The sequence below is a fragment of the Camponotus floridanus genome, unplaced genomic scaffold (genome assembly GCF_003227725.1).
Source record: "Camponotus floridanus strain SB8 unplaced genomic scaffold, Cflo_v7.5 scaffold38, whole genome shotgun sequence".
NCBI classification, from domain to species: domain Eukaryota; kingdom Metazoa; phylum Arthropoda; class Insecta; order Hymenoptera; family Formicidae; genus Camponotus; species Camponotus floridanus.
The window spans coordinates 1,368,331-1,656,688 of record NW_020229525.1 but is presented as its reverse complement, the minus strand read 5'-3'; the positions used below and the strand labels follow the sequence as shown (position 1 = coordinate 1,656,688).

Here is a 288,358-nt window from a genome sequence, read left to right as displayed (position 1 = left end):
ATACTTAATTAGTATTTAACTATTACAAGTATTATTTCAAAATTACAATACTTTTTTTAAAATCTAATGTTTGCATATTTATATTAAACAATGACACTGCTCATAAATATGTAAAAATTAAAGTATGTAAAAATTTCCTAGTTGTGATTATTCAATAGAAATAGCAATAATGCCACTGTATTTATTGCTATTTACAATATGAATATCGTTAAATTTCTCTCGTTTCACAACGAAAGAGCTTATCTCATAAGAACTGTTCATAATACTTTACGGAGCACGCAGCAAGTTGGCTTGCTCAGAAAGCAGCGTGCACGTGTATGCATACTTGCTCCGACTTGCAAAAAAGAAGCACATGTTCGGTATCAACTCACCAATTTCACCATCAACGGATACATCGGCACCAAAGTGTTTTCCCAAAAATATGCTACCATCTTCTAAAAGAAGATAACTATCGCTCACGCCATTGAGCCCAATGGATGAATAACCGGGCATTTTTAATTTTTGTCGCGTGTTTCCTACACACGTGCTGCCGACACATTGCGTGCGTCGCGAGCCGGGAGCATGCTTTTAACATATTAAAAGTTCAATGGCTGCTCCTACAAAGCGATATGCGCACCGTTAAAGAACCAAAATGCGACCAATTGGAGAGCAACGTTCCCGCTTTGCTGCGCACAAGTTACAGCGCAAATCATGTGAGATGAATCTCTGCACAATTATTGGTTGCTTCGCGTCAAGTAGCATAACATCACAGACGTTGTTACATTGGCGGGAAAATTAATTTTATTTATCAATACGAACATTTTCCTTTAATCAACATTTTATTTTGTACTAATTTAGTTTTAATTTTAATTTATAATTATAAAATATTTTCTTAAAAATTTATATACATAGCGAAATCAATTTCACGTAATGATATATCTTTATATTTGCTATCAAAGAGACATATCACATATGTAGGAATGATGCAGTAGTAAAAAAATAAAATGTATGTAAATATTACAAATATTACAAATAAAAAAAATTATTATTATTAATAATTATTAAATACATCAAATTTATTATCCACATTTTTTTGTTATGTATTTGTTTATTACTGTTTTCTTATTGTGCATATATTGTGTGTTGCATAAATATAAATTTTTTTAGCAAATTTATTTGTTTAAATTCTTCTGCATATTATACTTAATAAGTTTTATTATTACATATACATGTAACATTAACATAGCTCGAAATATAATTTGATACAGTTCATATATTATTAATATAAAATAAAAAATATATTAAGAATCTACTGCTTAAAGACAAAACTGCCGAGGTGTTTAAAAAGTCTTTCAGTCTAACAATGAATATAACTAATAGCACATTGTTTTCATTCATTCTTATCACATTTAATTATTCTCATCATTTAATTGATTGTATCTCATTAATTTTGGTCGCACGATTTTGGTCGCACAATTTTTCATGTCGCAGAATCCACTTTTAGATAGTCAAAACATGTATTATTACATATTTATTTCTAATTTTAATTTATTATAATATTATTATTATATTATCATTATTATATGCCTCCTCCTTTGTTAATAAATATTAAATGAATTTTTAATTTTATGCTTTATATTTATGCATTTGGCTCTCAAATTTATCTTCATGTATTTATATTGTAATAAAAAATCTGATTGTTATCTTGAGAGAGTTTAATATCCAAACAATCTTACAAATATACATATAATTGCATCATAAGTACTAATAATAAACTAAAAATATAATACTTAATTAGAATAGAGTAAAGTATAAGACAGCTATGTATACATATAGTAAAATAAATGTGTAGAACAAAAGAATAAATTAAAATCATGTCACAGTAACACAAAGAATTTTTGTTTTAAATTAAGAAAGAAGATATTTACATTTATAAAAGAACAGAGACGAAATTACACGTTTCAATGATTAATGAAAGATAAATTTTTATCTGATAAAATTATACATATATTAATAGTAACATGTATTCATATAAAACAGACACGATTAAATATATCAGCATATTAATAACATCATTTAATAACAATTTCTAAAATTTATATATATATATATATATATATATATATATATATATGTTACAATTTTGGACTGCGATAGACTTCCTTTTTCGTTCAATCTTTAATCAAGAATACATTTCGTTTGAGAAAGAATATTTATCAGATAAGTCTTATCTGATAAATAATTCGATTAAAGCTCTCAATTAATGGTAGATTTAATCCAGTCGATATGTGATGAAATTTTATCATATAATCGAGGTCTTTCGATGCCATCTTTTGAGCAAGCTATTCTCCAGTTACCAATACCAGTCAGCGTCCATCTTCGACTATCCCCTTGAAGACACAACATTGGACTGCCAGCAAGTTCTTCTTCCTATTAAAATTTAATGATATAAAATGCTACTTATACTATATATTTATCAAAATTTCGTCTGTTGTTTAAAATTTATTGATATTTAGAATCTAGAATGTAAAATAGTTTCTTTTTAAATAGTTGAAAAGGAGAATAGAAAGTATTTAAAAGTATATGTCTATGTAAATAATTTTTGGCTTACATTGCAATCATCCATAGAATATGCCTGTTCAGTGCAAACACTGTTCACCGACGGGATACTAATATTTTCACATTTTTCCATTGCACTATGTTTCAATTGTACTCTTTGCAGTAAATCACCTGTCAAAAAAAGAAACAGAATTTATTTGTTATTGTATATTTGTTTATACATATTTATTTCAAGAATTTTTTGTATCTTTTACATAATTAAAGAAATAATGGAAATATATACATGTATATATATATATATATATATATATATATATATATATAATTTAAAATAAATATATTTTTGCAAAATTATCTATAATTTAACAGGAAAAAATTTTAATTGAATTCTTTATTCAGATTGACGGAATGATATGCAATAGTACATATTTATTTTAAGTTATAAAAATACGTTAATAAATACGTTATAGAGATATATTGTGATAATATCAAATTTATTCTTTAAAGTTTATTGTTAATATTTCAAAAAGAATGTCAAGTATTTTAAATTCTCTAAATTTTAAACAATTATAGACAAGTAACGATTAGGTAACGTACGATTTCTCGCCCAACCCAGAGTGTTGCATTGCGATGTATTGTTCGGTGAGTCTTCGCTCGAGGGTAGACAAACCGGTCTCACAAAATCCGAGAAGGTCGTTACTGGTCTATCCAATTTTACCAAAACAGTCGTACCTTCCACCGGTGATTTAATCATACCAACAATTCTACGTTCTTGTTGCCAAGGTGATGTACTCGAAAGTCGTACAACACCAAGTTTGGCCAGCCATTCTGCTTTGGGTTGGCTATAAAAAAACCAATAAATTTGTTTAAAATTTAAAAAAATATATTATATGTGTATTTTTAACGATGTTAATATAAAGTAAGAAAATATTTTTAATACAAAATATTATCTTTTTTATAAATATATAAAACTCACCCTTGGAAGCAGTACGCAGTTGTGAGCAACCAATTATCTGCTACGAGAGTAGCATCGCAAACATGAACACCTTCTTTGAAAAGTGCAACATGCCACGGCCAATCGCCCGGTTCTGCTATCTTATTAAGACTTTGAGTATCGATGTTTGCACGTAAGGGTTGTATTCCGCATTCTACTTTTCCAATGAAAAGAAAAAGATAAAGAGTTGGTAAAAATTTACAATATAATAAATGGTTATACATATGTATACATATATAGTAATGTGCATAATTGTGTGCTCTCTATTTAAGATAATACACTTATTTTATGTAATAAATTAGAAAAATAGAGAAATCGTACCAAGATCGGAACAGCGAACGTACAAAACTTCCTTGCTAGGACAAGGAGCTCTGACGAAAGTGATTTCCGGTGCTGATGGATCTTCCATATACACATACGGGACATCTTCTTCATCATCAATTCTTATTTCAACAAGAGCCACGCCACTATATTGAAAACAATTACAGAATATAATGATTTCTAAATTATAAAATTCTTTTTCAAGTATACGTAAAATAAATGTAAAAAAATAAGTAAATTTTAAATTATGATTATATTGTACAAATCAAAATTATAACTCTAAAAGTAATACTAGTAAATAAAATTACAAAAGAGAAGCAAATGTATTTAACAATAATTACTATTTGTTTTCAAGTTACTAATCAATAGAACAAAAGATAGAAACAAAGAATGGAAACAAAAAATAGAAACAAAAAATATTTTGAAATAATTACAAAATAATAAATGTAAAGGAAAAAAGTTACGCTAAATGAATTTTTGCGCAATAAAAGTTACATAAAGTAAAAATGCGATAAAAGTAAAAATTTGAACTAAAAAATTGTCGAAAAAACGAAACTTTTTCTATTCCATTTTTTATATCTTGAAAATTATTAAATGATGAAAAAGATATTTATAGTATTAAAGTACAGAATACTTACGTATATGTGAGCAAAGTGCACAATGAACTCGCTGCCGTTTGAAGAACATTATCCATTTCCGTTTCTGGTAGGGTAGCATTTAAATTTGCTGTACAGAGTTTGCCAATAGTGCCTTTTTCATTAAATACAACGTAACCCTCTTTGTTGTATTTTGCGACATGAGGTGTACTCCAGGATTGTGATTTTAATACGTGAACGCTCGGCGCCAAAAGTACTGAGAAACAGATTTATTTATTTTCAATAATTTAATAATTTATTCAACATTATCTTTGTATTGAAAGTAAGTTTAATACATATTTTTTGTCTTATACTACTTACGGCAATCTTTTTCATCGCTACCATTCGGACAGTCCACTTTGCCATCGCATCGTTTTGTATGCGGTATACAGCTTCTTCCCACTCCGCAATGCATGTAACCATCTCGACAATAGGCACAATTCTTTTCATCCGATAAATCCGGGCAATCGATCACGCCATCGCAAATTCTCGGAGATAGAGCTTTGGATTGAAGTGTTTGCACACATCCTACACATTGATTCATTCGTATTAATTAATTCATAAAATACTGCTTTTAATACTGCTTTATCTTATAAGAGATAAAGAGAGATTTTGCTTATAATAATAACGATATTATCACGATGCTTCTGACAATTAATCATACCTGGTTTTGGTCTGCAACTGCCAGGACCTACATATTCTGGAAAGTTGGAACAATCCAAGGCGCGTTTTATCTTTTCAGAAAGACGATTGCCGCATCCATTCCAAAACTCTCTACAAAAACTTCTACAAGGCAATTGTAGCAGATCTTCTGGATGACTCAATTGACATGCAGGCTGCAGCACCTGACAGATAAAGTCGTAGGCCAATGGATAGCATTCCGCGTCCACTAGTTCTCTAATTTCACAATGTACGATTAGATTATAAAATGCATAATATTATCGTTATATCAATTTAACATCAATTTAATATCAATTTAAACATGTAATAAAAAGACGAATTTATTAGTAATTCTCTTGGCAAATATTACACAAATTCTTTTGTGCCTTATAAAAAGTGTATCTATAATTAATAGTGAAAAAAAATAAAACTCTTTTTTTATATATAAAATAATATAATTAAAAATTATTTTTTTCTCTCATCTATTAATAAATTTTCTTCTTTTAATTTTAATAGATTTTCTTATAAAGTTATTTTTCCAAAAACTTAATGAAATTTATGATTTCTATTACTTCTACATCATTTCTTAAAGGATTAAACTACATAAAATTAAGTAATTATAAATTCGCCTTCGCAATTTATGATTATATTTGAGTCATATAAGCTTATTTAGTCCAGAAGAATGTACCTAAAAGCAATAACATCCTCCTCAACATCTGCCAACGATCTATGACCCAATACATTTGGATACGAACTGATATTATAAGAAAGATGTTTACAATAAGGCAAGTCCAATTTGTTACACTTTCTTGGCGGAGGCGCTTCCGTTGTGGGCGGTAACGTCGAGACAGTTGATTGTGGACTAATTTGCGCATTCAGAGCTTTCAGACTTTCTTGTACATCGAGACTTTTTGTTTCTATTGTCAAATTTGCCAGATAACGTGAGGTTTCGGGATTTAATTCCCGAGATAATATATCTACGATATTTCCAGTAGTTATAGTCTGATATCGCGGATCGAACCTAATATCAAAATGCACCACCAAATCACGCCCTTCCATCCTATAAATGTAAAATATAAAAGTATAAAATATGTATGTACATATATGAAGAAAATAAATAATATTTTAAGATTTATTAGCAGTCAAAATAATTATTTTAATCTTCTTAATATTAAAAGAACATATGATAGCATGATTGTAAAATATCCAATATTTCTTTTATATAAGAAATTGTATTAATTTGTTCAAAAATTTAAGCATTTGTAATTTTTTTAAGAGTTTGTTGAAATAGAAATTAAATTTATAATTTTTCCGAACACAATGCGATTCTAGTAGTGCAACTCAATTTGTAAATGGTCGTTAATTTATAATAAATCAATGTAATTTACAAATTTAAGCGATATTATTGATAAATAATACATTATTAATAAATATAACTACAATAACATTTCGTTGCGTACTCAAAGCAATAAGTGTCGTGAAATCACGCGCACTAGAAAGTTAAGCGATATCGTCCGATTTCTCTCCTGTATACAGCCCTCAGCTATTTTCATCAGTTTCTATTATATCGGCTAGCTTTTTCCTTCTATATAAAAACCCATTTTTTGAAACGAATAGAAAGACCAATCAAATTTATGGTATATAAGGTTTCATAATCAGCAATTTTCTGGCCTTACGCGATATGTTCCATATTAAATATTATTGCATAATTTATTTTACGTATGTAACTTTTTACTAATATCTTTAAGTCTTATTAGTCAATGCGAAATAATTACAAGCGAATGTAAGAGTCAAATAGTCAAATAATTGGCTGCTCTATCAATTGTAATAACAAAATTGTGTTACCCATCAAGCGCTAAAACATCTGCTGTAAGAAATGATAATTTTAGCCAGCTGCGGCGAAAGATAAGATTAAAGCGATCACGATATTCTCGCGATCGTATCCGGAAAGTCTCAGTAGAAGGATCTGCCAATTCCGCGGTGAAAGAATCACCCTTGATAACTCGGAATGTTGCGAGAAATATTTGATCATCTGGTGGATCCGAAGTAAGGAACGTGTCTAAGATAGAAACAAAAAAATTTAATATTAATTATTGTTAATTACAATCTGTTAAAAAATAACTAATAATAGTAGACAAAATAATAATAATAATAATACAGAAACTACGTTGTAATAGATTCATTAAAAGTTTTGCCGTCTTAATCGATCAAAGTAAACAAGAAAAAATTTAGAATGTTATAATTGTGCGTAGTTTATCTTATTATAACTTGCAATATATTACAAATTAACTTTCTAATATATATGCAATCGACAAATGATATAGTTAAGTTCGTAAATCGTGTCAAAAATATTAAGAAGGATTTCTTTCGAACGCTAATTGCAGCATCAATGCGATCAATTTTCCGTGCATTTAAGCAAAATGAGACAAATCGGGAGCACGCAATTGCCCATAGAGAAATTTCCTTTCCATTTGACACGGAAAGGAAATTTTTTTCCTATAATAGCTTGATTAGTGGCAAAATAATTTGTTAATCTAATATTTATTTTTTTATTTTTTTTGTTAAGTTAAATATTTGTGAAAATAATAAGAAAGATAATCGCTTTCTTTAATCATTCTTATTTCAATTGCTTTCTTGCTTCTTCTTCTTCTTTTAGTAATATTAAATTAATGTGTTTTTTTTCCTTTTTACAGCTTTTATATTTTAGATTTTATATTTTAAATTACACTGTACATCACGCATTATTCATATATTTCAGTTGTGTTTTATTATTTTAGCTATTAATCATTTAAAATATATAGGGTATAAAAATGTTAAAAGATTTATTATAACGTATACATATATATATGTGTATGTGTGTGTGTGTGTGTGTGTGTGTGTGTGTGTGTGTGTGTGTGTGTGTGTGTGTGTGTGTGTGTGTGTGTGTTGTGTGTGTGTGTGTGTGTGTGTGTGTGTGTGTGTGTGTGTGTGTGTGTGTGTGTGTGTGTGTGTGTGTGTGTGTGTGTGTGTGTGTGTGTGTGTGTAAAAGTTTTTCTACTACATGTAAAAAATATAAAATATTGTCGTTATATCGTTCGTTATATTATTTGTCGAAAAAGCGAATGCTTTTTCATTAATTCAAATAAATGGATTTTTCATTTTTTTAATACATAAGAGGTCGAGAAACTATTTTTTTAAATAAAGTTATTAATACATATATATTATATATTGTCCAACATTATAATGTTAAATCCAGAATAGTTAGTATCGCGGGATCAAAATACTTCAAGGACACAGATCCCCACCTTTAAGGTCGAGCGCTGGATTAAGCATATATCTATCAACTAAACAACTCGGTCAGACCGTTATAACGTTTACCAAGTGGAAAGCCTCAATGGACCGGTATGCGCACAATATCTTTCATGACCTCTTATTCCTTTAGCTCGTAAGCATAAGTTAAACGGCGATAAAAATTACTTATCATTGGTGATATTATTACGCTCGTATTGCTCATTGTATAATATGTATATATATATATATATATATATATATATTACTCATTTATTAACTATCTAATTGAGATTAAGCACGATATATTTTTGCAATAATTTTTTGATAATGTATTTATAAGACAATTGCACTACAGTAAAATTTATAGTACGAGAGATGAATATAAAATATATATATAAATATACATATACGTTTAATCAAAATCATACAATTGGAGAATAGAGAATGGAAAGCAGGAAGAAGGTGATGCGGCCAAAGCCCATTGAGGTCTTTTGCTTGTACGTATAACGGTCTGACCGAGTAACCGAGTATTCGAAGAAAATGTTAGTATATATTTTTAATCAAAAATTTAAACAGCTTTTTTGTAATAATAAAAAATTAACTTTAAAAAATTGATATTGTTCTATTAAAAAGTTAAAAAAAAAATATTATCGCCAAAAAGAAAATTTTAGTCATATAAAAGCTATTATTGTTATAATCGCATTATTTTTCTAGTTACACACACACACACACACACACACACACACACATATACACGTATGTTTTTGTATAACTCGAAAATATATATACATATACACAAAAATATGAGTATAAATTTACAAAATTTGTTATGTAATGAGAAAGTTTGGGAATTTATATTTTATTTCTATTTTCTTTTTGTAATTAATTTGCATTTAATAATTTTAAAGATGTGACATATTACGCGAGATAACAATTAATAATAGTTAATTTTCTTTATCGCATTTTGCTTGTTGTAATATATCGCGTGCATGGTTATGCATCTAATCAAGGTGAAGTGCAACAAGAAAACGTCAATCATTTAAACAAGGTGAATCGATGCCAATCGCACTTTATAGTCTACGATTCATGCATGGTAAACATATCCGTCGTCTTAGCAAACGATCATGATGTGCCAGGATAATTTCATGCTCGCTAGGCTGCCGATTGCCGGTTAACTGTAGAATAATTTTATTTGCATCAGTGCCCTTTGCGCTTATACATACACATATAAGAATGGCAAGTGAAAGTGGGGCGAACGTTCATGTGATGAAAATGTCTCACAGTTCGATAAATGTTCAATATGTATATGTGTGTGAATATATGAAACTATATGATGAAAGTATATGATACTCTAGGTGAGTATATGATATTAAAATAATAAATAAAATAATATTCCATTACATTCCAGGATTAACGTGAAAGCAACGGCGATGGTATTGTGTGTATGTATATATATATATATATATATATATATATATATATATATAATGTATGTGTGTATATATTAAATCATATATGATGTATCATTACACTAATAAATGCGTACATGTATCCATTATGAAACGATTAAATTCTTTAGTGAAATACTTATTTTCTAAGAAAAATCATCATGTGAGTGCATCTTGAATCTTGAATGCATCGCGCAAACAACTTCTTTATAGCGTTTTAAGATTGCAAAAAGAACGAGATTTCATTTTATTTTATTCCTTGTATTTGCATTTCTTTATTTCTCATACTTGCATTTTTCTTCGAGAAAATATGAAGGCAAATCTCTCTCTCTCTCTCTCTCTCTCTCTCTCTCTCTCTCTCTCTCTCTCTCTCTCTCTCTCTCTCTCTCTTGTTAATTGAAAAATATTTTTGTAAATACAAAATCTAAATCTTAAGTTTTTTAAAGATTTTATATTAAAAAAGAATATATATATATATATATATCTTTTTGACAATAATATATATATATATATATATATATATATATATTATTGTGTTATTTTCTATATGTATCTTATATAGATCTTATATATCTTATATAGACTTTTAGATTTATTTGTTGCAATGTTTGCAACACGATGTACTTACAGCCAAGATATATAGAGACACCTGAGAAGAGGAGAAAGAATAAGAAAGCGGCAAGGACGCAGCATCCGCAGCGATACTGACTGCCGAGTTTTCTCGTGAAACGGATGTCGCTGTCGGATGATAGGATCGAGCTTGGTGTTCCTGCACGGCTAAACCTTCTGGTGCTCACTGTACTCACTGAAATCTACAAATGAAGATATATTCGTGTTTTCAATATCAATAATGTTAATGCATATGTGATATATATATATATATATATATAAGATAAGATAAAGATATATATATATATATATATATATATATAAGATAAGATAAAGATATATATATATATATATATAGTAAGAATCGTAGAAACAGAAATCTAAAATAATAAATTATAGTTTCGATGTGAAATCAATTTTTACAAACAGAAATTATTACTTTAATGATATTTATAGAATCAAATATAATTTGACCGCGACACTTTATTTCGTTTTATTTTTCAATTATTTAAATATAATTTAGATTCAAAACGCACAGCGAAACAATCAAATCATAAATCGAAGTAATTAACTTAATGAAGAACTTCGTGATACATAAATCCTTTAACAAATAAATATTTAATTAATCTATATAATCTAAAACATTCCTATACACTTTAATATTCCGTGTATATGTTAAAGTACGTAAAATATTTCGGCAATAAATAGACAATAATACATTCGGCCTCGGCGTATGACGCGCTGTGTTTACATGTCACGGTCTTGATATCATTCGCACGGCAACATTCAAGGAGTAAAGTGCAAAATACTTCGTATATTATCAAATTTTCTCTCTAACAATAAAACGCAATCACGACTAGTATTGAAACATAATTCACTATAATAATTATAATTAATACTTGCTAAACTTTTAATTGTAATTATTACGCGATCGGGAGTGCCGTGCAAAGTGTCTCACGATCGTTGCGCATAATTAATAAATAATTAATCTTGTTTTCGGGAGTGAATGTGAGTGCATCGAAGAAATAGCAAAGCAGAAGAAAAGTAAGTCTGAAAAAGCACTGGGCAACATACGGAGTAACAATATCCAGTAAGTAATTTAAAAATTATTAATTAATAATTAGGAATTTGATTTATAAATAAATAAATAAAATTTAAATCAAAATTGGCATAAGAACCACAACGCGATAGGGAACGCAGGGGAAGAAACAATAGTTCCTTCTTATTGATTGTTGTTAAAAATCTTTTTTGTTAAATATCTCAAAAACTTTAAAAGACCGCCAAATAAAACAAAAAGCAAATAAACAAAAAGAAAAATTAATCAACATCTACACCCCTACAACATATGTAAAGATTAAGGTCATCGGCGAAATGTCCGTTAATTAATTACTTAGAATTTTTTTCAAAACTATGTATTTCTATTAGCTTATAATATTCTCTGAAAAGATTCTCTAAAAAATAATTGAACATATAGATATATCATGTAATAAATGTGAAAAGACTAAAGTAAAATTATTATATAATAATAATATATCGATTATTAGGGAAATAATCAATTGTATATCAAATGTACCCAAAAAGTTATAAAAAAATATTAATTATAATAATTATTTTTTCTCACATTATTCATGTAACAATTGTCTTTAGTCTTTATATCAATTATACAATGTAACTCGAGTCATTTATATTATAAATATTACATTTGACACGTTTCTTATATATTTGTGACAATATTTTCTACAATAAAATAAAGTCTTAATGTATATATATATAATGGTATATATATATATATATATATATATATATATATATATATATACCATTAAGACTTTATATATATATATATATATATATATATATATATATATATAGAGGAAGAAAGAAAGAGAGAGAGTGTTACGAAAGCAAAGAGTATTGTGCGCGCTTAAACTATAAAATAATACCTAGTAAATAATATCTAATAAATAGTGGGCGGTATTTCTCCGCTGATGAAACATTCCGTTCCTTCCACTAATATATTTTTACCACTTTGAAAAAAATAGGAATTACTATGATTGTAACACAACTTGCAATAATAATCGCATTGCTTCCGCCTCAGAATTAAGACACTATAAGATCCGAATCAGTTATAATATAGCTGCAAATTTGAACAAATTATGTAGGATGAATCATTTTTAAGTAAAAATACAACTTAAAATGTCTTTGTTGCTTTCACTGGCATACAAAAATAGAAGTATTTAGAAAGAAAAATATTTATATAAATATTTTCCAGAAAGAATAAAAAAAGTTTTAGTAACTTTGTTAGTGCATGTGCGTGTGCGCATTAGGTAAAAATGAATAAAATGAAAATATTCATAGCCTTAACATCTTATGTGTTATTTTAATTGCAATTGTTTTATGCAACTAAACTTTACAAGTACGCGCGCACATGTGTGCATACGAGTGACATACATAATTATGATTGTGATGTGTAAAACAGGCATGCATTATTGCGTATGCATTATCGATAAATCCACATGACTTGGTCAACGAATGAATTTAAGAATATGTGTAACTGCTCGTGTAATCATTCCTTGTCGCATCTTTTTTACATGTAATGCGCGCAACACGATAATCGCATGGGCACCGCGATATACCTACGCCTTCTTTCATTCGTTCAAATGCTACGCCTGGCACACGCTCCGACAAGAAGGATTACAACCGAGAATATCTGGATAGTGTAGCTGTTGCAAAGGTCATATAGAACTAAAGGTCAAAACTCACTTAAATAGTGCAAAATATCCTATTCCCATACAGAAATATAACAAGTATGGATTGTATTCAATATATATTAAAATTAAGATCAAATAGAACATTCTGTATGTAAAAAATTCATCTTTAAATGACTGTCGGTTAAAGTGTTAGCGGCAACCTATAAATATTGAGTAATAGTGAATATTTAAACGACGTTCGTGAAAGTCAATCGATTTTCGCATGCGATTCGTACACATATGGGAATTGTGCTTAAGCATAATAATACGCATATTACATAGCTATCATTCTTTTTTCAATCATTTTCGGAGTGCAATGTAACGCTATAATAATTATTATCTAATTATGAGAATTAAAGCGATTCGAATACTTTTCCATAATTACAGAATATATGTAAATTTATTAAAATATAGCAGAAGAATTTGCGATTTAATAAAAACTTAATGCATTTTTATTAACTTCCTTAGATTTATAAATCTAATAATTTGAGAATTCGTACGTTATAACGAATAGAATAGAATATTGAAACGAAAAGAATATTGAATAAAAAGTATATAAATATTGAATAAAAAATATCTATACAGTTAAATTGTGACAATAAGCTATATATACAGCAAAAAAGAGATACTGAAAAAGTATTTAATAAATATATGTATATACTTCTTTATATAATTAAATTTAAAAAAAATTCAAATCAAAAGATTATCAATTGATATATGTTATCAAGATCACGATTTTATTATTTTAAGTAACGTTCAATATATTTAATCATTTCGCTCTTATTATTGATTAAAAAATTATTAATAACAATTCTCGGCTATTTAAATATTTATTCTTTATGAATTAAAAAATAAAAACGAAATTTATAATTATATAATTCTAAATAGGATTACGACTATGTACACGAAGTGAAATTTATCAAAATTAGAAACTCATTTGGAACTGTATGATTAGATCTCGCTTTGTATTCCAAATCTCGAATGATGAATAAACAAATATACGAAACAAATGTCATTTTGCAAATGACACTTTTTAATAAACAATATGAACTTTTAAAGAATATGCAGTGATTTTGACATGTATCAATCGCAAATCTTTTTTAGATCTGTGTGATTATGTAAAAATAAATATTTAAAATTAAATATTTGTGTATATATGTATAAAATACAAATTCTGTATCTTAAAATAACTTTTTTTCAAATTAGATTTAAAAAATTTCTATTTGTATGATTTAATATGTTTATATATATATATTTGTGTATTGCCTCTATACACATTTTATTATATGTACAGTTAATGTGTATGTATATATATATATATATATATATATATATATATATATATATATCTTATGTTTCACGACATAAAGTATATATTCGCAAAATATAATATCATCTATGTGTATAAAATATTTCCTCACGAAACCGCAAAACCACGTTGGGAGGAAACTTTCTTCTAGTCTATAGAGTTATATAAGGATAACTTAGAAAAATGTGCACTATGCTGTTATGAAACTGGCAATAGCAGAAGAATTGAATGCGAGAAGTTGCCTTTCGTTCGTGGATATCAGCTTTGCGAACAATGCTGAGATTTTGTACGTTTTATTTGCTTTACATCAATTTTGATATTAAAACACTATTGTAAATGACAAATACCAAATATTTAATTTTTTATTCTAATTTTGTTTACATAATTTATGGTGAAACAAATTAAATTATGTAATTAATATTATGTAATTGATTACATTTTACCAAATAATTATATTATAAAAATTATAGTATAAAATAATTATATATATATATATATATAATATCATTGTGTATATATTAAAAGAAAAATAAATCTTATGCTCGAGTGTAATCTAAGAATTATATTTAAAAGAAAAACAATTAGAAAAAAGACGATACACAAAAATATTTTCACATACTATTAGCAAACTTGTCTAAATATAAAAATAATCTATAAGTATGCAATGCTACTAATATACTGACACAAATTTCGTTTAATCATTATTTAAAAATTGCAATAGTGGTAGAAAGATTAATTTTAGCGAAAGATTACGAGAATTAGCGCTGTTTTAAATTAGCATTAATGTTTTCGAAATCATCTTTTGTTTTTTTATATATATTAGGCTGCGTTCCAAAATTCACTGCCAGTACTGAAAATCTATAATTTACGTGACGTACACGATAGATTTTCAGTACTGACAGTGAATTTTGAAACAGCCATAATATATTCATTGTACATGCACTTTATGAAGCTTGTTAAAACAATAAATCGAATCAGAACAGCTATAAAAAATGTTCCTCTCATAAAAAAAATCACTTGACTTTTTTAAAGTGAAAGTATTTGATAATTATTTACGCGACTATATTAAAACAAGAAAAATAAAAATAAATTAATTTTTCTATAAGAAAGAAATCTAAAGTTTGCTTATTAGCGTGAAAAGAAAATAATACATTAAAGATAATGATTGAAGACACATATATTTTAATATTTAAAAGAAATTTCCTTCATTTTCTATAAAGGGAATAACCCTTAAAAAAATATTTGTTTTTTTAATATACTTCTTATTTCTAATTTTAATTAAAAATGTGTATGTATATATTTTGATTTTAATTTTTCTAGCAATTTTGTATAATAGCAAATGTATAATATACATACCTACATATATATTATACATAATAATTAAGAATTTTCTCTGTAAGAACATAATAATATATACAATAATATTTCTAGAAAATATAACTTAAAATCAGATATTTATTTCTCTCATGCAGTTTACATAGAACAAAAATACAAAAGTCTCCGACTTGAGCTACTTATAAATTTGCGTGCGTTTTTCTAGTGACCCTATTTTTCCGATTGATCACAAGATTATTGTTTTTTATTTGTAAACAATATAAACAAGCAAATCAGTGTATTTCTAAAAGAAAGAAAGTCCATAAAGGAGAAAAATGTAAATACCAAGTAGATCGATGTGATTGACTGTAGTTGTGAGTTTCGTGTCAATCTTGATAATGGGCCGTTTCGCGCTTGAGATGAGCTGATTCGATCTAGACGCACTAGATTGGAAAGTAGAATTCAGTGTGGATAAATGTAGTGCTTCGGTAGCGATTATAGGAAGAGATTAAGACACGCTTGGACTGGACAGTGTTTCGAACTCTTCCGTTAATAGGTGCGGTCAACGACTTCGAAGGCCGAGAAAAATTAGATCTCGCTGATAGAAAAGCACTTTCCAGAAACTTTCATGAAAGTTTATGCGGACTCGTAGTTCCAGTACAATAAGCTTAGGTAATAAACTATAATAGATAATAATTAACCGATTTATTATAAATGAACGTTGTGTAAATGTTGTCAATGAAATTTTATTAAAGTACTTTTTCAATGAATAGAGATTATCCATTTTCGATAACGAAAAGAATTAAATGTATTACTTCTGTATGAAGACATATAAAAAAGATGTAGAAGGATCTATACATGTAAAAAAATTTATATTTAAGTATAAATTAATAAGAGCGAGGGAAAAGCGTTTATATTAGGAAAATAATTTAAATTGATTAGTTATATTAAGATATAATGAAGATATCTCGCAACAATATTTTAATTATGCCAATTTATAGTTTTCAGTTCTAATCAATTTTTTTATTAAAAGATAGTTCCTTGATTAAAAGATGAAGAAGGAACAATAAAAGTACAATAAATATATTATATGAAAATATTTAATAATACCATTCACATCGAAAAAATATAAAACACTTTGATAGTTATTTATATTTTCTCCATATCTTTATAGCATTCTATAGCGTTCTCATATATATATATATATATATATATATATATATATATATATATATATATAAAATAAGATACGAGAAAAGTACAGTAAAAAATATACATAAAAGTACAATAAAATAACTGTCAATTCAACTGTACTTAATTAATAACTAAATACATACATACATCAGTGCCTCTAATTAATGAATGCAAATGAAATTAATCATACAAATATATAATAATAACAACAATGCAAGACTGGCATAACTTTTTGTTGCATTAGGAAATATGTTAACCAATTATCAATTTGCTAAAAGAGGTAATGTCAGCGATCTGACAGGAAGAATCTATAAAGCGTCATTGAAGCTACTGTTCTTTCGTGACTTTCTTGACCGTTATAACCGTTATTCCAAACATCAAGACACCTTTCCAAAAGAGCAAGAATCTAGGAACGAGTTTCTGACCATTTTAAATTACAATCCGTTCACAGTCACACACACACACATACACGCGCGCGCGTTCATACACACAAATATACACATTTTTAAGTGGCATTAACTACTGAAACATAATCATACTAAACACACTATCACTCAACGAAAAGCAATGAAATTGTAAAAATGATAATACAGTTTATTTCTGATACATTAATTTTATTCAATATAATTTTTGGCATATTTATGCGTATTCTATGCAGCAAACTGTTATATTTCAATTATTTCACATAACTAAGAAGGAGGGAAGAAAAAACATTCAAAAATAGTATGTCTTCAACGTTAAATATAGTAGTTTTAACTATCCTTTGATGTTTAAATTTTACATTAAAAATTGAATTATATGTGGAATTATATACGTGTGTAATACATAATATTATAATACAATTTTAATATTTTTATTTAATAACAAATATTTTTAATATTCCAAAAAATTGCAAAGGAAAGAAAAGACAGAAGTAAAGAAAACAAAGAATGAAATAAAAAAATAAAAATGATGTATGTCTCTCATTTATATTGAATTTTTATTAAGTTAAATAAATTAATAAATAGATTATTTAATATAGTTAAATAAACAATCCCGATATAGGAAGATATGAGATCGATGCTTTTCGATAATCAAGTTACGCTAAATGCAATGACTGATTATACTAATCATTCCATGTCGTCTAAAGTTGACCGATGAGACGGTGACAAGCGTCACGTGCGATCTTGAAGAATACCAAGTGCGGTCGGGTGTTCTTGTAAAGTAACGGTATCGACGATAGAGCAGATGGCCAAACCCAGACGACCCAACCCAACGCACTTCATTCCGGCCAGCCTAGTTCTTCGTAAACTTGCTGCCGAGTGCGTATGTATTTATTCATGACTTAGGGAGAACATGCACACACGCGCACGCACATACATACACGCGCGCGCGCGCGTACACACACGCACGCACACAAGACCAAGTGGTCTCTGGAGATGAAAACCGAACGAAAATATGAGCCAAGACTTCTGCTATCGCGAGAATGAGAAAAAAGTAAACTAAATAGCATGACACAATTATTCGCATACAAATATGTTTATATTCATAATCAGTATCATTAACAAAATAACAAAATAAATTTCACAAATTAAAAATTATCGCTTCAACTAAATCTTCACGACATAATCCCGCTGATTTTTCGAAAGTCTTTATATATTCATATCATAGTGTAAAAAAATTAATATCGGAGAAATTAATCAAAGAACGAAGACGAACATCAATGTATGTTGATGTGCAATTTTTATCTAAATTATTATGCAATTAATTCACTCATGAAAAAATGCTGTTTCTTACAATTGAAAAATTATTGTGACGTGATCTTTAAAAATGGAATTAATTCCGTGCATTTTATTCGCAAGTAAAAAAATATAATATTAATGTACACCGTGAAAGTTAATTAAATTAATCAGACTTGCGTTTTCTCTCTCTCTCTCCCCCCCCTCTCCCCCTCTCTTTCTCTCTCTCTCTCTCTCTCTCTCTCTCTCTCTCCTCTTTCAGTCACTCACTAATTTGTCAAGCAATATATGAGATCAAGTGTCAGTCTGAAGCAACTTATGAAAGCTATTATTCCATGTTTCATCCTGCAAAATCCGCAATTATTTCTAGATAATAATTGAAGAGGCAGAGAAAGAGAGAGAGAGAGGGGGGGGAGGGAGAGGAAAAGAATATACCATTTTCCCTTTTAAGATAATTTTTTGCAGAATTTATAAAACGTTCACAATGAGACGAAAACACAATATTGTATTAAGTAACAAAACAATATTACACCGTTCTCTATTCGAGTATCAAAATTAATAAAATTGCCAAAATGGACTTTAAATTCAAACAAAGGAAATGCACGAGACATTTGTCAAGATTTTATGTAATGACTAATTTGAAAATGGATACAAATTTGGAATTGAACATATATATTTGCGTTTAGTTTGAATTATATCTATTTTTAAAATTGGAAGTTTTGAGACTTATTCTTTGAAAAATCTAGTAAATATCTCGAGCAAACACAATGTTTAGTCCATTACTTCATTAAATATCTTTGTTATAATGATGTATTCTTCCGTATAATTCATATTCCAATACTTTGCGTTTTCCACCCGGTTCATTGCTCGAGTCACAATGTTTTTGCATGAGGGCCGACTCCCTAATTAATGATGCGACAGGATAATGAAGAGAGCATATACTACGAAAGGGGAAAGTGTGCTACATATTCGAATCTCACCTTCGAGTCCCACGAACTCTTCCGCTTATGCTCCATCGCGACGGTCATTTTTCTATGATCGCTCACGAGCTTTGTCAGCACTTCTCCAGAACTTGATTAACTCGAAGAGTCATGAGGATCATTGTGGATTCTCTTTTCTCTGTGTCTTAACGGTATTGGATAGCTACACGGAAACAATTATCTTCTTCTCGTCTCTCTGTTTTTGTTTTTAGAAATTGTATTTAGAAGATTATATATTGACAAGATGTATTTCTTGTATGTTTCTCACTTGTCTATTACGACCAAAGATATTAGCATCTCGATCGCTGTAAAAAAAAATATTTAAAGCGAAAAGATTAAAAAAATTATTTTGTAAAAGTATTTTGTATCAAATTTATAAATTTACTTCTCATATTAAATATATATGTGTCAAAGCCGCGTGAAGAAAAGCAAGTAAATAACATAATATAATATTAAAACTTCCGTTATCTCTCGGCATGAAGAGTTTTAGATCAAAAAGCAAAATTATCTTAATTATTTTAACACAAAAAATTTCTCTTATACTCTTATTTCATATTAATCATGTTTTAGAAATACAAATAGTCTGCACATAATATTATATAAATAATATATTCTTGCATGTTACTATTATATGCAACTAGCTTAATGAATAGTTCAAAATAAAAATCATATTTCGAGATATACAAATTAAATAATAATCCATTAAATAATAAAAAAAGAAATTGAGAAGTCTGCGAAGAAATGCATCTAGAATATAAAAGAGTTTTATACACACACATACGAACGCGCGCGCACATATATATACGCACACAACTAATTTTCTATATAACACATATATAATTTGTATATATAAGAATATATATAAAATATAAAATAAGATTTATTTTATAAAATCTTTAACACACTTTTGGGAGAAATACGAATTTCTTTCATAATTTTATTCGTTATTTTTAACTATTCATTTTTATTCAAAAAATAACCAAGATTTTATATGTAATTTTAATATTTTTTATGTGATATGCATATTTTACGAATCAAATATATATGTGTATGTTTATCACCTTTATGAATAAAAAATTTTTAATGTATTATAAACAAAAGATAAAATTTATAGTTATCAATAATTTTTGTAACTTTTTACACATTAAATCATATATCTCAGTTTTAATTTTGCTTTATCATATAACATTTAAAATATAATAAATTTGTGTGTGTATGTGTATTTCGATATTCCTTATCAAGCGTGTTATGCAAATAGATTCCAACTTTTTCACTCAATACTACATTTCTCACAAAATGTCATCAAAATCACCTCACTGCAAATTATTCAGAATTTTTCGCCTTGATGCGTATTGGTAAAACAAAGTGCGAATTGTAAATCGCAACAACGGTGAAAACGTACTCGAAGAAAGGAAATGATTGAACGATCACGCGATGAACGAAACGTTTGCCACTTCAGTCAGGCGAGCACTTTGATCGTCGAAAGGCAGAGAATTTCTCCAGCGGTACTGCGGCCACGATTCAGAGAATTGTTCTGAACGTGGCGATACTGCTAGGAGAGCGGTGGCCTGTCTGCCTGCCTGCCTACCTACCTTCTTACTCGTGGATGCACTTTCACGTCATTACCGGTTCTCCACGACGTCCATGCGTACAGTTATGGACTAGTTCGGAGCAAGGACGCCTATCCCTCATCTCTCCCTGATTACCCCTCTCTATCCTGAGAATCTTCCTGTGCTTATTCATGTCTTTTTGTTTTCTCCCAGACTTCTTTTTTAACTGATGATTTTGCTTGCCTTTTTTTGATTTTTTATTATTTTTTCTTATTTTGTACTTTTTTAACTGTTTGCTGCATTTTTGTTTATCTCTTCCTTTTCCCATTTATAGCTCTAATTTTTTTTATCTTTATATTTCTTTCTTTCTAACTTTTTCTAAAACTTTGTTAGTTTTCTGTTTATTTTAACGTACTCGGGCTCACATATTTTTTCATTTCTATTTTTTATTTACAGCTACTTATTTCAATATTATCAATTAATGCTTATTTTCTTTCAATGCACAATTTTATTTCTTAACATTCTTATTTATATTTTTCCTTTATCTGTTGCTTTTTTTCATTAATCTATTTGTTTCTCGTTATCTTGTCTATAAAATATTCTGCAATCTTTTCTAATTACGCTACATATATTACAGATGACATTTATAATGTTTGTAGTGTTATGTCGGAAGTACGCAAATATTGGGTACACAAATATCTTGCTAAGATATTTAAAGAGACAACTATGTTGTGCGATGTCGTAATAAAATCAGCCAAAGAGTTTGCGGCAATTTACTCCCACGATCTTAAACTAGGTGCGACGTGTAATTGTTCTGGAACGGTATTATGGATGCACTTCCATGTCCATGAATTATCGTCAGAATGTTGCCACATACATGTGTAAAAATGGATATGTATTTAAAGTATTGTTTTTCAGATTTTCTAATGGGTTCTACAAACGATGAATTCCATCATTAATATTAAAAGTCTTATTATATACGAAACTGTATGTCGAATTCTTTTTCGAAATATTTTGATAAATAAATCTTGATAGATAAATCTTTTTATCTTTTCATACAACACATAAAATCAATTTATTAAATATAAATACTATAAGTAAAAATTCTTTATTTCTATACAAAACTTTACTTATGTATATTTTAATATGTTTTTTGAAATGATAAATAATTTTTAACATATGAATAAGATTCTAGACAAATAATATCTACCTTGCGTAGAAAAACAACTCTTATTTATAAAAGCATTTCTGATATAATACTTTAAACAACATTTTTTTGTTAGCGCAAATTGTTATATTTTAAAGGTAATGAGGCTAATTTTAATTTCAATACATTGAAATATGCATATGTTCTCTTTTAAATCATTCAATAAAATAAGATATGTTAAATTAGGCAAAACTTATATATATATTCCTAAAATATATACTGAAACAAATTATTTTTTTCACATCATTGTTACATTATTCAATATTATATATTAGGTAAACTTAATTCCTGCCGCTCGCTACTAGATGATGAGAGTGAGGCCGGTTCTAACGCTGGCGAGTTTCGACAGTGAAGTCGCATGTCTTTTGTAGTTTAGATATTGTTAAAAGTGATTCAGTCCTCACAGTTTAGATTTCTCGACGCCAAAAAGATTTTCCAATCGATTGAAAATGAACCGCGATAAGCTGTTTTTTCGACATTTACTTCTTTACTTCGACCTCAAGAAAACCGTAGCTGAAACGCATCGCTTATTAGCCGAAGTGTATGGTGATGAAACTCCATCGGAAAGAACATGTAGAGTTTGGTTTGAACGCTTTCAAAATGGTGATTTTGACGTGAGAGACAAAGAACGTCCTGGACAACCGAAAAAATTTGAAGATGTTCAGCTGCAAGAATTGCTCGATGAGAATCCAGCTCAAACGCTTTTAGAGTTGTCGAAAGCGTTAAACGTTACTCCAATGGCCGTCTCAAAACGCTTGCACGCCATGGGAAAAATTCATAAGGAAGGGATATGGTTACCACATGACTTGTCAGAAAATGCCATTTTGAATCGTTTGTCCATCGCGACTTCTTTGCTTCTCAGGCAAAGAAAAAAAGAGTTTTTTGTGGCGTATCATGACTGGCGATGAAAAATGGATTTATTTTGATAATCCCAAGCGGAGGAAATCATGTGTGGACCCTAGCCAACCATCCACTTCAACGCCGAAAAGGAATATTCATGGGCATAAGACCTTGCTCTGCATTTGGTGGGACCAGAAGGGTGTGCTGTATTACGAGCTCTTGCGTCCAAATGAAACCTTTACAGCTGATCACTACAAACAGCAATTATGCCGATTGAGTAACGAATTGATGCAAAAAAGACCATCCGTAGCCAACAATCGACGTAAAATCATTCTTTTGCATGATAAAGCTCAACCGCATATTACCAAAAACATGAAACAGACACTTCTAGAGCTTGAATGGGAAGTTCTCCCACATCCAGCGTACTCTCCAGACTTGGCACCGACTGATTATCATCTCTTCCGGTCGATGCAACACGCACTTACGGACACACATTTCTCCAGTTATGAAGAAGTTCAAAAATGGGTGAATGAATGAATCACCTCGAAAGACACCGCGTTCTATCGTCGTGAGATTGTCCTGTTGCCGGAGAGATGGGAAAAAGTAATAGAAAATGAAGGAAATTACTTTGATTAATTTTATTTATCTTCTCTTCGAAACAAATTAATTTTGGAGACGAAAAATCGGCAGGAATTAAGTTTACCACCTAATACATACACAACACACACACACACACACACACACACACATCTAAAAAGTATAAAGCAAATTAACGTAAATTAATTTTTGATATAAAAATATTGAAAAATCTCAGAGTGTGTATTATAATTTATTGGTTTCTTCAAATGGACATATGATACTTGTCTTATTAAATATAAATTCACAATATTAATATTAGTATCTTAAAAATAATATATGTAGAACATATAACACGTATAAAATCTCTTTGTTTTCTTTCTCTGATACTTAATATTTCGTCTTCATATCCACATACATATTTGTCGATTATTCTGATTCGATTACAACGGTGATCCGTCGTTTCTAATAAAATACAAATACAAGAATGTAAATATACTCGCAAATAGAAATACAATAAATCTTATTTAGATAGAAATGTATTCATAAAAATTACATTTTAACTCATGCAACTTTATTGTTCAAATAATGCATTATCTAAAAAATTACCAAATAATTGACGAAAATTGCAAATGAATTTATCTACTATCTGTATATTACATAATTACATCTGTATATAAGAATGTATTATCTATATAGCATATATAAAATTATTTTTATCTCTACTTACGTATATATTTTATGCAATCATCTTCACTGTATCCTAATGTTAGAATATATTCAAGAGTTGAAATTACTAATACTACATATATTGATTAATCAACTAATATTGTATGGATTCTTTTCATGTCGTGTTAAGAAACAACCGTTAATATAAAATATAAATCTTCGGAGCATATAATCTACACACAAGTGCATATCATGCGAGTCGATCAACGATTGATTATCTGACCATACTCTATGCACATCAACATAACAGAAAACAAGGAATAATAACAAATTGTGCGTATCTAACATCACATGTGATCACATGTAATATTTTATTTTGAGAACTAACACAACTAGCGCTTGCCAAACTTGATAAGTAAAAGTCTTTCCCTACAAAATTCTTCCCATTGCATGAATATTAATATTAAAACAAAAGATTCTTAATCTTCACGTTTAATGGATCAATAATATTCGTGTATTTTATTCGCAAAAATTAATACTTAATGATTTCCTTCATAAATTGTTTCAATTGTTTTTTAAGATGAATTAAATGAATTAATTATTATTTAAAATCCATACAATTTTTTCCTATTTATGAACGTTAAGGACAAGAAATTTTATACAACGCGATATTATTTTAATGTACTATTAATATCTAAATTGAAATCATTTAAAAAGTAATGATTCTTCTACTTTCCAAAATGCAAGTTGTAATTATTATCAAAAATGATTGTTATATATGTGTGAATTGATTCTTATTCTTATTCAATCATACAATAAGAAACGCATTTTGTTTAATCATTCAGTTTATTTGTACGGACAATTAAACGATACATGTGTTGTGTACGAACTACATGAGTTTTCCTTAATTCTAATACATCGATATAATGTTTATATACTCGGGTGAATGATCATATTAGGCGATTACATACAGGCGATACGGATATGGATTAGCGAATATTTCACTTTCCGTTCGACGATACGATCGTGAACTACGTGGATGTGGATCCGAAGGCGACTGCATCAGAATGGCATGGATTTAAAGATCGGTATCATACCAGGCCGCGACCTGATTATTATCTTGCGGCGGTGCAGGCAGCTCTTCCAAATGATCGAAGCTCAAATCACCCTCGTGCGCCACGTCCATAGTGTCCATCGCACCATACGTCGATCCACCACCAATCTCCAATCCTTGCATTGAGTCTATTGGTATCTGGTCATAACCTGTTATATAAAAAAAATATCTTGTTTTGTAAACATTCTATTATTTATTGTTCATGCAATAATTACATCCATAAAAATTACACTGCACACAAAGTGCAGACTTTATTAATCAGTGAAGCACAATAACTTGAAAAGTGCTTTACAATTTTTTAATGTTACAGGATAAAATGTAGTTTGCTATGCGTCCTAAAAATAACTTTACATCTTCCTTTCTCTCTAGAAATTATAATCATATAAATTATATATATATATATATATATATATATATATATATATAATTTATGATTATAATTTACATATAATTATATATCACACTTGATGATTACTAATTAATTTATACAACATATTCTTGTATCATAAATCTACCTTATGCCAAGCTGTAAGACAAAAATTATTTAATAATCAAAGTAATCACTTATTAATAATATTAAATTAATCAAACAGATACACGTGGAATATATATACACGCATATATATATATATATATATATATATATATATATATATATATATAGACACACACACACACACACATATAATACATATGTATTCTTTTTTAATATATTTAAAAAAAAACCTTAAACTCTCTTTAGTTTCAATTACATAACAATGAAACAAGTGATATAATAATTAATATTACAGTTTTATTATATTTCATTGCAATGATAAGACAAACGAAAAGTATCACTATTAATACTTTTTAAAAAACAAGAAAGAATGATATTATCCATTTTTTTTTCAAAAAAATTAATGATAAATATTTATATAATAGTTCCTTTTGGAAAACAAACACTAGTAATTAAAAAATATCTTATTTAATCACTAACTAATTACTTACAAATATTATTCTCCTACATGTGTGACTCCTCTACTATAAAGTGCATATTACAGTAAAAGAAAAATAATAAAAGGGTAAATATGTGTATATGCAAAAAAACAAAGATGCCTGAAACAATATTATTACAGCACTCTACGCATACATTGAATGACACATTTTTAATTATGAATGAGAAAAGATAATTTGCAATGTAACATTAAACATGCAGCCAAAATCGATTATCGAAGATGTCAAATAACCAGATAATAAAAACAAGAACGATAGATAAAGATCAAATATCAAACCTATGTTACTGTGAGATACTGTTGATAGCCTGTATTTTAATTTAAGAGTCCATTGGTTAAGCTGCTGTTAAAATAACATACAATTAAATGCATTAATTTATATTAGAAGAACACTAAAAAGAATAGTAAACCATTTAATAATTTCCTTTATATATTTTTAAAATATAAAACACAGAGAATTGACTTATAAGATAGCATTATTACATACAAAATTATTCCGCTTTATGTATCATACACCGCCCATATGCAATTTATTATTACAATTATATTTATATATATATCGTTGCACCTCTCTTATGTTTTGTCTATTGACATCTGAATATTCAGATGTCAATGGTTTCGGTTTGACAGTTCTTTTTAATGGTCTTTGATATCCGCTCATCTGTACCTCTTCGAAGGTGATAATTTCCGAGCACGTTACTAAATTGTTGATCAAAAAGAATAGATATCTTGTGAAGAGTCTCCATCTTATCAAGTTTCGCGACTGCTATCATATGGATGTATCTCTCCGATGTTTCGTATGTTTTCTATGATTATTGCACAATATTTCTCTATTCTGCATTCTGTAGTCTTATTTCTCTATTAAAGTTGTATTAAGTTCCTTTTATAAGACAAAACATTGTTATTTTCGGCGTATTTATGAATAAGCGATGAATTGCGAGATTGATCAAGATCGACTCGTAGGCGCAACAATATATAATAAATACATTTTATGAAAGCAAAATGAGACTTGTTTTTATATATACACATTTCAAATTCCGTTTTCTCTACATTCGATCGAGTAATAAATCGAATATTTGGAAACAGCACATTCGATATAAAAATGAGATGATAATATTTATAAATTACCTTGCGGTTGATAACCTCGACCACCATGGCTGCTGTGTACACTAGGAGGTCCTTGGCCATACATACCATCATAGCCTTGATCAGGGCCAAGCATGTCCTGAAGATTAGGTAGCTTAGATCAACACAAAGCACATTTTCTAAGAAAGGCGTGTCATGACACCTCGAAATACGGACAAATATGCGCTATATTATAGGCAAGTTTCGTATGGTAATAATAAGGACTAAAAGAGCTTATGTGAATAATATAACGATACAAAAAAAAACAAATTTTAAATAAAACATCTGCAGAAGGGACAAAATGCATTCCCATGCACTTAATAATCGTACAAACTATAAATTAAGATTTTAAAATGTCTAAATGCATCTGCGATTTATTGCTCTATTAGACACACGATCGTCTCGCCTCTTTTCTTTTAAATAAATATTGATATAAAGATACGCGGAAATAACGTTAAATCTTGGATATTAATTATGTATAAAGCTTAAGCATAAAATTTAAGATGTAGCTAATATTAATATATATTAAAGTACATGCTTCTTTTTGCTTGAAAGAAATATACATTTCAAAAGTGTTCATAAAATAGATTTATAACTTGTCAAGCAATATAAAATTGCATGAAATTAATCTTGACATATTACATATATCTATCATTTTTGCAAATATAATAATAATAAAAATTTAAAGCGGAAAAATTGAAAGAGTCTGAACTAAATATTATATAGTACATAAATAAATGCACTTGCGAGTACACTAATGATGCAAATTTGAATTCATAGATAATGAGATTGTAAACATGATTTATAAACAGCTGTGCTCAAAATTAATTTTGCAAAAAAGAAACCTTTTACAAGGGAAACTTTTATGTAAATACCTGAATCTTATAACGAAAGAGATAGAGGGTGTCTCTCTCTGAGCAATAAAAAGTTTATTATCATAACGTGGCACAATTTACTAAACACAATGTAACCACCTAACTGTATGTAATATATTTTCATGCTATGATGTATTTCTGTTTATATCACATTACAAACCTGACTCCTGGCAAGTACTTGAAAATAACTACTTATAAAAGATAAAAATCTGCTTCTATATATACATATACATATATATACATATATAAAATTAAAGCTTGCTATGTTACATAGTGTTTGCAAGTAAATCTATTTCGCCACGGCAGACATAATTTTATGCACATTACTGTATCTATTTTTTACGATACCTGGAGATCTGGGGCCATGCTGAAGTCAGTATTGTTCCATAAATTTGTGTCTTCGCGGAATAAGGAATTCGTCAGCTCCATGGAAAGTCGTTTTTTGTACTCTTGGGGCTTATCTTCGCTCATGCGAAACAATACTGCTGCTGCATAAGTGGCAACACCTTCATTTCTAGAGTGAAGTAGTTCCGTCAGAGGAGCAGTAGCACCCTCTTGTTCTATTATCTCGGCACCTTCTTTGTCGGCTGCTAGTTCGCAAAGTACACCGGCTGCCACGCGTTGAATGTTTTCAATCTCATTAAATAATAACTGTATGAAAAAAAGCTGTATTAAGATTTTTCAAAAAATAGAAAAGATGATAGATACAGAATCCTTCCAATTTCTTTCATTATTCTTCCTATTATCTTGGATTAGCTGGAAATCGCTTTTTTAGATGTACATTTACTATGTGACTATAATCATGTGTAGATTACAGAAGCGAGTGAAAGATATAAAGCATATCGCGGCATTTCCATTCTGTGCATGTGATATTAAAATAGATTGAGAATTAAGGAACAATCCAAGAATAGAGAAATTTGATTCTGCACTTAAAAAAAGAATCGTTATAAAAATAGTGATACATACTTGTACGAAAATTGGAATCACGTTTTGTGAGCGAATTATCGCTCTATTATGGGATTCCCTTGCTAGAATATGAAGTGCTCCCACTGAACCTTCTACTATTTCCTCCATACGTACTCCATCTGCATATGCACCTGATGTCTGTTGGCTACCAGTACTAGCAACTGATGAACGTTGCTGCAAATAAAAAACATTAAAAAAGTTATATATGTTAAATTATAATAATGTATAATTATGAATTAGAAAAATATCTAAAAAGAGTATCTTCATGTAATAGTACAAAAAATAAAAGAAAGAGAATATAAATTAAATGATTGAAAAACTATATAATTAATACTTATAAGCATACACAAATGTATTTTATTTCAGTAAAAACTGCATAATTTATATTATAAAAAATACTATGTATATAGAAAAAATATTTTATATATAATAAATTTTATGTAATTCATAACTTACTCTCTGTGTGTCATTAAATGCACGCATTAAAAGTCTTATGAGATGATGTATTGCACCGTGATCGCGTAATGGACTGTGATTTGCAGGACAAAGAGCCAAATTGCGGATTAGTCCAATAACCGCCTTCACCAATGGCCATCGCGACGGTGGGTGAAGTAATTTAACTATAACTTGAATACCGTAATTCAATCGAACCGAGTTTTGCGCCATTTCTGCTTCATTGTGACGCGATGTCAAATGACGTAAAGCACATACTGCCGGTTCAGTTATCTCTTCTCGATCGCCGGCATTGATAATTGTACGAACGAGAGCGTCCACACCACCATAATTACACACCGCAACCTGAAAAATTTAGAAATCTTTATTTATATACTAGATATTATAAAAGATACTCGAAAAAGTATTTTTTTTATTTCGACATACTTTATTACGTTGATTGTTACAAGTCAAGTTTGATAAAATGCCAGCCGCACAAGTAACGACGTTCACATCCGTTGATCCGAGTACAAGAACGAGACTCTGCAACAAGTTATCAAGTCCATCAACTTTTGTTCCAGCATCCGATAGATTACGTAATGTCCATAAACAATTCTGCACTAATCTTTGACTCGGATTTGCGAGATGCATAGCAAGTGCCTGCATGCCACCTGCTTCTACGATCGCGGGCTTGTTACTCGGACATACAGATAATACTACAAACAAAGTGAATCGTTGATTAATAAAAGAGAATAAAATTTAATTATAATTCAACAAAAATATTATAATATATTGGTAATTTACCTTTCAACACCCTCGAAGTAGTCCATAACAGTTTCTCATATTCATAAGAGCGCATGATACGCACAAGTTCTATCGGACCTTGCGAAGCAAGAATTATTAATTTGCTCTCTTGATTTCCATATGCTAGAATTTGCAAGCAATCGGTAACAATGGCCAAAAATTTGACATTGTTTCGTTGCAATAAAGCAACCATTTTTTGCAAACCGCCAGCAAGACGTACAGCCATCTTGGAGCCATCTTGATGAAGCAATAAGTTATGAAGAGTTGTTATCGCATAAAAGAGAACAGATTCTACTGGAGAACTCAGCAGTTTCACAAGCGCGGGAATTCCACCGCTCTTAAAAATTGCTAGTAAGCCCTGTCTATGATGTGATAAATTGTGCAAGGTACCGACTGCAGCCTTTGTCGATTCTAAATCGTCGCTATTAGAAATGGCGCGCACTAAGGCAGCTACCATTTGCGAACTATTCATGATAGCATGGCGGGAAGCTTCTTTTTTAGATAACTGATGTACCATCATAGCTGCTTGAGAAACAACCACCTGATCCTCATCATTTAAAAGCTTGATTAATTCGGGAATAGCGCGCGTAGCGAGATCAGCATCATCCTGATAGTTAATCAAATTGACAACAGCATGCTTCAGCATTTGGCTTGGTTCGGCCAATCTTTGTACAGCGGTAGGCTGTGCTGGATCAAATTGTGTAGAAGGTATCTCTACACCTTCCTCTAGTGTTTCAGGAAACATAGCAGCACGTACACGTTGCGACCGAGTATGACTCAATTGTTGGTTCATCTCTGAAAGATCAATCATAATCGTAATGTACAATCTTTCATTTTGTATAGTAATAATTTAATTTTAAAAAATAATGTAATCTCTCTTTCACCATCAACTTGATCCTGTGTAAAACCCTGTGCAAATCCTTGGTCCAAATCAAACATTAATTGATCCCCTTCCATTTCTTCATCTTCCTTGCCGGACAAAGATGGTGCTTGAGTAACGGCGCCAGAATGGATGCCTGAATCATTCATATAGGAATTTTGCTGCCACATCAATGTCTGTTCTTTTGCGGAACCCATAGGCAAATCGCCTGGGCCCTGATAATTTCCTTGGGACACTGAAATTCAGACAAGTGTAAATACATAAACAACAAATTGGGCACATCTAATACGACAGATTGAATCGCATAAATAATCGACTTACTTGGTCTAGACTGATTCGACGACATTGGATAACTCATGTCTCCGAGGAATAGTTATCTCTGCGTCTGTAATGAATAAAATAGAACTCTACAAATTTCTAAACACTATTTTATCATGTAAATCATTGATCACAAGATTTGGATAGATATTTGCATTGAATTATGCAATAAGAAATGCTCGTAAGAATGCAAAGAGACTAGCGCGAAAAACGCTTCCATCAATGAGACCGAGTCACATAGAATTGTCGATTTCGATATTAATGCGTCACTCGAGATCTTTAAGAGTTAAAAGCAAAAAATGCCTGAAAAGTCGCGTTAAATTCGCATACCTTTGTCAAATATCTACTTGCGCGTGTCGATAGCGTTCGTGAGAATCTGTAATAAGATGCGCGACACTACGCTGGGTCAGTGAATCCCGTTCCGGCGAGATGTTCCAGCGCGGAATGTGGGCGCGATCGAAGAATCTCTCTCTCTCTCTCTCTCTCTCTCTCTCTCTCTCTCTCTCTCTCTCTCTCTCTCTCCCTCTCTTTCTGTATCCTCCCTCCTACCCTCTCTCTATCATGCTCGCTCACCGACTCGTTCTCGCTCTCGCACTCTCGCGTCCACAGCTTCAAAAGACTCGTGGGTGCTGCCGACTATGATCGAATATGCGTCGTGCCGTTGCACTCGGGTGTAGCCGCAAAATATGGGAGCGCGATGGAATGCAGAGAAGATGATGCATGCACCTATACCAGGACTATGAAAATGCAATGTGTCATCACTTTCTGACAATCGACAAGATTGTGAGGAGAGCGCGGCGGCGAAGGGAAAGGCGATTGATGTGTGTGTATGTGTGTGTGTGTGTGTGTGTGTGTGAGAAAGAGAGAGACAGAGAAAGTGGCCGAAAAGGATACATCACGGCACGAAAAGAAAGAAGGCTGACAAATGCACAGAATATGAAGCAGAAAAATGTCAAATGTTTCGTCAAATGAAAAGAATGCACCTCGTAGAGTTTTACTCGATATCGATGCGCATGTTCGTATCTAGTGATCGACTCGGAATCAAGTTCGAACCGATAATTCTTTGGACATGCCACTCTGCGTCTCTAGCACGAATTATCTCTCTATGCGAAAATAGATACATTCAATACGTAAACAAGCGCAACGCGCTATATTTCCGAACGAGTTTCAATTTCGTGCAATGACTTACTGTACCCACGACACGATTCCGCGGCTCGTCCAAGATGCACAAATTCTCTCTTGAAAAAGTGGGCAGTGTTGTTCTCGGAGACGCTCTCCCTCGCGCAAGCGCAACACAGTGGCAAGGAAATTCAGGGATGTATGTATGCGGCGTATAGGCGCAAAAATCTTAATATTTTATAATATTGATATAATTTAATACAGACATCAATATATGTATATATATTTTACAAATCTAAGAAAAATTTAGCAATTATCTCATATGTATCTCGAGGGAAATATATATTTCCTTTGGTTATTTTCAAATTGTTTCTAGAAATAGAGGATCCAAAAGCGCCCTTTTTCTTCCGGGTTGCTACTTCAATGAGGTCACATTCAACGCGCATGCGTAAAGGAAAGCGTCTCTGAAAACATTGAAAGTGGGAGGCAGTGTCAACGCCATCTGCCCTCGGATATGAACAAACTAAAATCGGTCATGTGACAAGAAGTTGACGCCATTGAAGCTATGCATGCGCGCATGTATAAACTATGTACACATATATATATAAATACATGAGGGAAGGTACATATTTTTATATCTGTCATCCACATAATTAATTTAATAATAGTAACTGACTGAATGTGATGGGGGATGTGTCGTTTGTTTAATAAAGTGCGTAAAAATGTTGCGTGACAAAGTGTATAACAAAATATGTAACCAGAGTTTTGCAAATGAGATAGATAAGATTCTCTAAATTGTCCACATATACCTATTTTACTTTTACAATGTAGTTATATATTACAACGATAGCAACGTAGTTAATAGAAAGGTTAATATAGAATGAATATATAGATGGAATAGGAGAATTTTCTATCTACTTGTGCAAAAAATTGTTAATCATATTTCAAATTTAGAAATAACAAGTGACAAATAACTTTGTTGAAATGCATGAATTCTAATCAGCAGTTTCCGAGATTAAATTCCAAGCTTTCGAAGATCGTGTCATGTGGTTCTTTTCCCACACAAATAAGCAAGTAAAGAGAGAAAAAAAATATGCAGAAAAGATGACTAATAGGTAAAGAATCATTTATATCCTGCTATTGAAAATATATATTTAACTTAAAAAAAATAATGTAATTAATAATAAGTTACAGATAACTGAATTATGCTAAATCAGAATTTGTGCACCTTGGACTTGTTACCTCAGATTATTTGCAAATCTTTCAGTGCAAGCAACAATAACTCGGCATTTTGATTAGTACTCGATTTGCAGCAATAACTCAAGAGAGAAAGAGAGAGCGAGAGTTTTTTTCTTTCCTTTATTAAACTTTCGAGCTAAGGAATACAGTACCACTGAAATGACCCACCAATGCTCTAAGCTCCGACAAAGGTTTTCTTCTTTATTCCGTCTTATTTAGGAACACAATATTACGATTTCCAACGTATTTCGCAATTTTTCTATTTGCTTGTGATCTCTCTTGCCTTTTTTTAAAGTTTAGTCTTGTTAAATGTTAGGCGCACACACACACACACACATCTAATCTTTCATTAAACTTAAAAATTTGACACTGTCCACTTCTTGACAGATATATAAGAATCAAACGCGTAATCACAAAACCGGAACCTGCTGATTATCAGTCAGCCACGAAACCACGCCACCACACGCTTTACTCCGATAAGGGTTTTACTATATTTAAAGATGGCGGAAAATGACGCGCAATCGAGCGACGCAGACGCCATCTGTCATTCGCGTCGATCCAGAATTACAACAGACCGATAGAACGGAGTATTTCTTTTCTCATCTTGACCTGCTGGGATATTCAACCGCCACTTCTTTGTACTTTTTTGTACGTTCAACTTTGATTCCATCACAGAACAAAGAAAAGACCATTCTCGAAAGAAATTATATATAAATAATACTTTTTTGACATGTCTATCAAACAGATTAATATTTTCTAATTGGAGAGAGAGAGAGAGAGAGAGAGGGAGGGAAATAAATACTAAAGTATTTTTAATAAAAATTTATACATTTAATATACACTGAGAAGAAATTTATTTGATTTAAACAAATTGACATGCATAATATGCATTACTTTGAAATATCAATAAAAAGTTTATCAAAATAAGTTCTTTTTATTAGTATAAATTGCAAAAAAATTGAATTTTTCATTAATTCAAAAAATAAGGCGTATAAAATATATTTATATTGAGATGAATTAAATGCAATGAATTGTTTAACGATAAATCACTTTTGTGATAATAACATATAGATTATACATACATTTTCTTAAATTTTCTTCATATAGGATGTCCGGAAAATGGCCCGCACTTCAGGAAGTACGCAGATTCGAAACCCAAAAAGAAGGAAAAAAAGCTGTATAAACATAAAAAATAAGTCATTTCCGAGTTGTAGCCACTTTTATGTTAAAAAAATCGTAATTTATAATCCGCTTAGCATTCCTTCTTTTAATTTTTTTTAAATTTAAAAATTTAAACTTAAATTTAAATTTAAAAATTTAAATATTTAAATTTAAAATTTAAATTTAAAATTTAAATTTAAAATTAAAAATTTAAAAATTTTAATTTCAAATTTCAAATTTAAATTTAGAAATTTAAAAATTTAAATATTTAAAAATTTAAATATTTAAATTTTTAAATTTTTAAATTAAAATTTTGAAATTAAAATTTTAAATTTTAAATTTAAATTTTTAAATTTAAATTTGAAATTTAAATATTTAAATTTTTAAATTTAAATTTTAAATTTAAATATTTAAATTTATATTTGAAATTTTAAATTTAAATATTTAAATTTAAATATTTATATTTCAAATTTAAATTTTAAATTTAAAAATTTTAATTTTAATTTTAAAATTTATTTTCAAATTTATATGTGTATATATATATATTTAATATATATAATTATGTTGTATAAATATATATATTATAAATCTTTATATATATATGATTGATATAGTTTTCCTCACAGTACGTGATATTATTATATTTTTTTAGAAAAAATAATGAGATAAAATTAACGTGTAAAATAAACATGTGTATAATGAAAAAATTCTTTAAGGTGATAGATCTCATAGCAAACGATTATGAATCTTAAAATACTTACATTTAAAAAGTTAACTGATTAAGATATTTTTATAGAAACAAAATCATTCTTTTATTAATTTATAACAAAATTATTTTCTAATCTAAAATCTTTTTATGATGGTAAATATATAACGATCGTTAATGTTTCTGCTTTAATTAAATTACAATGAGAATTTTATAATTTTTAAATTTTTTTGAAAATTTTGCGTACGTATAAGTAATTATTTTTGCATAAACATACAATAACGTATTATAACATTCTCAGTACATTTTACAATTACATTTTACAATTACATCATCACAATGTCTTCAAATGTCAAAACGTAATATATTATAAAATATGCAAAATCGTATTAACTTTCTTTACTGATGTTAGTGTCGATTGTGTTATTACTTTATCGCATTACTTTGAAGAAATGTCATATAGGAAAACAAGAAAGCCAAAAACTATTTTATCAAAAAATACAAGCTACAAAAACATAGACACATTTTCTTCATCATGAAATCGTGTAAGTGGCGACTCAATGCGTACGTGTATGGTGTACGTATACGTATTTATTTAATCACATGACACGCCTATAGCTCGCAACTTAATAAACAAGCGGCGTGTCGGATAAGAGGAATCAGGTGCGGGAGTAAAACGTGAGATGCAAGAAGGTAACAAGCGAAAGAAGACACGCAGATTTGTCAGATACGCAACGACATCCTCTTCGCATGCAAAACAAATATTAACGTTTGCCATTCCATCGAGAAACAATCATCACGCGCGCAACTCGAAAGCAATCGCAGTTCGATCGACAGCAATTTTTTAATGGATTCGCGAGTATTTGTCCGGTCGTGCGCGCGACTCGAAAATTCCTGATCGAACTCGGCGAGTAAATCGTGCCGGGCGGATGGCCAGAATGCGCACAAAATAACAGACATTGGAGAGCAAAGTAAAATATACTGGCCGTTTGGCGGGACCACCATTCGTTATCGGCTGCGCCCACGCCGATTAATTTTCGGATGCGTGATGGCGGTAGCGTTCCTTCCGTTTCGAACGGTGATGATACATTTTATGTCTGTGCTGATATTGAGCGGATAACTGAAAAAAGTGGAAAATTTTCCTTTGAAATATACGGCAACCAGCCAGTGAAATACAGCCGCGAAACGTGCGATAAATCCGCGCGGATTCGTCGCCGTAATTAATGATAAATATCATCGATTAAATTTTTTTTATAAACAAATTCGCTTGAAATGTGTTGGATGAAATGCGGCATTTTTAATTATTACACAGACATCGATGATCGATGCATATCAGTGTTTTATATACGATTCTGTTTTTGTCGCTTTTGCGATAAAATATGTATCGTATTGTTTTCAAAACTTATAAAAAATACTGTAAAACTAACATTTTATTCTAACAATTCGTCAAATGTAAAAAGAAGATAGATTTAAATTTTATCTTTGATTGAATTGGAGCAACGATTCGAATGCTCAGGTTGGTTTGCTTCGTAAAATAGAATTATAATTATGAGAAGTAACGGTAATCCATAAGACGGTAAACATCAAATAATAAAACAAAATATTTATCAAGATATTTATCAAAATATTTATAAAGATGTTCCTTCGATCAATGATAAATTTAGCGAATTTATGCAGCGCTTATTGAGCGCTTTCGCACGCAAATCCTTTCCTTTTCTCATCCCAATGAAAAAATATTTGATCGAAAAGATTTTTCATAGCGAATACAAAATTACACAGTTATTAACGAATGAAGTATCATCAAGCCAGGGAAAGGCATTTTGTGACTTATAAACAACGTCTTATTTGAGAGAATAAAATTTGATGCGACGCCCTGATAAGTGTCGATAATATGCTAATGATTTGATGGTAATTGGGAATTTCAGTTTTAATTGTCGAAAAAAAAACCACGACATTCGAAATTGGAATAGATCGTTAATCATCGATGTACGATCCATGTATCCTAAATTTTACGAAAGTGAATCTTTTCGCAACTTGCATACATACATTATGTACATTATATTATCTTTAGTTTTTTTACATTTCTCTATTTTTTTTTATATTTGCTTAGTTACTAATTTTTTTCCTTTCATGTATTATATAGATACTTTTTATCTGTTTCGTTTTTCCTAAATATTTGTATTTATATTATAGATTAATTATTTTTGTATATCACAATATAACTCGTTAATAAATATGTGAAACAGCACATATTACATATAAAAATAAATACATCTAAGAACAATTTTATCCTTTATGTGGTAAAAAAATTTCATTGGATTTAATACGCGAATGAAAAAAGTATAAAACTTTTCTTCACGAAAATGTGCAAATACATTATTGAAATATTTATATATATATATATATATATATATATATATATTTATTTACTTATTCTGCTAGATAACATATCCAATAAAATTTGAAATATAAAAGAAATAATTATATAAAATATTAAATACAAAAAAAATTTCGCTTTGATCTTGTAAAATTTTGTGTAAGTACAATATTGTATTGATAGATAAATACTCTTTTTTATGATAATTCTCTCTCTCATACACATACGCGCATGCACGCACACACACACACACAGAAAGAGGAAGCATAGATTTGTAAACGTCTACTGCCATATCAATACGATTCGGAAATTGCATCCCCAATTTAATTTAATTATTACTCTCTACTATATACTATCTCTATCTCATACGCGTGTATACACACAAAAAAAGAGAAAGCATTTTTATACGAACGTATTTTCTCGTGGGCTTTATTTATTTATGAGTCTATGAGGAAGGAAAAGAGAACGATCTATTTCACGCTTCTTCGTATCGTGTGTACTCTTCTTTCATTCAGATTGATAAAATTATACCTTTGGCTTATTTTAAATTCAATATGATGATATGATTCGATATGATTCAATATGACACAAAGCAAAATCATTGTTTGTTACTGTGCATTTTTGCATTTTTCGAGAACATGTTGATAATAATTATCGAAAAGATATGATAACTAAAGTACTTATATATCATTTTGTATAATATATTGCAATTGTATAATTCACACGATAATGCAATCTCATTTTATTCCAATTTATTTCAAATTTTAGAAATTAATATTGGACGAACAAAACTTGCAAGTAACACATACATGCTTATAAATAAAGTTCTAATAAATTATTACATAATGCAATAACTTGGGCAATGAAATTTTGTAAAAGAGAATAAATTATTTCAAATTGATTAACAATCTGTCATATAATGATATATTTATGCATATAAAATATAAAGCGATTAAAGATAAAATTAAAAATATGGAGAATTAATTATCTATTTATTAAATTAGGAATAATGAGAGAGAGAGAGAGAGAATATCCAAATTAAATTAATGCAATCCAAATCATCAATCGTATTGATGTGGCAACAAGCGTTTAAGCTTGTAAAGATGTAAAATCAATCCTTCGAAGCTTTTTTTCCAAATGAGATATTCTCCACCATATTTTTCTTTAATGCTATAGTATTCTTCGCAACAAAGATGCGGTGTGACAAACTAACCAAGTTGGCATTACCGGGTAGATGTTTGCTCAACAGTATATCTCTCCACCTACGCATTGCTGCACGAGCGTTTACGTCTGCATAAATTTTCATTTAAGTTTCGCGATAATAATGATTTTTTCGATCATTTAAATACAAAGATGAAGATGTGCGTTTGTATAATTCGTTAATTGAAAATTGTTTTAATAACAACAGGCAAATGTTTTACAAAAAAGCATAACGGAATGTATACGTTTATTAATAAAAAATATGCTATTGCTTAAAATTTAATAACATTTAATAATATGTTTAATAAAATATATATTTTCTTTATCAAATGTTGAAAATGCAACTCAAATCACATTGATATTTATTAGCTTAATAAGAAAATAGACAATTAAGAATTAGCGCATATGAGCCTAGTTGAGAAAATTAAGCATATATTATATGTGACATATTACGCGCATTTCTTTATATGTATAAAGCAGATGATTTATACATTACATAAATTTTATACATATAATAAGATACACCGCGTTTTAATTATATGTATTTTCGAAATCTATACCAATATGTTTTGTCTAATTGTAAGATTCGTACAATGCTCATATTTATGTATTGTATATGAAAAAGAAAAGAAGATATAAAGCGCTTATTTATAGCTCTTAATCACATAATATAAGAATATAAATCTTTTCCTTTATACATATTCTTTCGAAAACGTAAATTAATTATAATCTCCATAGTATTTTAGAAATTTCAAAGATAAAAAAAATTATTTACGGAAGAATAAAAGGAAATTTTATTAGAGATTAATATTAAAGTATCTTTGACACATACATATATATATATATATATATATATATATATATATATATATAAACAAGAATTAAAAATAATATTCATAATTTTATAAAAAAATATAATTTACATTATAAGTTTATCTTTCATTTATATTGTACAAACAGAGATTATTTTCACAGAATCAAAATCTAAGTCATTGAAATTTTATTGGTTCTAAACGGTAGTTTTAATCGTTAATTAACGAGTTCCCTTCAAGGGATGAATACTCCAGTTTTTCATCGAATATCCGATTAATTATTTGTAAAATTATAACTTTTCGCGTAACCACGGACAAAGTGAGAGACGGCATTTTTGCAAATCCAGGATAGGTGAAAATGACCATTGGCATTCCCGTGGGGACGAGAACGAAGAGGTAGAGGAATAAGCTTCCAATGGGCACACAGTCGTATCGTCTGGCTCGCTTGATGGAGTAGTCTCGCGGCTAATGTCGAGCGAGGGTGAGTACAGGCCACGACGTGGACGACGAACGATGCCTGATTCATCACCTCGCTCGGTAGCGCTCACGCTACTCCCAAGACGCAGACAAATCAACGTACATTCGAAAATCGGAAGAAGAGACGCGCGCGGCAGAACCTGGCCGAGTACCTCCAACCATCAGGATCGATTGTAACTGGTGTTCCCGTGGGAAGGAATCTGACTGTCCGCTATATCCTTGAAGAGGATCACTGACCTCGTATAGATTTGTAACGTGATATAATATTTACTATCTTTTTCGATGAGTTAATAAGGTCATTTAATTCATTTAATTTTCCGTCAAAAATGTATTCATTTCATATACAATAGCGACAACACAACCTACGATTTATCTCTCTCTAATTTAAAGTTATAACTATTTTTATTAATTTATAATTCATAATTTTCACAACTTATCTCTACGCAGATTAAATTTAAAATATTTTTTTTTCGTGTATCTTTCTTATTTCTTTCTTTCTTTCTATTTTTAATTGCAAATAACATTATAATATTGTTTGAATATAAATTAAAACCAGATTGCTCTTATAAATATATAAATTTTATATACATATGTATATACATATATATGTATGTATATATATGCGTGTGTGTTAAGAATAAAAAAATTAAGAGAATTTTAAACTAATCGCTGTCAATTAAGAAGTTTGTGTATATATCTTTTATATACACTATACATATATTTGATATAAATAAAATGTATACAATATAACAAATTTTTGTATAATTTTTTAAGGTTTTATCAAGCTTATCAACACATTCGTCCTTAATCCCGCCGAGTCGATAGAGGTGCACTTTGTTATGGATATATAAACTATGTAAAATATGCAATAACACAATATCAGGAACAGACGCTTTTACATTAGAGGATTGAATTGAAGGGTCGGCGTATCACAGCACGGCGATCAAAGCACGGAGGTCGCTATGCAATTAAATGCGGATGATTACAACGGATCGTGTTCCTGCTTCAATGACAATCAGACTGGTTGTATCTACGCAGATCGTTAAGTACTCAATTATATCAGAGTTCATTATTCTAACAGTTCTTTCTCAGATTGCATTTTTTTCAGATACCGTCCGTGGGACACGCTTTCTGCAGAACCGTTATCATCGAACAGGAAACCCTTAGCAAAAGTCATCAATTGAAAGTTCTAAAATGAATTTATACAATCTCACTATATGTTTTTTTATCACATTAGATTATATCATGCAATTTCTTCAGCAGTCCATGAAATGTAACGTACTGTTTGAATGCCTATCGCGTGGTAAAAATTATTATCAAGAGGGAGAACGGCGCGACAACTCCCAACGTGTCGATTTTCGTGCATAGAAATCGGCGAATCACTTTATTGCGTGTGTAAACCGAGCACGACGAACGCACGCATCTTGGAGTGCATGTTGCGCTTTAGGTCTGAGATTGGCTGGTGCGTCGAGGGAAAAGATACTGCGGGACGCATGGCCATCACTGATGAGCCAACCCACACCGCGTGACAGCGACAAACAGGACAGCATCGGGACAGAACAGGACTGTCTCGTTCGGTATCAGGACTGTAAATCCGGGATTTTATTTGCCCGGTATCGAGGTTTATAGTGTCCTCAGTTTGCCGCGACCGTGTGCGTCGTATCCCTCGCATACATGTGTCTGAGTTATGTTGAACCGTCGTGCGGCGAGACGTTTGCATATCTCCGCTTCTCTATACGGGAGAAGGCGAGGGAAGCGCAGAAAAGCCACCCCCTCCCCTCGACTTCGTTCACTGCTGTTCTCTCTCGTCTGTCGTTGTCCATGGATCGTCGTCGATTTCTCGGCTCGGTCCGTCATCCTTCGCCTCTCTTGTCTGCAAAATGAGACCTTTCTGAAAAACGCGCGATATATTCTGTCTCCCCTCCCCCTCCTCCTCTTTCTTCCCTTCTGTCCTGTGGGTATTAACTGGCTGTCCAACGAATTGAATTTATCGGACGGTCCCGCTTTATCGAACGCCCCCACTTAACGTCTCGCTTAATTAGACACCGGCCGCATCGGGGTGCTTAATGACGTAGAGGAGTTCTGGGTGACGCCGGGGCGATCGTGACTTCCCCAACAAACGCTCGAGAAACTGGTGATCGTAGTTTTCATGTTCGAGAAATATTGTTCGTAACGGTTTGGTTTGCAAAATATGTAATAATCTGTTCATTGCTCTCTTTCTCTCCCTCTCAACTTTAATTTTAGTTTAAATAATTTCTTATCTACCAAGACTAAAACTAAATAGAGTTAAAAATGAACGATATTGAAAGAAAGTATAAGTAAGGAAGCTAATTGAAAGAAAGAAAGAAAATTCTAACAGATCAAATTTTTCCAAATAAATTTTAACTAAAGAGAAGAGTTATGTATTGCTAAGAAACTGCGTTGAGGCGTCAATGAATTTTATTTATTTAATGTAGACCTAGAAACAGAGTACTGTTAATTTTAGCATAACGTAAGAATTGATTAGAAAATTTATGTTAAGAAAGTTATATTAAATGTTCGCACGTTAAAACATTCAATCTATTTATGCATATTGATTCACTTCAGAACTAGTTTAACCACATAGATATTTCTGCTGTATAATCTCCGTGGGAATGCGATAAAGGATCGCACCAACTCGTAATCGTATGTTCTCAACAGTTTTACGATACGCTAAAAAATTGACAGAAAATAATATGAATTGCTTATAAAATACCGCAAATTGAAGTGAGAACTGGCTAACGGAAAAAAATTCACACAGTCTGTTTACGAGAATAAAAAAAAGAAAATTGTTACGCAATTGAAACGACACAACGGTTACAATAAGCCGATTTCTGTTCAGTTTCTCAGACACGCTTTTATTCAATTTTATCTTGGTGAGCATGATAAAATCAATCGTATACGATTGAAGCGAAAATGTCTAGAGGAGTTTTTAAAATTATTGAATTTTTAAAATTATTTATGTATATACTATCGAAAGAGATAAAATCGCTAATTAAACTCACTGCCACGTTTTCTTAACTCTGATGAATGATATCAAATCTTTGCTGTCATTATAAACGTCAATTTTTAAAATATTAAGCCATCGCTTTTTAAACTAATTCATGAAACGTCATTCGCTTATTCATTCGATATTTTATGGATATAGAGAACGTTTAAATTGTACACAAAATTGAACTTCTCCTAGTTATTTGTTAAATAGCTTTTATTTTTAATTCGCAATAAATTGTCATGAATTTTAAAATATCTCCGAAAATCTTTATAACACTATGTCTATAGCCTAACCCAACCACTTGTAGAATATAAATATTTCAAAATCAATCAAATATAATTCATGTACATCTTTCATAAGATCGCTGTGATCTTGTAAATATCGAATTGTTAATTGTTGATTGAAATAAATCCGCGCAATTTTTTAAAGTACCACGATTGTCTCTTTGCTAGTGCGGAGACAAGAATAAGCTTTTCAATTACGATGTTGGACAATAGTTTTACAGCCAACGATGAAATAATCTCGTGTGTATCCGCGCTACTGGGCGCGCAGTTTTAATAAGACAAGATAATAAAGCCTTTCGTCGTCTCGTTGAAATCATCGAAACGCACTACGCGACAATCGGGGAACGATAATTTTCGCGTTACGTGACGCTTTGGCCAACGATTCCGGAGGAATCCTCTCTATTAAGGGAAGTGCTCTCATCCGAAGAACGACAGCCTATACCGGTAATCAGAGACGACAGCAGCGATATTAAAATTATTGAACGCGCATATATGCGTTGCGCCGATTCTTGCGATTATTCTTATATGTGATATTTCGTTACAATCGTAAAGTTAAAAAATTACATTTCTTGAACTTTAAATCATATATTTGCATTTCTTATTTTTTATAAGCACGTTGCATATATACGTACATTAAGAATTCGATACACTATAATTCCGTAACCTCTGTCTGACTAACAATAATAGTAATTACAATATAGAAATTCGGGCATATATAAGGAAAAATATTTATAAACTTTTGTAGTGTTTCAAGAATAAATAATTAATAGGAGTAGAATAAATGATTATGTTTTCAATTGAAAAATGATTATGTTTTTAATTGAAAAAATATATTATACATATATTTAACGGTTATATGCATGTATATATGTATAATATGCACGACGGATAAAACACGATTAAAAAATGCATGTGTTTATGCTGAGCAAAATTTCTTATTATCTTATTAAAACTTGTTAGCATAAGGAGAGTTATAAAAGCATGATTATACGGAAATAAATACGCACTCGTCGATTATTGCATATTCCGCTAATTTCAACTGGTGACAATAAATTAACAACAATATCGCATATTCGCAACAATCGGCAATTGATTACATAACACACTGTTAATTATTGAAACATCAATAAATACCGGTCGCGCAGCGATTGTCAAAGATCAATAGTCCTGCTCTGCCGCTAATTTGGTTCTGTTCGCGATATTCGGTTTAAGATTCCGTTTGTTGCTATCTGTCCCGAGAAGATCTTTCGATGACCGTACAAAAATCAACGTAGATTCTCCGTCGAATGGATCTTAGAATCTTTATCACGCATCATCTCTAGCACGCGACAGCGAGCATCGCTACAGGGGTTGAACGATTGGCGTATCGGTGGCCGCGCGAGCACGACCGAAGAGAACGAGACTTATAGAAATAAATTCAATTGCAAGAATAATTATCGTCGCTTATCCGCGTATAAAGTAGGATATCCTACAGCAGGCCTCGTGACAGGCACCAATTACCTTCATAAATGAGAAGCATTCAATTCAATTTTCATAAATAAGAGCTATTCAAATGAGCGGGACGAGGTGAGACGATGGAAGGACTCCAGTGGAAGGAAGAAGAAGAAGACGAAGGCAAAGAAGAAGAAGAAGAGGAAGAAGAAGAAATAAAAGTGAAAAACGATGATGCGGTAGTGAGGGAGGGATATATCGAAGAAACGGCTGTGCGAAGAAAGGTTACTAGGGGATTGCGGGACAAGAGAGAATCGGCCTCGAAGAAGAGGAAGGTGGAGAATGAAAGAGGCAGGAATGGCAGGGAGTTTTGGTGGCGGGGAAGTGATCTAAGCGATGCGACAGCGGGGAGTAAGCTGGATATATTGCCGCCTGAGAGCGCGCTGTTTTCAACCAATTATTTCTACTTGTGGTTGCATGACGGGTACGGGCATGGTCGTAGCGGGATGGGTCGGGGGCGGCAGCGTACGAGAAAGAGGCGAGTTAATGCCATAAATACATCAGCGTTATGGATGCCAGCAATTATATGAGCCCCGGTGAGATGGAGCGCCTCGATGTGTATACATATGTATATACGTGTATGTGTGCGTGTACATGTATATGTATACAAATGTATTTATATAGAAATCTGTATATATATATATATATATATATATATATATATATATATGTCGGTATATAGAAATGTATGAATCGAGACGTGCGTGTGCTTTGGCGTGTGCATGTGTGTATGACATGATTCTTCGGCCTCGGATATCTCGGCTTCACCTTGTTTGGTCGCAACTTGTTCAGTTCTCACGTTAGGCCGAATTCGCGATCCCATTACTTCCTTTCAATTGCTCATACTCGATCTCATGTATAATTTGCAATTTTTCGTAATGGTAAATTTAATGACAAGTATATACACATATGGACAAACAGAAAGGGAGAGAAAGAGAGAGAGAAAGAATAATGTTATTTTTACATTCGCTAAATGATTTCATAAAAAGTAATTTACAAGTTTAATAAATGATTGCCGCGTTGGCGTATTTTCTTCAATTTATTATCTGAACGACGAATTTGTGTCTTCTTTTAGAATAAAATAAACGCTCTCGCGCGAAGATTCGCATTAAATTATACGAGATTATTATCAGTATAAAATATATAAAACTCAATATGCCTAAGATTATATTTATCTTTAACTTAAAATTTGAAGGAATAAATTCACACACTTTTTCCCAAGATAAAATAAATGTGTTAAACTTTTTATTGAATTATATGTAGGAATAATAACATAATAATAACTTAATATTACACAAATTTCAGAAAACTAATTTTGTTCAAATATTATTGTCAATTGCTCACTTAACTTTTTTCTCATATTTTTATCTAATATAGATAATTGAATTCTATTGAATTCTGATATTCTTTCGTATCTTATTCCTTTATATGTTTTTATAAATTTTTAAAATGCTTAATTTTCATGTGACATTGAAAAAAAGAAATATCAAAGTTTGCAAAACCTCGAAATTCTCTCTTGATATACATAATATCGGCTATTTCAGATTAATCCAGCATCGTCCATTGCGAAGTTAAAGCCTTCTGTAGGTGTCCGCAGCCGGGGGAATATTTTTGACAACATTGCGAGCGAGAATTGCACGAGACGTCAAACTTCCGATCGTTTTCAGCCCAGCGTGTGCGCAGATAAGGCGGTGAGTCGCGGTCACGGGCAAATATGAATCTGCGATTTTATTCGCGGCACAAATCAGGAGATTATTTTCTTCTGGTTTCGAATCAAGTTGATTTTGCTTGTATCCCGAGCGGGCTGCTCCGTGGTCTTGTGAAATTGAATCGTTGCGTTCGCAGCCTTAAATTATACGTCGCCAACACCCACGCGCGTTACCCGCCACCCTATTCGGTATGTATATTCACGCGCGAAAAGACCCTCGAGTGGAATGGAAGTGAGAGAGAGGAGTAGCGTTGCGTTTTCTGGATTAAAACGTTTGTTTCGGTGAGATTGCCTAGCTGCGATCTCTTTTATTACTATTCCCGTGACTTTGCGCTTGTCTCTCGCTGCTATTCATGTATCTCTTTGATATGCGCATTTTCATTTTCAGGCGCCTTTGGGGAGAAAGTGACTCGTCATATCTTTGAATTTTATTCGTCATATTTTGTATTACGTGTCGATACAAATAGTTAGATTGGTTTTTAACTATATCTTATTCTTTTTTATTGATGTTTCTCTTTCTCTCTCTCTTCCTGCAAGTCATATGTTTTTTTCTTCATTTTAAATGTGAAAAGTATAAAGGAATATACACACAATTAAAATATCACATGTACAAAATTTAATTTATTTTATTTCCAAAAGTTATTTTGGTATATCTCTAGTGACAAAAAATCACAATTAATAATTGTCATCCTAGAATTTACAGCGTATTAATCGCAATATTTTTATTATATATTTTTTCTTTCTCTTGCTCTCTTGCTGGATTTTTTAATTGTTTATTTTTCCTACATGCTTAAATTAAAATGATAATTCATCTTCTTAGAAGAACTATCTTATTCGCGCGATCTTTTTCACATTAAAAATATCATGTGTGAAAAAAAATTTTTTTAAATAATTACAGTGTTCTTGACAATATTATATAGCTTAGTCTGTGCCGCTCGGTTAATAATAATCTCTTTATGCATTTCACGTACATATGATTACAAAAATGATCGTCCAGCGCTGGTAACGAATCCTCTCGCGAAATGTTCCATCCGAATGTCGGGGATATAACTCAGCCATTATCTCGCGGGATCTTCCTCCATCGCGCTGCCACCGCGCCATCGTGGTTTGCCGCGCTTTTGCCGGAATGTCCCATCAGTCAATCCCCGCAGAAATATCAGTCGATGGGCATAAATTTACATCTCTCATTGGCGCGTAAAACTTTATGAGAGAGTTTTGTGTACGTGCAATTCTCATGCGAGAAGCTCATATTTTTGATCCGTCCATCGACGCTCGGAGGCGATTGGCTGTAGTCGCAGATTCCCCGCTGGTCTTCCTTTCTCTCTGATCTTTTTCCCTCCTTCTCTCGCAACAACATTGCCCCTCTCTGCTAATCGTTTCTTCGATCTCTTATTCTATCGCTTTCCGAGATCGATCTTTTGATTCTTAGCCACTCGATTAAAGCAAAGTCGGCTCTTTCGTTCTAATTTGCCCTTTTCTCACTTCCTTTTTCTCTTCCTCCTTCCAGCTTCCGCTCATCTTAATTTTTTTGTTTTTTTTCTGTTTCTCCGCGCACGAATTTTTGATTACAGTTATCAGTATTATCTCGAAAATATCATTGCACTTTTTATACATCCTGCCGATAAAACATTTCTCCTCGGTGAGAAATTTGTCTGCACTAGATTCATGATTTTGTGACTTTGTTGAGTACTCTCCAATTAATGCAAAAAACATTTTTTACTATTTTTCTTCATGATTGTACAAGTGCGATAACGTAATGGCAGAAGAAATAACGACTTTATGAGAGTTTCATAACTTTAACTAACTTTCTTTCGTGAATCTCTTACCTTGTCTCTGGTAGCAGTGGATAGATAAATAAATAGTTAGATGCATAACTCTATTGATGTATCTATTAAAATCAGTTGAAGCGATAGTTCTATTGCGATTATGGGTTTATTAACTTTGAACAAGTAATATGCATAAAAATTTTGAAAAATTCTTTGATTATAAACGAAAAATTTTCTAAACATATTAAATTTGAAAATAATAATGTTAATAAATCTTTTCTTATACATCGAAGATCACCTATGCTTATCATAAACAAAGTTTCAATCACGAAAAGTCTTAATAAATTGAAGCGTCATGTGTGCGTGCTTCTGAAACAAGATGAAAACTTGAGAACAAGATGATAATCATGCGAGCACACTCGGATCTTTGTAGATCTTATAACGGAAATCGTTTCGTAAAAAAGAAACGCAAGCACATTATCGACAAGATATATCGTAGGTGTTTGGTGGTATACCGTAAATCCCAAAGATACGTCCATTGAGAGGATCCAGCTATTAGGATCATCACCGGCTGCTAAATGACATCGGTGGAGAGCGCTTAGTCGGGCTAAGGACAACATAAAGTTGCGTGTACGAAAATGAATGTTTGTTGGAATTTATTATTGTCGAGCTTGGCTCGTAATTCAAAGGAGGCTGGCGTTATCTTCATCAGAAGCCGCACACCGACCTGCGCCGCGTGAGCCCTTGCGATGCTCAGCAACGCACATTCGTATTAGGAATACGTTCGTGCGAATCCCCACGTGTGCAGACATTAGTCTGCGTAAGTGTTCGCATATATCTGCGGCTGATGCGTGTCCGTCCACTATAGTCCAGTAATATTCTTCGGATTCTCCCTTACTATGCAGCCAAAACTTAGATTTCACCAGTCTGTTTTGTGGGCACGAGCAAACACGTGTTATCGTATTTACGATAAATTTATATGTATATATATTTTTTGAATATAAATAAAAACTGCCATTATATTTTTATCTCTTGCCAGGAATCTATATTGTCGGTGAGAGGGCGAATACATACTCTTTGAAGTCCGCAAAATAATATTTCTTTACTTGAGATTTTTACTTGAAATTACTTTCCAAAAAATAATATCTTTTTACTTGAGATTGTCTTATGTGTTCGAAATTACCTCCTTCGGCTCTACTCATTAAAATTTGATGACTGTACATGTTTAAAATATGAATTATTTATATAAATCAATTTGAACAATACGAGTTTTTACTCTCCCTCTCTCTCTCTCTCTTTCTCTTAAATAGCAACAGTTACAAACACGCAAAATGAAAATTGCAAAGTGAGCAGCGTTAAATTATTAAAGCGTTTTATATATCTGATTTTTGATATGTCGAGAGATGCTTTTCCACAGGTATTCGGAATCTGTCGATAAGCAGAACAGATGCAAGTGGATTTGGCAGCCGCTTCGCAGAAATGCTCAATATTTACGTCGCCATTCGATCGGCCGTCAAGAACAGGTAAGACCAGTTGAAAATAAGAGCAGCGGAAGGCAAACTGACGCGAAAGTTATCCACTGTACAAGAGAGATAGATACACAGCAAGTGAACAAGCCACAAGTTCGTAGACTTTCATTGAGATGGCGCCAAGAGTACTTCCGGATCTAAACAAATTTCTATTCCAAATCTAAGAAATACTTTATCCATATGTACACTTTTCATACTTTTTTAATATCATATTTAATTTGCCATCTTATTTGAATTTTCCAGAGAATTCTGGATTTTTCATAACTTCACTTATCTTGAAAAACATTTTACGGTGAAAAATTTGTAAATTGTAAGACAAGAAATTGAAAAACGAAAACAGCTTCTGTAAGAATTATCCGAAGCATTTAAAGTTTTAAATACTTTTTAAAGAAAAAAGCGCAGGCGTGCAAATAAACTACAAGTACAAAGACACGATGCTTTATTTAAAGAAATTAAAAGATCCCGTTATATCAATAAATTAACAAAATGCAAAAAATTAAATAAATTGTTTGTGTCTTGTGTTTAAATTTGCACATTGTGAATATAAAAAAAATTTTAAACAGTAATGTAGTAAAATTATTTGAGACTCAAAGAATTCATGAAACATTTTATACGTGAGAATAATTAATATATATAAAATTAATATATATAAAAATTAATATATATAAAAAGATATAACTTTTTTTAGGTTTTTGTAAAATGCAAGATATGAAAACTTTATTTTGTATCATATATTATATGACGTGCATTGTATGAAATTAATACAAAAATTTCTAATTTCTCTTTACTTATGACTTGAATCAAAATGTGTACAAAATATAGGTATATATATGGATTAAATATCTCAAATCTCTCGACATCAAGAAATTTTGATCTATAACGAGACGGATGTCTACCATATTTCTTGACGAATAAGCGCAATAATTCGCGACAAGTAAATGCGACAGGCAGAAAATCGGTTCTTCGAACAATGGAGAAGAGCTTCCATATGGAAACGACGCGATAGCAGAACAAACAAAATGCTAGAGTAGTATTCCGCAAGAGCATCGAAGAAGAAGAGGAAAGAAAACGATGGAAGAATAGGCAGATGAGAAGCAGGCGAGCTTGAGGAAGGCAAGAGCGAAGCACGACGGGACAGCACAGGTGCTTTGTCACACCGCGCGAGTAAATCCGGCCAGTCTGATGCGCCTCTACATAACACTTTGCGAGTCGCGCGGCCTCACAGCCTTCTACACGTATGCTTTTGTACCGATGACGTCATTGAAATATCGTTGGCTCCTTCTCGGTGAGCATATAGGTAAGAAAGTAAAAGAGGAAAAGAGAGACGTGGAAAAGAAAGAATCACCCGGGGCCCGTGCGTCGAGCCATACGAGTCTGCGCATGGGCCTACAAGTCAGAAGAGAGACAGGAGCAAGTAGAAGCGTTTTTGTTTCCTGGTGACATTTATTTGGGCGCTGGGGGACATCGGGGTCCACGCTTTGCATAAGTCAGGTGTAGCCGTGTGTGAGTGCAGGCATTGTGATAAATCCTGGGGCGAGGAGACTGCCCAGTGGCTACGTCCTCCTCCTCGTTTCGTTTCTCCTTCACCCTTCTTCGTCTCGCTTCGGTGTTCTTTCCTAATCTCACTCTCTCTATCTCTCCTGTCTCTTTCTTTCTCTCTTTGTCTCCTTTTCTTTCTCCTTCTTCTTCTTCTTCTTCTTCTTCTTATGTTCTCGTCTCATGTCCTTACCGCAGGACTCTCGAGCACAATATGGTGCACCCTGTTCTGCATATAATGTATCCAACCACTGTTTCATGTGCTATGTCCTTCCCTTGAATGGACTAGCTTTATCTGCCACATGCACGTTCGCCGCAATATTGATTATTTACAAAAAAATCATTACCGAGCTAACGAGTATCAAAGAGTTTTCCCCGGATTCTCAAAAAATATGCTCTCAGAGATTTGTTTGAATATCAATGCTGGTATATCGATTAGCGATTTAAGGATGTTTTGTATGTACAATCCCAGCAAAAAGTAGCTGAAAATCAATATTGACGAATATATCCACTTTTGATGTATTTTGAGTAAGAAATTGTGTGGAATATTAAAATTTGATCTTAGCTACAATGCAGAGATGTATTTTTTAATATTTATTGTGTTTTTATGAAATATTCCGAATTTTGTTAATCGAAATGATTAACTTTTGGCAGAGAATTTCGCCTTGTGACAGATACATGGCTAACTTCATTGAATTATATTTAATATCTTTTTACCCAGTTAGTACTTGTATAATATTGTTTGACCAAATATTTCCTCTGTATCTAAACTTTCGCAAATTTTAAACAAATTCTGAATATTATTTCCATGTGTTTTTGTCATTTGAATCGACATGGTTATACGTCCCAAAACACATGTTAATTCGGTGCAAATTAAAATCCTTATAACTTGTGAACGCTTTAGTGAATCGATTTAAAAATTGTACTGAAAAATTGTACTTGTATTTGAAAATTCTAAACATATGTAAGGACATTCTGTACAATTTTTATTAAATTCTCAATATTTTGAAAATAGGTACAAAACATCCTTAATAAGTTGATTTCACGATTCAATAACCGAATAAATCCGATCGTATAATTATACGATAAATAATAGAAGTATGAAATTTGCTGAAATGTTAAAGAGGTATTTTTATACACCTCTCGTTTTAATCACTTTTATTTTACAGGAGAAAGATTGCACTGAGAGACTGCACATAGATAATATATACATACCTTTTGCGATATTGGTCATTTAAAGTTTGATATATACTTTATATTCATAAATATGATTTTTTAAAGAGAAGCATAGCATTTTCTTTTAAAGGGCACAATATATTATAAATAAAATTTGGTTAATTTGGCAATGATGCATAATTGTAGAATTATCAGTAAAGTTATTTTAATGAAATGACGCTAATCATTTATATTAGTAATTATAGATAATAATCATATTTACAATAACATAAACACTCATATGTACAAATACAATAAAAAATGTATTTTCAATTAATTACATACTATTCTGCAAAATTACTAGTAGAATGTGTGTATATATCTTTTTTTATATTTTTGGAGAAACATTTACATCTATGTAACTTATTGTTGTTTGTCTACGCACTTCCTGCCAATAATAAGTTTGATTATGTTTGCAATAGGCATTAAATAATTTTTGTTTTGTAATAAATTTATCAAAGTTGATACATATGATAATATTTTTTCAATTAAGAGATTAAATCGGAACGTGTCTTATATATTTTATTTAATGAAATATGAATTATGAAAGAGACGAGAGAAAAAGGAAAAAAATGACTTAAGAGAAAAAGATATCCGACGATGACATTTTTGGTAGCCAATAATTTAAACGACAAAATCATTTAAATATTCAAATACGCACGCGCGACAGGTGTAAACGTCGATTAGCATAAAATAATGATGCTAACAAACATATAAACATATTTTGACTAAACGTTTAATGGATCATAATCGTGTCGATCTTTAAAAAAAGTAGATCTATAGAATACTCGATATAACGAATCGTGCGTTCAAAACACTTTTAAATATAAATTTATTTACGAAAACATAAATGCTATTTTTAAAAGTGATAATTTAATCTTTATTATCTATGCTTGTCGAGTCTTGGTGACTCCAACAATTGCATCTATCACGCGCAAACCGCATTCGGCACTCGGCATGTCGCTTATCCGAGTGCGATGACGTTTATGAACTCGTACGGCGCGGCGGCGGTTGCTCCGAGTGAGTTGATCGGTTTACAAAGCAGTCAGGTCGCGATTTTCTGGTAGTCACAAATCAATTCAACTGAATCGTTTCACTGGATCATTTGGGCGATTTAATGTCAGTGTTCTGCAGGAAAGGATGCAGCAGGAAAGACCATATCAACAAAATGTATCTATGAGTCTTACAATTAGTTATCGTGCCAAGACGCGGATATAAGAAAAAACCAAGGAAAGAAAGCAGGGAAAGCTTACATGTTACTTAGGAATCTATCGTTAGAAACAACATCGAATCTTTGTAGTCTCTCGACACGATGTAGTATACATAATACGACACCCTTAAATCATTATGGATCGAGATTTTCTCTCTGTTCTCTCTGTTCTTATCCCCTACTTCCCTTTTCAGAGAAGGAATAAAAAATGAATTTATTAGGGATTGCGAGCACATTCTACCATTTCGGGGATTCTTCTCATCTGTGATTCGGAAACGTATCGCTCTGAAATTGCGCTTTACATCTGTCTCCCCGTCCTCTCTCTTTCTCTTTCTCTCTGAGAGTGTTCTATTGATCCAAGAATTACGCGCAATCTTAGATCCCATCTAGAAGTCAATTGATGCAGGATGTCAAACTTACGAAAAAATTTATTATATAAATATATTTCCTATATAAATAAAGTATCTCTGACATAACGTTGATTGTTTCAACAGACTATATTATATTTACTAATCATCTTCATATCATCGAGACGAAAGAATATATATTGGCAGAATATATATTTTGCATGTTGCATACATGCCTGCACGTATATTCCGTAACCTTGCAGGTCCTCATATTACGGGAGATATTTACGATTGAAACAAATTAAACATTATCAAGCATTCCGAACCGGCGATAAAGAATACAGAAGGAACGCAAAGGTATTTGAGACTTTCAGAAGACGACACCATTGGAAAATTCTTCTCAGTGGCATTTCGTGCGTTAACTCACATCATATTTGCGGCGCATTATGCTTTTGATGATTATATTATCGCGCCAATAATGATAAATATGTTTTATTACATCTTTTAAAAATATACGAGTATTACTACTTACTTTATGTCGGCACACGCTATATTTACAAAAACACCTTGTATGAAATATACGCGTGTAGCTTATGAGCTACACGCGTATATTTCATACAAGGTGTTTTTGTAATATAAATTAATTTGTAATATAAAATAAAGCGATTTATTATAAAAGAACATAAGGATTCGAATGACATAATTATACAATAATGCAACAATATTGCAACATAAAACTTTGCTGTTAATTTATTATTATTATTTATTGTATTTGCGCATTTTTATTTGCCGTGTATTGCTGTCGTTTGCAATGGATCTCTTCGAATGGAACCGAAAGGAGTGCTTTATGATGCTGCAAAATATTTATTTAAATATTTTATTGTTCTCCGAGGATTAAAAAGTGCGATAAATTAAAATAAACTTTTTCTACGTCGCATTTGACCCGTAAAAAATTCGATATACTAATTAGAATATTATCTTTGGGAAGCAAAAAATATTGTACGTGATTTCTCAAGTGTCTATTATATCAGTGAAGATCGGTGAACAGTCCTCGAGCGAAATCAGCGACTGATTTTTCGCAATCTGCCTAAAGACACACAACATTTATTCTGACGACGTTCTCGGGCATTCGATAACTCACGATTAGCGTAACATGCTCTGAACAAGATATCGTCGTCGCGCATGGGAGCGCGAAGCAAAAAGTCTAGCTGTTTCGGCGTGAATACGCTCTTAAATCCTCTCGGAAGAACGACGTGGCGAGATGCGAGAGCAGCAAAACGAGAAGAAAACTGAAAAAGGTGTACGATGAGAAAGAAAAAGACGGACGTATACGCACGGACACGCGCATCGTGGTTTTTCAATCGGGTTTCGGTGCTTTCTTTAATTCGTCGAAGATAAGGCCTCATCCCTCTCATACACATGTAACACAAGTATATATACATACGCGCACGATTGCGCGACTCGCTTTTGTACACGCAGTTGCAATCTTTTTTTTCTTTCTGTTTTCTTGACATAAGAGGTTCGCGCTTGCTCGCTTACGCACCACAAATAGACAGCAGGCGTCGAATGTTTAATTCAAGAAATGTGAGAGAGGACCAATATGTTAGAATGAGAGAGAAGAGTCGTTTGTGCGTACGTGCGTGCGTGCGTGAATGCAAGAAAGAGACGAAAGGGAAGAAAGCAAGAGAGAGAGAGAGAAGGAGAGAGAGGGTATAGGGTAGCAATTGATGGGACAGGGTGGCGCGTTTGTTGAGCTAATTACTGTAAGGCGAGGCGCTTACTCGCGCGGCTACATACAAACGGCATTAAAGGTGGCGGTCATCAATCCCCGGTAGGCCCCTTCATCTGCTCTGTTTCACCTTGGAAGGGACACTTCTCTCTATGTCTCTCGTTTCCTCTTGAGCCGGCGAGATAAAACCGAGAATATATGAATACATATTCACGAGCCTCAATTCAATCCAATTGCTACAATAAATTCTAATAAATAATTATCTCAAAATTTGTAATTATAGAATTTTATTAAAAACTTTGATAACATATACCTGTAAAAAATTATAGTATTTTATGCAAGCGTAAAAATCGGCATAAATTTTGAATGTGCAAACATATTAAATATATATAAAATATGTCATAATAATAATACGTGCATAACGTAAATAAATAGGTTTATAATCATCGTAATCATTGTAATCATTACATATAACTATTTAATAAATTTTTTGTACTTTCTTAAAACTGATACAAAATTGTTTTTTTATACTATATATTATGTATATATTTGTCAAAATCTTAAACGTTTCTCATGTGTATTACGATTACGCGTACGCAAATACAATTAGTAATAATTTACTACATATGCTTTTTATTCTACAAAACCAAGCGTCGAATAATATTTTCTGGGATCTATCTTAAAAGGACTTGATTATCCGAGAATGATTATCCCGTTGGTATATTCCTTGAGAAATTTGAAACATCATCGAGTCCGATTCTACACGGCGAGTACGTGCTCGCGAGGACACATCATTATAAGATTTTTAAGATTCTTATAATTAAGCCTATTACTTATTTATTAAATACACATGCATTATTGTAACTTTTTAATATTTTTTTATAAATAAAATATGCAATAACGCCTAAATTTTTCCTATTTTTAAAATTAAAAGACAAAAGCTTAAAAAAAGATTTATTTTTGCGATCAAAAGAATGGAATAAACTATTTGAGCGAAAACTTGAATGAACATTATTGCGAATGCGGGGCTTTTTATCCTATCGATATAACTTTTCAAGTGTAATTGAGGAATAAAGTTCGTGAAATTTCGCGAACGCACCAAGACGCTAGTGAAGATCGTAAAGAGGATGAGCATGTCTTGGCGTAACCCGAGGCTACAAAGGGGCTGCAGAAACGCGATGAGGACACGTCGGGAAATGAAAACGAGGGGCGTCCTGGTGCCGGCGACGTTCCACCAACCCCACAGAGAGCCGGCGCGTTATATCTTCATTAACAGTATACCTAACCGTTCTGTCGCGACTTCTTAGCACTTCGTAGCTAGCGCTAATTCGCATTACTTCGTCTTTCTACATATTGGTTTATCGGTTCTCTAAATTACGGTTGCATTCAAAGGATTTCGCGCGATTCGTCGATCTTTTTTATATTAATCGCAACGATGAGACTACCTTTTACAAAGCGATATCTCTTTCTTACATTTATAATAACTTTTTCCTTATATTATATTAATAATTCTGCTTTTTTATTACATTAATTCTGCGAAAGATAACAGTTTTGAGAGCAATCTAGTGCATATTTCTCCATCTTTGAAAACCATTTGTGAATATATATTTTCTTTTACCACGATATATTAGCCATATCTTTAACAATATATTGTACATATATTCCTTTAAAATTTTTTAAAATATACCGGCGTTATACAATTAAAATACAAATCCTAATTTTTGACTATTCAAAAATTTTTGTCGTAATAATTTTGCTGTAATAATTTATTTGATAATCCATCAATCTGTAATCTATATTAAACACACAAGGATATGCTCGATTATTCTTTTTAATTTTTCATGTTGAGACTCGATAAAAATATAAGAAAACTCCACGAAGGTTGTAGAAAGAGATATCCCATACGATCAAGTCTAGTCACTCAGTCTTCGACTCTTATTAAACCGGACAGCCTTAACAACCTTTCTTGGTAGGAATCGGCAGCGCGCGAGAGAAGCCTCCTTAGCATTTAACCGCGACCCTTTATCCGCGAGACTCAGGGCCGTGTCGACACCGAGGGATAGGGTCCTCCTTCTCCTCCCCGATACAGAGGAAATTCCAGGTCCTCGAATCGCCGTAAGATCGGGATACATTCGTTATAGGTCCGCGCTCCTTCGGGCCTTGCTCCCGGGCGGTATCGGGGCGGAGGAGCCGGTCCAGAAGGAGGACGCGGTCGTAAATATTCGGGCGCCAAATAATGCCGGTTCCGAGCGAGAGCAAGCGACCACGACTGCCGCTCGACCCGTAATGAAGGACATCCTCGTTAATTAGTCAATAAATTATCCTTCACGCTCACGACGCCCGTGGTTGGCCTTTTCGTTCGCTCGCCTTCGCGTCCGTTCTCTCGTCCAAGAGCGCTCGAGAGGGCCGCATACTTTACGACACCTATCTGGCGCGACAGCACGATGCATTTCTCACAATCAGCAGTCCCGAAGACGGAAAACGCGTCTCGTACCACGATCTACGAGGTGGTCCACCGCGTCGTTCGAATCTTTATCGAGTCGCGCAGTGATTTCTCGAAAAACTTCCTATTGTCGTCTCACCGATGTAGCCTCTCTCGTAACAAGGTAACGATCAATCGCGACGAAAGTGATTTCTCGAGGTGAAAAATTCGCGCAATTTTGACAGAAACAGATTCAAGGTAACTATAACGCCACGAGAAAACTTCTAACTGAAATGTTTAACTGAAAATTAAATGCAGAGTATAAAGAGTGCGCGCGGTTAATTTTATTACCCTTTACAATACCGATATAACTAAAGTAACCACATTTCTATCCAAATTCATGTCGTGCATATAAAGAATATTGCTAAGAAATATCTACGAATGGGATGTAATTACCTTTGAATTCCTATGTGCCAACTGTTGTAAGTGCTCGTTTGCTTCTCCTTCCCTCTGCTTCTTCCCATAATAAAAACATGCACGTGCTGCATCACTCAGGTGGACAACGGCGATCTTCTTGCAATGTCTCGCGTCACACCGTGCATCGAGCATAAAGATTCGATTCTATATATATTCAAGTTATATACCGTGCCACGTGATCGTACATCACTTTACATCACTTTAACTACTTCCTGACTCGGTACAATTCTACTAGGTCGTGCAACCGCAAAAGACGATACTCGTTTTAAGAAATTGATGTAAAGAACTAATGCCAACATACTGTATATCGCAGCGACATCGATGACAATTTGGACAAAATAAAATATTCACATATCTAAAATTATGTCAATTTACTTTATTGTGATACAATGAAATCTTGTACAATAATTAAAAGAAAAAAATGCTTATAAAATAACAATGCCATTTTCTTTTCGTACAATAAAACATATTGTTGTCGCACAATAAAATACATTTTATCATTGATAGCAAAATTCCTGAATAAGAAAACTATTTATAATAGCAAGGAATATTAAAATCATTTAATATGTATCGGAATCCGGATCTTATGTTAGTGTCATTTTCCTCGTAGCAAAGAGAGCGCACCATGGCGTAGAATACAAATATATATATATATATATATATATATTTATTACAAATATATATATATATTATATATATATATAAATATTATATATATATATAGTATATAGTTGTATATATGTATATACATACTTGTATATACATATGTATTTACGCGATGGTGCCCTCTTTGCTATTATATTAGATCACTAGACACAGCGTAGACGATACTGCTTTTCACAGTGCTAACATGCACTTGAATTATATAGGAAAGACGACACCAAGATCCAGAATTTGTATTATATTTAATATATATTATCAAAAAAGATAAGATCGATTTAATGAAATTATGTAAATTAAATAATTGATTATATAATAAGTAATTTTTCTGACATTTTTTTTATTAGTTGGGTGTAGAAGTGTTGGCGTCGGAATTGGTGGAAAAAATTCCGAGGACGTAATTATTTGCATCATTTGGTGTCGAAAAGATCTTTGCATGAACTTCCAACAAGTGAGCACGAAGCTCTTTGGCAAAATTCGTGCCGAATGGCTTTCCCTTGCAAAAATCACATGCATAAATTGTCTTATTCGGATGTAAATTCGTTGATAGTATGTGCTTCCGGAGATTTTCCTGCAGACATAAATATTATCACAATGATATACATATAAACAGAAATTATCTTAATTAATAATATTATATTATTAGAATTTGTAATAGCGACTGCTGTGACAATTGGCGGCAAAATAAAAATCTTAGTAATCTAATCGATCAATAATCAAAAATATTCCATTCGATTAATTTTCGATTAATTTTCATATTCTTCCTCCTCATTGAGATCTCCACAACTATACCATATTGTCGTTCGGAAGTCGCTATTAAAATTTCATTTAAGCTAAAAACTTATATAAAGGAATCTTTTATAACGATTTGGTATAAAGAACAAAGTTGCCGCGCCACGTTTCGCGTCGAATTAAATTTCGAATTGAATCGACCTTCCGTTTGCATCCGTTCAACAGTGGATATCCAATGATGACTAAAGAATCTGTTCACCGCAGAACCGGACGCTCGCGTTTATTGGCTACGCCGTTGGCGCATTTAAAGGCGCTTTATTCTCTCAGTCTAAGTAGCCAGTCGTAGTCGTAAACATCTTCCTACCAGGCGAGCTTATACGAGCCGCTGATGGCAACGGCAACATCAAATTTAATTTCCCATAAGTAAATCTTTTCGCGAGCAACGCACCATGACGTGTGCAAATTAAGCCTCGTTCACACCGCTATGGGTGGTCCTGTGACACGAAGAGTGTGTGCGTTGTCATAAAAAATTAGCATATTTTATTAGGCCGATTTTGAATCGATTTGGATTTTCATGAAAAAAATTAAATCCTTTTTCACAATAAATTAATTTATTCAAACTGAAGAGACGCATGACCCGTTTTTACAATCAGATACAGATAGTGAGAAAATTTAATAATAATTTTTGAAAATACACAACATAAGAAGAAAACGTTGGAAGAAAACGTTAAAATGTCTGTTCTTTTTTAATATATATTACATGAATATAATATATCTAAATAAAATCATTCTGCAAAATTTCAGTTGGATATTTAAAGCTTAACTCCTACTATACTTCATATATATATATATATATATATATATATATATATATATATATTGAAAAATTTATCCTTTCATATTATATATTCAAAAGATAAAATAATAATAGGCGAATCATGAATAATAATTTATAAATCATAAACATAGTATGTAATAAAGGATGCAAAAAAGTAAAATTTCTACAAATTGGAAATGTATGAATAATGTTAGACACTAAATAATAAAAAATTTTAGTGCATATAATACATATAACATGAATCAACACAAATCTTCACATATCATTATTAATTCGCACAAATGATAAATTACTTTGCAACTTTTATCATTTATAATGCATTACTTATCTTACTAAGTATTTACTGTGTTTTATAATCTATTGGATTAAAGCGATTTCTTCCCATGATGTTTGGCGATATTAATACAAGGTGTACAAATGCTAGATTTAATTACATTAGTGTTTATCCGATGTTAATTTGAGAGATATTCTTGAAAATTTTTCAAGCACTGATCATAAAGACAGGAATTAGAGATGAAGAGCAGAAAAATATATTAATTTGTGAAGTGAGAGTGAAAATATCAATCGACAAAACAGAAATGTAACTAATATGAAATAAATCATATAACGTTAGAGAAAAAAGAAAGAAAAGCAAGTCGAAATGCCTTTCTCTTCACTTAAAAATAGTTTAAATTTTAATTAAGATTATTAATATCTAATAGAGAGGTAATATATATACGTTGTTGACATCTAACAGAGATGTATATTTGTTGGATATCTTAATAAAAAAATTATCTTTATTCGTTTCTACTTTTATATCGAGAGACATCCAAGATTCTTCTTCATTTTTGATATTAGACTGAAAATGAAAAATATCTATCTGCTTTCACAGAAACACGACTGAGAATCACTGGAATGAGTTTATGTCGCTATCAAAGAGAGACACGAAGACCTCGTATGCGAGTCGCATCCCAACTAAAGCTTCAAAGAACATTAGCATACCGACCGCTCGATATGACTAGTCTGTGCGTGTGTGGGCATCTAGTGAGCACAATTAACTCGTTATCTTATCGCGTCTCGGCGGCAGCAGCGGCGGCGGCGCGGTCCAAACGTTAAGGTGTACTTTGCTTAATTTATGGAGAGTCACTGGCAGGACAAAAATTGGACTACAGTGATACAAGAAGAAATCAACATCAAAGTAAAATTAAGTTTCGATCGACATCACGTACGCGGGAACGTATTGTACATGCGCGGATGAAGGATGCGTACGAGAAATTTTGCAAAACTCTATTATACACATTTCCTACAATAATAGTTGATTTTACGTTTTTTTTAATAAATAATGAAATAGAGAAATATTATTTCAGTTTCTTCGTTTCGTCAATCGAAATTAGATTGAAGAAATCAGATTTGAATGAAAGAAAATTGTGTCATTCTGCACCAAGAAAAATGTCCTCCTTTATATTTGAGAAAATTTATATTTATATATGACACAACGATATGACTTACCAAAGTATTACTCGCATAAGAACAATATCGACATTTGTACGGTTTGGAGCCTGTATGCAATCGCACGTGTCGCCGTAAGTGAGAACTGATTTTCGTCTTAAAATCGCAACCGTCGTAAGTGCACGAGTAGATCTGTTTCTTGTTGACATTTGTAGAATCTTCGTGCCTCCTTCTATGTCTGGAATTAATATAATCACTTTAAATTAAAATAATAATTAAAATTAAAATTAAAATAATCAATGATAATCGGCAATCGTAAAATCTTCTTGCAAATTCGCGCAATTTTATGGAAGCGATCGTTACACGTTCTTTCCGTTAATTAGACCCTTTCGGTGTTGAATCCACTGACGCAGGCAATTAAAGCATAATGATAAGGATTTACGTATCCGATATGCACGATTATTACCATTAAATGAAAATTCCCATTGGAATTGAGCGGATGCGAAATTTATTGGAGCCAATCGAAGCATTTTATGAAAGTCTGATTAACGCCCAAGCGTTAATACCGGTCAACGCAGCTATTAGCGCCAGATAAACTTTCTATACCGAGGTAAAGTCGATATACCGTCTATCTAATCTTGAAAATATAATGTTGTCGAGGCATCATAGTGGTGTCATGCATAAAGTAATCGTCGCCGCGATGGTCTCGCGGAAAAGGAAGTAAGGATGAGTTTGTCATCGAGAGAAAAACTTTATGAGTAAGAAAAAATGAAGAAACTATGTATTCCAGAATATTTTCTGAAATATTTCCAGTAGCCGGAACATTTTCAACATGTTCACTGACTGATAAAAATAAATCAGTCAGTTTTATTTCAACATCTACAACTGCAACTATTGACTAATTAATTCTAAGACTATTAATGATTAACTAATTAATTCTAAGACTATTAATGACTAACTAGTGACTAATCTGCATTAAAATGATTTATGTCCGACCCATAATATATATAATGACAACAGCTTTTTTAATCGAAGTTAAAAGAATGAAGTAATAAAATAAGAAAATTTTATAGTAAGTAATAAAACAAGATAACATGCGTTATATAGAATTTATTAACACTTTAATTGCCGTTGCTCGCTCGTCCACTCGTCGTTGCAGATCGGGAGACACGAATAAATTAAACTCGTAAATCTAAAGTGCAAATTTTATTTTCGCGTAAACAAGGTACTTTCATTACAAGCTAATAATTTTCTAATCTATTCAGCAAGCAAATCTGACTATCCAAGTTCGTGTAATAACGATAATAAAGAAAATATGACCTATTAAGATGATCATCACGCGATCCGCGAAAACCTATTTTGACCTGTTTATGACCCATATTTTATATGGATACCAATCATTTCCTAGTAATACGCATTCCAAATAAGTTTTCAACAAATCAACGACAAAAACTTGTTATTAAATAAATCTGTTATCTTCTAGATGATGCGATTACGATATCCTATATCTTATAATTTTCTACAACTGTTTACATGTTAACAGAGAATCCTCAATAGAGTACATACATAAATTTTTTTCGATCAATTAGAAAAGAATATATTGTGAAATTTAGATAAAATAATGTAATTTACTAATTTCTAATAAAAATAAGAAATTTAGAATTAATATATTTGTTAAAATTTTAATAAAATAATTTATGGCTCTTTATGTCTTCCTTCTTCGTTCTACACCAGAAATATCGTTATTATATCCCCAGAATGCAACACTTAAAATATGTACACATTTGCAATACTTAAAATATGTGCACATTTTTTCGAAGGCGAGATCGCATCAGAGATGTGTCCTTTTCTCACATAAACATTTTCTCGTCTTGCGTATTTCGCGAAGTTTATTGTCGCAATCGCGGCTCGGTGATTATGAACGATGCGATATGCGTGCGCGATATTACGGGGCAGCCGTTGGTCGAGCTACGTGTATATCAGGTTCGAGATGCGTGACACGTTTAATTAAAATCCTGCGTGATTTACTCTCGCAGCGAGATCGCGGCAGGGAGGAAAAGACTGAAAAAGAAAAGAGAAAGGGAAAGAGAGAAAGAGCGACGAATTGAACATATGCGGAAGAGAAGCGTCGGTGGAGGAGAGAGAAAGAGAAAGAGAGAGAGAGAGCGAGTCCACGCGATATATACTCTGCGGTTGCGTTGAGTTCGACTCACGTAGTAAGTACTCAATTCGCGATGAAATATCGCGGCGACCATCGCCATGCGCGGACGATCATAACGGGTTGCCCGCACTTAGCCGGTTGCTGCACGCAACTTCCGCTTTCGTGGTTCTTCATCTCCATCTTTCTCTCACCATCACGACGGCGCCATTCCTCTCGTTTGTTCTCACCTCTCTCCCTCTCTCTCTTTCTCTCTCTCTCTCTCTCTCTCCCTCTCGCGACATTCGCATTTTTTCTCCATTCTTTGAAAGCCATAGTGGAAAAAAAGCGTAGCATCAAAGGAGATCAAATTTATCAGAGATTTCGTCCGCTACAGCAGTCTTGATAAGATTTGACCTAAAATTAGATCTCGCGCGAATGTGTTGTCAACTACGATATAATCGGTTGCACTGTTGTTGCAAGATTGAATATTCATTGAACAAGATTTACAGATTGATTAAGGCAAAATTTCTATTTTATTTGCATTTTTTGATATAATAAATTCATGATACTATATTTAATTTTTAATTAAATAGACTTCATTTATGGAGCACTCTTATTTTTCTATGTAATATAGAATGTAAATTGTGCTATTAACATTTTGTGCTATGTATTTTGAATGAAAAAATAATAAAACAAAATAGTAATAGAAATATAAATTTTAATCGTACATCTTGCTTTTCTTAATGATCAAGCTGTCATCCAAGAAACTTACAATCTAACAAGATTAATGTCAAAAAATCAATGTAAGGACGTTAAAATTATAAAACATTTATATATTGTTTTATATTTCATTTCATTTTTTCTACATTCTACTTTTTAGAAATTTCTGCACATTCTATATAAGATGACAAAAGGTGAGTAAAATGAAAATATCTCATGTCTGAATAAATCATCGAGCCGTAAATTAATTCAAATACACAGAGCGTCGCGTGAGCGTCCAATTGTGAATCTTAAAATAACTGGAGAGAATAAATCTAGAAGATAAAAGACGGTACGAAAATTACCGAGTATCGAGTAGGCCATTCGCTGAGCGCGCAGAGATGTATAATCGGATTTTCGATAAATTACTCTTCAAATTATATCCTCCCCGTTGTCTCTATCAATAATCCACGAAGATTGATTCTTTCACTGTTCGCGTCCTCGTAATTACGTATGCGTAACGGCGCGCGACGCGAGTACTTGCGTCCTCGCAATTAATTTTCCGCTTCTTCGAAGACATCGATCATACATGCGCGAGCCGTGAGCCGCGCGATTAATGGCACTGGAATGCGTCCCCCGGCGAGGACCTCGATTAAAATTAATGTCAATAATATCGGCAGTCCGAGAAGTCAGCCCTTACGAGATGGAGTCGTGGATCGTACGCGAGCTGAATTGTTAAAAAGATATCTCTCGCATCGAAACGCGTGTCACCTTAAGTCGACATCCGCTTCAATGATAACTAAACGATTCGAACGTTCGTAATATTCGGATGTTAATAATCGTTGCATTTTTGATAACGTTGCATTCGCCAATCCATCTCCCCTCTTCTCTCAACGAGAGATCGTAAGATTGTTTACGCGCGCATTGGAAATTTTTCTCATAAAACTCTAATAGCTTACAATTTATATAAAATTTAAGATTTCGTAATTTCTAGACTTGAGATAATTTATTTCATAAAAAGAGTATAGATTTATTTTTATAAAACTGTCTAATGTTTTATTTTGAAATTCTTGACTGATAGACAATCAATCTAATATAATCTAATACTAAACTGTAGAAAACTCAATAAATTACAATGTAGCACTCTGCTTACCTGCGCAAGTGCGTACTTGTTTTTGCAGCATAAGAACAATCCGGACATTGATATTGTTTCTCGATATTATCATGGACCAATCTTCGGTGATTTTTCAATTCAGATGCAGTGCGAAGAATCGTGGGACATCCGGGAAGTCCACACTTGTACTTTTTACCAGCGTGTCGCAGTATATGTTGTCGAAGAGCGTGTCTAAATAAAAAGAAACACACATTACCAAAAGATATTCTTCCATTTTCAACATTAACTTTTAAAATACACGTAGACTATGTTTCCAAAAATAGACTTTACTAATCGCCACTAATCTTATATTACAAGTAATAGATGTAAATGAGGAGCAGCAGGAAAATAGATATATAATTATCAAAAAAATCAATATAATCTCTAAAACTAAATGTCTTTGCAGCTAGAGAAATGTGGATGTGTTTAAAAAAAATTGACAAAACCAGACAAAATATTGCCTCAAAATGCACATCTTAGTACTTCAGGTGGCCTACGTTTTTACTTTGTCTTTTTTTCTGTAATATATATATATATATATATATATATATATATATATATATATATATATACTTGAAATATAACGCAACAGTTTTGCTAATGAATCTTGCGGTGCATCTTGAAAATGCGTCGGCGTTTTCGCGCGATTTTTGAAATGTTCGCGACCGCTATCGGGCAGCACGGCGCGTTGCGAATAATGATTCCACGGTGGCGAGAGAGTCCTTTAGCGCTTTCGTTAAATTCAAGCTGTAATAAGACAGCACAATGGCCTCGCGTACGCTTGGTACGCGTGTGACCATCGGCTCGTTTACACGCCGCACGATCCGATCTCAGCTGTTGCATCTTATATCAACTCGCCGCTAGTCGGGTACGCCGCACTTTAACACAGGCACCGCACTTTAAATAGTTTCTGTCAGGGAGTGACGATCTATACGGTTAGTGAACTTGCCGCGTTGCGTTAAGTGAGTCAACAAGACGTATTGAGGCCGGATCTAGTCCTGCACGTTGCCGCGTGGTGCTTCGTGCCGCGCGGAATTTCCCATCCTTTAAGCGCAAGTGAAATACGCGAGTGCAATACGGCTGCTTTATAATTAGATGGAAACGAACATTCCGTTCTCCGCATCGTTTCGAAGCAACTTGAATTAGCAGAAGCCAAGCCGAGAAACTCGTAAATGCGATAAACACGTGGCGGCACTTTTAATTAACGGCCGACTCGCGATCGCAAGCACGATAAATGTGCATCAATCTGCTTAACCACTTGACACATCTTAAATGTGAGGCATTATTAATGCAAATTATGACAATCTTTCCTATCGCGCGAAAATAAAGAAATAAATCTATTTTTTATCTATTTTAGTTAAATAAAAAAAACAAAAAAACCATATTTCATATATATTTTCTGATCTAAAGGCAAAATAATTACTGAACAAAATAATTTTATTGTTTTAATGCACAGAGGCATTTTGAATATTTGCTATTAATATGTCGTAGACTCTTCGTGATTTGTTATTTCATATATAAATCAAGTTAAGTAAGTACACACATATACACACACTTATATATAATAATCAAGAGCATATTTTTTAAGAAGCTGCACTGTAACAATTTACGCATGTTTTACAAGGAACCGAGCAAGGAAAAAAATATAGAACGATAATATTGCAGAAATCTAATCCGAATACTTTCATTTCTAATATTATCGCAATTACATAGAGAGAATTTTGTATATCTTTAGTAATCCTGTCCGCGGTACATATTCCTGTCGACGAGAATCCGGACACGACCGGAAGAAAGTGCTCGCGGCAACAGAACGAAGGACACGGATTTTTCGAGATGTTAGCTCGACAATATATATCGGGGATAATCCGGAGCTCTCTGAGGGAATGAGAAAGACGAGACGAATAATTGAAGGAGGAGAAAAGAAGATGAAGCCTTGAAGATTTGGGCTATTTTAGAGATAGCACCGAGACTGCCTATCCAATTGACTAAACGAGCACATATGTGTATAACATCGAGTTTTATATAATAATCAGAATATATACGCCCTCGCACGAGCCTAGGGACACGGGTTTGCACCTGCGAGCCAGGTAGTCGCTGCGTGTCTGGATTCGCGGTGGATACCTGCGGTGCCCCTGTATGGAAACAGGTACACTCTCGCGTGCTCTCGCGTTTTGCTTGCGTGCGAAGCGATGAATAGAGAGGCGCAGAGGTGAGAGCCGGATAAAGATAAGAGTCAGAGACGTGCGATCTTACTTCGTCATATCGGATTTCGGGTTTCCCCGGCAGAGATGTCGCGATTGGCTAATCCGGGAATGTATCGTGGCTTCTGTTCGTTGTGACGCGTTTTATCTTTTACCGTGTTTTGCCTCAATCTTTTTTCGCAAAAGTTATACTAGGAAACAACCAAATTTTAATCGCGTCGCAACGTATCATAGCGAAACTCTTTAACGTAAATGTATGGCAAAGATGTAGAATATGGTTAACAACCTGTGCGACATTTTTCGACGGCTCAAAATTCAAAAAAGCCATCTAAAGGATACGGATATCTTTTAAGCATTTGAATTTTTGAGCTAGATCGGAAATTCATGTCTAAGATGCTTTGTTTATGAGGACTTTTTTAATATTAAGTGTTTAAGAAATGATCATGCAAATCTGCAAATCCAAACTACTTACTTTACAGCGTATAAACAAAACATTTCTTTGGAGACTTATTTTCTATCTTGTTGCTGTAGTTTTAAATAAATTCTACAACAAAGCGATATAAAAACGTTAAATGTTTATAGAAATAAACAAATTTGCGATAAAAACGTGAGTATATAAAATCTCATATTTTTCGTTGAAGATTCCTTAAAATACGCTCTGCGGAAATGTTAAACCCTGCTCAACGCTAAGCCGTTTGGCACCGTAATGTTTGAGAGTTTATGTCCGATGGATTAAACGTTTTTTCGGCTCCTTTGATTACGGGTATTTTGATTGCATCTTTTACTTTTTTATATATATGAACTCGGCATATCTCTGACCTTATGTATTTTATTGTGTGTGCGCTGACTACATGTATAATATTTCTTTTTTTTTTAGTGACGGAGGAGGAAGAAATCTTACATAGAAACCTTGATCTCCGTTTATAATATTGGCAGCAAATTAAAATAAAAAAAAAACTAGAATCTATAAATATTAAAAATTGCAACAATTATTTTAATTTTTGAATTAATTTTTGAAGATATATTTATATCTGCGATAATTTTTTACGAATACAAGTTTAAAAATGTTAAACGTAAAATAATAAATAGTAGATCCATACATATCTAGTGCACACATCGGAAATACCTAAAAAATGAGAAATATAAATTAAGAATCAAGAGTTTAATTACAATTCCAAGTCACCAATTAGTATATCCGATCATACAATAACACTCGAACTATATAAAGCAAAAGCTTGAAACGAGAATGTTGATACACACATACGCGCGCATTTTATTTCGTGCGACAATCGCGAGACTCACGAGGAAGAAGCATAATTTAGTTAGCCGTGGAAACGATTGTTTCTCTTGTATGTTCACGGCACGTTTCATACACCACGGAAATGATAAAATCCTCGTTATAATAAAATCAGAGAAATTACTCGTGGACCGTGTCTTTGAAAGAAATTAATGATAAGTGTGATTGTATCAAAGTTGCTATAATGGCGGCCGCGATTCACGATTCGTTTCATGAACGTAATTACGCTGAATTATGATGGTCGAAGTATCCGAAGACAAGACTTTTCCGGCGGATTGAAATCGACGATAAAAGTGACAGTATAACGCTGTATGTAAAGTCATATTTTCTCACATCGCGTTTTGCGACGCCTTGAGAGAAATATTTCTCTCATAATAACGCATTCTCGCAAAGGAGAACGCGAAATACATGGAATCTTACTTGGCATACGAATATAATGCCGAGAGAACGTCAATTTCTATGTATTATACATACTATCGATTCTCTCGAGTAAGTCCAAGTTTATAATCGCCTAGCAAATCGGAAAAATTTAATTTGTGATATCCAAGAATACTCTATGAAATAAAAGAGAGAATATTCTCTTAAACTAAATAAAAATGTGAAATTGATTAAAGCAATGACGCAAGATTTCATCAAATGTCGCAGTGACTATTTCAAATGTACATACATATATATATGATAGTGTCTTCAACAAATTGAGTGAAATTTTAAGAAAACACTCGGAATCCCGATGATATAATTGCGAGCGTGAATAATTATGTATAAAATCGTATGAAATAAGTTTGTGTGAATAATTGTAATAAATTGAGACACGATGAGAAAGTCGATGACACAGATGGACATGTAAATAAATAATTATTTAACAATCCTAATCGGCGATGCTTTAACTAATTAAAAGCTAATTAAAAGCTGTTAAAGTGTTGTATATTTTGATTTAATTTTTATCGCGGTGCAAATTCGCGAATGGCGAACCTTCTGAGGGAGAATTAAAGATAATACAAGCAGAATGTGAGTAAAATGCGAAAAGGACAAATAATCCGAGATGCCAATAAAATGCAATGATATTGCGCGAGTCGATCAATCTTATGAATCGATCTTTCTATTCGATCGCAAAAATCGAACGACTATGATTATTGACTACTCCACGCGGATTATTAAGGTCAGGATCTGACTTGAATAATCCACGCGGATTCGTGGCGGACATCATCGATAAATCGTAAGATGTGTCAATCGAATAATCATAAATTTCTCAAGCGACGACTTTTCTATTGGACTATGAGAATAAAATGATTATAATTATTGGCTGCCGCTCGAGAGGATATGGATTACATGTTTAATACATGTTAATCCATAGAATATCTTTCTCCAAGCATTAAAAAAAAAGTATGCCTATAATATACCATAGGTGCATTTTAATACAAAATCTTACTAGTGTAAAATCTTGTATTAAAAATTCATACAATGATGGATTTATCCGCGACGATGTATTATTAGCCCACACATTTATAATTTTACGAATGTAATATTGTAGGAAAGCCTCGCACAAACAAAAGACGTAATAATAATCTGCCGCGAGCTCAAGACGCGTCAATCTCACGCGAAAGCTCAGATCAAGCGGAAAGTGTACCGTGACCGCCATCCATATCGATCGCTCGGTACACCCGGCGCTTGAATTATGACATTGAGAAATCTTGCGCGCGAGGCTAGGCTAGCGCATGAGACCCCGCTGGAATTCTGATAGAACAGTATTAATATCGGCGCCGGTCGGAAGCGACGAGACAAGTTGATGCGAGAGCGAGGGATCAGAGGGAGGAAAGGAAGAGGAAGAAAGGAGAAGGAGGCGACCAACGAAGGTCTCTCTCGATCCGCGTTTTTCGGTGGAATGTCGCAGGCGTGACAAGAGATCGTTAAGAGGAGCTTCAGTTGCCCAATTGGGCAAGCGGATGCGGTCACCGAGGATGATTTAGCGCGCGACAACCACCGTCATCTCGTGAAATACGTCCCGAACGTCACCGCGGCGGCTCTTAGAGAGCCGACCGCTATTTAAAAGTCTAATTCGCGCCGCCGCGTGATCGCCGTTATATCGACGTCGATAAACGGCCGCGCGCGGTGACGCGAGAACGTTCCTTCGCGGAGGGAGAAACTCGTCTTGCGGGAGACAACCGCGATTTCCGGGCGGCCTCGCGGCCGACCGCCGCCTCCTCAGGGTCACGCAATCCCTTCGGAGGATCGAGCGCGCGTCTTCGTTGCTGCCATTAAACGTTTTGACGACTTTATAGCGTCTCGCGCCAATTTTTAACGCTTTTTATTCTATCTGGATCCCATTGCAGTAAAAGCCACGACGGGCCAAGATAAGGTTTCACTTTATCTCACGTGTTCGTTGATTGGGCATGTGTAGCTACACGGAGCGAACAGATATAAACGCGTGTAGATTGTGCTTCGTGTCGTTCTCAAATTCGGACTAGCAGCTTTGTTCGATTTATGGAATAAACGTGTTAAACTAATATTCGGATAAACAGGAATAATTTAACTTATGAATGATAAATGAAAATATTATTTTCAAACGATAAAAGAGGATCTAATAAACAACATTTTTGTTATACATATTTACTTTTGGGGCAACAAATAAAGTTAAATTTTTGAACGCAACAGTATTAAAATTACGTATTAGTGGTCATTACAATGGACCACATAAACATCATTAATTTTTAAATATATTGCGTTATAACTTGCCGAATATTAGTCTCACGCGTTAATATGTATATTATTTCACCAAATTAATACATTCATCTTATTTATTATATCGGTATTTCGCATATCGAAACATCATTATAAGAATCTAATGAAGTCTTCCTAATTGCCAAGTCGTGTAACCAGTTTTTCATCTCATATCATATATATCATATCAAATTAGCTTGGACAAATTTAATATATGTTCGTTGCAGAAATGCTTCAAAGCTATATAACTATGATGTAATGAAAAAAAATTGAGTATATTTACGGTTTCGAATAAACACACGGCGATAATTTTTCCCGTATCTATGTGTTGATACACATATAATTTAACTTTACTTGCTGCGAAACTTTATAAGACGATTAAGAATTTCGCTCGCTGGTATCCGTACCTATACAATTAATGATGAAGCACATGTTAAAAAGAATAAAAGTTTCTTTTTAACGCAAAGTATTGAAAAATTTATAAATATTTCTGAAAATTATTCTTTACCTCTTGGCAATTGAAAATAGAAACTTGAAAGTATAAATTATACGATAGAAAATATATATATAATTTCACCGCTTATTTTTAATTAATTGAAAAGTACCTCGGCGCATTCGATCACGCGCGCACATTCTCCGTTTCCCTCTTCCTACGCATACACAACATACACATATGCGAAGAGAAAGATTCTGAAAAAAATGTAAACGGAGATACTGAAAAAAACGAAAATGGCGAAAGTTGTTCGTAACGTTGAAGCGAAAATTCGCCTGAAATTAATATCAGGTAGCTAAGTATATAGTAGCTCCGCTAGAAAGATTGGCTCAATCGGGATTGCTCGTCGGTTTATAGTAATCGCGGGCAGATACAGCGCGAGGAGAGTCAGACAGGATATGTATATAGTGACGTATAGGTTAATACAGCTCTTTCCTTCGATCGCTCTGGGATGGGAATGGCAGAGAGCCACGGTTCCGAAGCGATCGTGTACTATGCGAGAGGAGAGATGCGGATGGGAGCGAGCGAGCACGGGCATTAATTAAAAAGGTTGCGCATTAAAATGATTTGTTTTAATTGGCTGAACGCGCTGAGGTATTTATGGCCTCGCGGTCCTTCGCTCGATCTGTCGGTCTGCGGCCTCTACAACGAACGACCCCGCGTCTTCTTCTTCTTCTTCTTCTTTTCCTACTACTTCTTCTTCTTCTTCTTCTTCTTCTTCTCCTCCTCTTCATCCTCCGGCCCCTTTTCCCTCACCCGGCCCCTTGCGGCCCCTCTTTCCCTCCCTTTTCGTCTCTCTACGTCTCCCTGGCCTTTAAGTCCACGCTCTAGTCCCCTCCGCCCCTGACCTCTTCGATTATCTCGAAATCGGACGATCGTTCATCCGGACCGACACGAGAGCTAAAAGGTGATTCTCTTCTGGCGCGCGGAGAACCGAGGGCGATTCATAAATATCCGGCCGCGACAAGTGGATCTTTATTACTGCGAATGATTTATGCATGACTTCGCCGTATTGTTCGACTTCAACTCGTGTGTCACTGACATATTCTCGCGTTTAGAACCACGCCGTGTCATCGTTTTATACTTTACTTTTAGCTTTGTCCGCACAATTTCGGTGAACTGGACAAAACTCGAATGACGAGGTATAAATCAGATGTTGCAAATAGATAAAATTAAATAATTAATGCCAAGTTCTCGCAACTGTATCCTCGAGGATACATTTTCTTATACATAAAACACTTTTGCTGTTGCATTTTTCTTCAATGTTTTACAAATATCGTTTTACAAATATATAAATTCAAACGACAGCTAACATAATTAAATTATTGTCATCTTTTTGTTCTAATTTCAACTTTTTACACGATATACAAATTTTTTTAAGGAAATTGTCCTTTCATTGATGATAAAGTGTAAAAAAATAAAAAACTGATTAGTTTTTAATATTTTTTACAGTCATGGTGGAAAAATTGTAAACTTTAGTGTAAATGTAAAAAATAAAAGTTTAAAATATTCCGTAATATTATTTGTATTCTGGAATTTTGTGAAAGGTAGAAGAATGCACGGCAAATAAATATATAAAAATAGTAAAAACAATATAAAAGCGAGTATCATTATTACGCGGAGAATTTAAATTAATGACACCATTGTTAATATTCATTACGAGAAAACCGTAAAAATATAATAAAAACATAATATGTGATAAAAAACGAGATAAAAGTCATGCGTATACTCGCAATTACGCGTTTGCGTGCAATGTATTATAATCTCCCTCTATTTTCCGTAACGAGAAAGTCAGGAAAAAAAGAGTATCGATGGAATCTAATGAGCGAGAAGGTAGATCCCGATGGCTCTACATCGAGCTCGTACTTCGCCATGATCAAGATCAGCTCTCGACGAGAAGAAAGATACGACAGGGGAACGAGAAGGAGAAGAAAAGAGCGGAGATATCGGCGAAGGAGAAAGACAAATGCAGGTGCAACCTGCACCGGTGCAGGACGGACGTACGGACGTACGAGCAGACGAAGGTGGGATTGAGTTATGACAGCGTTTGCTCCAGGGGGCCGGCTCTGGACCCGGCGAAGCGGATATTCTTCTTATTCTTTATTTCTTCGTCTGCGGCCCCGCCGTAGGAACCGTCGGCCATGCATCACCTTCGGTTCACTCCGGTCCGGCCTCCTCTTCGGCATCGTTGCACGACCACACCGCCATCACGGTCCATCACGATCCCACCTTAGCCATCGTCCTGGCTGGAATCGTCGATTCCACCCACCTCAGCAGGTCGAGAGTGTTCAGCCAGCTTCAAGTATTTACGTTTCATGCATCGTTCGCATCTCGTCTCCTCCTCCTCCTCCTCCTCCTCCTCCTCCTCCTCCTCCTCCTCCTCCTCCTCCTCCTCCATCTCCTTCTCCTTCTTTTCCCTTTCTCTCTTCTTCTTTTTCTCTTTGTCATTCTTTATAATCGAATAAAATGATCTAGACGACTCTCTGCATTAATTGTATCTCAATAATGTCCTGTAAAGCTTTAATCTTTGGCATTTCTTTCTTTCGAGATTTAGCAACTGGACTATAATAATATTTTAAGATATTTGATTGAAAAAAAATTCCGAAAGAGTGCCAAATGTTGTAATGAGTATAAAATTTTTCACAAAAAATTTATGCACGCGTTTATTTGAAATAAAAGTATAAAAACATTATCTGTACACTTTTTTCGCATATTAAAAATGTCGACTACATAGTTTCATATATTCTATATAATTGTCATCGTATAATATAAATAATTTTAAAAATGTATAATATAGGACTTTATATATTATCTATTTTTTAATCTTTACTTTATTTTCAAATTGGATTTTTGTAAATTTTAATTAAAATTTAAAAATAATTACATTTATCTTAATACTTTTCTTATTTTCAATTATATCGATTCATTTCGGTATATTTGGATTATATCGAAAAGATTGCCAATATATATCATAATTTTACTTTCAATTGATAATTTTTTTACCAAGAGTTATCAAGCGTACATTGATTTCGTCACTTTCGCTACCATCTCGCCGCAAAACCGGTTTGTTCAATGATTCATAGGTGTTATTGTATGTTGACTTTACGTAAAAGTAAAACTGAGAAACATAAATTGATCGATCGAGATTATCGATTTCTGGAATTTATAAAAACAGAAAGCTAAATCTCTCTTACATAGGTAAGATTAAGTAAACTAGCACAAAACGCTCAATCATTTTGAATTAAAAATGAAATATGTAATAAATTATTTTATAAAATAATCTCAATTACTAATTGTAATAATTTATATTATATATCATTAACTTTTTATATATATATTACTTATAATAAAATAAAAAAAAGGATAAAAAAAATTATTTTATAAAATAATTTTTTTTTATATTTTCCTATTTTATTATACATAAGTATTGTGCAAGTAAAAATAGATGATACGAATAGGAAATAAGTATCGATTCCGTAATAATGACTGGATAATAGCACAATTCTAAATTCTTATTATTTGATAGAATAGAGAATATGCCTGCCGTGCAATTATAATCACAACTAATTGCAAAAATTCGTGTCTTAAAGAATACGATACCCCCAATCGCAAATCACAATAAGTTGTGTCGTTCATGGGCGCATGCTACTCCCACCGAAAGTAGGTTTCATTAGCGCACACGTGACCGCGCGTTGGAATAACTCGGAATTAACGCGAGTCTCCCAATCAAAGACGGCCCCGCCGGAACAAACAAAACGGGACTTCGTTCTCGGCAATCCCTCGGGAAAGCGGTTGGTTAGCAAGCTGGCATTGGCGCGCTGATGCTGAAAGTCGAGGCAAGAGCGTCTCTCCAGTCTCGCCGCGTCAGGAAGATTAGGGGTTTGTGCGAGCGGTGTATGTAGCGGGGATAGAGACAGACCGGGAATGGAAAGGGGTGGGAAGGCAAAACGGAAGGGTGGTTAACGCTTCGCAGTCGGGGCTCAGAATAAACAACAATATTATAACGCGAGCTTAATTGCGCCGGAGGGCTCGGTAACGGGCGCATAAATCGGAGTAGTGAGCGCGCACCCGCGCACCAACTACCCTTATCCTATCTCTCTCCTTTTTCCTCGATGCTGTTCTCTCTCTCTTTCTCTCTCTCATTCTCTTTCCGTTACCGTCTCTCTATCTGTTGCCGCACAACCGCCTGCACCCCGCTGCCGTGTTCCAGGGACACGTAACAGTCCTCCACGAGCCGTCTTCGGAGTAGGATTCATTTACAATAAACATGTCCCCCGCTAATTTCGTTGGTGGAAAAGGAGATACCTCCGGAAGAGAAGAGCGTCTTAAGTACGATATACGTTGATGTTTTTCGCCGTCTTGTTTCGAAAAGACAATCGTCTTTATAAGAATCCTGACTGAATCCCAATCCAGTCCATAATTTTCGTTGTCAAAGCTATCGATGATGGCTATCAATTTACACTCGATTATCATACTCCATTCTCATTTATCGATATACTCGCGGTTAACTGTTGTCTCTCTATTTGGCGTTTCAGAAAAATCGTTAATTAACGCTTCAATTTGTTCAATCATTTTGATACGTTTTCCCAATGATCCAATTACAACGATGAGAAAGAAAAGAGAACATTCTACATCGATAATTAATAAATTACAATTTAAAATTTGTTTGAAAATTTGTGAAAACTTTATGCTTATTACACGCAACAATATTCTTCCAATTAGCTACAAATGATTGCAGGAAAAAGATATGATAATTTTGATTTATAATAATATACATAATTGTTAAGTTATTATAGTCTAACAATAAGTTGTCTTAATATGCATAAAGATACCTTTTGTCGAAAGAATAAATATAAAAAATCAGTATCATCATATCTTATATACAAAAAGCCCACTTGACTGCAAGTGCTATTACAAATTGTAAAGTAGAATTTGATCGTGTATATTAATTATATACATTACATTTTGTTGATATTTTTGTTTTTATTTTTCTTTCGCATTTTAATTATGTAATATATCGTATGTCGGTCCTTACAATATGGCATTCTTATGAAGGACTTTCCAACAGTAAGCCACGTTTTGTAACCATTCCCGCGTGCGGATTCCACGACGAAATGTCTCGCAGTGGTAGCCGAAAAATTTGGACGCACGAGGAAAGCCGGCGCTTGTGGCTTGGCGATGTTTCAGCCAACCATGGGTAAATGTACGAGAAGAAGGCTGAAGAGGAAAAGATGAAAAAAAAAAGAATAGAAAACGTAGAGGGTTAAAATAATATAGAGTGCACGCGCGCGCATAGAAAGGCCCGAATTATTGTTTTCGAAGCTGTGAATGTAATTGTTATTCAACATCTATAACTCTAATTTAATTAAGCGTGACATAATAATAAAATATGCAAGATGTCATTTTTTACAAATTTATATACATGTAAATTAAACATTTATGTATATATAAATTAAAAATATATTTTCAAAAAGATTTCGCAAGAGACATGTATAAGAAAAAATAATCAAAAATTTAAAAATTGAACTAATAATAATAAAGATGATGATAAAGTAATATTATCGGTTTATATTATATCGTAATGAGATAAATGTGGCGATATAAGGTGAAGATAATTGCGTATATGGTTAAAAATTTTCATTGATACTACATAGCATACGCTATCCGTTATTATCAATAATACACGATGTAAATTCTTCAATTAACATCGTTAGAACCACCGAGCGAGTAGAAAACGACAGTCTGAATTCACGTGTGTCGCTTGCTATTTTATCCCACTATCCCGAAAATATTTTCGATTGCGCACTCTTTTTACGATTCCCAGGAGCCTCCGTACCCATTGTGTCCAATGGATAATCCAGCGACGGAAAGAAAGATAAAGAGCTGGGTACAGCGATGCAGTCAGAGGGCCGGGAAAGAAGGGAAGCGAGTAGAGAAAAAGAAAGAGAAAAAGAGAAAGGGCGACGGGAGACGCGGGGGTATCGCACCAGACGCAGACGGGCAGAGAGGAGAAGGGCCACGTTAGAAGAGAGAGGACACTGCGGAGAAAGGTAGAGAGAATGAAAAGAGAATGAGAGGTGGCGGTAGCACGCGGGATAGGAGGAAGGCAGAAGAGGGAGAGGGGAGGGGGAGGGGGAAGAAGGGGGAGGGTTAGGATAGTTAGCGGCCGGCGGCTATATGTACGCGTCCTCGACCGCAGGCCTGTTTTATTTTATGAATCGCAATATTTCACGCGACAACTGTACTCGCGGGGCGGCCACCACTAAACTGTCTGCATATACGGGGCCGCGTGCTTACCGCGTGCTACACCATACGTACGACGCATCACCACCCTACTGCACCACCATCGCGTCGCAACCACCACTGCCGCCGTCGCCGTCGCCGTCGCCGTCGCCACCACGTGAACGGCGTACATGTGTGCGACATACTCTCTATTCGTACAACATAAAAGCCTAAAAAATGTCTAAACAATGGCCGAGAAATTGGAATGTAATTTTTAATATTTCTTCCTCTTTTTAGATTTACGTACATATATACATGTAATATATGATTACGTATACACATATCCGTCTATTTTTTCATAAATAATTCATAAAATTTATAAAAATTTAAGTATTAGAGAGAAAGAGAGAGATCGAGAGAGTTGAAAATTAAATTTCGACGATAAGAACTTGTAAAAAATATTTATAATACATACGCAAATATTATTCAATTTATTTTATAAAATTCAGATTATTCAAATTGGCGCAGTTTTGATCACGTTTTGAGTCTCTGGATGTACTGTGATGGATGTACAATCCATAATATATACAAGAGAGAAACGTTTTACCGATGCCTCTAAATGCCACAAATGCGACATATGTCGCATTGTTTTGATACGGAAAGAAAACGAAAATCTTAAATTGTTTTCTTCCTTTTTCCACATGTGAATCTTCGAATAAACCTTCTCTCGTCGAAATACTCTTGCACGAACAGTTCTATATGTTAGATTATGCCTACAGAATAATTCATAAAAGCGACATTGCGCGTTAAATGATGCTCGGTGAAAAAAAAATCATCAAAAGCTGGCATATGTGAATCTATATCTTAATGTTAGATGAACGTCACCTCCTCACTAATCTTTCACTAAAATACTGTAAATAATAAAAGAGATGGAATCGATTAATATAAAATATTACTTTTAATATAAAATATTATTTTTCGAGTTTTAAACATGAAATTATTAAATTATAAAATATGATAATAATTTTTTTAAGTCACATTGGCTAATTAAAAACAAAAAAAATGTAATTAATTATCAAATTTTTGTCGAATATAGTCAAGTCAAATAAAACAGAGGGAATAAATCACACGTTATAATTGCAAATGTAAAAATTGCAAATAAGTTAATATAAACTGTGACATTGTATTTAGATTCTAAATACAATTAAAATCGAATAGTAAACAAATATGAAACATAATATCAAATTTTGATTAAAGAAAGATTGTTTTCTATTGGCTAAAAAAATACGTAGGTGAAAAAGAGCATAAAACACCTCATAAATATTATGGATTTCGAGTATTATGGATTTTTAGTAATTGTAATTTGACTTTTCAAATCGGAGGAATGAGCATTGTACCTTGCGATCATATTTTTCCTTGGAATCCTGTCGTCCGACAGGATATCAACGAATGGTGAGGTTACGCCGATCTCACTCAGCATGCCTATCTATGCGTTGTTTACCTGAGCAGATACGGAGGAGGTGGACGTGCCATTACTGCTACAGAAGATAAAAGATAGGCGCGCACCAGGCCGCGGTCCATATATATAAATACCTCTGGGGATCTCTCGCGTATACATCGTGAGTCCGTGGAAGAGAGGGTTGTCGGAGGTTGGATAGGACCGAGAGCGAACAGGGGAAGGAGGACGAAGGATGCAGGGGTGGACGAAGGAGCGAAACGTATGGTCAGTAGCAGTATGTAACATACTATCTTGAATATGCGCATACATCGCGAGCCGGCCACGGCTTATTTTTTTTTTTCTGAGAATCGGTTAGGAGGCGATCGAGTGCGCGGGAGCTGCCCGTCTCTCCGCGTAATTACCTTCCTTCTTTCCTTCTTTCTTTCTTTCTGAATTCCCCTCGTTCGCCATTCGGAGCGCGACTCGACGTCGTGCTCCTTTTCTGCCCCACACGCTCGCCGCCATCGTCACGTTCACCCCGACATCTTTTATTCCCGCGCTGCGTCGACCTTGCATACGCGACTACGCGAGCACGCGTCTTGTTTTACAGGTAACGAACCTCGCGAAAAGAAAGAGAATACTATGCTAACGTTCCAAAGTAAAAATCCGAACGATCGTAAGATACTGGATGCTGGATTGTGAATTAATTCAATTATTCATAACTGTCAAATCACAAAATGGCAAGATCTGTTAATAGCATGACAATTCAAATTATGTTAAAAAGATTATACTGCTGTTAAAAAGATTATACTGCTGTTAAAAAGATTATACTGCTGTTAAAAATATTATACTGCTGAAATATAAAATTTCTGAAAAGAGATAAATTATTACGTGTGGATAAACATTTAACAAAATTTAGATAAAATTTAAAAATTATTTTAAGTTTAACATGTTATGTATAAGAGAGAAAAATCTGGAGATATGATCATCTAAAATACTATTATTGTACATAAAAAGAGTTTGGCTTCATTTTATTATTTTATGTAAGTAAACTGAAAGAAAAAGAAAGAGAGAAATGCGGCATCTTTCTCTGCTAGGCAACTTGTGCGATAAATTGCCAAAAAATACTTTATCGATAGTTCTAATTATATTTTCATCCAATAAAATTATTATTTTATTTGCTCCTCTCTTGACACATAATGAATTTGATTAAAGTTTATTTAAATAATATAATCAGGATATATAATATATCGGTATACCTCGATTGTATATATATATATATATATATATATATATATATATATTGTATATATATATTGTATATATATATTGTATATATATATATTGTATATATATATATATTGTATATATATATATATATATATATATACTATATATATATATATACACCGATATATTATATATTGATTATATTATTTAAGTAAACTTTAATCAAATTCATTATGTGTCAAGAGAGAAGCAAATAAAATGATCATTTTTGGATGAAAATAAATAAATATATATATATATATATATATATATATATATATATATCATGTACATATTCTTGGAATCGCTTAACGTACAATTCAAGTTCCTTTTTTCATATAATTGGTTTCTTTTTTACCTTTTCTTTCTTTCTTCAAGCCTTCACTTTCGATTCATTACAATTTTTTTATCTCCAGCAGGATTGACCTAGCTAATACGATTTGCATACTTTTTTCTTTTCTTGATGTTCTACACAAAAAAGAATCTTCTGCAATAAAATCTTGCTGCATATTTTCGAATATTCAAATTTCCAAAAATCTTTAGAATAGAAAAAGAGAAGCTACTTCAATAATTAGAAAAAAAATCTAAAATAAAAATACGAGAAGAGAAATATTAAAATTTTCGAACTTGTCCATAAAGATAAAAATTAAAGTCGGCAGTAAGGTCAAAGTGCAAAACTTCTTACATTATGCCTAAATAAATTTTCCTTTTGTCATCATTACATTTCTTATAACTTATTACGCAGGACGTTACTCTTTCACGGACACGCTTCATCTTAAAGTTATCGAACGAACTTGCCAACTGGCCCTTGTAAAAGATGACGCATATACTCCCCCTTTGCTGCTCTTCCCTCCCTTTTCTATTACAAGGCAAAGTGGAAACAACAAGTGAAGGTAGTGAGAGTTCTAATCAAGGTAGCTTGCTGGAACTTCTAACTCCTTTCGCGTGGAACAGGATGTCGAGTTCCAGGTACGTCGATCTCGCGTTCCAAGCTACAGTAAGCTAAGCCCTAAGGAAGATTATAGGATGTCTGCATAGAGATGGTCCGAGTTTGCACGGAAGTGATACCGAGAGTCTTGTCGAGATGAGGATGGAGAGTGATTTTCGAGTATAAGCTGAGCGAGATCGTAAAATTAGTCGATTAAATAATTTGAAGACTCGTTGAAACTTTATAAAACTAGTTTTGATTTTCTTGAAACACTGCGCGCCATTTATAAGCTGCCTGTGTTATAAGCTGCCTGTGTTATATATAGAAAATAAAATTCTCTGTGATAAGATTATTTATATTTTTATAACTTTTTTGTGTAGTAAAATAAAATTATTATATAATAGTATCTGGAATGATGTCGATCAGAAAACAAAAAAAATTTTGATATAATATAATAAATTTGAAAATTTATCAATTTTCCTAAATGAAACGAATATGAAACGAGCGGGAAGCTTTATTAGAAAACAAAGCATCGAAAAAGGAAAAAGATGTTAGCATGTCGAAATATAAAATTAAAGAATGACCAAACGATCGAACGTAACCCTTCGAAATGGTCGGAATCGTGGCATTAAACGAAACCCTCATGACTCGAAGTGCATGTTGAGACTTTTGCCCGGTCGTTCAGCTTCGAAGTCGTTTGGATAGGAGAATGAGACGATGACTGTGTAACAGAAGATAATGCGTATATAGTGAGAACTCCAAAGAGATAGCAAAGGCAGGGAAAAGACAAGAAGAGAGAAGACCGAGGTGTTAACATTTGCTTTATAGCAACTGTTCTACGAGCAATGGTTTAATACTTATGTCGACGCGCACAGCGCTCGAGTCGTCCGACTTATACACAAACACCATTGCAGCAGCCATAGAGGCGCTCATCTGCATACGTTAATAAAGGAACATGTGGTACATATTCGTCGTAATGCTTGTTAAATATAATACGTTGGCAATACCGTGGATACATGTGTATTTTTCGTAATCAGAAAATATATGTCATTGATAAAAAAATTACATTATAATTTTGTATGAGAAAAATACATCTCGATTCATCGTAAACTCATAATAGATTACATTCCTGTATGATAAATATGAAATGTTCTGAAATGTTATATGAGAGAAATGTTTTATCGTATGAATATAATGAATATCAATTGACGAATATATCAATTGATCATAGAAGTTATTGACTATAGGAGTTCTAGAAATTTTCTATTCGATAATCAATTAATACCAATAAATTTTTTACTCTTATGTGAATGTGATATTTATCGTATTCATCGAAGATGATCAATAAATAATTTAAGAATAAGCAAAATTATTTTCTTTAGAATAGAGTTTTCATATCGAAACTATCAATAACTTGAGTTATATTTGAGAAATGTATTTTTGTTTTTTGCCAAAAATATATATAACACATATACACAATAAAATATAAGATCGTCAAAATCTGTCTGCCAATTTATGTATATATTTTAATTATTCAAATGTTGAAATGATGTATATATTTTAATTGATCAAATGTTGAACCATAGAAATATATGCCTATTTTCGCGTGTTATATAATCGAGGCCTGTATTAAATAGTGAAATGATTGGTGTATACACATACACACACACACACACACACACACACACACACACACACACACACACACACACACACACACACACACACACACACACATTGTTATGAGATGTTAATATGATGCCTGTTATTGGGCTAGAGCATGTATGCCTCTTCCTTTTTCCCCTCTTTTTCTCTCTTTCCAGTTTGCGACGTCTTATGGTCGCATCGCTTCTTTTCTCTAGCGTGTTTTCGATCCGCTCTACCTAGTCTCCTCCATTGGGCCACGCTCCTTTATTTTATAGTTATGCAGCGAGGACACTTTTACTACGACCACGCGAACATTTCGCGGTTCCAGCTCGCAGCGAATGCTTTTATTGCCGAGAACGTTTTTGCATCTTCTCCCTTCCCTCCCAACCTCCAGAATACGATCCTTTATTTATTACAAAGCGGTCACGTTGCAGAAAGAACGTGTGTGCAACGGATCAAATAAGAATAAATCGATGAGAAAGTCAAATTAAGTAATATTTAAATCTATTTAATGAGAAAGTCAAAATAAGTAATATTTAAATCTATTTTGATTGAATTCAAATCAATCTAAACAATAAAAGATTCCATCCTACATAAAAAGATTATTTTGTATAAAATGTAATTCTTGTATTTGCATCGTTTTCGAATCTCACAAATATATATTTAAGATTAACGTAATGCAATTATGTTTGATTAATAATGCAGATTACTGTTATTGTTTTTTTTTTCATTTCTATTTTAAAGTTGCACATCAATATTTGTCTTATTAAACATTTTAATGAAAAAGGAGAATGAAAAATTATATAAATATCATACAAGATAGAAATTTATACGGACAATTTTAGAATTTAGAATAACAATAATAGACAAATTTAGAATTTAGAATAACATTATATGTAACATAATGGCATTGAAGTTAATAAACGAAAGAGGTAAATATCTTATTAACAAATTACTCTTGTTTCATAAGTAACAAGTTACTTATGAAACAAGAAACATAGTAATTTTAATAATAACAATTATATTGGATTAGAATCTGCTACTTACTTTGTGTAAAAACCTTCTTTGCACTCTGAACAGATGAAACTTCGCCGACGGCCAGTTTCGTCCAGGGATCCCGATGACGAGGAAGCGCATATCTTCTGATGCGCGACGAGATCCCCTCTTCTCGAGAATGAGATTGAACACTTGACGCAGGGAAAGGGCTTCTCTCCAGTATGCTGTCTGATGTGATTCCGTAGCGTAACTTTCGCAAAAGGCTTCTTACAAATCGGGCATTGATATTTCGGTGATAACTTGCTCGAACTAGATATTCCTTTGTCAGTTGAAACTGCACCAGCATGGAGAGCTTCATGAAAGATGAATTCTCCTTGAGAATCCGTCGAGAAGTTGCAATCATTGCATTTCCATTCTTTTTTCACATCTATTCTTTCAATCATATTTGATTTATTGTCTGTGGTACAATTATTTTCTCGCGTATGTCTAGTGACGTCTTGAGAGAGAGCAAATTGCATGCCACATCGAGGACATCTATTCAAAAAAAATTATAGAATATATACAAATATATAAACATTATATCTAATGCCATAATTATGAACTTTTTTAACAGTTTAGAGTATTTAAAAATATTGTAAAGAGTTAAAAACAATAACTGTTACTTTATTTTACACGGGATAACTATAGAAATTATATGTGTGCAATAATTTGTTAAATTACCTGTGACAAAGTTGCGGATGATTCTGGAGAAGATGACTTTTGTGCGCTGTAAGATTTGACTGCTTTTCGCCGCAGTGAGGACACTTTCGCGTCACGGTTTCCAATAGTCCTTCCTGAATCTTGCGTGCTCTTACAATCTCTTTATGACTAGGAGTTCTCCGATGTATTACTGCTTCTTGGGCGGTGATGAAATTCATCGAGCAGAACGAGCAGAAATATGGCGCCGGCTGCGAGGCCTCTGCGACTTCGTCCTCTTCTTTATCCTTAGTGATATGACAGGTTAATTGATGACGTTGAAGCGCAACCAAGGACCGGACAATTTGGGGACACAAATCACATTTGATACATTGCTGATATTCATCTGATGCGGTATAACTTGCATCGTGACCGGTCTCTTTGGCGTGCAATCGTAGTTGGAAATTGTATCGAAATTGTCGATTGCAACTACCGCAAAATAATGCTCGCTGACGACTAATTACTATCGGCACCGAGCCATTCATCATCGACACCACGTCACGATGACTCGTACTCAAAAGATGAGACTCCATCGTCTCGCTGTCTTCGCACCAAAAATCACATGGAGTGCATCTGCATCTACCGCCACTCTGAGAAGAAAGAAAGAAAGAAAGAAGAAGAATTATAAAAGTCCTTTGAGTATGCAAATGTCAATCAGATCTAATTAATAACTTTTTTTATTTTATATTTAGTAATTGTAGTGAAAAATACATTCAAGGTATCAAGACCATGTACATGATTTCGAAAAAAAAATAAATGTACAAATTTTTCACGCTTGCAACAATTGGCGATAACTTACACGTTCTAAAGTCTTGATGTGAAGATCAGAACGCCAATGAAGTAGGAACGTTTCCTCGGTGTTGCAATAAAAACGACAAGGAGCACATTGGAAAGGGCACTGTCGTACCACATTCGCTATATTATCCAGGAGGAAGCGACGTGCGTTTGGACTGCAAGGATTCACTCCTGCCACACGGCAATGGTAATGGGAAAGCAAATGTTTACCCATCTGAAGTCTCTTCACACGCGCGTGGCACATCTCACATGAGAGAACTACCTTGTCTCTTCGACGTAGACCTTTCTTAACTTCCTTTTGCTCGGGCACTTCTTTCGTCTTCTAATAATACAATATAAATTAATCAGATCGTATCGTTTGTGTTAAGAGTTTAAAAAAAATTATCCGTCAATCTATCTGCATCTTTTACTTATCAGAAAACATTTATATATGTATATATTAATTAATTTTTGAAACATATTTCTCCGCTCTTGTATGTGATTTTAATAAAGGTAAAAGATAATTTCATAAAAAAACGGACAAAATTTTCTTAAACTTCTCATGCATATAAAGATTAAAAATAGAGATATAAAAATAAAGATATAAAAAATACTTACAAAAATAACAATAGATAGGACAATAAAAAATTAACAAAAGTATGTACACTAAAAGGAACGAAGAAAATATATATATATATATATATATATATATATATATGTATATATATATGTATGTATGTGTGTATGTGCTAGTTTTAATCATGTGTGTGTTATAACATGTTATTATATATATACATATATATACCGTTGTAAACGAAGCCTGCCTACGAGTGGACATTCTTTTGCTCGTGCGCAACTTTATTCTGCGCGGTAAATGAAGATCGCCGTCGATCTCTTTAATGCTCCTTTTGGCGTGCAAAGCAGAGAGTATATGCCTGTTGTAGACCAATCGTGAGGCAAGCTTCCTGCCGCAAGGAATGCACCAATATCCCGATTCGATATCCGTTCGTGCACCCGGTACCCATTTCCCTCGCGTATGTCCTGGCGGCGGCTGTCCGGATGCGTTCTTGCTCTCGTATTCCTCGATCTTCTAAAACGTAACGATCGATGTCTCTTTGTCCAACAAGTCATTATTGCTCGCAACAAAGATTGCTCGGGCTCATCCTCATCTCAAACTATATATTATATTTATATTGATGAGAAAATCAGATATGCTGGGTGATATCAAGGAAAGAATAAAAATAAGGATGAATAAGATTCGCGTATTAATTTAATTTCATTTGAATTAGTTTTATTCTTTCGTCTATTGTATTCTCATTTTGCTGAAGAAAAATTGTTACTCATCGCCATGTCTAATTATCGTATACTTTTGCTTAAGTAAAGCAATGTTTTTTTATCTCTAATAATTTATGACATAAAATTACTTATGATCCTGAAATAATTTTTTTTCTTACCTGCGATATCTCCGTGGGTTTCCATTTGCCGCCAGTATACGTCGGCGGTGGATGTTCTTGATGATCATCGTCGGGATCCACATCCTCTTCATGCATATGTGGCATGTCCTGCGGCAAATCGCCGAGCCCAGGCTTCCACTTCCCACCGGTATGATCTCGCGGTGGACGCTCCTGATTTTCGCCGTCGTCAGAATCTGAATAGGAGTCATCTTCCCCCAAATCGTCGTCCAGCATGTCGTCTTCGGATTCCTCGTCGTCCTGTTGATACTCGAAATCATATCTCGCCAGCTCTTTGCTCTCGCTATTTCCCAAAGCGAGATCAGCGAGAATGGTGTCTTCCAACCAGTTTTGTTGATCTGACACTATTCGCTGAGGATTCTCCTGTCTCTTTTGATCGGTCTGTTTGAGGGATTGGATGCATAGATGATCGGTTGGGTCATCGAGATCGCTAATAGCAGGTGACATGCTGTGAAGCTTTTCCTTCGCGCCAACATCCACAAGATTTTTTTGGTCCTTCTTTCTTCTATCCTCTTTCTTGAATTTTCTATTATTATCCAGTAAAGTCGGCGCTCGTCGAGGATTTGATTTTGCGCTACTCTGTAACTCCAGCGAACTGAAAAATGCATCCGCGTTTAAAATTTCGGGATAAGATACCGTCGTTGGTGTCGAAGGAGACTCATGAACATTTTTATCATCAGGAGGTCGACAACCCGATCGACGATGCCGTACATAATTGTCCAGACCATGTACTGTCAAATTACACTTGATGCAAAAATGTGTATCATCGTCGTCTTCGTAACCTTCCATTGATTAATGTTAAGTAAACCTGAAATAATAAAAGTGAATTATTATTAGTAACGCTTCAGTACATTAACTTGAAAAAGAGAAAGAGAAAAAGAAAGAGAGAGAGAGAGAGAGAGAAGTGACAATTTTTTTTTCAATATTTATTATTATAAATTTCAATAAAAATGTGTCTCGTGACATGGCAGCACGAGTTGAATTTATAGTGTTCTGTATAAAACATTATTATTATTTTATTTAAAAAAAATCAGTCATAATCAATATGTGTAACATGCAATATTATCCTTAGCGAAACAAGTTTTCTCAATTTTATTTTTCTTTTTTCTTCATCTCATAAAAAAGTATTAAAAAGTATTTTATACACATACACATATACAAACATATACATAATATCATTTTTATTTCTTATATTACACATTATTATTATCTACTTTTAAAAAAGGAATGTTAAATCGATGCTTGAATATATCAAAATCCTAAAAATCTTGAAGTTTATTATCCTCCTTTTGATTTTTTTGCTATATGCAACTATCAACATCGCGTATTTTGACAATTCCAAGAGAAATAATAACAATGTAAATAACCCATTTGTTTTTGGAAACAAAAAAATTATAATACATTCTTTTTGAATTTATAGCAATATGTGGAAATAATTGTTATTACAAAGATTGCATATTTCAACAATTCAAAATTATTCAGAGGTTGAACAATTTTATAATTTTATAATTTTATTCGTGAGATTTTATATATCAACTTATGTAAATTTTATATTAAATGTCTTTGCAAAGGACAAAAGATTGTAAACGCTTATTTTCCTTTAAATGATTGCTTCTACTATATAATTCCATGTATAGATTAAACGACATGTATTTATGTTTATCAATAAGTGATATTACTATGCATTGAAAGGACAAGGATATATTTTATTAAATCAGAATTTATTGAATAATTAATTATGTAAGAAAAATAAATGATATGCGCGTATAACGCGTGCTTTTTAACATTCTAATTATTAAATTACAAATTATTTTGAATTCAATTTTATTTATCTTCCAATTATCGAAAATGTGTAAAATTTTAACTTAAGAAAGATACCCGTAAAAATCTATAACAATGTATAAAAATATAAATGCTTATGCTGTATATTTGCATCTTAATTTATATACATGTATGTTTCCTGATATTTTGAAACTTTCTGAATTTCTGAATATATGTATACACATGTATGATAACGACAATCAAATTTAAATAAAAGCATGCGCATTCAAATTTAAAAGTACAAAATTGGAAAAAAGTACGCACTTGAAAATTTTTTTATTTTGACAAGATTATAGAAAAAAAAAATTTTTTTTTAATGTACAAAAAGAAAGCGCTTAATTTCGTTTTATTCGTTGACTCGATAGGATGAAGAATTCATTTGTTCACGGTTTCGAGCATATGCAACACTGCGCAGTGAATTCGGGAATCGTTTAGCTGTCATACCCCGATCACGCGTCATGCTACAACCGCGTCATGGACAGCTCGCTGAGGACAATCGCGTTAGCGAACCGCAGTGGGCAAATTGAAGGTCCGATATTCGCGCAGCAGAAGGGAAACAAGTTGACGCTTCGTGCGGGCCGGGGGACAGGAAGATCGGTCGATGCCGCTTGGCCGTTATTCGGACGACGACACTTCGCCTCCCAGTCCTGGCCGCCCCTCTGCAGCTCTCCCTTCCCCCCTTTCCCCCTCGCCCCCACCTATCGTGTTCCCCTTTCAACCGGCAGCCCGTGCGCGTCCTCTGCATCACCCCCGCCCTTGTTGCGCCCTTTCTGTTTCCCCTTTCCGAAGTCTACCGGCGACGATCTCCGTCTCTCGTCTTATTAAGCGGAGAAAACTAGCGAATGAAATTTCCATCCGAAACACGCTCATCGGTGTCGTCTCCCCCTACCCCTATTCTTCCCGCCGATCGGCTAATATCCCGGTTCCTGGTTTCGTTGTCGTTTGTAGTTTACCTTTGACGTGACTGAAATTCGATTTGCGTATAGTTGAGAAGTTGCAAAAATATTTTTCTTACGGCACGACCAACTTGGCACCCGGGTTAACCGTCCTCGATCGGATGCCGCGTATCATGCGTGCTCGCATATATAGAAGAGATCGAACGAGCCCTTTGCGGATTATTCCCTCGTTGCCGATATACCTCCGAAGAGAAAACTTGGAATAAAATTTTACGGAAAGAATTTTTTGTAATTTGTTCTTTCGATATCACAAACTGTGCAATAGAAACTGTTAAAGTAAGGCAACATATTGTAATTTTATCATACACGCACGCGCATCATATGCACGACTACCATAATACTCAATAATGAATTTTTCCATACATTTTTCAAAATATACTCATATGATTATAGCTGCACATGCAATACATTTAACATGCTGCGTTCAAAATAACTTCATTTGTAAACCTATTTTTGTATGACATGTTTTATCGATATGATGCATACGACACGCTGGTAAAATGTAATAAAAAATATTAAAATGCTTGTATACACACACACACACACACACACATATAAGTATATGTATGTATCAAGATATATCTTATATGTCACTGGCTAATAAATTAAAAAAAAGACTTGAATTATTTTAAAAATTACTTCCTTGAATGTATATGTGTGTAATTAATTAAAATACTCGTCGCGAGTTCGATGAGGAAAGATCAATAATCTCCCCCATCAAATAGCCTACTTTTAACAGAGATGGCGATAAATATTCTATATGTTCGCATTAATTGCAGAACGAATAGCTGAAACACAATTGTAACATTGACTGCTGACAAAACATGAAGCTCGATAAATTAAAATGAATAGATTTTAATAAAAGATTAGTGTGATAAATTAAATTTCTCGAAATCCAAACGACTCTATATAAATCCCTCGTATCGTGTATATAACACGTATACGACATTAATAAGAAGTGGCGCGAGTATTGTGGAGGATAGATAAACCAGATAGACAGATTTGTCGAGATTTACGAGTATTTGTCAAAAAAAACACGGACGGCTGTTAATTGGACGATACTCGTGAACATCGTTGAGACATCGATACGTCAATATAATATCCATGGTTGACGCATCACACGGCACTTTCAGCTAACTCCTCGTTGATCGAGGATCGTTGGTAACTAATCTCTAATTACGGATCGTAGTGTGGAAAAAAGACGCGCACCTGTTACCAATAAGGTTCGCGTAAACGCGAGATTGCTCCTCGAAATAATCTTACGATTTAATCGCAAAGAGAGACAGGAAAACATGAGAAATAAATACACGTCCAATTATCACTACGAACAAATTTTCTATAATTTGCCATGGCATGAATACTGCAAAATTAATTGCGTCGATGCATATATAACATATGTTATATAAGTAAATATGTATTTTAATAATATTATGTTAATCTGTAATTTTCATTTCTTAAATATTATTTATTCTTGACACATATGCATATATGTAAAAAGGTAAAATTGTAAATTATTTTTTTTATATGAAAAATATGGATGGTGTGTGTATGTGTGAACTTATATTATATACAAAATTATATATAAAATTATATAAGATGTAAATTATTGCATATAACGCAAAATTATTTGAGAGAAAGATATATATATATATATATATATATATATATATATATATAATGTCGCGTATTTTAATTACAATATACGCAGAATTTACGTTATATTGAAGAGGCTAAAATGCAATTTCCACGAGGAATAGCACACAACATTTACCGTGCTTTCGATCATCATTACTAATCTGATTGGAATGATCGAGGGTTCCGCATCCCTTCTCGCTTTAATGCCCGCTATAATTAACAATAATCAGCGCGATCCCTCGGACAAGAATGCGCCAGTCTCGTACGACCTCGTCACCGAAATCGAAGCCTGTAGAGCAAGTAGAAGACGAAGAAAAAGGCGACGAGGAGAAGGATCCTTACGGGACTCGTCGAACGAAATTAGACGATCTCGATCCGAAGCCGTAAGCGGCCACGACTCCATTCCCGCAGACTCTTTTAACCTCCTCTTCATCGTTCTTCTCTTTTCCGTCCAGGAATGATGAGATCTACCGAGTGATCGTATGAAATCGACCAAATCTCCCTAACATAATTCTGTTCTTACTTGTTCATATTTCTAATTGTAAGAGTAGCATTCGTTCCTTCTGTTTTTAATTACAATTTTTAATGAGTCACTTATCGTTGAATCTTGTTAAAAATGAAGTTTGATTAGTAATATACATGAAAATAGATTACAAATTATTTCCACTATTGTAGCAAATGTTTCACATGATTTTACAATATTATACAAAGTATATATATATATATATATATATATATATATATATATTTATTTATTTATTTATTTATTTATTTGTTTATTTATTTATTTATTTATTTATTGTCGTGCTAATAAACTCCATAAAATTTGAATATAAATTTACTATCATCATACGTACATAAATGAGAGAGAGAGAAACGTCGTAGTTGGATTTTTTAAAGTTTAAATATAAAAATAGCTCGAAGAATAAGCGACCTCCGATAAAGGCTCGCATTATCGGATAGACGGACAATGTCCGAAAGCTGGTTACGCTCTTACGTATACCATTCAATGCTTCGTACGTTCGCTAAGAATTGAGCGAGCACACCCTTTCGACTTTGGTCATTCGGGGCATACCAACTAGGTAACCCTTCGTAGGGTCAACGAAGGATCCGGAAACCATAGCAAGGTGAGCTCGCCGCATGCGAGCGTCCAGCGAGCGGAGACGGGATGGGGACGGTTTGCCCGAGAAGGGAGATGGACCGGAGGTGGACGAAGCGGGAGGAGGAGGGAAGAGATGCAAGGTCCGGGGAATATTGAGCCGCTCCGTTAATGTTTATAACGACGTTAGACGTTGGTGTTCCCAGCGGCGCGTGTGTAGGTGCTACGAGATAGAGAGGTGGCTTCGGTCACCCTCCGTGCCGTATAGCCGCCGTCTCTTTTTCTCCCGAAACCCAACGCTTTCTCTCTCCTTTTCCATTCTTGCAACGGTGGCGGAGGCAGTGGCAGTGCCGGCAGCAGGACAGGAACTGACATAAGCGCGCGAGTGTGTATGTAGAGCACGTACTCGGGGGCTCTCCAGTTCGACGGAGTGGGTGGAGATGGGTGGTCGTGAGGACCCCTGTGTAAGGGGGAGGGAGGGTGGCAGAGGAGACAGGGGGTGGGTGGGTGGTCGAAGGTGGCGGAGGAGGGAGTGGGCTGCATTCTAGGAATGGGATGAGGGAGCCTCTGTCTAATCGATGCCGCGGCGGTGCGCGCTCGCCCCGCTGGCTATTACGCACCTTAATGTCCTTTTCCCTCGCTCCCCCTCTCCCTCCCGTCGCCCCCGTCCCGTCCCGTACCCGTCCGGCCAGCCACCCACTCGACGGCCCCCGCGTCGTCCTCCTCCACCTTCGCTGTTCCGCGCGCTACCCGTCGTTGCCGTCACCGTCGCTGTTCCTTCTCACTTCCTCTCCCTTATTCCGCGGTTTCTCACGACGGCCGCTGTCCTTCTCTCCCTTGCCTTCCTTTCGTTCTCTCTGGCACCGAGAGAGGCGGCCATGACACGTGTCAATCTACCGCAGACGCCCGATCGATACCGACGGACCTCGGCTTCTCTCTCGACGCTCCTCCGCTTCTTCCTTCGCCCTATTGCCGACAACTGCCACCCTCCCCCTCCCCCACCCCCTCCCCCTCACCGTCACCCTCCTCACTCCACCTTTCACCCTTTACCCCTCGCTAGCCACGGAGCACCCTGCAACGAACCTTCTACGAATACCGTACGCTAGACTAGTACTCGACGTCTAACTTGCTGTCTCTATCCAGATCGTCTCTATTCGGACATGGAAGAAGCTTCGAATCCAGTTCAAATGTTTTCGAGTCTGATCAATCGGTACAAGATATTGGTCGTCTAAAACTATGTCGCTTAAGATTTGAATTTGCCACTGTATTTTGTAGCTAAGTGAAATGAAGGTGAAGCATTATTAGATTGATGTCGTTTAAAATATTCAATTTGAGAAACATTTAATATTGGCTAGCATTGTAACATTTGCTGATAGATTTATTATAGTTATCCGAAGGATATCAGATTTTAAGTAGAAAGAATGTTAGGCAATCGGTAACTTTATGGAACAAACTTTTCTGCGTGATCAAAACTTTTTCGTAAAATGTACATTTATTCATAATAGCTCTGAAAGAAAGGAACTGTGTGTATCTTGAAATGCATGCATTTCTGTGACAATTTGTGTATTTTATTTCATAATTAAATATTTTTAATTAAATAATTTTTATTTCATAATTCAATGATTAAATCACATTTAAGAATTTTAAAATAATTCATATCGTACGTGTATGTATGTGTGTGTCTGATAAATATATTATATAAAATACAGAGAGAAAAAAAGCTATTATATAAAATATTATATAAAATACAAAGAGAAAAAAGCTATATTTAGAAGACAAAAGATTTTCATATGTCAAAATATTTTGAAAAATAATAAAAATAAATACATTACATTTGGTGTATTTTACAAAATGCTAAATAAAATAAAATTTTATGCAACATGTGATTTACTCTTTCTTTATTACTTTCTTATTTACCTTTCGTACAAGATTATATATATATATATATATATATATATATATATATATAAAATTTTGAGAGAGATATATCACATGATATATATCTTCAATATTATTTTATTACTTTATTATTTACGTATGGAAAATTTTTTTATTTGTTTTTAAAATTAAATAAAAATTATTATTAAATTACAAATTATACAATCTACTGATTACAATCAACATTGAATAACGATGACTAGATCTTTGGTTTATGATTCTGATAAAAAAATTGACAGTGCAATATAAACTACTCTTGCAATTTAGGAATTCCATTTCTCTTTAATTAATGCTTATTAATAAAAAAATAAGAATGAAAAAAAAGATATACTAGTAATTATTTCAATCATTCAAACAATCTTTCTAATATTTAAAAACAATATTGTTGTTTATAATTTTATGATATTAACAATAAGTATATCGGTTTTGCGTAAAAATAGCATAATTACAAATTCAATATTATATTTTAAGGAATCGATTAATTCATTTCAAATTCTAAATAATAAATAAAACAAAATTTTACATTGTAAATAATAAATTATAATAAATTACTGTTAATTAAGAAAAACTAATGCAATAATAATTTTTATACACACACACACACACATACATATATACATAACATTTCTAATCTTTATTACATAAAGTAGTTTTTATATTTCATTAAAATATTGCCACTTGAATATCATAATTGAATAGTATTAAATGTAAAATAATTTTTCTTTGATATCGAAATGTTCTTTACACAAGTAGTAGGATTAATTGCATTAAGAGAATGTCGACGTGCATGAACGAATTACAGCGCGATAACGTTCCTTAAAAAAGTGGAGAGATAAATTAACGCCTTCCATCCACACCAATACTACACTTGCGTTTCCTGGTGCTTTATACTTGCCAAGTTCGCAATATTATTGCTCGCATCACTATAAAAAATTGTACCATATCGCATACAAGCTCGGATGGAGTCCATTATAACCATAGCATTTAAACATTGTAAATAAAAAAATTTAGAAAAAATAATAATAAAATAATATTTATAAGAAAAGAGAATTCAATATGCATTTATAAGTATTATTTTAATTCATTATAAGTATTATTTTTTGCAATCTATTTTCAATCCAACATGGATCATAAATACATGTACGTTGTATATTGTACACATCTTAAAAAATAGTATCTTATGAAATTGTTTTTCTTTAAGCAGATTTTCATTGAAAAAAGCATATAAAATGTAGAAATAATATACTAAATTGTGACAAGATATGGATTAATTAAAATTAATATCTATTAAAATTAATATTTATTCTTAAAATTTCTATCTAAAAAGCAATATTTTGCAATATAATTATATATAAACAAAATAAAGAAATAAATTCAAGTATAAATCTTAAGTGTAAATCTTCAAGTGTAAATCTCTTTTGATAAGTTTGATAAGAATTTTATATTAAATTTATAATTCATCTTTTTTCTTGATATTTTATTATTCAATCTCTTTCTCTCCCTCTCTTCAAAACATACATAAATTTCTAATTATATATGTATACAATGCTCATATGCTTGCTATAATTCATGAATTTTTATAAACCTCTATTTAAATCACGTAATAGATAAATTCTCTATCAACAAATTTAAAAAAAAAAACGAGTTCTAACAAGTGGACTGTAGGGGGTTCATCTGCGACTTCTCCACGTCGAAACATCACAGCAATTATTTTCAAACAGGCCACATCTGGTCAGTCAGTCTTCTCATCTGGTACTCGAAGGTATTCTAATCGCCGACTCGATCGCTTAAGTTATTTTCGAAAATATGCGAATGTTTCTTGAAAATGTTATCTCCTCGTCTCATACCATCCATCCCCTCCATTTCGAACCCGATGAACCTTTCTATTCTCTTCACCTTTCTCGCTTACTGACTTTCCTTTTCGCTATTCAAAAAAAGAGTGCGAATGATTCATGGAGGTCTCAGGGAAAAGGAACAAATTCGAGAGAAAGCAGAAGAAAATGGAGAAAAAAGAAAATCGTCCCCGATATTTCCTTCAAGCGAAAGAAAAAAATCCTCGTCTATCACCTTCTTGTCCAATTGATGTGTATTATGTGCACTACGCTTTCGCTATTAATTGTTCTTCGTTGCGATTTTAATAAATGCCTCTTATCGTCTATTGCAATTGGAACGTTTTCTTCTTATAAAACATGCTTCGCAATTCTTTTGATAAGATTAAGAAAAATAGAAGGATAGAAGAGAGCGATAGCATATGAAAGAGAGAAAAAGAGGGGGGGAGGGGGGAAGAAATGAGTGAGTAAAGAAAGAAAGAGTATATGCGAGGTGTGTTAAAAAAAATAAATATAAAAGCCTATAACTCGCACAGATGCAATTCAATTCGGCAACAAACACGAAGTATTTAACCGACGGCAATCGACGTCTGTAAACTATTTCGTGTACGCAATTTTTTCAGCCGAATTTATGACCACGAGAAACGAAATGTCGATAGTAGATCTATTTTCAAGCATGTACATGCGATATGCGTGTGTCCACTTGCACTGTATAGTGTTATGCGCCATCACCCATATAGATATATACACATACAAACTGCCCACGCAAATGTCAGTTTGCTATTCGCTGAATGATTCTTATTGCTGTGTTAGAATTTTTTAAACAGATCGACGATTAATTCTTTTTGTTAGATATATTAAATACTAAAATTTCGTATAACATTGATATAAATATCGCAAGATAGAATCTGTACTTGCTTCGGCAGACACAGCTTTCTATTTTACGCGACTATTTTTATATTTTACTATTAATGCAATGAATTCTCTCATCTCCATACATTATATTAAATTAAATAAATATTCTAAAATTTTATCTATATCTCTAAAATTTTTTCCGAATGCAAATATAATAAATAAAAAATATATAAGTCTTCACGGAAAAAAAATAAAATGCAATCATTTGAGTTTCCAAAAATACAAGATTGATCGGTCGACAGAATAAGTCTTATCAATATATAATTAAACAAAATATATCAGTAGTGTCGCGAAAATGTATAATGTTTTCTTGTCGTCATTTGACAGACTGACGATTTGGATTGACACGCTAGCTCATCCACGCGGGTATCGACACGCGCTGGATCGAAAAAAATCTCAGAGAATTATCGCGATATTCTAAAATGGGCATCGCTATGCGATATCGCTATCAGATAACTTCAAAAAGAGATGTTTTATTTTACGAGATGCACTTATTTTGATTCTACAGGGAACTGACTGTAAACGGATAAACACGCATACACATAAATTTATACGTAACGAACACTGATCCATATTGTCATTGTATAACGGGACGCTTTTCAAAATATTCGCCAGTTTTAATGCCTACGAGTGTATCGATATCGGTAGTGCTCGTAAAAAGAATCTCCCGCGGATAGTGGGAGAAGACACCGACACATTTAAAATCAAATCCAGATCAGGCGAATGAATAATCATACATGAATATCATATATCATGTGCATGTAAATATAAAATTTAAATTAAAAAGATAAAAATTCTCTTTCCATTGAATGATATGTGTGCTAAAAATGTACAAATTTTCTTTCCATTAAATGATACGTGCGCTAATAATGTACATATTTGCTTATTTATTAATCAATCCGGTTATACTGAACCATTTTTGGAAAATTCATGCGAATTTATATGGACTGGCAAAATTTTTTTTACATTTGTCCGATTTATGCTTCTGTACTTATTTTCTCTGATTGCATACTATTTTGTTTATCTCATGTCGCAAAGTTTGTCGGTATTTGGTCAAGTTTTGTATTTAAATATGGCATAAATTTTAGTCGAGATACGATCCCTGGAAAGAGCTAGCGAATTCAGTCTGTAGCCAAGTTGCCCGATGAGAATGTCACCTAATAAACGATCTCGTAAACGTCGCATCGCGAACATCGCTGGCGTCGAATTGGCTTGATACGCGCAGAAACGGTACAACCTCTTCAACCTGTCTGCGAAAACGATGCGACTGTCGCCGAAATAGATAAAGTGCTTTTTGTAATATCCCATTTGTGCTGAATTTCAAATGATTGCAAAGACCATTTTTTTATTTACAAACATAACAAATCTTTAAAAAATCTTAAAAATAACTGTATTAATGGCTATATTGCTGGAAAATATTTGTCTTTCTAGCGCATACTACGAAATTATAAATTAAATTTATATGAATAAAGCTTAATCAGAGAAAATTCGAAATCAAAATAAATTCTTTTTGTTTAGACCATGTTTTTTGCCTCTAAAATATAGAAACTTCTCCCATATGTATAATATATTAAAAAAACTAAAAGAATATTCAATAAATCTTATATATATAAATTATTGATTTATATTAATATATAAATAATCAGTTATTAATTTTCTCTAGAAACTACTTTTATTTCTCACGTATAAAAAGTACAATTGCGTCACTTAATAAGAAAAATATTTGGAATTTACATATAATAATACATAATTAATCTCAATTTAGATGGCTATATGTGGATTAAAAATACTTTTTATTTAAAGATACTTTAAAAATTTCATACATACACAGACACAAACTGCACGCATGCCGGCTCATACGCGCACATATACGCACGCACGCATGCACGCGTACATCATCAATACATACATACATACATACATACATATATATATCATATATACATATATATATATATATATATATATATATATATATTGTATAATTCATTTATCTAATAATTATGAATGTCATGATACCATCACGAAGTAAAAGTAATTCATGTCGTATAAATTTCTACGCAAATGCAATTCAACAAAAACCAGCATTGCATCGTTGGGAGACTGCTGTCTTACTTTGGAATGCCTCAGTCTTGGTGAAAATGAGAGTCGGCGCCATAATCGTAAACCAAAGTACATGCAACGCGCTAACGAAAAGCCCATAAGTACGGCTATATCCTTCCATCCAGTAGGAGAAGCGCGTCGGAAAACAAAAAGAAGAGAGAAAATGTAGGAAAAAAAACTCGCGGCTAGTCCCTCGTTAATATTTGATCCACGGGGCGAGTTCGCCAGAACGACAGACCGCCGCTGGTAAATTGGGCGTTGGTGCACTTTTAATTGACAGAAATGTTTAGCGATAATGAACGCGCGCCGATTGGTAGGAGCCAGGGATAAGTCGAGAGCGTATGCCGACAGTAGTGGCTTCGACGACGACGACAACGACGATAACAACGACAACGACAACAGGAGAGAAACAGCGCAGCGCCAGAGCCACGACTAGATAGAGACGCGGCAGCAGGAGCATAAACATCCTCGGCCCCCGGTGGTGGCCGCGAGGACGACAGCGGTGGCGGCAGCAACAGCGGCAGCAACGGCGGGGGTGCAGCGCGCACGTTCTGCACCGTGGGCGTAGCCATTCTGTTCCTACCACGGCGGCAAGGATGTTCTATGACGCTATAGATCATGCGGGCTCCGCCCGATGGGCGGGATGTGTCCGCCAGTTGGTACAGTTTATCCCGCAGAGCTGCCAATGTTGCCAGCGCCTCCACCGGTGCTTGCTTAAACGAGCTTCGTTGAGTTCAGAGAACGCGGGATGATCATCGAGTTCTTTGGAATTATATTTTCGGGAAAACATCTCTTAGAAAACTGAGATTCGGAAAGATTTGGAGAAAGAAACGAGTCTGAGAAAGCAAGCGATAAGAAAGAAGAAAGTGATATAATTCAAGAGTAAATAACAAAGATTCTTCCTTTAAAAATTCCTTAAAAAGTATCAATAAATATATATCTCATGAAAAAATATTGAGAATAATTATATATTTGTATCATTTTGTGTGATTTTGTTGTAAACTTTATGATAACTTTTCGATAATGATAACACCTATTATATATGTGACATGATGATATTTAAATTATTTAATAAGTTATAAATTATAAATATGAAGGTTTTGTAAAATTATATAAAACATTTTCCGTGAAAATTGTATTCCAATAGCACACATGTTCAAAAGACGTCCAGAAGGTATTCAGAGGACTTCCAGAGGACAGCCAGAGGATATTTTATGTCCTTTGGATGACTCCTGGACATTTTGTGAACATGTGTGCTGTTAATAGAATAATTTTGCGATTTACTGATTTATTTGTTAATAATCAACTATCGATATTTTGTCTAACGTAAGCAAATATAATTTTATTCGGGATATTAAAAGTACATTAATGCATTCGTTGTGAAGTATATGCATAATTTAAAAAAAGCGTTCAGAAAACTTAATGTCGTTGACAATGTAATAGCGAGTACTAACTTAATTTCCAATGTTTCGCATACAATGTAAAAATAGTTCTCTATATCTTTCTCTCTCAACTCTTTAGTTTCTTACTATACGCGCGTATATCTTAACACGCAGTCCGCCTTACTTTGTATCAACTACGTTAACACATTATATTTTCTACTGTATTAATATTTAAATATGCTCGATAAAAAAGAGAAAAGAAGCAAGAGAGAGAGAGAGAGAGAGAGTGAGAGTATGAAAATGAGTAAGCGAAAAAGAGAAGAAAACAGGGAAGGAAAAAGAGAGAGAGAGAAAGAAAAAACGTGTTGTGAAATACAATTTACGTACGTAAACATAATCTAGCCAAGAAAGAGCGTCAGCAACTTCAATACAGTCAACTTTATAGCTTTATACAGCTATTGTGCAGTTTTGAGGTTAAGTTTCAAAATACTCTGAATACGCTCGACAAATCAATTTCTCAGCTTACCTATCAAATTACAATCTTAGTTTGCCAACAAACGATACTGATCAAGTACTCACCCCGACTAGCAGTAGCCTTGGACGCGATTCCCTTAGCGAAAACCCCGAGAAATTCCTAGGTGTGGCTCCGCGTCGCCGTAGTACCGTAGCTCGTGCGCAACAGCGCCTCCCGTGGCAATAGTCAGAACTAGCCCTATACAGCGACAGAGTTACCACTACAGAGCGACATCTCCCCGTGCACCTCCCTAGCGGGCCGACAGAATCGAGGACCCCGCCTCCTTTTCCGACCTCCCCCAGTGCGCGCGAATGCATCTATAGCTCTCGTAGATCCGTGACGAACCTCTCGATCTAGTCGGCTTCTTTTTTATTCGGTATACCTTGCGTAGACCCATTAAAAACTCTAAAAACTTGTAGTTGTAGAAGAAGCAAGAAAAATGGAAAGAATTTGTGACGACGGAGAACGCGTGGGTGCCACGTCGCGGCCACGTTGCGTCGAGGAGCGCATCCACCAGCATTTGGTGCATTCGCAGACGAGAGTGGCTGGCCTTTGCGCCGTCGCTGGTGCGGCGAACCCCTCACGTCGCGTTACATCGCATCGCATCGCTTCGCATCGCATCGCATCGCATCGCGTCGCGTCGCATCGCGTCGCGTCGTGTCGCGTCGCATCGCGTCGCGTCACATTGCGATGCGCGTGTGTGGGTAAACTGAGAGAACGATAGAGAACAAGGAGGCGCACGATCCCTCCTCTCCTACGATCTCGCTCATTCACTCGGTACACTTCGCGATCCCTTCCATGCCTTCCCTTCCCTTCCCCACTTTCTCGTGGCCTCGCAGCCTCATCGTTCGCGGGCCGCGCGCCGTGGACGCGATCGCGGCCGCGGAGGAGAGAAAGAACGAGGGTGGCGAGAAGGAGAGATCGAACGAGCGCAAGTGAGACCAGCAAAGAAGAACGGACGAGCGAGGAAACGAGAACGGTCGGTGGAGGAGGGAAAGAGGACTAGTACTACTCCTGGGGTCCCCCCACCACACGACCTGCCGCCGCGACGCCAGTCCGTAGTCAGTCAGCGCTGGACCGCCGCCCGCTCGATTTCGCGATCCACGAACGACGGTAGCCATTACCTCCATCTCCTCTCCGTTTCTTTTCCGTCTATCTCCCAATCTTTCTGTCTCTCCCCTCTCCCTCTCCCTCTCCTTCTCTCTCTCTCTCTCTCTCTCACACACTTACTCTCTCTCACTCTTACTCTTTAGCTTTCTTTCCAACACGTTTCTTTCTTTCGTTCTTTTTCATCCATCTGCTTTTGCCATCACGTTTTCGTTTGCATTCTACATATCTATCGCGAGCGTTCTCTCTTGCTTGCTTTATCGTTGGCTATTTGGTCATCTCTTCCTACCTTTCTCTTTTTTGTTTTTCATTGAAGTTCTTTTGATATTCACATATGTCGCGAGGCATCGTGCGCGCGTCGCAAATCATACGTCGTGGAAAGAGATTTATCGCGCAATATTATCGGGATCCGCCGATCCATCCATAAGATAGTAGTTGGCGCGATCCCGATAGCCGTCATCGAAGACGAGCATCGTGTATTTATATCAGTGTGAACGGCAACCGCTCGGGAAAGTGACAAGAGTGAGACTAATGATTGCTTGCAGGGAAAAGTGGTGAACCAGGGGTTGATGCACGATACGAGGTTTCGGTGTAGGTCGATTCAGTATCATCAAGATTGAGGATTATCTATTCGAATTCAGTGTAATAACACCGGCAAAGCATGTAGACAATAATACAAAAAGTATTAATATTCACCCGCCAATATTCACGTCGCCGCAAATCGTCAGTTTCGATTGTTTTGCAATGACGAATATGAATGTGCTTGCATAAATGAGACAATCTTACGTTCTCAGTCGTACTCTCAAAGATTTATGTGACGAATGTGTTATTATTTCATTTTGTCATCGACTCCAAGTGCATAGGTGCCATGAACTCCGAATAGAATGACGACGATCGTGACAAATGCATTACTGATGACAAGCGGATTGTTGGCGAGCACGATGAGGTAGTGATTATCGGGACACGTGCCGATTGGATAACTGCAAGTTGTAACGGAAAAGAAAGTAGACACTATCCCAGATAGAGTCCTGGGGGAAGATATTTCAAGGATACTGTTCGATGTTTTCGATCGCTTGACTTTTCGGGGACCAACTAATTGCAGTCAAGGCAAAGAGAACTGGAGACCGCACGGATATCCGAACATTTCCGAAGTACGCAGATGCCCCGAAGGAAACAGCACGCACCGCAACGTATGAAATGTGAGTCGACAAGAATTAACTCAAGTTTAGCGGCGACGGTGAAACGCGAAAGTTTGTCGATTGATGAGAAGCGATCGAACAAGCGGCAAAGTTTTCCCGAATTTTTCTCCCCGAGTTGATCGAAAAACTATACTTTTTTGCCAACCGAAAGACTCATTAATCATCTAAATTTTTAATTTATATATATATATATATGTATTTTTCATATTTTTTTACGGAAAAATAACTGAAACAAGTTAATGTTGTGACTTCGATCGAGAGGCTGGCGTTCCACCGTCGCTGATTCGTCAACAAACTCGCGGAGCCACGTGGAATGCCACGTGGAATGCGGCCTGATTTCGGTCGCAATCGTGCTGAATTTTATATACGGGATTATTCGTTTATTTTCTCCCGACACGATCTATGCTATGCTTGAGAGTTGACGCGTATGCAAATTCAATCGATCAATGAAACGGCAAGTTTGATTCGACTATTACTCAACTATCGTCACCAGGAGCCGGGATAAACCTCGATGAATACCGCAACGATTTACTGCATTTCTGTAGCGCGTATTTATAGATTAATTAAAATGTAGAAAATGTCTAGGCGATCGTAAGAGAGTTTTAGTAAAGTTGTGGAGTGTCTTTTACTATCAGTCTTTTAACGTTCACGCATTCTTTGCTACCGGAATTTCCCAGTTATATCATTATACCACTGTCGTACACTGTGGATTATTACGTAAAAAACTTTTAATATGAGATTTAAACAAACACAGAGAATGCTTTTTTTGATAAAACGAAATTTGCATCTTGTCAATACACATTCAATGTAAAAAATTTGGAATATTTGATTTTACTTTTCTAAACTATTATTCTTTCTCTCTCTTTGATATAGTTTTCCTAAATTTTTTATAAAAATATGTCAACATGATGACATAATCGCATGTGTATAGCAATTGAATAATTTAAGTATAAAATATAGACATGTATATGTGACGCATTAATATGCAAGTTCATAAAACTAGATTTTTAGGATATATTTAAAGTAGAAATTATATTGAATTATTAACAAAATTTCTGAGACATTATTTTTGCAGATTTTATAATCTTATGCGACACATGTAAAAAAAATACAATTTCAGAAAAATAAAATTATTATATTGCTTGACGAGATTAATATAATAATCATATTGTTTTTTTTATATTAAATGTACCAATTTTTCGCAGAGAATTAAATACCAAAAAAGAGGAAGAGAATTATTAATATATATTTATTATTATATATATTTTTAGATAAAAAGTATTTATTTTAATTTTATATATATATATATATATATATATATATATATATATAATCGTTTCTAATTATAACCTTTTTTCATAAGATTTGTAAATTTTAATGTGTTAAATGAAGCTGCTATTTTATTAGAAAATAAATAATTGAATAAGTTTCTCTATTACTTTATAATATAATTTATAACCTTTTTTTCTCATTTCTCTTTCTTTCTCTTTCTCTCTCTAACACATTGATTATTCTAATAAAGTTACTTATAGTTAATAAAATTGAAGAAAAGCGTGCTAAAATAGCTCGAATGTTCTTTGATTTGTACATTCTTTAAGAAAATAATACATAAAATATTTGCACTAATTTTTCGCGGTATATTAAAAAATGTATTTTTCTTTTTGCAAATATTCTATGTATTACTTTCTTAAAAAACATAACATTTAAAGAATATTAAGGTTTTTTAGCGCGCCTCAATTTTCTCAAGCTTTACTAGTTATCGGCAATTACATATATGTACAAAAACCGTTCTTATACTCCGCTTGAAAATTGAAAATGAATAAAAAGTCATGCAACGCGTTCGCAGAATTAATCGAGCTTCTTTACTTTAATACGTTTAACCATTTTTAAAGAAAAGACTGAAATTGATCTATCTGTATCTGCGTTGGGTAAGATCGAAGATGAACCGAAGCCGAACACGCCATTACGTTGAATCTCCCGACAGATGGGCAGAACAGTCGAGAGGCCGCGTTCAGGCCGAGGCGATTTGTGCGTTTGAGGCCGTGACGCGCGCCATGCTGCCTTTCCCACGTGGGGAGTCATGAGGCGTAAACAAACTCGCCCCCGGTAGTGAAGGGAAGCCATCTTGGTGAAGTTCTCTGCCGGAAACATTTACAATTCACTCAACTTACCTTACCGAAACTCGGCCAAGCGCCGATAAATCTGGTGCGCGGGAGACGCGGATATCTCGCGCACATACCTCGGTGCGATATCCCGTATAAATTTGCGGCGGTACACGGATTTTCATTGCTATGGTTTTTCGCTGACTCCTTTAATAAGCATCGAGTAATTTCTCGTCAAAGTATGAACATTATATAATTAATTACTGAAAGTCGGTTTCAAAGGAAATCTATTGCTCATTTGGGGTAGATATTATTTTGAATATTTTTAATCTGATTAAAATATATGCTTAAATATATGCTATATGTATATGTTATATTTCTTCTTCCTATACTCTTTTTTTCATAATCACTTTGAGAATTTTTTAATAAGTTTTATATACATGTGCATTGATTCTCTCTTTCTCTTTTTCTTTACCTTTTTCTTTTTTCTCATTACTGTCATATTACATCGAAAAATATAAGAATATTAATTTTTTTAAATGTGGAAAAATAAAACTATTAAAATTATTTTGTTCCGACGAAATAATATGTATATATGTAATAATTATAAACTATTATAAACGCACGTATCTGTAAATAATTAAAAGATATATATGTTTCAAAATTGTGAGAACCACTAATGAAAACTTATGATATTTAATCTATAAATCAGTATATTTTATATAATCAATATGCATTAATGCATTATATTATCTTTTTTAAATATAACTATGTGCTGATTATTACACGGTACATTGATTTGACAAATACATCTCCTTCAAAATCAAATGGATTTTCATCATTATTTAGTAATTATTTTTCAATATAAGTATGTAATTACAACAAAGGTTCATTTTCACGTATTTATATATTATATAAATAATCATATTTTAAAATTCTACGAGTTGCTAATCAACATATTATATGGAACCGGAAACGAAAGTTTCTAACCATGCGAAACATGATGAAGCCATCAGCGAAAGTAAACGTGTGAGGGATAAGAAACAACAAAATATAGCCTGCAGGACGCGACTAATTTCTCCGTTTAATTTATGATATTCTGGTGAAAGGATCTATAAAATACCATAATTTCTATGACTCGATCTATCGACTATCGATCGTATGATCATATTGTGCTGTCAATAGGCTTAAGCCTGCAATTTAATTAGCAGTATATTATGGAGGAACGATCATCGTACTCTTACTGTTGTTTTAACTCGTGTGGCCAAAAATAACATGGTAAAATTTCCTGTTATTTCATTTAAATAAAACTAACAATAAATATATATTACGACCGTGATATATTGTTATTATAGTGTAGTAGTAGTGTAGCATTGTTATTATAATATAGTAATGCACTGTAACGGTAAAAATTTACAATTCAATATAAGCACATTTTTGTATTTATCTTTTGTAATGGATTTACGCGGAAGAATAACTATAGTTTCTTTCCTTTCCTTTTCTTTCCCTTTTTAGAAGCCCATAGGAAAAAATTAAGCATTCTCGGAGAAAATCCGAGAAGCTACAGGTAAATTCTCGTCTATAGATTTATGAATTCCATAAATACCGATCCTTTTAGATCGCAAAATATACTCTTGGACAATATTAACGCATAATTTTTTTTTCATTTTTTCTTTAAAAGCTGACATTTAAATTTTAACGTAAAATTTTAAAGAAAAAGTGAAAAAAAATTATGCGTTAATTTTGTCCAGAAATATATTATCAGTGATGCAAATATTATTTGCAAAAACACAGTTTGCTAATAATAACTGATGAAAAATGGCTATTTTCTCTCTTTAAAGACTATTTATTACTTTTTATTATTTTTTCTAATTTCCTCCTTGCAACTATTATATTATTTTATATAAGAGTGGAGATACTTTTTATCAATGATTTTCCGGTAGATATAATAACTATTTTAATCAAATCATTATAAAATTTCTTGAATAAAATGTCTTGAGCCGTTTTAATAAAATTTAATTTATAAAAAATAGCAATTTTTATATAATTGCAAATTTGTATATATCATAATATTAATTACTTAACATTAATATTATTAGTAATCAATTATATATATAATTTATAGCTGTGAATTTTTTGCGATTCCTCGAAATTAAGATTCCTTATCAATCTTAGAAATTTTTAACATTTTCTAAGTTTTGTGTCTGCCAAGTCTTTTAGTGATAGAGATATACAACATTTACTAACATTCAATGCAACAGGTGTAGCTTCGATGCATCCTTCGGGCCATAATCGAAATTTACATTATAAGTCATGCTTTTATTGATTGCTGCCTAAAAAATATCGTATCTTGCCGATTCTCGAAAATAATATAATATATGAAAAATGTGGACAATGTTTGTTAAGATTTTATTCTTTTTTTTCCATGTCTCTGTCGAATGCGACATTAAAATTATCAATTTCACGGTAAATTTCGAAAAAAAAGTTATTGGAAGATACCAATTGTAAGTAGCCTTCTTTTGCGATCTCTTCGTCTCAGTCTTATTAATAAAAAAATGAAGTATATTCTTGCATATCCACGCACTTGCATTGTTCTCGGACAATTTCAACGTATACGAAATTACAAAATTGAAGACAGCGACGAAAATTGCTTACAATGTATAGCAAAATGGAGATAAAATAGAGATGATTGATTTTCCGACATGCCGTATTTATTAAATATATTAAAGCTCTGGGATTTCAATTATATTTAAAGCGTCTCGTCGCCACTATTATTCTTTATTTCGTTCTCTTCTTTTTCTCTCTCTTTTTCTCACAAAGCAAAACAATTGATTTTCGACTATTCCTGAAAAAGCAACATTACATCGGATTTAAAAGACCTACGAGACGTATCGATCTGCTGTATATAACTGCGGGTAAACTAGTCTGAAATCTTGTCAGTGGTCTACACTCAAAGTTCGTGTCTTTTTTTTTGCAATTTTAATGAGACGCATTCCTGCTCCTGGCTCACACGAATAAATTAGGTATTTCCGAATAAATATTATATCTGTCACGTTCTTGATTGGATATATCTGGCTGATATCTTTTTGTTATTATTCTCGCATTAAAAAAAATCTAAAAATACTACGAGACAAATGTCGCTGACGTGTCTTAAATTAATGGATCTTTTACATATTTTTTCTTTCAGATTTATTTAATATTAAAAATAATTATTTTTAATCTTAGAGAGAGATAGAAATATATTTTTAAGCACTTATTTCCTAGATTCGTATATTTTATATTTTGACCACTATAAAATTATATAAATATTTTATATTTTGACCATTAAAATTATATAAATATAAAGAAAAAGTATTATAATATTACATGTTTGTTTTTCAAACGGATAGTGCTAATCCAATTGCATCAGAAAAATTAAGTCTGTCGAGATCCGTATAAATTTATTTCACGCGAGCGTAAATTATTCGGTATCATATTTCACAATAGTTTCTAATAGTGTATCTAATGGACTTGTTAAAACAATAAAATTAGCAAGTATCTCTAAATAGCCGATTATTCTAACGGAATATTTATTGAACGAAATATATTCTTAGTATTTTCTGAAACCCTTTATTAATTCCTCATCGAGATCCTATATATTGATTTTTTATATAAAAATGTTTATAAAAGAATATATGTCATAATATAAAATTTCTCACAGTAACAGTAAAGAATTTCTAATAATAAAATAAACTTTTACGAAAAATTGTATCAAAAGTAAACATGACAAATTTTATTTTACAATCAAATGATTTATATGACATGTAATTATTATTATTCAAATATAATATAATTACGTATGGTGTATGTTTGTATATAATAAAAATAAACGTCTTTAGCGTTAACGCATGGCAATATTCCCAAAAATTTCTGCGTTACAAAGTTACAGATGCGTGAGGTCCACTCACGAAAAAGTTTTTGAGAAAAAGTTTTCCTGTATTGCATTCTATTTACGTTTACCTGAAGTAACACGCTATGAAATGTGCCATTAAAGTTTCACAGCAAAACCCAGTCGTGAAAATATTGAATCGTGTGTGTACATGTATCTATGCGCTTTCGTCTTTGAAAAAAGAAATTTTACTAGCGATTCTGGTAGAAATCACTGGCTATCTATAACGAGAGATACCTATTCCGTAACTTTCATCTCAAACAATGCATTTTTGCTCTATAGGATACCCGCAGCCATAAATCCTTCAATCCAATGAAAGAACGCTATATCTTTCGATGGTAGGAATTTTGGACACGATCTACAAAGAATTGATTATATTTTAGCTTAAAATGTTTTCTTTTCGCAACGGATGAAATCTAAATAGACAATTTCCATGTTCAAGAGATATGATCAATTTTATAATATTCTGTATAACTGGATATTGATATTAATCATTTGAAAGTCGACGGACATGTCTAGCATAATCTTAATAAAGCAATCTCGCGTGATTTAATTATGGCTATAATATTGCTATTTTATTGCTCCCTGATACTTGCAATTTCACAATCCAGCAAATAAAATAATTAAAAGTGCATCGATAAAAATAATATGGACAATATCTTAAATATTAAATATATTTTACACCATGATATTTTGAATTCTTATAGAATATGAATCAAGATTATTATATACAATTTCTAAAAATTTTCCTCTTTTAGAATATTACATTTTATATAAAAATTGTATACGCTGTAGCTTGATAATTAAGATCAACATAAAGTTGATGTATATTTGTTATTTTAAAGTAGTCTTAATTCTTACATAATAATTCAAAATATTAACATTTAAAAATTATATAATGATTACATTTTTTAATATAACGTGAAAATGTTTTTACGTAAAAACATTTTATGCACAATAAACGTGTGTAAATAATACTTTTGTGTGCAATGATAAATCAATGTATAATAACACAAATAAAATGGCAATGGATCGAGGAATGAAATAATTTTTTGCGAGAAACGAATGTGCCGTTAGATACGTTCAGTTACCGCTGCAATCATATACTTTTATACGCGCGCTGGCAGAAGCTGGTTCTTGAGATTTTTGCGCGAACGAACACGAAAGAAATGATGACGAATGGAAGAGCTATCTTCGGCAGATATTAAAGACATATCCGCGTGCGAAACGATTCGATGCTTAGATTTCCGCGTTATGCCCATACATCAAGCGTGGAGTCAGCTTTCTAATCGGCTCCCATTATTTCCGGTGATCATGATTTACACGCAATGCTGCATCGACGAGCAAATACACCGAATGCAGTATATCTCGAGATAAATGAGACTTCGCTCAAGAATTTTGTGTTTTTCGTTTTGCAATCTTTGGCCACGACGATATCTCGCGACTAACATTTGAATTTGCTCTTATGCAAATGGTAAGTATGATCGATAACAATTTGACCATTCAAGAATTCATGCGGCGAAAACAGATACTTTACAATTTTCATTACGTCTTTATACAGAATCGGGTCAGCTGGTACATGTTTATTTAAACACATGTCGTTTACCATGTTTATTGATAGAATCTGTGAAGAGTAATCGACAGACTAATGTATCTCTTAAATCTTATTTATATACAGTATGCAGATTTTGAACACTAGGAATTTAATTCTTGTTTCAAAAAAAAATTAGATTACATAATTTGTACGTTATATCATTACGTTATATTTTTGATAACGATAAAAAAATATCAAATTTTTATTCAATCGACTTTTTGTAAAAAATAAACTAAACAAGCTTAAAATAAAAATGTAGAAATTAAACACGATGCAATTTACACATTTGATAAATTATTTATGCAAACTGTTTATTGTTTTAGTGTAATTCTATTTCGAAATGTATTTATATGGGAATAGGAAATTATGAATTGTAAGAGTCATATAAAAATATAATCTGAATAATTTAGAAATACATTATAATGATAAACTATACACAATGAAAAGATTGCAAAATTATATAATTTCTTTTATAAAAATTATCCGAGATATATATATATATATATATATATATATATATATATATATATACAATCTTTTAAGATACTGTTTCATTTAATCCCGATTATTTAATTCCGATGAAGAAACCAAATTGTTACTATTCTACAAGTTTTCTAAATTTTCGAGTTATAAAAGTATAGTGAAAAGTATAGCCAAGTGAATGGCCTCACGCGACGTTAGCGTTGTAAACTTCAACGTCAATTCGAAGAGCGCGGACGCTCGTCGTCAATATCTCTGTTCGAGATGAGTCATTTAACGGCGCGACACTTTTCGTCGTCTCGCATGCGCACCCTATTTTTGAGACTCTCGTAAAATACGCCGTTTTCGTATTCGACCGATCCGTCTCCCGATTTACACTGTCGTAGACGACACTGCCGTACCATCTTTCTCTCTTTCTAAGCGGCACTAATAAATTAGCCAGAGAAAAAGACGACCTCGTGACAGATGTCCGATGGCTGCCATAAAGGAACTGCTGGCGACGCTCACGGATGATGGTGAGCGCACATCAAAGCGCATCCATGCGACCTCATGCCGATCCATACCGACCCATAGTTTTATATTTACCCAGTGATTTGTTGCTTTTCGCCATTCGATTGACGAGTCTCCGTCTCGAGAAGTACGCTACTTGTCAAAAGAGAACGTCGAAATAAATGTTTCCCTCGTACAGTAGAGACCCAAGGAAAATACGACTTTCACGCAGGAGCTAAACGTGTACATCATTTTATAGAATAATCTATTTTTATCGATCCAACAACTTTTCTCCTACAAATGATTTTTCCTTTCATTTCCATCTAATATGAGAAATCATTAAAATAATTAAAACATTTTCCGCCCAATCCCCGATGACTAAAGACTCACGTAAGCCGTGCCCGATACGTTGAAAGCAAAATGTGTTATCAGAGGCCATTCCTCCAGGCCGCGAACGAATGCGTTGATCACTGGACGAGAATGCGCCGGTATTCTGGCGTAAGAGTCGACAGGCCGCGCCACTCCGAAACGATCCCGTTCGAGCGCGCCGGCAAGCGCACGCTTAAGTGACTTTCGGTGTTTGGCCTTTGCACGCGGCGAGAGGCTTTTGCCTTCGCGACAAGTCCCGCGGCGCAGCCGGCCACGGAAGAAGTACATAGATGGAAGGCGACAGTGCCGCGTTGGTTCTTTCTCCTTCTTTCTCCTCGCTCCCGCCGCTCCCTTCCTCGCGGTTCGTGTGCCACCCCGCGCCCACCGTGCGCCGCGCGCACCGTAATTCAACGCTACCAGCAGATAGCTAAATCACAACGACAAACCGCCGGTAAATGCGCGAAACGAGACGAGCTGCTCGCAAGGCGAGCGATACGCTGCAAACTAGAGAGCGACCGTGTTTCATTTTTTTTTGTCTCCATTCTCTTAGAGTTGGGCAAAATTTAAAAATTGGATTTAAAATCGTATTACGGTGCGCGAGAGATACGTGTGAAACTAGCGAAGGCTAGTACCACCTAGTCGTTAGAAATTCTTGCCGCGAGTGGGAGGAGGCGCGGTCCGTCAAAGGCAGTCGCGTGTAAAATGCCCGACATACGCATAGTCGCAAATTGTCCCGTATTTTTCTATCCATTAAAGCACCTTTAAATTCTACTAAACTGTTAAACGAACTAAACGCGACGCTTTGTCAATTGTGTCGGCCTCTAATATATGATGGAATTCGCAAATATAATACAAATTGCAAAATTTCAAACTTTTCACAATAATCCAAGCGTCGCGTGTGCAATGTGTATAAAAATATATATAATTTATTAATATAATAATATATTTTAAATGTAAAAATTACTTATTTAATATTTAAGTGAAGAAAAGAGAAATGTCGTATAGAAGATGTCAAGTTTATGGTTAAAACATTCGGATACCCCGTCGGAGTAATGCGCGAAACGTGTGGCTCGCGAAGGTGGGGTGTGGTAGGGGAGTAGCGAGAGAGTACGAAGAGGAGTTGGTCGGAGCGACGGAGGTGGGAAGCGAGCCGCCGCACGTCGGTGGTTTCCTCGAGATAAACTTCACAGACGAGCAGACGCACGATCAGCACGCACGCACCAACCCACCTCTAACGATAAGTCGCCGCGTCCGACAAAGCGCGTTCTAGGTATCCTACATCCTACATCTGGAGGTGAGCGGCTTTTGAGAGTAATTGCATTTGACATTCCCACCGGAACCCACGTGTCTAAGGACTCATTGTCTATCGGATGCAATGTCGGCTCGATAAAACTCCAAATTCTTCTATCGCGCGATTTGTTTTTTCGTATAAGATAAAAATGGAGAAAAATAATTTTAAAGTAGGAAACTCTGTGCGTTATATCTTCTTTTCGTGCAATGTTTTGTTGCGATATATTTAATTTTTATATCGTTTTATGTGATTTATGATAACAACGAGTCGTGAAAATTTGTAAAAACTTTATACTTTATCACGACAGTGATAAAGTGTACGACTGACTAATGACGATTCAGATTTCTTGATATTATACTTTTTAATAGAGGAGCTATCTTTTTGATACATGATAATTATTACGCGCGCTAATAATTTTTTTTTAATTGTAACAGTTGTTTCGAATATAAAACTGGCTCGCTTGATTTCTCTATTAAATTGGTCACAAAACAACGATACGTTATGTCTCGTAGCAATATTTTCGCAATGCAAATTCGCAAAATTGTTAAATAATTAAAGATTGAAGGCGCGACATTGAAAATGTTTATCGAAAACCCTTACTCTTTCTCGCTAGAGAAAGATCCACTCATCTCTGTCAGGACGACATTCACCGAGAGTAGGAGACGGCGAAGGAGGGAAAGAGAGCCACGCAAGTCAAAACGTAAATGTGAACCCCTACGGGTAGTCCGAAGGGTGAACCGTCTCGCGCGCAAAGTATGCTTCGCACACATTGCACGCATACACAGCCACGTTATCGCATACAAGGTGTATTTGAGAATTTTCAGAATAATGGGTTAAACGAAACAATAGCAAAACTTTATTAACATTTTTTTTATTTTTCATTTTAATGTTTGCGATAAAATGAACCTGAAAAAATATTAATTTTTATAGCGTGCATAATTTTTTTTATACTAAAAGAGATGTATAATTTTATACCAATCGTAAGAAATAAATGAAAATCATAACGAATGAATATAATTGTGTTATATATTTTGAAAATCTCGTATATAAATATAAGAAATTTGCAATGTATGTAATGTATATTAAACGAGTTGAAACATTTACTTAATTGAATCTTGGCAAAAAAGTATCGCAAAATAAATCTGGGATCGGATGCATCTTTTATTAATACGCCCCGCGAGAAATTACGCGGGAGTGGAATCGAATAAATAAGCAAAACGCGACCGCTGGAGATGCGTTCGGCCGTATTTGATTTTATCCGCGCAAACTGGACGCGACTCGTTCAACACCTTACACGACACGCGTGTCGCGGCAACATCACACATCGACGTGACGGCAGGGGCCGAACAGCCTCGGCCGTGTACACGTACAATCTAGATACTGTTTCGCGCGCGAAGGCGAGGAGGCGAGGAGGCGAGGAGGCCCCGAAGGGGAAGTAAGCGGTATCTCTCGCACGCCCCTGCGCCTCTCCTCCGCCACCCTCTTAGGGGGCGACCCACCCCGCCAGCTCGCTCCTCCAGAAGCCGGTGGACGAAAGAGGGGCGCCGCGGGATGCGGGGCAAGGAGGGACTTCTCCGTCCGTCTCGTCTCGACTCGTCTCGCGTGACGGCCTCGTCAGCCGTCAGCCAAGCTCCGTCCGGATCGATACGCCTGCCACCCTTACGACCCCAACTTCCTCCACCTTCTACTGCGAAAAGCAATGCACCTACCGCCCCCGCGGCCTCCCGTCCTCCTCCGTTCGCCCCGACGCTCTCTCACCTCCTCCGCGCGAGCCTTCTCTCCCTCGCCGCTTCCTCCTCTCGCTTTGGCTGCTGCCTCCTGCCAGCGCGCGCTGAGTCTAGTTGAGTCGAGTTGAGCCACCGGCCGGGTCAGAAGACGTCTGCTGCCCGGGCGAGCGACAGCTACCCCCCTGTCCCACCCCCCGGGGACCCCTCCCTTCCTCCCCCCGCCCCGGGTTCGGCCACCCAAACACCCCCATTTTACCACCCTCTCCTCGTCCACCTTCGACCAAGCACCCCCGCTCTTACCCCGCGACCCCCCCGGCCGTCCTCCACGACTCCATTCTACCGCGACGTGCCGCGAGATGGACAGCCTCGCCTCCACGTCGAATCCGCACTATACACGTATACACGGACGTATTCTCACGTATATACGCGGATCGCGTGTATCCCGTCTCTCGATGTTGGTCGAACCGCTACCGACGTTCTCTACGACCGTTCTCTCTCCCGTCTACCCCTTCTCGTTTTCCTTCCTACGAACGCGCGTATCTCGAGTCCGCACTTTTCGCGAGTAGCGAGTATTCCCTCGGTATCGAGCGGGCTCTCTCTCTCTCTCTCTCTCTCTCTCTCTCTCTCTCTCTCTCTCTCTCTCTCTCTCTCTCTCTCTCTTTCTCTCTCTCTCTCTCTTTCTCTCTTTCTCTCTCTCGCTGCCGGAAACCATCGCCGCGTCATCGGTGCCGCGGCTCGGATGGACAATGGGTTCAACGGACGGTCGTCTACTTTTCGTGGACCGAAACGTCGTTGACGCTCCGTCAACCTTCTTCCGCAGCGTTGTCTTTTCGGAGCTCGCGTAAATGCGTATTTTATTTAGGAATTGCCGTCTATTCGCGACTGCACGAACGCGATCGATCGAGAGCATTTGGTTCGTTTCTTTCTTATATCGCCTTATTTCACTTTTACTACGTCTACTAGAGAGACCATCATACATGTCACATGTCAGAATATGAAAATCTATGCTACATTACATACATATGTATGTTAAATGTGTATGCATAATTATTTATTTAACAAATGTCCAAAATTTAATATATGATTGACAAATTTTCTCGTTATATTATATTGTAATAATTAAAAAATATACGCATGTAATTAAATTAAACTACTTGTATATATATTAAAATGTCAGTCTTTATTTTCGATCGATATTTTCGATATTTATTACGGCAATATTTAACGATCATGAATTTTCTGAGCTTTTCTCTTCTTTTTCAATGCCGGATATATGCAGATTTTATGGAGCGTAGTTGGTAATGAAAATATTAAATTCACATTTGCAACTAACTCTACTTTTTATATATACGCCGAGATGTTATAATTCTTCATTAAATACATACATGTATTTAATACGAGAGCCTTATCAATTCTTTACTTAATTTTAAGATGTTGATCTTTAACTCTGCTCTGAGAATATACGATGAGAGACTAAATTATACATACATACATACATATGCACAAAATATAGGTAAATGCTGCAAATAATCGTCTCTTTATATAGACAAACTGTACGATTGATGGCTCGATATACTCTGGGTAGAAAAGATAAATAAAATATAAGTAAAGTTTATTCCAGTGTTGCGCGATTTCAAAGCGGATGGATGGAAAATATTTGTGAAAATGTATAAGCAAATAGAAATCTGTCGTGCGTTAAGCAAACGTGATTATTGCCGCGGGCTTATAATCGCTCGTGCTTCTCGAGACAATGTATGCGACAATGGATGCGAGCTCTTCGCCAAAAGTAATTAAAATTATTCCAACTTTCTTTTTTATTCTTGTAATATTGAAACCACATCGTTAGAAAGCACCATTTCCTATCTTCGATTTCTTTCCTGTCGAGCACCTCCTCTGTGTAAAAGACAAAGATCCCCGATAATGAATCATTAGTAGTCGAGAGTCAATCGAAGATTAATTAATCGTTCGGATTCGAGAGCCAATTAAAGTTTCCTCGACAACAAACCCAAGCCGGTCGCAGCTACTGGACGGTATAATGTGCCCCCGTATAGATTCTCGCTTGTGTTTCTCACTTTATTCCTTCGTTTCCGGTTCGCGTTCGCGCGAATTTATAATGACGCCGAGCTTAATACCGGCAATTAAGATCCTTCGATCTCAAACTCCAAACATCTTTGGCCAAGATTTGCGTTTATGATCTATGCATCCATGCAAAATGCTCTTTGCTATTGATTTAATATTCTATCGCGATAGAATATTACGCTGGCTTTTATTAAATCAATTATAACTACGATATAAACGAACAAATTGATAATTTTTTAACACGCGACGTGTGTATCTTCCTCGCGACTACTTTTTTAATCATCAGCGGTATGTCGATCATGTCGCGGAATATACCAAAATTGATCAAAAACATAAGAAATAACGAGCATTCCATTTCGCCAAACTCGTCCTGCATTCTCGTGAAAGGGAATAATCGCGCAAAATTAATACCGGCTTGCCGCATGCTTTTTAGGCATACAAAATATAACGTAACGATTAAAAAATATTACACGACAGCAAATTCAACCGACAATGAGTTCTGGCTGCGAATTTAGAGGAGCGCGACGCGACGAAGCGAAATAATGGAGAAAGAACGGAAGAGGAGCGTGAAAAGAGAGAGGCGGCATGAAGAGTGGAATATATTTGGCACGTTGACAGTTCGGCGCACTTGTCGCTTTTCCTGTCGGAGAGCAAGACTGGGGCAAGGCAGGGTGGCGGACACGGCTGGCGATTGACAGTGACGCGAAGCGACGTTGCGCGCTTAGCCAGCGCACGTGTAAGCGTGTCTCGAGCGTGTAACGATGACGATCGCGCAGACACCGCCAATCAATCAGCTCATTACACCAATTCAATCGACGTCGGCCGACCCTGACGTCGACCGACCGCTCGATAATCGTCGCACTTGCCTCTTCTCCAACTCCTGGATTTCTCACGTTGCTTTTCAGGTTAAATTTGTCGTTCAATTGTGTTACCCCGCGCCTTTCAAAGATTTCGCGAATTAGTCGTGCGCATTTGTAATTGTAGTCCTTGATAACATGTACATATATGTAATATTCATTTTTCAGGTATGTTTTTTTTATTAAAGTACTTTACTTTTTATAAAGGAGTTTAAAAACTTTAAATAAAAAGATTCATTGCTAATTACATTTGGTTTTTAAATGTATTTTAAATTTCATCAATATTATTATATTTGACACTACTTTAATCTCAAGATACACACGCACATATTTGCAAAGACGTGTAAAGTATGTACGCAGAGAAAAAGAGAGCAAGCGCGCGTGAAAAAAAAAAGTTGACTCTTGTACCGTGCATCTTATTCTTAAATTTGTAACGATCGGTCTCTAGCGACATTTCAAAAGTTGAGCAACAAAGTATCACCGAGATTAATAGCACTCCTAGTCTTGAGATATATAACCAATCAATTCGTGTTCCACGCCGACGCACATGCGTTTAAATCTAATATTGTTTAAAAGTACCGCCAATGCGGTACAGCAATAAATATCTATCACTCGCCTGCGGTAATTAATAACCTATGTTCGCATTCGCGCACAAAAGCCACCGATACAGGCCGTACAGGTCGAAGCGAACGGTCCGAACGGGAGGGTTTAGCCAGAACGCTCGTGTGATCTTCCGTAGCTCGTATCCAGTTCTTTTTTCTTCTTTCCCCGCCATGACACACGTTGAAAATTATTGCCGCCGTCCGCGCTATCCCTCCTACCCGACCCCGTCAACCCTTCCCCTCTCTCCTCCAATCTCCTTGCGTCCTGTCGGAGGCGATGCCGGCCTCCCGCGATACGGCACTGACGCCATCGTAGAGATGGGTGCCAGAGCTATCTAAGGGGTGATTTCTAATTTATGAGACTGGGGCGATGTGATGAACAGACGTCATAAAGCATGTCGCGCTCCGCGTCTGCAGCCTGCCATTCGCCCTCCCCTCCAGCTACTCGCTCTCAACCATCCCTGTTATCGCTGCGACTCCCGAGTTTACCCCTCTCCCCCGCTTTCCTAGGCCCCTACAGCCTCTCTTCCACCTTCGAAGCGAACCCTCCGTCCAACCGACCGACACCCCCCAACCCGTGATTTGTGGCCTCTCGAATTCTCCTCGCGAGCCCTCTTCTCCTTCGCGAAACTTGAATTTCCTCTTTCTCCATTTCTCGCCTCCTTCATCCGCCTTTCTCCGTCAACGTTTATAGCCGAATGTCCATCGACCATAGACATCGCTAGGACTCGCTCCATTTTTTCCAGTGACCGAGTAAATTCTTTTTCCCTCGTATAAATGATACCATATATTTTCTTTTAGAGATGCCATTTGATTCGATTAATGTGTAAAACAATCATAGTAAAATAATCATACGTAATGACACTTTAAAGAAGAATTTATCTCTGTAATTTTTATAAATAAAATATATTAATCTCGTGAGAGATAAATAATTACACGAAAATGAAATACGTGAATAACACGGTAGCATGTTAACTTACAAGTTTAATGCGAAACCTATCACAATTGTATGCGCAAAATATTTTCTAGCGTTTCACTGTAATTTGTAGATGTAACAAATTTTTTTAAAAATTTATAACGTAATAAATGAAAAATTCATAAAATAATTTTTATTATTATTCATTATTTGTTATTAGTAAAATTTGTATTATATGTGAAAGCATCTAAAAATTTATATTTATGCCCATACCATTTATATTTCGTTTCTCTTTGCATTCTGAATGCAATTATATGATATCATTCTCATTCTCTGTAATATATTAAATATCTGATTACATACGCATTATAAATTTAACTAAATTTCCTTTAAAAATAGATAGAATGATGAAACACTTGCAACGGGTTGCCAATATTTATGACAAGAATAAAAAAAAAAGTATTTGGTGCAAGATATTTTTTATCGTTAGAAAAGCTTCCATTTTTCAAAAATGGATACTTTTTCAGTAAGTATCAGACATCGCGACATATTTTCACCTTAATTTCTTGCTGACGCGCAAAACGGGATATATTTGTTGAATATGACCTTAATACCCGCGTCTATATATACCGATGTATCATTGTGAATGTCCATCACAATTGACCTGTGATCAACTGCTGTTACATCTTATGTATCAATGATTAGCAAGAGATCGCGCAATAAAATACACAATTTTCTTTTTTTATACTTTATTTTCTAATGAAGTCAACCGTTTCTCTTCGTTTATTAGGAATTTTAATCGAATATTAAATCATCATCATATATATGATATTGCAATTTTAAAAGAGTAACAATGGATAAAATTACAAATTTTTAAAATTTAAAAATATCAATATAATATACCTAACACAAAATATTTATACAACAATTTAAAACGATACATGCAGTGGTAAATGGCCATACACAAAGTAAAAGTTTGCAATAAATACACTTTGATACATACACATGCGATATTATATATTTTAATAACATATATTTATAACATATATTTTAATAACACTATTTTATTAACTTTTAAAATTTACGTAAAGTATAAATAATTATGTTATAATAATGTCGTGTGTACATGTATGTATATGTACATATATGTAATGTAAAAATATAAATGAACGTTTATCGATTATACTCGTCTTTTTGGCACTTTTCAAAATTAAATGTCTGTAAAAAGAATATAAATTTATAGTTAGTATAGCTAAAGCCCCACATACATGAGCAAACGAGATTGTACAGCGTCCTATTATTGTGAAAGGTTGCATGAATTATTTCGCAAACAATCATTGCTGACTGCCAATAATACTCGAGACAGACCGCCAATAATACGCGTTCTCGATTAACAGCTAACGTGGAGCCAATTTGGGAAAAATCGAAGCCAGACGTGGCAATAAGATATAACGGTTAGCAATAAATTGCCATAGATTTAGTTTGAACTAAAGACAATCTTATACAATTTACTGTTTATTTATGTTGAAATAATGAGATATTCCAATATTTACTTATTTAATATTTATTTAAGAAATTAATTTAACGTTTCACAATCGTCAAATTTAAACAATTTGTTAAAAAAAGAAAAAAACTGACAAGGAATTCAAAATATCAAGTATATTTTTATCATAATATTTTGCACAATTTATATATTTCATATTGGAAATCTGTTTTATGTTTGCAACATGTACGCAAAAGGACGCGTATCGATGAATATGTCGCACCGAGAAGTCAAGGATCGGAAGTGGGCGCGCAGCCTATGCCGGATGGCTTTGTACGAGTCACGGTGCTGTTCGTGGCGCGACTTTATGCCCGCGAAAATCTGCCGAGTAATCGGCCGTAACATCGTGCAAATTGTCGTGCTATACCGCGCGGCGACGCCGGCCACTCGAGACGCGATGAAACGATCAGATCGGGCAGGTATCATCGAGGCAGGTAGTCCGCATGGCGGTCCTGGAAAGAAATGCGGGAGAAGGAGGAGGATTGGAAGACGTTCCGAGGGTGGGAGAATAGTTTGAAACGTGCGGTTCACGGAACCTTTGTGAAAAATCGTGTTATAACCCTAATTTAATTTTATGGCCAGCATTACAGCGGATTGTGTTGTATATCGGGGCCTGGGCATAATGGCCGTATATGGCCGCGTATAATAATGGTGAAAGAGAGAGCGAGAGAAGGTAGACGGGGACAGGGAATATGCGAGCGGATAGAAAAGAGAGAGAGAGAGAGAGAAACGGAGAAAAAGAGAGATGATGACGATGCGGGAGATACGGAGGAGCGGGTAAGGAAGGAGGGGAGGGAGATAGGAAAGGGGGCTAATAATCAGTTGTAACGCGAACCGTCGTAAACCGCAAAACAACGAGAATCGAAAGAGGGTGTAGAGAAGAGAGAAAAAGGAAATGCTGCCGGACAGCGACGGCGGTGTCGGCGGCGGCGGCGGCAGCGGCAGCGGAGAGAATAAGGGGATTCTGTGTTTATATTTAAAGGGTTGGTGGAGACGAGTAGTATTATTATCTCGAAAATGAGAGGAGAATGCGAGGTTTTTTTTCGTCCGCTTCTCTCCATCTTGACTTGTTCGCCCTCTCCCCCCGGATCATCGTATTGACGTACCGCGGTCCCTTCGATAGTCGTCAAACGTGACCACTTGGCGCCGCCAATCGTAAAGTTCTCCCGCCGATCAAGCCGCAACTCATCACAGAACTGTTCGATATGCGAATAGATTCGATCTCGCGAGCAACGTATAAATTATAATTACGCGACTTGAGAGACAGTGAGGTTTACAAATGACGCGCGTGTATTTTTTTCCATCGATCCCTTTTCCTTTTCAACACGTACAATAAACCATTTATTTATTCCTCTTTCGATCTATCTACCTATCTCTCTCTCTCTCTCTCTATGTGTGTTGTTTCCTGCTATACTTCTCAATTCTATTTTCAACTCGTATAAAATTTCTTCGCATAAACATCCATCATTTTGTTTATTTAAATCGCTATTAATAATTAAGTATATATTTTCCTTACACAGACTCGTTTATTCGTTCGACAAAATTGATACTGACTTTTCGATTTTCAAACACGATAGATGATCATTAATTTCTTATAAAAATAAAAATTTATCGTAAGAAGATAATAAAAAATAATAAAAAATATTTTAATCAATTTTATAAAAATACTGACTAAATTTTTTAAGTAAATATAAAAAAAGTAAAATGTCCACATTTATTACTCATATTGCGCAATTTCCCTTAATCCTTGCGTTTTTTCTATAGTTTATGATGTTTATATCATCACATCTTTCTATTTTTATTCCCAACATTGTTTTTATTTTCTAAACCCTCATGTCGCAGCATTAATTTATATTTTTTCAACTTTTTTTATGTGCCAAAAGAGATATTGAGTAGATATTTAGACTCAAAATACATGTATATGTAATAAATTCTTCTCTTTATTTTTTCCCCATAATGTAGTGCGAGAAGACTGTCTACGCGTTGTGAACTCTCAATTTCCAGCATATCGATCGTGGCGATGAATATGATCGTTAAATGTACAACATCGTGACTATGAATTTTAACTAATCTTTTGCGGCTAATCGCGAGAAATTTCTCGATTACATACATCTCGTATCTTAAATACCCATTCTTTAGATATATGTGTAAATAGAAATTTAATTGTAAAAATATAAAGAGATTAATGCTGCGCTAGAGATTTTGTTTCTAACTTCTTCTATTTTTACAGATGTTGTATCTTATATATGTATCCTGACTTATTTGTCATAATGCGCATGATGGCATAGATTTTGGTCGATATTTAAATAAATAGTTTCAACGTAAAAAGAAAAACGACTGCCAACATTTTCGGAAAGTCTCCTGATGACCTCTAAGCAATGGTTCAAGAGCATCATCGCGTTGGGACAAGGAAATCGCGCGCCACGAAATTACTATAATACATCCCTACATCGTATCGGCGTCGAGACAAGAGAATCGCGTATATTTCGTTATTATTATTGATCGGCTCGGACCGATATTAAAGTGGTCGAGCGGCCACTCTCTATGTTTACGCCGGTTCATCCGAAAAACCATGAAATTACTGATAATCGGCGTAAGCGCCCGCCACGCGGCGGCGACGCACTTTTAACTTCTAGCGCTATATATAATCACTCCCTCTCCTCTGATATTCTTCTTCAGCATGTTTCTCTCTGCAAGTTTTCTGTTTTTTTTTCCTAGACTATCAATCCTAGACACATCGAGATATTTATTTTTGTACTTGTACGAAAAGTTTTTTAATTTCTTAATTAAGAATTTATTTTTATATTTGTATAAAATATTTTTTTTCTTAATTTCTTTTTAAAAGATTTGAAATATTGATTTTATCGATCAATGATCGACATTAACATGATTTCAAATTTTGTTGTTGCAGATATTAAAAAAAATTCTCTGTACAGGAAAATTCATAGATTTATATGCACATTTTGATTCCTATAAAACTTTATTTGAAATCTTTATCGAAATGCGAAAATAAATCTGAATCTTCCTTTAGAAGGGATACTTTTACATCTATAATAATAAAATTCGGGAAATCGTGTCGATTGATTAATAGAATCAATATTCATAATATAAGAAAGAATGAATTTTTATTCATACATAGGAATTCAAATACGAGGATTAGATATTTTTTCCCTGGCTTGAAAATTTAATTCGCCAAAAATAAAGCTATTTTTATTTCGACACGGAACAAGTTATTGCATTATATTAATTTGAATTTTTGATCGAAAATATTTTCGCCATTTCATAATACTTGTTTGAGTAAGGAGCATGACATCGCGGTCGACGCGTATTGTATTATTACGAGAGAGGATATTTTTTGCTCGATCATAAGGAAGCAGCTCAAGGAAAATAAAATACAGAAAAAAGTGATGGACACCACGATAGAGAAACAAGGAGGATACGTCGTGCGTGTACACGCGTTCTTCTACGCGTATTCCCGCGAGCGAAAAAGACAGCAGGGTCAGACTGGGTGTAGGTAGGAGTTCGACTTCGGCTGCCGGCCGCCGTAAAAATGTCAATTAAAGTGTTTTATTTGATCCTTCGTTAGAACGTTGAAATGGAATTTTGATTTATGGCTATATCGCTCTATCTGTCTCTCTCTCTCTCTCTCTCTCTCGTTTTCTCCCCTTCCTTCCCTCCTTCCTCCCTGACGCTCCGGTTTGCGTATATATGAGAGCGAAGGGTGCGTCCGCGCGCATACGCGTAAATAAAATAAATAGGAGGCTATAATTAGTCGGCGGGTACCGGCCACTCCGTTGCGATCGGTATACACGACCGGTTTTGTGGGCTTGGTTAAGTTCGACAAACAAATTCCTCGACTCGTTTTACGCCGATCCTCAGAAAATTCGAACTGGCGAACGAGAACATCGACATGCCTGATACTCGATCTGCGGAATCAAGAATTCAAATCCCATCGTTTGTATCCGGTAGACTGTCCATCCGTTCTTCTTTTTCTTAAACGTAAAGGACATGAGATCTCTCTACATAACAAAATCTCTACAATAATTAATCAAGGAAATCGAAGAATGCAAAAATAACAAAATTTCTAAACTAGCTACATTGTTCAGATATGATTGAGAATCAATTTTAAATATTATAAAAATTGACTACAAAAAAATCATTTCATAAAAAAATGACTTATTTACAATTAGTATAAAATTAGAGAATCAATCCACAATTTTTGTTTTAATTTACATATTTCATAAAATTGAAATATATTTATAAGAATATTTATAAAAAATATTTTCTTCTTTATTGGAAATTGCTTTTATCGTACGCTCTCGATCTTGCGTTGACTCTTAAACGAACATTTTATTATTAATTTTAATAAGTAATGTTATGTTTATATTAATTATTTTATTTTAACGAAAGTTAATTTATATATAATTAATATATAAGTAACATATATATTGTATATATTGTATATATACACAGTATTAATATTTATAAATTAATGTCATTTTATCTATTTTTATTTTATATTTATTCTTCAATATCTTTAATAAAGTACATATGTAGCGCATAATATTACATTAATATCCTTTATAAAATGCTATTTTTTATTTTTTTGTAAGATTTTTTTATAAAGCATGCGAATAATTATAAAAACTTTTAAAAAATTTATATAAAGTGCGTCCCAAAAAAAAGATAGTTTAATGCATGCGGCAAAATGTCTTAATTTTAATTGTAAGACCGCTATTTTAACAATTCAATAACATAAAAAGAATTTTACTACGCATCATCGTGATAAGCTTTAAAGTTATCGTAAATAAGTTATCGTAATAAGTACGTCTAAAATATGATGTTGTAAATTTGTAAAAAATATATAAAAAATTATAAAAAAAATTTAATTTAAAATCTCTAGATGATATTCTAGAATTCAAATACTTGTTGATCCCATAAATAACTATACGTATCATTAACTGTGACGAGACAAAATGAACACAAAAGCGATTAAACGTGTATTTCGATTCCGTTGTATTATATCCGATCCGATTTCAAAATTCGAAATTTACACTACACTAATCAAATGATTATCAGTATTAATGAATTATTATACATATAATTATTATAATATATTTATTATTAATTAATATACATATATGTATGTATATATCGTATTAATTTAGAACGCGAACAACATAATTTTTATATCATTAGTTATTAACCAATGCGTTATATATTCATTAGATGATTATCACAACATGCATAACGTGTCCAAGTATGACAATGAAAATCGTGGGAGGTTTAGGTTCTATCTTTGCGATAGTCGAGACAAATTATTTCGACAGATTATCGAGACAAATAATCAAAACGATGCTAATTATAAGAATATTTTTGAAAAATATAATATTAATATTGTGTCAATTTGTACTCGTATATGCAAGAAATAAAATAAAATTTCTCGATAAAACTGTCGTAATAATTTACAATAGTATCCTACAAAATTTTTTACAAATTTTTTATACTTAACGTGTATAAAAATATAAACTTACAGGATCGCTAGATGAAAATCTTGGATTGCAGGATGAAAATCTGAGAAAGGCAAATTCGCTATCACTTTCTTGATTCAACATGGATCTTCTATCTTTTTCGAACACTCACTTATTTCGTTTTGCAGAAATCGTCGCACTTGATATATTACACGTCGTCACACACGCGTCACACGTCTAACTGGATTAGCTCTATATTCATACTGTTATATCTTCATAGTAAACAAAGCGGCCGAGCTACGCGAACGTCCTCCTTCCCTTTCCCCTCGCGCATGACTTTTACACATTTTCAAAACAATCTCTTACTTGCTAGTAAGTACTGCGTGCTACGTCGCGATTGTCGTGAAGATTAGGCGCAAAATTTTCATGATTTTTATTATGCGTGTTATACCCGATATGTTTGAATTATTCACGCGATCAATCTATAATACTACAAAAGAAAACAATTATCTAATTATTATGTTGCAATGTGACTAAAATAAAATAAATATTTTATCGTATACGTAGAACCGCATTTTATATTCGATATATCGATATCGCGTTTAATAAAAATCAGCTATCGGGTAACAAGTTGACGCTGCAGCGATATATTTGACTCGCGTAATAAGTGTGAAGTTGACGCTACAGCGATATGTTGACTCGCGTAGTAGTGACGTAAGTAGTGATGTAGGAATCAGACTATGTTTTAACGGAGTCGGAGTATATTTCGACCGGTCTCGTCTTGTCGCGCGTGATTATTTGTGGCATTTGTGGTGTAGATTTAATCGATCGAGTGTCAACAGGCACTATTTATTATTATTAGTGTCGGATATCAAAAATTCGGAATCGAAAGTCGACATGTTAGTCGCGTTTTAACACTGAATAACGTATGAATATCGTGAATGTCAAAGAAACGGAATCAGTTTGTCGCTAATACTATGAACGCTACAGGCATAATTATATTACAATATTACAATGTTAACAATCACGTATCATATTACGGTTAAGTTGAGGTTAAGTGAGGTTAAATATCGTTCGCGTGCGTAAGAAAACGTTATAGGAGCGTGTGTCAGAATTGTCGGAAAACGTTCCGAAAATGCCAGGAAAAATATCGGGAGTGCCGAAAAAAGTATCGGGCGATTGTTGTATTGTGCGTGAATATAGTATCCCGTATGGATAGTGAGAATATAAGACAGTTTCATCAAGCTCTGTAGGACCCAACTCTCTGCCAGGACTCAGGCATTTTTTATTCAAGTAAGTATTTATAAAATTATGGCAAAGTTAAGTTTTCAAATGAATATTGCTTGCAGGCAAGCATGTAGTATACGCAGATGCAATATCATATCAATAACGCGAAAATGTAAATACTTTTTTTTCGACCGGTGAATTATTAGTTTCGACAAATTAATTATCACAATAATTGTTAAATATATTTAAAAAATGCCAAATATATTCAATACAAAGTTCTCTCTCTCTGTTTTTAAATTCATATGTCTTATGTATAATATTTCGGAGCGTAAAAATTGAATCTATATTTCAAAAAATTATTACTCTTGTCTCTGTTACATTTTAAATCTTTTAGAATCTTTTATCTGCAATTTTAAATTAATAATAAATTAATAATAAATAATACTTGCTTATTTTGATTATTGCAGACATAACAAATAAGCATATATATAAATAAAGATTTATATATTAAAAATGAGTATAGATTTTATGATTTTCAATTGAATATTATATGAAATTATATAAACGGGAAATAAGATTTGATTATTTTTATCTAAATTTTCAGTGCGTTAATTTGCATTTTTTAAATATATTTAAAAATTTTTTTAAATAGATAATTGACAATTACAACAGTCCGGGTACTTCGCATATAAATGTTTTAATTTTTATTTAATTTGATTTTATATATATATATATATATGTATGTATGTATCTGTTAAAAGTATCGTTAAAAAAGAATATTATCGATATAATAAACGAGAAGAAATAATTAACGAAATTCGATCCGTTGCAAGGAGTAACGCATGTGGGAGACCGATTCTCGTACATCTGTAAATTTCGTACACTAGCATAGTCTTTCTCTATGCATTCTTGCACGCGTCCATAGCGATATCGCTCGTCGATCGATTTATTATCGCGTGAAACGGCACGCATTCGAAAGGGCCGAGGACGACGAGATACATAACACGTGCGCGATCGTTGCTCGACGCGACGCGACGCGACGCGAATGACCGAGTTAAGTGAAGAAGAGTCGCACCAGCCGGCGTCCAAATGTTATTGTTTATTGTGGCCGAACGACAGCTTGATTTATCAGGTGAGTCGGTCATATCCATGTGTGAAATAGTGGCATAATCCCGTTGATTTGTGGCGACCATTGTTCGCATCGGCACTCCGCTGAAAGTTTTTTTTGTCCATCTCGCTTTATTTCAGGTTATTGTCTCTCTCTCTCTCTCTCTTTCTCCCCCCCCCCACTCTCTCTCTCTCGTGTCGTTTCGACAATTTCCGCTTTTTGCATATCGTTCACGAGACGCGTTTAAAAGTCGCATTAAATTGATTGCAATTAAATTTTATATAACCGCACTAAGATTTCTCTCTGCTAAATATATGCATGTACAGAGGTTATATAAGTATCTCTGACAATTTAGAGAAGAAGGAATTTTGAACAAAAATTAATACAACTGATATGTGTTTGTTAAACCGTGTACGTAAAAAAGTATCATATTTCGTTTCTGTAATATAAAATATTTGATACAATGAGCAATAAGACTATATCTCCTTCTCTGTTCTAAGACATTTAATTTCCATTGAGTTTCATCGAATAAATGATAAAGGTCTAATCGACTTGAAAACGCCACAGATTGGTGGCACGATAATAAATATGAAATAAAAGGATCATGCGTGGAATATGATTCCCGCGTTTTACGATGTTAAATCGGTGAAAATGTTTTCTTACCGATAGACTTTTCTTACCGCTTTCTGTTTTCCTTGGATTTCTTTTTGTCAGCATTCTCGGTGCCACGGCCGGGTGTTGCTTAATTTCCCAATTGGCGCGTTCGCGTACTGATAAATTGTCGAGATAACGCGATAATGATAGAGTGACATTGCGAATAAAAGGAAATAAGCCATAATTTCTCGATGATAGATGTCAGACATTATCATCGCGGAATCTCTTCCGAGAGTTCTCTCCGATAAATGCGTAGGTCGTGTACGCACGTACGCGTCCCCGCGATGCGTTTATGATGCATGTCGAAATCGATTCGCAATTAAAAAGTCTCTCGCTCGCTGTCGCGCGCTTTCAATCATCGTTTTTACCGCGACGATTTTCTTTGTGCGCTCCTTTTTTCTTTTCACACGCAGGAATGCGACTGGCAGGCGGAAAATAATATGCGAGAAAGATCGCCCGCGATTAACGCTTTCACGGCTGAGGAAGTCGGGAAGTTTTATAAAGATAACGTGTCCAGTTTCACGATGACGCGAGGGGGAGTCAATAAACGCGGCAAATGTAGGCGTAGCATCAAACAATTTATTGCACGAAAGATATATAATCATCGCGTATTTATCACTGTATATTGAGCCACTCGTACGCTTCTTTTTACGAGGCTGAAAATGTTAAATCTCGTACATAAATGTCCGTGTGTGAAAAAGGTTTAGTATCTAATAACGTTTTCGACCAAGTCGTTAATGAATTTTATCTATGAAAATATATAGAAAGTATTAATTCGTTTTCCGTAGATATTAAGTTTTATATCTCATTGAATCTCTCGTGCAAGGTGTAATCAAAGAAAATGCTTTTCGATATTTTTAAATCTCATAAAAAAGTTCAAAGTGAATTATAATTATTATTCTAAACAACGGACATTTTAAATTCCCTCCCCCTTGTTCCCCAAAATGCCATTCTCCTTAAGCGCAACTTGCGAGATACAAGTCCCAAAAAGCTCGGTTAACAGGCCACTCTTGCCGAGTCTGCCGAGCTCTTTTTTTCCTCCCCCGGTTGGTAGATATCTTGTTCTCTCGTAAGTAAGTAGCCGCGTGGTCATCAATAAGCCGACCTACTATGTGCCTCTTACGCAGACGAGTATTATGGCGCGAAACGGCGGGCGGTCCCTTCCGTTTGACGAGAGCCATTCATCCTCATCCACCTACGTTGATACCCACACATCCGGACGGCGGTAACACGCACGCGCGCACGCGTGTTCTTCCATTGTGCATCCATCTATCACATGTCAGAAGTAACGCGGCTTAGGTGGGTCGATCGAGGCCGAAGGTAGAGGCCCTGTATATATCCTCGAAGCGAAGTCGCACTGGCAAACTCGTCGATCAGACCTGTCGCTAAATGCGCGGGGAAACACTCGCGAGTAAGCAAATGCGAGTAAACAACGGTGGATTTATGACAGCTGCCGAAGCACGATTTCGCGATTAGATTGGTCTTTTGACAACTTTTATCACGTTGGCGAGGCTATTATTTTTATTCACAACGGAAAATCTGTTATAAATGGCAAGGATTGGAAAAAATCAAACGTTAAGTTTGAGGAAATAATTGTGGGCAATGTTAATTATTTACAATTATTTGTAATCGTACAGTTAAGGTGCAAATATATTACATATGCTTTTGGAAATTAAATGATTTAATAATTTTACTTTAACAATATACAAAAGTTGTGCCATACATAGATATGCGGTATAAAATATATTAAAAAAAAATAAATTTTTAAAATAGATTTTTAGTAAGACTTTTAAAGGAGAATCTGATAATTGATAGACTAACATGATTTTATGTGCAATTAATAAGAATATACTTGTAAGATTTCGTGAACTCGAGTGCGATTACAATTTTCACGCGTTCAGCATTCATGTTTAATCGTCTCTGCGAGCATAACAAACCGCGTAACATCGCGCTGCGTTAACGGGATCGCATATTCGACCTTAGTTCCCGGCGTTGTCCCTGACGCGGAAGGGCCTCTAGTGGCAGGAAGCTCAGGGCCCTTTGGCGATGACCTGCCAACGGCTCGCGCATTAGCTCGACAGATAGCGGTGCCTAATCGGGCCTCATAAATTACCAAATTAATATCCCGCGTTGCCGACGCCAGGCTATCCGTCAGGTGTCAGCCACGGTGCAGATAGCAGTCGCCTCCACCTACTGCTCTCCGTCTCCCTGTACCATACTCTAACGTCATCTTCCGCGCTTGTTACTGACGGACGGACATTCTCTTAACGAACGCCCGCGTGAAGAACGACGTGACGACACTGCGACAAGTGTAAAAATATTCTTCATCGATAACGGAGTTAATTGTCTGTGTTCGCAATTATATCACTATTGGATACGTCTTTTACATACAATGCGTATAAAGCCGCGCTGAAATAATATGAAATTTAAATACCTCTTATAAATCTTTGGAAAAGGTTTACCAGAACTATATTAATTATATCGAAATTTTAAAAGTCTGAGACAAACACTTTATAGAAATTGCATGAAATTGACGTGAAATTAATGCGAGAATAAGTGTATGCCGGGGAATGTGAAAGCTTTCTATCAATCTTGAATTGCCGACGACGATCCGTTGAAAATCAGGAACTAAACAGCGCACTAAAGTAGCCATCTCCGCCTTTATTGCTCTCTAAACCGTGCACAAACGTCATCTTTCGTCTCTGCCGCTGACATTTAAAGTTCTTGGAGCGAGCGTTCTGCTAGACGCATATTGTGGCACTGAAATGTATGAAAGCGCCGTCAAAGTTTCGAGGTAAAAAAAATGTCCAACTCTAATCCTTTTCATCGCGCTTCGACATGCCAAAGATGACGGACAAATTACTCTTTCATTAATGACTCGTCTAATACTCGATACGGCAAGCGACATTAACAAAAGGCACTTAAAGGCGCTCGTCAATCTCGAGTCGCGAACATCCATCAGCCTTCAGACACACGCTGCAAAAACGACTTTAGAACGTGTCAGTTGCTGTCTCTTCCTATAAACACGTTCTTTTCAATATTTTCAAACATTTTCCATGAGCAAAATCAATATATGTAGTTGTGTGTAACAAAACATGCAATCATACCTTTTCAAATATTTTTGAATTAATAATTTAATTTCATTTTAAAAAAATTAATCTAATTATGACATTTATACTTTTCATGTTTTACTTATTAAAATCAAATAATAATAATAATAATATTAATAATAAAATATTTTTAAGTGCATTTAATATTTAAAAAAGTTTAAATCTTATATCAAAATATAAATATGATAAAAATAATATTTTTATATATAACATGGAAAATAATATATAATGTAGAGATATAAAGAAAATGAAAATTTTTAATATATTCGTAGTGATATTATTCAAGCATTTTTTACTCTGCATTTGCCCTATCCAGGAGAAGGTATTTAAAACATTCCACGTCAATCTCGAGTTACGATTGATAGACAGAGTATCTCGGATAGGAAACACACTCGCGTGTACATATGTGAACAGACGCGAAAGGACCACCCAGTGTGTCCCGGTGTCCTACACAAACTAACGGAGTAGTAGGTATGCGAGTGAGAATACGTCAGCTCGTGTCCATTTCTCTCGTTCGTCCTCTCCGTCTTGTCATCCGTTTCGTTGGAGTCGCCCACGCGTAACGCATAAACGCATAGAGAGAGCCGCAATAGTAAGGTGAACGCGTATCTGCGGTTCATTACGCTCTATTTCGAGATATTTAGCATAGACGTAGATAAATATTAGAATAAGCACCTAACCTAACGCATTAAATCTAATTTTAATCGAGATCCATTTTTTTATCGTGCTTATGGATTTAAAGATATAAATAAAGCGATTTTTTTTTTCAATTTTATTATATATAATTTTGCATAAGGCACGTATTTGAATTAATCGCATCACATTTGCAATATGTTTTGCTATATTAACAACATTTTCCCGTATCATTCATCATTGAAAGCTGTTAGTCATGACAATGATGGTATAAATCGATGATAATAAATTTTCTATATCCCGGATATTCGAAAGACACAGGCTTATATTAAATTGCTACTATTACTGCCGCACAAACGACATTTTTAAATTACTCATATTTTTCTATATATGTACATATTTCTATATATTCCTATATATTGTTATAAAATGTTTAATTTAAGTATCTTATATATAACTATAATGACTATTATTATCTAATTCTCTTTCTTACATTTCTAATATGACTGTCTTAATTTTAATTGATGCCATCAATTGTGTATCGCGACTATTGAATTTTAAAATTAATGAAACTAGTGTTACAAAAATTATAATTATCTCAAATCTGGTATTGTAGAATATTGTGATTTTTGCTTCGTAAATTCATTCACATTCTGTTTATATTGTGAATTAATTTAATAGCTACTTTAAAATAGACTTTTTGATATTGTTTACGATAGCGATAATTTCATCTTGTACAAAATATATAGAAATTAGATAAATACTGTATATATACATTATATATTGTATATACGTATGTACATGTTTATTGTATATATATAATTTTTATTAATTATATTTAAAAATGTAATTGAGAAAAAGGAGAAAATACTCTTGATTCTCCTTTTTATAAATTATATAGTTTTTAAGTTTTCGCATCTAATTTCTATCTCGATGGAATCACGCTAATAAAAATGGAATCGAGGCAAAAAGACAAGATGAGAAGAGATACAAAGTTGATGATAACTAAAGAGAATCGAGACGGGGAAGAGACGCGCCGCGAAAGAGGGGGCAAGAACCGCTTACGAATTACGCGATGAGCCAGCCAGCTAATACACAAACCGGCTCCGGGCTACCTCTATGCGACACGACTGCCAATTAGCGGACTGACCTGACTGACCACCGTGCACTGCCGACCAGTCGTTTCTTCGGCTACCTTTTCGATGCTTCATGTCCTGCCATCACCTCTTTTCCACCTTTCTCTTACCCTTCTTTCTCCTTTTTCCTACTCTTTCTGTTTTATCACTGACGCCCGGTGTGCGTCCTTTGTAGCCGTTTTGGGATCTTTTTTCACAGTTTTTCACAGTTTTTCTGTCTTTATGCCATTTTCTACTTTCACTACCGTGTTGACGTGTATATGATTGTCAGTGTTACGGCCGAGATCTTTGATATGCGTGTCATGGAACGTGTGCAGCTTTGACGTACAGAGTCGAATCTAGACCTATGGCCATTGGTTCCGCAATTCATATGCCTAGACAATGAATGTGTATTCTAACTAAATCTAAAGGTGTCAACTATTAGAATAATGTGTGTACGTACAATAGGTGCCGCCTTTCTTACTACATTTTCAAGTAGCGTGCAAATAGTAGCCTCAACTTGTATGAATTCATATATATTGCAGGACAATGGAATATCTGGAAATTTTTATATTTCTTTCATTTTTAATTCGTTGATGCACATTTTTGATACAGAGTCTTTTACTGTAATATTGCAAACTTTGTGATATCCTGTAATTTGATTTTTATTTTACATTTGATTTTCGAATGCTCTCCTTACATTCTCCAATGCCACATACGCATCCGTTAAAGCCAATTAATACAGTCCAAAGCTGCAAGATGTTGAGATACAAGTGGTACTTGTAATTTAGAAATTTAGGATAAAATATCCTCTTACACATCTTTAAATATTTTCTCTTAAATGTGCGCAGAATGCAAATCTCGGGTTGTTTGCTTGAATAAATTACAATGCGCGGTAAGGCTTATACGAAAAGAATTTAATTAAAAGTTATCCTTTCCTTCACTCCCGAATCAATGAAAGAGCTGATTGGTCGGGTCGAATAATGAGCGTCGTACGTAATTATGAGCCGTGTTTGGCGCGCATTGCGATGCCTGAAAATGTAATAAGAAGACGATCGCGCGTTTAATAAATTGTTTCCGGCGCGCGGCGCGGCGTATCCCCTGGCTAACAAGTAAGATCCGGGAGATCGTCGACAGGTATCTCGACGAAAGCGCGACATCTTGGCCGATAAAAATGTTAATCGAGAAGATAGAATCGACTGTACATTCGTCCAATCAATTCGATCCACTTCTCTCTGAGCGGGAGTCACTTTATGAATATTAACGACCCCTCTGGTTTTGCGAGGGTTCACGGCGCCTACTCTCGCGATAATTGTTTCCTCGTTGGTTACGTGGTGCACGTGAGGTATTTACGCGATTCGCAACCGTGTCTTTGCAACGCGAATAAAAGGAGATGGCGCACAATGGATATAAATAAGCTCGATTCGCGCGAGAGGTCCCATTAGCATCTTTGGCGCCATTCGCGCTGCACCCTGTATCGGGGGAACTGCATCGTGCGCGACGCGGCTAAATAATTGATCGTTACATGTGTAATTTACAATGCGCGATATCGCGAGCGTACACGACGCTTCGGAAGATGCCGCGTCGGATCGATGCCGCTTTTCGACGATCGGATATGGCAGCGAGTACACATTGCATCGCTACCGTGATCGGTGGCGATGCCGTGACAATAATTATTACGTATAACGGCCACCATTATCCGGCGCGACTCGATTAAAGGATCGATAAAAATTTCGGACGTAGTCGTTACTTCTTCTCTCCTCCACCCTTCCTCGTTCGCCGACTTCTCTCCGTTTTTTTCGCTGCCGATGCAGCTGCACAAAGGTGGGTCCTCCGCGTCACGTTGCATTACGGAATGATATTTGCTAATTGAGCACGAAAATAAAACGACAAGAGCGGCGAAGCTAATAACCGACCCCGCGTCCCATCTCTTTCGTCCCCTTCATCTTTTCCCTCTTTTCGGTTTGCGCAAACTCCCGAGGGAACGGATAATCATACGTTGAAACGCGTCGCGCCCAACTTGCTTCGCGATATTACGCGATATGTTACGCGATGTTTGCGACTCCTGTCACCGACTGTGCCGGCATTTTATCGCAATTTCTTTTCTCGGTGATGTTGTACTCGCTCGTAATTAACTTTATGCATAAAAAACGCACTTCGTGTGCAACAATCAATTTGCAATTCACACGCGTGTAGCTCAAAAGTAGAGTCGTGAAAACATTCTGTGAAAATTTCACGAGTGTCTCACACGCGCAAAAGTTCTTTATTATATCTCTCATCTTCAACCGTTGGGTGTGATAATCATTTCCAATGACATATCTTTTATCGCGATAGCACCTATGCAAAGAAACACGCATTCTAATGTATAATTAGATCGTTTGAATCTTAATCTTGAAAGAACAATTTTATTTTGCCGATGAGATAGTTTGCAAGCCGCGCGTACTGCAAAAGCACTATTACTGCGACGCAGCACGCGATAGATATCGCGATCGTATAAATCTATAAATTATTGACTTAAATGGGTCATGGATCGAACAAGACACCGAGTGTCTATGTTAGAAACGAATAAGCTCATATAAAATGAATGAAGCGGAAGTCAGCGCGCGTGCATCGTTATCGGCACATCGTTTTTTGTCGCACGAGCTCATCTACGTCGATTAATTATAATTGCTCCTTTCAAATATATATGAAAACGTGGGCGTCCGTTCTCGCGTCTATTCTATGTACACATTGAGAGATATTCAACGCTTCGAGTGCAGTCAAATGGAGAGTCTCGGATGTTTCTCAGAGGGCGAAAAAATTCAAAATATGAATGAAAATAATTGCTTATAAAAGCTCATTATATCAAAAATTTACAAAGATTGGTTGTAAACAAGCAAAATATTCTTTTGTCGATAGATTGTTGAATATCTGAATTTATTATTTTACTGCTTCCGAATATATTAAAAAATAAGTGTATATATAAATATAAATTGATATAAATAATATAAAGAGTTTGATATGTTTATTGCATTATTTTATAATAAATTTGTTCTTATTATATATATGATTCTTATTATATATATGAGTATAAAAATGATTTGTCTTAAATCATAATTTTTATCGATAGCATTCAAATTCAAAAATTGTATCGTGAGTATCGAGCTACAAAATGCGCATCCTCGACGAATTAAATCTTTAAAATGCGAGAGTCGCGCGATGCGACGACTATTTCTTATTTAATATGCAATCGTACTAAAATCGACAAGCACCGAGGATCGATACGGTCCTGAGGTAATAATAAAAATGAAAAGAGCGAAAAGAGCGCGTTGCTCGATCTGACGGCTGATGGAGACGTCTTCGTTCCAGACAGACGCCTTGGACGTTTGCGACGTTTGATCGACAGTTTCTTTCCTCTTTTCGCATACGTTGCGCCCGATCGAGTTCTCTGCTTTCTCTCTTTCTCCCTCTTCCCACTCGTCCCACTTTCATCCTCCTTATTTTCCCCCTTCCAGCAACTTTACGTCTCTTTCTCTCGCACAATCTCCAGTCTCTTCCGAAATCCGAAGGAGGCACTTCGCGCCCCGTCGTCGTCATTCGTGTTTTTGTTGGGGCGCCTATAAATAGATTTACCGCGCAGCGCCTCTGGACCAGCCGGGGGCCAGCTTCCTCGCGTCACACGGTCATAAAATTCAAGGTCACGTTACTGACGGACTCGAGATCGCCCTTTGTCTCGAATCTCGCAGACCGCTCGAAAGACCTGGATGATGTTAACGCAGTTTTTGGACTTGATTGAGCGAGTCTTTTGTGAATAATTTAAATTTAGCGAATTCCTCTCCTCTTGTAGAACTGACTCTTTGATTCCCGACATTGCGATTCAAAATTTGACTTTTTTTTTATTAAACACTAGTTGAGATGTGTTTCTGATTTTAGCTGGCGTTGTATATGTGGCTTGCAAATAAAGTTTGTAAAGTTTCTATGGGTTGGAAACTGAAAAAGTATACTTGAATTTTACTGAAATTGGAGAATAGTGAGCGTTGTATCTCGATAGCTATAATATATTTTAGATTTATAAGAAGAAATACACAGTATATATTCCCTTCATGGAGATTTTCTTTTATTTATAAATGTAAAATCTATAATATTTCGCTGAAATATTTGGAAATCAATTTTGCGTCGTCAAATATACGACTATGCATTTTAATTTGTTTCATCATTGTCAATAAAATATCTACAAAAATATTTACAAGATATAAATTAATTAATAATTATTATTAATAATTTATTACGTCTTATTATAATATTTGATTAGTAAATCTATCGAGTTGACATATCGAGTTGTAGTGTATTTTTGAGTTTTCTTTACCATTTATTTGTGTTCTATTTATGTAGTTGCTATAGCTGCCATAAATATATAACATTGCAAATCTTGCACAACGATAGATTGCAAGAGAGTACATTCCACTTGTCAAGTCTAATGCTAATTATTATCAATTTTCTACTTTGTCATGTCGAAATACGCGTGTTCCTCAAATTTATTATTATTTTAATGTAAATGCCTAGTATATATTGTATAATATTTATTATCGAGCATAACATAATTACGTCGATAAGCGCGATAAAACATGTTTGAAAGCTTCAAAATAGGACAAAAGTGTACGAGTGATTTATTTTTACACGAGTAATACGTTTCTGGACAGTATCGCGAATCGTAAAAAATACGTCCGACGAGAAAATGGCACAATTTGTGGAGCAATGTTTAAACGCCGACTATTAAGAATTCATTTCCGTAAGTTTTCGACGAAACGAATTTCTACGTTTCCATTCTTCGATGACATCTGCCTCAATGCGATGTCGTCTTTAAATCTGTCATGAAATGGGAACATGTAATGCTGCCTCTGTTTCATTCAAAATCCTTCCACGAGAGAGTTGGAGGCTCCTTCCCCTTTCTTTCTCTCGCTGTTTCAGAAAATCAGGAATGCTCGATAATCATCGGTAAATCATTCGAGTTTGTGTGCGTGCGTTCCTTCCACGTGCGATCTTACCTGTGCGTATCCACAACGCGGGTCAATCTTTATGGCGGACATAACTCGCCTGATTTCACTGAAGATTATCTCGTTATTTATTGGGAAGGTGGACACGATGTCTGCGGCTGCCCGAAAAATCTCCTCTTCATCGTTTTCTTCTTTCACCTCCTCTTCATCCGTTCCCTCCCGACTCTCTTATTTATATCAAATGCGTATACCTAGCGACAGGTAGAAGCCGATCACGGATGATTCATGATGACGCAGTGCTGTAAGTAAAACCGCCACGGCTTTCACATTCGGTCAGCAGAGAAATTTTCCTCCCACAGTGCTCGTTCTAATTTGTTATAATTATTATTTTCGTACATAAATTTCAGTAGCGTTATTAGGACGTAAAACATTTATGAGCGCGTCAAGAGTTTCAAGAAATTTAATATTTGTAAAAACGACCCGATTTAATATCTTATTTTCCAAAATTAATTATTATTAATTTTAAAAGAGATGCTATTAATATTTGTTAAATCTTGTCATCGAGATATTTTTTAAATAAATGAAATAGCTCGAATGCGCAAATTATTGCAATTATATTGCGAAATCATTGTGAAACAAAGATTATCGCAATATCGATCGATATCAATCGTCTTTGGAATGCTTTGAAAAGCGATCGCGTGGATGCGCCTCAACGACAGCCTTTCGTTCGTATTTGGATAAACACGAGGCGTTAATTCTCATAACGGAAACTTCCTAAATACAAAGTTATATACGAATACAGTTCTACGGTCTCGCGCAGGAGCGGTAGAAAGGCGAGCGCGGGATGGGAGCAAGAGGGTAGTTTTAGCGTGTTATATGTGCTTAAGGCGCCGTTGGTATCTTTGGCGCAAGGGCGAGAGGGTGGACGAGGGACGAGTGGCGAAGGCCGAGAGCGGAGAGCGAAGAATGCAAGCTGCACGACTTGATAATAATAAACTGAAAAAGGAGCAAAGGGCGTTATTTTAAAAGGGAAATGCAGCGCCGCATTTTTATGTCTTCGCCAGAACTTTTCATCTCCCGTGCCCGCGCGCTAAAAGGTATCGCACGGAGGGGGGGGGGAAGACAGTGGCGGAAGAGGCTGTGAAGAGGCGGGGGGGGGGGCGACGCGGCCAGCCAGTTCATGGAAGATGAAGAGGAGGGTGTAGGAGAGACAAGACGGCGGAGCCGTCAGGGGAGAGGCTAAAACGCGGAATGAAACGGCAGACTGCCGCTGATGAAATTCATAATTTAGATCCAATGCGCTTTCTGTACCTCGTTTAGAATACACTGCTATTTATAGTCGAAATTTTCCTTCGGTGCGATCCGCTCCGCCCGTCCATCCCCTCGAGGGAGCGCGATGCCGTCTTGCTTAGTACTCTTTCTTCCGCCTTTTCCTCAAGATTTTCTCAAACAGACGACAATGCGCGCTTCATTGACCAAAACTGTACTGCGAAGAAAATGGACAATGTTTAAAATAAGCTATAATTATGTAATCATTTTTGTGACTTATTATTATTTACTAATTGTCAGAGTTTGCGTAAAGAAAGAATATGTCTAGTATATTTTGTTATTTATATATATGTATACAAAAACATTTTCGAAAAGCATATGCTTTATCCAAATAAAATCTGACAGATAATAAATAATAATAAATCATAAAATTAATTATGACTGGCTTAAGCAATATTATAAATATAATAATTAATTGTAAAATTTTACATTGCAATTATTTACACAATAAACTAATTAATGATTAAATAAGTGCATCCGTTTAATCGTTATGTAACATTTTCGCTCTCGTTGCGAATTAATATTTAATTTCCACATGCACAATGTATACCCCAAAATTTACCCTGATACAAAACGCGATCGTCTCTGCATAAAAACGAGAGCAACAAGATGAAAATGAGTATAATCGATGAATATTTTGCAAATTTCAAATATGAAAAAATATATAAAAATTGCAGTTCCTTCTTTTTTTTAGAAAGAAGTAAAGGGAAGGAGGGAAAATTTACTTATCTTTACAATATTCTTCAAGCAAATATAAATAATAATTTTTATTCTTATTTTTTTTAAGGAATTAATTAAACTTTTATAAGAATCGTATCTACGCACATATACGCATCATGCACGCATATACACACAAATTAGTCAAAGAATCTACAACTAATACAAAGAATTATTCTACGTCATAATTTTTAAAAATTCTACCAATCTCTACCATTTCTATAAGAAAATTTTTCTAAATTTATATATCTAGCGACACAATCTTTTTTTCCTCTATTCTTTCCCTTTCACGCGTTCGCGTGCATCCAAGTCTTAGAACGGCAGGCTTATAGCCCGATAGCACACAGGCCAAGAAAACTAATCTGTCGGCGCGATCGGCATGATACGATGATAATAGGGACGCCGGAATAAAAGTTGTACATTGATGGGACGCGGGGCGCGGGACTCGAGTACTCGAATACACCAATGTTCCGACATACGCATAATGCGGGTATCCGAACCGTAATGCACGTTAAATAGGCGGATAGCGGGACCGTACGGTTTAGCCGCGAAATGTCATATTATTTCACGTGCGACGGCTGGGTAGCACGCATCTTGAGGCACTGCCCCTTCCGTTTATCGTCCGCTGTCACGTTTCGCCCGGCAGTTACTCCAGTCCCTAATAGGATGTAATATTATACGAAGAGTCACGTCCACTCGAATCCGCGAACTTTAACGGTGACTGGGCACGAAACGGCCTATACGCTCTTGGCGCTGCCCCGCCGCATCATCACGCTCGTACCGAGAATCGCGAGAAAAAGGGAGAGAGAGAGAGAGAGAGAGAGAGGGAGGGAGAGGGGCTGGGGAGCCTCTCGTGCAACGTCTCGGAGCGCTTTCTGAGAGCTCTCCTCGGGTCCGTCGATACCGTGACTGAAAGGAGTCAAGATGAAAATTACGAATCGCTGCGTCGACGCGACCGATAAATTTTTGCGGCTCGTGATGGTCGTGCGTGGATGATTGCGGGGTTGCGTCCAAGATGAGATGGCAGGTGTCGCGTCTCTGGCTATTTCTTCGTTGGCTTTTGTACCATGGCGCAAATACGGATGATTCGTGTATATTTAAACGCGAAGAAATGTGTACATTATATATTCGTTGAATTGAAATTTGAACGAAATTAAACAATCGATAAGAGTGAAACGCTAACTGTAATAGCGGCAACATGTAAATTATAGAATACGCATAGGGCATCTTGCGTGTGCGTCGTATAATAAATATGCGAAACTACATTTACGAGTCAACATATGAAAAAAGAAAATATTTATAAAACACGTGCGAATTGTTGATCGCACTTGCGCGAAACGATTGTCTTGGAAAGTTTAGTTACGATCGTTTAAAGCGTTGATTGATTCATGTTAGACGAGCGATTCGGTAGCGTTGAACGAGTCGCTTTCTCTGAAAAATCATAACGATCGCGGGTCGCGGAATGCACGTCCACGCGTCGCGCTCGCGTGCCGGCGCGTTAATTGGTTACGTTCGAAATATCGGATAGAACCCCAAAGCAATCGATACACAGCCCTGTCCACCTACGGGCGATTACCGGTCCGCGGTCGGCGGACAGCGCGGAGGGAGAAGGAGAGGGAGGGGGAGTATTGTAAATTGACCGTAATTGCGTTCAATGTTACGCGCGCACACGGACGGATCAAAGTCAATTGCTCGGAGCGACGGTGTGCCGCAAGAAAACGCAGCAATTGGCTTTGCGCACTCGTGCGATCATCGCGAAAGATGTACGACCACTCGCGCATACCGTGAAGGAAATAAGTTTACAATGAGGAAAAATTGCCGCTCGTTCCGTTGATTTTAATCTCTATGATATTTCATGTTTTGGTACGCACGTTGTTAAATTATGCGCGCGAGTGCGTGTGATTGTTCCCTCCGCTCTTTTCAAATGACAAATGGATTATTAAAAGGTCCTTTCGATAAGGTATTTTTAATCATTATTTTATATATGTACAATATTATGTGTGTGTGTGTATATATATATATATATATATATATATATATATATACTCTCTCTCTCTCTCTCTCTCTCTCTCTCTCTCTCTCTCTTCTCTCTCTCTCTCTCTTCTCTCTCTCTCTCTCTCCTTCTCTCTTCTCTCTATCTCTCTCTCTCTCTCTCTCTCTCTCTCTCTCTCTCTCTCTCCTCTGAGTCGCGAACGGAGTAGACGTGTGCGAATGTGCTCTTCATATTTTGCTAATTTTTATTGAAAAGTATCAGTTTTTTACTGCTGAAACTTGTGTCATATATGTAGTGCAGGGCGCAGTGCTCGGAGGAGTATTATCTTCTAGTAAAATCAATTGTTTGATAACTAATAATTGAAATCTCTTTATCGAAATTTTTGTCGGAAATTGGAAAGTAAGTGACTGTGCCGGGCTGACTCAGCTTTTTTGGGGTCGACACACCGTGACGACATTGTTGCTGTGGCAACGACGTTTGTGTGTTGATGTTGTTCTTTTAAATTTTTTAAAGTCGATAAAGAAGAATTTAAATTATCGCACGAGGATGAGCAAATATGGATGTAACACGGACTGACAAGCAAATGATATGTAAGCAATGTAGAAAGGAGATAAAAACGCAGTTTATAAAATGTATACCTTGTGAGAAAGTATTTCATCCAAGCTGTCATAAATTACATAAAGTATATAATTCGGCAATGAACTGGTTACCTGTACTGGTAAATACGAGATACTCACTATAAAATTTAATAATACTGGAGAAGAGAGTTCGGTGAAGCAACGCAAATCATCGAATGTAGAAGAAGGACCTAACATGGAGTCAAAGATAGATTGGTTGGTGAGAAAATTAGGGATGAAATGATTAGTAAAAATGATATAAAGAATATAATTACAAGTATAGTTAGAGATGAATTAGAAGGCTTCAAGAAAGAAATGGAGGAAATGAAGAAAATGTGGAATATTATGTCAACTGGAGATGCCTCGCGTAGTTATAGCGAAGCAGTTAAAGAGGAAAAAAAGGAAAATGTTATTATAATAAAAACCAAAGGAGCAACAAGAGAGTGAGAAGACAAAAAAAGTGGTAAAGGAGAACATCGATATCAAGAATATGTCAATAGGTGTGTCTAAGCTGAGAAAAGGAGGTAGAGGAGCAGTTATTTTGGGATGTGAAGCAAGCAGGAATTGAAACAATTAAATCAAATGTTGTGAGTAAATTAGGTGATAAATATCAAATAATAGAGCCAAAAGGTGCACAGCCGAAGTTAAAAATTTTAAATTTGGAGGAAGAAGAAATAAACTGTAACGAGGATCAAATAGTAGATATGATAATAAAACAGAATCATTTGGATGAAGAAGAAGAGGATTACATATTAAAATTTTTGAAAAAGATAATTAGAGGAAGACAAAGTGGAAACAGTAATTCGCCAGAGCCAAGAAGGAGTATGGTATGCTGATAGTTGAAGTGGATACGGCAACGCATGAGAAAATGTTAAAAAAGGAAAAAATAAATATTGGATGGAGGAAATGTCATGTTGTTAATTATATTAACGTGAAGAGATGCTACAATTGTTGGGGATTTTATCACATTGCAAAGAACTGTACACGGCCGATAACATGCTCGAAATGTGCAGGCGATCATAAGGATAGTGATTGTAAAACTAAGAAAGAAAGGTGTATAAATTGTATATATATAGAATAAAACTTATAACTTAAAAATAAATGAAGAACACAGGGGCTCTGAGTAGAGAATGCCCGACATTCAAAAAAGTGCTAGAAGAAGAAAAAAAGAAAGTCGGATGGAGTAAACTGATGATTAGCAATTAAAGAATAGTAATGCAGAAATAATGTATACAAATGCGCAAAGTTTGGTGGAACATAAGGATGAGATCTTCCATCAAATAATGAAGAAAAGAAATCCGGCAGTAGTTGCGTTATCGGAGACGAGAGTGGATGCCAACATAGAAGATTTTGAGATAAATATTAGAGGCTACAATCAAGTGAGATGTGATGCGCAAAATAGGTATACCGGAGGAGTAGTTGTTTACATTAGAAATGACATTAAATTTGAAACTGTAATGGGTAAAGAACGTCATAGGAAATTGTTGGTGTGTGTGATAGGTCTGTTTGAAAAATGGTACAAAGGTACAATTGTAATATTATACCATTCACCTAGTGCACCTGATGGATTTTATAAAAGTTTATGAGGACTTAATTGAAGTTTTGGTAATAAAGAAAAGTGTATAGTAATAGGAGACTTTAACATAGATTTAAGGTTAGATACGTTTTATTCAAATAAGTTAAAAATTGTATGTCATGTCTAGGTATGAAACAATATGTTAATCAACCAACAAGGGTGACAATTAATAGTTGTACTCTTATAGATTTAGTTTTTGCGAACTTGAATTTGAGTGAGTGTGTAACTGTAGTAGAAAACCCGAAAATTACGGATCATTCATGGATAAGAATTGAATTTAAGACAAGGCAAGATGAAAATTGTTATAAAGAATTTAGGGGAAGAGCATACAAAAGAATGAATATAGAGAATTTTATTAGTGAATTGCAACGGAGCGTGGTTAATAATTGCGAACTAGACATAAATGAAAGGGCCAGTAGTTTTGTTAAAAATATAGTGGCGGCGTTAGATGTTGTTGCACCCGAAAGAACATTTCAAATGCCAAAGGCATGGGAAGGGAAAATATGGTTTACGAATGACATAGAAAGGGCATCAATTGCTAGAGATAGGGCATACGGGAAAGCAGTTTATACGGGTTTAAAACAGGATTGGCAGCAATATAAGATTGAAAGAAATGTAGTTGTTAACTTATAAAGTATAAGAAGAAACAATATTATGAAAATATGATTGATGCCAATAAGACAGATTCGAAAAGAATGTGGAAGACATTGAAAGAAGTATTGAAAGGAGAAGTGTTGGATGTAAAAGTTATTGATAGGTTAGATTTCGAGGGTGTTATTACAAATGAGGGAATAAATATAGAGGACAATTTTAATGAGTATTATATTAATAGTATCGTTAATATTATAAATAGTATTAAAAAAGTAGATGATCAAAGAAGTACTAGGAGAACAATGCATACTTGTGAGAATATAGAAGTATTAGAATATTTTAATCCTATTAATGCGAATGAATTGGAAACGGTCGTGATGAATCTTCCGGTTAAAAAAGGGACAGAGGAAGGAATAAGTGTGGATGTGTTGAAAATTGCTTTTTGTGCAATCAAAGATGAATTTACAGAAGTAATAAATAAGTCGCTAATGATAGGTGAATGTCCGAACAGCTGGAAGACATCCACGATAGTTCCAATTCCAAAAATTAAAAAACCTATAAAAGCTAGTGATTATAGACCAATTAACGTTTTGCCAATATATGAGAAGGTATTAGAATTAGTGGTCAAAGATCAAATAGGAAGATATTTAGAGGCAAATGAAGTGTTGACGGAACATCAATCTGGATTTAGAAAATCACATTCATGTGAAACGGCAATACAGGGAATAATAGATGAATGGAAAGTAGAAATTGATGAAGGAAAAATAGTAGGGGTCATATCTATGGATTTAAAAAGAGCATTTGAGACTGTTGATAGAAACAGATTATTAGAAAAATTGTACCAAATAGGGATAAGGGGTAAGGTGTGGCATTGGTTAGAGTCATATCTAAAGAATAGAACACAGAAAGTTAGATTTAATAGTAACTATTCCAAAGTGATGGCAATAGACCATGGTGTTCCGCAGGGATCGGTATTAGGGCCGTTACTTTTTGTGTTGTATATTAATGATATAACTGAAGTATGTCCAATAGGAAGTAATGTAAAATTGTTTGCGGATGATACGATGATTTATGTAACAGGAGAATGTAGTGAGGAAATTAATAAAAAGATGAATGATGTATTTCATAAAATAGAAAACTGGATGAGCCTAAATAAACTAAAATTAAATGTAGAGAAAACAAAGTATATGATAGTTAGAAGTAATAGAAAGGAAGTTAAAGGGCAAATAAAAATAGTATGCATGAATGTGAAGTGTTAAAACGAGTGGAAGTAATAAAATACTTAGGCATAATGATTGATAGTAGGCTCACTTTTGTTGAACATTGCGATTATATGTTGAAAAAGATAGGTAAGAAAACTAGCTTTTTGAACAGAATGGGTCAATATTTAACACCGTATAGTAGACAAATAGTATATAAGACAATTATCGCACCGCATTTTGAGTATTGTGCAACAGTGATTGTGGGCATGGGCGAGACGCAAATTAATAAATTGCAAGTGGCACAGAATAGAGCTATGCGAGTGATTTTGCAATGTAAAAGAAATACCAGGGTGGAACATATGCTGCAAGCCTTGCAATATATGTCAATAAGACAGAGGATATATTATAATACATGCATATTTATATTTAAGATATTAAAAGGTTATCTACCACGTATGTTAAGAAATAGGCTAGATTTAGTAGGAGAGAATTATCAGAGGGAAACTAGACAAAAGGGTAACATAGTTGTACAATTGCGTAAAACTTGTCAAGCGCAGAGGAGTGCTTTTTATAAAGGCACTAAAATGTACAATGACTTACCTGCAGAGGTAAAGCAATGTGAAAGACTAAATAGTTTCAAGAGAATGTTAAAAGATTATGTTACACAAATGGTTCCAAAATTGTAATGTTATTTGTATAGTTATTTGTATAATAGTAGCCGAGAAGGCTAAATAAAGTGTAATCAATCAATCAATCTCTCTCTCTCTCTCTCTCTCTCCTCTCCTCTCCTCTCTCGTCTCTCCTCTCTCTCTCCTCTCTCTCTCTCTCCTCTCTCTCTCTCTCCTCTCTCTCTCTCTCCTCTCTCTCCTCTCTCTCCTCTCTCTCTCTCTCTCTCTCCTCTCTCTCTCTCTCTCTTTCTCTCTCTCTCTCTCTCTCTCTCTCTCTCTCTATTCGAATTCATAGTGATAAAATTTAATATAAGGATATGTATATATTTTTATTAATTTGCCGCTTCATTAATTATTATTGCAATTACATAATGATTCAAATTTAAAATCAATATATTGTATAAGATACTTAGCCTAAGAAAATCAATATACTGTATAAGATAGTCTAAGAAAGCAAATACATAAATTGTTACCTTTTTTACAAATTTAAAAAAATGAGATTTTATCGATCGATTATCGAAAAAGTACGTCAATTTGAATGCTGATTAATTGGTTTAACGCGTTATATCGTTGCTTTAATCGCTGGAATATTATTCATTGATTGCTAAATTATTACCAAGGTGGAGAAAAAAAATCTTTTTCTAATACATGTACACGATATTATATATGTAAAACTCTTTCGAGATTCTTATCCGGTAATAATCCGCGATCGTTGATTTCAAACGAAACCATTTCTCGTGTCGCGAAAATAACGGGACACTTTAACGCGAGTCAAATGTCGGCGAAAGATAATCCGTGAAACAAGTTGAATCGCGTGGAATATAGTTGAGACGAATGCATATAGAATAGAATGAACGTCGAATGCCCGATGCGAGATGATGCGTCGATCAAACGGTCTATCGTATCGGCATTGAAAACTGTCTTTTTCTCCGGTAGGCAGCTTACCGATCATTAGGAAGCCGGAGTGTCAAAGTGTCCGGCTTGTCCAGACTCAATATCGTCGCATTTACATTGCTCGTAAAGCGAAGGTGAGATTTGCAGCGCGCCAGCGACGCGGAGAGGATAAACTCGGTCGACGATAGCGTGTTACCGCGGCACAGACTCGACAGCAAACACTCCGAAGGAACTGGTTTTCGTGAGTGAGAACACTTGACTGCGAAAGATAGCGGATCGACTAATTATCGGTAATATTGCGCCGATGGGAAGGGCGTATATTCGCTTTGATGGCCGCGAGCTGAAGTATAACCCTTCTCGATTATTAATCGATTGACCGTATCACATTTTGGAAGTGTGGGAAGTGGACGCGCAATTCTTTTGACGGTTTTAAAATTGGTATCTATCTGCGCGTGAAGCCTATTGGCTGTTTACCGACGACGAAACGCAACACGCGCTACGAATATCCGCAGAAATTAAAAACTGACGTGAACAGTACAAGGCGATTTTAATTGTCATCAGCAGCACGCAAAGTATTTCAATATTCAAAGGCTAAAAGTATGATCACATTTTTCCACTTTTACAGAATGATTGTTGGAAAAATGCAAAAAAGGGATTTATAGAGTGAAGTGTATGTGGCGTCGCTGTTTAATACATAAATGAATATTGTAGCGCAATTGTCTCTGAAATAAATGGAAAATTATTTTAATCAAGGAACACACACACGTACACGCAATCGCAAAAATCACTTTTATCGAATAGGTACGATTCGAAATTATTCACGTGCTATCCGAAAAATTGCACGCGCCAATATATGACGTGTCGTTTGAAATTGATCGCGTACTTTGAAATGTCTTGGTTTATGGAGAGTTAAATTGCGTCGAGACGGCCAAAGGTGCTCGATACGTAGCAGCTTGAGAAATCAATCCGCCACCCACGCCTGTTAAACCGTTTCCGGATAACGAGGCCGCAACTGATATTTCCGCGCGCCGCTCGATCGGTTTCCGTTCTCACGAAAACGTTGCGCTGCGTCTAACGGTGTGGTCAATGCTCTTGAATCTTTACGAGGAGAGGAGAACGAATGAAATAAGAAATTGAAATATCAATGAAATAGCGATCTAAAAGAAACGTGTGCAAAAAGCGCGACGAGCGCACATATATGCGACGCGGAAGAAATTAATTAACATTCGCATTAACGTTTTACGCAAATTTTATGCAACATACGAGCGCACTCAGAAACGTGTACGAGTTGGCCGGGATTAATCTTCTTCGCCGATATCGCGAACATTGAGAATTGCCGATTCGTCGGACAAACTATCAATATTGCGGTGAAAGACGGATAAAATAGCCATTACGGTTAAAATTGCGTCGCGTCTCGTTTCGCCTTGCTAATCTCGACGATTGACGCGAGAAAAATTACTCGACACCTTGTCGTGTGCTTACGCGAATGAGCCGCGATCGAGCAGCGAGGCTGCCGACGCATCGCTAATGAACCGGTAACCGACAATCAACGGAGGTAGTATAAGAGGTCGGTGTAATCTGGGATAGGCATATTATAACTCAATTATTCATTCGACGATAATGAGCCGCTGACAGTAGTGGTAGTCATGCGCCGTTGAGTCTGTTAATTTGCGAGAGGCGGTTTTTATCTCGCGGCTGTTTTCGTCGGGAATAATTAAAGTGGTACCGAGATGCCCCGTGAATAATGTAGCGAAATATTTTTTTTCAATATTGATCGAAACGAGAGAATATCGAATGTGATGTACGAGCAAGAGTTTATTATAATATATACGATTGCCATAGCATACAATTTGACGTGTTAATCTCTTACTATTTCTGTATATGAAAAATTGCGATATTAATATTGACACGTGTAAGATATTTTTGATAAAGCGCCTCTAAAGCGCAAAGAAGACGAAGAGAAACTTTAAATTATTTAGATAGAATTATATGATTTTTTTATTCCTTTAAATTATTTAGATAGAATTATATGATTTTTTATTCCTTTAAATTATTTAAATAGAATTACATGATTCTTTATTCCTCTTTTGCACTTGACCCTGGTTAACGATTGCAGCGAATATATTTTTCCTCAATTATTCTGCCAATTTTTGCTTTTCTCAACCTCGTCGAACAATCGGGTTTTATAGCGCAATGTCTCGGTGACAAAAAAAAAAGACCCGGCAGGCTTATCCACAATAAATCTCGCGAGCAGGTATAAGAGAGTATTCCGGTACATTAAACGATAACAACCGCTACGTTCCTTCCGCCGTTCTCTTTTCTACTCGCGTATATAGGCGTCGCTTTCTTCTTTTCACATTCGCTTTATCACATACACTCGCGCCTGGTTCGTTTATGCCTATCGCGGGAGGAGAGAGTCTTTGGACCAAAATGAGGAGGTAGGCCGCAGAGAAGAGTCTACGGAGAATCGGAGAAAAGAGAGCAGCTCGAAAGAGGCAGAAAGGGTTGTGAAGATTGGGCAGGCGATAACGTTCATAATGAAAGGCATTCATTCCACTGCGAGGCCGACGGTGAGCTTGAGTGACGTGGTTGCAGACAGCTGCCTAAACCTGATCGGTCCGTACGTTCATCCGTCTGTCCGTCCGTCTTTCTCTCTCTCTCTCTCTCTCTTTCTCACGTGATTTCTTTTATGATATCGTATAACTGGCCGGACCGGAGCGGGCTCCTCTCTCGCGTCCTCGATTAGGCTCGGAGACAATCTTTGGTGGTTCACGCACCTTGCCTCGTGCATTTACGACCAGTTGGTTGGACCATGAGAGATGTTTACCATTACTCGTAGCGGCGTGACGGAATTAGTTTCGAATAATTCGACGGGACGGCAATTCCGCCAAATAAGCGGCGCATCGGGATAGATTGCCGGATTTCTGTTTGTTTTCGCGGAAATCGACATTGCGACTGTGCGCGATAATTTTTCGCGCGCGATGGCGCTCGTCTGACAGTTCCCATTCAAAACGGTACACAGTGGCTCGAAATTAATTAATGGCCTGAATTCTCGCAGCGATACACGGGAAATATTAAAAATAATATTTCACCGGTAGCAGGGAGCGGGTTGATACACGAGATTTTTAGCTGGCAATGACATATATATAAAGTATTTTCGCGCTTGAAAGATCGTGTAATGCGCATTAATGTCTTTTTTGAAATCTAATATAATTGTATCGTATTGGTTTACTACGTAGCTATAATTTTTTCATGGTTTACATAGTTTTTTAAATCAATGAAACGTTGTACATGGACAAATTTTAAAAAAACATATTTGAGATTTTTCCGAATAAATGTATCTTAAAAGAATGTGTTGTATTTTTAATGGAATTTTTATCACTATTGTCTATAAAACTATCATATGCAAAAATTTAATTTTTCCGTTCAATTTTCTCTTTTTAGAAAATTCGTTTTAAAAATAAGATTTTATTTTCCATCTCAAATAATCTCCATGATTAAATTGTTGGAAATTAAAATGTTACAATTATATGAAATGGTGAAAAAAATACAATTTAAAATTCGTTTATTGCAAAATTAAACTTGAACATGATGATCAATTTGAGAAGCTTTTCTGTGAATTAATAATGAGACATTTTTACATTACAATTATTATTCGGCACGTATCTGCTTCTAGTTCTTAGACACATTTAAGCTTGTGAGCGACACTAATACATAGCGTCGAAAGTCGTTCTTACTCTCGTTCACTATTTATGTCGGTTATAAAACGTTTTACGATATTTTCATCGGGATATCCTCTTCCTATCTTCGATACTTTCTCCAGCGTAAATATGGCGTCTTCTCATGTCACCTACTTAATAATTAAAGCAGACCTCGAGAATTTTGAAAACGTAGAGTAACATACGTCATCGTGTTATAATTCAATTTCTAAAAATTGAAATAATGTGCTCTATTACAATATCTGTTTGAGAAAATATTTTATAAATTGATGATATGGAAAAAGGATAAGTTCTGAATAAATTTTCAATTAATTTGTCTATCCAAATACAACATCCATACAATAGCAATAAATATAATATCGTGCTTTTTAATATTTGATTAAAAATAAATATATGTGTAATGTGAAAATAAATATAAATATAATTTTTAATTTAATATGTATATAGTGAATGTAATTCCCTTTCCAAATTATATAATTTATAAAATTATTATATCAACGATTCCCTCATTTTTTCCACTAAAGATTAGTAAATACACATATGCTTTTTAGTATTTGCGACAAAACATACAGCAGGAGGACACTTTGATAATATTATACCATTCCCCCTCTTCCCCTTCCCCCTGCAAAAGCGACATATTTTTAAAATTTAGATGTCTTTCGTATGGAGAAACGCTATACAATAAGGATTCCATCATTGCGACATTTGTCTTGTCAGTTAAGCCACCCACGATGTGTTACTCGTTTTTCATATTTATAATAAATGACGGACGATAAATCTCTCAATTCTTTAGACCTCCTCAAAGTATGCATATTTAGAAATCATCGTAAAAGATTTCTGTAAAAACTATCGGAAGCCTCTCCAGGGTCGTCTCGAAAAAATCGTGTCTTTTCACGATGAATATCAACGCGATAAACTGGATTGCGTGTTTCGGAACATGATTGTTGACGCACGAAGCAGGAAGTTTCAACGTTTTGAAGATCAATGAGCTTGAAATAATGCGTATCGCGCCTTCGGTTGATCTCGTTTCACCCCAACAGGCTTTTCCAGCCTCGTAATTTAAAAAGGTTGCGTGAATCCCCAGTCTCGAATCGCCAAAAGTAATCTTACACATCTACTTTACCTGTGCAGGTACTTTTATGCACAGTTGTTATCAAGTTGTTAGCCAGAAGACGAATGCAGAAAAAATTTTTAATAAAGCGTTAATACTCTTCTTTCAAGAAAAAATAATATAATTTACATTAATAAAAGAAAAAAAAGATATATTTTTTATACTTTATATATATTTTTTATACTTGCTTTAAATAATTACGTAAGATGTAATCGCAAAATAAATTGTTTAATTAATTTTTATTTTTATTAATATTTAAGTAATTTGGAGCAAAATTATTTAGTATTACACAAAATTATAGTAAAAGTTGAACTTAATGTCTAGCTATTCGTACGATATTTTTCTCATATTTTTCCATATTTTATAATTGTTGCCAGATGAATTAACAATACCATTCATTGACAGAGCTCCATTCACTAATATAAACATGCTAGATAATAGCGCGGTTGGCTATAAAGAAGACTAAACAGTGCTGAGCAATCGAAAGAAGGAACTAGAAGAAAGAAAGAGCGGGAGAGAGAGAGAGAAAAAGATAGCAAATTTACAAGGTTAATGCTACATTATTTACAAGGGTAATGCTGTGTTTAATTGACAATAACCTTGACTGGTGATATCAGAACAGTCACCCCATCATAACGTATATATTCTCTTACATACTCTCTTTCTTTTCTTCGCTAATATTACAACATTGCTGGAAATGCTCCAGCGACTCTCTTTCTCTCTCTCACACACATACACTATTTACATCTCTTGTTTTCTTTTGGACATTTCACCTCTTTCCGCGAGCTCCTTCTTCCTTTTGCATCTTTCTCGTTGACTCTTTTCGACCGAGCGTGGCAAGGCTCAGTTTCTGATGTTGATAGAATTATACTTGGGTCCTGCTTCTGCTCTTCACCACGTAGCGAACAGAACCCCTCGGCTCTCTATGGCTCGCCATAAATATCGACGGTGACGTTTCGGGGAGAAAAAAAAACCTGGTGACTGGGAACTGTAGATGATCCCCGTCTATGAAGCGGCAGTCAGCCATGGCGGTCTAACTACCGTTCATTCTTTCTATAGCCGAAACTAGCCTCATTTATTACACGTGGCAGAGGTTCGTAGCGACTGGATTAATTCATTTAGCAATATTGTTACCAAGAACGATTTTCTTTTTGTCCTTTATAGCCTAATGTTATGTCTTGGGCAACGTTTATTGCGCTATACCGAAATTATGGTCCACTTTTTATAATTACAAAACATCCTAATTTTTTCTTCCAACAAGATTTTCATCAAATATCCTTCTTTTCTTAGTTTCAAAATTTACGAATATTAAGCATAATTATTAAGCATCTTGTTGATGTAAAGTTTAACAAAATTAAAGAAAAATAAATATCTTTTTAATTAAAGAAAAATAAATATTTTTGTATTATCGGCTATTAAAAATTACATATGAATGATTTTTTAAGAGAGTTTTACTCATATAACACCTACAACTTTTGATAATGCAAGAAATATGTCTCTGAGCTTTCATTTATTTTATTTCAATTGAAATATAACTTTGACACGTTATCGGAAAAGATTTTGTAGCATTTATGACATTTTGCGTGAGAACATTGAAATGCTGAAAAGGTTAAGCGTCGGCCAAGCTTAATGTTCCTTGCTATTTGCCGATGCATCCATGGTGATGAGATAAACGATAAGCGACGTCGTTGCGAACGATGCTGTGATCGATAACAGAAAAAGTACGCGACGATGACGATGACGATGAGGGTTACACGACCGAGGTCGCGTCTTAATGATTCGAAGAATCAGCGTGACGCGCCCGTGCACTTTGTCATATACATACATCAATGCATTATATACGCTCGTCGATAAATGCAAGATGCCAATTTAGTATCCCGTAACTTTACGGGATATTATCCACAAATAGCAATATGAAATTGTTTTAGACCAACGATGTAATATCAATTTGACTATCTTTCAAGATCGCGATTCAAAACTCACACATTATCGATTCGAACAAAGTTTTGTAAAAATAATAAAAAATAAATAATAAAAAAGAAATAATTAACCTTTATATATATATATATATATATTTATATATAATACATGTAATATAAAATAAATGTAAAAAATATTAAAAATATTAATATATAAATATTATGTAATATATAATATATATAAATTAATTTTAACATATTATCATACCCTTAGAAATTGTTATGTACAGAACAAGATCGATTATAAAGATATTTAAAAAATTTATAATATTGTACGTATATTGAATTATTGAAAAATTACATTGAACATACATGATTTCGATTCTATTCTGATAATGAATATGAACAATCACTTCTCTTTCTCGTTGTCTTTCTCTTTCTCGATATAAAGTATTTTTATATAGTTAAATACGATAATAAATTCGTCATACGCGATGAATAAGAATTGTCCTTGGATCATTTTAATATGACATAAATTCTATACCGCATAAATCCTGGTAAATGCGACGTTTGTTTTTATCGTGTTGCATTTAAGATCATAATTCATACTGTCCTAATTAGACTTTTCCTCTGATCATCGCTAAAGAGACAGATTCCTTCTACGGCGTGATAAGGTCGCGTTGTATTATAAATTACAACGTTCTGATTATCGAGTGACGCACGTATTGACGTTTCAACTTTGTCGATGTCCGAGCAATGTAATCTTGTAAAAATGGTTTTTATATTATACTTTTTAATAATCGGCTAGAATCGAGATATTATATTAGCGCGTCAAATTACTTGAATAAATAATATCGTATTATTTTATTATACATAATGACAAATATTACGTGAAGAATGAATAATTATTGTAAAAGTTTTTCAAAAATAATTTCCAATAAATAGTCCAATAATTAAGTATCTGTATACATTTATATCTAATAATTTAAATAAATAATAATCAAATTATCTAGATAATATTCCCCCTTTCATTTATAAATAATAATTAAATTATCCAAATAATATTCCATTTTTTATTCATAAATAATAATTGAATCACCCGAGAAATAATATTCTCTTCTCTGCCCGGGTTCTATATCCTGGGTACTCGATATCCATACAAGACACCCATTCTATGGGTTTTTTATGTGGATATCGAGTACCCAAGACGTAGATGATGATGGTCACAGTGTCCGTGGTCTCGCACAGTGACCCTAGGTCGGTAGGCTTGCACGCGGATGCATTGTCGCTTCGCTATCGTCGCTGAATAAGCGACAATTTGTATGACAATTCCTCGATGGTTTAGTGCATTGTGCCGGCATGTGAAAGTATGGACGTAGGCACTTCGTATCCCATTGCGGCGGTTCCTACTCTTCTCGGGCGATTCTTTCTCTCTCGGTCATCGGGGACTATGAGTAGGATGAAGAGAACCGCCGAACGAGGCATTGGAGCGAGACGAGGGGAGGGAGAAAGAGAGACAAAGAGGGAGAGAGAGAAGTAGGGTCGCAACGGAAAGGTTCTTCGAGAGATCACGATCTGCGGAGCAAAAGCAAAGGTCGATCCGTGCTGCATGGTGCAGCACGACATCGCGCTCCGGCGACGAGGACGACGAGGACGACGAGGACGACGACGACGACGACGACCACGACCACGACGACGGTAGGACGGTAGGACATTTTATTAGAAACGGAGGAAGCGTCTCTGTGACAAATGGCGTGGTTTCATTGTTGCGCCAGGACCCCCGGGCCCGCTCGGCAACCAGGGCCCTTCGCGCGACGTCGTAAATTTGACCAACGCTGACGGACAGAAATCAGAACGGACGGCCGCGCAGATTTCACGGTTGAAGCGAGCGAAAGGAACAGCCGCTGGCGTCAGAGGTTGCTGGCGAGGAACGAGCGCTGACTAGAATTACACCGACACCGGCCAAATATTTACGAGCTGGATGCAATTGGAAGATTCGCGCTCTGGAATTTGGATGCAATGTTGCGTAACAATTGTACAAATTTTACCGTAAAATTTGCCCAAGTTATAAGTTTATGTCGATATAACATTCTCAATCGCAACACTTGGGTGAAATTATGCTAGCGATATAACCCAGATACTAGGGTGCTTAAAAGAAGACCGGAAAGATGTCTAAAAGACGTCGTAAGAGTCTTTTGAGGGGCGTTGACGGAATTTGTAATGTATCGAAAGATATTGCCCCAATCGTTGGTAAATATCGACATTGTACTAAATGAATTTAAATTTTTAATGTTTACATTTGCTTCACATCCATTTAAAATTAGACTCTACTTCATCGGTATAATATCGGGAGTACTTTCAAGTTTTGGTCATAAATTAAGAGTATTTGCAACGTTGTCCATTTTCAAATCCGCGTATTCGAATGATCTACAGTGTAAACAAGTATAAATGACGAGAAGCCGGAGAGATATTACTCTAGTCGAGAAATTAACTTTTACAAATCATTCCCAAGCTTTCAAATCGAAAGGTTAACATCAATTGCCAGCGCCTCTGTAAAAAAGTCGAATATCAATTTCCTCCTGCTGAGAGGTGGACGATGACTAACAGAAACTCGGTAGAAACGGAGAGAATAGAGTAGGAATGATAGAGGCGAAAGAGACTGAAGGTGTTTTATTATTAGGGGTAGAATACGAAAGGGACTAGAGGGGGAGAAAAGAGAGAAGGAGGAGGAAAGGACACCGGTAGTGGCGAGTAAGAAAGCGTCAAGAGCGTGGCGGAAGAAAGGGGGGGAGTTCGTTAAGCGGCGATCGACCGCGCGAGTCTGTCAATCGGTTCGAGGGCCCGGAGAAACGAGGGGAGCCCAAGATGGCCGCCCGGCAGCGGGGCCCCTGTTTCACCAGCATCAGCGACTTGGCATAAATCACTCCCGCTCCGTTTCGCTTTGCTCGCTCTCCCGCTCGCGCTCGCGCTTATTCTCTCGCTAACAGTCTACAGAAATGCGACCGCACCGCAAATACGGGTTTGTCTTTGCGTTTACGTGGCTCATTCCACGATTACGATCACATTTTGCGGCTCGTTGCGGTCACGATGGCTCACAATCTTGCGTTTCGAACTATGGCCCTGCCACTTCTTACGGCGCAACTAACTCCGATAACATTAATTAAATTTTTGTCATTAGGTCATTACTTTTGTACGAGGGATTATTTTTTTCACTCAAGATGAGCGCGCTCATCAAATTAGTAGTATCGCTCATTTTCTATTTCTCATTAAATCATGATTAATCATTCGACTATTTATTATTCTCGTCCAAAAATTAGTACGATAGGGAAGAAAATTTTCAAATATTGATTAAAATGTGATAAAATTGATTTATTAGCTTTTACAAAATTACAGATTTTCCTTCTATCGATTTTCCATACACATCGATACAATTTTTAATGCGGTTTAATAAACTTTATAGCAATTTATATTATCGATTTCCTCAAATCCGTTTCAACGATGCACGTATCGATAATACAACGTTATTCACAGTGATGGCAGGATATCATTTGTGTAATAATCGGCGATTACGATTGCGCAAATATCGACGTAACATTAAAGAGAGAGAGAGAGAGAGAGACAGAGAAAGAGGGGATAAATACGGAAGGAGAGAAAGAGCAAGATAAAAAAAAGCGAACAAACCAGTCGGTCAATCAATCACGGGAATTGATCTCGGTGGCAAGTGCAGTCACGATCAGCCAACCTGAAATATGTCGGACGTAAGAATTGATTTCGTAGAACGTGCACAGTCCGTCGTGGTTCTCCATTCTTCTCCTCTCTCCCTTCCCGATGGTCCGTTCTATTCCCCCTTGCATTCTGCAATGCCGTTGACACGCACGATCACTCGAAGGAGTTGGACGACAACGAGAAGGGGAGCAGAAGGAGAACAATCTGTGATTTTTCCTTCTTCCGCGCTGGTGAAATACTTCCTACGACGACTGGCTTTTCCTTCGCGTGGCTCCGATATTACGACTGCAGGAAATTCAAGGGAGGAAGGGAGGAGGAAAAGAAAAGAGATGGAAGAGAAGGAGAGAGGTGATCTGTGCGCGAGGAGGAAAAAGGCCGAGGAAAAAAGAGCGAGTGATATTCGCGAGGAGGGCTGAGCGAACAGAGCAAACGGACAGGTCGCTTATTTATGGCGACCATACTTCAGATATATGAACTGGTTCCCGTCGAAAGTTCGGGACGCCGCGTCTTTCCAGTTCGAAATGTATAGAGAGGTGTCCCGCCGCTCGCCTTCAACGACAAGATTTGCGAGAGCTCACCCTTCGCGCGCGCTATCATACGAGCTTAATTCCATCTTCCTACTGTTGTTGTACGAGATGAACGCTCGGTTCTCGGCGCGTCGAGCCACTACCGGTTTTATAGCCAAACGATGGGTCGGCTGAATATTTGATTGCCGTAACCCCGTGCTTCGTCCATGAACGGAAGTGACCGCGATGATTTAAGAAGCGTTACTCGAAGCGTTATTGTTGCACCGCAATTTCTCACTGCCACGCGAGGATATCGTGACACCTTGAATGCTCTTTAAATATGATATATTTATATAAATATGTTATGTTATATTCGAAAGAAGTACATCCTAAAAGAGATATCTGAACGAATTTGGAGCCAGTTTCTTAGCAAAGATTTGACAAAAGATTTTATTGTAAAAGTAGCTATTGTCGAATATTAAAGACTACTACTTATTCGCGATGATAGAAATAGAGAATAATGTGGTGTGTTTTTTAATTAATTGTGGAAAAATATATGCATATTTATGCGCAATTTATACATTATTTGTTAAGCAAAGGGTACATCAAAGTCTCCATCTCTCTCTCTCTCTCTCTCTCTCTCTCTCTCTCTCTCTCTCTCTCTCTCTCTCTCTCTCTCTCTCTCTCTCTCTCTCTCTCTCTCTCTCTCCTAGTAATATTTTTTTAATTAAGAATAATTTCCACAATTTTGCGACAATGTTTAACCTAGAAGAAATGTATTTCGCGATCGAGAGACTAATATAAACACAATGCGGCTCAATCATCATTCTCGTGTAATCTCGCGTACGACAAATCGCGCGGCCAATCGTCTCCCTTCGTCGAGGATCAGCGAATCTCTACAGGATCAGAGCGGCCAGGAATCGACCCCTTTGTCCGGAGTATCCCTCTTGCGTAGCGCACGACGACGGTTAATTTATATTTATCCTCTTCTTCGGTATATACGCAGGATCCTGCAGGCCGTTTCCGATATTCGAGCAGCACAGAAGAAGAGCGTTTACGCGTTGGGAGAAGGAGGAAGGGGGGAAAGCGGTCGCGAAAAGGGGCGAGACAACGATGCAGGGCGGGGAAAAGAGAGGAGCGATGGAGTAGATAAATAGATGGATGGGCAATATTATAACTCACCGGCTGTCATCCTGTACGGCCGAGTCAGGCTGCTAATCAGACCCCGGCGCGCTCTCGCCCCTCGACCGACCCTTCACGAAAAATGGATTTATTGCCGTTCGCCTCGACTTCGGCACGCTATCGAGCTCTCTGATCCATAGAATGTAACCATCGTCGTACTATTCGCGTCGGATCCTCCCTCCGATCGCTCCCTCCGGGTCTTGCCGGCCTCTCCTGCCCTCGTCCTCGCCCTCTGCCTTTTCGTCTGCCGAAAGTCGAAAACCGCCTCCCGAAGCTCTTTCGACTTTAATGTCGCGGAAAGCGCTCGCTATATTTAAAAATCGCCAATCTTTATCGCCAAGACTTGCGAAAATGTGAACGCGAACAATGTGATAATCCCTGTCGTCGTCATTGATCTGTATTTAAATAAAAGGCAAGCGCATTTTAAAGGGAGAGAACGAGTGACGGTTGTTTCGGAGAATATATCTCAAATTACAAGTAATATTAAAAAAAAAATTCTTTTTCTCTTATATACAATAGTTACACGATAATAATGCAACAAACTTTATACGTACGTAAAAATAAATGTACAATTGCATCGGTTTTATTGAAAAAAAAAAACGGACATAAATTTGTATTATTTTAATTGCAAAAATAATATGTTTCGCGCGACGCGAGGTCTCTCATTAATTAATTATCATTAATTTTGCTTATCGTGTCGAGTGTTGCATCATTCGAAATTAACAGATTCATAAATCATGTTTTTTTTCTAAAGCGGAAAATTGATATCACTCTCTTTTCGAACCGCGACGTCCGCGCGGATGCGTTCTTACACAGTCGTCCTCCTTCTTCCGTCACCCTTCAACGGGTCTCTCATCTCGCGTCCGACTTATGTGCACGTGGGTGTACGGTGGGTTTCCACGAGAACGTACCGCTTTCACCGCGGTCGATGACGACGAGAGGGTTGGATAGTGGATAGAGAGAAAAGGAGAGAGAGAGGGAGGGGGGGAGAGAAGCAGCCGCGGAACGACAGGAGGAAGAATGGCGTGGAGCGGAGGGTGGCAGGATGGAAAGGAGGGAGTAAGGGGTCAAGTGAGGACCGATGCATCAAGCAAACCGTGACACTCGCCTCCGCATGGCGTGCATAGATCATGCCGACCTCTCTCTCGTCTGTGCGCGACGAGGTTGGGGTGGCGGGGAGGCGATCTAAGCCGCGAAGATAAAGAGAGGGAACGGGAGAAGGAGCGAGACGGTCGGCTCTTTCTCCGTTTCTTTCCATCCCTTCGATCACCCTTCCGTATTTCTCTTTCCTGTCGCGACTGTGGCGGGAGAGCACAAATGTACGAGCCGAACGAGATAGACGCGAAGAAGAGAGCAGAAGTGCTCGTGAGCCCGACACAGCTCCGCTATGTGGGCGCGCGTGTACGTGCGTGCATACACGCGTGTATACGTGTCCAAGTGTGCGCGCGAGCGTTTTTTCAACGAGATTTATTACCGAACTCCTAATGCTCCGGGACAAGGGGAAGAGGCCGGGAGTCCCTTCCCCACCTCCGCCTACTCCTCCGTCGCCTGCCGTCGCCGCCGCCGCCGCCGCCGCCGCCGCTGCCGCCACCGCTGCCGCCGACGACGTCGTCGTCGCCGTGTCGACAGTACCTTCTCGCCGTGCCTCTGCCGAGTCTCCGCGCGTCGCTTAATCCCCGGCTGCCATGCTATTACGAGTTGATTTACATTCTCGCGCTAACAAGGGTTGGGATAGGGCCCGGAGGATTCGGTGGTCTTCTCGATGGATCCTCGATACGCGCACCGGACTGTCGGCGTCTCGGACGAGATAACGCATCGACTCGGTAGACTTGTATCGAGTTAATTTTTCAGAAAATTCGACTGTAGCTACGAATGACGCGAGAAAGTTTAATCTCTCGAAATAAATTAGTCAGTCTCGTTAGAATTTTTGAATCTCCAATTCCTCGCGCAAAAATGCGAGAGCAATATTGCTAGGATCTCGGAAATGACAGAGGGAGAGATTGCACGTAGCTCTTCGGGCTGTGTCGGAATAAAATAAATATCTTTGCTAAGAAATTTACAGCTATAAATGGCCAGGTGATAAAGCGCGAAATAAATCATTATTAAGTAAATCGTGCTACTATTTGTAATTTATACTCTTAACCGATCCGACTTTAATGAGATCATTATAAAAGAATTATATAATCGTAACATGGCGCGTTTACGCGTCGAAAACCCAAGTGCCGATTGCAAAGTTGAGGCTCGAGAGATATTCGATCAACGTTCGATCGGAGATAAAAATTTGAGCGGAGAAACACGAGGCTGCACTTTGTGCAGCTAAATGTTATGGGAAGCGGAAAGCTGGTTAAGTAGAAGCCGCTGCATCACTGTCAGACAGGGGAACGTTCCTACTGAATCATTTTACATGTAGGATATCTTTCTCATAAAGCATCGGTAAAATGAAAAGAGAAAAATATATATTTGTTATGTAAACGTAATGTAGAAATTTGTTTATGTGTTTAATGGTGTTGGAATGTTTGTAGGAATATTTATAGGGAAAACAAACCAAGTAAAACTTTAACAGAACCAATTTATGGAGGAAAGAAATAGATAGTTTCGAGATAACATTTTTTTTTTTTTTAAATAAAATTCTCTCTCTCTGTCTCTATCCATATGTTGCAAATATATAATTTATTGTAAATTTATAAATATTCAAATTGATGAAATTATTATTCAAATTGCTATCGCAAGTGAGATGTATATAGTCTAAAAAGCTTTCATCACATTTTCATCGCGACTCTACTTTATAATTATTCTTGCTGAGGACTTTTTCGAGTCTTTCGCTCAAATCTTCTCGACTCAACGTCGCATTATTTACGTACCATTTTTATCTTTATGGATCCGCGCGATCCCTAAAACACATGTTTGCCAAAATATAGAAATTTTCCAAACAATTGGACGGCGCGTGTGAAGAAATCGCGGACGGCTGGACGTAGGGCGAAGGGGAGAGAACGCGAAAAAAGGATCGGGAGGGGAGGAGGAGGAGGTAGGAAACTCGTTTGGAGGAGAGAGAGAGAGAGAGAAAAAAAAAAAGGAATCAGTCGCGTGAGACACATCGCCGCGGAAGACGAGAAGGGCGACTCCGCGAGGAAGAAAGACTCTCGAACTCTGAAGAGTGGGATGGGGGCGTGGGTGGGATAGATGCTGGTGGGGACGAGAGAAGCGCGGCGGGGTAGTAGGGATAGTTCAGGGCCGCGGGTAAGGGCGGCGCGGGGTGCCGCGGGGAGAGCGAGCGAGTAGGGGCAAACGATGCTACGATGGAGGGGGCAGAGGTGGGGAAGATGATCGCGGAGTCGTCAGTGCGCCACGTGCTGCCGTCGCGATTGGATCTTTACTTTCGCTCCGTTCTGTCAATGAATCACGTACGTTGTATCGCGTAAATCGTGACTTTTCTAGTGGCCAGATTCGACGAATAAGTGCGTCGCGACGATGCGCATCTTCGCACGGTGACGACGGAGCCGAGAAAGAGAGTCGACGTTCCGAGCCGAGGAGAAGTGATTCGAAGAGGACCACGAAAAAGAAGTCAAGTTTAGTGAATGGTGCGCGCTGTTAAATACCTATCGTGTTATAATGCGCGGCTCGTCGTGGGATGACGATGTGGTGAAATAGTATCGAGGATTTCGTAACCGAAGCAAGCCCAGATGCTCGTCGTTTCAACGCCGCGTTATCCCTATCGCGACTGCTGGTCCAGGATCGGCGCGTCTGAAGTGTCGGCAGTGACGGCACATCGGGACCGACGTATCCTGCTCGGTAGAATCACTACTTCGTGGTGAGTGCGCTGCGCGATTCATATATTTCCGCTATCCTGGCGTGGCTAGTGTCGCATTTCTCGTTTCAAAGTTTTTACTCTGTTGTGAATCGTGCGACTACGTTTTTCGAGTGTATTTCTAAGAATCGGGATGAAAATATTTATATAGGCTCTGTTCAATCGTTGCCAAGTGAATGATAAAAGGCGACAGATATTTAAAAGTTTATTCCGAATCGTAGAAACTAAGATGTCAAAATACCGCAAATGATGTTTTAAAAATATCCGTAGAGTGTTTTGCCACGATACTTGAAAAATTTTTTGCGATATCAAAAAAAGGAAAAAGATTTTCTAAATTTTGCATCAGGAAATTAAACAGGTTGATTTGAATGCGCGATTCAAGCTTGTACTGAATTTAATGAAGGTCACTAATATGCCACTAAAATCTCAAGTGAAAAAATTTATTTTTAATAAATTCCTTTTTTCATTTTATAATAATTTATAATATTGCCATTATTAAAAAATTTATAATAATTTTTTAATAATTGCAATTTATTTATTAATTCCTTTTCTTTATTCTAATTATACAAAGACGGCAGACTAAGCTTCGCCGACAATCTTAAATTCGCCTGGCGAATTTTCGCGCGTAAATAGTTGTTAGGAAAGTATAATGAATTCTGGAAGTCCCGCGTCATTTCTCTTCGCCGAGGAAAGATTTCGCAAAGAGAGTCGCGAGCAAGGAAGCGGAAAGTATTCGACTCTCGACTGGACGACTTTTACAAAATCGCCTTAGCACGATGATGGTCGCGCGAGCGCGTGGCTTGCATAAACAAAAGTGCAGTGCGCGCAGCAGGTGGCGGAATCGCGTGTAATCCTGAGGCACGTAGGATCGTCTAATCTGCGAAACGGACGCATTGTTTCTACTCCTTGGAAAATTAACGCCGCGCCGTATTAACCTCGATCATGCGTATGCGGTTGGCCGCGTCAAAGTGGAGTCGTGGATTAAATTGCACCGCGCGATTCTATTTTCGCCGTGTCCTCGTGCCGCGGTTCGGATTTTCTCTGTCGCGTGCCCTTCCCTCGCTTCGTCCACACACACACGTACGCATGTTCTATCGCTATCTCTGAGAATACGTTAGAAATTTTCAGGATAAAACCGCTTTGATTTTCTACAGCGCAAATGACGTGTATTAAAACGCGTGTGTTTGATCTTGTAAAGATATTCCTTGGATATGATACGATGTGAGATGCGATATGTGAGATTATCGACATGTTCTAGACGGGATAATTTCGATTTGGATTGAATTTTGATTAGTAAAATGTCAGTATATATAAACGTCACACACATATAGCTACGTACAATGTGTGCCGATTAAAAGAAGTATCGCAAATGTCACGTTTGCTGTCAAATTTTTGATTCACTATTCCTGTCAGATAAGTAAAATGGAGATTAAGAAATATTATACATCACATACACTTGAGTAATTTATTGTGACATTTAAAAAAATATCTGTACCTAATCTAATTTTTTACTCGGATGTCGTCTCTTATATGGATGTCATTTTATTTGAGATACATCGTGGGGATCATAGATCGTGTGTCATAAATTTTATGTCATAGATAAGTTGACGTAACAATGGACGAAACAGAAATTTCTTCAAATAGATCCATATTACCTGAAATCCTTGTTTAATCTGTCATAGAGTGATAGGTAACATTTACATTTGTTCGAATGTATTTTGTGTGAAATTGAATTTGTGAGGTTTATTTATCAAGTTTTCAAGTTTTATAACATTTTAAGTTTTATAACATAATTTTAGTGATTGATTTTATCAACTCTACTTGAGTCTAACTTTCAAATTTCTTTATTATCTGAAATAAAGGCAGCTGCAGAAATAAAGAAACAATAAATAATTACAATTAGTACACTTATCGATGATAATTTATCCTTAATTATATATCACGTACAAAACCTTCCATCTTGAAAATTGTTCTTGCTCCCTACTTGCATCACGAATGACGCAGCGCGCATCAGAGAGAAAGAGAGAGAGAAAAAATATGCGTGTCTATGCATCCCTGCGTGTGGTTTACCCCATATCCGCGCTAATTGTCAGTTCATCAATATCACGCCTGAAAAAAATGCATTTTTGAGCGAGCGCACTCCGGGGGCGAGCACTCGAGTGGACACCTCCACCCTTTTGCCACCCGCCGGGGAAGAGGGGAGGTGAGCCGCTTCTTGACACGCTTTCCATCTTCGGTCTGATGGATGTGGTAAACGCTGGCGTTGACAGTGCGTTTTAATTGCGAGGTCCGCGTTACTGAAGCTATCCGAAGTGGGTCCCGGCTCGGTGACGGGATTGAAAGCCGCGTCATCGACGAGAGATTTTTCGTCGCGGTACAACGATGGATCACTTCGATCGCGATCCATCGTGACGTCAGGCCGCGGCCTTCGATTCCGAAGCGACAGTTCGGCCTGGTTTTTTTATCGAGAGTATTTATTTTACGAACGCATAACGAATCGCGCGCGCGGAAGTTTGAGCGGCAAAAGGAACCCGACGCCGCATCTTTATCGTTAACCTTATTTCGAATCGAGAGAGTTCACGATGCAATTAAGAGATGCAACGAGTCGAATAAGGCGCGAGCAGCATGATCGGAGAGAGCTGGCCTGTCAATCTTCTTGCTTCATCCTTGCAAAAGTGGTGCATTAACGCGCTGCGAGTCGGTCATGTGTGCGTTCTACCATACGATGAGTCGCAATTATTCGCGCGGGTATCCAATGTTGCGCTTTTTCTTTTTGTCGATAGTAATCTCCAAGTCAATTCGAATAGTCGGACGCTTCATTTTTAATTACTGCATTATTCCATGATTAAATAATCGATATAAAAACATATCTCTTATAATGATTAATACAGTTTTATAAATTGCAAAAACTCGATTACGATTTTGCTTCGTGTTACATCATTTTCTTCCGATATTATTATTTATTCGGGACAATTTTACAAAATTTTGTAGTACAAAGAGAACATCTTTCATTTGCATACGTATTATTTTAACCGCTATGCTTACACTTACGCTTGACGTTCGTATGTAAGCGTTGACGTGAATTAGTTTATTATTTTAGTCTTAGACACCTGAAGGGAGATATATAAGTCTTTAGAGTTGCGTGGATTGAGCAAAGTATGTTCGCACACCGCGTTTGCGTTAATATAGACGTTTATTGCATACATAATGCGCATCCACATAAAGTGAGACAGGCTGTGCTTACACACTTGTTACATTGAGCAATTCATAGAAATTGCTTCGAAAGCTCGTAAGCTGTAAATTTGTTGTCAGGTGTTTACTACATTTTTAATTTTAATTTGCATTTATTCGAATAAAATTTCAATTAATGTCGTATAATAATTTTTTTACGTGGCGAATGTCGAATATTTTTTTACACGATCATTCTTTACATATAAATGAATTGAATTAAAATTTTACAACGATAAATCACATTGATAAAAAAATAGTAACTTTTCTATAAAAAGTAGTGTCTTTTAAACCTTTTTTTTTATTTAGTAAAAGTTGTAAGAAATTATAAGGATACTTGATGCACATGTATTATACATTTAACGGAAATTGTTTTTCTTTTTTTCATTGATTTTTTATACTAATCTGCTATGATCTGCCTTTTATTGTGCGTCACACGCACTTGATGGCAATTGCTAGATATTTACGAGACAATTCAATGTGACAAACATCAGAACGATAAATTCTCTCGCGTGTCTGTCGTCATTAATTAAATAAGTTTTTAACAGACGTACACTTAAACAATTAGCCGACTTTCTCGCAAATGGATATTTAGAATTGACTCGATGAATTAGAATGAAAAGATATGAAATTCACACACACATACACACAGAAATTTTGCTAATATATAGTTTATAAATTTATAAATATATGCATGTGCGAATTTCATATATATATACATGTATATAAACATAAATCTATTCTCCGCTGGTCATACAACTTAAAATTCGTAGACTTAAAATGAAGCGGACATGACATCATCGGACAGCGATTAAATCATGTCATCATGAAACGCCTCCGAGTGCACGTATGACGAGTCATTGTGAATTCATGGGACACGAAGAGACTTTACCATAAATAATTGTTTATTTCATCTCTTGTAATTCAATTCATCTCTTAACGCATAAAATTATTAATTTATTGTTATTTATTTAAATGTGTTTGCGACTTTTTCGACAATTGCGATTGACAGAGCCGTCCGAAAGGATAAATAAATGAATTGAATTTAAATTAGATAGCGCAATTGAAATTGTGAAACTATAACAAGTAAAATCAGGTTTTTCAATTTTAATAACATGATTGTCCAACACGAAACCAAGTTTTTTCACAGCTGCTTTCTTGGCACCCGGTATCGTTTTTAATTTACATTACACTTGCTCACTTGGTTCGGCCCTCGTGAATTTCGACAAATTGTTATTTAATCGCGACACAGCAATCGATTCGCGCGAGAATGCACAGTGAAAATTTGTCGTCGTCGTCGTAAATTCACGTCTGCGCGTAGTTGTTCTTCTTCCACCAAGAATCGCGTTGCATCACGTTCGTCCGCATTCGCGATAGGGAATGCTACGACTCTGTTGATTTATGAGTCAGTTTCGTAAGCGTAATGATGAGAGGATTAAGATTCCGCTTTTATGTGTCGGCGGATAACAGCGCGGATCGAAGGTAATTATCGTATATGTTTTCTTTTTACCGTGAGACAGACTCCATCGAGATGCCATCGTTATAATTTAACACAGCCGGGAACGGCCGGTAATAATATCGCGGCTAAAGAAATATCTGTTCCTGTCATCGCTCCTATTTTGTTCGCACTCGAATCGCAAGCGTGCCGCAAAGGAGGTAATTGAGACACTCTCTATTGCGAATAAATATCTTTTTTTTCACGCTTACAATACATGTGCATCGTCGGTTTTATTTTATTAAAAATCGCTCTATGAATTTCTACGAACAATGTTTAATTTTTCAATTTTTTCCGAAGCAAAATTATATAAATTAATTTTATAAATATTACAATACGCTGTGCAAACAGTGAAGGAGGAGAGGAGATAGATAACGGATATTTTTAATATAATAATTAAGCGATAATTACTAATTTATCCTGATTTATGTTAATCTTGACATGTAAATTGATGGGTATCCTATTAAAGCTATGATTTGATCAATATCTAGATTGACAGATCTATTTACGCCTGACGTAATGATTCTGTCCTTTTGGTATAAAAAGATACTTTCCGATTTTTAAGAACGCGACTCGCATCGGAGAAAAGAAGCGTAAGAAAGATGAAGAATATATATATATATATATATATATATATATATATATATATAAAAGGATCAAAGCACGCGCGTATCTTCTCGTTCCTTTCCCCCGTAGTTATTTGCTTGTCAACTCGTCTATCTATGAAGACCCGTCAGGATATTCGTCGAGTTGTAGCCCAGCTTGTTCCCCTTATTTCTCGTGAACGGATTAATAATAAAACCGTTGTAAGCTCACCTGCCAATGTCGCCGGGTTAAAAGATCTCTTTGAAGTACACCTGCAAGATTTTGAATGCAAATAGAAGCTCCCCGCGCGGGATTGACGCGGTATTATGGAACGTTAATGAGACACACGTGTATGCAAATGATGAATTAATACATATCATTAAAACTGCTCACTGCAAGAGTGTGAAAAAAAATGTGTATGTTTTATTGCAGGTCGATTATCGAGTGCGCTTCGCTTATAATCATTAAAGTCGTCATCAAAATCATTAAATAACATTTACATATCTCAGCAAGTGTAAGTGTATTTATAAATATAATATTTTATATCTATAAATAAAAGTTGGCTCTAAAAATTTGGGCGCAAAAAATATTTTGTTTTTATGCTATAGCTTTGAAATTTTGCAACGTTCTTGTTACATTTAATGTCTATGCAAAAATATTTGTTTAAAAAAAATGTGTAAAATAATGTTTTAACGAAAATGTAAAATTTCGAATTGATCCTAATTCATGCGCAAATATTATACTTGTAATTTCTGTCGTGTGTTACAGCTTGCATTTAATTCTGCGAATCTCGAAGCTACACGTTGCTCGCATCGGAGCAGGTTCCAATCGTTTCTTTTTCCGTTTCTCCTTACCATATCGATGAATTCTCCAGCGCTATTCGTTAGTAAGCGTACAGCTTTCAGATAGCTAATGCGAAATGCAAAAGGAGAGTAGTTTTCTCGTGTACATATAAGTGTGCACCGACACGTGTAGATGCGCGCCTAACGAGGACGCGGATCCGTAAACAGGCTTCGTCATGTTTGAATGTATGCGAAACACAGGCTGCTGGATACACACGCGCGAGAAAAACACACACACACACACATGTCAATAGCACACCCCCGCGATCCAGTACCGCCTATTGAAGTCCGCGATGACGGGGCCCGTCTGTCAGCAGATCAAAGCTGAAGTAAGCTCTCTTTGTGATGCTTTGCCGGGTTGGTATTTAATTATGTATGAGATCGATATTCGGGCCTTCGGGGGCTAGTCGCTTCTCTCTTCCACTCGACTCTCGCGATCTCTCCTTTCCGCTTTTCGTCCGCTTTCCTCATCTTTGCTTCTCAACTCGTTACTCTGCCAAATCTATAACTTTATGACTTTATTATGAATGCCTATGAAGAACGAAAGAGGAGGGTATTTGTACTTTACAGAGATGCGACGAGGAGAATTTGTCGGTGCGTTTTGACTTTATTTTATATAATAAGTCTGCATTTCAAAAATTGGATAATAATAAATATTATTGTTTGATTGCGATCAATTTAAATTCTATCGTTAATGTAAAAGAGCCTCGTTTACTTTTATATCGGCTCGAAGAAATTCGAGTTGGAGTTTGTTCGTTATTATGTTTAAGCAGACTTTATAAAGTTTATCAGAAATTGCGATTTCCTGAAATACGATAGATTTGTTCGTCCTGCATTGTTCCCCTGCCCCTCGTTTCCTCTGTCTTCCAGCAGAATGATGAAGCGACAACTAATAATAAGTAACTTTGGAGTAGTTTCTCTTCAATTATCGCTATTTCGAAGGAAGCTCGCAATACTTTGGATAGATATGGAAAGATATGAAGGTGAAAATGAGGAGAAAGAGAAGGAAAGATCAGGTTTATCGATAAAGTTAATTAGTAGATATTCTCATTCGTCCAGTTTGTGCGTGCGGTTCAAAGCGCCGACACGGCGCAGATATACTTTATGCGTGCGTTTGCCAATCGTAAAGATCTCATCGTAAGGAGTATCCGTCGAAAGGAGTTCTGGGAAGAACGATAAGATTATTGCCAAACGAGATTGCAAGCTGTAAAGCAACGTGCGCGCATATGAACCTTCAAAGTACATCTCCTTTCGGTATTTGCTAATATAAGCATAATGAAAGCTCGAGTCATCTTGACGATGATACGGGTCTTGTTTGATATTTTGATAGTCGCATGCGTTTGATAACGCATGCGACTATCAAAATATCATCATTTCAGTTGCATTTAATCAAAAAGATGCGCTCGACAATTTTGACTAAAATTTCCAAAAAGATGATTGATTCAGACATCATAAATTAACCCCACCACTTGGTTATAAATGTTTAAAACGGAATTTAAGTCGAGGCGTTTGTAGCACAAGCATAATTAAAACTTGCTTCGATACAAACGAGATGTTTCGTCGCATGCATACGTCACGAAAAAAATGAATTGAAAATGCGCGACTCTTGGCGGACGCGATAAAAAGTATTAGCTAATCGTGCTGCCGCTAATTCGATGCTCCGATAACATTGCGTCTCTGTCGCTCGCGCAAACCCACCGCCGTTCTCCCTCTTTCATCCCTTCCTCGTCCTTCCTCCCACGCGTTTTTTCTGAGCGAACGAATCCATTTCGCTCGATTTCCATTTTCACGCACCGATTGCGCGTGTGTGCAATCGCGCCACACGACGAATGGCCGCAAAAGGTTATCGCTGCACTTCGAATTACAATCAATGTGTACCTTTCGATCTGACGACTCTGTTTTTGCCGCGTACTCCGGCATCGAATGAAAAGTGCAGTCGGCTCGACTCTCGCCGTGATAATCCGAATAAAATGGGAGGGGTCTAATAAAACGCTTTTGATTTACACGCGGTTCTCACCTTCACCGCTGTCAGGTTTTTCACAATGTTACCTCTTACTCTCTTGCTCCTCGTTCGTGGATTTTCCGCTCACCCGAGATAATCGAATTTCATATATCGACTCTGCTCTCATTTTTAATGAGATCTTTCCATTATCCGTATTAGAAAAATAATAATTTTTTAGTTGATTTAACACGACTTACAATTAATTTTCTTCTTACGCGAATGTGTGCGATTATCGCGTATGCGTCTGAAAAAAAACTAGTGTTTGATTCAGGTCGATTGGCTTTCGTTTTACGATGAAGCCAGTCGTCTCGGATGTTTTACGCGCTTGCGATTTTACCAGAGAATTATAATTATTAAATGTGAAAAAATTTGAACGTTCATTTATTTTTCATTCGAGATTAATAATTTTTTTTTTCCTTCTTGCAATCGCGATAAATAATATGACGATTGCAAGTTTCATTGCAAATTTCATTGTTTTTATGCGCAACATTTTGCCTTTTTCCATTGCCATCGAGAATATCGAAGGTTTGTTTTCCATTTCATACGGCTCGTTCGTTAGAGCACCCTCGATCGGGGCGATTCAGAGGATCGCACGCGAGGCCGATCTAAACGGAAAAGCAAACGCTAGAGGCATGCTGATGATGTAGACACACGGCGAGCGAGGCATAACGCGGTCAGGACGGGGTCGAAGTAGCAGGCGGCAGCGCAGCGCGTTTTGATCATTCGCACAGAAAATTGTATTTTCGAAATCAATTAATATCCGTGCGAGTAATAATACACTGGCTAATGATTGCGCAACTGTACACAGAATCGACCTCATCCCCCTCGCCCTCCGGTGAGTACCCCGCGATGACCCCCAGGCTACTTCCAACTGAGCTCTGCACCGGTCGTGATGCGCCGAGCCGCGCCGCGCCGCGCCGCGCCGCGGCCAAAGTGCATTTGACAATTTTTAATTATCGATAACGAGCCCAACCGCACGATGGTACATTCGTTGAAAAACAATGCGTCGACGGCAAACTGAAAAGCCCCTCCCCCATCATCCCTTCCTCTCCCTGCTCTCCCCCGCCCCTCCCGATAATTCAATATTAATTTTATTACTTGTCGATGAACGCGCGAATTTTCCGTGTAACTTAACGGTGTTTAATTTTTATTCGTCCCTCGTGGTCCACCGTTTAACCCGGATGGAAACGTGGCGCATCATCGTGTTTCTGTATCGCTTACCTGTACTCGCGACACAATATTTCTGCGAAATGCGAAAAGAGACGGTGCGGAGGATCCTTTCCTCTCTTGGAAATGTTTCGTTATATTCTAATGTGTATGTGAACAAATTTTATATAGAAATATATATAATGTAAACAAATTTTCTAGTAATTAACAATTCTTACTGACTTGCGCAATTTTTTTGTAAACTGTAGGTGTAAAATATTTTTTACACATTTAATATGTGTGTATATATTTATATATATTAATAAATAATAATCTTAATAATTTTGTGATATCAATAAGATGAAAATGACAGTGAAAATGCATTTTGTATTTTGGTTTAACACATAACTGTGTTAAAATCATTTTAATTGTTTCTTCTATCGTATATAATAAGGCAATCGTAGAAACAAATGCTTTGCGACTGAATAAAAAATAGGCATATGTCGTGACATAATTCAGTATATGCATATCAGAATTTTATGATTTAAATACGTACGTATAAGCTACTTTATTACAGTTTCCTTGCAGATAAATTAGTAGGCTATGATATCATTTATTTCAAACGTATTAAAACATTTTGTGACATCTTGATAATTCCCAATTGTGATGATATCCGAGAATGATGATTCAGTCCGATATTGCTTCTCATGATATTAATAAATGATAAATGATTCTTTGACAGATTACTTGAGGTTCCGTCCAATCAAGGGTAATTCAACACACACACACGCGTATATACATATATATATATATATATATATATATATATACACATATATATGTGAGCCCATAATTAAAGATATCTAGATTATATAAATTAATATCTCTTATCTGAAATTATACTAGAGCGATTTCAAAATTAGCTGACACTTAAATTGGCAGACGAAAATAAAAGCTGACGTATCCAATATTGTATTCTCCTGCAAAGAACATTATATTTTTCGACATTACATTTTTTCATATTTTCTATTTCTCTAGATGCTTAAATGAGAAAATTAAAATATATAGAAAGACATATATATACTACAAGTTTTAACAATAACATGTTTTAAATTTTTCCACAAATACAAGTTTCCAATTAGATCGTTATGCGAATCTTTAATTTTTATAAACTAAAAGCAGCGAGAGAGAGAGAGAGAGAGAGAGAGAGAGAGAGAGAGAGAGAGAGAGATGCGACTGATTAACGGGAGATAAACAATGAAATAAAAAATATTTATAAATTAATATTTGAAGTAATGGTGTTTGTATTCTTTTTTATTCACGCTTAGCAAATTCTGGAGTAAGTTTCGAGGAAAATCGACGCACCTTACATGCAGAAACACTTGATATAGTAGGATGGCTGTAGTATACAAGGCGCCACATTGATCAAAGGAGCCGCCAAGTTGACGGGCTCTCGTCGTAACTTATATGCTACACAGGTATTTACATAAAACTGCCTACTACTGGTCGCGTTTCCACGTCTACATGGCCACTTTAACACAATCGAGCAAAATTTATACATAAATTTATAATGCTCTTTTGTTGCCCAAGCTCCAGTTTTATTGTTCCAGATTCTGGTTGCATAAGCTTAATAGACGTGTTTCCGACAATTTTCTCTCTTTTGTCTCTTTATTGCGTTTTTCGCTGGTTAAAAATTACTATTCCTTTTTCAATCGAGAGCCTATATGCATTTCTTTCGTATATCCGTCACGCTTTTGTAATCGCTTGTCCGTAACCGCTTTATTTGACAGGTCTTTCTCTTGTATTTTATTTCGACGCGCTACTTTTTGACGTCCTGCCGAGTTAGTAAAATTATTTGCTAGTCGTTCTGGTTAACTCCGAAATGTCAGGATTTAAAATTACTAGAAATATGAGATTTTTTGAAGCGTGACAATCATAGTGCACATGGTGCTATTTGTTGAAGAAATTGTTATTCGAAGTTATTGTTTTTGCTTTTTATTATATTATTAATTATTAATTACACTTTTATTTCGATTGGATAGCATAAATTTTTACAATATTACAGTAACTCTGTCGTCATTTGGGCCCCACATTTTCACGCTCGCTTAAACATGCGTGCGGATAACATTATTTTCTTCTTTATAGCCTTCTCGACTATCTGCAAAGGAAAAATTGCATAAAAGACATGAATATTTTAAAACGAAATTAGCAGCTCTGCATCGTGTACATTCGCGTAAACATAGTATACTGATACCGTCGTGACAGCGATGTTTTATTAATTAAGTAGAATGAACTTATTAAATGAAATATGAATATTAGGAGTTGTCAAGTCGACTTAGACTATCTCTTAGATTAGAATATCTCTTCATTCCTTCTCGAATTATTATTCGTATTATGATACATAAGAACTCGCTCTTTTACGGTAAGTTAAAATTTAAAAAAATGTTTAAAATTGTAAACTGAAAAAAATACATCCTCTTTCTCTCTCTGTCTTTAATTTTCAAAAAATAAACACCTTGACGTAGCTATACTTTGCACGTATCTTCACGATGGATGATACCAGAGTCGCAGTAGGAAAAATTCCTTCGTGAATCACTCACTAGATTACTCACATCACTGCCTTCCAGATTTCGCATGACAGAAGTGTTTCGCTATGCGAGAGTGGGGAATTGCGTTGCCAATGCAACGCTGCTCGTGTCTTTTACGCTGACTCTGTTATAAATCATCCCTGTGTTGAACGCGCGCGTTTATATACTCTCTTCCATCGTTATTTTCCTTAATTTTGGTCGACAGCTATACTGAAAACACACGACGTGTGTTCAGTTACTTAAAAATCGCACCGTTATATTTATCGAGAAATGAATGAACGGTACGCGTGAGAGAGTGACACGTGAGAACGTAACAATCGATGAATTATGCGCGTGAGTTCTAGTTTAATTTCACATGTTATGTACGTGTTACATTTTTTAAACAAAGAAAAAAAGTTGAATTTTCAGAAAGAGAGATCTGAGCGATCAAAGTTTAATAGAACAAAAATTATGCCTAATTATACATTAATAATTAAACATTAAAAATATGTACTTGTACGTATTTATAGAAATAAATAATTTCGAAAACATTTAAAATAGACATATATTTGAAGAAGAAAAAAAGTATATATATATCTTTATAAATTTTAAAATGTATCATATTTTTTAAATATTCCGATAACATGACTATAAAATGTTTGATATCTCGTTTATCACATAATGCTTTTCTGCTTGTTTAATATGTCTATACGTTGATGACTCAATCTTTGCACGTGGAAATTATATCCACTTGTTCCTTATATGGAATGACTAGATATGACACGGTGTATGCGTTCATTGCGTATTAAACACGATAAATGATTCTATGGTATATAAGTGGAATGTTACGCGAGACAAGGAATTATAACATGGAAACAAAATTAGAGAGGTTGTTCTTTCATATCGTTCTATATTGTTGTGGTGAAATACTTGGACACGCAAGCATTTGCATAATACTCTACAAAGTATAAAGATATATATATATATATTTATAGTTATATATTTTAATAATTATATATTTTTCAGAACATTGAAGAGCAAGGGTTAATAATCCTAAAAATATGTTTAATTAATATTTGATAAAGTTTCCCTTTCTACATGTATATTTAATGACAATTCACTTCATCTTAGAAATGTCGAGACATCATGAAATAACGTTCGATACTTGACGATCCTCATGAGCGGTTACCGCGGATTTATCGATCGGCTATTGACGGCAGTGTTAACGATAACTGAAAGATCAACCGGCTCCAAGTACACGTGATTATCCCATGCAACATCGATATGATAATTGCGCTCATAAAACGTCGTAGAGACGATGCGGCTTATTCATTCACTCTTTTCCCTGCGGTGATTGTACGCGACAGCATCTTGCATCTTGCACTTTTACAGGCGCGAACAAGGAAGCGCGCTGATAACATTGGATAATAATTACGCGCATTATGTCAGCAACAGTATATACGATGCTGCGAGTGTAGCTCATAGCGTATAGATCTCACACACACGCGCACGCTATTCTCTCCCTCTCTCGCTTCCTCTCACTCCATATGACGGGCAGTGTTCTGAGAGAATCTAGGATCTCACAACAATGTGGCGAAATGTCTCGAGCTACCATGTACAATATCAGTCAAAAATTAGAGATCACTCGCAAGAAACGTATAATATTACAGAGACAAATATTTTGAGAGAGATATATTAAGTTGGGGGTCACATTTGTGGAATGAGTTAGACTAGAGAATTAAGATTTCGTCTTGGAATCGTTTAAAATTTAAAAATTATTCCATCGAAAAGGCAAAAGAAATGTCTGTACACCACGTTATACACGAGCGAAACAATTTAAAGTATCAAAGAAGAGCTGTAGAAAAAATGCATCTACATCGCAGCAAGAAACGGAACATGATAGATCCTACATCGAATATTTGATTTCACCCTCCGCGATTGCTCGTGTACCAATCTCGGACTTTCGGCCGACACTGTAGAACGTACGTACACGTTGCGGCAACGCCAACGCTACCGCCTCGACCGGATCGTGCCTTCTAGCGAAGCGCACACGTGTAGCCCGGTGTGCCTACACACGTGTAACGGTACCGGAGTCGCGTGTAAGCCGGTGAATCACTACACGGCGACGCGACGTGCACGTGTGGGAAGTTTGGTGGCGGGAGCTGGCGGGGCATTGCCTTCCGAGGACGCGGGTCTCACCTGAGCGCGACGCCGATAACAAGGACGACTACGACGCAGACGACGTCGTCTGGGTGGAGCCGACGACACCGCGAGAAGCGATTGTCCTTTCCGCAAGACAGGTTGTAATGAGCTCGTGGCTTTAGGAAAACGCGCCAAGTACGCGTGATCGTAGGCTGTCGTCGCATCTCTCTAAACATTATGTCTTTCTTCGCGCTCCTCTATTCCAATCGATTGCGCGTATTTATATCGTGTATTATATCGCAAACTGACAATGAATCCAATTGATGATGTCATTTTCGCTTTGGCATAAAGTATTTGTTCGCTAGTGTGAAAATTTTTCCAGTATATCGTCAAAGTTGTAAGTTGTTTCAGACGCATTGTTTAATCTTCCCATTGATTTCACTATTGATTTTCTCTCACTATTTTAATACATGCGAGAGAAACGAGACGCGATATTCTGGCTCTTTGATTAAATATTTTCGAAAAACAAGTATAAATTTATTTGGAAGATAATTGAATGAGAAATTATTACTCTCTTTCTATCAATAAATTTGGTGATATTTTATGCTCTGTTTTTTTTAACATTTCTCTTATAATAGAATTAATTTTCCATTATGTAATAATGCAGTTAATATTATTCTATAAATATATTTTTATTTTAAATAGAAATATATTTAAGATGGGTGTTTCTCTTAAATTGATTAAATTATTTTATTTCTTACAATTGCATATGTAATTGCAAAGTTTATTATATAATTAGGCACTCGCTGCTAGCTTTCCATACAACTTTAGTATTCGAAATAGTATAAGGTTTTAGAATAAAACATGCATTTGGAAAATTTAACGAGTTTCAAATTCATATAGATTAAGATGCGCTATAATTTGACCATACTGACAAAAATAACATTTATCGTTTTTGAAGAGATCAATATTTTAACAAAGTAATAAAGAGATACTATACATTTCGATTAAACGTACAAGAATGAATTGTACATACATAACGTCACAACTATACATTTACTAATATATATAATATGCAGCAATGAATCGACAGTTTCAGATATAATTAAAAAAAAATCACTTGACGTATCGTGCGCTTGGCTCGTACAGTATATTAAATACAAACGTGTCACCCTGTATATTTGTGACTCGTTCTATTACGTAGTCGAACGAAAACGCGTGACCGGTCTGGCTTGATTGATTGGTTACTTTGGTGTTTGCTCTGGTTCGCCGGCACCAGGCGAGTCAGCTTCGAATTGTCACGTCGATCGATTATTTTTGACAAGGTTGATTGATAGGCGGGCAGAATCGATCGATTGACGAACATTGTACCGCGCGGACCTCGCCCCCGTTATTGCGGCGCCGATAATAATTCCAGGTGATATTATTGTCACCTTCAGCTCGCCTTTCCTACATGAAATAACAAGTAACTTGGCGCAGCCGTGCGACACAATGCAATTGTATATCTAGAGGTATATAATAAGATCATTTGATTCCGCGCCATCGTTATCAGATAATTACCATGCGTCTTAATTCGACGGATTATTCGCTCTCTTTGTTTTCATCGTCGACACATTTTCGACATTTGCCATATTTTTTATATTATTTTTCACATAGATATTAGCTTATTTTCGCGCGGCAATCTCTCCCTCTTTCTCTCTTGCAGAGTTCTTGAAAGTTTCATGCAATATTGCAACTTGATATCAAAGAGAATCGAATTTTTTGATATTGAAAAATAGAATATAAAATAATTTAGCGGGAAGGATAATATGGGGCGCAGACATTTTGTTAAATATAATGCGACATTGATATTGTACATTAATGCAAAATGACGATATCGATCTCCCTTGCTTCGTAGACAGAAATAGGTTTTTATTCGGTGATAAGTACAAGCGCAAACCAAGTAGCATATTGCGACATATAGTCGGCGTATACGTGTATATATGTATGTAACGTCAGTCTTGTATAAATTAATCACTCACAATCGAGATGATCGCCGTACAATCCGTTGAAATATTTAAAAATCCGACACATGTGGCGCGTCTATAAATCTTTATTGTGTTGCGGCACTTTGCGGTGCTTTTGTCTCGAATTTTTGTTCCGATCGATGAGTCGTTGGGAGAGCGATCACTCGAGTTTACGACGCGACGATCGATCGTTCCCTGGCTCCGGCGATCGACTCATCGACCGTGTAACCCAATTCCTCGACGACGAGAGACCCCGCCGATGTCTTGAAGCCTCGTCACGAGGTGCCATTCGTCATAATTTTATCGATTAGCGGCGGACAGAGCCGGCGACCGGCGACCGGCGATCGGCGACCGACCGGTCTATGCATCGGACCGGTACGATCGATTCCGCGTCGACTTTGCGAGTCCGGTTCCAATTAACCCGCTTCCACGCATCGGCGATCAGATACGATCCGCGGATTTCATAATTTCGCGTGTAACCGACGTACGACTATCAATAATTGTAATCGATCTCGCGGCTATTTTAACATATTCAGAGGCGGTTGCAAATTTTCCACGCAATTTTCTCGAGATAAAATAGCGTAGGAGGAAGGCGCGAGTCCGCGAATTCTACGACGCAACGCAGTTGTATACAATGACAACAAGTCTCTGAAATACTGCATAGTTATTACTTTTCAGCGAGGGCCTCATTTTCTATGCAGATTTGCAGTTGTCATCGAACGCGAATGATTTATTATTTCATTATACACTTCTGCCGGTGTAAATTACTCGTATAATGCAATTTATCATATAATAAACTGTCGTCGGTTGACATTTTGGCGAACGGCGTTTGGCGCATTCAAGGAGAAATATTTGTCGGAACGCGCGTAATCGCGTCTCTTAAACAATCGAATCGCCAAGCGCAAGAATTCTCTCTCCTTTGTCGTAATTTAGATCGCGTCGTCGCCGCGAGGGCAATCGGAGCGTCTAAATCATTCTCGTGCTCGCCGATCCCGCCGGCGAGACCGTTAACTACCGGCCGTTTCTAACGATCGACGATTGCTCGACATTGATATAACGGGTCGCGGACGGAAAGACCGACGCATTGATAATAACAACAATAAAAGACGTTGGTCGTCGGTTGGCGACCTCGATGATTGGCGGCCTCGGAGGAAGGAGAGGGCGACGTGTCTCCTCCCGGAGGCACATTTCTCATTAATATAAACGTCGTCGTATATTACACGCCACCTATTCTTCCATCCCGTTCGAAACTCGTTCGGGGCAACCGATTGCATCGAGGCGATCGGTTCCTCGCGTCTCGCTCTCTCTCGCTCCTTCTCGCTCCTTCTCGCTCGCTCGCTCGCTCGCTTTGGCCGCAGTCGATTCGAACCGCAGAATTCATTAATAACACGATCACCGGGCTCTGGCCCGGGAGAACGTATATTGCGTCGCACTGCATCGATGGCAGCTGATGAAGTGTGGCTGCGCAATAATCGTGCATCTGCATGTAAGAGCCGGATTGATGCGACTTGGTGCGAACCAAGAACGACAGTTGGTGCGTCAGTCGTGTCCGAGAAGATGCCGATACCTCACGGTTCATTATTTCTGATTTAACGCAACAGGGAATCTATAGGGGAGCAGGTGTTGCCCGCCAAACTTTGAGAGCTACTTCTTTTTCGCGCTCTTCTTCTCTCGCGCGCTCTTTAGCTTCCAAGAGAAATGGAAATGTATCGAACATTGATAATTTCGATTCTAGTAATTTTTTAAATTGTCGGATGTGTGTGCGAGTCGGTTAAAACTGGTATAATCGATACATGGTTTTACTACGATAGCATTTTCAATTTTTAGGTCCTTAGGGGCATCTGGGAAATTCTACGTGTATCACCGACGATACGTACGATGGAATCGCTTCTTTCAACGTGTCGGTAAACCGTATAATTCTATCACATAATAATATCGACGTCTCATTAAAATTCGCCCGACGTTTGAAAGCTGCGCTCGTGTCCAAAATACGCGGCGCATATATTTTATAACGGAATACATAAATTCGCCGAAGCACGCGCGCGTAAACGGATGTAAGATGATGCGGTTTGCGCAAATCCGACGGATGCGCGTCGCAAACGAGAGAGAGAGGGGGGGGGGGAGAAGGAGCGATCCGTGCATCATCGAGTACCTGTCGATATGCATTATTATGAAAGTTTCAAGAGCTAAGAGAGCACGGTCTTTTGCGTTTAGCTACGCCGAGGATATAAAAAGACCTCTTGCCGACGATGCATTACATAATGTGCGCGCCCGTTCATAACCGTCGCCGCTTAAGTATGAATGGAGGAGAGAAGCCTATGCCCGCGCTCGCCTACTACCATATATATCGGTTATACGCCGGCGTAGCCGACCGCCGATCTTGACCTGCCTCAAATCATGTAAATCCTAATCCGCCTATATACGTACACACGTACATTGCGCTCATTCGGACGCGCGCACATTTTCAATAATTAAAATATTAATGAGTAACACACACGCATACGTGCGCGGGTGCACATGTATACACGATCGTGCTGCACCTGGCTGCTAGTTAATTATTGATAGCCGATCCGCGTATTACTTCACGTTAACAATTAACGATGTACAACCGGGAAAACAATTTATTTGTGCGCGGACCTCATGAAAAATTCATCCGGCACCAATAATCCCGCATCGAGCCTCGCGCAAGTTTGATTTTTGTCTGAATTCGGGTTTGAATTTACTATCGCGCGTACGTACGCTGCATAAATGTTACATCGTATATCTGGCGCATTATTTATGCCATCATTTTAAGTTTGATAACTTGAATAGAACAATGGGTATATATAATATATTTCGAATTAAACGCGCTTTCTACTAGAATCCTTCCTTTTATATTGTAGTAATATAACGAATTACATTTTTTTATTCAATACAATTTTGTGGCAACCCTCTTATAATATATATATAAAATTTCTCTCTTTTACTATTAAAAATATTTATATTTAATTACTTAAAGTATTAAGTACTGAAAATAAAATATTGAAATCTAAAAGTACAGGTTTTCCAGGTTTAAACTTAAACGTCCGGGCTTTGGTCAAAATTGTAACGTGAAATTCTGTCACTGTGCGCTTTTTTTCAACGGGTATAAGCGACCTGTTTAACTTGCGAAAAAAACGCCTAAGAGGCTCAGGTGCAGGTATCCTACGGTATGGCATCCGGCTTGGAAGATCGAGTTGCCTGATGTCTTCTTAAATAACTAGAGAAACTTAAAACGACTAAGCTGCCGACTTTTGCGCCTCTGTACCCTAATGTTATCACCCCTCGCGCCGCGCACACCAATCTTGTTTCCTTTTAATTTGCAGATAATGGCTCTTTACATCCGGATTTCGTTTCAATTATGAATATTGATAATATTTTTATACAATTTCTAAACAATCGTAAACTATTTAATATACGCATGGAAATTTTTCTTTTATTTCTTTTAAAGTAAAAAAAGATAAGGACTTAATTATTAGCACGCTTTGGCAGTTAATAAACTTTGTGTTTGCGGACAAGCGATTTTATTTAATTTGATTGACATATGTTATTACCATGTTATTTTTGCATCGCGAAAAATTTTTCGAAAGCGATTCATCGAAGGAACGGAATCAGAGATACGATCGATCTTGCTACACAGATGAATCACTGTAGTGTGACTTTGCAATAAGATGATGAGAGACTTGATCTATGGAAGGTCAAGAGCAAATTGGACTTTTCCTTTTTTGTTTTCTTTTGTGCTAATTTAACTGACCTTTTGATACTAAACTTACAGTTTTTTATTCATTATAATTAAGAAGCTTGTTTAAATAAATATAATTTCAATATTTTTAATCAAATATAAAAATTATAAGTTATATTTATATAAGTTATATTTTAAGATGAAAAAAACTAGTAATGGAAATTAAGTATTTATTACATGAAATTATTTAATATGCGATTTTTTCTTCCTTCACAAATTGCAGAAAAATGCAATAAAGCAAGCTGAGAACTCATGTAAAAGACTATTTGAATAATTGAAAGTAATTTAATATAAAAATATCTTCAAGATATAAATAATAATTGTATAATTTGAAGAGAAAAAAAACAAGTTTATTACATATGTGACTATGCTCTTTCTATATATGTTGGCATAATATTAGTCCCGTAAGTTTTCTAGGAAAAAAGTTAACTTGCGCCATTTGCTGTATAAACGTTCCCATCTTATAATAAGTTCTAATTTTCTATGAGCAATTTCTTTCCAAATTAGAGTACCTCGCTGATTAGTACACGTACTTCATAACTGATGTATACGAACTACAGTAGCATTTGCCGTTAATACCCAACAGATTTCATTACTTGTTAAACATGCGGCGCGGTTGCGAATTACTATCACGCTGTCGCGCCGATCTAAGAACGTTATTTTTTTTTGTTGGTGAACGCGAGAATAGAAATACGAAATTGCAGCGATAGTGCATTCGACCTCGTCGATACTTTGGCGTTTGGAACCAAGTAGTCAATAGCCTATCGATGGAAGCTGTCGAGCGAGCGATCGCCCAAGTGTCGAAACATAAAATGTCGCTTGAAAAAAAAATCCCGAGGGCCTTTTGAACTGCCCACTCGTAAGAATCTGCTATTGTGTTTGAATAAACGGTTGCACAAACCACGTGTGTACAGACAGTGCTGGACAGCTATAAATGCGGTTAACGGTAAATGCGTATTCTCCGCAAAGTATTTGCGCATAATTATAGGCTTCTCACATTTATCGTGTCATACTATTCATTGATAATCATTTAAAATACTAATATAAATTAACTCTGATACTCTAGTATATTCTGTATACATACGCCACAGTAGTGTCGGAAATAGTTGTTTCATTGGAAAATAAAAATGACTCCCAAGCAACTGGAGAAATTTTTTTGACAAGTGAAGAATTTCAAGAATTGTCTCTTTTGCGCAAAATATATAACAAAATTTTATATTTAAATTATGCTTCTTTCAAATTAATTCATCACAATAGATTTTTAGTACTTGCGGTTTTATTTATTAGCAAAAATAATATTTATTTTAGTTTAGTTTAATATTATCGCAAATTATTTTACCGCGAGTTATATATTCTAAAGGCGCATCTGTAAATTGCAAGTCGCGATCTTCAACGTAGATAAATGAAGATCTGTTGCTTGAAAAAAGATCGTCATCGACGTAAGCTCGTTGTCTTTGATGAAGTAAAAGTTTCTTGATTTATGAACATGATTTCCATCCAAAGAGTCTCACCCTGACGGCTCAGTGACCAGCCGAAGGTCTTGACGTCCCCGCGGTTCTACAGGATTGACAGCTGCAGAGAGTCATCCTCTACGTCGTCATCGTCATCGTGGATACGACGATGATTGGCCGAACGCGCATTTGTTCCGTGACGCAGCAGGGGCGATCGCAAGGTTCGCGCAGTCATACGAACGCCTGTATGCGTGACTGTATTTGTAAAGGACCGATAGGGGCGGCACTATGCATCAACCACCGTCTCCCTTTGTCGTATCTAACTCGGAGAGCAAAGAACTATAAATAATCTTCTTTCAAAGTTTCATCGAGACACATTCGTTCGATTAAGATTCCTCTACTTCGTTTCTCGCGAAAAAAAAATTATTTATAAAATGTATAAAGACGTTGAAGAAAAATTATAGACCATCTGTCTTTAATGAATTTTTAATTTGCTGCAATATATCTTAAAGATTTCAATGACGCGTGTATTTTTTTGCGAAAATATGACACGTGTATTTTTTTATTCACTTACAGCTTGTTAAAACGTCATATTATGCATCGCATATTATTTCAGAAGAACGCATGTTTAGCAAGTTTAGATATTAAATTGTATTTTACTGTTCTTTATAAAAAATTTGTGATGCCAAAATAAGAATCCGAATGTCTTTTGGCCTCGTGTCATACAATTAACCGCACGAGATATTCAGCTTTACAAGATTTAACCCGAACTTTGAAAATTTAATTTTCCGGAATCGCTTTGTCGTAACAAACAAGTCGCGACGAAGATCCTTCCCCATCGCTTGACGAGATGTAGTTTGCGCATAGCGTTGCATGTGTACCATATACCTGAAGCGTTGCTTCGTCACTGGCGGCCTTTGGGCTGCGCCGATGCTCGCGAGGGAAAGAAAGAGAGCGCCCGAGGAGGAGTATCCGCACAACGGCAAGAATAATAAATAATAAAGGTATAGGTACGGGAGATTGATGGCTGCACCATGACTGACGTTCCATCCATCACCTCTTCGCTCTCCTCACGAAGGATTGACCGGGTACCTCCGCCGCTCTCCCCTTCGTCTCCTCGCTTCTTTCTTTCTTTCTTTCCTCTCTCTCTCCGATCTCTTCTTCGACGCGCCGCTCTACCTCGCTATTATCGCGTTCGTTCTTATTACCCGAGCTGTCCCTGCTCTTAGCTCGTCCAAGGAGGACTACCTACCGCGATTTTAACTTTTCTCCGGTTCGAGCTACGATGACTACGCCATTTCCGAATCCTCTTATTTGGCGTACATCTATTAAAGGAACCTCCGAAGGGCGCCAACGTTATAGTTCCTAATTCCCGGGCGTTCTAGGTGGATCCATTTTTATTATTCTCGATTCTCGCCGTGATTTTACCTGCCGATATCTACCTGTCGCTGATATGAATCAGATCATCGCGAAACCGATCGAGCAATGTTAAATAAATTTTTCTTCAAATTATACGTATTTAATTATACAATTATATTATTTATACATGTATAAGTTTAATCACGATTATCGTCACATCATCCAATCTCAGCCATGTTTTCGATAAAACTCGGCTATCAATTTCAAGTTAAGGGAATTTTTCATATTTTTGATTTTTGATATTTTTAATGCCGCTCATTTTCTTTCATTAAGTTTTGCGTTCGCTTTAGAGTACCCTAAACGTCACCGACATTCGTTTCGAGAAGCTCGCGTAAGGTATCCGAGGAAGATTTTCGGCGCGACGAGGTGGATCGACCGACTAATCCATCCCCTTCGGCGTATGGTGAGTGGCCTAGACGGATCAATCGAAAGGCCGGTATAAGTTTCCGCCGTTGTGGTTCGGCGGTACCGAGGTTAGCTGTCGCGGTCAGTTTCGAATTGCGGCGATGTCAGTGACAGCTGTGCTCGAGGGCCACGTATTGAACTCACGTCCAGTTACGCTCCTTTATACCTACTTACCTTGCTCTCCTCTGTCCTTCTCTCTCTTTCTCTCTCTCTCTCTCTCTTCCTCTCTTTCCGACTCTCACTCTTCCTTCTCTCATATCAATTGCCCCTTCGCGGACTACCCGTCTCCTCTCGTTTTCCCCTTTCTCTCATTCCGTTGCCTCCATCTCGATTTCTTCGCCTTGTCTGATCTTTCGAAGGCTCGGCCGCAACCGACCAGTCAAATAATCGTCCACGTAATGGGACACGCGCACAGAATCGAGAGAGCCAAGCGGTAATAATAAGGTCGAGGGCGGCCTATCCAGGCTCATCTATGGCGATTAGAACGTACCACGAGAGTCTGCAATCACCGGGGCGCGCCAGGCATCTCATCCCTCCTCTTCTTCCCCAACTTCGTCGACTATACGCGCGACGATTAGGTATCGTTTTGATCAGTGATCGTAAAAAGTGATCTACTCGCACGTATTATTAGCAGCACTTTCGATCGATTTCATTCTCGAATAATGATCGAGGAATTGTAAATTATACTCGATCCAGCATACGTGACTCTGGGGCTAATTATTACGAAAGGCTGTGGCTGAAATTTTACGCTATAACGTTCCTTTCCAAAATGAAGAAGATATAAGAGACTGCCGTAAATACATAAATAATACACTGGCACTGATGCTTATCGAATGGCAGATGTGATTGTATAAATATTATCGAGTTATAAAACTCGATATCGCATCTATTTCTAAAGTAAAAATAAAGAGTGATATATTAACTTGACATTTTCGATAAATATTGTCGTTACTATTAATGTACAATATTGTGAAAAATTGTAAAAAATTATAACATTGCTATTATATTAAATAGTAATATTATATTTAAGAATCAATTATATTTTGTTATAATTTCTTCTCAAAATAATTAAAGATATAGAAAATTAATTGCATATATTTTTTCCGTTTCTTTTCGCTCGCAGCAAGTAAAATCGTGGTTTGATTCCATTCGCGGTAGACGAAGGCAACTATTCGTTACTCGCGACTCTCGCCCCTCGAGGAGCGCTTGACTCTTGAGAGAAGAAGAGGGACGATAATGGTCTTAACCCTCGGTGCTCTTACCCCGTAGAAGCTCCTTGACCCAAGAAGATACGTACCTTACTCTCGAAATCATGAAAGGATCTTTCAGGTACTCGATCCGCGCCATGGCGGGATCCTCCAAAGAGGTAGATTCGGCTTCTTTAATTAGCGCTCTCGCTCTCCCGGGGCTGATACCGAGAGTCTTCCTCCCGAGCGCATCTTAGAAACGAGAAAACTCAGAAAGTGGAAGGCCTTCTTCTTGGCTGGCACGTTCTTCCGCTCGCCATCGGGAGAAATACATAGAAGAAAAGGATCGCGTCACGGGACGAAGAGGACGAAGAGGGATCCGGTGCATGTCGGAAGGCTGTTTTACCTTCCCAATTACTCGAAACACTCAGCTATCGGCGCGAGTATTAAAGGGGCTTCGTTTCCCTTCCCCTATATCTTTTCTCTTTATCTCTCTCGCTTCTTCTTCTCTCCGTCTCTTCTTATCTCTTTCTCTTTGCGAAGACCCTCAGCGGTACCTCGAAGATTTCTCGTTCGATGCGAGCTTTTCACACGTGCACGTGCGTATACGTGCACTCGGCACCGACGTAAAGTTTCGTTCATAGACATCGAGAAATCGGGATAACGACGGCAGGAAGCGCGAGCGCGATATTACACGGGAGTCGACGATGCTCCAGGGTTGGTACCGCCGACGGTCGTTACACGGGGCGGTGAGACGTGGACGGGATAGAACGTCGGGACGACGTTCGGGACGGCCACCTAGGGACGCTTCAGCGCAACGAGCACCTTATCGTTGCTACACCTTCGCCAGCAAAATGCGGCGGATCTATCTGGCCCGGTTACTACGAGTTCATCCTCCCGCTCTCCACCCCTCCCCTCCCCCATTCCTGCTCTCATCTCTTCCTTGTACGCAATGGTTCGGGATACCCGCCAACTAAATAAACTATTCGCTCGAATATAATTATTAACCAACGGACATACCTCCGTTTTTTTCTGAAAAATTAATTTTTTCCACTATGGAGAAAGAAAAGTATGATTAAATTCAAAATATATGCGATTAAAATATAATTGTAGACAAAATATTCAGTCTAAATCGTCTTTATTTCGAGAAACAAAAAATTTATGAGAAAAAAAGCTAGTTAAAAAGCTTATTACATACACATTTTTTTATTTTTAGCAATGCAAACTTTTTTTTTGTTCTCGAAAATTGTTTACTATTTTTTTTCTTCGTTATATCGCTTTCTTTCTTATTCTCTGGTATAATGCAAGCCAGTCTAAATTGAAATACTTTTATGGGACAAACAATTTGATTGCTAAACACTTTTATAAAGTATATCAAATTTTCTAAAAATGTATATTTATATAAATATTACCTATTAAATATTATTTTAAGATTTGAATTTTATCATAAAAAAATCCGATTAGCATTGATAAGCGAAATATTTTTAAATCACGATTAATATTTTTTTTTATTGTTGCAATTACTTTGATTTCACCGACAACAAACTCGTCCAACTCACGATGGAAATTATATTTACCAAAGATTTGTACAGTTAATATAACTTGTCAGCGTTGTTGTCGGAAACGAATACCTATTTCTCTCCATCGACTCGGTCCAAGACTATCTTTTGCATGCACTAAACGTCAACTGAAACATGATATACGACGTTTGATACTTACGCATCGTCGTTGTTCGTCGTCGCTCATCGCGATGATGGCGTGTCGTTCTTTGCGATGAAGTGAACGAGGACAGTTCTAATAACGTCTAACAAGAAGAGAGAAAGAGAGAGAAGCTGACGATTTATAATCGGTGACGAATGGACGCGATCGCGGCAGTTTTCGTCTCTTCCCTGACGTTTTATAAATGTCGTGCAGCAATAAAGACGCTCGATGGATTAGCCGCGGGTCTGGCATGCCGAGGAAACGAGTTCTATTCTGGTGAATTAAAACCAGGCACGCGCGCCCAATGAATCAATTGAATGCTGCACCGAGTCCTCGCCCTTTTCCGTGCATCTTTGATCTGTTGGATCACCCTTATCCTCGACGATGGCTTTCGGAGCTCGCGACACTATTCTAGGTTCACCAACTTTGTCACTTTTTCTTTTTTATTATTTTTGAGATCTGTGCTCGATTGCTTTCCGAGACGTGGATTTAAATGTTTCGCTATTTCGGATCCTTCCTCTTTTTTCCGGTTTTTATTGTTAATTATTTTTAAAATTATATATCACACTGAGTGACTGCCTGTTTATTGTTTCTAGTTTTTGTTTGAATATACTTGTTTTAATGATTTTGGAAAAAGTGTAATCAATTTTAATTTTTTTTTTACTGAATTAACGCGTACAATCAAATTTTATGATCCGGGAGAAAATGTCGAAAATTTTGAAGAGAGATTTAGATTAGGGACGACTGATTATCACTTCCCATTAAAGCACGCTCTCACTTTATTATCGTCGTTAGCCATGTAACTTGGAACATGTACGTTGAGCGTTCATGTTCGCTAAATCCGGTTGATGCCTCTGAGTCTTATGTAGAAGCTTGGACCAGTTGTTCACGTATCTCGTCCCTTTGTTCTTTTTCTTCAGCGATGCTGTGACACGAACACGGCTATCCCCAATGTTCTTAGAATTCACGTACGCGTCATAAATACTGCCCTACTCGCACTCTGCCGTTTCCCGGTCTTTCTCTTCTTTCTCGCACAAACCGACGTTTTCCAATATTCCGAACTGCTGCACTGATTCCATCTGGGGTCCCTCCGAATCTTCTCCGACGTAGCTGTTTTCCCTCTTCTCCCTCTATACTACTTCGTCGAGTCTCATGTATCGATCGACAGAAAAAGAGAAAGAAAAATATATATGTGAATTCTTTTTATGCTTATCTTACTTTATGTTGTTGGCACTAATGAATGTTACGTAGCTGACAATGATAAGTAATATGATGATATATATTTCTGGATATATATTGCAAGATATAGAGTAGTAATATATTTGATAACTCTTTTAGTTTTTTATTAAGATGCTCATAAATCGATGTTTGATTTATCTTTCGCCAAGTAATAAAATATTCCTTGTAGAGGTTGATACTTGTAGTCATAGTGAAATCATAGATTCTCTCTCTCTCTCTCTCTTTCTCTCTCTGTCTGTCTCTGTCTCTCTGTCTGTATTTTTGTCAATTTTTTTATATATTTTTATATAAATGATATCAAATTGATTTATTCTAAATCTGCGCATTTATTTAATTATAATAAACTAAATTAATTTACTTATAATAAACTTAATTTGCAGCAGCTAGATGGATCTTATTTAAAGCTCGCTTCGAGGTACTCGACGTAATATATTTTTCCACTTAATTTTTCAACGCAACAACGGGATCGTCTCTCGAAAAGATCCACTCGAGACATCCCTTCTCGTCATACGAATCCATTTCGTTGAATGGAATTGGCGCCAAGCATTTTACGAGCATGCGCGTACGTCACCGCGCGTAGTCAGCATGGGACTGTTGTGCGTCGACCTTTACCTAACAACCCTCCCGCATTGTAGCCACCTCGCTTCCTCTCGCTGCAACCACCGCGGCAGCCACCCCCGTCGCCAACCCTGACCTGATTTATGAGATTCTCGAAGCGTCTACTCTACTGACGCGCGTTTTCGGTCTCCCTCTTTCTCTCGCCCCTCGTCCTCCCTTCCGCCCCTACTTAGGCAGCTGGCTAGTGTTTCCACGAGCGCATGTACACGGAGATGCTCCCGCACGTGGAGCAAGTGGAATTCTCCCTGCGTTTCGTTCATTTCCGTCCTTTTGTCCGCGCACTCGCGAAAAGCGAGAACTTATTTCGGTAGAACATCGACATCTTGCGATATGTATCGAGAACAGCGTCCTAATTAGTCCAACGACAGGCTCGATTTACGCGAACCAGATACAATTGCTTTGGCATCTTATCAATTTGCGCAAGTCAAAATGTACCAGAGATGTAGTTGTCTTTCGATCGGAACGATTCGTCGCTCGATTATTTCGAAACATTATTACTTGCGAAATATTTATAAAATATTTTTATAATACTGCGATATTAATATAATTCAAATTGCAAGCATTGTTGGAAAAATATTCGCGTTGGCTCTCAAATTCAATGCACTGTACATAATCAATTTCAGTCGTAAAAATATTCACACATCTTTGAGAATAAACTTGGCGACCAATGTTAGTTTTGACGCAATTAAAGCTACGTCGAGTCGAAATGAACTTTTCGCAGCAAAAGAGATTAAACTTGCCTTCAATGACATCAGTCGCTGAAACGAGACGAAATTCCGCGACAAATCCAATTTTTAGAACAATCCTTCGCGTGCTTTAACGTTTAGTAGAAATCTCTCTTCGTCAACAAGTAAATTTTCTTTATCCCGGGAAAGTAAAAAATTCGAGCGAGGGTTGGATGTCACACAAAAGCCGAGTGATTTGTGACGTTCGCCATTCTTTTGACCGTACGGCAAGGTTCGCCCTTTCTACACCCCCTCTCTCTCGTCCCTTCTCCTCTTCGCCGTCTTGCTTGTAGATATGGCCGAGTAATATACGAGCCCTGCATCTGTTCCCCGAGTGACGCAACGTCCCGCCATAGATCACACCCAGGCTTTTAGAGAGTGAAGGCTGTTAAGGAGAGTGCGAGAGAGAGAAAGCGACCTGGGGAAGAAGATAGGGCGAGACGCTACGAGGAGAGAAGAAAGAGAAGGCGAGAGTGAGATTGAAGGAGGAAGAGGGAGAGAAAGAGTGACAGGGTGACGTACTGTTACTGTTAAACTCGCCTGTACGTAAAGAAGAGCATGAGCAGGAGTGCGGCTGCCTCTCCAGCGTGTGTCCTAGTGTTGGGGGTGAGGGAACGAGAGGGATGAGGTGGAAGTAGTTGCTAGTGGAAGACCATGGAAGGTGGACGGAGACGTCGGTGTTGTTGTAAAGGAACGTACAGACTGGGATCGTGGATCAGGGAGACGAATGTAACGTGTTTCTAAAAACGTGCACTTAGTCGGAACTCATTAACGCAATCGTACTGGCGATTGTAGTTAAATTGATCACTCTGATGTAGCGGGGAAAAATGTTGAAAAGTTTCACACTGATTTAAGACGCTATCTCAAAGTGTTTGAAAAAGATGAAATTATTTTTAATATTCAATATTTAATAAAATCGTGCTTTCTGTTTTTGCCAAATATTTTCAAGATGTAATATATTTATATTGTAATGAAAAAAAAGGGAGAAAATGTGGATGAATATAAATTATATATAATACTCGTTACATTCTTGATATTAATAAGTTACAAATAAATGATTGCAATCGGATACGTAATAAAACTATTTTCGTCTGTCAAAAAGCAATTGTACGAAAGATGATAATCATGCTTTCAAACATCAATCTTATAATCAAATCAGACTAATTAATCTAACATGATACAAAAACATTCACGACAGACAAAAAAACTCAATCATTCGCGTCATACAACAAATGACTAATCCAAAGAAAAAAAATAATCCTCCCTCGAATTCCACTTTCGAAGAGTGTTACAGTAAATCAGTATACACATGTGAGCGATATATTGTCCGAATATGGGTTAAGGAATTTTCTCGGCTTGCGTGAAGGTGGACGTAGAAAGTGGCGAGGGGTTTCAGAGGAGTAGGAGGGAGGGAGGGTGGGGGCAGAAAAGGAGAGCGAGGTACGATACAGTACGCCCCTGGCGCACCGACGTAGAAACCATTGAGGCGAGATATACGAGCGAGAGTTTGTTTGCGCTTATGGCCTACGTCTGGAAAAGGGAAGGTAGGAGAGAGAGAGAGGGGAGAGGGGGGGGGAGAAGTTGACGTTTTATCGGGGCACCCTTATGCCTATTATGCCTTCGCGCCCCGCTCCGTCGCGCCGTACAGCACCCCCGCGCCCATCTTCGTCCGGCCCTCGTACGGTGGCAACCCCCCTGCCGGCTGGGTGACGCGGCGTGCGAATTAAAACGCCCCATAAATATCTGAAACAAAGGCGGCCGCTTTCGAGGGCGTACGCCGGAAAGATATACGGCTGGTTACGATGGTCGGCACCGGGGTGGTTAAGGGATGAGTGGGAGGAGGGGGCAGTATGAACTGCGATGCGGGGCGCGATCCTAGGCTTTGGCACCCTTTGTAAAAATCCGTCGGGAAGGTTGACTTTCTCTTCTTTCCGAGAATCACGGGAACGTTGCGTCGATTGGAAAATTTGACGTTGTGAAAAAGCGAGAATTTTCTTAGCAACGATCGGTTTGACACTGCCAATATGTTATCCGCATTTAATTTAAGCTATCTTTAAAATTGTATTTTGTTAAATTATATAGTATATATTGTAGAAATTAAATTGATTATGAAGAACTGACTGACAAGAGAAGAAAATTAGTTTTATATATAATATTAATTTTTTTTTACATTACGTTAATTGCATTTTATGACTGAAAGTTTTAGAAAGTTATATTTCAATACTTTATCTTATATCACCAAAGCGTAATTCATTTAATATGTATTTAGCATATATCATGATAGATATATTTAATTGAGATTGAGATAAATTATGACAATATAAAATAAAACTATATAAAGTTCGATAAAGTTTGAAGGTATTTTAAAATATACTGGCTATTACAAGAAGAAAAAACTCTTGTAGAATTAATAATTGTATAATAAATAATACTTTATACTATGCACTATGTAAATATACTGGAATATTTTTCTTGATTTCTATCGCCTTATATTTTTTTATATTTTCTCTCTTGTCTAAACTGTGAAAATTCTATTGATCTATGGGATCCATTTACCGTACTTTTTTTGTAAATTTCAGGTAACATGGTTATCAAGCAATGACCAACTTTTGCCTCAGTTTAGTATTGTTCGTTCTATTTGTGTATCTTTTTTTTCTTTATATTGATTTTATAACCGTCACAAATCGAAAAAAGAGACGTACGACTTTTACAATAGGTTTTTTTAAGGTATAATACCATATTTCTAAAGAATTATCGTGTCTAGGGACGATATTTTTATATCATATATTACAAATTCTGATATATCTTGTTGCACGGTCTGCTTGTTCGATTACATGCCATTGATCCTCATACATATCTTATTAAGTAAGAAATTTGTCTGAATAAAAGCAAAATCTCAACCTAATTTCTATCTCGTTCTGTTTCAGGTAAGTAGTGGTCTCCGATCGTTTGAAAAGCGAGCGGCTCGGAGCCGCCGCACCGGACGGGAGATATGCGCAGCAAGCAGCAGCCCAGGCCTTCTTTCCGATGGCCACAGCAACGCGGTGATAATCTTACCGGTAAATATTCATATGTAACATTTCACGCACGCACGCACGCACGCACGCACGTACTTTGTTCTTCATTTTGCATCTTGCGTTTCTCATGTCTCTGACGAGATATCGCCGTCTCTTCGTGCACTGGATAGCGGTATTCTATTCGCGTAAAGGAAACGAGAGATCGATGAGTGATTAATTGCACCTGTAAAAACAGTTATATATTATTAATTTAGGAAGTTTATTTATTGTTTGCAACGTGCTTTCGTATTATTTGTAGAAATATTTCGTATAAAATAAATTTAGATTTTTTTAAAATTATTTTTTTAGTGCGCTGCAATGTTAAGCTAAATATGCGAGTATCCAACTCTCAATTAGTATATTGTCTTAACATATTATTAGTAGGTTGTTAAAACGCGAGTTTTATGAGAATCAAAAGTATAGAATAATATAAGAGAGAAGGTAAATCCTGATAATAATCTCTGTTGATGGATCGATTCGTGTAATGCTGGAAATATTGAGAAACATTTGCATCGCGATTATAACGATTCGTTAACCGATTATCATCAACGGATCAGTTTGGTCTAGCTGTAAATCGATTATTTACGATATAAGCGGACAGGTATAAGCGAGTAATAGAGCGAGTAAAAGCGATCGGTAACGTGTTATAGAGATCGGTAAACGCGGCCAAGTATTATAAACAGCATTCTGGACGAACAGGTATCATTGAGGTTTGCTCACATGTCCTTCGATCGGACTATCCTTCACGATTATGATGTTCTTAAGTAACGTTCAATCTATTACCTTGAAAGAACTCGGTAAATCATAATTTCTGTCTCTCATTTTTCTTTTCATATACGTCTATATTAGAATGGTGTCGTTTCTTGGAATCGATGCGAGACATTTATTTTCGTATTCCTAATCAACGAATATATGATTAATTAATGTTGCGATTAAGTCGAGAAAAATATAAAAATCGTAATATACAAGTATTAGATATCGTAGAATGTAATATTCTCAAAAATTGTTTACATGGCTTTCAACTCGGGCTCGCATTGTACAAACGACATCTCATGGTACAACAAACATTACATTTCATTACGAATGCCATCGGATAAGCTTTGTTACGGGCTTTACAAATTTACATTTGCGATTTATTCTCCAAAGCCTAATTAAGATAATGATTTGCATCTTTTTGTCGATTCTATTGTACGACATGGATACGCCATAAGTTTACAACGATTATTAGATAATATACTTTTAGCTTGTCATTATCTCTTTACTTTGGCAGACAAGTTTATAGAATTATACATATAACGTGTTGGTAGTATCTCTAAAAAAACATATTGCTGCGTCATTCGATCGTTTGATAGATATCTGCTCTCAACGTATCTTGCCTCTTTGTATTAAATTCGTGTATCTATAACACAAGATATTTTATTTCTTACAAGTATCGACGTATCAATCAATTGATTATTCGAATATTGATTTACGTATCAATAATAAATATCAATTAAATTCTCTCTTGCTTTTTCGCACATGTATATAATTTTTTTACAATTCACTTAAATCTATTTTATATATTTATATATATATCTATTCATCACATATACACATTTATATACATTTATATATATTTAAATATATATAATTTTATTGATAATAATATATAAAAATATATTAATCAAGCAGAAAAGCAGAAAATATAACAATTAAATAAGATAAATTTGAATCTAAGATATTTGGAAAGAACACAGGACAAATAAATATCAATTGGCAAGTTATTTTACTTGTAAATTCGACATACGCGCGCGTATACATGCCTGTGTAAAAGTTAGTGGTTTTAAAAAGAATTTTTACTTTCTGTTTGAATACCTGCATAAGAAAGTAATTAGTAAGACAAAAGAAAATTAATAACATTATAAATCGAAAGCGTTATTCGGCCGCTCAAAGGCAACGACAATCCAAACTAAGCAACTGGTTGACGTGTCTCACTTGCAAATCCAACGTGACGCCGTAACTCATTACGTCGCCTGAGCGTTGTCTCGAAATGGAGCCGCAAAGTGATAACCGGCTGACTTTTCTTGATCCATTTATCTTGAAATGGGAGTAATCAACTCCGATTTCTCAAATCGCGACCGAAAATCCTTGTCGAAAATCCATGTCGAATTATCATGAATTAATTTAAAACGATTGCGAGAGAGGAATAAATTTGGGGAATATATCAGTATTAAAATTTTGAGACTATCTTGACATATACACATTACACATATGCATACACATATGATTATTTTCATCTTCAGCTTATTTTTATGAAATGTATTATAAGGATAAGATTCATGTTTTTTTTACATTTGTTATTATATTTTGATACATGTATAAAATGTAAAAAAACAATGTCTGTGTTAATTTTAAATTTATTACCGAGATAGTTTGTATGTCTTTCATTTCTTCATCATTCGATTAATTATATATAATATGATATTCCGTGATAAATAATCTTGTGTCCATAATAAATTTATTTATAATAAAAATATTTCTTCTGAAAGCACGTTGTGTATTACGTATGCACAGTAGCATGATGGAACATATCGGATGTTTTCGTCGAAATCTCTTGTATTTTGAATGAAAAAATTTTGGTTAACTCTTGTTTCCAATCCACGCATTTAAACGAGATGCAAATCTTATATTTTATTCGCGATAAAACATTCGACCGTGCTATTATATTTTTCGCTTTACGATCCACCATGTTGCGTTTGGTACATTTGTCGCTGACTCCGCGCAAGTTCGACATCTTTGGATGTCGTCAGATTCGAAGAGATTTAGTTGCAACAGTGTCTTCGAAAGTTGGTCGACTTCCTTTGCCGGATATAATCTCGACTAATGTACCTCGCAGTTGAACTCTTTGTAAATGCAGCTCACGAAGAAATTCTCTGCAGATGAACTTTGTAAAGAGATTTTCTTCGCAGTCTTTGAAAAGCTTTTGGAAAGTATTCGTTGCAAAACACGCTTAACGAAAATATCATTGTCTTTGGCTCGTAATGACGATCGACCGATCGATGGAGCGATGGAAATGAAGGAACATTTACATTGAAAGGCAATTAAGAATAAATCACACCTTTACTGGAATCTCCGCGGTGAAGATTCGTTTTAATTGAAATTCACAAATTCGAGAGACGGGAATAATTGCGCAGCTTTATAACACTTGTGTTATTGCGCAATATATTTCGCGATTTGCGGCATTACGATACTTAATTTTCGAAATAAAGTGCGTTTTTTTAACGATCAAAATATCATCCGCAAAATTATTTCTGCGTAAATATATATCTGCTTTTAAGAGCAGCTTCTTTTAACCTTCTCCGATCAAATTGCAACTTGTGAAATTGTTTTTGCCGCAATGTGTTTTCCTTCCTTCTTATTCTCTCGTCCTCGGTCCGCTTGAATATTAATTACTTTGCAATTCCGAGCAATTCTTTTTAAGAAATACGTCGAATGCGCGCGCGATGTATTTAGAATAATAATAATCATCGAGCGAAACATATTAAAATGAAACGGGCGCCGAGGAATTTACGAGGCGTATCAACTTTCTTGAGAGATCTCCCGGCGCGCACGCATTTAATGGTTAATAATTTTACGGAGGCCCGCACCGTGTTGTCGTAAAAACGCGTCTCGCGGCAGAAAATTAACGTGCTTTAATCAGCGAAATACATCAGAAGGTACTTGAAAAGGCCACTCGTACCTGGCTCCGCGTCCCACAATCGAGATACAACCGTCGTCGGCGGCGGCAATAAATTTTGCGCGAAACGTGTCATCGTAGTCGCTCCGATAAAAGTTACAAGGACACGATCGGCCGGTTCGGAAATAGTACCGGTGTCGTTCCAGGTATACTACGATTCCATCGCGTATATCCTCGTCCATGTATTCTAGCGGGTAACGATGCACCTGCCTAACCCACACAACCGCATACGCGTATAGGTACACTTTGTGTACGTACATGCGACAACTCCGTGAAAATTAGCGACGCAAGTCGGGATTTATTGCCACGTGCTCGCCCCAGGCTCTCATCGCCTGGAAAAAAAAAATATATGGCAGCCGTGTTCATCGCTCGATTATGGTACATTTACCGAGCACGGAAATTCCTCTTTGCTATCACACCGCAACCGATTGGGGTTATCAGTCATCGGTTGGTACTGGAGTATGAATCTTTTTCCCGTGATTTTCGGCAGAAAAAAAAACATGCGAGCTCTGCTTTGCTTGAAAAAGATCGTTTCATTTGCAGTTTGACGTTTATTTTAGCGCACGCAGTAGCTTTGAATAAAATAATAGTTATCATTTCTATAAATAATATATTGATAATAATACATATTATTATTTTAATAATATTGAGCAACAATAACGATAGTAAAAAACACACCATCGTTTAATGTCATATCTTTGCGCTTTGCCCCAGCAAGGAAAATATATTTTTACTCCTTTACATTAAAGCGAAGATAAATTAATAGACCCGCAGTAGAGGTTTTTCCTGGGAAATCGTTGTCAATCTCGCATAATAATTTATATTTCCGTTGATGTAAATCTTTCTACTCGACAGCTGCAGGCCCAACTTAAACATATCCGAATGGTGCAACCGCGCTTTCACTTTATATGAGGCCCATTAATTCTAATTTCGCGTCATTGATGGCGATTTTACTTTTCGCTATTTTATATTTTTTTTCAAATGTCAAGCCCGCATTTCAACTTATCACTATTAACTTATCATCAGTTTAACGATTTACCTCGTTCGATAAATTTTGCTGCACGCATATATGATTATTTTCTACGAATTTATAATTGCCTCTACCCATTACAGGTCATAATGTAATTTAATTCTGTATAATTTAAACTGTATTAAATGAATTGCTTTCTTGACATTTGTCGTGATTCACTATACAATTTATTCGGCAATTTAATTATATATGTATTATTCTCGTTTATTTATAAAAGACATTTCACCGAACATGATTCCAAAGAATAAGATATTTCAAGTCGATCGTTAGAAATTTAAACGGCATATACAAGCTCGCAATAAGATGGCGAAAAATGTGCATCGTGAGCGGAAACGGGAGAAGGTACGAGACCGCGTGCGTGCGCGCGTGCGACCAACACACAGCCCCCGTCGAAAGACTACCCTTCCCGTACCACCCTTGGCCTGCGATCGTCTCGCTGGGCGATAACCCGTGGACGACGTGACAAGTGAAATTCTGTATCCATGGGTCGGCGGGGGATATCGGCGCACGTCTAAATGAACCGTTGTACCTTCTGCTTTGATTTCAAAGAGGACCTCCAACAGCCGAGGAATATTCATTTAAATATCTGTCAATACTCGAGCCCGACGCGGCCGCCTACCCTGGGGATGGACTTATGTGCCCTGCCGCGGCTCTTCGTGTACTCCGTGCGCGCGTATCCTTTTCGTACGTACACATACAAGCGCGCGCGACGCCAATGTCTGATCTCTGTCGCAGGTATTCTCGATCCACTTTTACAATCTGACCGTTCGAGCACCCCTCAGCGTCTACGTCACTCGAATTTTCCGGAAAGTCTTTTTTCGTCTACAGGTGGCAAGCTTCCAATTAGATTCGCAAAGTATACGTTATTGACCGCCTAATAACATGTATCTCATGCAGAAGGAAAACAAACGGGAATACAAGACATTTGACAATAAGCAAGATTTACATCAATCAGATTTATAGATTTCATATAGGCTTAATAGAAGAAAATGTGTCGATTTGTTTTTGTATTTTCTTAATTTATTCTCGATATGTCGATTAGTCTTGTCAATTAGTCTTGTCGTGCATATATAATCAATAATTATTGAGCGGTATGATTCTGCTATTTTTTAAATTGTAAGTAGTCAATTAGTATTATTTAATAGAGCTATTATACCCTCGATTCGATTGATTTTTTTTATTTCAAGCGATTGTACTGAATTATACTTAAAGACATAGATAATAACATTTTCTACATGTAAACTATTATTATCTTATAGTTAACCTGTTATAGAGGTATTCAATTATGTTGTACACATAAATTATATTATGTGTTTGCATGTTTTACAATTCAAAATTATAATTATTGAAGCCAAAGATTCAAAGATGATTAAATACCAATTCTCTCTCTCGTCACTTTACATCATTTAAAAACTGAAAGAATTTACTAAAAATTTCTTAAAAAAATTATCTTGTGTTTGCCATCTATAGAGTGACAATTATATTTTAACACGTGACAGTTTTAATGATAAAAATATGCATTATCTCGCTGAAAAGATAGCCGGTTTAAATCTATGCGCGTGGACAGATAGATATTAAAAGTCGTAAGAAGGAGGAACACGGGAGAAGAAGGAGGACGGGTGTGAAGTGACTGGGTGAAAAGGTGATTTTGCACGACAGGAAGCAGCTTCTTGGCGGGTAGGTGGGTGGACCAGAACGGTTAGCATCCCGGACCAAAGGTAGATGGGGCAGGAACACTTTGCGTGCGTCATTTAAGAGAAGCTTAATGCCGCCGTAAAACGCGCTAACGGCCTACTCTCGTCGTCCCGCCGTCTTTCAGGAGCGGCTATACTTCTTCCGCTCGCGATCGCCTCTTTATCGCGCTAGTTGCTCTTGCTCGGTCGAAAGATGCGCTAAGAGATCTTTAGAGAAGCGATAGTCATCGAGTTAACGTTATACGTATCATTCGCGTACCTTTGTACAAGTTTGACGTTGGCGAATGACGTTTGCGCAAAAAATGGACGTGCGGAGGAAAGAACAATGCTGAAAAAGGGTCAAAATTTGCCTGTAAATTTTTCGTTTACAATTGCCACTTGTTCATTAAAAAACATTTGCCGCAAAACGTGGCTTTTCTGTAAAAAAAAATTGCATTTTTACAATTTTCCCCGGTGTTTGGACAATTTTAAGCTTCACTTTCGAGTTCAGCAGGTTCAAAAACATAAAGATATATCGATTTCCTACAATCCCTTTACAGGCAAATTTTGGCCCTTTTTCAGCATTGTTCTTTTGCACAATGAATGCGTGAAAATGAATAAATTATTTATTTATACATTCCGAGTCAAAGTCTTTTGCTGTAATGTAAACATATTCTGCATACAGATTTTTTACAATCATCCATTTATTTATTTTAATCAAATATGTATAGCTGATCAAGAACTTGTTCTTATCAGCGACAATCGCCAATGTATAATAATATTTATTTCATTCTTTGTGATACAATCTTTGAGGAACGAAACAAGATTATAAAACGATTTACATCGTGCAATTTACGCACTTATATCCACGTAATTGAATTTCTATTGTAACATCCAATATACGCGAACGTTTAGATTTCTACCGCAATACTCAAGTATTATTTTACATAATTATCGTAATATGATTAACGATTGCGCAAAGGTGATCAATTGACTGTCTTGTAATTTGCGTATATCCGTTTTCTTTCTATATTTTATGATGATCATAAAGCGTCGCATGAATTTTTATTATTATTATGGAACAAGAAACGACTCTCCTTTTACGGAGCGACATTTGTTGCGTGCCGCGTGACATCTTTGATTATAACATAGAGAGTCAAATCTCATTAGCTGTTGCTCACGATATTGTTGTCGCAAAAAAAGATGCGTTTCTCTACATATTTTTTTTATTTAGAATCTAGATATATTTATAGCGCGCAATATTGCGGTCTTTTTGATTAAATTTTTCAAGATTCATCGAGTCGTTTCAACTTTTCCACATTTATTAAATTTTTTATTTAATAACGATAATTACACCATACCTTTACAACAGGCCCGATGCATCGATAGAATCGCAATAAATGAAACAAAATGCAACGTCCAACCCAACGATTTCGGAAAGAAAGCAGGAAGGAGCGAAGGAAGAAGCAAAATAGACCCCCCGATATCCGCTGCATCTTCACCCTCGTTCTAGTCAGCGGAACATTTTAATCCAGCCGACCAACGTCACTCTGCCGCCCCGAATAATCAGCCCGAAATTCGTTGCACAAGCGGGTGGCGGGCGGGCGAATTGCCGCGAAACGTAACAAAAGAACGAAATATTAGTCGGTTGGCGGCGGGGGTGGTTCGATGGAGTCGCGACGACGACGAGGCTGACGAGAGTAGCGCGGATTTCTCGGTCTTCTCTCCTCGCTCGCTTCGCGCTCGGCTTGAGCGGGTAATTAGGCCGCGCGTCCAAGGAACTGGCTGTCCTCGTCTTTTAGTACCGGCGATCGCTTAGATCGCGATCTCTCGCGGCGGTTGATTGATTAACAACGTCATCTCCCGACGAGCGCGCCCGACGTATGTCTCGGGACGACAATGATATATCGTTCATTTATTCGAGCATAATGATCTTGTGTTTAATGCGAAATCACACAATGTCCGTGAGCGACACGCTCCTATATATTGCTTAATATGCACATCGAGAATTAGTCATTGGTGGAAATTAATGTGCGAACGATTTGTAAGTAATCGCCAGGGCGCGCCGGATAATTCATTGCCGAGTGTCCGTTCGCGTGCACTTATTTACACGAGACGTTTGCCGAGCGTTTGCATTCCCGGCTGTCGGAATTGAAACTTTGAGAGCTATCGCAATTGCTGGCCCGCGCGCCTCGCGCTGTCCGTGTTGCCTCGTCGACCTTAATGGAGACCGGAGACGGGTTCTCTCCGGGAGGAATCTGCCATATTGCGAAGTTACATAAGACGGAGAATTACTCTCTCGGTTAATAATGCGAGAAAAACTAAATATCGTAACGATATTAACCCGAGGCGAAGTGCCGCGCCACCACGCTCGAGTGAGCGCGCAAGCGGGAAAATCGCCATTTATATCGGTAAAGCGTAAAAATCGCCTAAACGCGTGCGACTTTTCACGCACGATTGATTTTCTCATCCCGCGACTACAATTAAACGTTGTAATGTATTATCGGAAAGTCTTTGGTCGAAAGTTCACAATTATCGTATTACAGTCTTATAACATCAATAAGAAAGCAGTTAATATTACAATTCGCATGCGAAAACTTGATATTGAATCAATTATTTATGTACGTTTATTCATAGAATAATAAATTTAAAGCAAATATATAAGAATCCAAGTAAATTCAAAAAAAGGAAAACTTGAATAATGCGATTATTATCCTATTACAATTTTATAATCAAAAATTCAACAATTTTATAACACCAAACACCCTATTACAAGAAAGAGTTTAATATTACGAATTCTCGTGCAATAACTTGATACTTGAATCGTTATATTTTTTTCAAGAAAAATATATACATATAACATGTGTAATAAATTTGAAACAAATATGATAAATCCAAGTGCGTACAATAATAAACTATCATAATTAAAAAATATATGAATATAAAATTCAGAAGAGGGAAAATGAATATGTAATGCGATTATTATCGTATTACAATTTTGTAACATCAATACTATTACAAGAAGACGTTTAATATTATAAATTCACGTACATTAACTTGATATTTAATGAATTATATATATTATTTATTATAATATATATTTATACACGGAATAACAAATTTGAAATTAACACGATAAATTCGATAAGTGCAAGAGTACAATAATAATAAAGTAAAAAATATCGGCCAAGAAATATGCGAACACAAAATTTAAGAAAAAGAAAATTTGAATATGTAATGCGATGACGAATAAAATATCGCAATGATCTCACGGGGGGACGCTCGTTAATATCGCGCACGCATACTTTAAGCTTCTCGTCGAATAAGTATGTACGATTGTAAGTGCCGACAACTCATGTGCATATGCATCGACAGAACATTCACTTATCGTCGTTTCATCTGACACGATGTAAGCGCTCAGGCGAGCAACATAGTCGAGCAGAATCGGTTGCTGCCACTCGAAAAGCCAATGTTGCACTCTGACGGACCGACAAGGTCACATGCGTGTGTCGCGCACGCTGTAGATTGGGAAATTTATCGAGGACACTTTCATTACGTCGTTTTCTTTAACACGAGAGAAAGCAAGATCCTCGCCGAGATGATTTTATATAAAAGAGACACGAGACGATTATTCGCCGCGTATTACATTTCTACTAGCATTAAGACTATTGATAATATGGATAATCTCAAAAGTAGACGGCATACTTATTAATGTAACTTTCGTAATTTGCGTTAAATCTCGATTATATCTTTGATTTTGCTTGCCGCGAAACAAACATTCTTTTACCAAATTAATTTGCTTTTGCGTGTGACTTATCATAATGGAAAAGAATTCGCAAAAAGTAATTTATAGACTTTAATTTTAGCGTCTGCGCAAAATATCGTTTACGTAAATTCCCGTAGAAATAGGATTCTAAAAGATATATTTTTAAATGCCGCAAGATTATCCGTGCACGTACGTGTAGAATAAATATGTGTATCCTCGTGTTGCCCGCGCGAGGACCAGGAAGAGTGTACGTGTGTGCGCGCTCTATATAGATAAAAGAAGAAGCGGAGAAGAGAGAGAGAGAGAGAGAGCGAGTGAGAGGGGCAGGCGGGGGGGGAGGGGGTTCCTTCGCGATGGGCTCGCGGGAATGACGGGATGCTTGTCGAGCGCGGCTGGCTGCGCGCATCTCGGTAGTGGACGCGTATATCAGCATCGCGTCTTCAACGTCACGACGTTCCAACTCGGCCTTGTCAGTCCATCCGCCGCATCCGACGGCTGCTCCTTGAGTGGCAGCGATTCATTCCGCTCTCTTATACCGCTCGCTCCGCTCTTCACCGCGGCATGACAGGCGATGTGAACGCACCGGGAGTGAATGCACGTGCGATATGTGACTAGTATATGTCGGTGTGCGTGAGACGCGATGCGTGAGACGCTACGATCGCTTCGTGTCGTCGATGAATTTCGGGCTTGACAAAACACGACTTTGCGCGTTTGCCTCTAAATTAGCGCGCGATGGTAAATACACGGACCGATTTAAATTCCTCGGCCTGCGTCCAGACCGCGTCTCTTCGTCGCTGCACAATGAATCAATGCCTTTCTTGAGTGACGTTGATGCATTCCGTTATTCCATCTCCTCGCACGGCAGACTAAACAAATCAAACCGTTTTATATTCGATAATTATGCGACTCGATCTTTTGTAAATTAATTCGATACATAAATGATGATTCGATCGTATCATATTGTAGCGTTAGAGATTGAAGCGATTTAGCAGATTGAAGCTTATAAATGGACTTTTTTTATAAATCTTGCACATTTTCTAAATCTTGCCTAATCGATAAGCGAGAAAGTATAATTTTATACACTTGTACTTTTTATGTAAAAATAAATAATCAAGCTTTAATTTTAGATTATTTGTAAATTATAGGTACATAAATGATATTTATTTTTGCATGTTTCAGCTTAGTTTTGAGTAGATAAATTCTCTTTATTTTCCGCCAAAGAAGTAAATTATCAAGTTTCTCAAGGTTATCGATACATACATATATTTTCCGTGTTTCGTGTCTTGGTGACGTTGAATCAGAGATCACTGAACGAGAGACTTAACTATTTGCTTTCCAACTCTCGCGTGTCCCGCGCACGTTGCCTATATACTATATTCTCTTGCCGCTAGCTTAATTATAATACCATGATATTTATTGCCAGACGTATCGTTTATTTCTGTCGACAGTCGTAGGAGGACCGGGTGAATATGGCGATCGCGTGAAAGCCGCGGCATGAGCTTCGTGGATCAACCAATGAGCCTTATCCTTGTGTTCGCGATATGCTTGTTTCTTAAAGGTCGTCCTTTCGTATCGATACGTCATAAGTGCATTCGGGCTCGGTATAATTAACAGTTTTGATCATTTTTTTAACTTTTTGAGATGTAGAAAATTCTCTTTCTCTTGAAATTGAGACAACTTCGAGATTCCTGTATGCTAGGATAAAATAAAATTCAAATGATGCAGTCTGTTTTAAAAATAATTTGCAATTTTCTTATAAATTGAGATGACATTTATCTCACAATTTTTATTTGTATGAATAACACGTGCATAGACAATTGTTTTTTTCCTTTTGCATTGTCTACGAGTTTAATTCCTGCTCGCGCAGTCACCGACTTGTCAATTATACAAGATAAAATTCTGTCGTGTTTCAAGAAAAACAGTTATAAAATAAATATCATAATAATTTGTTTGCAAAGATCGAAGGAGCTAAAGTGAGATTCTCTTTCGTAGCAGGCAGTTAAGCGCGACGTTAATTGGAATAAAAGCAGAATTATGTTCTTCGCGATGATGGGTTTATATGATATACACATGGTAATGTTCTTGGGGATCTTAAATTGTGTATGGTTAGCTCATTACATTAGCGATGTGATTTCCGCATATATCTATGTACATGCATTTATTACATGTATCTGTGTGTTTACACATGGTTTACACATTTCGTTAATTCTCCATAACAGGAAAGAGAATACATCTTTTTAAATGTGGGAAGCTTATTTATATACTTCTTCGTATCGCGAATTGTATAGAATATCTTATCACAATATATAAAAAGTATATTTTATTATCGTATAATTTTTGGTATATTGTATATTATACGAAAAGTTGTGTATTTACTTGTGTTATTTCACATAATAATTTCACATGATTGTAATACAATTTGCATCTCTTAGCGAATTTGACAATCTCTTCATGCGAAACAACAAAAATTAACTTTACAAAAATTCTCGTATAAATATCATTGTCTTTAATCCAGTCTTCGAATGGAATCAAAGATGATTCATTAAACAGCCGTTATTCGCGCAATTGCAAATTTTTATTCAGCGAATATGCGGACGATGGCGGGTAGGGTTTATTTTCAAAGAAATCCGACGACTGCCTTTATAAACTCGTTACCGGGAATCGCTATATCGTTTTGAAAGAGGGGATATTTAGAGAGAAGAGAAACGATCGGCGACGAGTCGAGAAAGACGCCAAGGCGGGCGATTGAGCGATGCCGGGTCGTTCCGGCGGGCGCCCGGGTTAATAACTGACTGCGCTCTCTTCTTCGGGCAGGGGAAAAATTCATCGGTCTTTCAAGTCTTTCGTGCATAGCAAAGATTCTCCGAACGAAAGTGCGGAAAATCAGGAGCGGGGATTAGAATTGTATATATCGATCACGTTAGTGAAAACACGTTTCTGCGAAATATGTATTCTTTGAAAACGTCGATTGAACATTGCCAAACGAAATGATTCAATATATCGACTTTCTCGTTGCAAGTCCAAAGCTTATATTTCATTACTTTTCGTGTGAATCCGCCCTTGGAGATGCTAGACCTTTCGAGTCGGGGATCGAGCAAGACTCGCGATCGCAATCCTCGGCCACGACGCTCGCGTGTCCCAACTGCGATTTATGCGAGGTCCCGTGATAAGGATGAGCCGGATAATGCGGTCCTCCTCCACCTGCCAGCGGGCGTTCCACGCTCATTTTTAATTCCCCGCGGGACAACCGATTTCGTTAGATCTTATCGCTGTTGGTGATTCCAGGTGAGCCCGTTTGAAAAGGAGGCACGATGGGGTCTCCGTACTTGCCGCCGAAAGTGTGCAGGTGGTTCCCTCGCGTCGTAGACATTTGTCCTTGTAAAGTGGAAAGAGTTATCGAATCTACGCTAATGTTGGAAGATGACGCGAGTCACCGCGAGTACCTTGCTTTCTTTGTCGTAAACCGTCGTTTTGATACCTTGACGTTGGTACAATGTGCACCGCGGGTCATTGTACTCGCTTCTGATTCTATAAATAATAAGCTTATACCAAGCTAGAGTTTCGCATTAATATTCCAAATGAGAGACTTATGTCATATACGTGTCAGACTAACGCGTCCGTGAAAATAGAAAGATCCTTCACGATCGTGTCGATCCTTGTTATAAAGTTGAGCTCACAATGATATTTAGCGTTTTTTGATACGTGCACGAATGTCAAACTTACTATTACTCGTGACACGATTCCTGAAGGATTACCATCTAGCTTTGTTGTCAGCCATGAATCATCTTGCGCGAATGTAACGTGAATTAATTGCACTTACCACGCGATGCGACGGTATATTTCTTTCCCTCGTTGCTTCGCTGTAATTAGAAAAATTGCACAGCAGTATCACCTTGATCTATCCAACGCGCAATTTCCTCGACTACGAGACAGACAAGCGTCAAACGCGAGCCAACCGGTGTAAATTATTTCGATTATACATGCAGTCTAATTACGTCTGTCGGAATCAATCGGCGAATCGAAGCGGGGAACGAGAAGAAGAAGAAGAAGCCATCGAAGATGAGACCTCGCTCCTGCCGTGTCGCAATTAACATCCTCGTCGCGACGGCCTCGATCCGTCTCGATGCACCTGGCTTTCGTCTCACATCGGAGCGGCAGACGATGACTCCGAGTGACGAGATTGGAATTAATATTCGGAAATAGGGGACCATTGGTCGAGATCGCATAGCGCTCTTGTATATCGTATATATAATTCTCGACAAATTTCCTTCTGCTTCTCCTCTCCGGAGCTTTTCGTTTATACGTGAAATGATGTATCGATGCATAAAATCGTTTCGAATGGGAGCGTCCATCGAACGCGAGATCATCGAATCGTTGATGTCGAAGCGAAACATGTGTTCGCGTTAATGTTGTCAACAAACAGTCGTCGCAATTATTGAATATTACGTCTCTCGGATTTTTCTCTCCTAGCACTCGCTTACGTTTGAATTATACGTTACGCATGCGAGCAAAACTGTCTTCTCTTTGCGGATAAATCCTGATCTCTCTCGCGACAGTCGCGTCAGGCCGGAACGACGTCGGAACGAAAGGTTTCTCTCAGGATTGCGATGGTCTCCGATTTTGTTTCTCCCATGTCTTCTCCCCAGTCGCGCATTCTTTTTCAATTTCTGGAAAGGAGGAAAAAAGGCGGTACGTACGTACGTACGTACGTACGCTCGGAGAAGAACAATAAATGTTACGGGTCGTGCATTGCGGAACCAGCGCCGGCGATAAATCACGTTAGCCGCGTGCTTAAATCAACGTCTAAATTCTCTTTTAAGTCACACGCTGTACGTTTTATAAAAGAGCATTATTGATCGCCTCTGCTTTGTAACTCATGTACACGTCGCCCTGAGATACGTGCGTACGTACTTTCTCCGTTTCTTATCTTCTCTTTATCACTGCATCTGCCTCATTACTATTCTACGAGCATTCATTATTATCCTGTCGCTCCTATTTACATTTCGCGTATGCACACTCTATCTCGCGGATTGGACTATAAACTTACTACTTAATCCTCGTTTCTCGCTTGAGCGGCGTGATATAAAGAAGTTAAAAATTAGCGCCTCCCCGAGAAGCGATTCTTATCGAATTTTTATTTTTTATCGTGGCGATTATAACGTTAATTTTTGCGAAAATTACAACGATAGGGAGCGACTTTAATATCAAATATTTCCTTCATCTAAAAATGTATCATTTTTATAGTATTATTTTCCCATATATATCTGAAATTTTAATAAAATATAATTGTCTGTTGCAAAACGATATGTATATTTTTCTATATACAAGGTTAGATATATAAAAATTTGACGTCTATTTACGCAACGCGAGGGAGACGCGCGCACGTTTGGCTGGTGAGAACGCGGGTAGCATTTAATACAGCCCGATGTGTCTCGCATTAATCGAGACGCGGAGACAGAAGGAGACGAAGAAGGAAAAGAATGACGGGAGAAGACGCGAGAGAGCCGAGGACGAAGTGGACCGTTCGTTCTGTCCATCACGTTGCCAGCGTCAGATTATCGTTCTGACACTTTCCGAGTTACTCCGCCGCGCCCGTCTCCCGACTATTCCCTGGTAGACGGGATCGCTGCCACTTCTTCAACCTCGTCTTGTCTCTGTCCGTCGCGTGAAACGGACTTCCAACCAACGTCCGACCACTCGAACAAAACTCGGAAGAGAGGGGGGAGGAGGGCGGCAGGGGCGCTCGCGTTTGAAGTCCGGTCTACCCGTTTGACCGGTGTCGATCAAATTTCCGAGGGCGAGATCATTCAAGGCCGTCGTCGACGAGTCGAGATCGAGACAAAGCCCCCGTCGCGGCCTACCATCTCTAGATGACCATCTTTTTTTCCTTCTCGCTCTCGCCCCGTGTTTCGTCCCAGGAACGTTAATTCCAAAGTCGATCCAAAAGAGAATCCGCTTGAGCGACGCGAACCGGGAGCTTGCGGGGATTACAGCGAATTTCACGTTGACGGGCAGATACCCCGGGCGTGGAAGGGAGGAGGGGCACTTTGTTCGGCTTGTCCGATACGCGTGTTACCCGATCCGTCCGATGCGCGGACGCATATTGTCATAATTATTATAACAATGCGAAAGAAATATCGAATACGTTCGTCGGGTGTGCTGATAAATTTTTAATTGAAAATCGTGCGTACAGCCGGGAATTTAAAACGAAATCTATTTTCGCGTACGCGCGCATCCCCGCCTTTTTGGCGCGCTGCCACCGCTACCGTTGCTATTGCTGTTGCTGTTGCTACTGCTGGTTGCTGCAGTAAAAGCACGGGAAAGAGGAGAAATTTAATTCTGTCGGTTTATCGGTTGTCGATACATTTTTCGAGACGCATTAAAAGGCACTACCTGCACAAGCCCGACGAATTATTCGCGATGAGCAATCGTCTCATCGTTGCGAGAGAGAGAGAGAGAGAGAGAGAGAGGGGTCGACGGCGCGGCAGCACGCGTGTGACCCCAGCCACGCGCGTCATTCAATTAATAATTCAATCATCGTTCTCGATTGGATTACCTTTTGGGCGAAAAAAAATAAAAAAACGTCGAGAGGGGGAAAGAGCGCGGAGTGCGACGCCCGCGGCGAAACGCAGCGAGAGGCTGTCATTACGCGCAATGGCCCGTGCATTTATCAAATTATTTCGGTTTTGTATCGACCTATCGATCGGGAAAAAAATTATCGACGGTGAAATTCCGGATTTTCACGACGCATCGGTAATACGGAATCTATTGTCCGTCAAAGCCTTTGAATCATTCAATACAGCAAGATTGCATAATGTACCAGTTGAATACAGGCGATCTGTTTCGAGCGAAATTTTATATAATTGTAATTAACATGGCTTATCGTGAGATTTCCATGGGATTTTATTTTTTCTTTTGATTTCTATTCTCTCTTCATTCTCGTATTCGGGCTTTATTACGAGAGATGAAGTCTTGTCCAGAGTAATCCGATCGTATTTGATTTGCTCGATCTTTTTCTTTAGGATAAAACAATTTTGCGAGATGTAAATAATTTGCGATAACCGAACTAATTCACGAGTAACGTGCAAAAAATGCCCTGTACCGTAGATACGATTCTAATTATTAGCCGTTAACCGATGTAGAGACGCGTTCGTTACGCGCCTATTATCAGATAACGCGAAAGTGTTACGCGAACCGAGGACATCAGTCCCGCGTATTAAAATGCAAACACTACGTTCGGTATGGACGGTTTAATGCCTCGTTCGGTTTGAGCGCGTCGACCAGGTAATTAAATTGAATGAAATTACCAACGATTAATGGTCCGGACACGCTCCCGTGACTCATGCGCGAAATTACCAAGTTCCTGACAAAAAGTATTTCGTGCGACGCCGTTTGATTGTCTATAAGCGCATAATCACTCGTAATTAAGTAAAAAATTCCTATTCATCGCATACATCGTACTTGTTCAACACGTACTTTATCCTTACAATTTTGCACGTAGATATTATAATATATACGACGAATCACATCTATTATTATTATATGACTTGAGAGGAAACGTTATTCGTTGTTTTATATAATTCTCTTAGTATTTTATATTTTTTACAAGAGTTTTCCAACATAGTTTTATTATTGTATTGTATTTTTGCAATAAATTACGTGTACACATTGCAAATTAAATACACACACACACACACATATATATACACATAAATATATATATATATATATATATATATATATATATATATTTATTTATTTAATTATTTATTTCCTTGTTTATTTCCATATTTATTTATATACTTATTTATTGTAAAATTATAATTACATTGCACGAGGCATTTCGTACTCGTGGTGCGCCATTATCGCGAAATACTGCAGATGCATCTACGTACACGGTTGCATTCCTGGACATTAGCATTGCCACGTAGCGTGCACGTACACGTGACGGAACTTGCGTGTGTAGGTTAATGCTCGTACTCGTGAGAGTGGTGCGACATCCCTCTGATGAAGTTGAGCCGCGACGTGTAATAAGGGTCGCGAAAGGCGGGGTGGGGAGACGAGCCGACGGACGGACGTTAGTAAAAGGTGGGGCTAGATGAAGTCAGGGACGGATCGGTCTTTGCGACTGCTTCCGGAAAAATTGTGTAGGTTTCGCTCGACATTCCCATTTTTCCATCTATTTTCTATAAATTTATATTCGCTAGATTATATATAAACATTTATTTTACGCCCTGTCTCTCTCTCTCTCTCTCTCTCTCTCTCTCTCTCTCTCTCTCTCTCTCTCTCTCTCTCTCTCTCTCTCTCTCTCTCTCTCTCTCTCTCTCGTTCTCTTTCTCTTCCGTCTATATACCTAGATTGTTTTCTAATAAATGATGTATATTAATGCGACGGGAGAGAAAGAAAAATATACGACACGCGCATACAGAGCCAGATGGAAAAGAGATATCGAATCTTGGAATACGCGCATTCGCGAACGCGCGAGATGTACCTGAGACGGAAGAGAGGACTCTACGCCCCTGGACGAGGTTGACACGCGGGGTGGACCTGTCGGGGAGGAGGATTGAGGCTGGAAGCGGACGTGACACGGCCGTCTTGTGACCCATACCCTACCACCGACACCGCTCCTTCCCCGTCTCCTCCTGACCCCTTCTCGCTGACGTCCACCCCCGGTCCACATGCCACGACGGCGACCGACCGCCGCTAGCCCGGCTCTATTGTTGTTATTATTAAAGGGGGTCGGCGGGGGAGGGGGAGGGGGAGGGGATGGCTGCCGGTCGGGTGAGAGGGACGATGACGGAAAGGAAGGCGGCGTCTGCAGGTGACAGATGAAACAGCCGACCTCTCGCTCTCTCCCGCTTCAGATCTCGCTCGTTTCTCTCTTCGCCTCCGTCGAATATACTCGCGCGCGCGCGCGCGCACACACGTACACGCTTCTCGCGTGCACGCATATCGAGACGTCCGGGGCTTTCTCTCTTTCGTTACTGCAAACTCACGTTTACCCTTCGCGTACCACACCCCTGGCCCCGGCCTCGGACCTTTGGATCGTCGCCGTCGAGCTTCCTTCAAATTGTCGGACCGAAGCGTTTCGACACTGTCTTCGACGGATGCTTTAATCGATCCTTTAAGCGATCGCTTTGAACTCTTTCTTCCTCTTTTCCTCTTCCTTTTTCCTCGCCTTTTTCCTCCCTATTGCCTTTTCATTCCTTCTTTTCTCTTGGCCGAGACAATGCGCCATTTTTGTTGCGCCTTTGTACTGAAAAATTCTCGCGCATCTGCAGTTGGAAACTATTAACGATCGTTTTTTAACGTTCTTAAAGTTGATTAAAACGCGTGACGTTTAACGCCATTGTCGAGAGAGACGTGTATTAATCAAACGTGCGGTGTTTATGAAAGACAAACGGATTATCTCGATTGAATAAGAGCGTAACAGAATCTCGTTATCAACTTAGCGGTAAAGATAATTCGCGATTCGCTTTACGTACGACGAGCCTTTCATCGACAAGCACGATCTTGGGATAAACCGTGCCAAGCGTTCAAAGCCGGCCCCGTTCATCCATTCGAGGTTTGCGTCTATATTACGGAGCTCTCGATTGTGCGTTATGGAGATTAGCGCGAACTCTGTTGCATTACACGTGTAGGATATTCAGTATCTGCGAATGTACGTCCTTCGTTACGGATGACTGGCAGAGAAGTGATTCTGACGTCCATTGAGACGCCAGTCGGAAATCACGTATTGGCTCGACGTACGTCCTCTCGCAACCGCGAGAGCTTCAAGTTAGTTTGCGTTTTGTTGTCGCATTTATACGATCGGGATAGTCGGTCGCGCGTGTCAATTTGCCGCCACCGAGTCCCCGTATTCCTCTCTCGATCCCGTTGGCATCTATTTACGCCGTCGTTGGCGTCGTCGTTTGGTCGAATCTAGAGAAACGTAGGAGAAGAAGGGAAGGACCGCGCGCAGATATAAGGAGAGAGAGAGAGAGAGACTCTCTTTGCACTCGGCCGAGATTAGTTTTATCGCGTTTCACTCTTCTCCCGGACGATCCGCTCGAGTGGACACTCCGGAAAACGCGAGGAATGCGTGTCTCGTCCGCCCGGTGAAGGAGGGACCGGTGTAGTTACATACGTACGTCTTTCCAGGCCGAATTCCCTCTTCCAGCTTTTCCGCTTTACTCTCGAATAACTCGGCGTCACCGCATCACCACCCTTGTAATCACGCTCGCCGCGCTTCAACGTCTCGCCTTCTCCTCCCCCTTCCCTTTCCGCCACGCGGCAGACCCTAGGGATTCACCGGAAACAAAACCAATAAACCGCCGCAGAACGATATTCTAAAGTCCCGTGAAAGGACCGACTCCTTCCCGAAGTCCAATGGCTCGTGTCGCCCCTTCTTCTCTCGCCGCGTTGACACCTTGCCGTCCTTCCCACATCCGGATCTTGCTCCGTGCGAAGTTCAAGACAAAATCCTCTTGCCCGGAAGGTTCCGCTCGCTGAATATGCAATGAAGCTTACGGGTGTGGTTTCATTCGTCCGTCAACTCGCTCCTCCGAAGAACGTTTTCGGGAGCAACAGATATTGCTGTTTATCGATTCTTTTAAAACATTATGTTTTTCTCTCAAACTTGCGTTTGACGCTGGTATAAACTCTACCGTCGCTTTCTCGACTTGCCTTTACATATTTTTACATAATTTTACAACTATAGAATATTTCGTCGCTACCTAGTCTCTTGCATATATTATCGTGGAAAGAATTAAAAAATCTAATTACATTAAAAGCTTGACTAGAAAGTAATTTGTAAGTCATAATTTTAACGTCTGTATGGATGAAATTTGTTACTTTATTTATTAAAGGCCAATATTGTAATCATTTTCCAATAATGAAAGAAACGTTTGTTGAAATTAAGTACAAAATAATCTCATCTGGCAAAAAAGTTATAAATTATACCGTCGATTACCAATGCGATTGACAGTCGCGAATAGTAATTAATTTGACATGTTTTATTTTACAACGAGTAACAAGTTTGTTTCGATAAACTAGCTTTGGCCCTTAATCAATTGCTACAATACAGCTTGATTCTCGAGCAGCTTCGAGTACGCACAATGGTTCTTTGGAAGCAATCTATGTTAGGTCCTGCAAAACCGTCAGCCGATTTTCGAGGGTCCGTCCATGTCCATCCGTCCGTTTGAGGAGACGACGGTGGACGCCCAGGCGTCGTCGCCGCTCACAGCATTGATCTGTCGGACGGCAGTCTTGATATCGACGGTGGGGAGAGTCCGGAAAGGCTGCTAGGAGGGTGCCTACTCCTACAACTCTCTCTCCCCCCTCGATCGCGACGCAAGTGTTGGTGTATATTGTACGTATTGGCTCTCGCTTCCATACCTATCAAGCTCGATCGGCGCGATGGAGAGAAAAGGGGGATGTCTAGAGTTGTTGAAGCGGAGGTGGGCAAAGGTGAGCCTTGAAAAGGATGGATCAGGAAGAGAAGATAGGGACGCTCCATGTCCAGTCGTCATTCCGAAGGACGGCTCGTCACTTGGCGTTCGAGACTGATTGCATCCCCTCCGGCTTCCCTCTCTTCTTCTTCCTCTATCCTTCCTTTTGTCCGTCCAGGAACACTCGTCTTTCCCCTTTGCCGTTTCCGTTTTAAACCCGCGATGCTCCCACAGCGCGAGAGAAGAGACGTTAATCGAAGCAAATTGAACACACCGCGGTTTTGAACGCTCAATTAAATTTCCCCTTCATGTTTCCACCCCTTTGCAATGTGAACTATACGCGCATTCTATGCGTCATTGTAGTTCATTACGGCATACAATGGCATGTGAACTCTGTACGTAATTTGAAAATTTTAGGACTAGAAATAAATACATATAAGCATGTATATTTTTTCGATATAAATTCAAGAAAAGCCTGTTCTCAAATATATGTATATATTTTGTAAAAGAAAGAAGCTAACGGACTGTAGCTCTTTATGACGGAAAGAGATTTTATAATCTCATGTCAGATGAAATTATTCAATCGTTATTATTCGATAAATTGTAATTGGAGTCGTTTGTTTCGCGTACAAGCTTGTATATGCAAAATCAATTAAGAGAGGAAGAAAAGAGCTTTAAATGATATAATTATGATTTTGTTTTATTGTATATAGATACAATATATATAAGAAAATATATGGAGCAATATACATAAATGGTATATATAGATATATATAATGAATTGATTCATTTACAATTTGTTGGACATTAACGATTTCCGTTAGTTTTCTTGTCTATACAATTTCTTTTGACATTATAAAGTTAAAGAAAGGAAAATAAAATAGAAAAACATTTCGAATAGAATACATTGTTTGTCGAGCAGCTTCAAGTAGATTGATTCTTTAACGAATACAATTTTGAATGCGTTGATTATCTATAAAAAAATACATCATCACCATCATTCAATATATCCGCTTTTCGTCATTTTTGAAAATATCACCTACATGAAAGAAAAGAATAAGAAGGAAAAAACAAGCAAGAGATGACTGGTTGCGTATATACGAAGAAGAGCTTCTAAAGTTAGGTTGGTCGGTTGATCCGGTTGACAATCGATTGACGGCTGTCGCCAAGACCTCCACCCTTGCCTCTTTCTGTTTCGACGACCCCTTCACTGTGTTGAACCCGTCACCCTCCTTCGCACAGAACCTGTCTGTTCCGACAGGTCGAATAAGTTCCACTAATTATCCTTCTCCATGGGAATAGGAAATCGAGCCTTCCGACAATTAGCCAAGTTTCATTTTTCATGATGCTAATTTTTAATTCATTACCATTTTTAGTCGTTGCACGCTATTGATTTTGTGCCACATGGCTAAGAGCGTGTACCGACATGACATATGGTAAGCAGCTGATGTTCGGCTGATGTTAACGATTATTAATATGTATCCATCATCTTTAATATTATTATAGTAATAGTGCTACGAGAGAGAATGTTTCGCGAGACAACAGCGCGTATCTGGTTGTCATGATGGACGAGTTTTTGGGCCATGTGATGAAACGTAAAATCATTGTGAATATTTATAGTCCGTTGAAACGATATGCCGCGCGAAAGATTCTTTTTCCTCTGTGTCGCGGCGAGTATCAATACAATCCATTTCCCTCGTTCTATCTGCGATCCTGAATTTAATTAAGGAGTTGCCAATGGCCACCGATAAATTGTAGCTCCTCCCGTACTCCCGTCGCAGCCATCGAAGCGCGAAGCTCGATGACGAGGGTGGCGAAGATGGGAAGGTAGTCGCGCAAAGTAGCGCCGAGGGTATAAAGCAAGTCCGCGCAGCGGGGTGAGTGCGTTGAACGAGAAAATGTACAGCGAACGACCATCCCTCACATAACAGTGGTGTGAGGAGAGTACGTATCTATAGAAATGCATAATACGAAGCCGGCACAAACACCAGCGCGCTCGCACTCGCGAATAACACACGCGCGACTTTCACTACGAGCCGCTCGTCCTGAGGAAGGTTTGCGGAGGTTTGCGGAGGTTTGCGGAGGTTTGCGGAGGTGATGGGGTGAGTATAGCGGGCTGCGCTGGATATTATTTGCCGAGGACAGTGACAAACGCCCGTCAACGTCACTTCCACTCGCACCCTCAGCTTCCACCACTACCATCATCGCCGCTGCTACCACGTCGCGCTCTCCACCGCTGCCTCCTCCTTCTCCCACCTTCGTCGTCGTCGTGCCTCTCAGGAGCCGGGAACGTGACGAGCATATCTAGCTCTGGACCAACTCGTCATCTCTGCCAGCCATCAGAAGGCGCCTCTGGTGACTGCGATGGTACCACCACTATCGCCACCGCCGCGTTACCAACACTGCTACATCGTCGCGTATCTCTCGCGCTCGCGCTACGTGTACGTGAAATCGAAGGAGGTGAGAGAGGCGCGCGGGTAGAAGGTCGAGTGGGAGGAAGAGGCTTGACGTATCGCGGCCTCACGTCATCCCGTCTTACTCGACGCTGTCCGTCAGACGAACGAACTTCTGCCGCACGGAGAATATACGAGGGCTTCTCCACGATTTTGCTCCCGTGAAAAATCGTTATTGCCCGAGTCCTCCGAGATGACGTTCTCCCTTTCGCGCGTCTTCCGCTCGAATTTTCGGACAATTTTTTCTACTTACCGCTTTATCAAATGATTTGTGCTCGCTCTTTCTGTTCGACCATCCAATCGTTCATCCATTCTTTCTCGCTGCGGTAATGTACGAGCCGAGGTCATGCTTATGAATTTTGCCGATTATGAAAACTATGTCGCATCTTTTTATTCATCTACAAGATTGATTGCAATAATTATTTCAATTTGTACCTTTTGCACTTTTCAAATGTAAATTTAAATCGAGAAGGATGGAAAGGGCGAATTATACGTGTACAGCCATAAATAAATGAAAATTGAGAAAATTATTTTAGGGAAAATCAGGAGCAAGATATACCTTTAAAGAAAATGAAAAAAACAAATCTGCCGTGATCGTCATTAGTATGGATGAAAATAAAATTTAACGTTCCCTACATCTTCTCACGGGTAAATTTCTCACAGACGGAAATATATCAGTGAACGCTAATCGCGTAATAAAAGTCGCGAGTGTTGGTGCGCCACTATCGTTAGACTCGCACCCGCATTACTTATCACCTTGCCCGCGATACAAGCAAGTAATATTGTAAAATCATAAGAGCCAGTGATATCCCGGTAAACCAGGAAGTATAATTAAACGAATACGCTAGTTGGCCGCGCGAGGAGTTGCGAAGTAAGTTGCGGAGAAGGGTGTACGGTTCTCAGAGCGCTGAGACACCCGGCGGGGGGATCGAGGAGGCCGAGGAGGTGCGGGGGGGGAGGAAGGTAGGATCGTACAGAGGGGGAAAGAGTCAAGGGTGTAGGTAGTCATTATGTGGAGGGAGGTGACGTCACTGACGGTGACGGATGGCTACACGTCAGGCAAGTATAAACCCCATGGTACCCAATAAATTATTGCAACTATAAATTACTTCTGTGCTCACGATATAATGCTACGGCTACTGCGGCGGGTCGTCGCTGTGTGCGTAGGATGTCGTACGCGTATGTGTGTGCGTGCGCGTTATGTGGATTTGCGTGCCGGTCCTCTGTGTACGTACGGTCATACGGACGATATCCGCTGGTGGGGCGAGCAAACAAAGGTGGTACGATGCCAGACTAACTAGGCTCGGTATGGGCATAACCCCATATACAGAACTTTCTTTCTTTCCCCCCTCGATGCTCTCTTTTGCTCCGTCTCTTTTGCTCTCTCTCTCTCTCCCCCTCTCTCCCTTTCATGCGGTATGCGCGCAAAACGGGCTCCTCGATTTACGAACGTTTCTGACCACCATATCCTGCTGCACCGACGTTTTTATTCGCGTTATGGGAATATACGCTAAGCCGACGAAAGCGAGAAGTCTACAGGATTTACGAGAGCGTTCTCGCGCAAAAAGCTTTTTCCGCGATATTGATGATCGTGGACGAAACGATTCGTTGCAAAGGAAACAAACGAAAATAACGGTGCGCACCGTTATTTAAACATATAGCAATATTCCAAATCTCCAACGAGTGTCGAAAAATATATATGTTTGTTCGGTAATAACTCTTTCATTGAGGCAATTGATCGGATCGATCGGTCTAATTATCAATGTCATCTTTTTCTCCGATTAAACAATCGATTTCTTTGCTCAAGATTAATCGTCGCGCGTATTAATATTTCTGTTATATTTAAATGACCCAACTAAGAATCTTAATAATCCATCTATAATTTAATGCACTCGAAAAGATAAATTCGGATTTTAATATAAATATACAAGTGTACATATACACGATGCCCTCGCTCTTAGAGAGAGATCTACCCAGGCAGAATTGTTTTTCGCGCATTTCCAGAACACTCGGGCCTCGTCGCGATGGAAACCATCGGGATAACATAATCCCAATACGTAATAAATATCGCCACGTCGGTCTCACGTTCGACAGTATTGGTGCGTCTGTCTCTCATCTGGATGCCTTTGGAAGGAAAAGGGGCAGAGCGGGATTCGGGGGGTGGATATTATGGGCGAGCGAGTGAGTTATACGCCTTGCCGCATGTGTGTCGCATAAATCTGTTCCAACCTCGATCCCGGCCCCCTTACGACTACGCTGGAACTGCTCTGGCTTCGAGCGACGGAGAACTGAGTGACTGACTGACTGCCACCTCTTCACCCCTCCTGGCCATCACCTCCTTCCGCCCTGCCGCGTATTTCCCTCAGCGAACTCTACTTCTCTAACTTTCCCCGACATTTCCAACTACACATACTGCCGAATGCCTGAAAGCAAGGGTGCACGTAGCTCGCGTTCGTTTAGTTTAAAATACGTGTTACTTGGTGCACCGACGGTATTTGGGTAACAGGAAAAATGTGGCGATGTGTACTTTCCGTATTTTTCACATTTAACTGTATTCTAACGGAGAAACTTTTAGATTATCATGTAAAAAGTACTATTAATAAACGGCGGATAAAGCGTTTCGAGCTTGGAATGCGCAAACGCAATACGTATATATATATATATATATATATATATATATATATATATATATATATATGCGTGTAGGTATGCATGTCATCTTATAACGTAATCTTTAACAAATTTTTTAATCACTTTTATAGTGAATTTGTGGATGACGTCAAATACATCATCTCGTTATGCATGAAATCAAATTTGCGATATTAAAGCTTTATTTTTCCTATTAAAAAGAAGAGTTCAAAAATAATGAAAAACTAATTCAACGCAATTAAACTTTCGGACAAAGAGCCGATGACAAGCTTCGCGAGACTAACTGCCATGGTAGCAAATTTTAGCCGCTTTCTCTGTCACGAGCTCTGAACCGTGACTCATCGGACGAGCCATCGGTGGATAGTTGGTAGCGCGTAAATCGCTTCGTAAATCGCGGACCGCGACATATTAGTAGGACTATATTTAGGCGACTGTCCACCGATGAAGCGGCATTACCCTAAATCCTCCGTGTAAAGAGGTGACTTATAGAGTCCAGGGTACAAGCGGTTACAAGGAATAACTCCGATGTAAATAACTCTTGCCACGCACTCTTGGTTACGAGGAGCGGACCAAGTGGATGTAATGTCGAAAATTAAGCGAGCGCAAAACTTGAAAATATTACAAGTTTAGATATGAGCGATAACCGTTCTTTGATTAATCAAAAAACGAGTGCTAATTAATTCAAGAGAAAAAAAAAGATACAATGTGCTCTTTATGTAGCGATAATTAGACCAACCAAAATAATTGAATCGAGAGCCGTCGCGCCATTATGGAAACGCGTACATCATAAATATTGTTAGAATGTTACAAGATACTAAGTGCAAGTTAAGGCGCGAGTTATTTGCATCGGAGAATCGAAGCTTGTCGTTGGACGTGAATTAACTGAGGTCGCCGTGTGAGAGAGGAAGATTGAGAGATGCACCTGCCGCTCGCATCACCCATCCGTTACTCCAACGACAAGAACGCTTCTCTAATTTCCATTCACACTAATCCGTAACGGAGCTATACGAGAGGAATTTTAGGAATTGATGCATATAAATTAGATAACGAGCATGCGCGTTAATTAACGGTCGTCTTTGCCTATCTGATGGAAACGGCTGACTGATGGAAGCGCGCAATAATCAGATAACTCGGATAGCAATGGTAAAATCTCCCTGTTGGCAGTAAACGCCAAGACTTTGAAGCGTGTATTCCTTTGATTCTCAATCGCGAGGAAGCTCGGCATCCACTTGTGCCGCGTCTTGCGCGACGTACAATGTCGCGCGACGAAGCGAAATCGCGAGAGCGATTCCGGCGGAAAGAAGGAGACGCGAAGACGAACGGCAAGCAGACGCTCGAGGGAAGAAAAGATCGAGAGGCGCACCTGTCCTTCTGTACATCAGCCGTCCGTCATCCGGACGACAGATCGACTCTGTCGGTGCGTCGCCGCCGCTCTCAACGCGCGCTAGTCGAGCGCTCGAGCGCGCGCACCACGTGGCATCGCACTTATTTACGTTGACACAATATTTATTAGGACGGATCGGTGACTCGGCCGTTCGCTCATTCGCGCGGCCCGCCAGCCTATTTCGGGAACGCTCTCTTCCCTCTTTGTCGCTCGCGACGACGACTACCTAGTCGTACCCACGAGAGAGAGACATCCACTCTTCTTTGGGATTAAGACGCGAACTGGTCACGCGCCTTATTTTCTTCTTGCCCGTCAAGACGCGCCGGATGCGTCGCCGCTCCCTTCGCCAATTGCATCTCACGTCGAGCGTTCGTCACGGAAGTTTTTATTTCGGGCTATGACGGCGATCGGTCAGGCATATCGTTCATCCATCCCTCCCTCTTCTTCTCCGTCTTGCGTTACATTTTCTAACTTTACGCGATGGGCACGTTTCAATATTCGCGCGAAAATAATACGCGCGATATTTTCCTCTTTTACTTTAGTATACCGTTAATTGAAGGTTATTACTTTTATCCATGTATATCTTTCATCTGCAATATTTTAATTCGCATGCCTAGAGAAAAAATGAATATTTTTATGATTTTTCTAATTGGAAAATATAATACAATGGTAGGTACCTAAACAAATAATATGTACAACGAATATATTTGTTACTGCTAAAAATATTTATAATGTCTATATGCGTGTCTATATTGATTAATATTTAAGAGAGAAAGATTAAAATATCGTAAATTCTTTTCTTTGCAATTGCTATACTCTATACTACACATAGCGCATATTTTCTATATATACGCACAATCGTATATCGATTTCAAACGATACTAGTTATCGATCGACAGTTAATTTCGTGCTCTTGCGAACATCGGTTCTTTTTAGCAAAGATGAAAAAATTGCATACAATTGCAATTTGTTGTTTGTACCTTTATAGTATAAACCTGGAAAGAAGTGGATATTCGCGCGGCCGCAACGCCACTTCGCGAGAGGATATGACAGGGACTGTGTAAACGCGGCGATAACCGGACGGATCGACACCAGCTGCTCTATGTTTGTTGCCGGTTCTATAAATAGGCCAGTCGGCCCTTTCTCCTCTTCGCGTTCGCGCGCTCCACACCCACCACCCCGCCGCCACCTTCATGCTCTTTCTCTTCCTCGCGATGCTTGAGAGATGTTACTTCGCTGACAATTATTGTTGTCACGGTCTCCGCTCCGGCAGTCGGTAACAGGACTGACACTTCGAAAGGCAGCGTGACGGAAAGCGCAAGAAAGAGCGGCAGAGAGGGAGAGAAGACACCGAGCAGCGTGACGGAGAAAGAGAAAGAAAGAGAGAGAGAGAGAGAGAGAGAGAAGGAAGGAAGGAAGGCGGCAGGGTGACGAACGAGGGGGGAGGAGAAGAGTGACGGATATCGTGATGAAGGCGTCCTCCTGTCATCTCCCTTCCACCCCCGTTCTTCGGCGCGCCACGCTTTGCACTCTCTTCGGGCCACGTCCGGTTCAAGACGCTGCCAGAATTGCGCGCGAAGGGCCAGCAGGCGAAAAGAAAGAATCGAATCCATATGAGATCTCATCTCCCACAGCATCGTCCGAGACAGCTGCGCTCATCTTATTCGCGACTGCTGCAAGGGCAGTTTAATCACGTTGCTTATCATTGATCGAAATCTAAAGATGATTCTCCGATGGAATTAACGTTATCCGAAAAAAAAAGATGACAATTTTAATAATTTTTATTCAATCCTTCGCATTTCTTTTCTTATTTATCCGAGCGCAATTTATTATTTTTATAATTTTTTTTACACTTTTTCCGCGATAGTTTTTGAACGGAATAAAATTATACGCTTTTCTTAATATCATTCTTGAGACTGCATTTTTGCAAATGTAGCCTACAATATATGTAACGGGGATACAAGCTTTTGCGTATAATAAGCGAGAGACGTAAGAATTAATTCTCAACGAGATCATCTTCCGTTCTCTTAACGGGCGTTATTTCGGGCTTGGAAAAATCCGTTAATTTCCGTTCCCGGTGGTAATATATCACGATAAGCCGCGCGACGTCGAGCGACGTCGAGCGACGTCGTGCATCGCCGTCAAGGGTTAAAGAGAGAAATAAACGCGTCGCAATCCTCCAGTTCGGAATATTAATCGCGCTCCTCACCGATCTCGACTTTTGCCTAATGTAAAACGCCGTGGGGACGGATGCTACTAACGAAGAGCGAAACGAGTTCGCGGATTTCGCCTTCCTGAGCAGCGGGAGCAGCGATGCATCGATCATCACTGTCGCCTGTTGCGCGATCGAACGGACGGACGGACGGTCGGACGGTCTTACCGGACGTACGCATCGTCCATCCATCATTCAGTCGTCGTACCTGCATCAGCGGACGCATCTTCGGCGCCTCCGTGTGCGCGCGAGCATTAATACCGTTCCACGAAGAACGCGCGAGACGATTAGCCCGATCGGTCTGCTATATTTCGGGCGCGTCGTAAATTATTTCGCGCGGCCGCATTAAATTTATCGCGGCGATGCTCGGGACCAGTTTCGAGACGAACGAGTGCCACTTAACCGACGACCCTCATTCGCAATCTTGATGCGATTGACATGAGACGGGAATTGTTTGTCAATTTTTTTCTTCGCATCAGGCCAGTCGTGGTGCGTATTACACTTTTCAAAATTGATGTCAATTCAATTTCGTCGTCATATATTCTTCATACAAGAGGGTAATGGTCTCTCTATTGCATTTGATTCATTGAAAGAAATAGTGACTCTACAAGTCGTACGTGTTTAAATGTACAAAGTGTTCAATTTTTCATATGACAAAATTTTTGTTTCTTTTACAATTTCGACAAGTGCGCTCGATTTCACATGAAATATTTTCGCAAGTCGTTATTTTCCAAAGCAATAGTATTCACACAATTGTTGCGTTAGAAACAATCTAATATTCGGAATTAACAAATGTATTTTCAAGTTGTTTGCGAGATAAATAATGAATATAATAGCGCATCTTCCTCATTGTCACGCCGCACTCTCGAGTATAGCTGACAAATGCGACGTTTGCATTGCGTTTGCAATTTTGGGCTTTTAATCGCTACATTCGAGAGACTCTCGACGAAGATTAACGTCTGTGAAGAGACGAGGAGGAAGAAACGTAGACTGACAACGTCGAAAAATATCTTCTACCGGCAGGTAGGTTATCCGCCGCATGTCGAGGACTCTTCGCGCATAATATACATTGTGCAAGGACTGTCACTAAAATATGAACGTTAATAACTCGTACATACGTTCGAGCAGCGAACGGTGTTCCTTGCCAAAATGCCAACTTTTTTTTTCACGGGACGCGACGTTTGCGTCGCCGGACCACTTGTCCATCACTCACCGTCGAGATCCAAATGTCTTTGCTCCATTATCCCCCACTCCGCATCTCTCCTCTTCTCTGGATCACTCGTCATCCTAGATTTCTACCGTGTGTTTCTATCGCGCTACTGCGATGTTGGCGCGACGTCTAATCGCGCGCGGACAATCCGCGTTCACGCCAGACCGAATTAATATACGAATCAAGCCGCTCATCCTTGTTGCATGCTTGCGCAAATTGGAGTAACATGTTGACAGAGTGAATTTTTATTTTATTTTATTCCGCAGAATTTCGTTGCGAGAGGCTAATAAAATGTGTAGTCTAGTGATCTTTAATTTTTTTCATTTCAGAGAGTGCAAAATTATCTCTGAAAATTGATATGGTTCATGTGGAACAGATATCTTTTTATGCGAGAGATTGCATTTGTCGATATAATTAAAATACGATTAAAAAAATTCATAACATGGTGAAAGAAATTAATTAAAATAAATTAATCGTTGTATTAATTTTCAACCATGCATCATTTCTTATTTTTATCGCCAATAGTAAATTGTAGAATATCGCTACGATGGAAGGGTACCTTTAATTATCCAAAAAAATAATAGATGATTTCTTTTTTATACGCTGCAGTACTTGAGCACAAAATTTTTCGTCTACGCCCGCATTTCTATTGCAGTTCCCAACGAGGATGCTTTCGCTCGAGTTATATTGACGTCGTGGATAAAATTATATGCGAGAGTGTTAATCATGCAAATGTTAGTTAGTTACACCATGATCGTTAATAGTAAATTATGAATTATTAATGGCGATTATGATCGACGGCTTGGATCAATGAAAGGATTGACTTTGATTTAACAATCTATGTGCGCGATGCACGATACAGTAACCTGTTATCATTCGGTAAGAGCGCGCGCGAATGATTGCCAGCGGGGTGATAAAGTCCTCACGATCGGCCTCTACGATAAATAATCACTCGGTTGTGCGTGATATACCTTTACCCCCGTCGCGGTAATTTATCGCCTCGTGCGCGAGGCAAGCGCAGTTAAACGGACCATCACCGCGAATATCTTCTCAACGTTGCTCCTTATCCATTACGCGGATACTATTATTAAACCAGCATTTTGAAGAAATATACATTTTCTCAGATATAACGAGCGACAATTTGGACATGAATCTCTTAAAATATTATTTACAAGCATCATGGAAATCGAAATGTACTTTAATCAGTGCAGCGAGTAAGCTGAACGATTATTAATCATCTCGAAAAGCAACAGTCAAAGCTACCGAGAGTTTCTATCGTGGAATCTATTGTCTGAGACTTGCTTTAGTTCATGACGAGTAGCAGTCGAATCACAATGGATATCAACCGAAATCGCGCATAGGCAGGCGTCCTATAGACGTCAGATTTGGTAGCGCTCGGTCGAACGAAATGAAAAGCGCGAACGAAGCTCCGTGGATTGCGGCGCGTAATATTCGCGGCAGCTCGCGCGATTTTGTTACGAGGCGCGCCGCGACAATTTCTCGCAGCAGAAACACCGGCCCCAGAAATCCAAGATCTCTCTCCGAGCTCGGTATTTCGTGGCGGGAGGCAAACTTGAAAGGGTAGCTCGAAAGGGAGGGAGGGACGGGGAGGCGGACGCGCGAAGGAGAGAAAGAGAAGACTGGGAAAGATTTCGAGTACACGTAGAGAAGGCGACGGCAGCAGGGAAAAGCAATCGGGCGACGCGGATTCGGGGTTTTCACAGCCCTTGTCGATCGCGCGAGATTGAACGAGGCGTGTCCAAGTGCCGCGACTTCGGAATATCCGTGGAAAATTGAAGGAGAGCAACGCTCTATATGCGGATTCCGCCTCCAACGAACCGCGCAGCGTGGCATTGCTTCCGTCGATCGCTTTTTAAACGGTTAACCGATAACGCAAGCATGTGTACATTTAATGCATATTTACGAGAGGAAGAGAGATTGACTTCGAGTCTTTCCGTATTAGAAATATATCATGCGTGTCCGAATACGTAGCTCGAATTAAAACTTGCGAATATCTCTATGCGAGATAAAATTGTTTTTTCGCGAGTATTAAAGGAATCGGTATTTTTTCAAAATTAAACTCGTTAAAATGGATGCTCGATAACAAATAACTTTTGCAATTTTAAAAGACACTAATGTTCTTTTTGTCCGTATTAATTATAATTATACCGTTTCATTTACATTTTTAGTAGATACGAGCCATCATTAGCAATTCCATTCGACGAGTTATATTGGGAATTTTACATATTATAGATGTAGGATCTGATCGAGAATACACGATGACGCGAGAGTAACAGCGGTGGAACGTAGTAATGGTTCGTAGTGGAAGGAGAAATTCGACAGACTGATGGAGTGAGTGTTGACTTAGGATAACAGTCGCCTCATCAGTCAATCAGTCAGGTAGACAACGGTAGGAAGGTACTTCGTCTTCGGTTGGAGCCTGTCGTCTTGTTCTGTTCACGTCGTCCTAAAGAACACCTAAGTGAGTCACGAATCTGACCACCTGACATTCAAGGGACTCGAGATCGAGGACTAAAATGAAAAAAAAAATAAAAAGATGGTAGGACACACATCGTATACACGAATCGACGGGATCGAAGAAGTCTGTTTATAGTCCCCATACCAAGATTACATCGATCTAATTCTTTGCGCGTTGCTTATAATGCGCATCTCTCTCTTTTAAAACGATATCGACGGAGCGTATAGTTAGAAGAAGGCTTAGTTTTCGTTATAAGAAAGTAAATTTTTCCTCTTTACATTCAAATCGTAAACATTGTCATTCAATTAAACTTGCGCATCAATTTCAACGATAGTTGCCACTTTATTCTTTCTTTACTTGTCGCGTACTCAGATCAGTGTGTGCGTTTGTTAGTACCGATTTAAAATATTAAAAGTTTTTTATCATCACATTTCGCACAAATGTTAAACTAGAAGAAATTATAACGCGTGATTGATCAAATTTCTTTCCATCTGTACAATCGTTATCAATTTTATGTATTTATACGGATACTTTAAACATCGATATTTCATTCGTCGGGGATTATAATCGCGTCTTTGTTCAAACTCTCGAAACAAGAATGAATATTTTTCCGAGTTCGGAGCCCACGACCCTTCCGATCTGAAAAATCTGGATCATCACTTGAGGAAGTCGTAAATCAACGTCTTGTATCTTTCGAATGCGGATCGAGTATGAGGCTTTGAAAGCCGGTTGCTCCAGGAGGAGGAATCGCGGGGAAAATGAGGGGTGGAGGGGAAAGGAGGGGAGCAAAAGAGACACGGAAAGAAGGACAGAAGGCACGCGCGAAGGGAGAGTGGAAGAGGCGCGGAGGAAGGAGAAAACGGATTCACCCGTCAGTCACTCTCTGGCAGACCGCGAGAGAATCACAATGCGAGGCTTCCCTCTTCTCGCCGTCCCTCTTCGTCCTTCTGTCCGCCCGTCCGTTCGTCCGTCTGTCTGCCTGTCCATCCGTTCGTCTCTTCGTCTGCCTCCTGTCACTCTCCCCGCCAGCCTTCCGACGGTTCTCCCGCATCAGAAATTCATCTCCTCTCCTGTCCTCCTCCAGGTTCTCCTTTTGTTCCCTCCCTGCCGCCGCAGCCGCCGGCTTGTTATTATGTACTGTTTTATTGCCGGGACGTTGCTAAAGTTCGACCCGGTTACTTGCCCCGGCGAGCCGCGTGACGTCATTGCCATCGAGCGATCCGCGCCTCCCCGGGATATTCGCTAAAATAAAGAGAGAGAGAGAGAGAGAAAGAGATAATCGAGCGCGAGTTAGTACTACTTATCAGAGATCCGTCTCGGAAGAGAGGCGTCCCGACATCTCCTCGCTCGGCTATCCCGACGTGAAAGAGACGAGAAATTAACTTCGTGCCTCGCAAAGATCTTTTCTTATGTACGCAGCTCTACATTCTAACACGGTGGTTATGTAATTACCGGTATCCACCGACGAGGCCTGTCTAACAATGAGGAATAGAGCAACGGATGTTTGTACGTACATAATAATTCTCGCAAACGTCTAACGTATCGCACACATCGGCGAATGTAAAATAATTCTCGAGGGAAGAGCTTCCTTTTAATACGCCACGTCTTTGTCTCGGAGAAGATCGATTCTCTTCTGTGAAGCGATACGTTAGATTAGTTGATCTCGATTCATCTTAATAACAATGTTTTTAATTGCGTTTAATTGCGCGCGCCGAGTTATGTAAATTATATTTAGATAAAGAGTGCCAGGCTCTCTTTTGTCTCTTTTAAAATTGCCGCTATGCGTATTACGTTTCTTACAAACAATTAAACAGACATCTCGCGTCATAAATTTTCTTAGTAGGCGAATATTCGGCGTAGATGTTAATTACAAGCAAACTTAACTGATTTAACGCGTTGATTGCGCGTAAATCACTAAAGTACACAAGCTGACACTAGTGCGAATGCTTATGCGCGTTAAAATTTACGCCTTACTCGCCGCAATTTATGAACATGCACTAAAGGATTCCTGTCTTAACACCTTATTTTTCGTTCTGCCATTTGTAAGGCTTACCGCGTTTCATCTTGGCGACTCGTTCCGCCTTCGCATGTCTAAGAGTGACAAATCGTTTTCTAGAAGAATAGTCCTTAAAAGAATACTTTCAAAAATAGGCAAAAATAATTAGATTTATATTCTCAGTTTTGAAAAACATACATATATTACACATTACGTGCGTTATATTTTAAAAAATTAAGATCGAGTGCTCTAGGATTATAATAAATTTAATGATAAAAATTATTCCCATTAATTATCACTCTGTATGTTTCGTACATCATTAATTTCTAGTCAAGCAGATTAAACAGATTATTTCGTAAAAATTAAAATATTTAAAAATAATGAAAAATAAATTTTTTTCCCGTCTAATCTGAATTTCTTAATTATAATAATTGTTGTAACTTACAATTATTGAATATATTTATCACAAAAACTTGGTAATTTTTCTCGATTAATTTATGATATAAATTTAAATAAATAAAATTATCGTAGTTTTCTTTCTCGAACAAACTCGACAATCGCATGAAAGATCTGGATTAACAGCAATTAGCAGCGGCCGATCGTCCACACGTGGAATAGCGAGCGTGACTGGTTCAGTCTTACGACTATAGCTCACAGAATAGCTAATACCATCAAAGTTAACCATTGGTACATTACAACATGTGTATGCCAATGTATGCAGGTGTTTGCTATCTATATCCGAAGCTCGTGCGCAGGTTCGTCGTGAAGGAGAGAAGCGAAAGAATGCACATTTGTGAAAGAGCGAGAGGAAGAGAAGACGGAAAAAAATATTGGGCAAAGATCGTAACGGGCTAGAGAAAGCGGATGCTTTGCCGATAAGACTAATTATTGTTGTGGAGCAAGTCGTGTAGGCGGGTATTGGCGCAGAACCATCGCCAAGATAGCGCGATCCACTAATACACCGCGCTTCTTTCTAACGTGCAGCGGGTGAGTCAAGGACAGCGGCAAGAAACAGATATCGGCCGGTAGCATCTCCCCGAGTGTCAAGACTCGGGCCGCTTTTAAGTTCAGTACGCTACGCTCCTCGTTCCCGGCGTATCTTTACCGGCGGCTACCGGTCCAGGATATGCAATCCGGTGCGGTCCTTGTTAGCGGCCTGCCAATAGGTCCGCACGAACTCGGCTCGTGCGAGCATTTACATTCTACCGAGCTCGACGTCGCTATCCTACGATCGATCTTGATCACCGGTGGAATACTTTCGAACCGCGGAACCCCCGATGACCTTTGTCGTTACGGTAGCGTCGTGTAATTTTTAAAAGGTGTAATAACGATACTTGCTACCGCTAAAAATGAGAAATTTATCGATCTTTGGTGACTTTAGAATAGAGTAAGCTACCTCGATATTGTTCTTACGATTAATATTGATCGTTCGTAAAATGTTTTGTCTCTCAAACGAGTAATTTCTGCAGTGTACTATTGTGCATTCGTGAAAATGGCATCTTTCTCTCTCTTTCTCGGGACACCGTACCGCTTCCGGAAACTAAGCAGCGCTCGTTGAAATCTCTGACTGGAGACGAAGGTGGCACAATGCTACGATCACGATTGAAATTTCGCAACGCTACTACGGGTGCGGTTCCTTCGCGAATGAGCGGGCGAGGAGAGCGCGAATAGAGAGGGAAAGATAGAAAACGAACGATACGCAAATTCGTGCGAGACTCTAGGATTCTGCGACAAGGGAAAAGGACGCGAGAGTAAAAGATGGACTATATTTGTAGCGGGCGGAGCTGTCCGCCGGTGGTCCGCCCGCTCGGTTCCTCGACTTCTCGCATTCTCCTCTTCGATACGCGACTGGATCGAAGCGATCCTCGAAGGTCCTCCTTTTATCTCCTCTCGTCGTCGCCCCGTCGTTCTCTTCTCTCTGTGCACGTAACCGTCCTACGGCTGGTCCCGACCGGATCGGCCAGCCAGTCGCTTCCATCGAATGGTCCGCGCCAGGGTCCTGGAGAATCGTTCCGAGAGACAATGGACAATGGGGACATAAATCTGCGTAATTAGTTGCTGATGCTCCCGCGGATCAATGTGCGATCTCCTTTCTCTCCCTCTTCCGTAGCCTGTCTGCGAACAAACGATCGTTTGGTTGGTCACTCGGCAAAGTAGGACGGTGCTCCTGGTTGTTCCCACCCTCTACGAAGGGAGGTATGCTGACCATTTTCTGCTTCTCGTCCCGCTCGCGTTTGCCTTGGCGATTGCTCGCGATCGAGGATGCGGCACTCCCTTCTTCAAAGAGGATAGGAGCAAGATGGCGACCCGAGGAGTTATTCGCGTTATTATTCGCATCCGGATCTGTCGAATGTAGCCTTATCTTATTTTTCCTCTCTTATGAATAAGCTATACGATTAATCTTTTCACGTGTGCGTATTTAAATCGTAAAAAAAAAAATTTAATTGATTGAACGCTACAAGAAATTTTTGAAAAACATTTACAATATTTACGCAACATAACTCCTCTTGAAATATCTGTCGACTCGATCTTAGATCGAGTTGTTTTCTCTGATGCAACGGTGACACCGCCATTCATTACCAAGAGATCAAATGGAAACGATTTGATTAAAACTCATAATGCAGATGATGGAACTCCTTGTCTCACCACACAATACCTCGTCGTCGACGGCGACGACGACGTATCCGACATGGATCGCATTTTCTCTTTCTTCCTCTTCCTCTTGATCGTCGTCGTCGTTGTCGTCGTCGTCGTCGTCGCCGACGTTGCCGTCGCGAAAGGCTGATAAATGAACCGATAGTGCCATTGTGTTACTCGCCATCTAAACCTTTATATCACTCCTAGGTACTTAGCTTCGTCATTTCTCAGTATCTCCACTCTTGGGTCGTACGTTCTTCTCTGCTATTCTATCAAGATACGGCGGGTGACAGAAGGATTTGATTCGCGTCCTACATCAACGATGTAGAAGGCGCAGAAGACGCTGCACGGTGTCATCAACTGCTGATATCTATCGCGTTTCATTTATTTATTTTTTAATTTTCTCATTATACGTGGAGGTAGTAAATCTTGCTTGTCAAGTTGCAGGGCGACAAACTTAATTTTTTCATATAAATAGCAATATACACACGTACATACACATATTTTGCTACATATATTTAATAGAAACGTATAGCATGCCATTATTTTTTTATGCGTGGCATGTTTTTATAGGATAAACTTTTTTTAAAACTACCTTTGCGTAAATGCGCGTAGGGCATAACGACGACTAATTTGTTCGTTTCACGATTCGTTTCAGGGGAGGACGGCGTCGAAGGCTCTGCGCCCGGTACGGACCTCCAAGGCGAGGAGGGCGATTGCGTCGACGAGGATGGCCCTATTAGTCCCAGCGAAAGGGGCTGCATGCCCGCTGCGAAGGAGGACGAGGATGCCGATGGAACGGACGAAGAGGACGATGAGGAGGCATCGCCGCCTACGCCACCGCCTTCCACCACCTCGAGATTAAACCCAACAATCTTGAGAGACACGGGACCTCCGGACAGGTAAACATTCAATATACGTGTCTGTATAACAATTTTAATAATAGTGATTTTTACACCTGCTGAAAGAGAAGCAGATATAACATTATTTAATATCAGTTCAAAAAAGTTGTTTCTTTTTCGACAATAGTCGATAAAATTATTGCGTAGAAATATAAAAATCATTTCTGATAAAAAAACTCTTTCTACCGATGAAAATTAATAACATCATTTCTTCATAAAAAATGTTGCACTGACAATTTAGAAATTTTTTCGTCAGTCTCAATTTATAATAACCGCGTTTTCGGTTTTACATATTTATCAACACAGAGTTTTTCTATATATTTATATGTTACTTTTACTTGAAGAACGTAGAAAACGCTCAACGTGAAATACTTTTCCAACTCTGGTAGTAAAAACACTGTATCGAAAATGTATGCAAATCAACTGTGGCGCGAATGATTTCTCGGTACAAATCACTCGCCAGTCGTAAAAGCGACACGTAATCGCGGATGATAACGTAAGAGAATTTTAATCAACCTTGTTTGCCGAAGACTCGCTGCTTTTATCGGAGCAGGGAGAAGCTTCTTATAATAAAGCGTAAGTTGAAGCGATCGCTAGCCGCGCCGACGCGACGTCGCGAGGCTTTCATGTTCGCCGTTGTCGGGCGCCCCTCATGTGTACCCGGCTCGTCGTTGTTTTGAGAGCAACAAATCGTCGCGGGCCTCTCCCGTAAACGCGCGTATAAGCTTGTATGCGCGAGGTAAGCGTCGGCGGCAGGGTTAAGCGGAGCGAGGCCCGGATAGGGATAAATAAGTCGCTGTCAGAGTTGATATCGGTGGCTGTGCCGCGCGCAACGTCACACGGCTAATAGAGATAGGCACGTGTTACACATCTTCCCACACCGACGACCCCGCTAGCAGCGCTACCTCCTAACCAGGGGCGGCGGTGGCGCTCCCGCCTCCCTACACCCGCGCGTTGTGCCGCCCTGTCCCGCCAGCCCCCAAAAACTTCCCCTGCATGCGTGGCAGTGGTCCCCTTTCATCTCGCGGTACGCATTCGGCATTCAGTCAGGAACAGTCAGTTACGAGCGAGCCGTCGACAGGTCTGGAACGTTGTTGCGCCGCGTCGCGCCGCGCATCGAGAGCCTTGCCGTTACAATAGCCTCGCGCTGGCCCTAATCGTCCCCGCGCCACGTGCTCCCTTTCGATAGTAGTAGTTGTACCTCGCGCGCGTTGATGACGTTGCGACAGGTATCGATCGCACGGCTTCGACTAAACCCTCGCGGTTTTTGTCGCGAGCCGGATGACTAACGTTCGTCGTCGGAGCGTATAATTAATCGTAATTTGTCGCACGACAGAGGTCCGCCACCTCGCGAGTATTACTCTCGCGGGCCGAGAAACGTTCGCAGCCAATGTGCGCGCGTATTTTTTTGTTTTGTTTTGTTTTACGTAAAGTCAACAAGTAATTTGTCGTAAAGTGTACTTTCGATGTCGATAACGCGCGGTAACAGTCTGTTGTCTCTTGTTCAAATCTATCGCGCGCATTTTACGCGGTATACCCTTGTGCGTATACGTACACATTAGAAACGCCAACGTTTCTCAAACGTGAATTATCCATCGCGCAACACGCCAACGTGGCTCTAGGCTTTATCTATCACGCGAGCCTTTTTTCCGCTTAACTTTATCGATGGGTTATCCGGGTATCCGTCGTTTCCATCATACAGCGCGGCAAAAGCTATTTGCGTAGTAATTCTCATGGCGGACGGTTATGAAATATTAATAGCGTCAACTATGTTATACCGATGCTCGCGGATCGGTTACAAGAAAATTATCGCACAATTATCACGATTAATGGCTGCTGTTCGATTGCGAGTTTCGCCAAACATTTCGCGAAGCTCCGGTAAGATTTGTTTTATTCGTCGCACAATCTCTCGAACGCGTGGAAAGATTCTCTCAGAGAAGGGACGCGCGTCCGTACTCTAACATTACAGCACTCGGTATCATTTGCAATTTCAGGGAGCCAATGAGTCCGCGCTGTCCCTCGAGAGATTCTCGGGAATCATCCGGTCCGGCGACCGGAAGTCCCCCACCACCTGCTACCAGGAGCAGCGCGAGCCCAGTCAGTCCAAGTAGTATCGTGCCTCTACCCCTTGGAACTCATCCCCTGCTACCACCCCATTCTGCAGCAGTCATGGCGGCGTATCTGCAACAGACTCATCAGCGCCTCCTTCTCGGCCACTCGCCTTTATCGCGCGGCTCGGTGTCACCTCTAGTTTCCTCGTCGTGTTCGCCACCAGCCGCTACCCCCGGTCTCTTGGTATCGCCTACGAGCGTTGGGGAGATGTCGCCGTCAGCGACACCCTTACCGGCCGTGCTGGACTTTAGCACGAGGAAAGCATCCTTGACCGAGGACGATGAAGAGGAACAGATATTGAATCTCAGCAAACCACCTACGCCGTCTTCCTCGACGGAGACGAACAATGGCCCCTTGGATCTCTCGGTATCCAGCAGAAAACGACCCGAGACGGAAAATTTGTCGCCTCCGCCACCCCGCAAGTCATCGAGATTGGCCTCTTCGACGAGTTCCACGAGCCATCAAGAAACGGCACCGGGAGTCGCGCCATCTGGCTTTGGCCGACCACCTATAGTATCCCCCTGGACATCTCCGGTGGTGGCCTCGCATTTTCCGTACTTTGCTGCAGCGGTAGCAGCAGTTACTAGTCAGCAGCAGCTCTCACCGAAAAGCACTAGCGGCGTAGTGGATCATCATCAGCTTTGGAACGGAAAGATGAAACCACCAACGGCGTTGGAAAAACCGTATCAACCTAGCGAAGCTACAAAGGCTCTCGAGAAAATGAGCGAGTTGAGTAAACTCGGCGGCGAGGATCTCTTCCGATCGTCCTCCGGAGGCAGTGCTGCCGTAACGGGTGCCAGCGCGCCGGCCACAACGTCCAGCAGTCGTCACAGCGCCTGGCAATCTCATTGGTTGAACAAAGGAGCTGATCAAGCCAAGGATGTTTTAAAATGCGTGTGGTGCAAACAGAGTTTTCCAACTCTAGCAGCGATGACAACGCACATGAAAGAAGCCAAGCACTGTGGCGTCAATATGCCAGTACCACCTCCGGCGCCAGGGATTCACTCGCAGCAGACGAGCATGCCAACCATCCCGCCTCCTCAGCAATCGCACCAACCGCAAACTTCCAGCAGTAACACTGGTAGCAACAACTCGGCTACGCCTAGTAACAAGCAAAGTCCATCCGATTTGAATCTTTTAATCAAAGAAACGATGCCACTGCCGCGAAAACTCGTGCGAGGTCAAGATGTCTGGTTAGGTAAAGGTGCCGAACAAACGCGGCAGATTCTCAAATGCATGTGGTGCGGGCAGAGCTTCCGTTCGCTGGCCGAAATGACCTCGCATATGCAACAAACGCAGCATTACACAAACATTATTTCTCAGGAGCAAATAATATCCTGGAAGTCGTCCGACGAGAGCAAGGGCGGCAATACTACCGGCTCCGCTGGAAGTGGCGGAAATAGCGGTGGAGGAAGCAATGCCGGAGTACAACCGAGCGGTGGATCCGGACCCCACGGCGGAAACAACGGCGGCCCTGGTGCTGGCGCGACGAGCAGTCACGTTAGCGCTGTGCTAACTTGCAAGGTTTGCGATCAAGCGTTCAGTTCTTTGAAGGAGTTGAGTAACCATATGGTGAAGAATTCGCACTACAAGGAACACATAATGCGCTCGATTACCGAAAGCGGAGGACGTCGGCGGCAAACGCGAGAGAAGCGAAAAAAGTCACTGCCGGTGAGGAAACTGTTGGAATTGGAACGCGCGCAGAACGAATTCAAAAACGGTGACGCTGCCGCCAATCTGACTCATCTCGGCAAGCAAGCTAGCAGAATTACGTGCGAGAAATGTGGAGAGAAGATCGAAACTCCGCTCTTTGTGGAGCACATACGTCAATGCATCGGCGCAGGCACGGTGGGCGTCAATCAGCGAAACTTTTTGAAGAACGCGCTCATGTCCAATCACTTACCTGCGACGTTACCGCCAACCGAGAGCGGACGTAAGAGCGTCAATGAGGAAACGTCCTCGATATCGTCGAGGCATCACCGGTCTCCATCCTCTGCCAGCGACGCGACCACGCCTGGAAAAGATACTCCTACACCGAACACCAATGAAGGCACCGCTCCGTTAGGTACCTCGCCGTCGGTTTTGAACGCGATAGAGAAGCTCATCGAAAAGAGTTTCGATTCTCGCGTGAGACACGGCACCCCCGGTATGCATCACGCTCAACCCGGCGCACCTATGGGCACAAGTATTCTCAAACGCTTGGGCATCGACGAGAGCGTGGATTACACGAAACCTCTGGTGGATCCGCAAACGATGAATCTACTCCGAACTTATCAACAGCAGCAGCATCAGCAACAACATTACAATGCGAATGCCGCGGCCAGAAGGGAGCGAAGCGGTAGCGAGTCCAGTTCAATATCAGAGCGAGGAAGCGGTAGAACGGATACCATGACACCGGAAAGACGCCTAGATTTGTCTACCACGAGTCATGAAAGACATTCGAGCTCTCTGTCCCATCATCATCGTGTTACTCCGGAGAAACAGACCGCGCCGTTATCTAATCGCCATCATCCGATTACCGAAGAATCCGGAGATGAGGAATCACCATCTACCGTGGTGGTAAAGAAAGAGCCGAGGGACGAGGAGACAGAGGAACGAGGCGCGAACGAGGAAGAGCAACAGCAATCGCAGCAATCAACGAGGGAAGTGTTTGTGAAGAAGGAGATAGTGGACGACTGCAGAGACGAGGAGGATCAGAGTTCCTACAATCACCGACGAAGCAGCCTCCACGAGACGCCGGAGGACGGACGGGAAGTTTTGTCACCTCGCATGAATCCACCTACGCCACGACCGACCAATCAGGTGGAACAGATCGCGCGTAGTCCTTGTAGAAACAGCACGAGTAGTCCTACCAGCAGCGATCGGTCGGTCACGCCACGCGGTACGCCCGACACTAAAGCATCGAGTAGTCTTGGAGCGCTTTCCTCCATGTTCGACAGTTTGTCCGGTGGTGGCGGCGGAGGCGCCGGTGGAAGCACCGTCGATTCGCAAGGTCGTAAAACGAGCAGCCACCCTCTCGCCGCGTTGCAAAAATTGTGCGACAAGACAGAGACGCGAGGTCCGAGTGCCAGCGGCGCTTCAAGATCCGGGGGTGGTTCCTCGACTACCATCGGACCAGGCAGCGGCAGCACGGTAGGAGGAGTGACCGGTCCGGGTCCCGGACCAACGCCTGGTGCCATTCTGGCATTCAGCTGGGCCTGCAACGATGCGGTAGTTACCGCAGACTCGATCATGAAATGCGCGTTCTGCGATACGCCCTTCATTTCGAAGGGCGCGTACAGGCATCATCTCTCCAAGATGCACTTTGTCAAGGATGGCGTCATCCCGGATCCACTGACCATCGGCAGGTCGGCCGCAGCGGCCGCGGCCGCCGCGGCGGCCCAGGGCACTTCCGGTGGGCCGAGTCGCAACTCCTCGTCACCGCCGACGTCGCAACGCAACAAGTCGCCGCCGCTTCCGCAAGCGAACGGTAGCCCGTCGCAGTCGGCGGCCTCTCCCCTCGAGGAGAGCCCGCACTCCAAATTTCTCAAGTATACGGAGCTGGCAAAGCAATTGTCCAGTAAGTACGTATAGTCCGAGCCCCGTAAGTAGCGGTGCCATTTGTACATAAGTGTATCTATATTGTAACGACTGTAACTAGCGATGGTTGACAATTTTCATCCTCTTCTCCCTCCCCCCTCTTTCCCCGCGAACACCGCCGCGCCGAACGACGTCGTCGCGCATCCGGCGTCTTCGGGTTTATGCTTAAAGAGGCTGTGTCGTGGCTATACCGATAAACGAAAAAGAAATTATACGAGAGAGATTGTATACACAAACGATGGTAAATGTATCAAATATTATTTCCCATTATCACTTGTCTCTCTCTCTCTCTCTCTTTCTACATTTGAGAGCATTCACGTTCTATCGGCCTATCGTTGTTCAATTATTCGTAAAATGGGATTAATTTTACATAATATTTAATTTGATTTCATATTTACATAATATTTCTATCGTATCATCACCAATTGTCTTGAGGTATCTTATATGGTAGCAAGTATACATTAAAGATTAGAAATTGAAACCAGTATAAATTTACAAATTTTAGATTTCGATGTCACAAGCATGCAAAAATGATTTCTGTTTATGCCGATGAAAATGCGCAACAAATGGCGCAAAATCTTTTTTCCTGAACTTGTAGTATTGAAAATTGAAATTATAATTATACTGATTTTCAATTACTTTTTACATGTCTCTATTCTACATTTACCTGTTCGGTAAAGTAGAAATTATAGAAATGTTATTGTACCGTTAAACATCATAATTATCACTAGACGAGAGCGTCGACTCTTCGTTTTTGATAATGTGGAAAAAGCCGACACAATTGGTGATAAGAGAACTCTTACAAAGAGAACTCTTTTATTTTTTTAAATTTTTATCTAATTGTATTTAGGAATATAAAAAATTGAGCAAAAAATTATTAAATTTAAAATATTATTCTGAATTATTTCTTCATTATACGCAAAGAAGGAAAGTAATATTTCGCATCATTTGAAAATCTGAGATTTCTTAAAAGCTAAGCCTCGTCACCGCGCTCTTTTAGCCTAAATGTGGATATCTCCGTCGAAAGAAACTTTGCCGTTACGACGATATTATAGTGAGAAATTTCGTTCAGTCACAGAATAAATGCAAACGCAATATGACGCAACGCGATTCCGTTTCCGTTTCTGGCGATCGTCTTAGTCTGTCATCGAGAACATGTCTTATCATTCCTGGGTTGTTGACGGCGCGATTAACGTGTGCGTCGCCCAAAACTCTTTGAAAATTAAAAATCTCTACATTGGCGAGAGAAGTTTGAAATTCCATTTTATATACATCTCTCTTATTATTTCTTTTATACTAATCCCTCTCTTCTCTTTTACTACATTTTAATTATTACGAAAAGATTATGTCGAGATTATGAGGAATAGACGCGCGCGTAATTATTTAGAACATTTTCCTTTCTCTATAGATCGCGTGTGCAACGTGAAAAACCTCCCGAGACGGTTTTTCGCTTTAGAATTTTTCCTCGATCGCGATCGCTATGGGAATAAGAGTCTAAGAACGCGCGCGTGCAACTTTGTACAATTGACATTTCGTATCGTTGACACATTATTCCTGAGCACATTTCGCCTTCCGTTTACTCGGTATCACTTTCCTTCCATCGGTATGAGAAGATTAACAATTAAACAAATTGTAACAGTGACTCTTATTTTTTTTTTTTTTTTCGTGCCCAAGACAGTACACGAGAGGGTGTGACGATGAGATGTTGTGGGTGTTGAACGAGCGTTAATTAAATTGTGATGCCACCATATCTCGCGGCATTGCTGAGTCACGGGGCTCGGCACGCGGCCAAGTTTGTGATTTTATAAATACTTAAGGACGTTTACGACGTGAGATGAGGAAGATTTGCGTGAGATGAAGAAAACTGCAAAAAATCGGTTAGATTAGAGAAAGAAAGAGAGCCGAAGAGATAGAGAAAGAGGAAGCGAGAGACGGCGAGAAGGAAAGAAAGCTTATCTATCACCTGTCGTAAGATCGTCAGCATGTATACCTCTAGATTGTAAGGCCGTAGTTTAGTAGAGCATAGGCTAGGCTAGGGTTTTCGACCCTGTATAGGAATCTCTTTGTTGATACTTATTACTACGAAAAATCCAAGTGAGTTTTGCTCGCGGGGACGGACGAGAACCGCCTCGGAGAGCGTTACGACTGCTGCGAATAGAAGGTGCGGAGATACCTTGAAGCGAATGTAGAAGAGCGACAAGAACCGAAGGGTGCATAGACGCGGTGCAATAGCGAGACTCGAATAAGTTAATTGAATAAGTACGCGCGAGAGACGAATGCGTGTGTGAAAGAGCAAAGTGTGAAAGAGAAAAAGAGAGGGAGAGAGAAAGAGAGAGAGAGAGAGGGAAAGAGAGCGCGAGTAAAAGAATGCATGCGAGAGAGCGTGATGCATCGTCGAAGAACGCAAATTTTCTCGACGTATAACGTACGTGTAGACTATTGTAAATTTTCTTTGTTCAAATAATATTTATTGCGACGAGAACGAGCCAACGTGTCATTTTACGTGTAAAATATTGTCATTATTATCACTCGAATTATCGCGAATACTGTGTATATTGATTATAATTATAATTATTATATTACAGTGATATACATATATGCGTGTGGTGTAACAAATGCGGAGCATAGGGCGCAAGTGGAATCAGATGAGAATATATGAATGTTACCTGGATGACGGGAATAAGAGAGAGCGAGAAAATGCGCGTGAGCGAGCGAGCGAGAGAGAGAGAGAGAGAGAGAGAGAGAGAGAGAGAGATAAAAAAAAATAGAATGACAGTTTGGAGAAAGGAAAGAATGCTTCCGAGAGAGATTGAGACAGTAGAAACAGACGGGGAAAGATAGAGGCAGCTGTGCGTGCGGTCCTCAACAACGAAGGCCGGAAAAGAATGGAACATACTTGTATACGTATTTCTTGTAAACTCTAATTCTTCCATCGCGGACTTTAAAAAAAGTATTTATCGACATAATAATATTAATATTATTATTGTAATTATATACGACTGCTGAGAGTGTGATGAACGTAAGACGAGATACCATTACGTGGCTGCGACCAACACGTCACACGCATCCGCGCGCGCGTGCATACACATTACACGTACACACCCACGCACGCACACACGTACATGTATGTACACACACACACACACACACACACACACACACACACACAAGCTCACCCTGTCGCAGTGACACTCGAGAAAAGGAACAGTCAGCCGTGCGAATGATACGCTCGAAACGTACCTACCTACTTACAAACACGCAACCACAAAGATATGCATCATGTATACGCGACTCTTGAAACCATTTTACCAGATTTGTCATTATTTAATTATTTCCGTTGTATTTTAAAATGCAATTAAAAGCTCAAATAAATATATATGTTATAAACTAAGAACATGTGTCTCTCGGTTTATCTCTGCCTGCTTCCTACAAATCTTTGTCTTCGTCCATCATTTACGAAAACACGAATCGAATAATGATAGGTTTCTAACAAGTATGATGACATGACATTTTTTTAAACACGTTGCGAGCAATGATTTCATTTACTGTAAACTTGATCTAAAATTTTGTTACACATTTCTTTATTAAATCTTTATTTTAAAAAATTTCTTTATATGAGCTTTATGAAGCATGTATAAAATGTATTGTGCGATTAAATTGCACAAGATTTTTCACGGGAGAGAAATCGAAGGATCGATTATCGAGAAGCGATTCGAACAATTTACAATCGACCTCGTCTGAGACTGCTAAAAGTTTTACATATTTCAAGAAACCAGGACCGTCATTAAGAGAGCGTCATATTCTCGATTAATTTTTCTTCATCCGAGTAATGTGTACGAGCTAATGGATCGAAAAAAGAAAGAGAAGGAGCGTCATAAGCGTTCGTCACATCGTCGCGCGTATTAACGGTAAGTGCCTATTTGAAACAATTTGTCACCGCGGCGTATTTTTATTATAGCCTAACTGGCGCGATCGTCAAATGTCCAACTAATAGCGCGGATTTTCGCTATCGATGCGCGATCGTTAAACGCGAAACCACTTTTCGCTTTCTTTCGACGGATACCTGCATTAATTAGAAATACCGGTATCCGTCCGCGTTCTCTCCGCGCGCGGCTTATCTCCTCGCCTTCTTCGAGGGGACGGCGCTCGAAATTTACGCCTGCGAACGCCAAGGAGAGGGAAGAGGGAGATCCTTAATATAGCGAGCAGTCCGGAGCGCGCGCTCGCTAATTCGGTGCCATACAATATCGCATCGAATGTACCGGGCATCGGTATCAAACTCACCCCCGCGTATGTTAACCGCAAAGAATAGACACGGTCGACGGATAAACTAGATAAACCGAGGGAGTCTGTATGCTACATTACGAGCGCACGATTTCGCTTATCAGCCCGGAGACGTTACGCGAGATATCATCTTCTTCAAGGACGCCGCTGGTCTGCGGACCCTCCGTTGAATCCAACGAATTCCCCGATCGTCCCCTTGCTTTCCATCCTTACCTTACCCACGTCGACTGGATTCGCGCGTCGTCTTTTCCTACTTTTTTTTTTCGCCATTTGCGGTGCATAATGACGACTTGGAGTCGCCGGATGGCGGTCGCTAGCCAGCAAATCACGGTGAAGGTCGATCCGTTGAAGGAGCCGAAGGAAGAACAGACGGGGGGGGGGGGAAGAGGGACATGGCGAAAGAGAGTTGGGTGGGGGGGAAAGCGGGGGAGGAGAGATGGGTAGGAGTCGCAGAAACCGGTCGGCCACCACTCGTCCTCTTCATAAGAGATACGCCGCATGCCGCAGATACGCGGATACTTTTATTTTAACCGTAATGCGCTAATGAATTGATTCAGCGTCGAGTAGCTTCCTCTCGCCCCGCCGCCTCTATATTCCTTATTTTATTTCACTTGCTTATTCCGCAAGGGCGGATCGGCGGCTATGATGTCTTCGCGGGAACGGTCTTCTCGAGCGACCTATTCTGAATCGCCAACCAATCAAATTACGATTAATTTTGCAATAAAAAGAAGACTTTATAACAGTGGCAAACATTCTCCACATGTTTTTTAAATGTATAATCGACTCGAGTGCCGTTTGATATCTCTTTTTTCTAATATATCGCGAGAGATAAATTTTAATTATATATAATTTAATATACATGGTAAAATAATATATATATATATATATATATATATAATATCAAAAATGTATCTAATAATGTATAGAAATGAGAAGGTAGGAATATGTGAGAGACAAAAATATTCGAGGGATGTGTAATTTTTCACAACCTTTTTCTAAAGTAAAATTGTTTAATTATAAAATAGTGTATATAATTTATACGCGTTAAATTACGTAGAAAAGTCACATGAAATTTGAAAGATACACGCGACAGGCATAACTCATAAACTTGAACATTTTAATTTTATAAGTTGGAATGGAGATATATGTGAAATTATATATTCTCTCTCGTATCTCCTTTTTTTCTCCGGGATACAAAATATATCACTGCGAATCATCGACATTTATGACATTAGATAAGAAATTGATGATCGAAAATCAAGTTGGGAAAAAAGAAACGTCCAAATTTGAGAGTAAACCCGCCGCTGGTGGATTTGTAGTAAAGGAGGATTTGTGTGAGAAAGGGGAGTCGCACGATGGGGGCCAATGAAACCCGAGAAAAGACCGAGTGGGGCAAGACGGATGGCTAACGGTAACGATAAAGAATTTAAATCTTGCTCTATCTTAGCGAGCGCCCAATAAATCCTCGATAAGACTTGATTTTACGAGTCGGGCTATTAAGCGCAGCCGCGCAAACGCTCGATCGCCGGAAGTCGTCCGTTACTCGGAGGGTCAATGGTGCATAATTACTCAAGCATAATGATCGCGAATCGTCGATTCGAAAGAAGGCAATTGAATGATTTCGCGGGCACTAAAACGTCGCGCGCGTCCGATAATGCGCTCGCAGCGGAAAGAACGACGGTTATCGTTGTGTGCGCAATTGCGCGCGAGGATGGCCGCGATATATACTGTAACAAAAACGGTCGATCGAGCGTACACGCTCTTGGTAATCGCCGGTGCATTCAATTCGAATCGATGCGTCGCCTCTGATTTTCCTATCTAAATCGCCGGGTGCATCAGCCAGCGCATCAATTGGGCGACGTTATCGTAAACATAGAACGTATATATACGCCTGATCGGGCTCGATCGGCCATTCGAATAATAATTACGGAGCGACCGATCTCTTCGGTCCCGATCCTCTGTAGCAGTGATGCTCTGAAAGCAGAGGGGGATAAGTCGCCGATTCGAGACGAGAACGATGAAGAAGTGCCGCATAAGGCAAACGCCGAAGAAAAAGGGAGAAAAGAGACGGAGCAAGAGAATACGTAAGAGAGAGGAGAAAAGCAAGGAGAAGGAGGATAAGTGATGAAGAGAGAGAGAAGGAAAGAAAAGGAGAAAAGAGGGCTTACGGACCTCACCTACCTATTGCCCGGGGCTGGTAAATGAATTCGTCTAATGGGTCGTAAAGAATACGATCTTATGGAGCGAAGAGGATAAAATAAAACATCGCTCGAGAGGCTACCGATTCTCGAACGGCCCTTAAACTAACCCTCGCCTTAAAGAAACGAGCCCTCATTTCTCCCAACGGTATTTAAACGCTACCGTCGTTACACACCGCGTCTCGATGAGGACTAGTGTAATGTAAGAGAAATTGTTTACGTTCATCGTTTACAAGTGGCAATCTTAAAGCGAACGAGTATACGTACATGTAGATAAAGGTAGAAAAAAAACGAATGTCGCTTCGATTATGCATTCCGGATTATTGGCATAATATATGTACTTGCGCCTTACTTTTACAATCAATTTTCCTTTGGCACAAGTAGCTCATTAAATGAGTCCTCATAAATATAGAGAATAATTTCTTTTCTGCATCGTGTGTGTGTGTGTGTGTGTAAGTCTCTTGTATAAGATTGTATGAGAATCACTGTCGCAGAAATTTCTCAGAGCGTCACTGATAATATTGATAATATCGAAATCGATAATTTTTCGACGATTCGTTCGTCAATGAATTCGCCCTGGTCGCTCTTGTTCCTTTTACCGATATCCTGGCCGTCTTCTCCTGGGCGGTTTCCCTCGCCGCTCCTCTCGCAGCGCGATCCGCATCCGCGTAAGCGCAGTTCGTCTTGAACACGTCCCGACGTTTCTGTTCTTTATGTGCGCCACGCCAAGAGCTATGGGGAGATCCCTAGTTACTATCTATACCATCGGTGACTTCTCTTTTCCTCACTCTTTCCCCGTGTTCACAAGTACCATCGTCGATCGCCGTGTCCCTTTCCGCCGCCGATGGGTATATATGGGTACCGGATATCCATCGGAGTCCAACGACCCCTCCCCTCTCCTCCTCCTCCTTCCCTCAAATCTCTCGCTACTCCGCATACATGTACACACACGTACTCTCTTTCTCCCGCTCTCCCTTTGCCCTTGCCTCTTTCTCTTTACCGCGGTCCCTCTCTGAGCATTCGCAGTGTTCGAAAGCGAGAGCAGAGGCATTAGAGCCACCAAAAACCAGGAGAGATTCGACGATAGCCCAAGATTTGTAGCGGTCGTGGCCGGCCGATAACCAGCGCGCTGGTTGTCCGTGTGCGAAGGACCGTTCGTTCCATACCCACTTCATGCCCGACCACGTCGATGACATCGAGGCTTAATCCTCGCCTAGTGGTCGTCCTATAATACGTAGTTATGTCGCAGGGGAATCGACAACTATCCGCACCCGCTCATGCGCCCAGCTTGGATCTCCGGCCCTTGCGAATGTCATTGATGGTACATTATGTGTTGATGAAAATATCAGAAAAAAAAATCCAAGAGAGAGAAAGCTAGAGGAAAAAGAAGACATTTATTTGTGCGCATTTAATTTTAATTAATACTATTTTTTTATCATCTAGAATACAAATATTACAATGATGGTTTACAAAAACTGCACATTTATTTAATCGAGCTATTTATAATTATTCCAATTTGGTTTTAAATAGTAGCTTTTATTAAGATTGCCATTTGTATCATCAAATCAATAATATGAAAACAAAAATATCCGCGATAGAAAGTTTAATTACTTTTAATATTGTCACAAGAAGGAAAGATAGACAAGTAAGTGTAATATTTTTCAAACATCACACGTTAGATAGCATGCAATTGATAAAGATTTGACATAAATCTCTCACGCATCTTCTACATATACATCGATATTAAAGCGACATCAAAGTTCTTCGCGTCTTATTCTTGGCGACAAAATTTACGGAAAGCGCTGGTTGCCGATCCGATTTCAAGGATGGCGGAGAGAGGAAGACCCAGGTGTTTTTTTCGACGGATACGTCCTTCGAGGTGGCTGCTCGCGCAAGGATTTTAATCCTGTTACTACGTGACTCCACCGGTGGATGATGAAGATGTCAGTTGGCCGAGAACGCGTGGGAGAGCCAGCTGGATATGCCGCGCCTGGCCGGTGGGTGTTCGCACTCTCGTCGTGCGTTCCGTGCACCAAGTTTCTGCCCGTCTTCTTCTTTCTTCCCGCCTGTCTCACCTTCTCTCTCTCCCTCTCACTCCTTCTCCCATCCCATTTCTGCCGTTTCTATCTCTCGGCTCTCTGCTTTTTTTTGCTTCTCGTTCCCTTCTCGTCTCGTTCCAATTTAGTTTCGTAAGATACGCGCGATCTGTACATCTACTTTACGACGGTCGCACGTGCATACTAAGAGGGCCCCCGCAAAAAGAAGTTGCGTTTAAGGGTAAGGCGCGCCTGATCAGGTAAGCTACTATCTGAGTAAGACGCGACTGCCTCGTTACATTTGTTCTTCACTTTACACAGGCCCTGCGTACCGTGAACAACAGGCTTAAGTTCACGTCGCAATAATAAAAATTCCGCAACGACGCATACGCCGTGGAATCGTGCGTGGCATTTGCATTTCAGATTAGTAAATTTTATCTTTCGGCCGCTACGCATCTCGTCGTCATATGGAATAGCGATCGATTGGCGATCCAAAATTTGGGAAGAATACTTTTTTACTTTTTCAGCAAGAAAAAATGCGACGATCCTTGATTTGTCAAAATTGACCAAGATATATAAACACGTGTAATTAGATATCGAAAGAAAATAATAATTAAATGAATAAAATAAAAAATATAATATAATATTATTCTCTCCCTCTCTTACTTTCTGTTTGAGAGCATAAATATATATATATATATATATATATATATATATATATAATATATTGCTTAAGGGATGGAAAACTCTTTGTTTGGGGCATGCGATAAAATCGTCTTTGAATGATTATGCCGAGAGAAAAAAGATTTCGTGGGCAGTGATTAACGACGCTTTACGTCTGTCGGTGCGTCGTCTCGTCAGATATTCGGGTTAGCATAACATCGTAAAATACTTGGACGTAAGCACAGCTATACCGCACGATGAGCACTTTGCGCGATATCCGCGTGAGTTACGCGCTTTCTACATCAACCGTGAGATCGAAAATCGCGGCGGGATCGCTGTAAATAAATAGCTGGCTGACGACCTCGCAACTTCTCTTCGTTAAACATTTGCGTTGGCACTGGCGCAGAATTCATCGCGGATGCCTCGTCGAACTTATAAGAAACGTGATAAAATAAACGATGCGTATAACAGGCGATGCACAACGGAAATATATTGCAAAACCCCCAAGTTAATGTTTACTATTGTGTATTAATCATTTGTGCACTTATTTCTATTTTTTTAATTATTAAAAAATTTTGATATGTATGAATTGCGACAGAAGAGAAAATTGTGATTCAAATTTATACATATATATATATATATATATATATATATATATATATATATATACTTTGAATATAATGGAAAGCAACGAAAAATCTTAATTGTTGGAAATGCTTTTTCCATTTCCAGCGATATTTTTAAATAAATATTGCAACATGAGTAAAAATCGACGACGCGAATAAAATAATCACAAGAATGACAGTAATGTATGTACCATGGTATAAGATTACCAAACGGTTAAAACTTTATCAAAAAGGTTGTAGAGTTATCTTTTGCGGTATTTATAGGAAAATCCGCTGCGATAAAGTTTACCGATATTAATTGCCAAGATATAATCGATGCTCGAATACTCGATTATTCATACGTAAACTTGTTTCACATGCGCGATTAAGAAGCTCCTTAAACCTAATCTGAAATTATTAAAGTAGTACATTAAATCTTAGCCAAGGGCACGCAGATCTGGAAATACAACGTGCGCAAAGATAGGCGATAAATACGTTTCGATTTTTTTTTTTTTTCAAATTCCGCTACGTTACTCGCGCGTACGTAATGTAAATGTAACATTCGATGAGTCGTATCAACAATCTCTAATAAACATCCAAGAGCGTCCATGCGCAAACAAGAGATCCAAATGATGAAAATGGAGCAGAGCTTAAACAAAGACGTCATCGTTACAGTATAGATAAAGCAAGATGCAAATCGCCATTCGTTATGGACGCTCCGAGTTTGTCTGGCAAGCGTACATCATCTGACTCATGGTTTCCGAGTTTATGACAAATTTGATTCGCAAAATGCGGAGAGTCGCGTCTTTTCCACCGTGACTTCCGCGATATCGTCGATAAATGCGTGATGTTGAGGTTGCGCGGTATCTCGAAACTGGCGCAATCTTAACCACGAAGGTCACCGCGTTCGCGACGACCTCATTATAAGAGACTGTTCGTCGACGTCGGAGGTTGATGGCGGAACAGCGGGTGTCGCAGTGAAGGGGTTGAAGGGGAGGGGGAGGGGCGAGAATCTGTCAGGACTGCCGCACTCGAGCACAGATTTACAAGGCTGCCGCTGTTTTACGACCCCGCAAAGTGCCGCTCGTTCGCCGAGCACACAGCCACACGCGCATCGTACATGCACGTACATTTGGTATACACGCGCACGCATACGCGAGCGCAAACATACCGCGAAGAGCACGACCGCGTATTTGTACGAGTGCGCAGGCTTATAAACACGTCATACATTCTATCGCCTCGCCAACCCTATTATTCAAAACTTTATAATGCCGCTGCATCACATTTAATAGATCCGGCCGAGAATTACGAGATTTTGTCGGATGATTCGCATCGACTTTTTTTCCCTTCGACTTGGCTGGCGCCAAACAAAATGTCTCGGAGTCGCATCTACGATTAAATTAATCTTTGTACGAGAGATACTTTCTTTCCGATTTGTCTCTCGGCTCGCGAGGAGAAAAATCTATAATCTTTCTTGTTGTAATTGAAATTCTTGACAGACGGTGTCATACTCGAATGCGCGTTTGAATTATTCACGGGAGCGAATTACGCATTTGTTGTAAACGGTAATTTATATTTTGCGAAAATAGATTTCATGACGCACTGTTTGTGAAATGCAAGTTACGGTCCGGCCGTAATAAATCGCGAGCGTTTAAACGCGACATATTTTGCGATTATTCGCAAATTCGTACGTCCGTTGCGCGAATCGCGTATTGGCAAATTTATTTTATTATATGGACGCAAAACTAAATGATAAGCCGAACATCCATTATAATGAGCCCGTTAGCTGGCTCGCCTTTGACGTCAAATTTTTCACGAATTATCTTCCGTTGTGCTCGTCGTGACAAATAACACGATGAGTACAGCGGTTGATCGCGAAAGAGCCGCATGATTTACGGCCTGGGAGTACAGCGGCAATCTTTGTAGTCATCTGAAATAACATCTCGAAAGCAGCTCCTGATTGCCGAGCAGGTTTTATCGAGTTTCCTACTTACAAACTTAGGCGATAAGCTAATGTCGAGTCTAGAAAAAAAAAAAAAATTATTCAAACGTATCGAATAATTCTCCTTCAAATTACAAATCAAATTTGCCGTAATTAATATCCAGCTCCTTTTTTTTTTCCTTACATTTGTATAAAAAATTAATCACCGAGAGTAAGTGTGTCACTCGCGCTTGCGCAATAAATAAGACCTCTTTATTAATGAGATAAATACTCGTTCGAAGGCTCCTTTGCTCGCGCTTAAGCCGAAACGAGATCGAGGCTCGTTCGGATGCGCACACGTTCTCGCGAAGTAACGCTCGACGAACGTATCCGATGAGTGAAGTGGATATCGAGGTAAAAATGGAAAATTGCAAATTATAAATGTAAATTACTTCCGGCAAGTGTCTATCTCTTGTTTTGTTTACCTCGAGTCGTATTTCCCGACGAGTTACGTTCACACGGTCAGAAGTTATCAATTCTCTGGAGGCGCGCCGCGATTTTTGCACGCACCGTCACCTCGGCCCTCGAAGGAATATAGAGCTGGCTTTGTGGATTCGTTATCAAGAAAAGGAGACAGAGGTCCCTGTCGAGCCCGCAGGTGTCAGGACGGTGTTTTATTGCGGTGTAATCGAGCCGACGGAGACACGCCGGAAATGGTCGCAGATAGTCAACGGCACAGGAAGCAGTCGTGGGACCTCACACGACGCGACTGTCGAATGTCTAACGTGGTTTTCTATCAAGTTGACAGCCTTACGCCACATAAAATCTCGAATATCACGTTTCGCGCGTCTTTCAAATACCCAGTCGGCTTTAACGACTCATTTATCTCCGATAAACGAAATTATCGCACGCACGTCGGACAATATTTAAACAACAAAAGAATGCAAAAGTGCGTGTAATAACGTTTAATCTACGGAAATGAAGCTATGCGGGATTGGAGAGAAATAATTCTTGATTCGAGTATCCAAGAAGATATAACAGATATTGCGCGCCATGTGTGCCAGGAATAAATAAAATGACACTTGATATTTATGGCTATAAGTTATCCTTGTATAAAATCTATGAAGACGGCGTTTATACGGTTTATCTTTCTTACTCATGGCCGGTAACGATTCTCGGAGAATCAAGTCAGGGAAAACGGACATCCATCAGACGTGCCTAAGTTATTACTCGATAACTTGTTTATACCCGCGTATACCGATGCGAGGCAAACGAACGTACGAATACCGCGCTTACTTTAATCGATATACACGCTCGATATTAATCCGATCGATTAAATCAATTACGAGAAACGCCACTGGATTTAGCGCTAAATCGAACGCCCGACGCGGGACGAGTTGCTCGAATAAATTAACTGGATATAACCGTTGGACCGTTAGCTCTGTAGGCGTATAAATAATATCGACAATATCCTCTTCTACAAGTTCCAGATGATAAAGTACGCGTTCTCCGTAACGTTACGACTTTGTGCGCCGCATAAATAATTCGCGAACATCCTGGCGAACTTGGCTGTGTGTGCCTGCGAGCGCTTAGCGCAAAATATAATTAACATTAGTACAGACTAATAAACATATGATATCTTTATGTTTCGCTCGGTGATAGACCGAGAGGATACCTTTCGGGAAATGGTCTTTAGAATCTTTATACATCTGCCACGGTTTGTTAAATTTTTTGCTTTCCAAAATTTTACACATGTAATTAATGTACTCGCATTTTGTCTCTCGAATAATTTACAAGAAATACTAGTATATTCGCAAAAGGTATAGTGCTTGAAATAATCTGCAAAAAGACTGAAAAATTTATATTTTAAAATGAGGTTTAAATATTATAATATTTCTTAAAAAATTAAAATATCCTCTCTCTCGTCCCAACAATTGTTGCAAGATTAAGGTGTCGCTATAATGTATTGTAAAACTACGTAAAACGTTTGCGCGTTACGGCAAAATTCCACGTTTTAGCAATAAATCCGGTAATCGTATCTGCACCTACAATGAATAGCAGGATGATTTCGTAATGCCCGGAAAATGACCTTACCACATCAAGGAAATGAGAGAGAGGCGAGAGAAATGTAGAAGGGGCATCCCAGCGAGTCAGCAACGACCGAGTACAACGGGGGTGACTCTATACGGAAGAAGAAGGAGAAAGAACGAGGGAGGCTACTATTTCGCAGTTTCTTATAAATATTCATTCCCCCTTGCCGATGAATCAGGGGGCTTGCGCTCCGAGCGGTAAGTTGCGTTAAGAGCGCTAACGAGCGACCCTTCCAGGCGCGCGGAGGGGGAGAGTTTCTCGCTCTCTTCGGTCCTCGTCGTCGCAGCGGAGAAGGAAAGAGACGACGAGGGAAGAATGAAGGCAAAAGGACCGATAAAGGGAGTAAGATGTCCTTCCCGCCTCCCCGAGTAATTCCGCGCGGCAACCGCGCGGCGCGCTGAGTTGTGCGAATTTGTTTAATTAGAAGTTAGGCCGGCGATACATTAGCAATGTAAATACCCCCCTTGGCCTCCTTCTATCCCATCTTCCCCCGTCTTGCCCTCAACTAGTCCGCCAATCTCCTTCTTTGTCGAGCCGGCAATCCCGTCACCCCCTCGCAAGGGCGAGTCGGCGTTTCGTCCGCTGCCGGGGACACCCTATGATTTAACGTTTCTGTTTTGACTCCGCTCTACGTTGATTGCGCGCATGTTGGTGTACGTACGTGTGTCGAGCGCAACGGGCGCAGTCGCGAATGGCGTAGCTACGTACGAAACCGTTATTATAATAATGATTTATGACGTTTATATCGTCTTAGTGATATAAATTCAAAGTTTGTTGCGAACGACGGCTCCCCGACCCTGGTCCCGTACGTGTGTAGGTGTATGTCCGGTTCGAGTTTAAGTGTATAAGCGTACACGTTAGCGCTGGCCTTCTCGTTTGTGTAACGTCGTACGTGCCAAAGCGCAGTCGGCAATCGAAGGCTCTGGAGGATCCAAACTCGAGCGCGCTAGAAACTTGGATACCGTAACGTACGATAGCCTTGTAACGATGAACCATCGATACGCGATATGTATCGCGAGGGCAAACAATCGATAAGAATATTCGCTTAATTTTGGCGAGCGTCGAAACTTTGGAGAACCTATATAAATATCTTACTTTTATCATAAATAAATCAATTAACTTTATATATAATAAAATTCTCCTCAATCTTTTATATACATGCAATATTTTCAAACTGTTTAATCAAATGTTTTTCATCATTTGAAATCTTCTTGAATCTCAAACTTTATTATAACGTCTATAAATTGACTGATTGATTTCATTTTATGATCAACAACAAGAAGATGGATGTTGCACATTTTAACACTCATCTTTTTACTCTTTTTCAAGTCGCAAAATGTAATTAGTTTCTCCAGAGTTCTCGCCTACAGAAAAATAGAAAATTTATTAATTAGTCAGATAATAGAGGCTATTAGCTAGGTTCGGACTTAAGTTGCCGTCAAGTTGAGAGCCACGGGGTCACGGATGCACGGAAGAAGTAGCGGCATCGCACTCTGGCCGAGCATCATCTAATTATGTTTTACGCAGGATAGTGTAATAACTTTCAAGGCTGCCTCCGCTGGCGTTTCTTGTCGGTCAGCACAGCAGGCTCATGCACGCGATTCAAGGGCGAAGCGAAATGCCACGGTGCGAGCCTTCGGTAGCGAGCAGGTTTTTGTAAAAGCGTCTATTCTCAAAGAACAATGGTAACGTCCACAGTGACCAATTTTCTTTTTTCGAGATATCTTATTCTGAAGAAAGTATCCGACATTAAGGCTGGACGCTTGAAAGAAGCTTTCCTTTTAATCCAACACGATTCTTTTCTTTTTGAAACTCTATAGATGTCTCGATTGATGCATTAGAAATATATATCTCAATGTCTTCGAATCCTCTTTTTTCGCGACAAGATCGAGACATTTGCTAAAATTTGTAAACAATATATTCATCAACAACGTATTATATGTGCTACGCGCGTGCATTTTTAACATTTGCTCAAAAAATAACGTTCTACGTAAGATTATCACGGATTAAAGATACGAGAAGAAAAGAGATGACAAAAGTCTTTACGTATATGTAAACTTTGTCAGCATTAAGCGTACGTTACAGCCGCAAAAGCGAGTAGTTTGTACTTGGGTAAGCGCGATTAAACATGCGCGAGGATAATTTGGAAAAAAGCTAACAGCATACGAAGCGTGAACATGTTAGCTGTTGTGACGGGACACGTCGCGCTGCAGCATCCACCAATTATGCTAAACACCCTTCCTATCCCCTAAAGCGGGAATATCTCGGGATCCTTATGTCGAAAGCGATTTCCTGCGCCTGGAAACTGGTTCTTGGAATTGCAATTCGATATATTTGCTTCTCTTCAAAAATATACACATTTCGATATATCTCGTTTATCTTGATAAAATTATTACCATCAATATTAAATTCATCTCATTAGAGTCAGAATGATGCATTATGAATAAATATAAGCAGCGCATAATTACACGCGAAATAAATAATCTTTGTCATCGTAAAATTCATTCATTTTCTTGAAATATCCCTTGATATTATAATAAACTGTACGTTGTGCGCGCAAACAAAATTGTATATACGGGAGAAAGAGAGAAAATATCATAAACTCGCACATCCAATTATAAATTAGATAATTACGATGGACAAGTACATTTTAAAATTAACAAGTTAAAAGCTGTACAGAGAGAAGAGTCTTTCAATTAAACTGCAATGTAATAGTCGATTATAATCATAATAATGAATCGTTTCAACACGTGGAATTTATCGAATAATTTTTGAAAAGCATAATCAATTTCTTTCAACTCTGTCCGATTCGGATATATATATATATATATACTCTGCGGCAATACGTGTAAGTACGATTGTAAAATGACGTCCGTGTTGAAATATTGCGGATTCGAGACTCGAGATACGGAGGCTGCCCTCGGAAATACCCGCGCGCGCGTCGTCGCGAGACAGGACATTAAGGAACATTAATATTTTGGCCGATGAAGCACATTGGCGACTGCCCAAATGTTCCGGCGCGGCGCCTGATCAGGTGGTGGCGGATTACGACGACGCAATCATCCGTGCGTCGACTGTCGATGTCGCCGTCTCTGCCGGCGAAGGACGGCGGCGAGGGAAGACGAATCGCGATGGAGGAAGAGTCGAAAAAGGACGAAGAGATCGCGGCGGCGAGGCGAACGCGGCGAGAGTCTCCCCTTCATTGGTCCGCCCGAGATTAACACTCATAACTCATTCGGGACACGGAGTCGTGCGTCACTCCTAGCTATGCTATAATTGCCGACATAAATCAATCGTCCGATGAGATCATAAACCCGGGGCGATACAGTACGCCAACAGATCCATATAACGCCAAGTGCAGGGCTGCATGTTAAATGTCAATTGATGTCGGCCTGACGTATCGGATTACTGCAAATGCTGCTGCGAGATGACGCGAGATGAACAGTCGCGAAATTCGGCGCTGACGTTTCTAAAACTGTGTCTTCGTCATCGGGCGTGGGCGCTTTAAAGCGCTCTCAAAGCGGCCACTTTTTTCTTTTCTACTCGCGCAAGATGCCTACGGTTTTCCGCGGATATAAAACGTAAACGGTGCGTTTAACAAAATTCTATTCATTAAATAACTTTTCTCTTTCGCCACGTGCATCGTGTACGAGCGACGAAATAACGATCTCGCATGTCGTTTGCCAGAGTATCTCAACACCGACGCTAACCGCTCATCACGCGTCCTTATATTTCACCTAATGCACCGTCATCTTCCATTCGCCGGGCTCGCATCTTACCATCGGCAAACTCGGTTGGCTGTTATTATCGTAAAAAAAACGCCGATACGCGCTACGTACGTAGCGCCGAGCGAGAGAGGCGAGAGAGATCTTACTCGACGCGAAGCGATGCGGATAAATAACTCCCGTGTATTACGTCGGTCGCTCAATGGAAGATGATTGGCCCAATTACAGGCAGCGTAGCAGAAAATGAGGGCTTCTCTACGTGGTCCCAGACCCGAGGATACCTCCGCTATCGGTCGCCATTGGCGGAGGTGGTGGCTCTCGTCGGCTTCCTCGACCGCGGTCGAGTCCCCCGCGATCGAGTCTTGATGGGGTCGTCCGGGTTCGCCTTCGATGACCAAGCGATGATTGCTCACGTCACTTCCCCGTTTACCGATAAGATCGCACCTTATAGGTCAAACCCACACCCACCGATCCTCGCGCTTTCTCTCTCCCCTTCGCCTCTCGCCTTTCGCCCTTTCCCTCCTTCTCGTCATCTTTCGCCAGGTTCAAGGCTTGTATCCGCGCGGGAACATGTGGCGATCGCGCAGCCTCCAGGGAATTCAATAACTGTAGATCATCTCGATCACGAGTTAACACCGTACCGCGCGCGCGCGGTCGTTTTACGAGCGCCTCGATATCTCTCGTATATATATATGTATACGTATGTATATGTATTGTATAATATATACACGCGCGGACAAGGGCTCCTCCGTCTCTCGAGTGAAACGAGCGATCGCTCATTCCCCGCTGATTGGGATTCCGAAAATTACGATGCCGTGCCGCGATCATCTCTTAAGATCTCCTGGCGAAATCCCATCGTAAAGATTGGAGAAAAGTGCCGAGATTAAGCGTGACAAATGTACGCGGCGGGCGATTACGTTGTTTAACCGAGTCGTAGCATGGTGGAGGAGCCTTGTCGAGGAAAAAAGTCTCGTCGATGTATTAATGACGTGGATACCGATATTTAATAATACCGAATCGATGCGATATTTCTTTCGAGGTTCCATCTGCTAGACTAATAAATCTTTCGCTACATCGGCCGAATCTTGATTACGAGACGTGGCGATATGATAATGAACAAAATAAAACTTTTCATTAATTAAGCGAGCGAATGATATCTTTTTTCATCGATTTTAATATTTCTTATTTTTTGTAGAAATAAATTTTAAAATTTAATACAAATATTAGGTTCTCTCAAGTTTAAGACTCGTGCATCTATTACACGTCATATCGACGTACTATTAAATTATTTTGCGATAAAGACAATCGATATATTTTTGTTCTCATCATCGATATAACAGCAGTTTTAATTTCTTCGTGTAATAGCACGAATTGAATGTAACATAATATTGCGGTTTTACGTAGAGAGAGTTCGGCTGCAAGATGAGTTAGGTTTTCGTTGTTCCTCCTCTCCGTTCATTCGCTGTACTTTCGACCCTGGGATCTCGCCGATATATGCGCGCAAATGTGAGGCCTGTTCGCGAGGTCTAAATATTGAGACAGTGTTTATTTAACGGGGAGATATATGATATGACGCGGACAATATAACGCATTGTATTCAAATACGGGAGCTCGCGAATCGTGACCGGGAGTAACCGCAGCGAGGAGCGGTAGCCTCCACCATCACCTGCGGCACCGACACCACCACCATCGTCGTCGTCCTCAAACTCCGTTCCGACCTCTCCACTCGCATTCCCCTCGCTCTCCCCCTTCATCTCTATTCTGTTCTGATATAAATAATATCCCGCGGTCGAATTCTCAGGATTAGGCTCGCGATCTGTAGGTATGAACAAACGTTGGCACAGCCAACGTCGATCGCGAAGGCGCTTATGTATGAACGCGTATCTCTCGTAGAACGAAAGAAAACCGGGCCATATACACCTTGGACAGTTATAACCAGGAGAGAGACGGGGGCGAGAGGAGGAAGACGTATCTGCATGACAGAAAGCCCGCATGTACCTTACCAGTTATCTGCGGTCCATATCAAATATGACCATAGTTCCATTTTGCTACATGTAGTACTCTGCTCCTTCTATTGTGCTTTAAGATTCTTTTCCCTCCCCTTATTTCTTAGTTTTGCAATAGGAGCAAATATTTTTTTTTCATTTTCTATTGTACAACTATCTCACACATAATGTATGTACTAAGCATTTCTCTTCGACACTCTAGCGCGACCAGGAAAATTATCATGCGAGCATACGAAAGACTTGATCATGAGAAACGACACGAGCAAGAAGATTTGTTTGTTGTGAGATTTTGTTTTTTTCTGAAAAGAGTTTTGTATTTAATATTATACTGTCGGGAGGTATAAAAAGAAATCATGCAAATATCTTCCTTAAAATAAACTATCTTGAAAATTCAAATTTTTTTATCGATAAAGGTGACAAGATTGATTTTTATTTCACGTTTGTCGTTCATGTTTTTTGGCTATTAAATATGATAATTTTTTTACTTTTCAAACGCACAGGTGATGCATTTTAACATCATTTTATTATTGATGATTCGTAAAAGATAATATAAAACTCGAACGTATGTAAGAGGAAGAATATCCTTCCTTTCTTCGGTATAAATACAAAGGAAAGATGTTTACGCGCGCGACATCAAAATTGAAATGCCGCTATCTATGATTCAAAGTCGACAGGTTGGTAGGCGTCGGTGGTCTTTCTAAGCGAGTGGGTGGGCCGCATTATGATTCGCATGTATCCGTGAACGTGTGCATTACAATCAGTATGCACAGAGAGTGAGCTGTGACACACGGCGACGATGAGCACGAGGAAGTCCTCCATGCGTCGACGTGCGTCGCGTGGCCCGTCTGTCTCTTCTCTCTTTCTCTCTCTCTCTCTCTCTCTCTCTCTCTCTCTCTCTTTCTCTCTCTCATCTTCGAATTCAATGATAAATATATGTAATGCTCGATTCTCGAATCATCGACATATGCGTCATTACTGATCTCTTCGAAAGTCGACACAGCGTGACAAATACTTGCTTGGATGTTAAATTCAAACAATTATTAATGTGTCAGCTTGCATTAACTTATGAATCATATTGTTGCGTCTGACAATAAAAATACATTTAAAATGGCAATTGATTATTTCTGTATTTGTTTTCTCAATCACAAAGCGATACAATTTTATTTTTCGCTTTAGTGTACGCTTTACGTTGTCGAGAGAGGCTGATGATTTTGATGATCTGAAATCGATTTTCGAGTGCTCTAAATATTGTTTCAATTTTCTTCAAGTTGTTTATCATTATTATTGACGATAATAATATGACGTTTGTTTGTAAAATTGTCTGAAATACTAAACTCATTAAATCGAGATACGTAGTTTATATATAGCTGTATATATTATATACCGATATATATATACATATATACATAAAACCAATCGATCGGTGACATTTTGTCCATGTCTCGCGTCTTCTCGAAAAATCCTGAAATCTGTCGAGTACTCAGTCGCAGCGACAACTTCTTGGCCACTCGTCCTCGTAAGTTTCTGTAGGTGACGGGTGGTCGTAAGAGGAAGATGGCGTCCGACAAGACGTAATATCGTTCCCATCGTCGACTCACTCAGTGTCGTCCATCCCGCGCCATTCTCCACCACCGGGCTCTCCGCACATCCCCTTCCGCCACCTCATATATCTTTTGTTTCTCAATACTTTCGTCGAGCAGTTTGTTATTGCCCGATGTAGACTAGGTACGTGCGCGAAACAGACGGGATGGGAGCGAATAAGCAGCGACAACGAGGAACGAGAGAGAATGATGAGGAAGATTAGGGGGGGGGGTGGAAGGAGGACGCGGGAAGGAAGAGAGGAAGAATGAAAAGAATGGCGAATGTACCGATACAGGCCGAGCTAGCTACCGAGCTGCTCAAACTAACAAACTCGAGCTTACCCTCGAACTCGAGGGAGCGAAAACGCGAGATGACGAGACGACGGGGGAGGGGGGGAGGGAGGGGAACACGAAGTGAACGAGAGAAACGGAGAATTCAGGACAAAGTTTCGTCATTGCGAAATGACACGAGTGGTCTTTATAGCGGCAACGCCGGCTGAGAGAGACGCCTCCGCCCTGTCGGCGTCCTCTTTCTTTCTTCGTGTATTGACAAAAGTGTCGGTCGGCCTCTCCGCCTCTCGTAGTTTCGTCGCGCCATTCTCCGATATTACCGCTCCGTCGAGGCCCTTGGCACGGGGTAGGATGAGGGTGATTGCGACGAAATCATTGCGAGGAATAGAAGAGGTGCCGCAGTTGCGAACTCATAAGACGTAAAACCGCCTTACCGACGAAGGAGACGACAACAGCGGCGGCTGCGAAGGAACGTCAGCAGCTTCTCAAGGAGGGAGGAAAAAAGAGAGGAAGAACGAAGAGCGCGTCGCCGTCGCCGGTGACGACTACCGCATCCGCAAAATATCTACGCGAATCGCGTAAATTATCACGTTGCTGTAGCGAATCTACCGACGTTTGTTTATTCGCCACGAGCTCTAGACAAACAAGTTTTCCCTTCATTATTCATTTATCGGCGTTCATAATTTATAGATACGAATGGGTAATTATCTACTGTGCTGTATTCAAAGTTCAGACTATGACATCTCTTTATTTTACGCATATTCTTATATATATATATATATATATATATATTTATATGTGCACGTTACATTTTCCTGATAACTTACTGTTACCGATTATATCGCATGTCCACGTATAAAACTAAAAGACAACGTTAATGGAATCTTTCTACGTGATTTCTTTGGCCTATATACGCACATTCAACGTTAAATGGAACCATTTAGCTTTCGACGCACGATATAACATTGAATAATTATTCCTGTTTTTCCTAGGAAAATAAAAAAAGTTTGCGGCATCCCGTAGTCGCATTTAACGTCAAGTGCCACGGTGCCAGACTTTTAGATACGAATTCTTATCTCTGAGAAATGTTACATTTACTAATACGAATCACATATCAATATCTGTAAGCTTCGGAGATAGAATTGGATCAATTAATATCGTTGGCTACAACGCGCGCGGCGACTTCATCTCGCAACGATAATGATAAGAAGGGAATAAAATGCGGAAGAAGAAGGAGAGAGGGAGAGAGGGAGAGAGAGGGCAGCGGCGGTGGCTTCGCCAAAAAGAGCACAAGCGTCCAATCGCAATCTATCAGAAGGGGCTAGTGACACTTTCGATCGGGTGTCAGCCAACTTCTCTCCCATCACTTTGACGCTCATCTGCTCGTCCTCTCTCCCCCGCACCCTCCGTCTCGTCTCGCCGCGGATCCCGTCCCTCGGGTCCCGTGGAGTCTGCGCTAGTCAACTCTACGATGATAAAGCAAATAGATAATGTCCGAACTTTAATTAAAACCGGACGGCTGAGTGACATATTTGATTACCCGAGAATTTAATTAATCGCCTCGCGGACCTACTCCGACGCGACACGAGCGCGAGGAGAGCGCGGAGGAGAGACGAGTCCGATAAGTCGTGGATTTGTATTGCAAAATTATCATCTCGTTGTTCTTCTCCCGACTTTTTTTCTCCCCTTCGTCCGCCCTCGCTCCTGGAACGGGCCGAGCTCTCGGCTAACGAGAGGCTAATTAGTCGTGTGAAATTACTCGCATTCACGGCCACCGATAAGCGCCATGCGCGCTGAAAACAGCGTATCGTTTCCTTTACGTTTCTCGTTCCCGTTTCCTTTTCCCTCCCTTTCCGTCCCTTTCGATCGGGTACGAGAAGCTACTTCGGGCACGATTATCATTTTTATCGTTATTCGCCGCTGTCGGCGCGGAAGAGTCGAGCGCGTTGTTGACAACGCAGTTACTTTATATTTAATTAATAGCTGATGCTCTGCGACTGGTACCAAGGCTGAACCTTTATCTGAGAAACGAACTCGACGCGCATAAAGCGGTAAAGTACGAAAGAGGCGGGTGAAAAAAAGGTGATTAAGGTGGATAATTACTGTCTCGTACGATTCGCTGATACGTATATGATAAAGCGAATTATTAAGAACGTTATCAGACGCGTTATCCGTTTATGCTCCAACTGATGGTAATTAAAAACGCATAAACGTTACAAGTCGTTTCGTTTCGACTATTCTTCCCGTGCGAGTACTTTTTCACGGAATGGCAGTCTTTATCGTGACAAATTAAGTAAGTACATTTTTCCGCAACCTTTCCAAAATATAACAACTATGATAAACAGTCGAAATTTCGCGCAAAATATATACATGTATTCTTTCGCGCGCGTATTTTTGCAAAATTAATAACGTTGAAATGAATACGCGTTTCATTTCTGCGTTTACCCCGACGCGGAAAAAGAGCCGGGTGCGTGCGCGGTGGCGAATTTTATGGCTCACTGTCGATTTCACGCGAGGAAATCTCAAGGTTACGAGGCTCTCCAAAGTAGGGTCACGCGTGCTGTATCCCGCTGCGGCCCCCGAACGACCATTGCCGCGCGCACGCGTGAGTGACTCACGGGCGTGCACGAAGACGCTATAAAGCCTCCCGGGTACCGCGGGACCCTCCGCCGGTCGTTAAAGGAGAAGGAAGCAATGCTCACGTGTCTAATAGATTTCGCGGCGTTATTATTATTTCATTGCGCATGCAGCACGCGAGCCGGCCAATAATGTCTAGCCTTTAGCTTCGCTGGATCGACCGGGCAAATGGTCGTCGAACGAATTGGATTGCGCAGATTCCGGCAGCTCGTTTTCTACATTCCGCCCGTCTCGAGCATCTTTCTCTTCGCGCGGATTACCGATTAGGAAATTACGCGCGGCGCACAACGCGTCTACGTTTTTCACTTCGTAATATGCGCCCGACATTGCGATACTTTAATTATCGGAGAATTATTTTCCGTTAAAAACATCTTGCACATTCGTATTTCAATATTACGCTCGACACGTTAGAAGGATACGTTCCTGGAGGAATAAATTGAAAATATTAATTGCACGCGTAAAGATCGTTATACGCTCAAAGCGTTATCGCGACCGAGGATACGTTTCTCCTCCAACGGAAGCTGTTTTATACAATATTCTCTATAAAAATCTTCAATCTCCCTTGTATAATTTATTTAATTAGCAATTTGTATTCGACGGGAGAATAAAACGTACTTTATAATATCTCTCTTTTCCCGCGAGTGCGCTACCCTCGGTTCGACATAGACAAATTGATGTATTACTCGCATCAGGTGCTTAAGAGATCGGGCGCCAAAGAGATCGGCCGGGTCTCTAAATTAACGGATCCGCATATCCATCGGGCGCGCCGTCAAAGAGAAAATCGCGGCGCTGGATCGTTAGCCGCGGCACGACACGGCTGGTGATTTACATTAATGATTCATCCGACAGGTAGGAGCAAAAGCGAAAGGGTTACCGAGGCGTCGCTTCGCGTAGCGCGGCATTACGTACTCTGCGAAGAAGAAGGATGCCGCGCGAGCAAGAGCGCGGCCAAGTCGGTCGGTCAACTAATCACGTGAAATAATTACGTTTTGTTTCGGAGGCGGCGGCGGCGGCGGCGGCGGCCGCGGTTGCAATGGTGGCTGCGGTGGCTGATGGACATCAGCCCGTCACGCGAGCGCGGTCTGCGCTCACGCGCGCGTTAAGGCGCTCGTTGGAGCAACGAATCGAAGGACGGAGAGGCCGAACGTCGCGAGCGAACGAGAAAGATGGAGGAAGGGAACGCGCAAAAAGGGCAGGAAGGACATTGGGATATCGTGTGCGTGAGCGCGGAGGCTCCTTGGTGAAGGAACGACCGAGGAAGCTGAAAAAGGCACTCGCTCCCCGAGTTCTTGCGGCGCGCCACACAAGGAGAGAGGCCGAGGTGAATCCCCATCAACGCTCGTCACGCCGGCTCAAAATACCGGCGCACGCAATATTCATGACCGTATCGTCCACGGACAAGGTGGCCGCGCGCGGGATCTCGACCGCGCAAATCTCGTTCCCGCGACAAAACGAAACATGTTTATATATTTTCTACTCTTTGTAAAACGCGCCATTTCGCGCGCGCGAGCAAGCTTGCCTGATTGCAATTTTAATCAGTATCGATAAATTCAACGGCTACAAACGATCATAAATTAATCGAAGCCAGAGTTGTTGGTCTTTGGAGTTGGAGGACGCGTATTGGCGGGTTACGTCCATAATCTAAAGTAGTAATCGCGGCGGCCTTTTGCGCGCTCTGACCTCGTTTACGGTCCCGAGCCTGCCGATCGGTCGCAGGAAGGAGAGAAGACGGGAAAGAAGAAGGTAATAGACGCAAGAGTAAGAATCAGACGTAGGACAGAAGAAGACGACGAAGGAGAAGGATCGCCGTCAGGCTTTCAGCGCCGAGCTTCGCCAGGGCGTGCTGATCGTAAATATCGCGTGGCGCATCAGATATTTCGGAGGGAGCGACCGAGAGTTATGGCGGCCAGTCGGCCAGACGAAGCGCACAGAGTTGAAGGAAAGAGAAAGATACGGTGGGAATGAGCAGAGAGAGAGATCGCGAGAGAAGAAAGAGAGAGAGAGACAGAGAGAAAAAGAGAACGAGTGAGAGATCTACTCTATCGTAGTACGACGGTAAGAGCGATGGCGGAAAGGAGAGAAAGAGACGCGCGGGACGAAGAAGGACGATGGCAGCTTCGGTATAGCATAACTTCAGGTATATCCAGTGCCAGTAAATTATACGCAAAGTGTACGCGAGGGCCCTCTCCACCCCGCCGCGGCATCGACCCCTTCCTCCCTCCCCCTGGTCTCGACAGTCTCCATCCTTTTCCTCCTTCTCCACCTCCTCCTCGTCGCTTCCCACCCTCGACACCCTAGAGGCCGCGCCTGCCTCACGTACATCATTATGATTGATCGCTTCACCTTACTTTGTAATTAAAACTAGTTGCCATTGTGCCCAGCTCCGTGTGCTCGTTCGCCCGACTCTCTCTCTCTCTCTCTCTCTCTCTATCTCTATCTACCTATCTATCTCGCTCTCGTCCACATTTACATACACAGCGGCGAACCGGGAGCAACGGTGGCAGTGTGCGCCCACCACCAGCTATCATGCAACCAGCCAGCCAGCCAGCCAGCCAGCCAGCCAGCCAGACCAGCGACAGCAGCGAACCAGCAACGTTGGTCCTTGGTCGTCACGAGGAACAGAAGCAGGAATGGTGGCATCGCTTGCTGTCACGATGGCACCGCGAGACTAACAGTTATCCCGAAGCAGACCCCCACCGACGAGATCCTCGACGATTCTGTCGCTTCCCTTCCTCTTCCCGCTGCACCACCCGAGTGTGGTAGCGCGTCGTTTCTGAGTCCTCTTCGCTTACCCCCGTCCGACTCATCCACCCTACTCACCTCCCCCCGCCCGGACCAAGTCACCACCGCCACAATCCGGTGAGCGCACCCCTGTCTCTTCCTGAGAGCCATGCGTCATAGTTATCTATGCTTTTTGCAACTGATTTAGAGCCGTCTAAGGACCCCAGGCCCTACGAAAATTAAATAATTGCTAATTTATGGCGTGGATCGAGCTGCTCACACCCCGAGACACCGGCTCGTCCCGCGCGTTCAACGGCGCGCGATTCGTTGCGTAACGGTCTTTAGAAAACAACGCGGAAGGGACACGCTTTGCAAACAGGAGGAACGAACAAGAAGAGCTTCGGATCTTCGGATTTAATTATTTCGAGCAATTAGTCGACGAGCTATAAGACGAGTACGCGGCTCTCTTCCGCAATTAGACCTGATAATGTTGAAAAAAGTTTTGTTTATCATGTCAAAGATGGTGAAAACTCTTGTGGAATTTTGAGAAATTGCAACAACCGTTTATTCTTTCAAATTTTACAAGAGCTAGGAAATCATATTTTACGCTTTTAAAAAAATTACTTTAATTAAAAAATTTTTAATATTTTCTATGGAAATTCTCGAGTGGAAAATGTCACTTTGCGCAAAGATCACGTTTTCACCTGTGATAACAGCAAGACGTAGATGTTTGATCGTTGCCTCATCGAATGTCGAGTTTCGTGCCTTGTCGCGATATAAAATTAGATTCAGAGCCATTTAATAAAAGATGATTGAGAGTGGTCAGGAGTAACGAAACGTTTGCTGGCGTGCTAGCGTGCAACGAGAGACGACGGAGCCAGGACGGATTAACGGGCGCGTAATTATGAAGCGCGACGCCGAGATCGCAAGATTCGTCAAACGACGAGGAATGCCAGACGCATGTCGACTGCTCCTCCGCCGCGCTCGCGTTCACGGTATGCAAATTAATGGTGACGCGCTTTAATTCGGCAATAAATAGGGGTCACCCTTGCAGCGGCCATCGGGCCATCGCTTACCCCGTTCCTTTTTTGTCTTGCAACATGGGAAAGCTTCAGATTTATTTGACGCATTTCGACAATATTTATAGGTCCGGTTCGCCCTGACCGTGCACATGCGACGTCGGCGCGACTTAACGAAACCTCTCTTTTCTACTCTGTCCCTCTCTTTCTCAATTTCTCCTCGCTTTCGTTCTTTCCGTTGTACTCCATCATAGTCTTTCCGCCTCTTTCTCGCCTCCTCTCTTTCTCCTTCTACGCGATGGAATCTGCCACGAGGATATGGTTCAAGAGTCGTCTGCGGTAACCCAGTTATGTTTCTGCATCGGGTCTCGTTTCACAATAAGGCGCCATAATCTCTTTTTAATTTTCGCAACTACTACTAATGGATTACAACTGCAAAAGATAAAGTAAAGATGAAGCATTCTATCCGGATCTACGTTCAGGGAGATAAATATTTTGAATTTAACAATGAGTATTTAATTCATAAAACTTTATCGACACATCGGTTACACGAGTAATATAATTTTTTACCGCTGCAAATATACAACAATGTAGATGTATTTTCAGTGTGCAATGCCTTTATTAGAAGAACTGATCATACCTGAGTAATCGGCTAATCTGCAGTGGAAAAAAAAAAGATAAAAAAACCTATGAAATTTATCGCTCAAAAGAAAAAGGGGCCACGGATATAAATCTCAGGTATTATAATGGGATCTGTCTATTATTAAAGAATGAGTGATTTAAGGGAGGGGTGGAGCTCGACTAAGCTGCACTGCCGAAGTGGGTGGGAAGCGAGTAGATCGTGAATTTGATCGGCAATTCAAACGTCTGTCTTTCTTCTTCTTTGATGCTTCGTTACAAACATGTTTCGACTCTTACAATTAGTACTTGATTATCGTATATATTTCGTGTACACAATGTAGAAATAAAAAGATTCTCATACGAGATTAACGAAAATAATTATGACAGAAATGTGTGAGTGTGACTCCGAATGAAAATACTCTGTAGGATTATCTCTATCTCCCTGTCGCAATTATTTTGATAAAATTATCTCGCTCGTGTACTCGCATATATATCATTCATATAAATTGGTAATTTTTAACGTCATATTTCAGTAATAATGATTTTTAATTCAAAGTAAAAAGGAATTTAATATATATGCAATTTTATTCCCATTATTCTCGTTGTAAAAAATATATACGTGTTTTTTCTATGTCTAGTTTATTAAATTGCACATCTTTTTCCGCGGATATCTGATGGTGCTGTTAAATAGGAGTTGATTGTTTTATATTTATCGCCATCTAATTATTCTTCGTTAAATACCACTCAGGTACTCCTTCAGCTTTGCGGAAGTTGGATCGTGCCTGTTGGAACGACGACCGTTCGAAACCGCTCCAACCTATAATTCCCAGTTACCAGAGAAGTATCTTATCTGTCTTTGGTAAGATAGTACCGGAAACTACGTACCCTCGCCCGACAGTAATTCCAGAACGTCGTAGGCACGTAGAACAGCAAGCTGCAAGAGTCTTATCGATCTTAATATCGATCTTTGGATATTTTTCGCGATGGCGCATTACTGTTACAACTTGCTGGCTGATTATTGTAAAATGATAAAATGTTTCAATCGTGTACAGAGAAAAAGCAAAGGGTTCTAAATTTTATTTTGCAAAAGTGGAATTTTCATTTACATTTGTATTACAATACAAAAATATTTTCAAATACATGCAATAAAATATGATTATTTTCAATATAATATTAAATATTCGATTATCTCTGCACCTGTATTTGTCGCTATCGCAATAATAATCTTTCGATTTTATTCCATATTTCTTTTCAATATAATAATTGGCAGATTTTGTCTCTTCACACAAAGTGTTCCCATCGAGCATACTATCAATTATGCAAGTACTTTTCCAACGCAAACTCAATTATATAGATGTAATTATCTTGCCTGTAGATGTACTCGTACAATTTTTCTTTCGATAAATTTATAAAGTACGAAAAGTAATCATTTGTACCCCATATTATCATACGCGTTGTCTATTTAGCAACTTTGCGGATTTCGCAGGAGTCTTTGGCACGAATAATAGACGGAATGAAATATCATCTTTTGCACAGATTTCTATGGATTTCTACTAGAGTGATACCGGAGCGATCGTACGAAAGGCAGTACCTTCTTGGTCCTGTCCATCCATCGGGTCCCGCTAGGATATTTACGACTGACCGACTCATTGGTGCTGCGAGTTGAGCGAACGGTTGCCACAAATCACATCGAGAAAGCCGGCCTTTCTCTGCTCTGGGAAACGCCTGGCATTTTTCTCTGCCGGGGATAACTTTGACTTATTGGTGACAACGAGAAAGAGAGACGGAATGAGAAAGTTGGGCGCGAGCGAGAGGTGAAAGGATGAAAGACCTAGCTACACTGGCAGTCTAACGGAAAAAAGACGCGTGCGGGATGAAAGGAAGATAGACAGCAACAAAGAACAAGAGAGGGAGAGAGGTGTCGAGAGAAACGATCCCCCGGGGGTGGAAGCAAAGCGAGAGAGGGGAGGGGATATCGCAGAGGGTCTGAAGCGCACGTCTGAATGTCAGCTGTTGCCAATAAATAATGCCGTACATTGACATACGGCCGGCAACTAATCATCCATCGTGCGGCCAAATCAGCTAGTGATTTTTCACGCGTCATAGCGCGCCGCGCGTGTGAATCGTGCCGCGGGATTACGCGCCGTGTGCAATGGCTTTCCTTCGAGACTAACGCACGTTACACACATTTGAAACGGTACAGGGCGTGCCGCTTTTATACCGAGGCTTTGATCCGCGCTGGTAATATTTATATATTCTACTTTTTTTATTAAAATCAATTTTTAGATCAAACGGTATTGAAAATATATATAAATTTTTTTCGATACATACAAGATGTAAAAAATAAATGAAATCGTGAAATAAAAAGTACCCTTGTGAGACGTGGTTGATTTATTTACACATCGATGAGAGAAAAATAGAAGCTGTCGTATTAATTTCTTTCGCGCGACGAAAATTTTCGACGTAAGAGAACGTAAATTTGCCGATTTCGACGCCGCAATGATATTTGCAGATCGGGCTCGCGATATCGGTCGGCGGGCGACTGGTCACGAGACGATACGCGGAGAATCGTTTCTGGGGTTCGGCTGGATGTTCGCTGGTTGGATGTCGCTGTCGCATAAATCACGGGCGGTATCTTCTGGCGCGGCGGTTCGCTCATCACGCCGAAGTTCTTGTCGCGCCTTAATAACGCTCACCCGCGCCTCCTCCGCAGCGATTCTCCTCCGCCCGTCGTCGGAACGTTGCCTTTCGTCCTTCTCTCGAAACCGACCGCCTCTTCTCCCGCCTGCGAGACGGCACCGACCGCGCGGCACGACTCTACGCTTCGCTACAAATCCTGATTATATTCTGCAAGTGACGTTATACCGTAAGGGTGCGATGGCGTGTTGAAGTCTGGTTTTTGTTTCCCTCCGTGTCGTTCCCTACCCACGTCTTTCCTCTCCCGCCGCCTAGTTGCCTCTTCGCCCTTCCACGTCAACCGCAACCGACCTCCTCTTCATCCCTCCGAAGGTAGCGTTGCTCTCCTCGTCCGCGTTCACCTCCTTCTCCTTCTCCCAATTTTACCTCTAGCTTCGACATTTTCATCCTCGTCTCTCTTTTCTCTCCTCTCTATCCGCTGCAGCGGCAGCAACTACCCTCACGAAACCGGATGGAGGCTCCTCTCATCTTTACCCGGGCGACTGACAGCCTGGACCGCGTAAATCAATTTTCAATTACGGCTCTGGTATACGTATAGGAGGCAGGCGGGCAAGCAAGGCAAGGCAGGTTGGTGGTCGGTTGGGTAGGTGCCCGTGCAGTCGACCGAGGAAGAGGAAAGTCGACGGACGAGGAGGGAGTCTGCCGTCTCTCTGTACAAAGCACGTACCGCGGGGAGAGAGGGAGACGGTACGAAGAAGCAGGGGTTAGAAAGGGAGAGATGAACCTGGAAGAGAGAAGGTGGAAGGAAGAGAGCGAGAGAAGACGAGATAAAAAGAAAAGGAGCGAGAGAAAGAGAAGAAAAAGACAGCCGCAGAGAGAGAGAGAGAGAGCGCCGACGCGGCTCGGTGAGTATACGTACGTATTATTATACTTCGCTACAGTCATATTTATAAATCAGCGATATAGCACGACGAGTGGAGACGTGGAGGGATGGAATTTATAGCTTCGTTCTCTTTCCTCCACTGCCAGTTTCTGCCCCTCTTGACTAGCAGCGACCTACCCTCTTTGCCTCCTTCAACCTCCGCTCATTCTACGAACTACCCCTTCCGATACTCCCTTTCCACCCCCTATACACTACTCTCGTCTCCCGTTGTCCTTCTTTCTCTCTCATTTTCTCTTACCCTCCGCGACTCCCTCGCTAGCCTCTCTCGACGGAGAGTGCGCGGGCATACAAACTGCCAAGCCGGTACGTATGAGCTTAGGTCGACATTTTCCCTCCTCTCTTTGGCAATAAATCTGCGAGTCTTTTGAGCCGACGGTCCGGAGTGAGAGAGAGAGAGAGAGATGCGAGAGAGGAAGGGGAGAACGGGGATGGTTTCCAGAGCGCGGCTTGCCGCTCCTGAGGTACCAGAGGTCGCCCTCTTGTTCTCTCTCTCTCTCTCTCTCTCTCTCTCTCGCTTCTCTCTTCCAACCCTCCACCGACAAACGCGATCTCCCTCTCTCGCGCGCGCGTCACGGGAATGTATATAATTAGCAGCATTGTGCTTCCTCGGACAGATTTACGGGTCGTATCGCTACCGCGGCTGCATGCATAAGCGCGTTAAATAAGTATTTATCCGCCCCGTGGGGTACGGCGATGCCCGAGGTATCCGCCTGATGGATTTGCCGCTCGAACGCCCGAAACTGCATTAAACGCGTCCCTACTAACCACGAGCCACCCTCCTCGCCTCCTCCTCGACCAGCGAGAAAGAGGAGACCTATATATATATATACTATATATAAAAGTCGAGACACACAAGTTTACATTAATGTCTCTCGCCCGTGCGGAACAGGATCACGGCCGTATATATCGTCGCGGAAATTCGATTTTAAAAACTCAGTTACTCTCGACGTAGATTGCCAAGGACCATTCGTTGCGCTTCTCGGTTAGTCGCCCGCGGAGGGAATACGCTGTCTGCGGATCGAGACAAATACCACGTTACCGTGGGCAAACGACGAATCGCGAAGTGCAGCGGAACATTCCGCGTTACGACGAGGACGTTTACATATTTATAACGCCGAACCGAGTGGCGTTCCGCAACATGCATACATTATGCAAATGCGCCAAATGAACATCCGCGAATAAAGCGCGGCCGAACGAAGAAAAAAACGACGAGCGCAAAAAAAAAAAAAGAAAGTCCCATCGACAGTCGTAAAGCGGCGAAATTTGGACGAGGGATCGACGAACCGAGAAACGAGCGATGCGAGAAACGTATCCTACAAAAAGGATAAAAAAAAAACCAATAACAAAAAAATTGGGGTTTCCATATGACGCGATACGTTTCGCCAAAACGATCCTCGCCACCGAGAGCGGCGTCGAGAAAATTAAAACGATGACAAAAAAAAAGTATTCTATAACGCCGCGAAAGTGCGGGACGAAGATGGACACTCGCCCCTCGGAAGTTGGCCACGTCACTATCGTCCGGTGACGGTTCGCAGCGGGCTCGGTAGGATAGCTCCGGCTGCGCTTTCATCGACGCCCGATCGAACCATTTATCACCCCGTGAGAGCGAGCGCGCCGTTGTCGCCCGCGCGTGCAGTCAGTGCATATAACGCGGTCGTGCCGCACACAACGAGCGCGAATAAGAGCGAGCGCGCGAGAGCGCATTTCCAGCCACTCGAGCGGGTCGGGGGTGTGCGCGTCCCCACACCTACACGTACACGCCGCTGCCCCGTATGGGCAGAGGGGACTTCCGTCAAGTTTCAAAGGCTTGACGGATGATCGCCACGGGACAGAAAGACGAGGACGACGACGACGACGACGACGCGTCCGGATCCATCATATTTTCCACATCCCACCCGTTCATCTACCCTTCCTTGTCTACTGTCGCGATCGAGCCAGCTGCCTCCGCGCGTTGCTCTACTTAGTAGGACACTACGAATCCCGAATCTTTTGCGAAAATTACACTTTTAGCGAGTACATACGTCCTGCTCTTACCGGCAGCCATGTAGAGATTGATTTTATGGAGTTAAACGGCAATATTTATTCAGGATCGAATTTATTGTACATTTCCTGCGGTCGAACAAATATTAGACTTTTAATCATTTGATGCGATAAAAAATGTTGTTTTAAAAAATTAAATTCTTTTGAATTTTTAATTTTCTCCGATTTTCGCCGATAAAATGATTAGATTCCATATATAAATATAATATAAATACATACCGGCTGAAATTGAATAAAAGAATGTAAATAAATTTGCAATAAATATGGTTACTTATAAATATAGATATAACTTGTTTACACATTTATTTTATCATATCGATAATATTTTTCAAAGCTACATTTTGTAATAAAAAAAAATTTATATATTACGTGTAAATTTATTTGAAAGATAGCGAGAACGCAAGTTTCTGAATTATAGAGAGTAATACACAGGTTCGATGCACTTTATGCGAAATATTGAATTTGCTAATTAATCTAATTAATTAGGAGGAATGATTGTTCATCGTTATTTAATTAACTAATCAATTCCAGTAGTGCTCTGACTGAATCAGGGAGCCATAATGACGCTATAACCGGTCTCGTCAAAGGTACAATTATTATGCGTTCGAATCAGTTATTGTATCATTTTAGAATCGATAATCGAATGTCGAAGAATGATTATCTACGGGGGAAGAACATCTTTAAAATGTTAAAAAAAAAACGAGTCATTCGGTAATCTCGATTTACGCTCGTGTAACGCAACACCTGTTACATCCCCCCGGCACGCTTGTCTTTTTCGAAAAACTTTAAAGAATACCGCCTCTTCCTATACTTTCGAATTACATGCATGCGAATAGTTTTGGCCGCGAAGTTGGACTCTTGTTAAGACATAAATGCTCTTTCCTGGCCAGCGCACGATATCCTGAAAATGATTTCCCGAATTGGAAGCGTTCCAGAATCGGTAAACCGGCAATAGGCATCCTCTCAGGATCTACTAGCGAATTCGCAGCTCCGCTTTGGCAATATATTACACTTTTACCGGCGTAGACTGCAATGATCGATTCTATTTTCAGAGAGTTGGGGAGCTATTAAAATAAGCACATCGATTGGTGACGATTGTACCGAATATATAATATTAGCTCGTCGAACGTGCAAATAAAAATAAATTAAGGAGAAGGACGTTACGTACACCGTCAGGAAATGTATCGCCATGAAAATGCATTACGGCCTCGCGAGAGAATCGGGTTTTACGCTGTATTTTACGGAACACCGGAAATGGAACAAACAGTCGATCGCGGTCCCCGTCCGCGGGAGATTCCGCCCCAGACGAGGCGCGTCGCGCGACTCCGGATCAATCTCATAATTTCGGCGACAAAGTCAAGTCCGGGTACGCGGAGGAGATACACAAGGAAGCGGCAGCGCTGATAGGGTAGATACATCGCGGGATAACGGCGACTATCGAGGAGAGCGTAGCGTATTTCCACCATCTCCGTCCAACGGATTCGGCGGGGGAAGAGGTTCCATCGGTTTGTCTCATTTCCGGGATCCAATCTCTCGGCTCGATGCCGGGCCAACCTACAGCCCCGCTATCCACGAACCGCTCGTTCGTACAATTCTACCCCCTGCCGTCTCGACCTCCGCCTCCGCCGCCGGGGGCCGGGGGGGGCTGCCGGCACGCCGCCACCCCGCCACCCAACGGCACTTTAGAACTGCTCCCTAATCCTCTCTCTTTCTCTCCGCGTGTATAGGTATTCTCTCTCTGTTCTTCTCTACGTTCTATCCTTTACCCAAGCCTAATGTGCGCGCTGGAATCGGACTGGATGAGAGGAGGAGGAACGCCGTCGAGACGTTGAATGAGGCAGCGTGAGCAGCGCGGGGGAGGAAGAGAGAGGTGACTTTATCTCTCGTGGCGCCCAACAAGGCGACTCTCGCGTTTCAGGACGAGCGCCAAGTGTATCGCCGCGAGTTTATGCGAGCCGAACTGCAACGATGGTCGAGTTGGGTTCCGTGCTTCGCACGGAGAAGCCGTGAGGAGGAGAGCGAGGGAAGGAAGGAGACGGAGCGAGTCGAGTCGATCCAAGTCGACTCGAGTCGAGTCGGGGGCTTCATCCCGGTTGTCGCGCGAGGGAAACTTTGTCCATTTTCATCCCGTGGGGATCCGTCCACCGGCGCTATCTTCGCCGGCACTGGAGAATTTTGCGCGCGATCGTGACGAAGACAACGACGTCGAAGGATAATTCCGCATCGTAAAGTACCGCGGTACCGACGCCTGGCGCCGTCGTCGCGAGAAAGCCTTTGAAATAATGAACGCGCCGGCCAAATAGACGAAACGGGCGAGCGTAGAATCTCGGGAAAGTATCAGGATAATAGATTTTTCGAGACCAAGTCTGAGATTATGAGGGGGAATAGAGAGCTTGAAAAATGAAGATTGGCCAACCATTATTCCAGTTGGCAGCTAACGTTAACGTTTGTCGTACTTGATTTGAAAAATCGCGAATGAGAGACTTAAACAATTAAACGTATAACGAATAACGAAATGATTGTACAATGCTTGTAAAATTATATAAATTGACAGAGAAAATTTAATTGAAAAAACCTCGATAATATAAAAATCCATCAACGATAATTGTGTAATTTTATTCAATTTAACACATTAAAAAGCACCATTTATCCATTATTTTAACGTTACTCTCGTTATTGTTGATACGTACGAGATATGACATGATATAATGATTTCAAATAATAAATCCACAATATAATATATCGTGCGAGAGCCAAATATTTGGTTTTTTGCGTAAGTTTTTGTAAGCTCGTCACGATGCGCAAATGTAAGCAGGCGAGCAGCGGATTCAATGGACCGGCAGCTCCGTTAAAATCGATGAATTACGAGACAACGCATTAGTGCAGTCCGCACGATACTAATCAGCAAAATTTCCATGCGATAAATAAACGAATGAAAGCGCGTAACCAGATACGCGCGCGCGGTAATGTCGATGCGATGGAAACGCGCCGGCCCTCGTAAATCGACAGATTTTTCAGTAAAAAGGGAAAAACAAATAAATGAACAAAGAACGAAAATCAAAACCTGGGACACAGGTAACGATTGCGCCGGGATATGTATATGAGGCCGGCGGCTTATTGGTGGTTTCGAGGTGAATTTGCTCGTAAATATGTATGTGTAATATTGATTCGACATAGACGCATAAAGATAGACTAAAGTGGATTTGAACATGGAACCGTAATTTCTGCAAATATTATGTTTTTGTGTTGGCGCTGCACGAGTCCGGCAGAAATCATTTTTTAATCTCTATCAGAATTTTATAATAATTTTATACGCGTATTTGTGTAGCTACGTTGTATATTTGACGATTCTTTTACAATATTCATTAACCGTTTTACCATACTATTTGGCAAAAAGCTATGGGATCGATATTTTTTTTTTTTATTTTCTCATTTAAATTACATAAATCACATACCGTTAAAGGTACGGAGAGTAGATTAAATAAAAATTGTGGTAATAATTAATGAAAATAAATTGTAAAATATTCTAATCTCCTAACACGTTGTTTCGAAATTTCTCCATCGTTCTTTCAAAAGACATAATTTCTAATCGATAACTGTAAGAATATATCGCGACAACAGCATTCTTGGCGATTAAGAGGACAAAGATTTATCATCAGAAATGAGAAGGGGAAGGAACAAGATCCAGCGGAGGTAAATGAAGAGTCGCGAGGCGTCACTTTGAAACCCTCGCGTTGTTATTTCTGAAACATCAACCGCGCGGTTACGATAGCCAGGGTAAGATCCGAGTAACCAAGACGCAAATGCGATCGCGATGAGAGATTCTCGAGGACCGAAGAGAGGGTTAGAACCGGAGAAGGACAGGCGGAAGGATCGAGTGACGAAGAATAGGGGGAATACGAGCAAGGAGGTCGCGCAGCTGGCACGCCGAATGTAATGTAACGAGGCGCTGCCCTTATCTCTTTGCTATTATCTCCGCTCGTTTTCATCGCTCCGCGTCCCGGCCTGGCCGGGATATACAAAAAGTATTATATGGGCACTTACGGTATCGCACACGCGGTGGGACGGGGGCGCAACAATACAAGGTGGAATACGTCCCGTCATTCTCCGCGAGAATCGCTCGTGCGTGACCACGAGCATTAGTTCTCCAATGGTCGCGCGGGTCGCGCACAACTGTCCGTCTCTCCCGCGTCTCTTCCGTGTCTCCTGTATTTCGTGACTTTGCCCAGACTCGGATCTCGGCGCACGGATATATGACGAATGCGAAAACAAGTTATCGTTTCGTTGACGTTCAGCCCCAACGTCCCACAGGCCACGCGAGCACGTCAGAAAAGATGCACGTCGCTTCCGGAAGCGACACGAACCGCCGCGACATGCCGTGGCAGGTCTTCCGCGGAACCTTTACATGATGGGCGTACGCGAATAGGTTGCAACGGAAGATTCCAAGTATTTGTCGTAGAGTTGTATTTAACCTAATCGATGGGAGAAAACGCGGGGAGAAAGAAGTAATGACTTCCCAGAACCAATTATAATTGGTTCCACTTTGTAAGCTCCGTATATATATTATGCCTGTGTTTATACCTGCTAATTTCATCATGTACTTTTCATTGTATTTGTAGAGATTAACCAAACACACGCACACATATACAGGCAATAACACGTACCATATTATCTATCTACTTGAAAGCTTCCTAATAAACTCTCAACAGTCGTTGTATTTTTTTCATAAATCAGGTATTATATAATTTATATTATATTGATGTAAATCATTCATTATATAGCTATATAATAAATAACATAATATATGATAATTAGCATAATATTATATTTATATACTTAATGCAAATTGAGTCAAAAGAATCCCAGATGATTGATTAGATGATTGATTAGCAATTGTACGGGTAAAAATAAATTTATTATTATAAGCAAAGAGTAAATCCTCAGATATTGAAAATTGCTTCTGGTAAATATCATTAATATCTCGACATTGTTTGCAAGGAAAAAAACTAATTTGCCAGCCCTGCATTCTATGATCCTCGAATTGTTCTCCGAAATGAAACGTATTGATTACCCGCGCTCAATGAGCAGCGGGCTCTCGTATCGGCCGACGCATCTGCTTCACTTGGTTTCTTTCTTCCTTCGATGACGACGATGACTCGTCATCTTTTGACAGAAAAAAAAGAAAGGGAGGAAGGGAGAATGATATCCTCGTCTCGAATAACCCGTCCGCCCTTGATGTCGCCGCGATGAACGAAACGATCGACGGGGAATAATCATGCACCGATGATCCTGAATGCCTCCGATGACAATGAGGCGTCGATCCGACTCGATCACAACTCGTTTATGTCCGCATTATCGATTTCAGAAAGGTCGACAAAAGATTCTTAATTATGATACCGTAGATATACGTCATAAACATCACGCTATCGCTGCTCTACCATCTACTCGCGATAATTGCGCCAAGTTATGAAAAATAATGCGGAGTATTTTGAGCATATTTTCCATCAAGCTTCACTCTTATGATAAATAGATATTGCGTGACGAATAAATTTTCTTTTCAGAAAAAAAAATTAAAAAGAACAGCAGTTATTTCGAGCGATTAAAATATCAATAATTGATAAATTACAAGCAAGTGATAATTAAAATTAAAGAGAAATTATAGAAACACGTTCAATCTAAATCTTTACGTGGACAAACAAACGAAAAGGGGTTAATTCATTAGTCAGCCACTTCGTATTTTAGCAAAGTACGGCAACTGGATCGAATAGACGAATCGCGGGGCTATTAGAGCGTCTGCCGTGAGGACGGGCTGAGGGATTGCTTCGACAGAGCGATTACAGTGGTCGACGTGTTCGAATGGAAAAAAGAGGGAGAGAGAAAGAAAAAAAAATCGGCGATACCAAACAACGGGTCGAGTCTACGTAGAGAGGCCGTCGGTGGGGTCGCGTTTTTCCGGGGTGAACTAATAGACTCCCGCCCGCTCGCTGAACTCCGCGTTCACCCTCTCTCACCCACTCTTCCTCTTCCTCTCCTTTTCACTCTCTCTCTCTCTCTCTCTCTCTCTCTACCTCTCTTTCCTTCTCTCTTTTTCTACCTCCCTCGCTCTCACGCTCAAATAAAAGTTTGCCGTGACCCACCACCACGACACCTGTTGAACCATTGGCCAGAGCTGGTTTTCCAGCCAAAAAAAATCGGCAATTAGCGTATGAAGCCTGTCCATCAAGGTCGGCTGAAAAAGAGTTACGATGACAAAGAGAAAAAGAGGCAGGATAGAGTGAACGAGGACGAGAGCGAAAGAGGAAAGTGCGTCGAAAGGACGAAGCGCGAGACTGAAAGCCGTTCATCGGGATCCGATCGCTCGTTCATGTCGACGCGTGTCCCATAAGTCAAAAAATATTTGACTGCCAGCGAGGAAGAGCGTACGTATAAATTTGTTTCGCGCAATATTTACCTGCTATCCGTTTATGCGCGAATGAAAAATGACACATTACGGGCTCGATAATTCGTCATGACCCACTGTAATCCTTACGGTACGGTCTTTCGCAATGAATACCTTTTGACGTACCTCCGGTGCATAAAACGACATAAAAAAAAACGAATAATAATCGATGAGGGTGAAGGAAATAAAAAACAAAATTGATTGAATAATAAATTGCGCTAGAACAATATCATTGAAAATAACACGAGTAACATAAAAAATGATACCGGTAATATAAACGTCATGTAAGAAAGGTTATATCACGTATAAACTATAGACAAAATATAAAATATTTTTAGGTGGTATAAGGGTTTATAAATCGCGGTGTTAAACGGGAAGTTCATTCGAGAGAAATAATAGCCGGCAGTTTGCGAAGCTACAACGACGCGATATATTCGACGAGCAGTAAATTCGCGAGCGTCCGCAATTTGGCGCCGATCTATAGACACCGCTATCTGCATAAGGGACACTGCAGTCTGATTATGCATTCGGTTGTTGCGTAAGAGCGAGTGGAAGGGAAAAGCTGACGGTGATTGACGGTTGACAGGATTGACTGACGGGCAGACGCGACCCAAAGGGTTGACGAATGGTCCTCGGTGGCTAAGCGAGCTTTCTAGCCGCAGCTCGGTCCAACGATCCGCAGGAAATGCATCACGATCCGCGTCAGGTGCACGTCGATCTCCCATTGTACACACCGGCCGTGTCGTTATCTGTTTATCGCAAGTGTCCACGCTGGATCACCCAATTCCCAACCATTTCGCGTTTACCCACAAATGTGCAGATACAGAAACGCGCGATACTTGTTTATTTATTTTATTCACCGATTGTATAGTAACCGCAAAACGCGACGCAATAAAACGACCCATCGAACGAACTAAATGCTTTATTTTTAAGTAAAGATATCTAAACGTTATCCCTTGAAAACATTTTTATTCAATCTTGGAAACGCGATAAATATATGCGCGCGATTGTCTCTTTGAATGTAAATACAATAGTGAAAAAACAATGGGACACGGTTAAAAATATTCAATTATTCGAAATTAATGCAAAAGTAAAATATATCGTAAGCAGAATTAAAGACATTTAGGGCAGGATATTATATGCAATTATCAACTTAATTAGGAAAAGGAGATGCTGTAAAGTTGAAATCCTATTCCTCGAAATCCCTTACGATATGTGGCAGCGGCTTTTATGCAGCAATACAGTTCCTACTTTACGAATGATATTCAAAATGATTATATGTTCCGGAATTACGTAATATCGATCTTTCGGTCGAATGGTCTTCGACATACGAATATCTATTCGGCGAGTAACGTGAGAGAACCAATCGTCGTACGTTCGCAGCCTCGACGGCGATTCGCCAAGAACGGAGGTCGAAAATGGAAATTTACGAGGCAGATTCCAGGATAAATGCTGCAGCGTATCGAACAGCTTTTAGGGCAATGGGTCGTGCGTTCTTTCGGAGAGGGAATCGGTCGTGTCCGCATTTTACGATTAACGGGGTATTCTTTCGACTCCTTTGAGATGCGTTCCTTTCTCGGACTCTACAGTAGCTAGTGGACTGCCAATACGTATCGCACAAACTAAGGGTACATACATATGTATCCGTCGCTATATTTTTCCTCCGTTGCACAATGGGAGGATACTAGTGCGCAAAGGTCAAGTGTCGTCCGTGAGCGATGGAAGCGTCCGTTTAACCGTATTATTTCATCACATTCGAAAAATATAGAAGCTTCCGTATTTCATTTCGATCGCGCGTCATAACTTTCGTTGTTTTCCAGTTAAACCAGTTAAACCAGCGCACCGTTACATATCGTAAGATGAATGCTTGATCTAAATCAGTAACCGAGATGCGGAATCTGCTGTATCATTTAATTCATTTCGTATGGAAATATGCGGCAAATATTCCGTAGAGGTAAATTTTACATTTTCATAAATCTCGCAAAATTAATTAGAGATTAAATTAAATTTTCTTCTATATATTTCTTAAACTTAATATTTCATATTTTTATTCTCTCTTTCTCTCTCTCGACGTATCTATAATATATTCAAAATATTTTCCCCTCGAAATATGTTGCAAAATGTATAACGTAAAATTTATAGCAAACGAATAGAAGAAACATCCGCACGAAATCAAATATCAGTTAAATAAATAATATTCAGATTACGTCAAAGATACGTTTCATGCTAATTAGCGTTTAAAATTTCTTCAAATGCAAAATCGATAAGCATCCCCGCAAACACGAGAGGTTTGAAATATATGTTATTAAAATTTTTAATGTCATCTTTTCATACTCGCTGGACATTTAATTTGCGGTTTACAATTGTCATCGCAATAGTATCTCACACGTTGCAAGCCCTTTCGAAGAATCATAAGGAGCAGCGATACCTCGCAAAGGCTTGTTCTAAGAAACGGCGCATTCACGTTCCGCATACGTGTTTACCCGTGCGTGTGCACAACGAGCGACAGCGAAGGATCCATCCACCCCTTCCGCGACCCTTTCGTATTTCCCGACTACCCCAGGATCTGCGGCGCGTCGGAAGACGAGGGGCACCGCGGGGCCGCACGGGGCGGTATGTTTATTGCTCGAAGCTATCTCTTCTGGCGAGGGTGGCTGCCGCGTCACACAGGGTCATTTTCATAATTCGGCCGTTCGTATTCTCCGCGGCCGCGCGGCTCGAATCGAACAACAGCGCGCGGCCTCCGCCGCGAGAACGCTTCTTCTCGTTCTCAAAGTCTCTCTCTCTCTCTCTCTCTCTCACTTTCATCGCCAGTTTTCCTCCTGCTCCTCTTCTCCCTTCTTCTCGTTTACCTCCACTCTTTGCCTCCACCTTTTCAGATCTTCGCCTCTCTTTGGTTGACTGCCTATCCTCTCTCCTGCGGCACCCATGAGTCTCCTTGTCGTTATCTAGTGTCGTCTTGATGCAACGTTTTCCTTCTTCTTCTCTTTCTTCCTTTTCGCTCCTTGTCCTTTTTCTCGCGCGCGTTTCCATCGAC

General features: G+C 38.1%; 5 protein-coding genes and 1 long non-coding RNA gene across 27 annotated transcripts in view; 2 read left to right on the top strand and 4 right to left on the bottom strand.

Annotated features, from left to right (window-relative positions):
* Nucleotides 1-553, bottom strand: part of LOC105257739 (CAD protein) — a 30,116-nt gene extending 29,563 nt beyond the window's left edge. For all 4 annotated transcript variants that reach the window (XR_003123180.1, XR_003123181.1, XM_025411165.1 and 1 more), the window contains exon 1: nt 372-553. Coding sequence is in view for 2 of the 4 variants with exons in the window: in XM_025411165.1 (XP_025266950.1) it covers nt 372-492 (121 nt within the window). In the remaining 2 variants the exon portion in view is untranslated. The remainder of the gene's footprint in view (nt 1-371) is intronic.
* A 1,574-nt stretch (nt 554-2,127) lies between these two features.
* On the bottom strand, nt 2,128-21,350 carry LOC105257738 (atrial natriuretic peptide-converting enzyme). 6 transcript variants are annotated; one of them, XM_025411145.1, is made up of 13 exons: nt 21,333-21,350; nt 19,741-20,045; nt 10,495-10,678; nt 6,994-7,207; nt 5,837-6,208; nt 5,153-5,385; nt 4,810-5,016; nt 4,492-4,705; nt 3,854-3,999; nt 3,515-3,686; nt 3,136-3,380; nt 2,591-2,709; nt 2,128-2,409 (listed from the first exon to the last, which is right to left on the bottom strand). In XM_025411145.1, the coding sequence occupies exons 2-13, from the start codon at nt 19,786-19,788 to the stop codon at nt 2,236-2,238; spliced, it is 2,328 nt and encodes a 775-aa protein (XP_025266930.1). In that variant the 5' UTR covers nt 19,789-20,045; nt 21,333-21,350; the 3' UTR covers nt 2,128-2,235. The 6 variants fall into 6 exon arrangements, with proteins under 6 accessions (XP_025266930.1, XP_025266927.1, XP_025266931.1 ...); XM_025411142.1 differs by lacking the exon at nt 21,333-21,350 and adding an exon at nt 21,053-21,309; XM_025411146.1 differs by lacking the exon at nt 21,333-21,350 and adding an exon at nt 21,053-21,309 and having other exon boundaries at nt 19,741-19,936.
* Nucleotides 21,351-25,409: 4,059 nt separating this feature from the next.
* On the bottom strand, nt 25,410-34,810 carry LOC105257727 (armadillo segment polarity protein). Of its 10 annotated transcripts, none has more exons than XR_002192848.2 (11): nt 33,278-33,391; nt 32,092-32,155; nt 31,775-32,005; nt 30,891-31,685; nt 30,534-30,802; nt 30,111-30,452; nt 29,655-29,828; nt 29,037-29,339; nt 27,817-27,928; nt 26,968-27,031; nt 25,669-25,845 (listed from the first exon to the last, which is right to left on the bottom strand). XR_002192848.2 is itself a non-coding variant. In XM_011268541.3 (10 exons), exons 2-10 carry the CDS (start codon nt 32,126-32,128, stop codon nt 25,661-25,663), a joined length of 2,448 nt encoding a protein of 815 aa, XP_011266843.1. In that variant the 5' UTR covers nt 32,129-32,155; nt 34,615-34,810; the 3' UTR covers nt 25,410-25,660. The 10 variants fall into 10 exon arrangements, 8 of the variants coding, with proteins under 8 accessions (XP_011266843.1, XP_011266842.1, XP_011266851.1 ...); XR_003123169.1 differs by having other exon boundaries at nt 27,817-27,913; XM_011268541.3 differs by lacking the exons at nt 26,968-27,031; nt 33,278-33,391 and adding an exon at nt 34,615-34,810 and having other exon boundaries at nt 25,410-25,845.
* LOC109610464 lies at nt 33,842-35,684 on the top strand. 2 transcript variants are annotated; one of them, XR_003123171.1, is made up of 5 exons: nt 33,842-34,076; nt 34,162-34,322; nt 34,402-34,637; nt 34,834-35,094; nt 35,554-35,684. It is a non-coding gene; the product is annotated as an uncharacterized LOC109610464 (long non-coding RNA). The 2 variants fall into 2 exon arrangements; XR_003123170.1 differs by having other exon boundaries at nt 34,396-34,637.
* A 25,211-nt stretch (nt 35,685-60,895) lies between these two features.
* Nucleotides 60,896-104,083, bottom strand: LOC105257737 (zinc finger protein 845). Of its 2 annotated transcripts, none has more exons than XM_011268568.3 (9): nt 104,001-104,083; nt 89,726-90,551; nt 89,077-89,361; nt 88,297-88,614; nt 87,483-88,087; nt 86,814-87,296; nt 67,554-67,745; nt 63,622-63,799; nt 60,896-61,134 (listed from the first exon to the last, which is right to left on the bottom strand). In XM_011268568.3, exons 2-9 carry the CDS (start codon nt 90,530-90,532, stop codon nt 60,907-60,909), a joined length of 3,096 nt encoding a protein of 1,031 aa, XP_011266870.1. In that variant the 5' UTR covers nt 90,533-90,551; nt 104,001-104,083; the 3' UTR covers nt 60,896-60,906. The 2 variants fall into 2 exon arrangements, with proteins under 2 accessions (XP_011266870.1, XP_019885071.1); XM_020029512.2 differs by having other exon boundaries at nt 89,077-89,358.
* An 819-nt stretch (nt 104,084-104,902) lies between these two features.
* LOC105257726 (protein tiptop) lies at nt 104,903-247,611 on the top strand. 3 transcript variants are annotated; one of them, XM_011268537.3, is made up of 5 exons: nt 104,903-105,048; nt 105,588-106,241; nt 199,510-199,641; nt 238,930-239,173; nt 241,168-247,611. In XM_011268537.3, the coding sequence occupies exons 3-5, from the start codon at nt 199,575-199,577 to the stop codon at nt 244,856-244,858; spliced, it is 4,002 nt and encodes a 1,333-aa protein (XP_011266839.1). In that variant the 5' UTR covers nt 104,903-105,048; nt 105,588-106,241; nt 199,510-199,574; the 3' UTR covers nt 244,859-247,611. The 3 variants fall into 3 exon arrangements, with proteins under 3 accessions (XP_011266839.1, XP_025266997.1, XP_011266840.1); XM_011268538.2 differs by lacking the exons at nt 104,903-105,048; nt 105,588-106,241 and adding an exon at nt 167,309-168,067; XM_025411212.1 differs by lacking the exons at nt 104,903-105,048; nt 199,510-199,641 and having other exon boundaries at nt 105,145-106,241.
* Nucleotides 247,612-288,358: the final 40,747 nt, after the last annotated feature.

Excerpts from the sequence above, each read along its gene's own strand:
- LOC105257738 (XM_025411145.1), bottom strand. The coding sequence starts at position 19,788 with ATGACCGTCGCGATGGAGCATAAGCGGAAGAGTTCGTGGGACTCGAAG. Across the intron at positions 4,706-4,809 it reads TAGCGATGAAAAAGATTGCC|TACTTTTGGCGCCGAGCGTT; the intron begins GTAAGTAGTATA and ends TCTGTTTCTCAG. Across the intron at positions 3,381-3,514 it reads ACTGCGTACTGCTTCCAAGG|CCAACCCAAAGCAGAATGGC; the intron begins GTGAGTTTTATA and ends GTTTTTTTATAG.
- LOC105257727 (XM_011268541.3), bottom strand. The coding sequence starts at position 32,128 with ATGAGTTATCCAATGTCGTCGAATCAGTCTAGACCAA. Across the intron at positions 29,829-30,110 it reads CATTTAATGACACACAGAGA|CAACGTTCATCAGTTGCTAG; the intron begins GTAAGTTATGAA and ends TTTTATTTGCAG. Across the intron at positions 25,846-27,816 it reads TCGAGGTTATCAACCGCAAG|GTTATGACCAGATACCAATA; the intron begins GTAATTTATAAA and ends TTTATATAACAG.
- LOC105257737 (XM_011268568.3), bottom strand. The coding sequence starts at position 90,532 with ATGGAAGGTTACGAAGACGACGATGATACACATTTTTGCATCAAGTGT. Across the intron at positions 87,297-87,482 it reads CATCCGCAACTTTGTCACAG|ATGTCCTCGATGTGGCATGC; the intron begins GTAATTTAACAA and ends TTTTTTGAATAG. Across the intron at positions 63,800-67,553 it reads ACAAGTACGCACTTGCGCAG|ACATAGAAGGAGGCACGAAG; the intron begins GTAAGCAGAGTG and ends TATTAATTCCAG.
- LOC105257726 (XM_011268537.3), top strand. The coding sequence starts at position 199,575 with ATGCGCAGCAAGCAGCAGCCCAGGCCTTCTTTCCGATGGCCACAGCAA. Across the intron at positions 199,642-238,929 it reads ACGCGGTGATAATCTTACCG|GGGAGGACGGCGTCGAAGGC; the intron begins GTAAATATTCAT and ends GATTCGTTTCAG. Across the intron at positions 239,174-241,167 it reads GACACGGGACCTCCGGACAG|GGAGCCAATGAGTCCGCGCT; the intron begins GTAAACATTCAA and ends TTGCAATTTCAG.